The sequence below is a fragment of the Carassius gibelio genome, chromosome A16 (genome assembly GCF_023724105.1).
Source record: "Carassius gibelio isolate Cgi1373 ecotype wild population from Czech Republic chromosome A16, carGib1.2-hapl.c, whole genome shotgun sequence".
In the NCBI taxonomy this organism is placed as follows: Eukaryota; Metazoa; Chordata; class Actinopteri; order Cypriniformes; family Cyprinidae; genus Carassius; species Carassius gibelio.
In genome coordinates this window covers 12260106-12548463 of record NC_068386.1, presented here as the reverse complement: position 1 = coordinate 12548463, position 288358 = coordinate 12260106, and the positions used below count along the sequence as shown (strand labels likewise).

General features: G+C 37.6%; 9 protein-coding genes, 3 long non-coding RNA genes, 20 other non-coding genes and 1 pseudogene across 46 annotated transcripts in view; 8 read left to right on the top strand and 25 right to left on the bottom strand.

Annotated features, from left to right (window-relative positions):
• Positions 1-3825: 3825 nt before the first annotated feature.
• Positions 3826-5148, top strand: LOC128030666 (uncharacterized). Its single transcript, XR_008187935.1, has 2 exons — positions 3826-4099; positions 4346-5148. It is a non-coding gene; the product is annotated as an uncharacterized LOC128030666 (long non-coding RNA).
• Positions 5149-33194: 28046 nt separating this feature from the next.
• On the top strand, positions 33195-57669 carry LOC128030637 (probable nuclear hormone receptor HR38). Of its 4 annotated transcripts, none has more exons than XM_052618432.1 (9): positions 33195-33614; positions 36258-36410; positions 37237-37318; positions 40152-40981; positions 47576-47705; positions 48512-48675; positions 49015-49211; positions 53411-53589; positions 55816-57669. In XM_052618432.1, the coding sequence occupies exons 3-9, from the start codon at positions 37255-37257 to the stop codon at positions 56085-56087; spliced, it is 1836 nt and encodes a 611-aa protein (XP_052474392.1). In that variant the 5' UTR covers positions 33195-33614; positions 36258-36410; positions 37237-37254; the 3' UTR covers positions 56088-57669. The 4 variants fall into 4 exon arrangements, with proteins under 4 accessions (XP_052474392.1, XP_052474391.1, XP_052474394.1 ...); XM_052618431.1 differs by having other exon boundaries at positions 40149-40981; XM_052618434.1 differs by lacking the exon at positions 37237-37318.
• A 7428-nt stretch (positions 57670-65097) lies between these two features.
• LOC128030654 (syntaxin-17) lies at positions 65098-76784 on the top strand. 4 transcript variants are annotated; one of them, XM_052618455.1, is made up of 9 exons: positions 65133-65229; positions 65707-65746; positions 65851-66044; positions 66377-66442; positions 69211-69385; positions 69530-69639; positions 69729-69779; positions 73670-73756; positions 75798-76784. In XM_052618455.1, exons 3-9 carry the CDS (start codon positions 65922-65924, stop codon positions 76032-76034), a joined length of 849 nt encoding a protein of 282 aa, XP_052474415.1. In that variant the 5' UTR covers positions 65133-65229; positions 65707-65746; positions 65851-65921; the 3' UTR covers positions 76035-76784. The 4 variants fall into 4 exon arrangements, with proteins under 4 accessions (XP_052474411.1, XP_052474415.1, XP_052474414.1 ...); XM_052618454.1 differs by having other exon boundaries at positions 65134-65229; positions 69214-69433; XM_052618453.1 differs by having other exon boundaries at positions 65137-65229; positions 69211-69433.
• Positions 76785-80080: 3296 nt separating this feature from the next.
• On the bottom strand, positions 80081-95202 carry LOC128030648 (endoplasmic reticulum resident protein 44). Of its 2 annotated transcripts, none has more exons than XM_052618444.1 (11): positions 95008-95202; positions 91357-91429; positions 91161-91200; positions 90328-90443; positions 87988-88172; positions 87761-87876; positions 86621-86795; positions 85994-86105; positions 84036-84177; positions 83326-83428; positions 80081-80955 (listed from the first exon to the last, which is right to left on the bottom strand). In XM_052618444.1, the coding sequence occupies exons 1-11, from the start codon at positions 95185-95187 to the stop codon at positions 80848-80850; spliced, it is 1350 nt and encodes a 449-aa protein (XP_052474404.1). In that variant the 5' UTR covers positions 95188-95202; the 3' UTR covers positions 80081-80847. The 2 variants fall into 2 exon arrangements, with proteins under 2 accessions (XP_052474404.1, XP_052474405.1); XM_052618445.1 differs by having other exon boundaries at positions 80081-80952.
• Positions 95203-95266: 64 nt separating this feature from the next.
• invs (inversin) lies at positions 95267-126576 on the top strand. Of its 3 annotated transcripts, XR_008187932.1 has the most exons (20): positions 95267-95512; positions 96503-96614; positions 110126-110210; positions 112791-112957; positions 114484-114657; positions 114879-115037; positions 117562-117729; positions 117817-117997; positions 118116-118225; positions 118814-118985; positions 119195-119350; positions 120137-120366; positions 120489-120595; positions 121122-121331; positions 122249-122478; positions 123120-123807; positions 124144-124346; positions 125315-125419; positions 125499-125719; positions 125852-126576. XR_008187932.1 is itself a non-coding variant. In XM_052618403.1 (19 exons), the coding sequence occupies exons 2-19, from the start codon at positions 96612-96614 to the stop codon at positions 125615-125617; spliced, it is 3267 nt and encodes a 1088-aa protein (XP_052474363.1). In that variant the 5' UTR covers positions 95267-95512; positions 96503-96611; the 3' UTR covers positions 125618-126576. The 3 variants fall into 3 exon arrangements, 2 of the variants coding, with proteins under 2 accessions (XP_052474363.1, XP_052474364.1); XM_052618403.1 differs by having other exon boundaries at positions 125499-126576; XM_052618404.1 differs by lacking the exon at positions 114879-115037 and having other exon boundaries at positions 95282-95512; positions 125499-126576.
• Positions 106313-106385, bottom strand: trnat-ugu (transfer RNA threonine (anticodon UGU)). The gene has a single exon. It is a non-coding gene; the product is annotated as a tRNA-Thr (tRNA).
• LOC128030667 (uncharacterized) lies at positions 120461-121309 on the bottom strand. The gene is made up of 2 exons (XR_008187936.1): positions 121170-121309; positions 120461-120673 (listed from the first exon to the last, which is right to left on the bottom strand). It is a non-coding gene; the product is annotated as an uncharacterized LOC128030667 (long non-coding RNA).
• A 13-nt stretch (positions 126577-126589) lies between the features above and the next one.
• On the bottom strand, positions 126590-143965 carry LOC128030647 (testis-expressed protein 10 homolog; annotated as a pseudogene).
• Positions 143966-144206: 241 nt separating this feature from the next.
• On the top strand, positions 144207-156781 carry LOC128030650 (uncharacterized). 2 transcript variants are annotated; one of them, XM_052618447.1, is made up of 12 exons: positions 144207-144310; positions 144605-144653; positions 146321-146351; positions 147179-147259; positions 148299-148438; positions 148552-148677; positions 148765-148810; positions 152669-152743; positions 152851-153236; positions 153334-153438; positions 154978-155068; positions 156450-156781. In XM_052618447.1, the coding sequence occupies exons 2-12, from the start codon at positions 144606-144608 to the stop codon at positions 156470-156472; spliced, it is 1152 nt and encodes a 383-aa protein (XP_052474407.1). In that variant the 5' UTR covers positions 144207-144310; position 144605; the 3' UTR covers positions 156473-156781. The 2 variants fall into 2 exon arrangements, with proteins under 2 accessions (XP_052474407.1, XP_052474408.1); XM_052618448.1 differs by lacking the exons at positions 144207-144310; positions 144605-144653; positions 146321-146351 and adding an exon at positions 144660-144999.
• A 7290-nt stretch (positions 156782-164071) lies between these two features.
• Positions 164072-166396, bottom strand: LOC128030642 (RNA-binding protein 12B). Its single transcript, XM_052618438.1, has 2 exons — positions 166249-166396; positions 164072-166060 (listed from the first exon to the last, which is right to left on the bottom strand). The coding sequence occupies exon 2, from the start codon at positions 166028-166030 to the stop codon at positions 164474-164476; it is 1557 nt and encodes a 518-aa protein (XP_052474398.1). The 5' UTR covers positions 166031-166060; positions 166249-166396; the 3' UTR covers positions 164072-164473.
• A 58-nt stretch (positions 166397-166454) lies between these two features.
• LOC128030665 (uncharacterized) lies at positions 166455-171298 on the top strand. Of its 2 annotated transcripts, none has more exons than XR_008187933.1 (2): positions 166455-166647; positions 168330-171298. It is a non-coding gene; the product is annotated as an uncharacterized LOC128030665 (long non-coding RNA). The 2 variants fall into 2 exon arrangements; XR_008187934.1 differs by having other exon boundaries at positions 166511-166647; positions 166993-171298.
• Positions 171299-173615: 2317 nt separating this feature from the next.
• On the bottom strand, positions 173616-173688 carry trnat-ugu (transfer RNA threonine (anticodon UGU)). Its single transcript has one exon. It is a non-coding gene; the product is annotated as a tRNA-Thr (tRNA).
• Positions 173689-175336: 1648 nt separating this feature from the next.
• trnat-ugu (transfer RNA threonine (anticodon UGU)) lies at positions 175337-175409 on the bottom strand. Its single transcript has one exon. It is a non-coding gene; the product is annotated as a tRNA-Thr (tRNA).
• Positions 175410-176714: 1305 nt separating this feature from the next.
• On the bottom strand, positions 176715-176787 carry trnat-ugu (transfer RNA threonine (anticodon UGU)). The gene has a single exon. It is a non-coding gene; the product is annotated as a tRNA-Thr (tRNA).
• A 1648-nt stretch (positions 176788-178435) lies between these two features.
• Positions 178436-178508, bottom strand: trnat-ugu (transfer RNA threonine (anticodon UGU)). Its single transcript has one exon. It is a non-coding gene; the product is annotated as a tRNA-Thr (tRNA).
• A 1306-nt stretch (positions 178509-179814) lies between these two features.
• On the bottom strand, positions 179815-179887 carry trnat-ugu (transfer RNA threonine (anticodon UGU)). The gene has a single exon. It is a non-coding gene; the product is annotated as a tRNA-Thr (tRNA).
• Positions 179888-188910: 9023 nt separating this feature from the next.
• trnat-ugu (transfer RNA threonine (anticodon UGU)) lies at positions 188911-188983 on the bottom strand. The gene has a single exon. It is a non-coding gene; the product is annotated as a tRNA-Thr (tRNA).
• A 2110-nt stretch (positions 188984-191093) lies between these two features.
• Positions 191094-191166, bottom strand: trnat-ugu (transfer RNA threonine (anticodon UGU)). Its single transcript has one exon. It is a non-coding gene; the product is annotated as a tRNA-Thr (tRNA).
• A 522-nt stretch (positions 191167-191688) lies between these two features.
• On the bottom strand, positions 191689-191761 carry trnat-ugu (transfer RNA threonine (anticodon UGU)). The gene has a single exon. It is a non-coding gene; the product is annotated as a tRNA-Thr (tRNA).
• A 1899-nt stretch (positions 191762-193660) lies between these two features.
• Positions 193661-193733, bottom strand: trnat-ugu (transfer RNA threonine (anticodon UGU)). Its single transcript has one exon. It is a non-coding gene; the product is annotated as a tRNA-Thr (tRNA).
• Positions 193734-194252: 519 nt separating this feature from the next.
• Positions 194253-194325, bottom strand: trnat-ugu (transfer RNA threonine (anticodon UGU)). The gene has a single exon. It is a non-coding gene; the product is annotated as a tRNA-Thr (tRNA).
• A 1496-nt stretch (positions 194326-195821) lies between these two features.
• trnat-ugu (transfer RNA threonine (anticodon UGU)) lies at positions 195822-195894 on the bottom strand. The gene has a single exon. It is a non-coding gene; the product is annotated as a tRNA-Thr (tRNA).
• A 1638-nt stretch (positions 195895-197532) lies between these two features.
• trnat-ugu (transfer RNA threonine (anticodon UGU)) lies at positions 197533-197605 on the bottom strand. Its single transcript has one exon. It is a non-coding gene; the product is annotated as a tRNA-Thr (tRNA).
• A 1147-nt stretch (positions 197606-198752) lies between these two features.
• trnat-ugu (transfer RNA threonine (anticodon UGU)) lies at positions 198753-198825 on the bottom strand. Its single transcript has one exon. It is a non-coding gene; the product is annotated as a tRNA-Thr (tRNA).
• Positions 198826-200213: 1388 nt separating this feature from the next.
• trnat-ugu (transfer RNA threonine (anticodon UGU)) lies at positions 200214-200286 on the bottom strand. Its single transcript has one exon. It is a non-coding gene; the product is annotated as a tRNA-Thr (tRNA).
• A 1596-nt stretch (positions 200287-201882) lies between these two features.
• trnat-ugu (transfer RNA threonine (anticodon UGU)) lies at positions 201883-201955 on the bottom strand. The gene has a single exon. It is a non-coding gene; the product is annotated as a tRNA-Thr (tRNA).
• A 2053-nt stretch (positions 201956-204008) lies between these two features.
• On the bottom strand, positions 204009-204081 carry trnat-ugu (transfer RNA threonine (anticodon UGU)). Its single transcript has one exon. It is a non-coding gene; the product is annotated as a tRNA-Thr (tRNA).
• Positions 204082-206452: 2371 nt separating this feature from the next.
• On the bottom strand, positions 206453-206525 carry trnat-ugu (transfer RNA threonine (anticodon UGU)). The gene has a single exon. It is a non-coding gene; the product is annotated as a tRNA-Thr (tRNA).
• A 2949-nt stretch (positions 206526-209474) lies between these two features.
• Positions 209475-209547, bottom strand: trnat-ugu (transfer RNA threonine (anticodon UGU)). The gene has a single exon. It is a non-coding gene; the product is annotated as a tRNA-Thr (tRNA).
• Positions 209548-210182: 635 nt separating this feature from the next.
• Positions 210183-210255, bottom strand: trnat-ugu (transfer RNA threonine (anticodon UGU)). Its single transcript has one exon. It is a non-coding gene; the product is annotated as a tRNA-Thr (tRNA).
• A 12426-nt stretch (positions 210256-222681) lies between these two features.
• On the top strand, positions 222682-225050 carry si:ch211-197h24.8 (uncharacterized). Of its 2 annotated transcripts, none has more exons than XM_052618458.1 (2): positions 222682-222765; positions 224025-225050. In XM_052618458.1, the coding sequence occupies exon 2, from the start codon at positions 224085-224087 to the stop codon at positions 224952-224954; it is 870 nt and encodes a 289-aa protein (XP_052474418.1). In that variant the 5' UTR covers positions 222682-222765; positions 224025-224084; the 3' UTR covers positions 224955-225050. The 2 variants fall into 2 exon arrangements, with proteins under 2 accessions (XP_052474418.1, XP_052474419.1); XM_052618459.1 differs by having other exon boundaries at positions 222699-222765; positions 224030-225050.
• A 57220-nt stretch (positions 225051-282270) lies between these two features.
• glipr2l (GLI pathogenesis-related 2, like) lies at positions 282271-286369 on the top strand. 2 transcript variants are annotated; one of them, XM_052618467.1, is made up of 6 exons: positions 282271-282553; positions 283243-283258; positions 283396-283504; positions 283633-283736; positions 284215-284292; positions 285618-286369. In XM_052618467.1, exons 2-6 carry the CDS (start codon positions 283249-283251, stop codon positions 285776-285778), a joined length of 462 nt encoding a protein of 153 aa, XP_052474427.1. In that variant the 5' UTR covers positions 282271-282553; positions 283243-283248; the 3' UTR covers positions 285779-286369. The 2 variants fall into 2 exon arrangements, with proteins under 2 accessions (XP_052474427.1, XP_052474426.1); XM_052618466.1 differs by lacking the exon at positions 283243-283258 and having other exon boundaries at positions 282273-282553.
• Positions 286370-286612: 243 nt separating this feature from the next.
• nacad (NAC alpha domain containing) overlaps positions 286613-288358 on the bottom strand; it is a 13567-nt gene continuing 11821 nt past the window's right edge. For both annotated transcript variants that reach the window (XM_052618401.1, XM_052618400.1), the window contains exons 5-9: positions 288196-288267; positions 287945-288091; positions 287651-287782; positions 287272-287394; positions 286613-286891 (exon numbers count right to left, since the gene is read on the bottom strand). In XM_052618401.1, coding sequence (XP_052474361.1) covers positions 286877-286891; positions 287272-287394; positions 287651-287782; positions 287945-288091; positions 288196-288267 — 489 coding nt within the window. In that variant the 3' untranslated portion in view covers positions 286613-286876. The remainder of the gene's footprint in view (positions 286892-287271; positions 287395-287650; positions 287783-287944; positions 288092-288195; positions 288268-288358) is intronic.

Sequence of the window (288358 nt, the reverse complement as noted above, 5' to 3'; positions counted from 1 at the left end):
CCACACCCCCACAGACACATGACCCTTAACCCAGATGAATCTTGACCACTGCACATCAGGGACAGATGGAATGCAGTCACTCGCTGCCAGAAACTCAGTAGTTTGTGTATGTGTGTGTCTGTTTGCGTCTTTGTGAGCTGTCGCTGTGAGCAAGCTCTGCCTACAGCAGCTGTCTCAAGTCCCGTGAGACATATGGGAAAAATCTGATTGTACCTCACAAATAAACAGACATGTACACACAACATACACACATGCTTACTGCCGCACTTAGACTGCACTGAGAAGGCAGCTGAATAATAAAGTTTTCTGATGTGCATATGCCTTCAACTCTCTCCTCGGATGTGATTTTAACCCGTCAACACCCTCCTTCAGACCAAAAGGGAGAACGTCATCACAGCATCACAGCAACATGCTCACATACAGCACACGTTCACTAGGCCACTGCGGTGATGCCCTGTAGACCACAGTCTGGGCAGCTGTCCATCTGACAACAGGAAGTCTCCTTGGCCCGAGAGTTTTTGCCTTTCGGTCTTTTCTTGACAGCCATTACAAATGACCTCAGCCTGCATGAAAGATTCAAATCTACATGTGGTTGGCTTCCATTTTGCAGAGAAAAAAAAAAAAAAAAAAATTAGGAAACACAATTGAAAGCATGTATGTGATTCTGTATGCCTGAATATAAACTTCAAAATTAAATTGTGTGATTTGTGCACCACTAGTATCACCATCTGGTCAGGATGCTAAAAGACACGGCATCACTACAGCTACAGAGACACCGTTTTTACACTTCTAGGTGAAATCAACTTAGAAAGGCTTAATTAAGGTTATCTCTGCACATGTAGTTGGGGTAGAATAATTAATTGCAAAAAGTCATAAAAATGTGTTTAAATATTTAGCCAGGATAGAAAATTCTGAAATAAAAGGAAAAACCCAGCAACACATGCAAAGTTTTTACACTTTTCAACCTAAAACTATGCTTGTAAATATAATAAATAATAACATTTTTCAACCTAAAACTATGCTTGTAAATATAATAAATTACACCATTTTGCATCTGCATATTTAGCTAGGATAGAAAAAAAATACAATCATATGCTTTATTTACAGAGATGACATAAATAATAAAAATAATAAAAAGTAATTAAGAACAATTTTGCATTCGCATATTTTGCTAGGATAAAAAATGTATACTTTATTTGCACAGATTCAAGTGTCTAAAAGCACACATTTGTATGTAGAATATATAAATTAGGTTTACGCACGCACAACACAAATAAAGACCATATAAGCACATGCTCAAACAAACTTTTCTGTATCTTCAAAACATAGCCAAAAAAGAAAGAAAGTCTGAAACATGATCAAGCATGACTTTTCAGTGCAAGAGAAGATTTTTTTCAAATGCTACACAGGGATTGGGTCACTGGACTCCTGCCATCTGGAAGGCAGAAAACAGTGCTAAATCTGGTTTAATTCACTTTTCGTCACATATGAAAGAGTACTACAGTGAACTATTGTGAATCTTGAATCCTGATTATGGTACATGGTTCAACAGTGTGAGTGTGTATTGGTACTGCCGCCTGTTAATGTACTATCTGTGACAGTCTGCTGTCTGTTACAGTGAGGAGGAGTTTTCTAAGGAAAGGTAAAAGGCCTCTGTCAAGCTGGTGCTTGTTGACAATTGATGTCTCAATTTGCATATGAGATTTTAGTTTTCATGCTATTTTCTAGTATAAATAACACTTCATACTGAAAATCCCCAAATGGAAAAGTGCACTTCTGATACCTGGATGATGTACTTAACCAAATGGAATGATGGACACTTCATGCACTTGACTGTCACAGCTTTCCTTGTGTAGCGAAGGGGAGAGACTATCAGACTCCGATGCCAGATAACACAATAACTTTTAAAAATTCAGACGCTAGATGGTAGAGTACAAAGTGTATAGTACATCATTTGAGACAAAATGTGTGTCTCCCAAGACCTGTCTCCGGACCATTGGCATCGCTAGACCCTTTTAACTGGGACACGAGCCCCCAGTAAAACATGCAGGAAAATATTGTTGATATATCCTTATATGTCAATGAAGATTACCATATACTGAACTGAGAATATTTTTCTGATGACATTTCAGCAATCAAGTAAGCTTGTGAATGACTCTGTACTGTAGGTAAAGACGATTAATATTCATTTATATCCAGATTGAGTGAGAAATGGTGATAGTCTTGGATAATGTGTGGTTTTGGATATTGCTCTGGTAATGTTCTCATATATAATAGATCAGAATCTGAGATTCTTTGTCTTAACAAATCCTCTTAAATGTGCTTTTCATGTCCGGCTGTCTCCTGTAACACGTGACCCCTGCAATACAGACATATCCTGTTACATGATACACACAGACCCAAACATACACACTCAAGACATTTCATTGTTTGCAAGCCCTAGTTTCTTCAGTATCACAAATAGTGGTTTTACCTGTTTTTATCACCATAATAACATACACTACATGATTACTTTACTTCAGGGCAAGGTTTGTTTAAGGTTACAGATTTTAATAAAAAAAAATGTTTATGAATTACTTTGTTGTATTCCTCACTTTTAGTGTCTTCGGATAAAAGTATCTGCAAAATGAAAAAATTTAAATGTACTGTTTAAAACAAATAAACAGTATTTCATAAACATATATCATACATAATAAATAAATACAGTGTTTATGCATACACACAAACAAACAAACACACACACAAACACATTATATATTTAATTTAATAATTTCAATTTATAAATTATTCCCTCACTTTAATTTAAAGAGTGTATGAGTTTAACAGTAAGAAGAGGATGAGATAGTGCTTGATAATTTAAATATTGTGTTTACAGACACACACATATAATTTGTCATATATAAATATACAATATATAATCTCTCTCTCTCTCTCTCTCTCTCTCTCTATATATATATATATACACATATATAATATATGTGTATATATATATATATATATATATATATATATATATATATATATATATATATATATATATATATATATATATATAAATTATATATTTATATGTACTTGACTAATCTGCTTAATTGCCTGGTTTTGTTCTGGGTTACAGATATTAATTACAAAAATAAAAAATAAAAAATTACATTTTAAATATATTTTTATATACTTATAGTATTAAATACAATAAAGCAATTAAAAATAAAACCCCTCCAAATTATTGACCTTCAAGTTCAGACGTTAAAGACAAAGGAATGAATAGATATTTAGTGGAAGGATCGACAAAGAATGGGCAATATAACAAACATAGATCAGAGTGTGGTTGTGAGAAAAGAAGCTCATATTATATCATCCAATCCATTAACACATTTAATGTGCAAGGCTTCTTGTGTCATACACTTCTAGTTATTTTAGCTGTACAAAAACAATCCCTTATGCTGCTTAATATTGCAAACTGGTATTTGTTATATTATTTTAATTGAATCATAAACAGACAGTTCTATTTACTGCACTTTGTTATTCTTCTATAGTTATTATTTATTTATAGCAGCTAATGAATCAAAAGTCTCGACATTCACAGAAAATAGTTCACTTCCACATATGTGGGGCGGACACGGGTCATACTGTACTCTCCTGCTACCGCCCATACTCCCTTCCCTTGGCTCAGGTGCTGATGTTCTTGTTGGTTTGCACATGCATGTTCATTTTTAAGCCCAAGCATGAGTTTGAGAGTTTGCAAGTGTTCTCTCCCAGTGTAAAAATACTGCCCATATGATGGCAAGCGCGTGGCATGGTGCTGATGACACAAGTAGCGCCTCCAAATAGCTCCGCCAAGCCTAAAAATAGCCTCCCTCTGAATGCAGCCAGCCACAAATACAGAGCTGCACTATCGTTTTACTCACCCTGAAAGAGAGAGAGAGCCTGTCCCAATGCTTAACAGTTTCATTATGTGAGGAGTGCGTCACTATGAGGTGGAAAAGGAATGAAAAAAAGAGGGAAAAAATTAAAGAAAGGAAAGGAAAGAAAGAGTGAGGCCGTAGTTGGCAGGGGAAAACGGTTACCAGAGGGGATTATGGGGTTCGGGAAACAAGAGGTCTGTATGTATGCGTGTTTTAGATCTTGGGACATGTAATGAGATGTATTCAAGTTTCTCTTGAAAACGTATAAGACACGGGGTGTAACTTATCACATAAACCTTTATGTATTGAGACAGGTGGCAATGTAAAAATATAATAATAATTGTGCATTTGTGCAATGTCTCATATCACACAACTCTAACCACTTCCTCTTCTTATGACACCATCACGATGGCCCACTGCCCCTGATGCTCTCACCACAGCGATGACTCCACGCCAGACCTTTTTCCACTCCTCCGCTCTGGCCCGTTTGCACAGGACACACACACACAAACCAGGAGCGTGTGACGCAGCCAGACTCGGTCGGGCTCCTGTGGCCTGGTTCTCAGAGGCAGCACTGACTGGACTCTTTGTCTCAGCGGCGGAGTTAAAAATAAAACCCGGGAAAGAGTTTGGCCAGCATTATACCAGTGTTAGTGATACGTTTCACAGACGTCTGGGGAATAGAGACCCCTCTTACACACTCAGATGCATACGGACACACTCACACACCTCTCTCGGGGGCTGAACTCGCCATGAACTTGGATGTGAAACACATCCCAAAGCAATGGCCTGCAGTGTTTTCTGGCCCGGATGGGACCGTCCACAAAACCGCCACCTCATGACGGAACACTTATATCACATTGCGCAACTCAAACACACATGCAAATTCAATATACGTCCATGTAAACACGCAGCTCTCATACAGCCGCAATGGTAAATATGATTCGCCTTTTCCTTCAGATTAGTAAGAAAGAAAAAATAGGGCATTTTATAATGGAGATTTTAGGAACGATTATGAAATGTAAAACTCACAGATAACTTTTCACCCAACACTACCTTGTTCTCTGAAGTGTGCAGTGATTCTGAACACACCACTTTGAGCCCTTTCTTTTCACAAATATGTTATATGCCACATATTATATGAAAACAAAAGCCATAAAAGTTAATAAAATGTAGTATTTATCAGTTAAGGATGTACTATCGCATAGCTGTTTGAAAAAAATAAATAAATTTTTTTTTAGAACTTGTTGTCTTTTTGAGAGTGAAGGGAAATCAGTAAAAAATTTAATGAATATTAATAAAAATAAAATGAATACAGATATTAATAAAACATTTTAAAATTAAGTATTTATTTTTCTTTATCTGTACAAATGCATAAAAAATGGCCAATGGCATTAAATTAAATTTTTTCTAGTAAAGTAAATACATTTTCAACTCAAACAATTTAAATCTTTTTAATATAAAATCTTTTCTAATATTTAAAATGAAATATTCCTTGACTTTAAAAGAGTTTAACTGTAAGACGAGGATGAGAGAGCGCTTGGTAATTTAAACCTGCTGCCTTTATGTGTGTGTATGTGTGTGTGTGTGTGTGTGTGTCAGTGAAAGATGTTATGGGGTCACCTCATACCCCCGAGGCAGGGCAAACCCTTGGCACATTCTGTGAGTACTGGACTCAAGGAACAGTCACAAGGGATCCCTCTCGCCAAAGAATACACACACCCTCACACACCCTAGGATGCCATAGAAGAATTTGTCAGCTGGCTGGAAGAGCTGGGTGGGGTAGGGGATCTTAAACTACACCCCGTCCCTCCCACCCAACCCAAAGAGGAATCAGGTGGTGCGACGACACAGAGTGTGATGGAAAGAGAGCCAGATATATCAGCAGGCAAGCTATTAATGTCTCACAGACACACACACGCAACACAGGGATATGGTTACAGTGCATTATATGGAGATGATGCTCTTAGACTCTTAGACTAGTACAACAACTGAGAGGCTGTCAATGGAAAGTGTTTTCCCCGCATTCTTTGTATGTGAAAGCTTAAGTCATTAGCCAAAATGACCCGAATATAATATTTCTGTACCTCTGTACCTCTGTACCTTTACAATAAACGCTAAACAGTATTGTCGTTGTTTAACTTTTTATGTATTTCATGAATGAATTTAGTTTTTGTTAACTGAAATAAATCTGAAACTAGATATAAATATTAGATGAATATTAGCAGGAAAATTAGAAATGGTAATGCCAAACCGACATTTGTTTTGTACTAATACATTTATAATCTAGATAGGATGGTCTTTTTTTCACTAATGTGATGTGCAATTGCTATCTTATCTGCTCGGTAGATTGATATATGCTTCATATAGTAAATGTATGACACATGAAACCTTACCTGCACTAAATGGAAATGTTTTTGTCTGTGGTTTGGCCTTGAGTTTATGCCCTAAACATGCCCTCATTATGGTTGCATGGGTCTGTGAGGTGTCATCTCAGCATAAACATATTCTATGTTTCTCTTTCACTACATAGAGACTAATGCCACATACCTGTGCAAGCGGGACACACAAGAGAAACTGAAGTACACAACCAATGCATACACAACCAATTCATTGCTTTGCATCCTTCCCCCATACATTTCTACCAGTTTTTCTCTCTTTCCCTCATATGAACACAAATACACTCTTGCTAGTGCAAAGTTTGGCCTATTTCTTTCATACCTCTAAAAAGAAAGAAAGAAAGCTCTTTAGCCTATTCTGGGACAGTCATGGACAGACAGAATGAAAGACAGAAAGACAGATAGAACACCAGACAGATATAACATATAACAGAAATATAATACAGAAGGAACAAATGACCAACAGACAGAGAAACAAACAGACAGACAGACAGAGATAGCTAGATAGATAGACAGATAGATAGATAGATAGATAGATAGATAGATAGATAGATAGATAGATAGATAGAGAGATAGATAGACAGACAGACAGACAGATATAATGACAGATAGAATGAAAGACAGAAAGACAGAATGACAGATAGACAGACAGACTAGTTGAAGGCTGAAGATCAAAGTAGATTCTTCTGGAGTGGGGGGTGGGGTGGGGGTTTGGGGTTGGTGAGTGCTAGCGTATGCATGTGCACAAACTAGCTACAAATATGCTATGGCTCAGCCAGCACAGTTCACTCAGAGTAGCAGCAACGCAAGGATCTGTGGATTCGGTGCCGAAAGGCCAGAAAAAAAAGGTCTCTTCCTGGCAGGGTAAATCTTCCAGTGGAATTCAGACTAGTCTATTAGCTGCTCCTTATCAAAAAGAACTCCTACGTCCCTAATACATCACCTCAATCACTCCGTTCCTCACGTGGAATGTTACATATTCTAAATTCCTCAAACAATGTCAAACGCTTCCCATTTCAGAAAGCATCGGCAGGCTTGGTTACCGCATCGGCGTCACGTGAAGCACTGAAGAATCAGGAAGTCTCCGCTGAGAATCTGAAAAGGACTACAGCAGGAATTCCCTCAGCTCTCGCAATTGAGACGACTCCCACACAGACAGACGCTGCAGCTCTGGTTGCCTCTCCTAGTCAACCAGACCTAGTATGGTATGGGGAGCGAATGCACGCTGCAAATCAAATCCAAAATGATAAAGATCCCAGCCTTGATGTGTACGAGGTTAAAGCCGTTCCTTCTGAAGTTTGCTGTAGCGAGGCGTCTGAACATGCCTGAGGAGTGAGAGTCACCCCAGATAAAACCTGTTACACAACACAATACAAATGACCACAGCATTCTCATATCATCAAGATTAGGAACTCTCTCATTGATATTACTCAGGCCGATGGAAGCTCCTGCTGCTCTCCCTCATATGGGCATTAGTGGTTTGCTTCCGTCAGCCAAAACACTGTGTTAATGTATTGTATCATTAGACATGGAAATTCAGCTACAGCAACATGAGATCAAAAGAGTGCCTCAAACAGAGCTGACAGTGTTTTTTGATGATCTTCCTAAGTATCTAGCTAGCAATGTGATTGTCTTAACAACTGTTATGAGTTAAATCTAGTCTAAACTTTCTGACTAGGCTTTCTCAAGCCAGCATTAATGTATCATGACACTTTACCGATCTAGTACAAACAGCCCACTGGGTTCAGTCAACCTCCCAGCTGAATTCTGCCTCAGATTGTTCATATATTTCACATTTTAATCAGAATGCACACTAACGGAAGGAAACCACACGCCAACACAAGAGACATAAGACAGAACATATTTTATGTTTCAGTGCAGAATGACTGTATGCATAGGAATAGTGAGAAAAAACTCATTGCACGGCTTTCTAAAAATACACTAAAACCAAAACACATCAAACACATGACTTGAAACTGTATCCCATATAAAGTATAGATAAGATCTATGAAGCATATTAAAAACTTGAATATAAGTTCCAATATGAGTACAGCAGTGATATTGAGCTTGAGGTCTGGTGTCTCTGGAGTGTTTTGGTTCATTAAGAGCCATATTGGCCTAGAAAGGCTGAATACAAAATAGCTTATGATTTTTATCATACTGTCAGTCAAAGCAGTAACTACTATTGATGGCCCATTGAACACAGGTGTGTGTGGTGTGTGTGTGTGTGTGTGCATAGGCATGAGAGGAGGCAGGAGAAAAGCCCTAGGCTTTACAGAGATGAATAAAGACATCAGGGAGCGATCCGTAACACAGAACTGCTGCAGGGACACACGCACACATGTAACACAAGGTAGGAAGACAGTCGTGCAGCTGTCTAAAGCCAGCACATTCCAGTCATCAGGCTGTGCTTTGACTCTCTCTCTGTTTCACTATGCATGGCTAAATTTGAAGGTATAATCCTCAAATGCTCAAACAATGAAAGACCCAAGGAACTGGTTTTGTAATTGATATGGGTGTTGCTTCTAACGAACAATCTGTAAGATTACTGTTTATACGCTGCTAACAGGCACTTGCAGAAGTGATACTGGTTGCATTTTATTTGTAAAGGTAAATTAGTTAAAATGAGAGTGAGTTCAGTTAACCCATGCTGTGTAAATGGAATGGCGTTGCACTAGTTTTTCCTGTGAGTGTATGTGTGTGTGTTGCATTGTTTTATGTGGGGTTTTAGTAACACACAAAGGCAGAGAAATTAAGCACGTGACATCTGAAGGTTAAAACTTGCATTGAAAGACTTTTCATTACGATTTCACTTTTTTAATGTTGGTTTTGAATGTTGCTGTTTGAGCATAAACAATAGCTGGGTTTCCATCACCATGCTTTTATACACATTTTGAAGAATCACATCAGAATAGAGTGATGGAAACACTGAATGCTGAATAAAAATGGCTTAATTTGTTTTTCTACTTGCTTGAGGTGGTTTTTCACTTGTGCAAAAAAGGAATAATGCGAATAATGGGAGATGGAAATGCATTTTGTGAATAAATTCATGCAAGCACACTTAAAAAGTAATGTGACTTTGCACTATGGGATGGCAAATCCTGATCTAACCAGCGGTCCAATCATGTTGAAATGTCGTTATATGGTTTTCAGAAATGCCTGAGTATCCAAATATCAAAGTATTTCTGTATAATTGCCTCCCAGAACTGTTAAATGACTGTGTTCCCAAACAGCAGCATCCACCTCCGAAAGCAAATACTGCATCCGTTGTGTTTCGTCTGCTAATTCTGAGGTGCAAGTAATTTATTATATATGAAAATTATTATATTCTGTAGCTTCTCCAACTTTTCTTAGTGATGTATATTGCCAGTTTATCAGGAAGTGATGATTTTAGTCTCTTTGACTCGTTGGATGGAAAGGGTGCTTGTTTGAAAATGTTTTGTGCAATATTCCAATTTTGCGCATAAGTAAAATTCGCAACTTTGGATGGAAACCCGGCTAATATCTGCAAAGTTGCGAAGCTGTAAGTTCAGTGCAACTGAGATATCGTCTTTTAAAATTCTGTAAGTTTAATGCCTACAAAGCTGCTTGTAAGAACTACAACAAGTTACTTTCCAGGTTTGTGATGTTACAAACCCAGATAAACCCCGCCCTCGGGAAAGACAGCAAAGGGGGCGATGCCATGTTGCTCTGCTTTAGAGAAGAGGAAGAGAAAACTGGAGGCGCAAGATTCTTCGACCCTCTTCAATAATATCCTCAATAATAGCAATATTAATGACGCCATTATTTACAATACAATCAGAGCACCTGCCGCTGAGGTGAGGGGTGGGACATTTAGATGTGTGCTAGAGGCGGTTTAGCCTGTCACAACACACTGGGCTAGCTAACCAATCAGAGCCCATCGCCTATTTCTGAGGGAGGGGCTTCATGAAAGCAGGAAATGATCAGTGCTTTTCTCATAGAAAGGTCAGAATACTGTAGAATAAAGGTTAATTATGTGAATAATGTGTTTGTTTGTTTTTTACGCAGCATTAACACATGTTAGACTGCACCCCAAAAACACAATCAAGCCTGGAAAAAACCCATTGCAGCCCCTTTAACATTGTATTAATTTTGACATTACTTTTCAGTGTTTTTAATGTTGCCATCTTTGATCACTTTCATAGAACTTCCATCACTGTTACTATGGTTACGGACATTATTTAAAGTTATCACAAGAATGGCAAAATAGCTTGACTTGACTTCTTGTTAGTTTCTACAGAGAGTATTCATTGTTCTCCTGTAAAATGGTGTCTGAACGACTGAAATATCATTTTCAATTTGAGACACTAACTTTGTGAAGAAAACTAATGCAGACAGTTTGTTGTTCTAAATTCACAATCTTTCTCTTACCACTTTTATTGATATGAAACTGATTGAAATTGTTAAATGTTACAGTTTAAAATGTCTTTAATAAAATTCTAAAATGACCAAAGGTTAATATAAAAATATATTCTTTTACATTTCAAGTTGCTGACTGTTGAACAGCTATTGACAAAATAAACCGTGCTTCTCTTTATGTTTGTTTATGAGTGTTTATGTGTGTAATTGGCCCTTAAACACTCCCAGAAGTTGTCTGTCGGATAATCTTATTTGACCCAGTGTCACTGCATTCTTCCTCTCATTATAGCTACATCACTGCACACACACACACACACACTTTGAGCAGTAGTGCACACTCTTATACTCGTATACTTACTCTTATATCAAACATATACTGGCACAGATGTGGAAACACAAATAAACCTTATTTAAATAAACATATTTCAAACACACATACAATAATCAAAACAACATGCACATACATTTAAACAAAAACACACACATATAGACAAAAGTGCAAATTCTCTGGCTCCCAGCAGTGTTATAATGAGAGTGCTGGCAAGGGCATATGGCTTTGTCGGATTAATCCAGATGAAGTGCTGATTATTTAAATGAGTTTTACTCATCTTTTAATATCTGACTAATTCTGTTGACTCAGGGCTGTTGACCTTGAGTAAGGTATGTGTTGTATGTGAGCGTGCCAAAGGTAAACTCATATTGTTAAAAAAAAAAATAATATTCCTATAGTTATTTGTAGAACTTCCTACCAAGAACCGATTTTTCTGAACAGTTTTTGAGCTCTTCTTGATGATCTTGAGATCCTTTTGATGCCCATAACAGGTTCTTTAGATCTGTGTTTGATCATTAAAAGAAAAGCAAGTATTTTTGCTCTTTCAAGCACCAGTGTTCTCTTGAATCTAAAACTTTAGTACCACAATGCGACCACATAACTTTTGTACTCCTTGTTAGGGTTAGGGTTAGGTTTAAAACATGATATCTAATAAAAAGAGCTGATAATAGCTATACATTTGGTTGTATTATTGCAATACTTACAGACACCTGACCAAAGATGTTTCATACATTAAAACATTTTCTTTCTTTTGTTCACTGGAACTTGATTACACAAGTTAGCTAGAACTCAATTAATTATAAATATATCAAATAAAACGAAAAATACAGTTTCAATTAATGTTTGCAATAATAATTTGTGCAATAAAATTGCTAAATAAATACATTTAAAAATAATTTTACGAGCCAAAAAAGTTTAGTAAAAATGTTCAGTCAGGGCAGGATGACCAGCCAATCTTATTCCATTCTTCTCTTTGGGACCATTTTTCCACAATTATGAATGCAAAGCAGCCTGGACTAAAATAAACAAATGGAAAAGTAAAACGGAAACGCCTATCTCTAAATCAGGTGTTTGTTTAAACACAATTACAAATGCGTAAACACAACGCAGTGTGATATTTTCATTCACTCATCATCACTGCATATGTTCTTTCTTGAAAGTCTCAGGACGTTATACAATGAAGCTGGGTGGGCTGACTGCATGTTGGAGACAGTCATTATTGGAAAGAGAGATAGAGATGACTCCATGTGTGTGTGTATGTCAAGCGAGGGGAGCATTTCCCTAAGGGGGAACGTGCCACTTGGATCGGTAAATCACCATCGGACCCCGACTCTGCTCTCCTCCCCCACTTCAGACTGTGAGCCTGTCAGAACCGATCACCTCATACAGTCTCCTCAGGGACAGAGAGAGGGAGACAAAAAGACAGGCTGAGAGAGACACTTACAGGGTTTTTTTTATTATTATGAAATACATACACATAGCTCCAATAATTTCATCTTCAAACTTTCTATAACCTGTTGCACACTAGACGATAAACACTTTTTTTTTCTTTGTTTGTTTTTAATCATCCCTAAATGCTAAAAATAATCAAATATGTTTCATTACAAAAGTTCTATTACCTCACACTGGACAAAAATAACTATAATCCATTTTGAAATGTATTTCTGATAAAAAAAAGCCAAACTGTCTGAAGATTGTCGAGGCGGGAGAGAGGTAGGAAGTGTGTCTTATTAATTTATGTGCTGCTGGGCTGGTCTAATGAGATTACAAGCAGAGATGGTAAGGAGACAGAGCCTCTCTATTAGAGCTCTGAGTCAGGCTAGAAGAAGAACCCAGAACACACTGCTCTGCTACAGGGGCCCCGAACCTTAACTCGGGGCCACTGTGGCTTATCACATACACACAGACCTGCGTGAGTCAATGGCTATACAGAGGACTTGTATGTATGTGCGCATGCACACACACTCATTCACACACACACACGTTTAATTGGAGATTTAAAATAGATTTGATATTAAACCTACAACTTTTTTTTCATTACATTTTCATGAAGACCTAATTTAGTATGCTTCTTAAGTTTTCCTTGTAAAGGTGATTTCAGGTTTTATTGTTCTTGTGAGCATTAACGCCTAGTTCCCAAAAGTCAGACAAAGCATGATCAAGACAAAAACACACACAAGATAAAAAGTGTCAGAGCCATGGTGCTGTGGGTGGTACATTTCCTCAAATCATGTGAAATGCCATTGTGTTCGTGAAAGCACAGGTTTGAGTCCTGCCTGCATTATTTCAGTTCCATTAATCAGTTGGTACACACAATCCAACATTTTGTGCGATGGTGGTTATGTTGATGACCCGAGTCAGAATTCAGCTAGTCGTTCCTCTCCAACCCTCCTTATCATTTCCTGCCTGCTCGCTGACTCTCTAATAAATGGCAATTAAATAAATAAATACAATTAGAGTAGGGATAGAGTTTGGTTGAATAACTGAGTAATAAAGTAAAGGGTCATGAGACATTCAATTATTTTATATACAGTACTGTTCAAATTTAGTTTGTAAGTTTGTTTTATTTTTGGATGCTTTTAGTTTTTGCATCCTTATATATATATATATATATATATATATATATATATATATATACAAATTTTATATGATAACAATGATATTAGACTTGTCACGTAACAAACCGGAAGCTCTAAACAGATTTATTGGCATCTATCCAACTCCTTCCTCAGCATTTGGCCTCTCAGTCTCTCTCTTCTTTTCTGTAGTGTCTTTCTAATCTCAAATCCCTTCTTTGGGGCTGTCCGTGTTTAGACTCAAATGTGCATACGGGGAAAGACTCTTAAGACGGTCTTAAGAGTTAGGGTGGCATAATGTGACGTGTGCAAGGATCAAGGCTCTCTAGGCAGTCCTGGGTAAACTAGTTAAACTTTTCCGGTTGTGGGTTCCCCCCGCTCCTGTTGCCTCATGGCTTTTCACTAACTCGGTGTACTGCGCCGTGCCACAAATAGCTCCGAGGAGGGATGAGTATGTTTCTGAGGATGGTTAATAGGCTTAATGGGGTAGCCTGAGCTAGCGAGATCACCATCGGTGTGTTTGCGAGTGTGCTTGAGCATATCCAGAGCACACACAGACACACAGATTGACACACCAGGTTTTCATGGCTATGGCTGTTAAGTTGAAAGTAAATGATACACACAGGTGGTAGATGGGGTTTACAAGTTAAATAAGGTTACAAACAGACCGAGCTGTCAGCGTGCTAAATATTAAACCACGGTGGGTTGGTTTCGTGTTTTAAGCATAAATTTCCTCAAAATGTATATTTAGACTTATATAGTAAAAAAGTAAGATAAAAAATAACTTTAACAATACAAGTCAAGAAATATTCTTCTACATATTTATATATATTGCTTCATAAAATGCATCTTGTTTTAAGAATATTTATTTATTTTTACTGGTAAACCAGACAAAATAATTACTAATACTAATCCTCTAATTATTGTGAGAATTATTTGAATTATTTGATTTATTATTCTTAGTGAGTGAGTGCTATTCTTAATGAGTAATGTTAATTATTTTGCATAAAACACTAAAATTTACTTTTTTTTTACTGTGATAGACAGATAGATCCACAAAATGATTTTTTGTGTGTGTGTATGTGTGTGTGTGTGAATGATGTGCAGTGTGTGTGTGTGTGTGTGTGTGTGTGTGAATGATGTGCATCATGGATGGAATTCCCTCATCAGTGAGATGGTATGTAAAGTTAGCTCTGTGTAATCCTAATCCAGACTCACAATGTGTCCCCCGTGTCGTCACACACACACACACACACACACACACACACACGTTGACAGGATTACCTCCTCTTTATTCCTCCTGCTGACCAAGAATTCCATCAGCAGCTCACCTGTCACATGCACACGGACAAACACACACATTCACCATGAGATTTTAGTATGTGCAATTCCTTCTTCCTCGTGTGTAAATGCTGTCAAACAGTCTGATAAAACATGTTAAAAGTGGTATTTGTGTAATCAGCATGTAACCTCCCCTGACCTGATTTATTGTATATAAACTGGGTTACGGAACATAATTTCTTTCCTCCACAGTCTGGCTGCAGTTACCAAACTCTGGTGAACGTCTGCTGTGTGAACTCTGACTATATCTCAAGTATTAGATCAGCCACACTGGGCCTGAATGGGTCTCTTTGTCTCCCTGTACTGCTACGACCGGAAACACACACGCTCTCATGATGTACATGCTGCATTCTGAGAGGTTTTGCGTAAGAATGCGCAGGCCACCCAGCATTGGACACGCTGTTGTTTTAGGACTGAATCGTCAGAAAATGCTTGATTGCCTTTGGGCAAGAAATCAGAAAGCGGCACACTTTGTTAGTGAATGAAATAAAATCATCCCGGAGTGCATTCTCACTCTTGCTTTTGCTTTGTCTGTCCTCATCTCGTGCTCTCTCTCTTTCTCTTTCCTCAAGAGATACCCACAGGGGGTATGAAGACAATGCTGACTCTAATACTCCCTTCAGCGCAGAACACTAGAGGCAATAAACTTTTCATTTGATGTCTGTGTTTCTGTCTCTATGTATACTTCTTTTCAAAATCTCTCATTTTTCATTTGCGCTTGTGTCAAACTTGCTGCTGCCAGCGTGCCAACAGTGTGTGTGTGTGTGTGTGTGTGTGTGTGTGTGTGTGTGTGTTTGCAGTCTGCTAGTTCAGACTGCTATCATCAAGGGAACTGTGAATAAAATCCATAACTTTTATTGACATGTGGCAGAAGCAGAAATATCTGGATTTCAAAAGCGAAAAGAAGCATTGAAGGATAAATGCTATTGGACAGGCGCAAGATCAGGACATTTTTCATTGATACATACAAAAAGTCTCAGAAACACAGATGTCCTGTTGTCTTTGGTACATTTATTGTTTTGTATTAATGTAGTTGTTTTTCCTTAGAAGGAAGTACACTTTTCTTCTATATTTAACCTAAAATTATGATGTAACGTCAGTAGTGACAATTTTCATCCGTAATGTGTTTTATATCCTAGGGAAACAGATAATCAGAAAAAGGGGGGATTCAATTCACCATTTGTTGACTGAATGGAGGCAGAGGTGAATGAAAGATTGCAGTTGATTGTAAGAAAGGCATGGGTTTATGCGAGCAAAAAATTGCTGGAGAAATCCAGCATACGTCACCAGAGGGATTTTAATGAAATTAATAAAATAATTATAAGTGAAACAAATGCATGGATGAATTGTTCACAATAAGATCAATAACATGCATTTAGAGAACAGAGATAATTTCCATTTCATGCTGACTTAAAAAAAAAAAATCTACCAAGTCTTCACCCTACATTTTTTTCTTCTTTTTTATAATTTGGTACATCTGAAAATATGTCACCATACAGAAGTCTCTACTTCAGTTTTATAGTGACATCAAGCAGTCAGAAGAAGAGTGTCAACTGTATTTAACCCCTTTCAAAAGCTCCTGAGAACAATTTAATTTGCACCTGCATTACTTCCGCTATAACATTCTCAGAGTTTTTCTTACCTGTTCTGTCTGGCATTCGGGAAAAGGTCAGAAAAGAATGCACTCGGTACACTGCAAGACTGTTCTGCACCAGCCCAAATAGCAGCGTTACTCCCCAGCTTTGTGTCGCCGCCGCATCCTGAAACATTTAACATTGGACCATTTCAATGCACAATGGAACAAGACTGTTTTAGGAGTGGAGAATGTGAGTGTGTGCTGCTAGTTTTCACGTTTTGGATACATGAAAGACATAAACTGGCCTCCATGACAACAAATAAATAACCTGGACAATCTCCACAGCATCTGCTGCTCTTTTATTAATTAGCATATACATGTATTTTGCATGTGTGTGTGTGTGTGTTTGTCGATGGGGTCTCGCTGACTTCATTCAGTGGGGCTTTGTGAACTTGTGAGTCATAATTCTGATGATGAGTGTCTTTCCACCGGAACAAACGACACGAGGAATAAAAGGAATAGAGCAGTCCTCCTTTTTTCTATAGCTAGTTCTTATACAAACGCATACACAGACTGTTCAGCATGAAACCTAGTTTTTGGACCATTTTGCTCAATATAAACTTTTTAGATTCTTCAACAGTTCAGCTGTAAAATCATTTTTGTGGGCTCAAATGTGTTGTTAAATAAATCGGACATCTAATCCCGACACTAACACAAATGAAACTAACGTCTCTGTGATTTTGAATCTCTTTGGGACTTTGGGACTCTGTATCTTCAAGCATGCTTGTATGTGAAGAGCGATAGTGCTGTACTGGAATATTCTTCTTGACAAATAGATTAAACATTTATCATTTTCATTGCCCATGCACATATATGCCAGGGCAAATATTAGGACTTGCCACTTACACAAACTTACAGCACATCTAGGTCAGGTTACTGCAATAAAATAAGAGATTATTATTATTATTTTTTTTTTTTTTTTACTGTAACCACTGACCTATGTTGCTGGAGGCTGTCCTAATTCACACAAAGTAATGGCAGATGTTCCACTGACTAAGACTCCTATCGATCAGAGTATAGTCTGTGAATCTTATTTGATCATAGTAAGTAAAATAAATCTTAGTTGTGAACTTGGCTTAGCAATCTCTATTCAACATGGTGGAATAAACAGATAATCATCTTTTCATCTATTGTCAGTGAATGTTAGGAAAAATCTTTGAGTTGTTCTCACAGGATATAAAGACAAACAAACACTCCAAGACCAGCAAAGTCTGGGGTCGGTTTGAGAAAGTCTCTTATGCATATCTATGTTGCATTTATTTGACCAAAATGCAGTGAAACATAATTAAAATAACCGCTTTCTATTCAAGTTTTTTTTTTTTTAATGTAATTTATTCCTAGTTGCCAAGTTGAATTTTCAGCAGCCTTTACTCCAGTCTCCAGTGTCACATGATCCTTCAGAAATCATTATTCTTATCACTATCAATGTTGAAAACAGTTGAGCAGCCTCATACCTATTTATGACAATATCTGGATTCTGTATTGAAACATAAGCACGACGAAAATTTCATTTATGCTGTCTCAAGCTGATTTTGAATTACAGTACGTGACCTGCAGTGAGTTTTCCTGCAAATCTGCACAGTCAAGTGTGTGAGGGGAGAAAGTGAAATATTTCAGGGTAGATGCAGATCGGTCTGTGGTTTTCTCGCAGAGCTACAAAGACAAGTAGTGCAATACATATCCTCTTACTGCAACACACACAAACTCACGTCACTAGGAACAGGGTGCCTTGTTACACAAGCCCCCATTGGAAACAGGATGCTGCCTTATCACACACATAGATCCAATGAGTAAACACACTAAGCAACACAAATTTAGAAGTCTGTAAACCCTGTCACCGCACTTGAGAGAGTGTGTGTCGACGAATGTGTTAAAAGTTAACACTGAGAGCTGTTATTCACAGGATGAATCAGCAGAGAGGAAAAAAGAGAAGGAAATGTTGTAGTTGAGCATGCACGTACACGTTAACGCACTCTTCCATACACACACACACACACACATATATATAAGCCTATATGTATGTGCACACACTCGCGCACAAAAATAGCTCAGTCAGCATAAACAACACATTTCATTCATAAAAAAGCAGCTCAGTCACCGCCCATACATGGACTGTCATCATTGAGTCATGTGACCTTAAACCGCATAGACCTGAAACAGAGCAACATAAGCCCTGAAAGGGGAAAGGAGTGAGAATAGAAAACTAGACAGAAAGAGAAAACTAGAGAGATGTGGATGTTAACGGTTCTCTCGTCATCGCTGGTTGCAGTTCCTTGGTCGGTGAATGTAGGAAATACCACAAAAACGTCACGTGGACAGAGTTCACTTTCCATTGTGCGCAACCCACCCCCTCACACACGCTCATACACACATACACATTTGGCAATTGTACAGTAGAGTCACCAGCTGCCTTTCTCTCCACCCACGAATTTCACCATTGCAACAAACAACTTTCCATGGTTCGCACAAACACTTAGACAATTACAGCATGACAGCTGCATCAATGATGGGCTGCACATCACAAAAGACTGCGTTTGTCTGTGTGTGTGTGTGTTTGTGAGAGAGAGAGAGATTCACAATTCGTGTCAGATGGGCTATTGTTTCTTTGGTCTATATTCAGTTCTACGTTTATTTTTGTGACAGGGGAACTAAAGGCATTTATTCTTGGCAAGCTGACGCATAACGCATCCATTTACTTTTTTTTTCTATATCAAAATCAAGATTTTAGAGTCACATGTAAAAGGGGAAGTGTATAGCTTAGGTCCTGTAACAATTCATTTGAAGTTGGATAATATTTTATTTACCTCTTGGCTTCACTAGTTAATTTTAAATGGTCATAAGTGGGACAACTTAATTTTTAGTACAATTATTCCATGCATTCTCTTAATCAATAGGATGTCATAAAATCTGCATGCATTATTAACTGTTTAAAATAGTTTTAGATAACAATTGAAAGATGTCATGTATTTTGTATAATTAATATAAAATATTTTATTAAAATATATTATAATTTATTATACTCACACTTCAATTTCTCTCTATATAGAAATAAAAACATAATACATGTATTATTTTAACTTTTCAATCAGAAATGATATATTTTTACACTCAGAAATGGTTAACAATTAGTAAAAAAGTAACACAATGAATTAGAATTTTTTAAAGTAGTGTTTAATGTACTACTTCTAAAAAGCATATGTATATATATATATATATATATATATATATATATATATATATATATACATATACATACACACACACACACACACACACACACACAAACACACACACACACACATATGTCTGACATCTAGAGTACATGTGCTTTTCATTATTTGTGATGCAACTCCCCAGACAGTGTCTGTGTTTGAGTGAAACAGAAATATTTCAGTTCCATTGTAACTTGTGACAGAGAGTGAAAATGCGTAGGTAAATTGCAGGTGCGTGGGTGTGTCACCAGAGACTCATGACCAGCCACTTCCTCTTTCTACAGGTATACACCGGTCACATGGGAGGCTGGAAAGAGGTTGGTCAGGCGGTCAACCAGACTGAGGGAGGCTACGTGTGACTTCCATAAAAGGACATTTAACTGCTATTAGAAAGACCATGCAGCATTTTGATTCTGAAAACAATCGCTCTAATTGTCAGTTATTGTTTAATTGCAATTATGGAACAAATTCAGGCATTAAAAATAGCATAACATAGCAGTCAGTCACAAATAAACCTTAGATGACATCTGTAAAATAATTTCCAGAAACATGTTGAGTCATTATGCACGTATGTAAATGTGGTTGAAAAAATAGTCATCCTAGTATTGTGACAAATTTAAACAGGACATCACTGTGTAAACAGTTCTGTAATTAGACTGTTTTCTAACAGCTCTTGTGTTTTACCAACATACACACATATGCCCGCACACAAACATCCGTGCTCGCAAACACACAGAGATGCGTTTTGGGCAGCCGTGCGTAGGAGACCATTGCGTGTTTGGTACGGAACCAGGCTGTTGGAGACCTGAGTTGTCATGGCGATGATAGTTTGATTCACCATGGCGACTAATGAGTGAAAGAGAAAGGGAAAGACAGACATGAGCGAGGGAGATTGCATCATAGGAAGAGAGAGAGAGTGAGAAAGAGCCAACTTAAGCATCATCCACCCAACAGTTACTTCAAACCTGCCAATGCTGGCTGCAAAAAAAAAAAAACTGTAAACATGAAGATGATTCAAATGGTGTGAAAATCATAACAGAAAAGCAAGTGCTTGATTGCTCATACTCTTTTATACCTAATTGAATTCAGCCGTCCACTCATGTGCAAATTAATTCTTTCCATGCTCTCCGGTGAAACGATAGTGTTTATTATGTGTATTCTGTACACAGTATGTAGTTGTTTTGCATGCATAAAAAAACTCATGTAGGCAACGACATTTGCCAAAATACATAATGTACAATACTGTACAATGCATACTGTATATGTGTATGTATATATATATATAGATAGATAGATAGATAGATATAAAATAGATCTTCATTAAGATACATTCATGAGTGATATGATCTGAAAGTAGCCTATACTTTTAACATCAGTCAATCAAGCATTTTTATTGTAGAAATGTATCTAAGTAATTGGAACTAAAACATAACTATGTATAAAGGAAAATGTATAAATGCATATTTGTCTTTTTAACTGAACTTAGGTGGAGGTGCTTGAGAGATTCATTGTTGGTCATTCAGTTTTTTTTTCTGTAAAGAAAATAACCATAAAACTTAAATATAATAACACTACTACTAATTCTGCTACCTCTAATAACAATATAAAATGAGCTAAGATCTGATGAGCTGCTGGATTAATGGATATTAATCACATTGTCTGCATTCACTTAGAAATACATAGTTTGCTGAAGAAAACCATGCAGTGTTATTTTACAATCGCACCCATGCCGTTTGCTCTGCTGCACCACCTCACCATGACAGATGTTCGCTTTTGCATCTGTCGATGATGAAAGTCTGGATGGTCTCTTTAGTGTTTGGCATTGAGAGGTTGACATCCATTTTTCTCAGAAACCAGTAGAAGTCTGACCTGATCACAGCACACATTTCCACTGTCTTTCTGACTATCTGTGATGAGCTCAGGCCCAGAGAACCCCGCAGCATCACTGCATAGAATTGATGTATGGCTTTAAGGTTTCGGAAGTCTGCTCACTAGCACTCCCTTTATGGCCATGCACACTTTCCTGTTACCCACATCGCCAAAGTCCAGATTTTAGCCAACAGTCTATGTGGCAATACATCACCAAACTGTTGAAGAAAAGCTAAAAAGTAAGCTAGTATTTCATTCTGAACATAACCAGACTTACACAACATCCTCTGTGCATTTCGTCAACGATGAAAATGTGTAATCGTTTATTTCTAGCAGCAAAGTAAGTTCTAAAAGGGAAGAACCCTTATTACATTCCTCGCATTTTTAATTGGTGAAACAGCTCCCAAATATCAAGCTCTCCAGTGTCTCCAAAGCTCTCTCTTACTCACTCCTCTGCTCACTGCTCACTCTCCGGCAAATATAAACAGACCCACTCCATTTATTCAGCTTGTAACAAACATTAAGTCCCTAATATGTAACCGCTGGGGAAGGAACAGAGCATGACTATGATGGTCGGAACATAAACAGTGAGTAGCTAATATTTAGAGAAAGCCTGATCCGTCACAGTTGGTGTTAGCTAGTTATGCTATATGTGGTAGATGACTTCATCCCTCAGTGACAGTCCAAGCAGAACGCATTTGAATAGAAAGTTTGAATGAAATACCATTCCAGTGGTAAAGGAACTCATTAGTAATGGCTCGGTTGCTATGACCTAAGGGCTGATGGACATTCATAGTACTACCTGGGTGATTTGAATACTGTTCCTATTAATAGTGCAGATAGGGCTCTGTTACGTAGGTTGTGGTATGAGTGTATTTTAACACACCTCTGGCCATTTGACCTGGATACTGAATATAAACAGGCAAACAAATATAGCATCACATATATTTTCAATAGTTATTTATGGAATCCTGTTTCCATCTCAGAGTAAAAAACAAAACAGGAAGGGGTGAGAAAGTTTAAAACAAAAAATAAAGTCACAGCGTGTCACCTTGTGTCAAAATGCCGATATAAAGCACAATTACAAGAAACAAAGTCTCAACTGTGAGAGTCACATTTATGAAAAAAGTCTGACTAATGAATTAACATTTTTGATTTATTCCACTTCTTCTCTGTTAATATACTACTTTTTGTGCTGCATTGATCTCGAATGACAACAAGCTATGTGTCTTGTTTCTTCTCTTTCCATCCGTACTGAGTAGTGCATATGTGAGAAAGAGAAAGAGCATGTAACTGGATATGTTTGGCTTCTTTTAGACTGTCCTCCATTTAGGAACTTCCATGACCAGTACTCCACTTGGAAAAAAAAAGAACAATCTACCCACGCTTTCCCATTTACATACACATTTATGTGGTCACATTTTAAAGCCATATCACCTAATAAAAAAAAATTACATTCAAACGAAGGAGAAGCAAATGTTAGTTAATCCATAAAATTTTGTTTTATGATCAAGTAATCAGAATCTTTTCATTCTTCATCTTTCAGAGTGTGATTTTGTCTTCCTGAACCCTGTCTACCCATTGACTATGCATCCAACCACCCTATGAAGATACAGATTTCTGTGTCCATTTAACCCAGCATGCAACACTACTATACCTGTAACTTAAACCACTCATGGGCTGCACACTCGACTGGCCCACTGTGTTGAATTCATTCATCAGCCGCCAATCAAACCTGACCCTGACCCCAGCCACTGGCCAACAGCGTCTACATTAACAAAACAGTCTGCAGGTACTTCGCTCTACTTTGTACATGTTACTGAGGAAACTACTTTTTAATTAATTCTTAAATTAACACACACACACACACACAAAAAAAAATCAGTGGAAAATTTAAGCTTTTCAAGTGAGAAAATAAACAAAGTGAATGAATTAAAAGTGATAAATAGAATGCAGATTGAGTGTTGTAGGCAGTTCAATAAAAGACCATACGTTTTCAGTCAATCAGATAAAGCCTGCAGGGGAATAGAAGAAAAAAAAGGAGTAAGGATGAAAGAAATGAAAGTGAAGGAGTGTTGATAAAGGTGCTCATGCGAGATAGAGCAACTCTTAGCTCTCTTATACCATGTTCTAAACCACTGGAGCCAAATCACAGACAAAAGCCCCACTGTTTCAAACTTCCTGTGTGTGTGTGTATGAACGTGTGTGTGTGTGTCAGAGCACCCAGGTTGTGTTTGTATGTATAAGTATGTGAGAGTTATTCATATAGTAAAAGATTTAAAAAATATATTCAGTACAAGTGAAGTAGATCACATGACTAAATATGAGATAAGCTGGGTTTTTACAGCTGAAGTAATAGTTTAATGCCTCAGTCAGCTCTCTGTAAAACACCGCCGCAGGCACGTGTTCATGGGCTGACCACAGAACAGGTGATATGAATTGTCCTCTTAGCCAATCAGGCCTGAGGGTTGCGTGCAGAGGATCCAATCAGGCTGCAGGCTGCTGAAACTCAGGCAATAAGAAATGAGTTTGACCCTTTTTCTGGCCTCAAACACCTTTAAGGACTACACAGCTACGTCAGTCTGGCTGTAACTTGAAGTACGTCAACAATAGATGCATCACATGCACATTAGTGTTTGCTTATTGTATGTGAGCACTCAGTACATTCTAGCCATTCTAGCCATACTTTTTGATCATGACACTTAAAGGGTTAGTTCACCCGAGAATGAAAATTTGTCCATCTTCTACACACCCTCGAAGCTTCCTAGATGTATGCAACTTTCCCTTTTTCAGAATAATCCAATCGAAGTTATATTAAAAACTTTCCTTTTTAGTGGAAAGCCACATACACCCAGGATGCTTCAAGGACTTTTCATTTCCGGGTGAACTAACCCTTCAAAGGGGTCATGAATTTTCTTGGGTCTATATATGGCAGATGATTCTCAATAAGCTCAAACAAATTCTAATTGTTCCCTGTTAAAGCAAAACGAAAAAGGAATTTCTTCTATTATTAATTTACAAAGTACAGCCCCCAAGGAGCATGGTTTTGTGAAAAAAAATTAGATTTTTTTTTTATTTTTCTTTGCAAGGAACACAAAAGGTGAGAAAATGCATAAGCTCATGTCTGTAAAAAGGCACTTTTTTTTGGTTAAAGCACAAACTGTCAATGTGTCACTACTCTTCTATGCAAATTAATTTAAGTTAAGGACTTTTATTATCATTTATTGTAGAGGACAGTGAAAATTTGACAGAAATGCTGAGGAATAGGGAGAATGGGATAAAGACTTGACCTAAGCCAGGTCCCATGTGTACAATAGATTCAGTATACAGATCCAAAGTAACTAACTTGTACATGAATGTGTACATTGTAGCCTTTCGTGGTAATCTAATTCAGGACTTTGATGTCATTAGCACTATGCACTACTATTAGAATACCATTTTCATTAAACAACCTCCAGTCTGACCTCATCTCATATGTATAACTTATCTAAGTGCTATGAATGAGGATTCACATGTTGTAATGGAATCAAATGGGGAAGTCCCTCTCTCTCTCTCTAGAGTGAATATCAGTTTGATTCACACTGTAACCACTGTACTGCACACTTGGCGGCCATCCAGCTCTCTGCTGATCCAGCACTCAAGAACCCAGCATCTCACACAACACAGGAAACATCCGATAGCTTACTACATTTTTTTGTCCTCTGAACTCAACATAAAAATGAAAGAGGTTGATGTTTGGAAGTGTTTGCTAATATATATTCTCTGTGTTTTACAGATCAAGAGAGCGATAACCTAATGTGCTTCCTTCTTCACACAGAAGCACTAAATAAAGAGGCCATTGGTTCCCAAAACCTCCAACAATCACAAGACAGAAGAAGTACAGTGTGTTCGTGTGTGTGCATCTTCCCACAAAACCCATCTCTGACGTTAAGTTGTCAATCTTGAATGTAGTCACAAACTAACGATTGTCACATCAAAGACGGATTGTGATGTTTCCAGTCTACTACCAGCTTGATAAAACTGCAGTTCGATCTAAGTTGTCATAAGTTCATTAAACATGCAAAGCAGTATGCTAGGTGAACTGACCCGATCCCAACCTACTTTTATAGGTCCTGTGAAATCTGGACAGAGTTGCCCGTTTAGCCATAATGTGGTTCATTGGTGAAAGCAGGCATGGTGGGGTCGGGGAAACTGACATTGCGTCTTAATGCAATATCTATTATACGAAAGAAAAAAAAAGAAATCCCAAACATTAAGATAATACCATGCACTTTTTACTCTCAAACCAGCACTTCTACAAACGCTATACCACTAAATGTATAGATTCTAAACATATATGCATTATATCAACATGGGATTAAATAATCAAACCTGGGAGTTATAGAGTCACAATCTCTTCTTGCTTTAAATCTATTGTATTTGCATTAATATATTACTTTTATAAAATTTTTAAAAAGTAAATATCTGTTTAAATTCAAAGACAATAATAACTGTAAAAAAAATAGAAATATCATAAATCCAATAAAAGACTCCAAGGACTAATCTAATCAACCCTAACCCTAACCCTAACCCTAAGTTGTTTGTGAACCTTTTTCAAGCATCATTTAAGAGGTTAAATATTCTTAGAGAACTGCCCAGTGGGAAAAACACAAGATAAGACATGAATGAGGTTCAGAATATTAAGTTCAAAGTTTCTCCTTTCACTTTATCACTCTCAAATACACACAATGTACAAATATACGCTAACCACACATAAACATAAAGCTTGAGCAAAAATCACTCAGGCTGTTTCAAAAGTGTAAAGGTCACCTAATCGCTCACATTCTACTAATGGCAAACAATATCTCGTTGACATTTACATTTATATGAGAAGATTGATATGAGTCACGCAGATCCTTCATTCAAAATCCCGGAAAACAGGGCACACCTGAAAGAATGAACAATGGAATATGGATCCAATTAAAAGAAGAAATAAAGTGTTTTGATTCAAATACATTAAACTGTTAAACTTGTTATCTATGGCAGAATTTTAGTTTACATTGCATTTAATTTTTTGACCGGGCTGAATTTATTATTGACCGAGTTTATTACAGATTGCTACATCATTAGACATGAAAAATGTTTTTAGAATGCTGTACATCGAATGACTTTCAGTGAGGCTGTGTTAAAGGGTTTGGGGAATCCCTGTATGAACATGAGCTTGACCCTGAGACATTTGATAAACTAAGAGGATGAAAGTATTTGCTGTTTACCCAAGCACCAGTATATCACGATCTTTCTGCATTTTAGTGTAGGTTTAACAGAATGAAAATATGTGTCTTTGTGTGGTAGATATGCAGTATCTAACATCTTCTACACTTTCTAAAACCTTCAGTCAAGCACAGACGTTTTGTTCAGAATGCATGTGTCAGGAAAAACAAATGCAGGTAATTCCATAATTGTTCGCCCCTTTTTAAAATCCGTTGAGTGAAGCTGCATAAAATAGGCTACTGTTATGCAAGCAATGCCTTAGTTAATGACAACATCCCACACATTCACATTGCTTACCATCGTGTATGCCAGAAAGAGGGTGTGGCACAGGTTTAGTGTGTAACCCAACTTGAAAGACAGAGTGATTCCAGAATATGACGAACACTGATGGACCTTATTGGGCAATTTGAATTGGAAAAATGCAGGGGGCAGTTTTCCCACACCTGCTGCTGGGAAACTCACAATGGCAATGACAGGTAGATCTTCAAAACCCACACAATGTATGAATGTGTGAGATTTTATTATATCACCATTGAACTCTTCTCTCAACATTCTCTATGAACACACAAAAACAGTGAGTAATATGACCTTTGTAAGTGTAAATGTATCATTGTGAGTGACCCCAGATTTAAAGGTCAAGATGCCGCTACGCTGATTCACGACTATGATAGAAGGTCAGCAGACATGAGACAACCTTCCCACTCAATTTCATGGACCTCAAGTACCTAGTGTGTCTTTACATTCATAAAGGTGAAAATGTGGGTGTCTGAAACGACATAAATGAAACAATTCTGCATCCCTGATTACAGAAACGGATTGCATCTTGAGAAAAGGAGTGCGGGCTACTCTCAAGGCCCAAAATAATTCAAATTTAAGTAACGAAAGCCTGATTTGAAGTAATGGTTGCTCTGAAAAAAACAAAAAAAAACTTTCAAAGTGTTCATTATATTAAGCAACTGTTGTTGAAAAAGAAATTTGGGAAAAGAAGCCCTTAATTATATACAAGTTAACAACTGATTTGAAATTTTGAGCTGTGAGAACAAGGAATATGTTCTCCATCCACAATTCAATAAAACTGCAGTAGATGTCATGTGATTAATCATAGTGTTTAAGTGAAAGTCAGACCCTAGTAATAAAGGTGAAGAACACCAGCACAGTGACATTTTAAACTAAACCTTGCGGCATGCATCAATCTGTTTATCTGTGTGAGGTGCCCTACAAGGTGATGATAACATTCTCCAGCTATTATCTTAAGAGAAAGTATGTCTTTTTCTTTCTATGCACACTCTCTCTCTCATTCCTTAAACTAAGGTTTGCCTGCCTTGTCTTTCAGGAACTCGTTTACCTGACCAACAGACGCAAGTCACGGTCTAGTCCTCTGAAAAGTTCAATAGAAACATGCACACAAAAAAACTACTATGCACGCATTCCAAGAGGTTTACGCATGGGTATCCCTTAATATGCTCACATGCAAAGTACAATATACTGCAAAGACTTTAAAACAGCAAATCAGCTCTCCATTGCTTACTCACTGGGAAAGCCTCATTCATAAGCTTAGTGCATTTTCTTTTTATGTTTTTGAAGCACTCCAATTAGGGCAAGGGTGCAATTAAAAATATATATTTTAAAAACTATGACAGGATGAATTTTTATAATATATAATAATATGAATATGTCTGTGCAGTTAGAAGATCCCATTTGTTTTCTATCAAATAATCAAGACTATATGATGAATCTCAACATGGTGACCCTGGACTACAAAATCCATCTGATAAATACTGATCAATAATAAGTGCTGACATTCATGATTCATGAGTTTCAGTTCTCCATTTATTTATTGTACTGTCACAATGGCATGCTCAAAACAAAAGCAGTCTGCATATTTCACCTCTGAACACCTGCTAAACTCTCAGTCTGAATTCCTGTCCAATTGTTCTTACACCCCACACAGTGGGGGCAACTCAAATACCGAGGAGTGATAAGAGGAAGAGATGCATGCATACACCCACATGCTTCATGCACTGTGAAAATCCTTCAATTCATGGTTAAAAACGAACAGGTGTGGCTGCTAGATATTCACTGTAAACAAAACAATACGATGACATTACTAGATAGCTTTCTGGATCCTTTATATTTTACTGACCTGACAAATTAAATAATGCATGGTTGGCATTATTTTATTGATCTGAGTAATACTTTTCTGCATCAGTTCTGCTGATGCTGCTTTGACTCTAGCAGTGATGGTGCTAATGCCCATGACAGGTAATATCTTACTTATTTATTAAATTTACAAGCGCATGTGCTATTTGAACTGAAAAAAGTCAAAATTAATCGGTAACATACCAATCCTGACCTACCAAAAACAGCTTAATTCAGCATGAAAATGTTATATATCTGCTTGTATTTTCCAAATACAACCCCACTGTAATAAAATACCGCAAATACTACCTTTAATAATTGATCCATCTATAGTTTAAACTTTAAAGCACTCTAATTAACACCAATAAAAGGATAACTGAAAAAATAATAGTCATAATTTATTGTAAGTTATTCATGTTTTACGCACAATGGGGCTCACACATGTGCATTTATTGGCAGGGAATGGTGACCTCCTTCAATATTTAAAAAAAAGGATACAAAAGTGTCATTAAATAATACATTCAACTTGATCTGAATATTCGATAGGTTATGCCGAGAAACAAAGCAAAATGTATTGTAGCATTTATCAAAAATCTTAACCTCGCCCATTGCTCTTCTGTTGCACATTCATGACTACGGTGGGGTGCTTGCTTGAGAGCAACATTTCCCATCGATGCATTCAATAAAACTAAATTTTCGCACCATTCTGAGAAATCTAAATAACACATTAGAACTATTATAACTTATGTACAATTTTTTTTTTATCAGCAACAAAGATTAATAAATGCTGTAAACTCAAATTTACATATAGAGATTAATACAAATTCTTAAAAGCCAACTGCATGAAACTGGTATGAAAGTAGGCCCTCTTTCCTTCCTGCTCATTCACATTAGTATCATCCAACAATTTTGAAAGAATCTGCAAATGCATTTGTTATTTAAAAAAATTTTCCTCAGATTTTTTTCTTCTACCAAAACATGAATGAACATGGGTTCATAGAAGAAAAGTAAAATGACAATTGTATATCCACTCCTTGAAACTGCCCTTTTCTGTTACTATAATTTAAATCATTTTAAAGAGTGACTCACATTTACCAAAGAGAGAGAGCGAGAGAGTGAGTGTGTGTGAGAGAGAGAGAGAATCAAATCAGAATAAAGCCTTCTGAATTTGCAAAACATGCTTCATACTTTATACATATACATATATATATAAAGGTCTTTGAGGACTTCTCTCACATCCAGGTCATTGCTTGAGTGTTTTCAACATAGGCCTAAGTACAAACACCCACTCACAAACACACAAAAAACTAACAAATAGTTTATACCACACATGACCTTTAAGCTTGTCAACCTGTGACATGCTTGGTTTAACAACAAAATAACACATTTAGCTGCTCTGACTGCAATTACCTGTTTAAGCATGAATATGTGAATATAAAAATCCCATTCTTGCTCATTTTCAGTGTGGCTTAAGGTAAGACATAATTGAGCCATCACTACTGGACTGTGCTAATATACAATTTTCTTAAATGACTGTTGTAATCATGTGACTATGACTGCATTCACCTCGACCTTGGGAATCATTCTTGTCATCCATTTTGATGAGTCAGTGCTGTAAAAGCCATCTGGATATCTGTCACTCAAAGATGTATCCATTATAAAGTCACAGCCGGAAAACGTGGGAGTCCAAGTAGAAATTCACGTCTTTCCAATGTAAAGAGCAAAGTTCAAGACCTTCATAAATGTGCTCTTCAAACAGTTACAATAGTGTGTGTGTGTGTGTGTGTGTGTGTATATATTTTATTTTTTTGTGTGAAATAATAAATATATTATTAATAAAAAGTACTTTTCCTGATTCTAATTTTAAACATTTCCTGACTTTATGGTTTCAGTCCACTATTCCAACCATATTGCGTGAAAAAAATAAAACAGCCATCCTTTATGGATAGGAGTGACAAGAAGGTGTGATTACCTTGATTTCAGAAAAAAAAAAAAAAAACATGAATTTCTGTTGTGACAAACATAACATACAGATGTTGTGGTTAGTGTAGGGCCCCCTCCCAACAAAAAATAAATAAAAAAGATATAAAAAGAATAAAGTCATTATGTTATAGTGTGCTTACTAGTTCCAGTAGGGAGCCATTTGTGTGTTTTCTGGAGATCAATGGGAATACAAAATAAAATAAATGTCTGAGTTGTGCCTTCATAAGACAGAACATCCCCACTCTTTTGGAACAATGAATTTTCATGACATTTCCATGACCTTTGCAGTCATTCATAGTTAAAGGATAGGATTTTTCTTTTTTTTTTCCTTTGTATTGTATCGTTTTATTTTAATTAATTTCCATTACTTTTTGGGGGGCTGGTAATCTAAAATGTCCTGATATTTGCAATTATTTGAAAAGGTTTTTCCCTAGATCATACACTTGGATGACACTAACATGTTGTTTTCCCCAGTGTCTCTTTAACTCATTTTAACCTTAGATATATTTTAGACCCATCAATGCAGAGTCAAAAGATTCCTGGTTCTTTAAAAGATGTGCCAATTGATATTTAAGTAGTTGTCTCAAACCACTCTAAGCTGAACCTGTCCTGACACAAACGAAGCTAAGATCACTTGACCCTGTTTACCCTCTCCCTCCTAAGCGTCTAAAGAGGCAGGAGAAGGTCACGGAGAGGGGATTCCCCGTGACGGCAAACCAGCAGCGCTAAAAGCGAGTTTCCCTCCGCGCGCACACCGTTTCCACGCCTCGCGCTGTGGAACATGTTCCCCACAACTATAGACCACCTCTGGACCTCTTGAAGTTGGGAAATAAACAAAAAATAAACGTGCGGGTTTTCTTAAGTAAATGTACTCACAAGCTCGCTCCAAAATAGTACACTTCTTGTATCGAGACTCTTGGCGTATTTTGTCGAGAGACTGTACGGTCTCTTTTAACGGTTGCTTTTAAGCAACACTTGATCTAACGTACAGCGAATAAGTTATAAAAAAAACTACAACCGAAACATGTTTTAGTGTCCTCGGGACGTCCAAACTTAACACTATCCTGCTTTTCCAGAGAGCCAGGCGAGTTAAACAACACGGTTAAAAGGGAAAAACCGGACGGAAAAAAGCTTCATTCTGAGCCAACGGGTGAATTTACCAGAGGCTATCAGCTCTATACTTTCTCCCATTACAGTATGGGGATATAATGTTGTTCCTTAGTTTAGAGGTAACGGGGACACGCTTCCGCTAAAAATACCTGTCTACGACTATATTTGGATTGGCTGGAACACAATCAAATGTCTAAAATAAACGGACCCGCCCCGGCGCAATGAATGAAGGATCTGCTATCTCAAATCATGGGGCAACCAGCTGCTAAATTTAGCAACATCGCTTGCGTCAATCACGAGTCTCAGTGCGTCAAGCCCTCACCCCGCCCCCGGGAGCTGATCATTGGCCAGAATTAGAACGTGGCTAAGAAATTACGCGTGTTGTGATTGGCTATTGTTGACACTTTTTTTGTTCAATGGGGAAAGCGAACTAGATTTAATAATCTGTTTAGTGTGCACGCGCGGGGGCAGAAGCACACTGAGGATTAAAATCCAACCAACTCCGCATCCTTATCATTTATATTTGATAATTTTATGTTATTTTGTTTGAGTTGAGGCGACTGTCATTTGTACAGTAACAAAATGTTTTTTTCTCCTCTTCAGTGCAAACTTGCATGCCAGTCTTCATTTTAGGAAAACATTCACAAGCGCACGCGCTCATTCATAATGTGTATAGTAACCTTACACATTTTAACGTTTATAATTACTAAAAAGGTTTAGAGTGAGTCATATATAGGCCTAGCTCTGGGGATAAACACTAGGGATACTACACGTATGTGTATTGTACATTTATCAGTTACATATGTTATATATTATCACCTGCTTATAAATTAAAAACATTTGAAATAGTTTAACAAACTGTGGATTTATTCTAACACGAAATACATTTATTGACTAATTTTCCTCTAGCAAGTAGTCGACGACATAACACATGGCCTACTGCGCGATTTCAAACAACTACTAGAAAAGAGTCAGAAGATCAACACTCCTCCCCCCCTCTCTCTCTCTCTCTCTCTCTCCTGGCATGGACTGCACGGCTTATGTGTATACTGTACCAGCGAGGCCGGGGAGCTACAGTGCTCGACGTCACCTCTCCCATGGCGTCACATTGACGTCACGCATTCCAAGCTTGCTATGTAGAAGCGGGGACGGATAAATGTGCTATTAGACTTTCTCTCTCTCAGCGCGCCACATAAACAAAGGCACATTGCAACTTACGCTCAGTGCATCCTCTCCGTTACTAACGCCGACACTCTTATAAGTGGAGCTGACAGAACCACGGAGTACTTTTATCTTCTTAGCTAAATGGAAAATCAGTCACATAATAGTTTTTTTAAATGAAAATCATCAACTTTTGCGACTTTGAAACCAACTTCAACTCAACCACTATTTTTCATTTTTTTACTCATTTCTGTTGGATATGCACACGGAATTATTAGGGCTTTACAAACACATGTAAAGACGGAACCTCAACAGAAATCAAGTAAGTGGAAATACGCTAATATTTAATACGCTTTATAGAAAAAACACACTTGTATGCTACGTATTGAAATGTAAAAAATAATGACAACGTGCTTTGGCTTATTTTTGTCATTTGTACTGCGGTGTCCATTCATATATTTCTGTATGCATTATGTTATAGCCTAATATAAAGAACTTTCTGGTCTAGACCTGTTGAATGTTCATTCCCCGCCGCGTAAAGACAAACAAGCTGTGTGGTATGCGACGTCTTCGTAGATGGATGGACTGAATCCGAATTTAATTTGCGAAACGTATAATATTCTCTCATGTTGTCATGGAAATGGGATGCCTCTTCCTCACCCTGGTGAATCCGCCGTGAGCTCGCGCGGGGCCGGTAGAGAATCTCGAGAGATGCGCCTAGTGCTCCGCGTTTCTCAAAAGCGTGACTTAACAGTGCGCGAATGTTTGTTTACTCGTTTGTAGCAGTATCTGCGTTAAGAATACGTTCAGTTATTTCAACATCACTATTGCCTTTTCAAAGTTGCAGTTAGATGACAGCACGAGCTTCATTCATTCTGTCTCGAAGGACAGTCGAACACACACATTGGAATACACATTTGTACAGTAATCAAATATAAATGTACAAAACTTCAGTTAACTCAAGTTTTATTTCATATTTACAAATCTCATTCTGTGAGATGTTCTCGCCAGCTTTCTTATGAGGAGATAAATATAATCACATATATAGCATAGGGGAAGCAAGTGTTAATTTCCCTGCTATTAGAAGACTCATTTCTGAGCAGATAACAATAACAGCTCTATCAATGTGTATACTGGGAGTAAGTGTATGTTGTTTTCATTCTTGGTAATGTTATGAAATGACACCGATACACCCATAAGCAACGTGCTCCTGTTGTGCTTTAAAAGGTATTTTCTTTCACTGTAGTTTATGATGTGAATTTCAGGTCAGCAAGAATCAAAAATCAATGACAAAGTAAAGATTATATAAGCAGTTTGATTATTCCATAGGCATTCCATGTCAAGACAGAACCGTCTCTAATAAGAGTATGATACGACAATATATTGATCAGCGCAACCATCCAAGTGAGTTGTTATACTAAAGTTATATTGCAGTGCACGCGAGATCGGGTCAGTGAGTACAGAGCCTGTCTCTTTCCCTCAGGTCCCTGTCCCCCTCCGGTGTCAAATCCCGTCCTCCAAGCTAATTTACTGTACTTGTATTTTTCCCATCACTTTATCTCCACTCTCTCCCTTTCTTTTTGTGTTTGCTGGAGAGCCTCTATCTCGCGCGCATATTGAACGCAGAACGGAGCGCCTCTACAGAGCGCGTGTTTCAGGGCTCTCTCGCGGTTCTCTAGGTTACCGGGGCACAAGCGGACCGGCGGCTCCATGTGTACACACTGAAACACGCTCTGTCAAAATCACACATCACCTCAGAAAGACAAATGGCGAAACTAAAAAAAAAAAAAAAAAAAAAAAATACATAATAAAGATATAAAAGTCTACTACTTCGTAGTAGCATGTGTGTGAAGTTAAAAAAAAAAATTATAAGGCCAATCAAAATTATATTTCTTCTCGCCTGTGTTTCCTTGACGATATTACAACTTTCAATTAAAAAAAAAAAAAAAAAAAGATTATTAAATATATATGCAGACCATGAAAGTTTCTGGGATTCGTTTCTAGTAGTGTGAGGATCTAGAAAGTGCTCAATACCTAGTGTTGCCGAAGGCTGGCTTTGTGTGAGCGCGCCTCTGTCAGAGAGGGGGCGCTAGTCGCTTTTAAAAACTTCTCGGTGGCGCGCTTGGGTATATTTAACGAGGAAGGGGATAGTCGGACTTCGCTGAGTGCCCAGGTGAATATTGTCCGACCGTCACTGAGACTGTCATTATTCGGAGCTAATGGGGAAAAAAACATGCAAAACAATACCTTTTATCATTCGCCCAGAACTGTACTCCTGTATGGTTGAATGCAAGAACAGAAGGGAAAATTAATTATTCCATTATAAATGTATTTGGAAACGTGTGAAATTCCGGAGTTTTAATTTAATTTTCTTTTATTTTTTGCCCTTAAGAATGCAAATTACCTATTCACTGTAATGCATCTTGTAAGAGGCTGTAATGTTTCCATCAAGACAATCGTGTCAAAAGTTACTATGTTATTTCTGCTTGGGTTTTCCTTTTTTGATTAATATTGGTTTGTTTCCAAAGGCTGCAATTTGTATCGTTGTCAAAAAAAAAAAAAAAAAAAAATCTTATTATTACAACATAAATAATCCACAACGTAACGTACTCAGAACATTTCCTTCTATTTAGTGTGATTTTCAAGGAAATACAAAATACCTGTGAACAAATTTGTATGACCTTATTGCAACTCATTTTATTTTTTTCATGAAAATATTTAAGGGGTTATATTTTTATATATAAAAAAACTTGTTTATATTTGCTTATATTTTGGGTGTATTAGTGGAGACTAAGGCTCTTGTAACCTTAACCATTGTTTAATAGTTTGCCCACTTGCAAATAATAATAAAAATTATTAAGTTCAACCTAATGTTTCCATAATTGTGCTAGTTCCCTGTTTGTGTATGTGTGTGTGTGTGTGACTTATGTAGTTGTGAACTAAATAATTTTGCTCCCGATTCCAGACACCGGTTCGGAAGAGCGCCTGCAGCCCAGGTCTGAGTCCCGGCTACCGGATACCTCACCCGCCGCGTGTGCAAAAACATCTCTGAACCCCAGACGCGTGCAGCCTCCACCCGAGAAACCGACCACGATTCAGCGAGCTAAAGGCCAAGCAGGTACCACAAGTCTCTTTAAAAATCTCTCTTGACTCTGGAGAACTTTCCCACACGCACTTTATGTGTAGGCTACGATTTGACATTCAAACCTTTTAGCCTATATTAAGCTAGCCTATAATAATTTTGTAGTTTTAACAACCACAACTTTACTCAGTGTAAACCGACTGGTAGTCAAATAACAAAGTTTTTGTTGCCGTTGAACGTTTGCTGTCATTTCATTTTGGTTTGTCTTTGGAGACTTGGACATTTTATCAGATCTCTGTGAAATGTTTTATACATTTTGTATCTGTTAAAATGATAATAAAACAAAGTTTTTGGTCTGTATAATTAAAGCAACAATTTATTCATATGGCTAGAATTTCTGAAAGTTGAAACTGTTTTTTTTCCCTTTGAGAGCTTTGTTTGTCCCGAAAATAAATGCAAATTACCGGGCTAATAACTAATTTTAAAGGCATTGTCTTTTCTCTGTACAACATTCCTCAGCAAATTGCATTTACTTTGCGCAGATGGTCGTTTATATGGCAGAACAAGCATGCATTTGGGTTCCAATTCATAGATCGAGAGCAATCTATATTATACCTCTTATATTTTCACCCAACCAGTTGCATAATATCACACTTTGTTCCTCATGATCATAGCAACCTCGTGTGCTCCTGTTAGCATACATTGTCTTTGTTGTCTTAAGTGTATGGAAAGTGAAAGTTTGTATTTTGTGCCGCCTGTGTACCACTGATGGTTGTTTGTTTCAAGAGCAAATTCATACTGGTTAGCGTGTCATGTTTATTTATTTATTTATTTATATGTCGTTGATGTTTTTGTTTGTTAGATCTATGGCACTCTGACAATGAACAAGCGATCACAGTTATTGGAACAGCTGCATTTTGTCCATCTAAAATGCACACCTCGAGGTTAGCAACTGTTTCATCCCTCTAAAGCGCTTTCTATAAGCCTGCGTGTGTATTTGTGTGGGGCTCTCTGTCTGGTGCACGCACACACACACACACACACACACACACACACACACACACACACAGCTGTAAAGCATCGTTTCAGTATGACTTTATGTGGTCTAGACGTTTTTAATAATTCGACTTTTTACGTTATATTGGCTGCGTTTTCATTTGTATTATCCGTGTCAACGTGAAATGTGGAGCTGATGTAGAAAATCGATGTGCTCTGGGGTTTGCACGTGCACAAACAAACCATAAACGGATACACACGAGAGATACAGAATCAGACAGAAAGTCAAGCCCTGCTTTTTGTGTAAGGATTTGTTTAGTCTTACATAAGTTGAGCTGGCCCAAATGTGTCAAAAAGACACCCTAAACTTGACAGGATAAATGCCATAGCTATTTGCAGTCTTCAAATTCCAAAAGTGTTAAGCATATGTCTATATCGCTGACGCACAGATTTTTACTGTTTTATTATTTTTTTTTTAATGAAAAAAAAAATGCATTGCTATCGTTTAAAAGTACTGCATATTTAAAATTAAAATGAAACAGGTTATATATTACAAAATAGCTAATAATACAAAAAGAAAAAAAAGAAAGAAAAAAAGGTGTCATGATATCTCAAGTGTGGTGACAGTGGAGTAAGATGTCAATGTTGGGCTGTAAGAAAGTTTGACTCACTTGCTCCATCCAGCGCGAGACAGACTGACCTCAAACCAATAATTAATTCCTCTGGTAGTATCCATGACGATGAAGGGGTCGCGTCTTATCCCACCCACCCACTCACTTTGACGCAAAACTCACCTCCTATATATAGACCTGTGGGGGAATTTGAAATATTATAAATTATCCAAGTAAAATTCAATCGCTAATAAAGTTGAAACTAGCTTAACTAGCTAAACTTATTTTATTTTTATAGAAGGTTGTTACCTTTAGGCCTACTATAAGTTTAACCAAATAGGCTTTCTATGTACAAGTTAGATAATTGATAAGTTACTCAGAGTGCACCAAATGTAAAGATCAGCTGCTCGAGATTACTGTCTGTAGTGAACGGTACATACACAAAACTAACTAATGGCAATATTTATCTGGATTATTTTATATTTCTAGATTTCTAAAATATATAACTTATTTTTACTTTACACCCTAAAAGTCTTCTAATATATATTGAAATATATATATATATATATATATATATATATATATATATATATATATATATATATATATATAATATTATAAAATTACTTTTTTATTTGAAAAATATTGCCTACTTTCTCTTGACATCCAATTTGGATAATAATGAACAAGTACATGCTAATTTAAAATTCAGTCACCTAGTCAAATATGGAGAAAAATAATATAGCAACATTAACTTTTATTATTAAGCTACAATAAATAAAGTAAGCTGGACAACAAGGAATTTTACAGTTAACAATCAATTCTAGGAATAAAGTTGAATTGGGGGGGGGGGGGGGGGGGGTTATTAAAGGTAAGCACTATCTGTTCACGTGCATATGAATCCACTGGTGTGACAGTAATGTCTGCTGACATAAAATTCACTGTTATCCGTGATGATGTTGCCACAATATGCGTTTGTATCATACGACGTGCGTAGGAAACGGAAAGCGCGCGCACCGGTCCGAGTCATCACAGGTAAAGAGGCGTTCATAATTGATAAGCCTCTTGATTTTACTAAACACACATGACGTGTTGGAGGCATAAGGATTACGAAGTCTCTACACGACAGCGTCAATCCGACGTCGGGTCTGTGTACACTTCCACACCAAGGGAAAATAAGCAAACAAAGGACACGCACACACTTCTCCTCGCGGACTCGGGTAGCTCTGCACAGATGCGCTTATAAACAGCTGTGTCAAGACGCACAGTTGCAGGTTATATAACTCTGAGAGCCCGCGCTGGCAATATGGTTTTCCTGGAGCGCAGAGCTGGCTCGAGATACAGACTACTACTATTAACAGGGGAGTTTTCGTGGCTTTTAATAAGATCATTTTATTTCAACAGGTGCTTGGTGCACATTAAATTAATAGAGTTAAACCACCATGAATATTCATCTAAAAGTGTTTTGGTTACAACTTTAAGCGTCATGTTTTGAAGTGACTAAACTCTAAACTATTTTTCTGTCTTAAGTTGTGCACATTGTTTTATGCATTTTTCATGTATGAATATTTATAGTTATGAAATATAAGGACTGATGATGGATAATAAAATAATTATTTCTGAGTCAAGTTTAGGTATATGTGTGCTAGATGGGTTGGACAGTGTTTGCTTACAAGAGTGGCATGAAATTCAAATCAAGAAAGAAAACTTCAACTGATGACATTAAGGAAACATTTTTAATAAATTAGATCTTTATTAATGTGATAGCTCACCCAGAAATGATCATTCTGTCATTATTTACTCACTCTCGTGTTCTAAACCAGAGGGAATTTTTTCCTTCAGTGGAGATGTCGCTTTCATGACTTAGTAAAAATAACTTTGAGTAAAAGGTGACAGAACTTCCTTTAATTCAGATGTTTTATTATTGGATACTGGAAGCCAGGACTGAAATGTTAATTTTTTATTTATTTATTTTTTGCATGTTTGTGCCCACCAGCTCACAGCCTAACCCATGTTTCCAGGTGAATGGGTTTTCTACTAACTTGGCACTAACAAAATAGTACTGAAATATGTTTGACATCACATCCTCTGTATACCTGAAGACAAAATTGAGCCAAAAGGCAATAATGCTAAGTCTCTCGTTTTTCTCCCTCTCTTCCTGTCTCAGTAGACATGCCCTGCGTTCAGGCCCAGTACGGCCCTGCACCTCATGGGTCCAGCTACTCCGCCCAGTCCTTCGGTTACCATGGTGACTACAGTGCTGACCTCATGGCGACAGACTACACGAAGTGTGAGCTTGGTGGTGGGGAGATCTCGGAGGCGGCTGCCACCACTTCCCTGCCCAGTTTTAATGTGTTTGTGGAAGGTGGCTTTGAGCCAAAACCCTCCTGTCTGTATCAGCTCCCTCAACGCCCCATCAAGAAGGAGGAGGAGTCTTACCCAACCATGGCTCCATCTGACGAAACAATACCTGGGAGTTCCATGTACTTTAAGCAGTCACCCCCTTCAACGCCCCCCACGCCACTTCACTCAGGCCCACACAGCAGCTCTTTCTTGTGGGATGAACACAGTCTTCCCCCTGTGACCCAGCCCTGCCTGATTGAAGGCCCACTGAAGAGTCCTCGCTTCCCTCATTTCTACGATCAGACAGCACCACCCTCCACCAGCGGCTACGACATCGGCCTTCCGCTGCGCCCTGAACGCTCTCCTTCCTCATCCTCTTCATCTTCACATGTGCCACCCAGCCTGGACACGCACACACACTCACATGTGCACTCCCATACGCACTCACACATGTACCCCCTGAACATGAATAAGCTGGGAAGTCTGGCGTTCCGCTCTCTTGGCATGGGCCCTTGCCCGCAGCTTCTGGGAGAGAGTTTGCCATCGCCGCCCGGACGCACCAGCTCTGGAGAGGGTACCTGTGCTGTGTGTGGTGACAATGCAGCCTGTCAGCACTACGGTGTGCGCACCTGTGAGGGCTGCAAAGGCTTCTTCAAGGTAAGAATTAAGTATCCCAGCACCGCTTTCGTTTTCTTATAATAACTCTCGATCCGATCGAATACATACGCACCCAAGCTCCATCACTGTCACTACTATTTACATGAGTATGCCATTGCAACTGCATAATAATCCTTATTGACACTCACTTTCACTGAAAGAATCATACAAGAAGTTCTGTGTAATGTAAATAGGAGGATCATATGCAAGGAGCTTTTAGTTAATATCTTAAACTAAAAGATTCCACTGCACACTGACGCATGTGTACTTGGGCCTTTAAAGGGGTAGTTCACCCACATTTTTTTCTTACATAATTCACTCAAAGCTGCTTGTTTTTACACTTTTTTAAAATAATTATTGCGAAATTAATTTAATTAACCAAGAAGATTAATATTTTCAAGAACTGTTTAGTTTACATTTATTAGATTTGTAACATTTTATATCATTTGAATAGATCAATAACTAATTTAAATACTTTTAAGTCATTCTGCGATATCCTTGGGAATTTTCTGAAGTCCCCAGTGGGCCCCTGCCTCTGGTTAAGACCCCACTGACTGTCACTGTATGAAAAAATACAACAACTGACAATTATTTTTCAATATCTCCTTTTTTGGATGAACTATCTCTTTAAAACACAGCACAATTAACTGAACTAAAACAAGAACTAAACAAGCTGTGCTCAACTGAAACTGACTGGAAGTACTTGCCAGAGGTATTTGGATTCCCCTTAATGCTTTACATTACAATGCAATTACATACGATTGCATATGATTTGTATTATTGTAGAAGCTGACGTGGGAGTTTGCAGTTTATGCTGATTGATACGTGTTCCTCAGTGTGTGCTTATTTGAATAGCATGTCTCATTGTTTATCTGAGTGTGTCTGTCATTAAATGGAGTGTAAGAGGATTGTACTTGTGCTTGATTGTACAGTGTGTGTTGGACAGTCATCTTTTATGTAGCAGTGTAGCCAGGGTAGTGTTTGTTAATTGTGTATTCATTAGTTGTCATTAGTTTTGCTCTTGGTTTGAAAGGAGCTCTTGGTTGAAGAGCCTCACACTGCTCTACACCGATCGCACCTTTTTCTCTCAGGGTTAACCAACCATTGTAACGCACTCCGCAGGCGTTTGAACCAAGGTTAAAGCCCACCGTGTGAATAGCAGTTCTTCAGTGAGCTGTGTGTTTTTGTTGGTTCATTTGAAGAGGGGTTTGGTATAAGGTCTATATGACCATTTGAGGAAAATAATTTGTGCACAAAAACTGAAAGAATGTTTAATTTCAGTTTCAGAGGTGCCACTGTGACATAGGTTTGCTTGGCCTTTTCACGGAAGTATTGGCTTGTTTGTACTGAGTGTGAATGTGTGTATGTGTGTGTGTGTGTGTGTGTGCGTCTTTGAGTGCTCTCACAAACCGTCTGAGCGGCGGTTGCCACGGTGTCTGTGAGGGTCGTTTCCCTCGGTGACCGGTGAGAGGTGTGACAGCAGCGCAGTAACACAGACCGAGGAGAGTCTAGCATATAAAGATTTAATTTAACATTTACAATGAATTCAACCCATATTTGACATTTATTGAGCAGTTTTGGTTAAAAGTAATTTTTAATTCGCGGTTAATATTATAGAAACAGCGAGAAGACTTAAAATATTCAGAGACTATGCAGAAAGAATGACAATGAAAGTGAAGGAGGAAGAGTGGCAGAGTTGAAATAATTGGAAATGGCCTGTGGTCTGGTGCAGGAATAAATTATGCCTCTTTTCAATTAGTTTCGCAATTAGTTTTTATTTAGTAATTAATAAAAGCAGGGGTTGGTAAGCCGGAGGCTTTGTAGCCATCACTACAACGCTGGCACACATGCACACACACAAATGACATCCACAAACAATGACACATGCACACTGGCAAGTCTTAGACGATCAGCATGCTTATTTTTATGCATACACATTCGTACTCACCCCAACTCACAAAACACAGTCACCATTTAATTATCTCAGGCAACTCATTAACTCGCAATCTAAATATTAGCAGGTGAATTTTAATGCTGTGCGGCAGTGTATATCCTTTGTCAGACTGCTAACGCTCTTTTTAAAATTTCTCATAAATGTGTTTTATACAATAGAGTTCATTGTGATAGTTATGCACATTGATTCCTAGTACATTAGTTTTTAAAATAAACTTTTAATGGAGTGTGCATGCATTTTTTATGGTTCATTATCAGGCACTAAATCATTTCACTTATGGTTCTATTTTACATCTGAATACAAAGCGTTCTGCTGTTTCACAATGAAAAATAGTCAATAACTGGCCAATTTTAGCACACAAAATTTTTTCTCTCTGTCTTGCTCATTCGCTCACACCACTTACTTTCACACCATTTATTTGATTCGTAATTTTTTCTGTGACTCATAACGTGCTTCGAGTGAGAATAGTTATTATGAATATTTACCTAATAGAGTGGGTCAAGACAGGCTCGCTTGTTCACAAAACCTCCACTTTCAACCCACTCCACTGGACTAAAAGTTTAACAGCACTTAGTCGTAACTGAATTCAAACTCATCTCCAGTACTTCTCTGTTAGCTTATGTTGATTAAATCAGTTGCAACAAAGATACATTTCCATTTGTGTCAGCATTATGGAATTTACAGAATGCTGAGTAATAATCACACTAAAATGTGCTTCATTCACAGACATAGTCATCTTATAATACAGTCTAAGTGTGCAATCCACACAGACACACACACTTAACCAATTAATGGTGACCCAGTTCCACCTCTCCTATTGAACAGCCATGCATACATGTCTAATTACACACCCAGAGGAGAAGACGAGAGAAGATAGTCTGATCATCTCTGATTAGGGGAGGAGAGGAAAAGGAGAGGGGGATAAAGGTTCCCTAAGGGGTTTTAATGTGCGACAGGGCCATTAGCACATGTTACATGTCATGAATCCACAACTGCTTGTCTTTACCAACCCTACGGACCCTGCTGTGCACTGGACCGCAACTATGTGTGTGTGTGTGTGTGTGTGTGTTTGTATCTGTGTTTGCTTGCATGAGAGAATTATGGTAGTTTAACAATAATAGTAGGTTTTAGTCATACACTCTTAAAAATTAAGGTTCTATATTGGCATCAATACTTCAGTGAAGATCCTTTAACATCCATGGAACATTTAAATGCACAAAAGGTTATTTATAGTGAAAAAAATTCTGATTATTAAAATGCTCTTCACATCATCGTTCTTTAAAATTTGTTCACCCAAAATGGTTCTTCCATGGCATTTTTATTTAAAACTCCATTTGGAAACTTTATTTTTAAGAGTGTAGTGTTTGATTTTCAAGCTTTTTGCCATTTGTTTGTGGGCAGAAATTGATGGACATATTCAAAAAAGTTACAATATAACCTAAGATGTCCTTTTCCCATTTAAAAAAAAGTAAAAAAAAAACTGTTTTAACTGTGACAGTTTTGTGCTGTGACATCGTTTAGAGCATAAATAAACACAAATACACATGCACGTACACACACAGGAACTGTTTCAGTCACTTAATGGCCATCATATGTACAGCAGTTTATCTCTTTTTATGAACATCACGAGATGTCTATTCATCTAGTGAGCTCCAGCAGCAATAAAACCTCTGTTTTGTGGACAGTACAATGACTGTGACCAACAGACAGAATCTGTCACAGTCTGAACAGGCTATAAAGTATAGATGGAGTTGCACTCAGAAAACCTGTGCATGTGGTGCCGGGGGAAACGGTGTGGTGGGTGAGTTTTTTCGAGATGATGTGCTCCACAGGTTGTATTTTAATTAAGTCATACTGAATCAGTGTGAATGTTGCTGTAACTGAGTAGACTCCCCTAGCTAACAAGTGCATTTGCGTGCCCACTGGGAGATTAGTCCACTCTACCGTGGCCGCTGTGGTAGTTTTATGTTCAATTTAAGTGAAATATGAGAAACCGTGTAAAACACATGAATAACGTGTGTGGGTAAGTGTTTTAACTATACCTGACAGTAAAATTCCAGCTTCCTGGGAAACGCAGGTGCTTATATTGATTTACACCTATTGGAAACAGCTGCGTGTGTATTATGATTTTGTCTTATTAGTTTTTATTGATAATGTTTTAATATAAACCAAAAATTTAAGTTAGATTAACTTATCTTAAAAAAATAAAGGCAAAAAAGCATAAACCGAGGGCACCATTAGCCATTAGCTGCTAACCATGCAAAGTTGGTATTAAACTAATATATATATATATATATATATATATATATATATATTAGTGCTGTCAAAATTAGCGCGTTAACGCATTCGATTAATTTGAAATATTTAACGCGTTAAAAAAAAATAACGCAATTAACGCGGTTGCAGTTTTTTTATTTCCAGTTGTGGCCTATGTGTGTTCAACGTGCAAAGAAATATGGATAAGACCAAGGAAGGACTTTTAGACGGAAAGTTTCAGTATAAAACTCTGCCGGATTACTCTTCAGTCTGCCACAAGAAACATTACTCTTCATTCAGTCTGCCACAAGAAACAGCAACATTAAAATCATGAACTCAAATGTCATTGTTTAACGTTAATAAGCTTAAACGAAAATAAACGAAATAATTGTGTAGCGGAGTATTTTTTGTACACAGTGCCGCGAACTGTCAATCACTCCTGTGCGCGTGCATCACTGTCCTCGCAGCTGCAGCAACTTGCGCTCTCTCTCTTCATCAAGCTTTAAAACAAAAAGGGGACAAAAAGATCATATTGTCTTTGTGCATAGGCTATAGATTAATTAGATAAATGAATATCTAAATTTGTGCCTTGCCGTCTACGGTATTTTTTTAGAACTTAGAAAAAAGATGCTGCAGCCAATGAGCAGCCAGCGGGGGCTGCAGGACGACTCAACCTCCGCAGACAGTTTTTAATGTTTATCAGACAATAAATACTCAAGATTTTGCTTTAGTATAACTCACAACGAGTTTCACACACCTTCTCCGGCCACGTTGAGTTGTTGACACTTAACAGTGGGAAAAGCGACACATGCGCTATTCACTTGTATAACTTAAGGGTGAATGGGTAATGTAGTTTCTGCTCTGGGTGGGATGAATTAGGAAGCTTGCATTGTGAAGGGCGCTCTGAAAATCGGCAGTGCAGGTGAAAGATTAAAACCTCTATTAAAACAGATGTCCAAATGAGCGTACCGGTACGCTACAAGCACGTTCTGGGCGCACGGAGAGGTGGCGGTAAGCTCGAGAGCTATATTTGGAAGTGGCGGTACTGAGTACCTGTGCATACCGGCCCACTTAAAGCACTGGCAATGACTATACTTTGGAATTTTTCTGCAGTCCACTTAGAATTCAACATGGAAATCATTTTTGTCTATTATTGGCATTGATTGTTTTGAAATTCAAATGGTACTTACATGCCTGTGTTTTTATTTCTGTAATAAATATGGCTTTCAAGCCAACAGTTAATTTGGAGGATATTGATGGTTTATTGCAGGTATGTTGTTTACATGAGAAAATCTGTTACAAGTTAAACAAAAATTCCAATAAACAATCATATTTTGAATTTAAATAGTTTCTTTGTCTTGAGTTTACATTAATTATTAACATTTTACATTTACATATCCAAAAAGTTTCAGTCTTTTAATTGCGATTAATCGCGATTAATCGCGATTAATTTTAAAAAATTGTGCGATTAATTAGTTAATTTTTTTTAATCGATTGACAGCACTAATATATATATATATATATATATATATATATATATATATATATATATATATATATATATATATAAGATAATGAAAGTCATACCTAGTTACTATCACGAAGAGTATGTTTCCTGCTTTTTAAATTATTATTATTTTTCATTTTAACTACTAGCAGCCTTGCTAATAACTGCACAATGAAACCAACATTGTTGATGTAATGATATGTTTGAGTGCTATTGAATTGACCACAGTTGTAGCTTGTTAAAACATTGTTTTGGTTTGTTTCGGATATGATCTTAATCACCACAGAACTTACCAGTCTCACGCAAGTGCTTAATCTTTTGGCTTACCATTAGCACGTGCATTTGATGTCTGAACCTTCACTTTGCCATGCACAAAGTCTTTTCCCTCTTTGCTAAGTTTTTTAAAGGCGCGAGTACTTGCATATCGTTTGTATTTCATTTTAATAAGGTCAGCAATAATCGCACATATCCAGCCGAGGAGAAAACAACTCCAGGGGGGTTATTGCAGATGCATGATCTGCCAAAACCCTGAGGTGCCGTGAGCTGACCCACGAGTTTCACAAACAATTTTATCATGCAGCGCGAGATGTCTCGCGGGAGCAGCCTCAGCACGCTTTGCACTGATCTTCATTGTCAGTAGCTTGCGCTAATAAAATTATTCCTCCTGCAGGCAAGGCATGTTGGGAAATTAATTTTAGCTAATCATCCTGATGGAGCAGGAGCTTTTTTCCCATTGTAATTAAAATCTGACCTGCAAACTTCCTTTTTAATTCTTAGCCAAAAACAGGATCAAATTAAATAAATAAAATGTTTAGACCTGTTAGCTTATTGTTTTTCTTCTCTCTCCTTTGACTCTTTTTATTGTCGGTCGCTGCAGAGGACGGTGCAGAAGAATGCGAAGTACGTGTGTTTGGCCAGTAAAAACTGCCCTGTGGACAAAAGGAGAAGAAACCGCTGCCAATACTGCCGCTTCCAGAAGTGTCTCAGTGTAGGCATGGTGAAAGAAGGTATCAAACACAAACACACACACACACACACACACACACACACACACACACACACCTATAATATGTCTGGCCAAGCCACTCAAACCAATTATCAGACAATAGGCCCTGGTGCATATGACCTCGGCTGGACCTCTGGTTAGAGACTGATGCATAGGATATAGACACTCTTTATCTTAATGAGTTAAAACCCGCCGATGCACACACTACACTCAAGAAGTGTCATGGATTAATGCAGATTTGACGCGTAGCTGGTTTGGTTGGTTAGTATGAATGCATGAATTAAACTATAATGGAGGTGTTTACCGGCAGTACTTCGCCTCTGTAATCACAGCCTATCATCAGCTACAGAACCGGTAATAACAAAACACACAGGACAGTCACAGGCACATGCGTTCACGGGGACATTTAAATCTTGTAGAACTTAAGCATGAATACCATGTGATTTAAAAAGATCACACCTTTGATCATCTTCTCCATATCGGCCGGAGATTAGGACAGACATCCATTGTTCTTATTACATCTCACCTTCTCGCACCCGTTCCCTCCGAAACCTGCAACCGTGCAGATTTCAGCTGCCCCCTACTGGCCAGTCCAGCATTGTTGAGAGGCATAGAAAAAGAAGGGAATCAACTTTTATTTAAAACTGCTAAAGCAGAATTACACAATACTCTTAATTTCCTTGTGATTGATATAATGACTATTTACACACTATAGGTTTGAATAATATTAATCTGTAGTAATATTTGGATGTTTTAACTACGTTATTGTCTAAAATACGTGTTTGTTTGTTTGTGTGTTTGACACAGTGGTGCGCACAGACAACCTGAAGGGGAGGAGAGGTCGCTTGCCATCGAAACCAAAGAGTCCCCTGCAGCCAGAGCCCTCGCCCCCATCACCTCCCCTCAGCCTGCTGAACGCACTTGTGCGGGCCTATTCCCAATCTACACCACGAGAACTAGACTACAGCCAGGTACCTTAGTGTGGAGAAATCCTTGCATCAGTCTAGGATCATTTGAATAAATCTTTATTTAACCATTTATTTTATTTTATTTTGAGCCATTTTGAATGAATAAAGTCATAAAGAGCAACACAATCAAATATAAAGAGGATAGTCATTTAGAACAATGAGAAAGTGTCAAATGTGATCAGTCATTATGTTTTAGATCCAGCATCTTTTCATTGAATGGTATTAAAATGCAAAGATTATTCCACTATAGTGGGTGCCATGCATCAGAGGGTTCACCATCCTTTGGTATCACATAAAAATGATTGATTGTGATTTGTGTGGCATCTCTCTCTCTTCCTGTAGTTCAGTGCTGTGGAGCCAGTGGGTCTATCCGAGTCTCAGCAGATCCAGATGTTCTACAGAGTGCTAACCGGCTCCATGGAGGTGACGCGCTGCTGGGCCGAACGGTTGCCTGAATTCTCTGAGCTTCACCACGATGACCAGAACCTGCTCATTGACTCTGCCTTCCTTGAGCTTTTTGTGCTTCGCCTCGCCAACAGGTACATGCAGATACACAGAGATCTCAGATTGCACATTCATCCCGTGTAGAATTTAGGGCTCTGAAAAAGTTGACAAGGACACAATCTTCAGCATACATTAAAGCATCCATAATAATAGAGCTGGGCAATATAGGAAAAAAAAAACAGCCTTAATTTCATAACCCTTTGATTATGTACTGTATATATCTCAATATTTATGCATCTACCTAATATTGCTTTAAAGGCTATTTTTAAGTCACTTTAGCCAAATATATTCACAATGTAAAATGCAAGATGTAGAACAATAATATAACCATTCACAATATTTATTGTAACATTTAATTTCTCAAAATATATATATATTTTTAATCTGAAAACATAATTTTAACCCTAACCCTAATCCCCCAGCTGCAGTGTCTGCATGGATTCTTGTAGCCAAGAGCCAAGATTTAAAAATGTTTAATGTAAGATGTGAAATGCAATAAAAATATAGCCCAAAAATTTTCGTAACACTTGAGTATAGGGACCAAATTAACTAGTTGCTTCTAGTTGTTACATCCCTAATCTTACCCAATACCTAAACCTAACAACTACTTTATTAACAATTAATAAGCAGCAAATTAGGAGTTCATTGAGGCAAAAGTCATAGTTAATGGTTTGTTTATAGCGAGGATTGGTCTTTAAAATTATACATGACCGACATATCTTCAGTATTTTTTGCTAAAGGCACACCAGGAAGAATGATATTCAATGTCATTCTAATTTGATTCTAAATTTGATTAGACATTTAATATTTAAACCTTTTAAAATATAAAACTGCCACATGGAGACTTCATTGAACATTTCTGATGACACAAGTGCATCACAGAATCAGTGTTATGAATCAATTTATTGAAATTAACAGTTTGAAGTGATTCATAGGAATAAATCGATCTCAACTCTTGTCTCTTTTTTGCTACTTAAATTTAATCAGAGAACAGTGCATCAAAGTCATTACAATGTTGTTTAATATAATATTGCAAGCAATATGTGGTTAATGTTCACTATATCACCCAACCCCATAAGCAAATACTTTGTATGTCATACAGTACAGAGAATAGAGACTGTAGTAATATCCTAATTAGACATTTTCAGCTCTCGTCAGAATGGAGCTGTGGGAGGAAATGGTAGTTATAGTGATTACACTCTGACTTCTCAATCATAATATCTAATAGCAGCTGTCAGATTTTTATATGACTTGCTATAAGTGATGTCTCATAAGTCTCTTAAGATTTTCATTCTGGTTTAAAAATGAGCACGAGGTGTAAAGTATCATTATGACTGAAACAAGTCATTCACAGGCCGTGTCGTGATTTATATTGTGTAATATGCTGCATTCACTGTTAGTTACGTTGTGACTTCCCATTCAACAGTGAGTGTATGTGTGTGTGTGTCGGTGTGTGAGCGTGAGTTCTCGCCTTCTATTCAGCACTGTAAGGTTACTATGGACACTGTGTGGAAGATCCGGTGGAATTCACTTATTTAAGTTTATTGGTGAACAGCCCGGCCTAACCACCTCTCCCTCCAAAGACATTATGTGTGGCAGAAACAGCTCTGTTTTGATGATCACTTATATGACATTCACCATATTATGTTGCATTTCTGTTTTTCTAGCAAGGCTGAAACAGTTTGCATCCAGACTAGAAGTAACCTGTTGTTTTTAGACTTTCAGTGACATTCTGATGTTGCTTTAACAGGAAGTGGATTTTGGTCTCCCTGTTTAACTAGCTCTGGTGCTCTTTCGGTGTTTCTCTCTCCCTCTCTGATGGTGTAGGAGCAGGTGTGGGGAGGGAGGGCAGTGGGTGGAGGCGTCACAGCCTCAGTAGGGAGCTTCAGACTTGGGTTCTGACTCATTTAAGTGGGGGGATTCATCCGGGCTTACGTCACGGACACTCGAAAACTCACAAGACATGCGTAAATGTGTGGAGACTTCACAATAAGGGCAAATTTTGCACATTTTCCGCTCACAAAAGTGCACAGTTCTCACATGTTTTGAAAATAGACTATACACCACCAAAACTCACAGCAGAGAATGGTATCTGATGTGGTTCACGCATGCACATATTCTTAGGCCATGCGGCCGCACTGAGCCTAACGAATGAATGGACACATGAGATGACTAAGCTTTGATGCACATTTAAAAGGAATGTCTGTGTTTCCCTCCTCAAGGGTGCTGTTGTTAATTTTGTTCCGTAATAATGAGGAGCATTCACTCGTTTGGTGCTCACTTCCTGTTTTCCCTTCTCTATGGCAGCGGTAGATAATGGACTGATTGCAAACCCTTTATGAAGGGCCCTTTCACATGGCTGTCATTGAAGGGTACATGCAAGGTAGTAATTTCGCTGTGTATGATAATGTGAACTTGGTTGGTGCATCCTCATGATTCTTTTTAAAACCTATAGCAAAAACCCCCACTTTCTCTGTTATTGAGTCTTTTATGCTCACCAAGACTGATGAAAATATAGTACAACAGTAATGTTGTGAAATATAATTAATACTTAAAATAACTATTTTCCATTTTAATACGTTTAAAAATATATTTTATTCCTGTGATGCAAAGCTGAATTGTCAGCAGCCTTTAGTGTCACATGATCCTTCAGCAATCGCTAATAGACACTAATATTTATTATTATTATCAATGTTGAAAACAGTTGTGCTGCTCCATATTTTGTAGAAACCACGCAGCATAGTATTCTTTGATTTGTAGAAAGTTCAAATGAACAGTTTTTATTTGAAAAGGACATATTTGTGTAACAATGTAATGCGTCCTTGCTGAAAGTATTAATGTCTTGAAAAAAAGTAGTTTATGTTAACTGAAAATATTGCATATTTTTACTTATTTTTAATAAAATCTGACACAGGAAGATGGCCAGCTTAAAATGCATTTTATATTAAGACACAAAGAGTCAATATCCTTTTTTTATTTGCTTCAAACTTCTTAAAGGGGTAGTTCACCCCAAAATAAAATCCATACTGTCAAAAAAGAATATTCTGACAATAAATATACATAAGAAAACAAACAATAAATGTAATGTTTTTAGCATACATATTGCTGGTGTTATCAAGGTAACGTTCCACTTCAAAATAAAGAAACAGTTCTGTACTGTATGTTTTCATGTAGGGCGTTCCAGACACCCATATTCAAGAGCCCTGTGCCCTTCATAGTACTCACTTCAAGTGCTCTCCTGGAGTGAATAGGGCGAAATGCTGCTCACTTTCCAATATAGCATCACCAGTGCCATGTCTGTGGCTTCTGTATATATGCATTCATGTGTAGTGGTGTAAAACCATTAGACTGCATTAATGAAGCACACATTTTGATTATTTAGATGACTCTTGAATATTCCTCCTCACCATATTTCCCTTCACCCCCTTTCCATTACTCCTCCTCTCCTCATCTATACGAGTGTGTGTTTTCGTGCAGACTAATGAAGAACAGTTCGCGCAGCAGAAGCCAGCACTCTACGGGAAAAACCAGAGGAAGTTTTTCTTCCTAAATTGCAGGGTTGAGAGTGAAGGGCTGAAGACAGACCAAAAGAGAAAAAGAGAGAGAGAGCATAAGTGGATTGACAAGAAGATGGACGAGTGGAGAGTGAGTGTTTGGGTGTTTCGCTGCAATTTCACACAAACGATTTTCCGTGAGAATACAGTGAGACCATGAAGATAAAACTTTACTGCTTTGACCCAAAACCCTCCAACACAGAAGGACAGAGCCAAGAGAGAGGGAGAGAAATAAGGAGTATGATCTCAGGAATGTTTTAAAAGCTTTAATTGGGAAAGCTTGGCATAATTAGGCCCATTCCTATCTTTGATGTGCTCTTCCCTGTACTGGCTTTCATTTGTCGCTATGGTAATTGTTTCCGTGCAGTATCCATTAAACAAGATTCGGCAGCCAATCGAAGGGCAGATCATCATCACATGAATCAGAGAGAGGTGATAATCAGCATGTGTGTGTGTGTCACAGCAGCGACTGTGTGCTCTCTGATAGCGTGTGTGGCTATGTACAGAATTAGAGGCTTGGTAAATTGAAACAGGTACCTGTTCTGAAGGGAATGAGAAGAACTGCGATTCATTAAAAGATGAAAGGCTGCGACTGAACTCGTGGCTTCAAACGGCACCTTGAAGCAGTATAAATAACAATAGTTCTTCATCTAAACCCGCTCTCCCTCTCTTTTGCTCAGGTCTTTGCTGTCGGATGAAAAGTTGGTGTTTTGCACAGGCCTGGTCCTTCACCGGCAGCAGTGCCTGCGCGGTTTCGGCGAGTGGCTGGACTCCATCCGAGACTTCAGCACTCACCTGCAGAGTCTCAACCTTGACATGCCTGCGTTCTCCTGCTTGTGCGCCCTCGTGCTGCTCACAGGTAACTCACAACCTCTGGAATCACACACTTGTCACTTCCTCCACGTTGATTTTTCCCGTTGTCGTTCTTGTAGTTGTGTATTTGCACATCCTTTGTCCTGCTGCTAGCGGTCGTCACAGTGATCACAGGTGTGGGGCAGGTGCTGACAGAGATTAGGTTTACCTGGACAGCTGAAATAATTCCCATTAATCACACACACACACAGAGAGAGAGAGCAGAGACACAGAGATTGTGTGAGGTTTGTGTGCATCTCCTCTTTGAGTGCAGGTGGAGATAGTTGATTATTGGTTAACAATGTAGGACAGTGTGTGTGTGCTTGGGTCAGCAGGTGCTTGCGTCTTACCATGCATTATTAACAAAGAGGCTAAACAGCAGGTCGACCTATATACAGACAAACACACTTTCTGCCACACACACAGAAACACGGGCACATTCTGGCAAGCATTAAGAGAATAAAGGCAGCTGGGTTTCTATCCACATGTTTTGGAATATTGCCTAAAAAATGGTGGATGGAAACATAAAGTTGCACACCAATTTTCAAAAATGTGCATAATATGTTTTTATGCTAACTTAAGTTGGATACATGGCGGGGCGGGGGGTTCGATATTAAGTTCGATTAACTTAAACTTATTTACAAAAATGTTGCAATATTCAGATTTTCGCATGAATTAAAGTTATGTTACTGGATCATTTGATCAGAGAAGAAAAACCACATGCTTCTGTATTAACTGCTTTATTAAGAAAAAATGTTTTTGTGGTATTCATATTTTTACGTTATAGTAAACTTTACATTTGAATAGAAACATGTGAATGTTGGTTAAAACATGTAAAAAAAGATCACGATGAGAACAATTTTGATCTTATGTTAATTTTAAAGATGGCAAAAAAACCTAAGTGTGGAAAAAGAAACAGAGAGAGAGATATATCCGTCAATCAATTTACTCAGTTGCCCATCCAGTGCCCAATCTTCACCTCCCTTTTTTCTGCCACAATCTACAATGTTGTGTGTAAATGTGTGTGTGTGTGTGTCTGTGTGTGTTTGGTAGCCCCCATGGAGCAGCACTTAACTCTGTAGAGAAATTGAGCGCTACTCAGCAGTGCTCGGGTCCCTACCTCTCCTCTCTAGCTCTCTCTCTCTCTCTCCACTCCTCCACTCAGTCTATCGACCCTCTAAAAGTGTCTGCGGTGAAAGAGTGCCATCGATCATCCCCCAGGAGAGAGGGGGAGACACAGAGAGAGCAAGGAAGAAAAAACAGTAAGAGAGAGGATGTATTCTGAATGCAGGGACAACGGAGCTGGTCTATGCACAGATTTGGAACACACACACACACACACACACAGACAGACAGATATGTCTAAAGCAAGCCAGCATCCCTTTGCACTTCCTCTCTTTTTGGATCTTCTACCATACTGTGGGCAACATGGAGTTGTGTGAAGTGGGAAAGAAACACACACTAGACTGATTGGGGGTGTGAATCATTAGAAAAAAATATTACTGTATTATATATGGAATATTATTATTAAAATTTTAATATAATTATATAATGTATTATATATTCATATTTAATTAAATATTAATTAAATATATCATTTTTGGTCCCACTTTATATTAAGTGGCCTTAATTACTATGTACTTAAATTTGAATCAATCATTTGGTAAAATGCACTTATTTGTGTACATACATGTTTTACATTTTACTTATATTTAAAGGGGGTCATATGATGTTGCTAAAAAAAGAACATTATTTGGTGTATTTGGTGTAATGAAACGGTTTAAGTAAAAAAAAAAAAAACTTTAAATATGAAAACATACTTACAGACCTTGTGTCAGAACAGATGGCATTGTAGGCTACTCTTCCTGTCCTCCGTAACAGTCCTCCGTAAAATGTTCTATATATATATATAACTGGTTCACAAGAGTCATTTGTTCACAAATACTTTAAAACAGCAGTAAGTAGGTACTCTAGTGATCTTAGTGATCTATCAGCATCGGTGATTCAAATGTCACAAAAATTATTTGGTTTCATTACTTTTTCAAAAATGGCACCGGTTGTGAATAAAAAATGGTTCCTTATTCCCAAACCAATTGCAGATATTGTTACTGGTAGAGTTAATGATGTGTGTATTGAGTGTGTGTTTCAGTGATGCGAGTGAACAGTTATAGTGGCATTTTATCCAAATATTTAGCTTAAAGAAAACCACTCAGCCTCTTTCCTTTCATTTTAGAACAATGTCCCGGTCTGAAGGAGCCTAAAAAAGTGGAGGAACTACAATCCAAACTAATCTGCTGCCTGCGAGATCATCTGGGCTCGGTCAGCGCTGGAGGCGTGGCTTCAACTGGCGAGGCCCCACCCCCAGTGGGAGCTGTCCTGAGTTTGAGGACGGAGCTTCGAACTCAGCGTACGCAAGGCTTACAGAGGATCTTCTACCTGAAGCTTGAGGACCTGGTCCCTCCCCCACCACTCATCGATAGGTTTCTGGACACCTTGCCTTATTGATGAACACGCCCCTTTTTGCACACCACTGACACGCTCAAGTTTACTCAGACACGCCCACAGCGGCTATAAACTCACCCTGGGATAAACAGAGCCAGTAGCTAACAGTGACACTGAACTCGATTTCCCATGAGCCCCCAAATCCTCACAGGAAACAAATGTGTCTGAGGAGAAACCAATCATATAAGCGCTTTTAGTCTCTGCTCTGCGCCTGATAGTGTACATACGAGGCGGGTTTGAGCACATCTGACGTAACGCACACTGGAAACAAGCGTGATGCCTGTAGCTCAGCGTGCCACGCGTGCCATGTCAGGAGAAGTATTACAGTGCAAGAGTGTGTGTGTGTGTGTGAGAACGTACACCTAATGGCTCCTTTGCAGGCAGTCCAAAAGTTCCACCACAATTCACCTCAATGACAGCAGTTGTGTACATCACAAACATACCGTCACAAACACACAAGTGCACGCAAACTGTCCTTTCACACATACGCACAGATCCAAATCGCCAGCTTCAGATGCCAGATTATGACATATCAACTGTCGTTGGCAGAAACTAAGTGGATGTGTGTGTGAAAACACGTAGGAGTGTCTCTGAGGGAGGCTTTCGCCACACAGACAGAACGACAGAGTGCATTAATAATGTCCAGAATCACAGTTGATCACACCCCAGAAACCTGCAAACAAGTGCAATTTACTAAGTGCTATTGTAAACGAAGAGAGAGAGAGGAGAGAACGAGAGTGTGTGTGTTTGTTCCAGTCCTATTTCAAACTCTAAATTATTTTAATACTAAGACTTGCCTTGTAAGGTAACGGTTTCAATTGAAATGATTTAGCCCGGTCTGCGCACTAACTTTTTAACGTCGAAGTTCAACAGACTTGAAATTACTGTAGTTTTTATTATTATTATTATTATTATTATTATTAATAAAAACAAAGGATTTTAGTGGTAGGATAACAGACTAAAAAGAGAAGAATTGGGCTTTGAGCACTTAAAACAGGAAGAAAACAGGAAGAGGATGAGGAGAATAAGGCAGGTGAGACGAAGGTGCAGAGAGAGGATGGAAGGAATGAAACATTCCGCGTTCATGCTCATTTTTGTATGTTTATACTGTCTACACCATTAATATGGAGGACATTGTTGCAAAAATGTCTTTTATATGTACAAAAAAAGTAAAAATGGATTATATGCATGGTTTTCTCCTTCTCGCCTCTGCTTGTATTTATTTTGCAAAGACTGCCGGCTCCACAAGGGCTTGAACACACTTACTGACTGGGCGTTCTCGCTTACTTCTCATACGGCAGCAGTTTGAACAGATGAGGAAGTACAAATTCTATAAATATATAAATATATATATATATACAATACAAAACTAATATTTTGAAGTGTTTTTATCTGATAGCTTTTTCAAATCTTGTGGTACAAGTTGTGCATTGTTTTGTTTTGTTTTTTGGAGAAGAAGAAAAAAACGAAAGAAAAAAACATGTTTTTAATGTCTCTTTTGTTTTTTAGTTTTTTTTCTCTCTCTTTGGTTCACTGGAGGCTCTGTTCAGCACTTTGAAATCATAAAAAAAAACCCTTCTGATTATTTGAGTGGAAGTGTGTCATTTTTCTGTTCACCTTTGTGTAAAAGCATCAGAAGTGTTTTTCTCTTGAAGCTGGTGTTTGTTGTCACGACTCAGGATGAGACCTAGGGACTCCCCCTTTGACAAGTTCAAAAAGCATCAACATGCCAGGTGTCTTTACAGCCTAATACCATTAAGTACCCTAATATGTGTATGTGTATGGGGAGGGGGGGGGGGATTCTGGTCAGGGTCCCAAATGCACTGAGCTTCAGGTATGAGATTGAGCTGGGCGACAGATTCAGATCATTTTGGGGGATTCTGACCACATCAGGCCTGCGGTCCTCGTTAAGCCCCATCGATCCACGCTGTGACATTTCAGTTCAGACGCACACTCACACACATGCACACTGACACGGCTGCTCTTTCTCTGTCTTCCTCCATCACTCTCCTAATTTGTCTGGAATTGTCGAGAGCAAAGCTAACCATGCATGGGCATATATGAATGTATCTGTACACACACATACTTGTTTATGTGGTTTACGGTGACTCTCCATAGGTATAATGGTTGAGGTAAACTACATTTTCTATACCATAACCCTATTCACAGAAAAGTAGGCCTACTTAAAAAAAAACATAGATTATAAACATTTGGTTTATGAGGACACATGATTATTTTTTCCTTGTAATGCATGTTTTTAAAACAATGCTTTTATTGTAATACCACGCATTAATTATATACATTTGTGTCTTCATAAACTACATAATTAAGCACATAGACAAATACTTTAAAATGCTAAATGTTTATTTTTTGGACAATAACTTAGAGCTCAAAAGGCGTTTGTAATGGCTTATGTCTGAAATATATGATAATAATAATAATTCTATATGTATGCGTGTGCACGTATGGTGTGAGTGTGTGTGTGGGTGTATATCAGGGTTATTTTGGTTAACTAAAACTGAAACTAAAACCATAAGAAAAGTATTTTCATTACTCAAAATAAAAATAAACAGCATTTCTTTTAACTTTATACTAAAATAACTGAAACTGATATAAGACTATATAAACAATAAAACTACAAAAAATGACAAAAACACGCAACGAAGTTATTACAATTTTAAAATTAAAATGGAAATTATGAAAATAAAAAACTGATTTAAAATATAAATAAAAACTAATGGTTTCTCAGAGATAGTAAAATAACACACACACACATATATATATACACACATTGTCTCATAGAAAGATAGTTCTGTTATATTTATTTTATGTATTTTTGTGTCTTTTTATTATATTTATTTATTATTTATTATATAAGCTTACAGAGAATGTTATAAACACACTCACTTAGACAGGTGGGTTGTAGGTTGGTGAAGCTGTCAGTTTGGGGGAGGCCAGATCGATTCAGAGTGACAGGTATCCAATCCCCCTGGAGTCTTCATTAAAACCCTGTATTAGATCTGCAGGGGAGGGGCGTGCACACACACACACACACAACACACACTTCGTTTCCCTGTAAGTATGGTGTGGTGTGTTTGTGTGGCTCATGATATATTGATTTGCTGTTAGCAAGTGTGTTGAGGGGATCAGCAGGGCTGGACTCACACTGTGTGCACTGGAAACAAAGCTTTAACGGAAGAGCGAGACTGGTGCTCACACACATGCAAATCATGTCTAATGCCAAAGTGCACATTTGCATTAACTGTGATCTAGAGCTATTCTGAAATTAAAAGTAAATTAAGTAATTAAATTAAATTTACCTGTCAAATATCATATCGAATAAACTTTTATTTATAAACACTTACAATACATAAAATGAATACTTAGTGTTTATTAACTGAACAACATCAACATCAAACACTTCACAAAACTTCACTTCACTCTTACCTGATTCCTAAATCTAAATATTGACCTTTAACCCAGCCTAAATTTACACCCCCTGAAACCAGGTATGAGTTTGCATTAAAATGATTGCTGATCAACAGAAAAGAGTTCCTGAGATTGAAATATTTAATATTTGATAGCTTAAACATCTAACAAACTATATAAAAACTATATATGTATATATTAGTTCCAACAACTCAAATATAAAGGCAATTCACATTTAATTTCAAATCTAAATGCTTTTCACAACTTTAATATAACATATCACTTACCCTCATTACTTATAATATGCCCCCCTAATTATTTAGTGAAGGCAGTGTTGGGATGGTTACTTTGGAAATGCAACAGGTTACAGATTACAAATTACCTTATTTAAAAGGTAATAAATTGCGTAACTATTTTGTTACTCTAGTAATGTAACTGAGTACATTTGATAATTTTTCAAAATTTCAAATTTTTCTTATTTTTTCTTTTGTTAGTCATTTTCAAACATTAAAATGAGGCAGGGTTAACCTTATAGTAGTGCTTACCCCACAAACCCAATTCCACAAAAGTTGGTGTTTTGAAAAAGTTTTGTAAAATGCAATAAAATCAACATCAAAAATTGCAGATTTGATAATTCTCTTTATATATTATTATTATTATTATTTAAAAACATTTTTTGATGGCTGCAAAAGTGAAGTGTTTTGAAACAGTTCACTGTAAGTAATAGGTGAGTGTGTCATGTTTGGATATAAAAGTAGCATCTCAGTCTTTGCAAGCAAAGATCGATTATGGCTCATCACTTTGTGCCAAATTTCAAGAGAGAAGTGTCAAACAAATAAACAATTAGTAACAGTAAAAATCTCAGTAAAACGTGAGTGAGCCATCATGCAATGGTGTTAAATATAGCCTCATGGGCTCAGGAGCACTTTGGAAAACCGTTGTCACTTAACACAGTCTGCCTCTGCATCAGTAAATACAACCTGAATCTCTGTTTCTCTGAGAAAGCTATACATCAATTCTATGCAGTTTTCTATGTGTGCTGTGGTCAGATAAGTACACATTTCAGCTGGTTTCTGGGTAAAATGGATGTTGACTTCTCAGTCCCAAAGATCAATTGAAAAATGCATTAAGCAGGAACCAAAACCCCGGTTCACTGGAATAGGAGACAATAACAAGGAGGCCAAAGAACACAGCCTCTAATGTCAGTCACCAGTGTGCATCTTGAGATCAGGGGAGTGATGTTTTACCTGCACAGCACCTGCCTGGCCTCCGTTACACATGGTTATTAGATCAAGACAATGCCAGGTCTCATTACGCATGTGCAACAACAGCATGGTTTTGTAGACACAGAGTGAGTGGGCTAGACCTGTCTGCAGTATCTGTCTCCTACTGAAAATGTGTGACAAGTCATGAAAAGGAGAATCAGACAATGGCAATCACAGCCTGTTGAACTTCTGAAGTCTTATATCAAGTGAGATTGGATTAAAAGTTTGCTTGCAAAACTTCCCAAACAATTAAACATTGTAATTAAAAGGAAAGTTGATGTGACGGTGTTAAATATACCCTCTGTCCCAACTTTTTCGGAGTGTGCTGCAGCCATCAAAAATCTAAGTTTGTATATATTTACAAAATAAAATTAAGTATGCCTATGAAAACATTGGATTTTTCAAAAGTTTTTTCAGAAGTTCAAAGTGAATGAACAAATAGGCCTAAAATATTCTTGATTTTATGGAATTTCACAAAACATGCCAACTTTTCTAGAAATTGGGGCTGTATTTACTGTCAGATGTTCAAAATCCTTCATAACTTGAATTAATATAATTATAATTGAATTTTAAAGCACAACCACCACAAAATCAGACTTACTTTGAGATCATTCTGAGGTTAAATACAGATTTAAAATCATCACATCAAACTGTTTAACAGCTATGATACATTTTTTGAAATCAAATCTTTGCACAGCGATGACAGGAAACATTGGAATCTAACAATGCCTTAGGGGAAAAAAAAGGATATACATAAACCCAAATAAGAAATAAAACAGTTATAAAATTGTCCTGTTCCCTGTTCTAAACTTGGTGTCTCATATTTTTGAGCAGTCACTGCAATTTATGCTAAAAAAATCTATTAAATCTGTATCTTGGTGTGAGTGTGAAAAAAAAAAAAAAATCAGATGTAATCTGTTCCTTTGTAATTGTTAACATTTTGATAAGTAACTGTAATTTAATTACTAATTTTTTCTTTTACTCATTTAACTGATTACTATTAATGACGTAGTTCTGTTACATGTAACTTGTTACTCCCGGACAATAGTTTTGGTTTTGAAATAAAGCAAAGCCCTAATCATGTGTATAAACGTATAACATATCCTGCATAGACTGAGCCCAAACTTGAATATTACCTCAGCTTGCACGGCTTGTTGTAAAGATACCATTGTTAATATGTAGTTAAAATGGGTGAAAGATTGAATAGATTAACGATGAAAGAATAACCTGAGCCATATTTAAGTTGCAGAATATCACAGAAAGCTAGCAGTTAGCAACCACCGAGAACGTCAAAACAATCATAGCAACATGCTAAAAACACTCAGAATGCACAGTAACACCTGGCAAACACCTCAGCACTTTTTGTCACAGCCAAACACCAATCGCATTTTCTTGAAAATTGAATGTTTTTTAACTGTTATTTTTTGTTCTCTGTCTTAGTTTAGTTTTAGTCTTATATATTGTTTTGGTATGAAGCGCGGGTGTAGGCTGCACTGGCCTGTTTGATCTATCAAGGGGGCATTCCAGATTCTAATCTTCTCTGAAATAATGTGGTCTGGCCTTTTGGGTTTTACCTTTGGGTGATGAGGTTGAAATGAAGATGATGGTGATATGATGAAGACTTGTCCCTTCACAGACATGTGGTATTACCCCACTAGAGTGGGACTCCCCCTCATTCAGGAGGGATGAGGGCGGTAGGGGAGTCTGGAGAAATGGAGAGCTCTGCTTCATGATGATAGTTGAGACCGATTCAATGAACGTACTTCATCCTGCCAGGTTGTTGGGTTCAGATTCTCACCTCAAAAGCCCTTTTAGATTCTACCGCAAACACTTTCAGTTTTTCCATCCTCCCACTCCTTCTTTCTGTCTTAATGTCCTTATCTCACGCTCTCTTTTTTTTAAATGTCTTGCTCAATCAGTGTCTTGTTGATTTTTAAGATCATAGAATTTGTGTCTGTTAGATTTTGGTTGGGATGTTTTTGAGATTAAAAAGTCTTTTAAGGCTGCATTTATTTGATAAAAAATATGGTAAAAACCGTAACAATATTATGAAATATGATTACAGTTCAGAAGATCTGTTTTCTATTTTAATATATTTCAAAATGTACTTTCTTTCTGTGATTGAAACACTGAATGCTTACTGTAGTATGCTTACAGTGTCACGTTATACTTCAGAAATCATTCTAATATGCTGACTTGGTTCTTAAGAATCATTTCTTATTATTATCAATATTGAAAACTGTATTTTGTGGAAAGTTTTCTTTGCTGAATAGAAAGTTAACAAGAACAGCTAATTTCATGACTTCATAACATAATGATTTACTGGGTCAATTTGATGCTGGATAAAAATACATTTCTTAACAGTAATATATTTAAGAAAATGAATTTATGATATTATGTAGGCCCATATATATATATATATAGACTCACCTAAATGATTATTAGTCAATTATCAATTTGTCATTAATGCAATTATCTAATCAGCCAATCAAATGGCAGTTGCTTCAATGCATTTATGGGTGTGGTCCTTGTCAAGACAATTTCCTGAATCTCCTGGCCTCGTTTAAAGGCCAAAGCCTACTTAAGCATTGTTTCTGACCATGTCCATCCCTTTATGACCACCATGTACCCATCCTCTGATGGCTACTTCCAGCAGGATAATGCACCATGTCACAAAGCTCGAATCATTTCAAATTGGTTTCTTGAACATGACAATGAGTTCACTGTACTAAAATGGCCCCCATAGTAACCAGATCTCAACACAATAGAGCATCTTTGGGATGTGGTGGAACCGGAGCTTCGTGCCCTGGATGTGCATCCCACAAACCTCCATCAACTGCAAGATGGTATCCTATCAATAAAGTCCAACATTTCTAAATAATGCTTTCAGCACCTTGTTGAATCAACCACATAGAATTAATGCAATTCTGAAGGCGAAAGGGGGTCAAACACAGTATTAGTATGGGTTCCTAATAATCCTTTAGGTGAGTATATATATATAGGATCCAAGACTGTTAAACAAAAACTGTTTTATTATGAATATGTATATAAAATACACAAAGAAAGTAACAAATAATAATACACATAGTTTTTCTTTGTAGATTTATAGGTTCATTTCTTTATTTTTATTGTTGTGATAGTAATCAGTCAACTGGAGAGCGGTGGAAGAGCGGAGGAGTGATTATCAGTCATGTAAATATGGTGGTTTGTACCTGAAAAATAAACGTAAGAAACTTGTCATCTGCAGTGTGGCTTTTCACTCTGGTTGGCTGGTTGTGTGGGTGATTTCTTTGTAGGTTCTTTATGAAATGAGATGGTGGTTACATCTCTCTCTGTGTCTTTCTGTTTGTGCATGTGTGTAGCTGGAAAATAAACCTACAAAAAGCCTTTGGGAGATACAGAAATAAAGATTCCCAGAGAGAGAACGGGAGAGAGAGAAAGGGAGGGAGGGAGCACACACTGGGCTTTGGTTGGATCTCAGTGCTCACATGTGGTTAATCCATTGGTGTTCCCTAAAGCTGGAAACACTGATCATCGGTGCGCGAGGGAAGAGCAGGTGTGGGCAGTGTGTCTGAACCTCAATTATACCCAACCCACTCAAAGTCCTCATATATTTACATACACAGAAAATAATGTAACTAATATTACTTGCACATTTAATATACATACTATGCTATAGACTGGAATAGGATTTGCAAAGTATGTAATACAATTCTGTTAACATTATCTAATCACTTTCTGATGATCTCTTAATTATAATCCTATATAATCCTATAATAATATGTTATTTTTTTTTTTTTTTTTTTTAGATATAGCAAGAGTTACTGTACGTTTTTCCATATACATAACTCACTGAGCATAATGATTTGTATGAAGATATTTTTGGACAGCTTAGAATTAGAAAGGGCAATGAGTGAAAATGACACTCCACATCTCTGACATCAGGTAAGAAGTAGGCCTATACATTTTTATGATCTAAAATATATTTGTACAGTTGACATTATAGATTATTGTTCTGAAATGTGAAAAAAAAGAAATTCCACGTTTTCAAATCTATCTCTCTCTCTCTCTCTCCACTGATTATAATGCTAAAATCTGAAAATAAACATTTCATAAGTATTGTAAATAACTTTTCAAGTCCAAATGTGGACATTAAATATTATATAGTTTACTTCTTCCAGAAAAAACGTACTTATTTAGCTTTGCTTTTTCATATTCACAAATTAGCATTTTTCGTATCTAAACATTTTTTGTAAAGTGTGTTATCTCCTGGATGATAAAGTTGACCTGCACGTTCCATCTTTTAAAACTGTTTTAGTTCCGCAAAGAGCCTATTAAAGCCGGACACATTTTGTAGTTGCACAAAGCACAAAGCGAAACTGTTTACAAACACAAAGTTAGTGACGGTGACTAAAATCACTTACAGCAGGGCTCCGCTGTTTTCTCGACAGGTAAGCAAAGACTTATATGAAACTGAAAAAAGTCAGTTTCAGTATGTGGTTTTCAATCACAGAGCTGAATAAAGTCACTGTTGAGGGAGTTTAGCAAGCTAGCTGAACTTAAACTCATCTTTTAGCCCTAGGGATTGTATTATTATGGTTTATTAAAAGTATTATGTTGAGCATGAGAATGTGAACACACAGTCCTGTTCTGCCAACTAACACTGATATCGTAACAGTCTTATCATAAGACATCTGACACAATGTTTTTGACGTTAAATAATTTTCTATACATATAACATGGTAATAGCACTGGACAATACTCTGTGAAGTATCTCAGAGAACAATGTAAATAATATGTTACAAAATTATAAATTCAGTACCATGGAATAGCCTTTATCAAATGTGCCGTAATATTACCACCTGTTGCTATCATTGTACCATGATGCTACTCAGAACTGTTAATTCATTTATTTTACTTTCTGATAGAGAAAAACTACCCGGAACTCCCCTCCCACAACTTAATACTGTATTATCTTTAATCATTTTTTACTATAATTATTTTTTATATATAAAAAAGCATTTAATTTCCTATATGGTATAACTGTCATATTCTCTCTTTCTGTCTTTTAGTGGAAGACTAAGTGTGAATGGATTCGTATAAGCCTGTGACCTTATAAGAGAGGTCAAAAGAGACGGTCAAGATGGTGGAGGAGGCTGGAAAGCTTCCGCTTCTGCGCCTGGAGCCCCCCATTCAGAAATTCATTAAAGTGGCCATTCCCACTGACCTGGAGAGACTGCACCAGCACAAACACAACATAGAAAAGGTACAAACACACACACACACACACATGAACATCGACAGCAAAGCCCAGCACATCACACCCACAATTCAGCATATGGTCAACAGAGAGAGCCATGTGTCTGTGTGTGTGCTCACCATAGGGAGCCGGGTGCTGAATAGCTGATGGTGTGTCTGAAATCTCTCCCGGTCAGCCTGCTTGAGGAACATAGAATAGAATAATAAGGGTTTGGGGGATCATGCAGAACCATCCAAACCTAGATGATTGTGAATTACCGGGTTGTGATCATGAGGAGATTTTATTAAATGTACATAAACAGATAAAGCTGTCTAACTAACTAAGCTTCCTTTTCACAGTTTCAGAGAAACAGTCAGTGGGATAAACTCCACCAAGAGCACATCAACTCCAGCCGCACCGTCCAGGTACAACAAAATTGCAATAATGCTATTTATTTTACATGCACATTTAAATGTGAAATTTCGATGATCGACAATAACTATAGCACTGTTTTTTTTAAAGAAGTTGAAATATTTATTTAGCAAGGATGTGTTCAACTGATCAAAAGTGATGGTAAAGACATCTTCTGTAATGGTGCAAAATATTTTTTTTTACTTTCTATTGATTAAAGAATCCTGCATCGTGATTTCCACAAAAATATTAAGAAGCACAACTGTTTTCAACATGATATGCTCTTCCGTAGTTTTTCTTTGTCTGTTGAGATGACTGGAAAAGTCAGGGTTGCAAAGTGTGGGACAATTAACATTAACAGCTAGTGGGATTTGGAAAAAAATATCTCTCCATTTTTTTGTTGGTTTTCTCAGGGTAGTGAACTGGTTTGAGAATATTCCCATGTGGCATAAGGCACTGTGGAATGTTGCTCAGACAAATCATTCTTATGTAACAGGCTGTTGCCATGGTTAAATTGCATAATAAATCTTAACATAATTTTGGCACAGTTAAAAGGGATTATTTAGCCAAAAATGGAAGTTCTGTTATCTTCACCTCTGCTGCCTTCCATACAATTACCGTAGTTTAACATTTAAATCGCTAATAATAGTTAACTTGAAAACTAGCTTGACAGCCATGGTCACCATTCACTTTCATTGTATGATAAAGAGCAGCTTGTACATTCTACTATATATAACAAGTTTTTAAATATTGAATTAATAAAAAGAATAAAATAAAATAAACACAACATTGCATTATTAAGGAGGAGTTCACACCTAAATGGACAATTTGTTGAAAATGTTTTTAAACTCAGGCCATCTAAGATGGCATTCATTACTTTACTTGCTCACCTCGGGATCCTCTGAAGTGAATGGGTGCCATCAGAATGAAAGTTGAAACAGCTGATAAAACATAAACGTAATAACATAACATAAATTGCATTGTGTGGATTACTTGTGGACCATTGTGATGTTTTTATCAGCTGTTTGGACTCTCATTCTGACGGCACCCATTCACAGAATATACATTGGTGATCAAGTGATTTATTGTTAAATTTCTCAAAATCTGTTCCAATGAAGAAGCGAACTCATCTAAATCTTAATAATGGAATGAGGGTTGATGCATTTCCAGCAAATTTTTCATGTTTGGGTGAAACGTCATCATGTTGATCAGGTTCAATGCAGGTTAATCAGAAATGAAAAGAAAGTAATCTATACATTCAAAATTTCTCTGAACTTGATAAAATATCTTATAACATGCCTTCATCCTATGCTGATACAGCTGTGAGACATGTCTATATATATATATACTAAGTAATGTTTGACTCAGGTCTCTGGTGTACGTGATGGTGTACGTGTGATGTTTTTTCTCTACCTAATGGCCAGACAAGCATGTAACCTGTGTGTTAATGTTTCTGAGAGTCTGTCCGGGTCTCTCATGGGGCAGTTCTTGGAGTGTGTTACGTGCCGTGTGTGTGTGACCTTAGCACCCAGGTTTTGTCCTCCCCAAGAGATGCCAGAGAGCTTTCCTGTGTCCACCACTGCAGTTAGTGTGAGAGCCTGCAAGTGTTTCTGTGTCAGTGAGATGTGGACGACTGACAATAGACGGAAACAAGACAGACATTGTTAAAGTAGCTCCCCAGGGACAGAAAAAGAGAGAGCAAGAGAGAAAAACCCCTAAGATTGCTCTCATCACACACCTATAGAAGGAGCTTTGGGGGGTGGGGTGGACTGACCCAGATTAAGATTAATTTCATCTGTCTTTTTGTGTCCCCATCCTATATTACAAAGCAAGCTGCGTTCATTAGTAATGCTTTTAGTGTTCTGTGTGTATGTAAATCATTGATTCTGAGTATGGTTATTCAGGGTGTGAAATGAGAGCAGTTGAGCTGAAAGCTTTGATTGGCCGGCTGGTAGCTTGGCCCTCTGGATTCAGTACGTATGAATTGATCTGTAATCCCTACTAGATGTTTCTTCTGGATGTGAGCTGATGAGAAGCACCAGTACGTTTTATGTATAGCTTCAGGTTTTCATCAACATCTGGTTCGTTACTAATGAGAAACTAAATAATCACGGGGTGCTTCTGCACATGGAAAACCTAGAACATTTTGAGAATTCTGAAATTGTGATTTCTAGGCCTGTATAATGAAAAACCTTAAAAAGTATTGGGAAAAATCATGAGCATTTTTGAGTAATATATATTTTCCCCTAGATTTTTTGGGGATAATATTTTATTTGTCAAATATTATGAAGACCATGAGGAGAGGACAGTAGTTTGGAGTTTTCATTACAAAATAAATAATTAAATAATAATAAAAATAAGTTTGACACATCAAATACAATCATTTCCCAGCATTTTCTGTAGAATTATTTCTTACAAAAAAAAAAAAAAAAAATTATCCAGTAATCATGAACAACTGTAAAGGTCACAGAAAATCAATGGGAAATCACTGTTTTTTTTTTATTTTATTTCACCAACTCTTTCTGCAAACTCACACCAACACTGAGATGTTGGCAGTGGATGAAATGTGTTGTTGTACTTGCATGGAGAGAAAAAGTGTGAAACAGTTTTGGATTTCAGCTAAGATTTTAAACTATCATTCACAGTTTTATATATTCCATTTTGTTTTATACACATTTTTTGCTCAATTGAACAGGTCAAATTTGTGTAGTAGAAAATACTATATTGAGGTTTTGAACGAAACCATGGATCCGGTTATCACGAAGACTTTTCATCTTTGCAGCAGTTGCGATCGAACCTTCGGGAGATGGAGAAGTTGTGTGGGCGGGTCCGCAGTGCTGATGCTGAAGATCTGGAGAAACTTGTTCAGCCAATCAAAGATCGAGCGTCCACTGCCATTCAGGAGTTCCTCCGGATTCACTCGAATGCAATCAGTAGGCCGGATGCTCCAACTATTGGTGCAGACTCTTACAAAACTACCAGCACTGCATCGGATACGTTGCACAGTATGTGTTTCTGAGAGCATCTGTGTTAGTTATTCCAGATGTGTTTTGATTATTATTTTTCTGCAAGCATTTTCTCTTTTATGTTATGTGATATAGGAGACTGTGATACAGGTGTACCTGGTTCTCCTGTCACCCAAACACAGCTGCTCCTGCCTGAAATCCCTCCAGAACAGAACGCCGCTGAGTCCTGGGATTCTTTAGCTGAGGTAATACACACAAACACTTACAAACACTAAAATATATTTGAATACAAATACTTTTAAGTGTGTGTGACTTTTGGGGTTTGTTTGTTTAGGACCTACTGGAGCTGAATGGTTTAGTGAATGAGTTTGCCACTCTTGTTCATGTAAGTATCACACATCTATGGAAATGATTCATTCTTTGCTTACTTAGAAAGAAAGAAAGAAAGAAAGAAAGAAAGAAAGAAAGAAAGAAAGAAAGAAAGAAAGAAAGAAAAAAAGATAAAAGGTGGTGACTAAAATCCTTAGGTTTGGCAGAGCTGTCAGACAAATGGCATTGTCTCCTGAGAGCCAGCAAGTTGGTATTGATCCCAGCAGTGTGTGTGTGTGTGTGTGTGTGTGTGTGATTGAGAAGACATAAAGAGATTGGTGACAGTCTGTCCGCCATGTGCTAACCAGCGAGGATTAATGAGAAGCCATGCGATATTGCAGCCATTGTTAGAACAATGTGCAGTTGGAAAACTGTCTGTCTGTCTCCCTCATTCTCAAAGTGATTGTTCACCCAGAAATTTAAATTCTGTCATCATTTACTCGCCCTCATGTTATTAGAAACCTGAATTAATTTCTTTTTTACAGCAGAAAGCAAAAGAAGATATTTTGAAGTAGAATGTTTGTAACCAAATAGATAGTTTCCCATTGATTCCCATCATATATTTTGTTCATACAATGGAAGTCAATGGGAACGCAACTGTTTGATTATCAGTGTTCTTCCAAATGTCTTCTTTTATGTAGCACCAAAGAAAGACAATTATACAGGTTTGGAATGATATGAAGGTGAGTAAACAATGACAGAATTAAAAATTTTAGGTTAAGGGTTAGTTTTGGTTAATAAATTGTACTACATAGGTTCTGCATAGGTAATGTAATAATGTACTGCTTTAAAATTAATGTTTCCCATTACAATGAGACATTTTTGGTTGCAAAACCAGCCCTTGACTAATAGTGAACTTAAGGGAAAAATGCTTCAAAATTACTCCTTTTAATATTAGTATTTTGAGTATGTATTCCTGTCATTCAGCCAGCTCCTTTAAGCTTATTCATGGCTACAAAACAAAAGCTTAATATCGGTAACAGTTGATCGTGACTGTCAGTAATCACTTGACACTCTTGGGGAACGATGATGGGATCTGGATGGGGGTAAGTATAACATGATAGCCAGCCTTATTAGCGCTTGCCTCTCTGTGGAGGACACCCACAGTATAGTTTATCCGTTCACACTGAGCCAAAGATGAACCCAGGAGGTCTGTGTGTTCTCTTGAGTATCCATGCAGCTTGTTAGCAGACGGTGCTGATTATCTTCTACTCCTGAGGGGAGGGAGGAGAGATAAAGAAAGCCATCAATAGCTTTCGTGCCCAGTCATTAGTGAGGGTCTTAAAATAGTCTGTTTACAGGGTTAGGAGGTAAGGTGTGTGCGGATGACTAATAAATAAATGCTTATAGGATTTTGATTAGTGATGAGTGTTTTGGCTTGTCCTCCACTGATGATGATGAATTGTGCCATTATTTAACCAACAGAAATAGGGCTTAATTGACCTATCGATAAGCCCTGACCCCCTTAATTACTGTTGTGAACTCAGACAAACAGTTGCTAACTGTCTTAAGGTGACAGCAGTCAGTGTGGAAACCTTGTGCCCGTATCTTTCTGAAAAATTTTGGACCACCATTCAAGTGGGACTTACATATGCCATGGAGGGATATATAAAAGATTTTTATATACGGAGGGTTTACGGATCACAATGCAATCGGGAGAAGCCTCATGATACGTTCATTACGTTCGCAGTCGCAGATAACAATGTCCCGGATCAACACTCTTCATGTATCACAGGGTACGATTACATTTAACCAGTTTAATATGAAGAGACCTTCGATTTTTGTTTTTGCCCTACACTGTTCAAGATGCGAGAACAGTTCACTATTTAGGTTTGTACATTAGCATGTAGGCCTACTCACTAACTTTAACGTTAGTTCAAGTTTTAGCCCAAAGTACCTTGCTGAAGCACAATATGACATTAACGTTCTGCTTGAGCTGATGAAAAATGTAACTTAATAAGAGAATGACAACCAGAAAATGAATGTTTTGTCTTCATTGGGATTGGGGGGAATGCTTTGGGACATTTTGCTCCGTTTTGTTTGGGTTTGGGTCATCTGCGTCCGAGGAGAGGGGCTTACCGATAGGTCAATTGTAATAGTGAAATTAGATTTCAGTAAAACAATTTCAGTGGTTTATCTATCTAGCTATCCATCCATCCATCCATAGTCTGTCCGTTATGTACAGTATATGATCTGGAATAATGGTTTGCAATTTGAAACATTAATTATTATTATACTTGTACCATTTTCACACCATTCTTCCTGATGCTTTCAAGATTGTAAATCTTGAAATATCAGCAAAACCTAATCTATGTTACATAACATTTGGTGACATTTAAAGAATAAAATGTCAAAAAGCAGCAATGTCCATTACATGTCAGAAAACCAAATGTTTAAGTCTGCAAGGCATAAAAACACATACAGGGTCAACACATGTAAGATTTAGTGGCAGTGGAGCACTGGTTAGATAGAGACGGTCCATCAACTGATCTGAAACTCTCGAAGGGCGTCCTTATTGTTGAGCCCTGAGAAAGCACACTCAGGACACATTTACATACACACAAATTATTTCAAAATGAAGCGGAGGAAGAACACTAACTTTACAGTCGCCATGAGCTGCAGAGAGCAATGCAAATACAGATTTCTTTTCACACAAACACATGCCACACAGGCGCAGGTGCCAGGCTCATGTAACTCTGTGCTGGAGAGTTAAAGAAGATTTTCCAGCCCTCTCTATTGTGTGTGTGTGTGTGTTTACGTATGCAATTGTGTGTAGTGATTACTTCGAGCTCACACTGATTTAGACAGAGAGACAGCTGCCATTCTTTGAATATTTCATAAGCTTCCGACAGACCACCCAGTTACCCCCGACAACCAGCCCCCTCCCATTCTCCCTTCTGCCCCAGCACTTAAACCCCCAGCTACCCACTACCAAGATTACAGTACCTAGCATGTCTTTGTCTGCTTTATACTATTTATGAGGTGTTTGTATATTTGATGGGATTCAAAGATTATTGATTGATTTATTTATAATGTATTTATTTATTTTATATATAATTTATAATTTAATTATTTATGTATTTATTATTGGTTATTAAATGATTGTAAACACATATGGGCAGTTGATATGACATGTCAGCCCTTTTCTGCAGTTTGACACACCATATAAAACTATTTTAAACTGCATTATTCTAAATATTGTACATTCTTAATTATAATATATGGCACTTTTATTTATGTGTAAGTTAAGAATTTATTTCATATAAACACTTGAAATATCTTGAAGTATGAAATATCGATTTTATATGTTGTATTTATCTTGTCTAAAACAATACAAAATGTAAAGTTTAAATTTTATAAACTAATATTTGTTCTAAGTACTATTTGTTCTTTTATAAATGAATATGTTGTAACTGCAGCAGCAGAACTGATGATAACAGGAAATTGTGACCACTTGCAACTCCTACAGTATATTTCCCACTCACATTATGATTTTCTGTTAAACGTAAATAACATTTTACAATAACATTATTGAATGCATTACCTAATACTGAGCAAGACATGCATTGCTGTGTCTATTCATTTTTGTTAATGCTAGTTAATTAAAATACAACTGTTCATTGTTCATGTTAGTTTAGGTCTATTAAATAATATTAACAGGTAAAATCTTTGATTCTAGTAATGCATTAGTACATTTACAGTTGAATTAATATAATGTCATATGTTTTATGTGTGTATATATATATATATATATATATATATATATATATACATATACATAAAACATATGACATTGTGTGTGTGTGTGTGTATATAAAATGTTAGATATACTATACAAATTATATACATATATTGGAGTTTGTATGTGTGTATGGACAGTCTGTAACTTGCGTCTTTCTGTCTTAGACTCAGCAGGAGAAGATTGACAGCATTGAGGCCAATGTTAGCATAGCAGCTGCTGATGTGGAGGAGGGGACTCAGAGCCTAGGAAAGGTAAGGGGAGAGGGGACACTCCTGCTAGGGAATCGATTCCACTCTACCCCCCTGCTTCACCCGGCCTACCCCGCAATCAGGCCATTGATCCTCCTCAGAGCGCAAGGAAACCACAATTAAGAGAGAGAGGGGGGAGAGAGCAGTGGCAGTGGTGGCGGAAGGCATGGAGTGGAGAAGGATCGATGTGTGTTGGCTGGCCCCTCACAGGGAGTTGATGTGTGTGTGAGCGTGTGCAAGTCTAAAGAGTGTTAAAGAGAGTTTATAAACAGCATTCGAGATCCTGCTGGGGGTTCGATACATGCACACACATACATATACGCTGCAGAGTGCCAACTTTTGACAGAATAAGCAAGGGAAGGGCGAAACATGGAGGCATGGGCCGTGTGTGTTTGCGTGCGATCGTGCGTTTGTATGTGTTTTATTGATTGAGTCTCAATTGAAATGTTTCTCTTTTTTGGAGTTAATGCAGTTCTATTGAGCATTTTGTGTAGAAAGTGGACCCACCTCTGTGACTGCTGAAAAGGACAAGGGGTGGTCAACACGCACACACACACACACACACACACACCGCTAAAGACATAGATATTCTGACAAACACACACAGAGTCAGTCCTTAAAGTGCTGGCTCAGGAGTATCCAAATAACATGAGTTACTTCCTCAATCTCTCTCTCCAGACATAATTAACAGCTCGGTTAGCCCTGCCTTGTGAAGATGATTAGATGACAGAGAACCAGAGCATGAGAGAGGTTGAAGGAGAGATGAGAAAGTGCCATTTGATGCCCAACCCTGCCTTTAAAGTTTACGTATATTCACACAAATTAAATTGTGTTTGTGTGTGTGTGTGTGTGTGTGTGTATGTGTGCACGCTAGGGGGCTTGATTCGTTGTACTTAATTAAAGAATCTGGCTAAAGGTGATATCAATTAATTTACCAGGTCTGGTTTGATCTGTACACATCCAATTTCATAGAAGCTTTTTTTCTCTCTCCAGATCTCTGATTAATATTTTGCGTATGTTTACTTATGACTGCATATGTTTCTGTTTGGCTGTAAACTGGACATGAAAGACTTTATAATTGTTTGATTATCAGAAAAATAGCACATGAAAAAATGCGTTAGTTCAAACACCGTTTTGGGACATTGATGCCACCTAAATGATTCCTTTCTCACCTGTTTGATGCTTTCATGCACATTGCATGTGGGTCAGTGAAATGAGGCTCATTTGTATTAATCTGCTCAAAAATACATACAGAATGTAATTTATACACACAATAAGTTGAACACACCTCTTTATAGTGAGCATGTATTTTATTTTACAATTTAAATTCTTTTTTTTTGACATTTTTTAGAAGTAAAAAATGTCATGAATATAATTGTCATGATATAATGAAGAAAAAAAGCATATTGAAAATTATTGTATTGTTTCATGTTTGAAAAAATTAATGGGGTACAACAAACATGCAGAAATGTGTACAATAAAACACAGATAATTAAATCATAGAGAGGATTTCTAATAATATTATTAAAAATAGTAAAATAATAATTGAATTATAATAATTTTAAAATCATTTGTATTATCATTGTTTTTGTTTAATATTGAAACAATTATCATACCCAGGATAATAATAATAATTGTTGGTTTTGTTAAAATGATTGTTGTTATTATTATTAAATAGTTAATTATTAAATTAAATATATTACATATAAAACAATGATCACATATAGGTCTAATAATAACAACAATAATAATAATAACAATAATAACAATAATATATATATATATATATATATATATATATATATATATATATATATATATATATATATATATAAATATAATATATATATATATATATATATATATATATATATATATATATATATATATATATTATTATTATTGTTGTTATTGTTGTTATTATTAGACCTATATGTGATCATTGTTTTATATGTAATATATTTAATTTAATAATTAACTATTTAATAATAATAACAACAATCATTTTAACATATATACATATATATGTGCTTTTTGTTCACAGGCGGCTCGTTTGAAGATGGCGGTTTTGCCCGTGGCGGGTGCAGTGGTAGGGGGAGTGCTAGGAGGGCCGCTGGGACTCTTAGCGGGATTTAAAGTGGCGGGGGTCGCTGCTGCTGTGGGGGGTGGACTGCTTGGTTTTGCCGGAGGCAACCTGATCCAACGGAAGAAGAAAGAACATATCGCCCAGCAGCTACAACAGCTTAAGAGCAACAACAACAGTAAGAACGACACTCAGTGACACTCGAGCACATTTGTTTTTGTAGAGGAGGCCACGAGACGGCGGAGTTGGCGACCCACGCGTATTCTGAAATAAACACCAGACGCTCAATGCAAATAAAACAACCACAACTGCAGAATAACTCCTACACGCAGTGCAAACATGCATAAGCGACATGCTACAATGAGTGGACTTGCTAATTCTCCTTTTGCCTTAATTCATCATTCATTTCTATGCCAAAGCAAACAAGGCCTTATTCCACCATCTGAGATCCTGTGGATCAGCTGATCAACCTTTGTAGCGGTAATGTGACTGTAGGTGTTAGAGGTGGTTAGAGATCATAGATGATTGTTGTAGAAGAGTGTGAACTACAGTATGTAACATCATGACTTATTATGCATACTGAGGATGTGCAGTAGGTGATATGGTTCTGTTTACTACAATTATGTCGATTTTTTTGTGCTAAAATTGAAAAGGTTAATGCAGAATTTGATGATAAACACTTAAAATGCCCCTGTGTGGTATTGTAACTCTTTTTAAATGAAACGTTGCACAGTAGTGAGAAATTCAGTACACTATGAATGAACATTTAATACTCATCATTATCAATAACAAATGATGAAGTTAAAATTATGATACAGTTTCCATAGTCTGAGGAGCTCATTCTGTCCAGACAATGAATACTTGTTTTGCCTTAAAATGTGATATTTCAGAAATCTAATATTGTCTCAGGCTGCTAAAAATAAATGAAATTTGAATGACACTTAATAAGCCACTGTAATGGATAGTTAATATACAAATGTAATGGTTTGTTTAAATACTTTTAATATAACAGAATATATCTTTATGATCTTTAATACATACAGCCTTTTATAACTAGATAAAAATGGCGAGATTAATAAATTACAATTGCACATTGAAGAAGACAATCTGCCTCTTGGGAAATTGCGTGTATGCTGTAATTGTGGAAATACCGATGCTTCATATATGATTTCTTTATGATCTTTTCTGTTTTACTTAGCAGTTCACACATCTGATCGAGATGATTCTGATCAACAACTCTCAGGTTTAGATCAAACATCCTGCTAAGCTGGGTTTACCCAGGCTGCTCATATGTTTCATGTATCTTTCTGTGTGCTGCTGGGGTGGCTGATAGATTTGGGTGAGGTTTCCCTGCAAGGCTTTGATAACACAAGCCTCTGAGAATCAAATCTAATGCTGAAATCAATGCGCTGCGAGACCTCCTTCAGCACAAACAACATTTAAATGTTATTTGATTACGCTCCTGAAAGACCAGCAGAAAAGAACAATAGCCTTTATATGGTTTATCGACCCTTATTTAAGTTTCACTTGTCAAAAATAGAGAAAGAAAATTGTCTACTATCACTCTTTCAGTTCTTTTGCATTCGATAGTAGTACTGATTCACACTAAATGGTTTTTAGGAACCACAAGGTACGCTTCATCAAAAGATTTAGTGCCATTGAAATGCAGTCTAAAAACCAACTTCTAATTAAAAAAAATAATAATTTTAAATCTGTTTTCTGTTTTTGTCCTGACTGAGGTGCGCGGCTGCTGCCCCCAGTCTCCCGCGTTGTTTTTTGGGGTGAGCAGGGGGATCCCCTCACAAACACACTGGCCCCCACGCCTTCCTCATAACACAACACACTGGACTTCCCCTACGAAGGGGCGAATGAACGTCTCCAACAGCACATGCAAGCCACCCTGTGCATGATGCACGAGCGAGATAGCCCGAGTGCTGAGCTCTGCATGTGTTCGGCTGTGCTGCTCGCGGAGGGAAAGTCCCAGACGACTGACCTGCACACAGCCGACTGTCAGACACGTTGCACTTTCCATATTCTGTGCGAAATACACTCGCGCACTCAAATGGAAAATATGGCAGGCCATCTGTGGTGCTCTGTGATGTAATCTCCATAGGTGTTGTGATGTCATGGGTTCCTGCTGTGGGCGGGAAGATGTTTCATGACACCGGAGATCCTTTTTCTTGTGTCTCCTTTAAACACCCACTTCAGATCATTTCCATGTTACTATAAAGACGTAGCTAAAGATAAAAGTCTTCTTTAATGTCTGAAGATAAGGATGGTGGAAGGGAAACTGTAGTTACATTAGGTCAGCTTCCCTAGACGTTTATAGTTAGAAGTAGTTGCAAATATTTCATATTGTAGAAAAAGACAGCTTTAAGAGTTTGTACTCTGTCATTTGAATATTCTTCATTTAAAAAACTGTTTCCTCCACACTTTTAAATACCAAATTGTGGCATATATATATATATATATATATATATACACACACACACACACACACACACATTTGTTTTATATTTTTAGTTTTCAGTTTCAGTTTTTAGTTAATTTTTTTTGTCATTTAGCTTTGTGCTTTTGTGATGTTTTATTTTCTATCTATCTATCTATCTATCTATCTATATAAATTGTATCAGTAACCAAAAAATATATTGTATGGGTCAAAATTATCGAATTTTCTTTTATGCAAAAATCATTAAGATATTGAGTAAAGATCATGTTCCATAAAGATATTTTGTAAATTTCCTACCGTAAACTTATCAAACTTCAGTTTTGATTAGTAATATGAATTGCTGACAACTTTGACAATTTTCTCAATATTTAGAATTTTTTTGTACCCTCATATTACAGATATTCAAATAGTTGTAGTGTCCCATCATTACAAACCATACATGAATGGAAAGCTTATTTATCCAGATTATGTATAGATCTCAATTTTGAAATATTTACACTTAAGACTGGTTGTGGTCCATGGTCTCTCTCTCTCTCTCTCTCTCACACACACACACAGACACACACATATATGTCAACATTTCTAATTTAGATTTTCCTGTTTTTTCCCTTCATCTAAAATTTAAATTGTATTTAATTTCAGCTTTATTTCAATTACCCAAAGTGAATTTAATAGTTTTAGTTAACAATAACAACAATGATGGACAGTAGGTCATTTTCAAATATTTTAAGAAGTGTATCAGTTAATTTTTCAAAGAAGCCACTTATGAGTGGCAATAATTCTTCAAATAGTTTTTGAAACTGCAGCCTGAATCTAGTTATGATTAAAGTAGCAGATGTTGCTGCATGCGCTCTTTAGGTAGGGTCTGTCTGTGAGCTCTGTCCGTGACATTTAGAGGATGCTGCTGCCCCCATACTCTCAGAAAGAGAAAGAGAAAAATGCTGAATTGTTCCTTCATCCTGTCTTACAGTAATGTACTAATATGAATATTTTGATAGGTTACAAAGATGTTTCTGTGAGAATACTGCCCTAGTGACAAGCTGTTGTACCCCTGAATAATGTATGGTTTCTGCAGTACATTGAGCACATACTGTCTATGAAACCTGTTGACTTTGGGACATACGTAGTTTTGTTACAATAAGATCAAATGATTATTGACATTAAGAAAACTTGACAGATTAAATCAGGCCTTTTTGAGCAATTACATCCTTTGTGCAACCTTAGGCTCACTTTATTCATGTTATCATAACCCTAAAAAGAAGTTAGTTTAGTCATCTGGGTCTACCACAGTTGAAGGGGTAGCCCACTGTTAGGGGGGCAGATGGAGTATTAAGTGCTCACAAGGCAATATTTTTTCCTGTGTAATCGCTTCCCAACTTTAATCACGAAGACAGAACATTTGGATTAAATGCACAATCTTTTGGGTCAAGGTTAGTCTGAACAACAATAAAAATTATGTTAGTGAACCATTACTCACCCTTGTGTCATTCCAAAACTGTATGCAGAAATGTTTTTTTTTTTGAAGAATGCTGGTAATTAAACATTTTTGGGTCAGTTTACTACAAATGTACAGACAGATAGTACAATGGAAGTCAGTGAACTCAAACTGTTTGGCTACCAACATTCTTCAAAATATGAACAAAGGTCTTACGGGTTTGGAACGACCTGAGGGGGAGTAATTGATGACAGTATTTACATTTTTGTGTGAACTATCCCTTTAATGTACAGATGTAATGTGACCTAGTAAGTGCAAAAGTTGATAAAAAACCCACTTAATGAAACAGACAACATAGAATCTTGTAAAATGTTTTTTAATTTACTTTTCTTTTTTTGCTTTCCTTGTCCCCTCTGATATGACAGATTTACAAATAATCCCCACCCCTTTAAACCTGACCTCCACATGACCCTGCACCCTGACAACTCCATTGGTGGAAGGGGATGATATGAGACTAGCAAGTCTGGATCTTAGCGAGCGTGAATTTAAACAAGTCTGGAACAGTACAGTATACGAATACAGACTAATAAGCACATGTAATGTACATGTGCACATACTCATACACGCACGCACGCGCACACACACACACACACACACACACACACACAGGGCACGCTCTGTTGAGGACTGGAGTGAAACACCATGGGCTAACTGCAGGTTTGTTCTTTTTTCCCCATGATTCCACTTGCCTACACTTAAGATCCATAAGAAACTCAATTTGAATTTCCCACAATGGGGACCACCAATGTACCCATGTTTTTCTACAATAAGGGACTTGGGTAGACAAAAATGTAGGGCAAAAAAAAAAAAAAAAAAAAAGAAATAAAAAGTCATGTTTTTAATTTAGACAAGACCAACAGAGCACAAACATATTTACAAGCTCCTAAAACAAAAGTAAAAACGCTCCTCTTCCTTCCCCACACCAAAAAAAGCTCAGGGGTTTACCTTCTCACTTTTTTTATCTAAAATAAAAATTATGAAAATAGACATTGCGCAGGTAGCGGCAGTGCCCGGTAGGCACCAGCTGGCTGCTGGGTTCTGGGTTGGGTCTTGATGCGGATGTGACATCACAGCTCGTCCCGGTGCCTGAGGATGGTGTAGCGCGTCTCACTGGGGGCCAATTTCTGGAAGGAACTCTCTGGGGGATTACTGGCCACCTCTGTATTCTCCTCCTGCTGGAACACACACACACAAACAGGCAAATAATTAACCACAAATCACCTGGATCTGTAAAGTGACTGTTTATAACGGTCATAATACTGAGACCACAGATAGACAGATGCATTCCTGTCAGGAGATCACTGTGCTGAGGCCACTGGGTTCATTCCACTGCACACGCATTTCATTCAGTCACATTCTTAATTAATGTATGCCTGCATTCATTAGTTTAGATGAACAGATTCTTTTCAGAGATTTGGACCAGGAAGTGTGCTGAACTCACAACCTGAGTAAAGGGTCCCTTCATAATGGGGTACTTTAATCAGCCGAAAAAGTGGACAACGCTGATTTTGAGCACAATGTCTTGATAAGTACAGGCCAAACAGAAGCTGATTATTAACTAACATTGCATAATGATGTGCTGTTACGTTCAATCTGTAATTTGTTAAGAATTAGTGCCGTCAATGCAAAATTACAATGCACAATATCTATTCTCAACATTTAATTACATTTAGCTTTTCTGCTTGCGAACAAATAATTTTAAGACGCTTAACTCCGGGAAAGTTTTCAGTTCAATGATCCAGTAAAGCCCCTTTCACACTGCACGTCGGACCCGCAATATTGCCGGAACATTGCCGGGTCGGCTTCTGTGTGAAAGCAACCATGTCCCGGGATTGATTCCCGCATTGAACCCGGGTCGGGGACCTAGTAACATTGCGGGGTTCGACCAGGGACGAGCGCTGTGTGAACAAAAGCCAGATCTAATGCCGTGTCGAAGTGATGACGCGTGTTATCGCACGACTCTTTTATCGGCTGTTTTGAAATAAGATCAACGTTCGCAACGAAAACATATGTGCAAACTGTAATGAAGCAGAGATCAGTTAGTTCCTCACTTTCAGTGAAAGTATAACATGTCTAACGTTTTCGACTCGTACATTACACGTCACACGCTGATGTCACGTGTCATTACGGGATCTTTACGGGTTGTGTGTGAAAGCACGCGCATATCCCGGGTAATCACTGGCAGTGCGAAAGTGCAAAATCTAGCGACCCGGGAACAATTGCAGGAACACTTTACCTGTGTATTTGCCGGAATGGCAGTGTGAAAGGGGCTTAAGTGAATGCATTTAAACGATCGGTCCAAACAGCGCTTATTAGGGGTGCTCAGATCACGATCGGCCGTTCGTTAATGCGCATCTCGTCAGTAAAGCCGGTTCTCTAATCAGCGGTTAATTCCATCAGGTGCGTGATGGAATTAACCGCTGATTAGAGAACCGGCTTTACTGACGAGATGCGCATAACGATCGGCCGATCGTGAATCAAGCACCCCTAGCGCTTATATAAAGGAAACCAGGCCGATTACATCAGAGATTGCAGAGAGAACGCATTGCGTTTTCAGTGAACTATTCATTCCATTGTGTTTTGGTTTAAAACACAAGTCATATTCTGTATTTGTCTCTGAAGAGCGTGAGCCCTCACATGTCACGCGCTGTCTGAAGTACAGACTAAACGAACTGTCAACACATCTCACCGCTGTATGGCCAGATGAGACACAAACTCGACTGGATAACAAGTCCTGCTCGTATAGTTTTGATGGATGAAGGCTGCAATCAAGGTAAAGACGATTGCGGTGGCATTCAGGAGTTGTACAGTAAGCATGTGCGAGTCTGTTATAATAATGCGTGCATGAGTTCTCTTCATGCACTGATCACACATTGTATTAATGCACATAAAATGTTTCATCTCATGTTTCCACACACATTCATGATAATGTTTTGACTGGTCATGTTTATGTTGCTGTGTTTAAGTATTCTGAATGGATCCATGTACTGTAGTACATATTTGCAGTCAGCAGGCAGTTTTTTAAACTAAATGTGGTCCTCTTGAGTATCGCAACATGTCTTCTTTAAAAAGTCAAAAAAGCTCTTTGCTATTGCACTGTACAAATACTATAAAATTATAATTATTTTCCTTTAATATGTGCTTATATGGGCTCCTTATATCATTTGGTTCTTTGGTGACCTTTCAGAGTTTCTAAGAGTTACTAAGTCTAAGCCTTTTTTGGAAAGACATCTCAATTTATCTTGAAAAAAAGCTGGCAGAGAATACAGATTTTTGAGAATCCCTATTCAATCTTTTGGTTTACTTTGCTGGATATAGCAAATGATGACAAAATAAACATTTGAAACGAGACAATGGTCTATGCTTAATTTCATGAAGTGCGCAATTAATCACGATTAATCACAGAAAAAGGGTATGATTCATTACATTAAAAGTTTTAATCGATTGACAGCCCTATTAATAATGGAAAGTGAAATGACAAGTATCGATAAATCACTCTTGTAAATTAAAAGCAATTCCATTCAAAAGCTGGGGTGACCTCTGACCTGTCCCGGAGTGCTGTCTGTGGGGTCTGGTCCGTGATGGAACTCTCTGTGCAACTTTCCTGAATGCAGGTCCAATACAAACTGCCTCAGCTTTCCTGGAACCCTGTTCATACACATAAGACATCATGAAACAGTCCAAAAAACAAACAACATGAGCTGCATCATTCATTTAATGAGTGAACAGATAAGACCCAGAGAGGGCCGACAGTCTCCAAAACCACAGCATTTTAACAAGATAACGACATCATCTGTACTGCCCCAGACGCCACTGACCCCCTGGACAATCAGCTGTATCAAAGACTGACAAGAGGAAGGCTGATAAGGCCCTTATTGGATAATAGGATATACAGAGTGCTTAATAAAATAAGGCATGCACTGAATTATGATGCTTTCTATCATATATGGCCTCTAGTGTCATAAATAATTATAATGCTGTAATAAAGTATTAATAACATAGTTATAAACATATGAAAGCTAAGCTATGTTCATACACATTACAACTATCATGCAGGTGTTGCTAAATTAATTGGCCGAACTGGCTGAGGGATAAAGCTTAAAGCCCATTCTCTATCACTCACTCAGTGTGTGTTGCTGTGGGGCTAAAGTCTACAGTCATTTATTTAATAGGTGTCTGCAACAAGAGATAACCTGCAGAGAGGAGGCTGAAAGGATCTCTGCAATAAACACACACGGACAAGTGCAATACTTACGCGAGGTCGCTGAATTCTGGGAAGACATACATGTGGCGGAAGCTATCAATGGCAATTACAGGGCAGTCGGCGGGGGTCTTCTGAATGTGCAGCAGAGGGTGCCGGAACTTATCGCAATCGGCATGAAGAAAATTTATAGAACCTGTGAGAAAAGGTCAATTTAGATGTGTTATAGTTACTGACTGTGTCTAAACATCATCAGACAGTATAAGTCATTGTTATCAGTAAGTCCCCACTGGATGCTACAAATGCCTTGTTTTTAATGGGTTTTATTGGTTTTGTATCAACGCACAAGGACATGGCATCACAGTATGGTAACATTTCCATCACATGCTTGAGGTATTCGGCCAATCACAAAAGGAACAGTAAAAGTTTTTGCATTGTGTTCATATTCTGAGAGGCACAGCAATGGGGCAGGCAAATGCCTGGGGCCACCGATGGCTGACCATTTAAACCAACAAGAATGTTAATATTAATATTAATAGCACGGAGCAACATCTCTCCATCCCACCTATGGGACCCCCTCTCTTGATACACTGGTTATGCTTTTGTTGCCTCTGCCGCATTATTCAAACAGGTGCAGAGTATCCTCGCGGTTCTGAAGATAAGAAAATGCATGATCTGGAGTGGAGCAGAATGCGGAACCCGAGCATTTTTAATCCATTTCATATGGAAGTTGAGCTATCGCAACTTAGAAAAAAAAAAAAAAGAGGAGGAAAAGAGGAAACAGAACAACGGTAAGCATAGGCACCGATTTATGTTTCTGCCCACAATCTATTCCACTCCAAACCAAATATAAAACATTTTATTCATCATTGTTTCCATGAGCAAATGAGGTTGTCATGCAACAATTGTGCCTTGAATATTTTAACATTCCCATTTTTTTCAGCCTAATTAATTAAAAATGAGAAATATATTTTTCTCAGTTCGATATAGTGCTTGAAATACATTATTTGTGTCTCGAAAAGAGAAATGCACAGACTACAAATACACAACTAAATAAAAAATTATTTTCATAAGCTTCGTCGCAACTTGTTCACTTGCTGAAATAACACGCATAAAATAATTAACTAAATACCTATTCCGAATAGGCATTTAATTAAAATTACTATTAGGTTAAATAATAAAATAATGAGAATTCACTGACCAACATCAGCTTACAATTGAAAGGTACTCTGTTATTTCACCAGTCAGTCATGAAAGTCTGTGGTTGAAGGGCTTCTGGCAAAATTAATTCCAGAAGAGAAGACCATTAAATAGATGTGAGTGCACAGGTTTGAGCGTGCACATCTCAGTAAGAGAGAGTGCGCATCCTGTTTTGTGCATTATATACTGTTAGATGCGTTTTGTCCACATTTCATATGTTGTATAATTATATCAGTAGATAACAAAGATTCATTACAAAAAAAATACAAATAATCTTTTAGAAGGGGCTAACAGATTAACTTTTCCTGGGGCTCCTACTTCACATAGGTACACCTCTACATATACTGGCCATCTGCTGGCCTTGTAGTACATTATATTAATAAACTGTATATCGAATTTGATCTTTTAAAACCACCTGGTATTTCCAGTGGAGGAAATCTCTTAATGAGAGACTGCACATTCTGTTCATATACTGCTGTTCTGTGGCCACAGATTTGCTGGTCTTTTTTTCCTAAGGGTGTAATCGTTTCTTTTTTTTGTCTTCACCACCTGGCTACTTTTGTAAAACGTTGAAAGGTTAGATCACACCAAAGTACAGCATACAAACTACTGGTGCCAGTGGTCTCTATGATCTGCTTTGGTTTAAAATGCTCTTGGGAAATGCAGATACAAAGTAGATACCTTTGAAGATGCCTGTTCTCGGAGTGGGATTTATTAATTCTCATAGTTTACATCCCTGCACATGAGCGGCTGCTAACCCATGAATTATGAAAAATGACCCGCCCCTGATCCTTTCTCATCCCTTTGCTTACCCTTTTCACTGATAAGCTGGCGAGCCACTTCTTGCTGAAATTTCTCCAGACTATCTGTGTCGTCCTGCTGATGGAAGAGGATCAGGAATGGGATGCCCTCCTCTGTCAGTTCCTTTACAAACAAACAAACACACAAAAAAATTTCTAATTACTGTCGATCACAGACAAGCAGAGTGATACAATATTAGCACTGAAGGAACTCTGCTCTGATTTGAGAGCCACAACTAAATGCGGTCTAACGAGTTTGAGAATGTGTAGGATGTTTGGGTGAAGTGTAGTTGGGCAGAGGTGGGTCAGTGGAGCAGACTGTGGAGAATCTGCCCCATCACCAAGCAACACACACCAAAGTTATTCAAAACATGCGGTCAAGTAAATCAAAGAAAAAACCCACACCCACTAAAGCACATGGAAATGCGGACGACTTTAAAACACAAACACACTTGAAACGTACAGTCAAATGTGTTCGAGTGTGGGAAAAGTACTCTGAGGGGGAGGGGACTTTTCTTATGCAAATGATGAATTCGTTGTTCGACTGTTAGATGCACACAAATAGCAAATGCAGACAAAAAGTACACACGCTACTTCTTATAAACAAACAAAAAGAGATTTTGAGAAAGGAAAGCATACTTCTCCATTTTCAAATGTGATTTCTCGGACTAGTGGCACACACTTGTCCTGTGTCCACGCGTAGCTGAGGTCAAAATTTGTGAGTGAACCCATGTAGACCATGTCAGGAGCATTCTCTCCCATTGGCTTATAAATAAGGTTATCACCACTGAACCGCTCGGGCTTAGAAACATCCCTGTAAAAAATGAGAAAAGACTAGAAAAAATGAGGTACAATTATGGTAATAAAGTCAGACTGGCTTGAATTAAGGTAGGACACTACAGGTGATCACTATGCTTCCTCAGTTGATTAGTCACAGTACATTAAGACAACTTTTATATTACATGTTTTTACATGTTGTTATGTGTAAATATGCAAACAATGCATTATCTAATAGAGTATTCATTTGCAATCATTTGCATGAATCGCATCAAAAAACTGAATCACAGTTCAAGGAAAAAATTCATTAAAAAAACTGCCTTTAAAGATTTTAATTGAAATTTAAATCTACAGTCATAAAGTGTACTAAAAATAAACACGTAAATATATTTTTTGGGATGTTTTTTTCCCACTAGCCTGAAATAATATAGTTATGGAAGCAAAATAGCCCATAATCTCAAAATTTATCAGTACTACATGTAGTGTCATCCCTTAAAGAATTGGTTCACCCAAACTGAAAATTCTGTCATTATTTATTCTCGTACCATATTCCAGATTTTAAACCTATACATTATATTTTTGGTGGAATACAAAAGGACTAAACAAAACCCTAGAGCCACCAAAAAGGACTGAACAGCACCATTAGGGAACCATAAAAATAGTGCATATGATTTGTTGATCATATTTCATGTCTTCTGAAGCCATACCATCACACTCAACTGTACTGTTGTTTTATGGAATAGGGTGTGATGACTTAAAAATTGTCTCTCTATGTTCCATTGAAAAAAATATTTGCACACAGGTTTGGCTTAACATGAAGATTAATAAATAATGACAGAATTTGTATCTTTTATCCCTTTTAAAAGCCCAAGGGATGACAAATTAATAAAAAAATAAAACAGGAAACATATGCATGGGAGAATTGTTCATAATAAGATCAATGACATGCATTTAGAAAACAGATTCAGGGCTGACTTTAAGTATCTTAAGTGCTTCTCTTACCCAAAAGCTGCCAGGAACACACAGTCGTCTCTCAGGATGTTGGCCACTTTCTCATAAGTACGGTAATTGTCAGAGTCCCTTTTTTCAAAATAACCAATGATGGTGCGCCTACTCCTCTGAAAGAGAAGGAAGGACATTAAGATGACACAGCAATCATTCTTAGTCAATACCTAAAAAGGAAATAAAAGAAATGAAACTGTATAGTATTATGATTGTAAAACACTCACATCTACACTGCTGGTTTCCTCCAGATTTTCCATCTCTTTGATTGGATCCACTTTCTGCTGGCGGATGAAATCAGCGATGGCGGTCACTGACCTTTGACCTCTGTACTCTCGCTTCATCATCATCCCATTCCTGAACAGCTTCATTGTGGGGTATTTGCTTATCCTGTAGCGCTGGGCTATATCAGCTATCAGGGGAAACAACAAAAATATGTCTATAACTCTTTTTTTTTATCGGCTCCACCGCAGTTCAAACGTTTGAGATCGGTAAGATTTTGTTTATGTTTATTAAAGGAAATTCTTATGGTCATCATTCAGCATTTATTTGATCAGAGATACAGTAAAAACAGTATTACAGTGAAATATTATTCAACACTTGCTATTATATTTTAAAATACAAATTATTTCTTTGATGGCAAAGCTGAATTTTCAGAATCATTACTCCGGTCTTCAGTGTCACATGATCCTTCAAAAATCATTTGAATATGCTGATTTGCTGTTCAAGAAGTATTTTTTTTTATTATTATCATAGTTGAAAACAGTTGGGCTGCTTAAAGCGTTAGTTCACCCAAAAATGAAAATTAGCCCATGAATAACTAACCTTCAAGTCATCCTAGGTGTATATGACTTTCTTCTTTCAGACGAATTGAGTAGGAGTTATTTAAAACATTTTCTTTGATCTTTAAAACTGTTTCATGCCACTCAGCAGGTTTTGCATGCATCAGTTCAAAAGGATTGAAATAAAAAGCGCCCATCCATTAAAAAAAAAAAAAATTCTCACACAGCTCCGGGGGTCGAACAAATTTCTTCCTGTAGTAAATCGATGTAAGAAAAATAACCAAAATCAAAATGTAATCACTTTAATCTAGCTTGCACTCAATGTTGTAAACGGAAGCAATTCCGGGGGAATAATGTTTGAGGTCGGCGTCACACATGTGCGTCTCAGAAGTGACGCACGTGAAAGCACAACAGAGAGATCAAAACAAAACAACGATCACAAATTTGATGTACAAAACAAGGATTTGTCCATAATAATGTCAGAGGACATCTATATAAGCCAATAGGAGACTGGTTTTCCTTTGTTAAAGTAAGAAAACTTTGCTTCCTTTGCTCTTGTTAACAAACGTTGGTTTTCACGAGACTCATACGACATCTGTATGGAGCTTCTTTAAAGTGATTACTACATTCTGAATATGGATATTTTTCTTACAAAAACGCAATAATTCGCTACAGGAGGCCTTTGTTCACCCCCCGGACACTTTTTTTTAATGGATGGTCACTTTTTATTTAACTTCTTTTGGACTGATGCACTGCAACAAAGCACCAGAGTGGCATCAAACAGCTCCGACTGGATTCGTCTGAAAGAATAAAGTCATATACACCTAGGATGACTTGATAGTGAGTCATTTATGGACTAATTTAAATTTTTGGGTGAACTAACCCTTTAATGTTTTTGTAGAAACTCTGATGTTTTTTTTTTCAGGATTATCTGATGAATAAAAAGAAGAACATTTATGTGAAATAAAAAATGTTTAGTAAAGCACTTCCACTCGTGCATGTCGTTTTTGATCAATCTATTTCATCATCAATGACTAAAAGTACTACCAACTTTGAAAAAATCTTACTGTCCCCACGCTTTTGAACGGAAGTGTTTTTAGATGTCATTTGAATTTCTGAAAGTGTTGCTAAATCAATGAAAACCAACAGAGGCAGCAAGTTTTAGGACCCAAATGTAAAAGAACACTTTAACCTTGGAGATGCTTTGCTCTTTGGAAAAAAAAAAAAAAAAAAAAAAAAAAAAAAAAAAAAAAAAATTATATATATATATATATATATATATATATATATATATATATATATATATATATATATGGGTCAATCCATGAATATTAAGTATTTTTTTAAATTATGAGACAAAATATCAAAAGGTCAGAGTTTTTTTTTATTTTAAAGAGAAAGATGGACTCAAGTCGAAGTACAGAGCCAAAAAAGAGCTGAAGAGAGATAAAAAGGGAAAAAACTAAAGAAAGTAGAGAAAAGATAAAGAGAGAAGGCAAGAAAGAAAGGGGAAGGGCCGAGACATGTAAGTCAAGCGATGTAGGGGGTAAATACTCCAAAGCCGATCGGCTGGAATCAGTCATGTGCGGTCTCTCTCGCTCACACACCCCCAACACTGTGGGGTATCTTTGAGCCGCCTTGACTTCACAGAAGATGCAGTTTTGTCATTAAACCATCAAACACTTTACAAGACATCAATAATTCTGTTTAATTTCCTTTATCTCAAAGGCTAAACCAATGTGTTTGTTTGTGTGTGTGTGTGTGTAAATATATATATAAACTCACAGTGCTGGTCACAGTCGACCCGGGCAAACACCACCTGTGTAGTATCTGGATATTCCTCCCGCACTATATTCGATGCCTCCTCAAAGATGGGGTGGAGCATTTGACTGAAACGGCACCTGTGGAAAATACACACAAAGAATTAGCTCAATATATGATACAGATAACTTTACATTATGAGACAATAGTGCAAGTTTTTTGTGTGCGTTTGTGTGGGATATTTCAGGTCTGATCATTCCATGTAATAAGCTGTATATATACATTTTTAAGTAAAAAACAAACAGTATGTTACCAATATCCCTTGTGGTTTTGTAATTAGTAATCAATGATGATTAATTAATAAAGGTATTTGAATAATACCTTTGAATAACAGTAAGATATTGTGTGGAAATATATCACAATGCGAAAATGCAATAATACGCATCATGGATAACGACATTACGTATTGTGTGTAGTTCACCCAAAAATGAAAGTTTAAACATTCCATGTTTATAAAATGCTTTATTAATACATTTTAAAAACATCTGACATAGTTCAGTGTTTTTAGCTAAGCAGAATCAGAAATATTTCTATTCTGGTTAATGAACAGTACTGTTTGTTAACGGTTTATAATACATCATAGAAGTAATTCTCAAAGAAACATTAGCATTCTAACTCTACTGGTTTTGATTATAGCATTGTGAGAGTATCGTATTGTGATCTCAGTACTGTGTATCGAACTGAATCGTGTGTGGTTACAAGCCTAACGCTTTTTGGTATATCATGTATTCATGTCATCTACCCATATGGGGAACTCTCATTACCCTTTCTAACAAACACACATCTGGAACACTCACCAGTCTGCATAGAAGTTGACTAGAGCCACCCCTGCACTGTCTGTGGAGAGAAGCGTGTGGTTTAATTTAATTTGATCTACTACAATGACAAAGCGCCATTAGATAAATCACACCCACGTGCACGACACAGGTGCAGTAAAGTGTCTGATTGAAACAGTCTCCTTCAAACACACAAATAAACAGGGTGAGAACTCACTAAGGATGTCATCGATGTTTCCAGCATCTAGACTGGTGATCTCTCCTCTTCCTGGAGTATACAGACCTGTTACCTGCCAACAACAGAGGTAAACTGTTCATGTGTGCATGTCAGTAGAAACAGTGATAAATCATTATCTTTGGACAGTCATATTGATAATCTATAATAAATTCAGAATAGGATGTTGTTTATTTGAATGACAAACAGGAAAACTGATGCCATCAGAGTCCAAGCAAAACCATTAAAGATCTAACATGTCATACATAGCTAAACATTTCTGAGAGAGATGGGATATTAATTGACAAATGGAAAGTGAATCTTTGCTGACCTGTTTTTGTTTGTAAAGCTCATTTGAAGAGTGCTACTCCATCGCTAACCTCTACTGAACTGATCTTAATTATCATATTATACTTAATGATGAATTATATCAATTATTTTTATGATTTTACCACTGGACTCATAGATTTAAGATTAAAGTCTAGTGTCTAGTAGCTATAAGAATGAGTCTTAATTATCTTATTAACAATAGATTTTTCACCAAGAAAACCTTTTTAAACAAACCATTTTTACAAATCAGTCTTTAAATTCTTTTATTTATTTATTTATATAAATAAATAAATAAATAAATAAAGGGCTCGTTTATGGCCTAAAATCAAAATCTCAATTGAACATTTTACCTCGATTACGATTAATGAACGATTATTTTGTTTTCTGTTTTGTTTTTTTGCCTTCATAGTTCACGGACAAGGTTTGTACTGTAAATATGATTGAGTGTTAATGTGGGATATTTTTTCCTATTCAAAATGTGTGATCTGACATCATAGCTCTCTATCTGCAGTTATTTTATCTATGTTCTTAACATTTCCTACAGATTATTGCTCGGTGTAAGAGATAAATAAAGATCAGATGAAGATAAATTAGCACAGTACCAGTACGAGTGATTGCGTGTTTGAATTAGTCATACCGTTTCTATATTAATTGTGTAGTTGTGGATGGTAAATAGCCTAGTTCCTTCAAAAGTAGAAAAATATGCTGTAATAAGTTTTGAGATTCTAAGCTATTTAGTGATAAATCACCGGACCGCACATTCCTCTGTGCGAGCGATCTTCACATCTACTGTTTATATGAGTGTTCGTGCCACAATGCAGCTGAGCGAACATGGTAGCTCAATATAATAATACACATCCGATCGTCTAATCACTTGAATGTCCAAACCATAAAACAAATACAACTGCCAAAGTTTAGTGAAGACGCAAGGCTATCACTATGTGTTGAATAGGCATTCACCTCTGTGTTTTGCTTTAATGCCACTGACTGGACGGGGCAGAGTCATGTGGCTACACACGCTGTAGTATGCGTATAGTATGCTGGTATGAGTGTTATTACTCTGAAAAGATCACATCACTACCAAAGTTCACTGAAGTCAAGTAACGTGGCTATCTAACCTATGCGATAAATCCAAAAGAGACCATGAACCGTGTTTGATAATGCCATGTGTTAACTGGCTGAATGGATGACTCTGCTGTTGCTACATTTCACTACATCCTGTTTGACTCACTGTGTCAAAGATAGTCTGAAGACAGATATAATGCTATATGATGGACATCTTCACCCCTCCTTAAATAAACACTGAACAGACCTCCTCACACTAGTGTCATAAAGCACATGATCAAATAATTAGGCTACTTTAAGACAAAAATGATTGATATTATAAAATAATATCAAACACACACAATGAGGCATATGCGATCCTCCTCAACAAAACTGGCATCTGCTAAACAACACTGCCTAAATTCAATGGCTAATCTCTCAGAGAAAGCCTCCCACTGTCACAACACAGCCACAGAAACAAAACAAACACACTGCTCCACATGGGATGATCTCAACCGCTCCGAACACAAAGCACAAAATCACAGCAAGACCCAACATATGGCAGGTTTTCACTAAACAAATTTGGTCACATGCATAACCATTTCTTAATGAGATTCATCAAAAAAGACTTTCCTTTTCTATTATATGCTGCAGTCTTTTATAATTTATCAGCTGAAGTAATAAAAATTGCTCTGACAATGATTCCATCTGTATTGTTTCAGCTGTAGCGTGGACTTCACGATTCTCACAAAAAATCCATATATATTTTTCGTCCTTCGAAGGAATGGGTTATGCTTCACCAACGTAAACATATTGATTACTGTTATGCAAAAATTACTTTTAATTAAAGCTGGCATGAAATGAAAATCCACCCTATTTACTTTCTTAATGCTTGTTATAGATATTTTTTTGGCAATGTGTATGTCACAATATGGAAGAAATCATTTTAGTTTTTTTTTTTTGTAACCTTCAATATATCATCAAAGTAGTGCTATGTAGCTAGCTGACGTCTGTGAGAATGACTTGTGAAACCCTGGAAACATTGGTTAAAATAGGCTCAAATCATAAACAAATCTGTAATGCTTCACACTGTATTTCCCCCTTATCAGGCAAAAGTGGATGTATATATTCATTGCTATCATGAAGTTGCTTTGAAACAATATCAGAGTGAAGAACAACATTTATCACACGAGTAAGCACTGTGACGCGTTTACAAGCATTTTCACTCACGTTATTTGAATGATTAATAAAACACTGAAAGATGCTTAGAGGTCAATCTCAGGCTAACTACCTCAACTCTGGGATGATACTTTCACAAAGGAAAAAATACTAAATGTCATTATATATGATCATGAACCAGTATGCTGGCCCTGCTAAAATTCAATCGAAAAACAATTCAAAAGCTTGTTAAAATGTACCACACTGGCAGCAAAGAACCCGCTGCTGTGGTTTTCACATCACGCTGTGCTGAGCAGAGCAGCGCGGGTCACTTCCGGGTTGACAGCCAATAGGATTCGGCCACAACAGAGAAGTTCAAAAGCCGGTTTCTTCACTGTAAAGTCGGATGAAATATATCCCAAAATATCCCTCTTTACTTTAGGACTATAAATATCACTGTTGACACATGAAAACGGTATGGCTCTAATTTTTAAAACCCTATTTGAAGTGCATAACTCAATTGTTAAAGGACTTTCCCAAACTTGCGTTGTGAGTGATGTGGTGTCATATTCATCCAAAACTCTTATATTTGCGTCATTAACTACACTAGGGAGCAAAACTCTCCTGGCCCTTTCAATACTATATTTGAAACGGATAAAATAAATGCTATATGATTTAATGACCCTTGGTTAGCTTGCAAACACTCTACATGAACATGTAAGGTGTCGTGTTTATGAGCCAGTGTGGTTGGGCATTAAATGGGAATAAATGGCCAACAGAGTATAAACTCTTAAAACGTCCCATACTTGCAGCTGCATCATGAGTAACATTACAATAGCTGGTTAGCCACACTAGGCAGCTGTTTAGCACTTTCTGTTGCTAACCTACATTCATCATAGGCCATTAGACCTATTGACATATTTAGAAATGACACAGTAAAAATCAACCGTTTTTCTAAATCTGAAGACCTCACAATCATCAGCCGTTAATTACCGATGTAAATCAAGAGCATCACAAGTCCAAAAGCCCATTCCAGTGGCTAGCGATATATGAGCTAGCTATCCGAGGTAAACCTGCGAGAAGTGTGTTACTGAAAGAGCGTGCGATTACTCAGCCACATACCAGCAGGAGGGTGAAGTAGCGCAGCTCGGGAGCGGGTATTATTGATGATAGTTTCATTGTACAGTGGTGATGGTTGAGGTTGCGACGTTGTTGGATCTTGCAAGTCTCTCGACACCACCTCCTTCTCCTCTGCTGCAGGAAACAGGCAGTACATACGGCCAGGACTACGGGAACTGGCATTCCGGGTTTTAGAGAATTGTGGGAAATGTAGTTTCACATTGGGTGGGTGTTGTTCAGTCAACTAGATTTTGTTGATTAAAAAAACTACAAATCCCTTTAAAGACCGTGTGGTGTGAATGTGACCTATGGTTTTTGTAGTTTTATTTACCTACGTGCCCAGATGTGTTTGCGGTCTCAAGATGTTTTGGAGTATCCTTGACAAAGAGCGGGAGTGAAGTTCCGAAAAGCATGAAAACTGCGAAAACATTGCAGTGCGTTGAAAAAAATGTGTGATGTTTGAAGTCAGAGATGGAAGTATCAGATTAATTGTTTCACCTTGAATGTGGTAAGTTGCATCATCGTTTCCCAACTGTATAACGGGGATTTATAGTATTTAGCAATCAAGCTAAAATGCAAACACATTCAAAGTTATACATGTATTCATTGTATGAACCACTGAAACAGTAGTTTGTTGTTGTAGACGTTTTATAGCAGTTATGTAACTGTTTGCATTTGTTTAAAATTGTTTAATTATTTGCAGCTTGGGCACAAAGTGTTCATGAAGATTTGATTCATATACTTTACTTAGTGATATATCTAACAATCCAAACCCACCACATACAATCTTAAAAAACAAACTGTAAACATAGTTATTTAGGTACGGTGTGCCTTAAGTTTAAAAAAACAAAAGTGTGTGAGCTGATAGAATGGTTTCTTATTGTTGTACAGTTTTGATCCTGTTTGTTTTATATATGCATATGCATATATAGTGTCTCAAACTGAGCTCAGATTTGCTAAACTACCAGTGTTCGAGATATCATTAAGAAGTAAAACAAATGTAACTAATTTCTCCCAAAATGTAAATATAAGAGCTTTGTTATCCAGATAAAGCATCATCACAAATAATTTGTGCCCATTGCGTTTTCTTTTGAACGTTTTAATATTTATGTTATACACAACAGAGAACTTCTGTTACATTTCAATTAAGTTTTTCAGCTAAGTTTGTCAACTATTTATTGCATATATTTAACGGGCTGTGCATCAACAGACTACCAGGATGTGTTAAAAATAAATATGGCAGATTCAATTTATATTAATCTTATCATATGATATTAAAAAGCTGTCAGAAAAAAAAGAAGAAAAAAAACCTTTTCAATGTATCAATTAGTCAATGTGGGTTTTAGTTTCTTGCAAGACTCCAGTGTTGTTTTACAGTTTTATTTCAGTGCACTCCTGTAAATCGGCCTTGGCATAATGCACATGTAATGTCTGGCACAGTAGGTCAGAGCAGGTGGTTTGTGCTCTGTGTGTGAGTGATCCGCTCTCTCTCCTGCAGAAGGCTAGATCAGAGCTGCTAGGGGGATCTGTGGCTACGCCAAGCCCACCAAGCCTTCACTTAGCTGGGAAACATCTGCTGAGGCCTCCTCTGCCTCCTGGACTTCACCATGGTAAGAGACGAGTCAGAATAAGTATTGTATCAGTATTAGAACTGTATTATGTATTACGAGTTTTATAAGTGTAACTTTACTTGATATATATATATATATATATATATATATATATATATATATATATATATATATATATATATATATATATATATATAAAATTAATATTGACATAACAATAGTTTTCTAATTTTATTAATTAGAAACTTTGCTGAGAGAAGCATCTTGCATATAACGGACACATTAATGCCTTTATAGATTTCCAAGCTAAAAATGACTCTTTTTAAATATTTTATCACATTAACAACACGCATTTCACACAGTAATATAGCAGATTTGAATGTTAAATGTTTTTCATTAAAAGTTATAGCAGAACCTGAAGATTTCAGCCTTTGGCAAATGTAACTTTTTTTAGCTATAATTTGTAATTTGGGGTATTCTCATTCTAAATCCGATACATATTTTTCTGTCATAAATTACTTCATTATATACAGGTGCTCCTCAATAATTTAGAATGTTGAGGAAAAGTTAATTTATTTCAGTAATTCAACTCAGATTGTGAAACTCATGTATTAAATAAATTCAGTGCACACAGACTGAAGTAGTTTAAGCCTTTGGTTCTTTTAATTGTGATGATTTAGCCTACAAAACCCACCAGTTCACGATCTCAACAAACTAGAATAAATATAGAATATATTATAAAAAAAACATTTAGTTGGCCTTATGGAAAGTATGTTAATTTACTGTACATGTACTCAATACTTGGTAGGGGCTTCTTTTGCTTTAATTATTGCCTCAATTCGGCGTGGCATGGAGGTGATTAGTTTGTGGCACTACTGAAGTGGTATGAAAGCCCAGGTTTCTTTGACAGTGGGCTTCATCTCATCTGCATTGTTTGGTCTCGTCTTCCTCTTGACAATACCCCATAGATTATCTGTGGGGTTCAGGTCTGGTGAGTTTGATGGCCAGTCAAGCACACCAACACCATGGTCATTTAACCAACTTTTGGTGCTTTTGGCAGTGTGGGCAGGTTCCAAATCCTGCTGGAAAATTAAATCAGCATCTTCAAAAAGCTGATCAGCAGAAGGAAGAATGAAGTGCTCCAAGATTTCTTAGTAAATGGGTGCAGTGACTTTGGTTTTCCAAAAACACAATGGACCAACACCAGCAGATGACATTGCAGACTGTGGAAACTTAACAATGGACTTCAAGTAACTTGGGCTATGAGTTTCTCCACCCGTACTCCAGACTCTAGGACTTTGGTTTCCAAATGGAATACAAAACTTGCTCTCACCAAAAAAAAAAAAAAAAAAAACTTTAGACCAAAAGCAACAGTCCATTTCTTCTATTCCTTAGCCCAGGTAAGATGCCTCTGACGTTGTCTGTGGTACAGAAGTGACTTAACAAGAATAATATGACAACTGTAGCCAAATTTCTTGACACTTCTGTGTGTGGGGGCTCTTGCTGCCTTGACCCCAGCCTCAGTACATTCCTTGTGAACTTCTCTAAAATTCTTGAATCCAGTTCTTTGACTATCCTCACAAGGCTCTGTTTCTCTCAGTTGGTTGTGCATCTTTTTCTTCCACACTTATTCATTCCACTCAACTTTCTGTTAACATGCTTGGATACAGCACTCTGTTATCAGCCAGCTTATTGGCAATTACTTTTTGTGACTTACACTTCTTGTGAAGGGTGTCCATGATTGTCAGAGACCATTTTGAAGGCTCAGGAAATATTTGCAGGTGTTTTGAGTTGATTAGTTGATTGACATGTCATCATATTCTAATTTGTTGAGATCGTGAATTGGTGCTTTTTTGTTAAATGTGAACCAAATCAGTCTTACCCTTCTAGGCCTTTACCCTCAGCTTGTACAGTATGAAAGCGAACAACCTATTCAGTGGCCTTCATGTTGAATGTGACCCTTATATTAATATTTAATGAAGTGAAGGATAAGTGAATGTTTCTGAGGGAGGTTTGTCTCTCCCCAGGGTTAAGTGAGCTGGTAATAATTTATGATATGCTGATATTTATGGTTCTTTGAGCGTGTTAATAGAATAATGCACTTACTGACTGCACAGATAGAATAATGCTGTTAACGCATGTGTTTTGTGAATAATGTAATTAGCATTTGTTCAAGAGGTCATTCCTGAGGGAGACAGCACACAGATACACACATCTACATGATCAGTTGAGGGGCCACAGTATGTGTCGGTCATTGCGTTCTAACCTTATAAACACCCAACTGATTCAAATCTTGTTTCATCTTTTTCATTTCCGCTGTCTTTCTCCCTTCTTCTCATTTCCCCCCTCTCTTGCTCTCTCTCATTGATTTTCTGTTTGTTTTTCAATCACATTATTTCCCGCACACAGCGGTGTAGCCAGCGGCTAAATGGCCCCTCTCCTACTAATTGGACGTTTAATTAGATCACAGATTTGGCCCAATTAGTCGCTGTGGGGAGGAGAGGAGATAGCCGGAGGGTCTGTGTGTGTCTGTGTACATGTTTATGTGGGTAGATGGTGAAGAGAGAAAGCAAGGAATGGAGTGACAGAGAGGGGGAGCACAAGAGAAAGAATGGGAGGGTGGAAAAGAGATATCTCTCTGTAGGCAGCCTCATTAGAGATGTCAGAAAGGGTCTGCCATAATACTTCCCCCCCTCACTATGAGTCTGGCCCCCAAGAGACCTATCAGAGCAACACAGCCCAAGTGTGCTTTGGGGACTCCGACCGTGTCATCTCTCTGTCTTAGGATCAGTTCAAATAACTGCTGTGCTACATTAGAGAGCCACCACCTGCCTTAGTTTGTCAGTGTCTGCTGCCATACCTTCATGAAAACAAACCAAGGGCGAGGTTTTTTTTTTTTGTTTTTTTTTTTTGAGATGGCACTGATTTTTTGTACTAAAAGTTCAATTTAAATTATCATACCAAATTGGCAGCATAACATTTGTTTATCAATGGAGTGCCTCCACATCACTTTGATTGGCTGATTATGCTGCCAGGGAGATGATGGCCATGAAATGCATAGCAGTTGGACTCAGGCCATCTTTGTCCACGTAGCCTGCTTGGTTATAACATTACTACTTTCAGTAAAATTTGAATTGAACACTGGTGTCAAAGGTATTCACATTCATTACTCAAGTAGAAGTATAGATACTAGGGTTTATAAAGACTTTTGTAGAAGTTGAAGTATAAACTCAAGTGTACAAATACTGGTTTCAAAACTACTTAAAGTATAAAAGTAAAAGTAATGTAAGGAAAAAAAATTCACTAAGAACAAAAGCTTAGGCCGTGCCACAGGGGCCTGTTGTGCACTACCCCACCTCCTTAAAATACATTTTTCTAAAGGCCATAGGCCATAATTACTATAATGTTTTATATAAATGTTCATGATGAAAAATTTGGGATGCACTAGGCTACCTGTTTCAGCCGCATATATGCCCATTGAAAATGAACGCACTTTAGTAAAATGCAAATACATTAAAGCACTAGAGATATGATGACTAGTTGCCTATACGCATTGTAATGGTACAAAAAGTCAAACTTCAGAGGCATGTCATCGATAACCTTTAATGGAATGTAAATGTACATCCAAGCTTAGCTCCAGGAATCTACGAGGGCAATGGACAAGAACATTGGTGTACCCAGGGCAGGCTTAGTAAAATTACCCTTGTATGGTTGTCTATTTACAATAAAAAATTAGTGCTGTAAAAATGAATAATAAATCCAAGTGATTAATCAAAAAATAAAAATGAAAAGTAACTCATAATCCTAATACCTTCTTGATTGATAGCTTCCTGTATTCGTTACATACGTCTGCTATGTCCAGTGTTCGGGGGGGGGGGGGGAACGAGTTACAAAGTTGTGCCGCGTTTCCACCGAAATTACCCGGAACATTTTTACCAGGAACTTTTTTTCCCAGGAACTTTTATCCCCCCAGACCTGTTGCTTTCTAAAATCTGTTCCTGCGGTGGAAACGCGGCTTTGGTGTAGCCTACTTATCGCAACATTGTCAATTACGTTGTCAATCGCAAACGCTAATTTATTCAAACGTCTCGCTAGCGAATTACCTACAGTAGCTTAATTTGCGGAGGAAGAAGAGAAAGCACCCATTTGGTAAATGAGCCAGTGAGAAATAATAACTTTTAAGTACTTAAAAAAAAAGAGCCACAAAAAAAAAAAGTACTACTCTATAGGTACTCATGATTAACAGGATATTGAGTGAAAACGAGCATTTCACCCCCCCCCCCCCCTTTAAAGGGTTAGTTCACCCAAAAAGGAAAATTATGTCATTTATGACTCACCCTCATGTCGTTCCAAACCCGTGAGACCTCGTTCATATTTGGAACACAGTTTAAGATATTTTAGATTTAGTCCAAGAGCTCTCAGTCCCTCCATTGAAAGTGTGTTTACGGTACATTGTCCATGTCCAGAAAGGTAAGAAAAACATCATCAAAGTAGTCCATGTGACATCAGAGGGTCAGTTAGAATATTTTGAAGCATCGAAAATACATTTTGGTCCAAAAATATACCAAAAACTACCCGGGTCGGGGACATAGTAACATTGCGGTAATCGATCTGGAACGAGCGCTGTGTGAACAAAAGCCAGATCTAATTCCGTATCGAAGTGATGACGCGCGTTATCGCGCGACTCTTTTACCGGCTGTTTTGAAGGAAGATCAACATTAACGAGGAAAACATATGTGCAAACTGTAATGAAGCAGAGATCAGTTAGTGCCTCACTTTCCGCGCTGACGCAGAGATCGTTCGCTTGCTTCAGTAAAAGTATAACGTGCCAAGTGTTGTCGACTCGTACATTACACGTCACGCGCTGATGTCACGTGTCGTTACGGGATCTTCAAGGGTTGTGTGTGAAAGCACGCACATATACCGGGTCATCACTGGCAGTGTGAAAGTGCCAAATCTAGCGACCAGGGAACAATTACACGAACACTTTACCCCTGTATTTGCCGGAATGGCAGTGTGAAAGGGGCTCAATACGCATTAATCCACAAATAACTTAAGCTGTTAATTTTTTTAATTTGGCTGACACTCCCTCTGAGTTAAAACAAACCAATATCCCGGAGTAATTCATTTACTCAAACAGTACACTGATTAAACTGCTGTGAAGAGAGAACTGAAGATGAACACCAAGCCAAGCCAGATAACGAACGAAAGATTGACTCGTTCTCGAGTCAAGAACCGTTTCTGTCAGACGCGTTTGAGTCGAGAAACGATGAGCTGATGATACTGCGCATGTGTGATTCATCCTGAAGCAGACTGACACACAGCGCGTTTGAACCAAACTGATTCTTTTGGTGATTTGATTCTAAACTGATTATGTGCTAATGTTATGAGCGCGGGTAAACCGAAGGCTTGAATCAAAGGCAATCATCGCCAATGACGTCATTACGTCGAGCGCAAAAGAACCATTGAACTGTTTTATTGAATCAAACTGTCCAAAAAAAACTACTGATGATCCGAAAACCGATGCAACCGGTTCTTGACTCGAGAACGAGTCAATCATTCATCCGTTATCTGGCTTGACTCTGTGTTCACCTTCAGTTCTTTCTTCACAGCAGTTCAGTCAGTGTACTGTTTGAGTAAATGAATTACTCTGGGATATTGGTTTGTTTTAACTCAGAGGGAGTGCCAACCACATTAAAAAATTAACAGCTTAAGTCATTTGTGACCCTCTGATGTCACATGGACTACTTTGATGATGTTTTTCTTACCTTTCTGGACATGGACAGTATACCGTACACACACTTTCAATGGAGGGACAGAAAGCTCTCAGAATAAATCTAAAATATCTTAAACTGTGTTCCGAAGATAAAAGGAGGTCTTACGGGTTTGGAACGACATGAGGGTGAGTTATTAATGACATAATTTTCCTTTTTGGGTGAACTATCCCTTTAAGTGAGGTAACAAAGTGTTTGTACTTCGTTACTTGACACCTTTGGAATTGAAATTACTTGAATCTAAAAATTACTATTTTATTTGACTATTAATAATAGCAAAGCAGCAGTAAGTACCAAATGAAGTATATAAATACAAAATATGCTTGAACTTGAAGTGAGGTTCTTTTAATTGTGATGATTTTGGCTCACATTTAACAAAAACCCACCAATTCACGATCTCAACAAATTAGAGTACTTCATAAGACCAAAAAACAAAAACTCATTTTGCTTTAGTTACTGCCTCAATTTGGCGTAGCATGGAGTTGATCAGTTTGTGGCACTACTGTGATGGTAGGGAAGCCCAGGTTTCTTTGACAGTGGCCTTCAGCTTGTCTGCATTTTTTGGTCTCTTGTTTCTCATATTCCTCTTGACAAGGCTGAAGGCTGTTCAGGTCTGATGAGTTTGCTGGCCAGTCAAGCACACCAACACCATGGTCATTTAACCAACATTTGGTGCTTTTGGCAGTGTGGGCAGGTAGGTGCCAAATCCTGCTGGAAAATTAAATCAACATCTTCAAAAAGCTGGTCAGCAGAAGGAAGCATGAAGTGCTCCAAAATGTCTTTTGTAAATGGGTGCAGGGACTTTGGTTTTCAAAAAATACAATGGTCCAACACCAGCAGATGACATTGCACATCGCTTTTTCACCCTTCCTCCAGACCTTGGTTTCCAAATGAAATACAAAGCTTGCTCTCATCTGAAAAGAGGACTTTGAATCACTGGGCAACAGTCCATTTCTTCTTCTTCTTAGCCCAGGTAAGACGCCTCAAGAGTGGCTTAACAAGAGGAATATAACAACTGTAGCCATTTCTGTGGTGGCTCTTGATACCTTGACCCCAGCCTCAGTCAATACCTTGTGAAGTTCACTCAAATTCTTGAATCCAGTTTGCTTGACAATCCTCATAAGGCTGCGGTTCTCTCGGTTGGTTGTGCATATGTTTCTTCTACACTTTTTCACACTTTGAACAGCCAGCTTTTTTGGCAATGAATGTTTGTGGCTTGTGAAGGGTGTCAATGATTGTCTTCTGGGCAACTGTCAGATCAGCAGTCTTCCCCATGATTGTGTAGCCTAATGAACCAAACTGAACCCTGACCCTAACCCTGATTGAAAAATAAAGTGATAGAAATATTTTTTTCTTGCATTTCAAATGTTAAAAAATGTGGAAACCACTCATTTCATCACACCATCTCCTGACTGCATTATTGTTTGTAAAACAGGGTCTTTATGGAGAGTGTGTATACATTGTTATAATTATAATAGTTTACAGTTTATATTTCTTTAATTTAGCGAATTGAACAAGTGTCTCAGCCTTCATGGGACTATTTGGCCAACCATATTATTCCTGCTTGAAAAGCAAAATGTTATTGATGGTGTAAAACATTGTAATAATATAAACTTCCTATTCATCGGGAAGAAGGATGCGGGAACCGGCGCACAATCAAAATGAAACTTTAATAATCACAAATAAACACAAAACAGCGCACCAGCCCCTCACGGACGACTGGTGCGCGCAAATAAAAGCCAAAACATAAAATATGGCTTCACTATAGTCGCTCCGGTTATATATCCATCCATCTCCTACGTGGGACTTGATACCGGCGGTGAAATATAAAAAAAATTGGGCAGTCGGCAGGAGTCCCCTGTTCCCTGCCCCTCCGGATTCAATCGCGGAGGCAGCAGGCTCCGGCCCCCTGGCGAACGTCGCCGACTCCTCCGCTTCCTCACGGACGGCAGCCACCCCTCCATATCGTGGGCGGCCGGCAGCGAGCTCGCCCGTCCCCGGCAGCGAGCTTGCCCGTCCCCGGCAACTCGCTCCAGCCCATTCATCGGGAAGAAGGAGGCGGGAACTGGCGCACAATCAAAATGAAACTTTAATAATCACAAATAAACACAAAACAGCACACCAGCCCCTCACGGACGACTGTTGCACGCAAATAAAAGCCAAAACATAAAATATGGTCCAGGCCTCGTCCTCTCTCGTCCTTCACTATAGTCGCTCCAGTTTTATATCCTTCCATCTCCTACGTGGGACTTGATACCGGCGGTGGGGCGCAGGTGTAGCTCATCTCCAATCACTACACCTGGCCTCACTCCTCGTTCCCACGCCTCTCGGCCCCGCCCCACTCGCCACAAACATCAACTTTGAAGCACATGCTGATTGATGGACTAGCATTACTCAACATTACTTACTACCTTCCAGCAACACTACATTCCGTGTAAGTAAAATATAAAAAAAAATGGAATGGAATGGAACCAGAACTGGAAAATGTCTAACAATACCCAACCCTACTTATGAAGATCCTTATACTGTAATATGTGTTGCATTTTGACATTTCCAACCTTTAAATTAAGTTGACAGTAAGTAATAAACAATATATTGAGCATTGAGTAGTTGAGTATTGTGCATTTTTCCTTACCACTATTTTTTAATAGTTGTTTAATGATTTTAATAGAACTGTAATCGGAACCGGAACCATTAGGTAGAACCGGAACTGGAAAATTTCTAACGATTCCAAACCCTATTGGCATGTCACCATTAGGGGTGGGAAGTTTCACTGAAAAAAATCAAACCGTTCAGTTCTCCCCGCATGGTTAGGCACGCGCTGGGGCCGCGGTTCACTTTTAATCTGACAAAGCATCTGTAATATGGTTTGCTATAAATAACACCTAAAGCAAACAGGGTTCAGCTAATATATGTTTCTGTTGATGGTTTCTGTCTGCCTTCCCAGACATTACAACAACAGCGATGGGGGAAGATAAAAAAAAAATTGTTCAATGCAAATGCCGTATGCCGGAATATGAGCAGTCAATCAGTCAATTCCTCAATCAGAAACCCTTATACTACACCAGGGCCATCCTTAACTGACACGGTCTTAGTGATGACCTTATACTATACTGTACTATAGACCTTATACTAACAGTCTAGTTGTACTGTGGTTGGTTTGAGTTCCTGTGTGTGGAGCTGAGGACTGCTGATAGCTTTAGTGTACAGTATATTACAGTATCGTATTTTTCGGACTAGAAGTCTCACCTGAGTATAAGTCGCATCAGTCCAAAAATACGTCATGATGAGGAAAAAAACATAAAAGTCGCACTGGACTATGTCGCATTTATTTAGAACCAAGAACCAAGAGAAAACATTACCGTCTACATCCGCAAGAGTGCGCTCTGTTTTTTCAGTGGTAGACTACAGGAGCACTGAGCAGCATAGAGCGCCCTCTAGCGACTGTAGACGGTAATGTTTTCTCTTGGTTCATTTCTCTTGGTTCATGTCAAATTAATTTTGATAAATAGGTTCGCACCTGACTATAAGTCGCAGGACCAGCCAAATTATGAAAAAAAGTATGACTTATAGTCCGAAAAATATGGTATATAGGACAGTATATACTAAATAGAATTAGGACTCACAGCCAAAATTAATCATTTCTTTAATTTAATTTCTCTTGAAAGCCCCTGCTTGGAGCAGCTCACAGCGTTGCCGATAAATAAATTGTCAGATTTCATTGTATTTATGTTGGTCTGTCTGCTATTTGGTCTCTTCAAGAATGACTGTATTTCTCATGCCAACAAGAGCCTGTGTGGAGGAACAGGACCTGGTCTGAAGACATGCATGTCCCAGTTTTCCTTCTTCTGTGAAGCTTCATGTTCATCCAGATCAGCACATTATGTCATGTGGTGTTTAGTCCTCATCAGCTATAATCAAGTCATTTTCAGAACAGGTCACTTTTCAAAAAGTTTTTTAATCAGGCCCCAGCGAGAATTGAACTCGCGACCCCTGGTTTACAAGACCAGTGCTCTAACCACTGAGCTATGGAGCCTCACCTGTTCTTGTATTGTCTTTATTACAATATGAAAGGTACTGACAATCTTTGTACATCTATAAGGGTGTGTCTGGCATACCAGAAGTGAGCACAAGTCACGTGATCAACTATCCAGTACAGTCCTTCTTACATCACATCAAGTCAGTCATACCACAAGAGGAGCGAGTTATGGCATTTTGTTTAATGATTACAAGGTTGTGACGTAGACATGTAGGGGCGTGGTAGAATGAGGCATTTTAGGAGGGCGTGGTTGAATCTTAACTTTTATAAAGAATATCTCTTTGGATTTGAGACTTTTAGTCTTTGCAACTTTACAGATCTTCTTTATGCACCAAGAGCTTGTAACACTCCAAAGAGAAAGGACAAATTTAAATTTAAAATTAAATTAAATTCATGCATTTAGCAGATGCTTTTATCCAAAGCGACTTACAGTGCATTCAGGCTATAATTTTTTACCTATCATGTGTTCTCAGGGAATCAATGCTCTACCAATTGAGCTACAGGAACACTTTTTATTTATTTTTTAACATTTTAGATCGCATCATATGACCCCTTTAATACCAATATTGAATTGTGTGTGTGTGTGTGTGTGTAAACAGAAAACTCTTAAATGCACCTTTTCACCACTTATTTTCATGCATTTATGTGCAATGTGCTATACATCTTATATACACATACACATGTTAAACAGTGCGTATTATTTAATAGCGCATATGTTTTTGTTGGGACTGACATCTTTGGAACTGCATAATTGCATTACATTGCCCATTGGAAGCCACACCTCCTTCACCAGAGGGGCTCATTTGTCGCTTGGCATAATGGGAAACAACACTAATGAGACACAAGGTGATCATGTCACTCAAGACACACTGCGGATGGCATCCGCAGGGATGCTTGCATGCATTCACAGCTTGGAGCCTTTTCTCCTTGGAGAAACTATGGAGGATTTGCCCTCTGGGCATTAGATGAAAGGACCGATGTCTCTCAGCAAGATACTTAAAAGGGATTTGAGAAAAAAAAGCTCTGTTTTTGGAAAGTGATAGGATGATGTGAATCGTACAGATTTGCTATTGCAATGCCAGATACCACATTAGTGACAAATGTGCACACAGCTCAACTTCTGACCCTGTTGTGGTTTGTTCTTCATTATTCTTTATTTTTTCTTCTTCTATGTCTCTCTTTCTCCCTAAATCCTGACTCAGCTGGTTGTTCAATAAGATGCTGGTGGGGAGTCATTTGGCTGGGCTAGACAAGCTGGATGCTTGCCCCCCCCCACACACACACACACATTTAAGATTAAGTGCTCTCCTTTGTGTGCACATTGCATGAATCCTTAATGTGTTCCAGAGTTTCAATGGAAATCTACATCAGTTATTTTGTTTCTCTATAAAACACATTCGTTCACTTTGTCTGAAACTTTATTTTAATTATAAAAGTTATTTTCACTTAATAAAACAATAATATGACAGATACTGTATTTTTTTTATTAGTTTTAATGTTATTTAATTGAATTGTTAGCTAGTTAAGATAATTTGCTCTTGAATTTGAAGCTGTAATATTCTACATTAGCAAAGATTGCAAATTAAATTAGTAAAAAAAAAAGTTTATGCACCGTTCAAATGATCATCAATAGAATGCCACTATAATTTATAATTGATTTCATCTCTCAATTTTTTAAAATGGATTTAAAAACATAGTAACGTTGAAAATTTGCAGAAAAATACCTTCTTTTTAACCCAAGCCGTGTTTCCACCGCAGGAACTTTACCCAGGAACTAGGGACTTTGGCCTGGTACTTGGTGTGTTTCCACCGCAGGAACCTGGAACTAAATAAGGTTCCGGGTAAAAAAATGCCACTCAGAAATTCCCTGCTGGAGAGGTGGTACTTTTTCAAAGTTCCGGAACTGTCGGGGGCGGGACTTTGGCGCTAAACATGCTGATTGGTTGAGTTCACGCAGCATTGGTTGAGTTCAACCACCATTTATTCAGATCAACATTTTCAAAATATTACTGTTATTGTGTCATGAAATGTAATTTTAAAAGTATTTCAGGCTAGAATGTAGTTCAAACTCAAATATGTTGTTTATTTATAAATACAGTGCCTATTTAAAAATGCCGAGAAGCAGCCTCACTTCGGCTAGACCTTCTGATATGTGCCGCTGGCTCTGATGTCTCTTTAGTGGTTAAACATAAAATATAATTCAGCTGCGGGGTAAATCTAACAGGTTTTCTTTGGTCTGTATTCAATTTATCTATATGTTAAAATGAAAATAAAAAAGGCAAATTTATATAATATTTCGTTTCATTGTAATGGCAGCATAGACATATATCCCTGAACTAAGTACATTTCTGCAGCTGTTATTATGCTTAAATGAAAACCAAAGGAGGCAGTGGTATTTGATATCACATTTCATTTTATTGTAAATATACAGAGAGGAAAATTGCAGTAGCCAAGATGAGCTGACTGAAGTTATCAAGTACGCTGCTGTTTATAGATTTGCCGGACATCACACTCCCAAGACGAATACACAAAGTCTGAACTAACTACCGAGGATGCACGTCCAAAATCAACGGTACTTTGTATTGAGAAACGTGCGCAGACCTACGTGACCAGTCTATTTGTCTAATCTTCCCGGTACTTTACACCGCGGTGGAAACGCAGAAAGCAACAGGCCTGGGGGGAAAAAAGTTCCTGGGAAAAAAAGTTCCTGGTACAAATGTTCCGGGTAATTTCGGTGGAAACGCGGCACAAGTCTGAATTCCTTTTATTTTACGTTTGAGAGAAAGTCTTTTGATATCTATGCCAGGCATTTTTGTTGTTAAGCCCCAGTGTGTGTGTTTACATGTATGTGTGCATCCTAGTCTGGAGGAAATTGAAGAAAGCTTGGATGGATATGAGCGAAGCCTCCATAAAAACCTTCTCTCACGGAAAATCACTTCCCACACGATCACACTACCGTGCAGTCGGACACAAACACGCTCAAAAATACACACACAGATAGAGCTGTTCCCTCATATACTTTTCTCAAAGGCATCCCCCTGCTGTTTTTTTTCCACATTGTGATTCCAAAAGCAGACTGTGTGTGTGTGTGTGTGCGCGTTTTTTTTTGTGATGTCTGATTTCCTTCGTTAAACTACGTGGAGTCATATAAAGCTGAATTACAGTGTATCGGAGAGCATTTAAAGGCTTTAATCAGAACATACACACACAAACACACATGCTACTGCAGTAGTTGTAACTCTTAGTAGTTTTATGAGTCTGCATTAACTAACCCCAATTACCCTCTCATGATGTGCGTGAGAACAGAGCGGCTAATTAGTTGTGTGTGTGTGAAGGGAAAGAATAGCAAAATAAAAAGGGGGAATTGCATGAATGGGTTATAGTGTTCATTGAAAAAGTCATTTCTGTGGTCATAAATAAGCTTCACACACATTTAGTGTGGATTTGTGTATGTAATTGATTTTTTTTTAATCTCTTGCAATATTGATGAGCATGAATAAGAGATGAGTTGGGCAGGGTGTGTCCCAGAAGGGGATTTGCCCCCTCCCTGCTACTTCCTGTATGAGGATTACACAGCATTCCAGCTGAACCACTGCGAGTGGAGGTAATGGTTGGTTTGGTCACCATTCAAAGGTCATTTCAGAAAGAGTGAGTTTAGATTCAAGCCCTATAATTATGATCTTTGGCCTCTGTGTGAGCACATTGCGTGACTGCTGATGTTTGTGTGTGTGCACCAGGCGATGCTGCTCCCCCAGAATCCATCTCAGGTGCATGCAGCTGCTGTGAATGGAGACAAGAACACCTTACAGAGACTGATCTCAGGTATCACTTATATCCCAGTGCTCATAATGCTCTTCACTATTAATTCATTTTAAGGCTGTGCAGTATATACGACACTGTTTAAATGATTGTGATTAGTAGTTTTTGAAAGAAGTTTCTTATGCTCACCAAAGCTGCAGATATCTGATCAAAATACAGTAAAAACAGTAATATGAATATAAGTAATATGTTTAATGTTTTATGTATTTATGTATCCTATGATGGCAACGTTGCCTTTTCAGTGATTCGTTGTCACATGATTCTTCAGAAATCATTCTAATAAGCTGATCTGTTGTTAAAGGGGTTATATGATGCTTTTTTAAAAGATCATTATTTGGTGTATTTGGTGCAAAAGAATATGTTGACATGGTTTAATGTAAAAAAAAACATACATTTTTTTTCAAATACCGACATTATTGTAGGTCCTCTATGCCCTGCCTTTTTCAAATGTGTCATTTTCTACAAAGTCCCTCCTTCCGACAAGCGAAGTCTTCTCTGATTGGCCAAATGACCCAGTGTGTTTTGATTGGCCAAACACCACAAGCACTCGTTGGAAATACAATGCCCCTTTCCATAATCACCAGCTTCTTCTTTCAAAATAAATGTAGAGACAGTTAATAATGTCCTTAGTTTTACCATCGGTTCAAGCCTGAAAGAGGAACAGAGTGGTGTGACAGATACAGTGTTGAAGCTCATATGTGTTTACAGTACACAAGCCATGGACGGTTAAGACAGGTGACTCAACTGTGTGACCCTGTTTCTCTCTCTCTCTCTCTCTCTCTCTCTCTCTCTCTCTGTCTCTCTGTCTCTGTCTCACAATCACACACACTCACACATGCGCGACATGTAAAACTCCACATTTGAACGGTCAATAGCAAATACAGTAGCTGAATCATAGCAAAGTCAGAATGACCACCTCTCCTAGGTTCACGAAACGGTCATCCATAAAATGAGTTGCTGTTCTGTTGTAAGTAATCTTAAAGATTCCTAAATGCATCTACTTTCCGAAGGACTAATGAAGTGCTTTTGCTTTCGCCTAGATACACACAGCATCTCCCTGACATTGCTGCTTCAACACTAACTACAGTTACTGAAACCACAACTTATTACTTCGCATGAACATTTGGGCGGCATATGCATACATTTCCACATAGTGACGTAGATGTGGGGGCGTGTTTAAACAAGGTTTTTAGGGGGGCATGGCAGAGTCTTAACTTTGATAAAGAATGTCTCTTTGGATTTGAGACTTTGTAACTTTACTTTATCTTCTTCATGCACCACAAGCTTGTAACACTCCAAAGAGAAAGAAATCAATTCAATTGCATCATATAACCGCTTTAAAAAAAAAGGTCTTATTAATCATGATATTTTTTTCAGGATTCTTTAAAGAAATAAAAGTAAAAAAAAAAGAAAAAAAAAGAAGCATATATTATGAATTTAATGGTACGTTTTATTAATGCATCCTTGCTGAATAAAAGTATTAATAATAATAAAAAAAAAACTTACTGATCATTAAGATTACAGATTTTTGAATGGTAGTGCATATTTTTCATCCTCGTGATGATATTCAGTATGTACTTTCACTTTGAAATAGCTTAAAGGGTTAGTTTACCCAAAAATGAAAATTAAGCCAGAAAATAGTCACCCTGAAGTCATCCTAGGTGAATATGACTTTTTTTCTTTCAGACTAATCCAGTTGGAGTTATTTTTCAAAACTTTCTTTGATCTTTCAAACTGTTTGATGCCCCTCAGTGGGTGTTGCATGTATCAGTTCATGAGAAGTTAAATAAAAAGCACATCCATTTAAAAAAAGTGTCTCACGCGGCTCCGGGGGTGAACAAGGGCCTCCTGAAATGAGTGGCATCAAACAGCTTGAAATATCAAAGCCATTTTTTTTAAATAACTCCGACTGGATTCGTATGAAAGAAGAAAGTCATATACATCTAGGATGACTTCAAGGTGAGTAATTTCTAGGCTAATTTTCATTTTTGGGTGAACTAACCCTTTAAGAACTGTACATTTCAAAATGTTTAATATGGGAATTAAAATGTATTGAAAAATCTAAATTAAATTAGGAATAAAATTTATTGATTTTCATTTATATACATAATACTTTTGAAGAATTCTTACTGAATAGCAAGACCATATTTCTGGACCACTGAAGTGCATTCTTGAATATAAATACATTCTCTGACATATTACATCTGCCATGTTGTATAGTCCTCAGACCATTAAGGTTTTTTATTTATTTGCATTGCTTTCCATGTACAATATACTAACTACAACCATGTAATCAATTTATTTGGGCACCAACAAGTGCCATTTAGCAATTTATCTCACAGTTCTCATATTTTCATATTTCTCATATTTTCTCATATTTTAACTCCAATGGCTTTATGGGATAGCAAAGTGTAGGTTGGTTCACACTTCTCAATCCTTAAAGATGCAGTACATAACCTGGGTCGCATAAATCGTCATGAATATACTGTAAATATTCAATATATCACTCACTCATATTTCCTTTTATATTAAAGAGAGATTTCAGGATAGGGTTATGTATGTGTGTGTCATTTGTGTCTGCAGCTGAGTCTCGTCTGCGGGACAGTGAGGATCAGTTCGGCCGGACTCCTCTGATGTATTGTGTGCTGGCCGACCGCTTGGACTGTGCAGAGGTGCTGCTAAAGGCTGGCGCAGCCGTCAACAACACTGACCACAGTCAGAGGACCGCACTGCACCTCGCAGCACAGAAGGTGACACACACACACACACACACACAGCTGTCTGTCTCTGAGCTGACCCTTATTCTGATCAGTCACTCACTAAGGGTTGGTGTTGTTAGGGTTTACTGCCCTCTAGTGTTTGTGGTGTTGACACATTTCTCCCAAAGATTTGAATATGAGAGCGCTTGTGTGTGTGTGTGTGTAACGTTATTTTGACTTAATAAACTGGACAGTTTGAATGAGACAAGAGAAGAGGATTGGAAAGCAGAGCACAGTGGAGAGGAAAGGAGAAGAGTGTGAGAAGAGGAAGACAGGGAGGAACGGAATTGATGGGCAACACTCTGACATCTAGATCAATAAGAGCTGTAGCTCAGGGATTAACACTCTAATTGGGCTGGGAATAGAGACTGAGAACCCTGACACACACACACACACACACACACATGAGGGCTCTCCCAGAATGTTTTACACGGGAGCTAAGGAGGCCTGGGAGGATACTTGATGAGAGGGGAGGGCTGCTCACATTCAGACACATTTCAGACCCTTTAGATGGATAAACAGCCGTCTCTACTCCAAAATCATGGCCCATAAAATAACGTCCCCGGGTGACACAAAGCACTTTCTTCATCACTTTATTTCATTGTTTTGCTGTCTTTGGATACTTTGTAGTTTTAGTCAAATGCAGATGAAGTATAGATAATTGGTCAGTTCATTGGAAAGTAGTGACAGATGTTTTTTCTGTGTGGTGATGTACAGTACATCCAGGTTAAACAGATTTTTGGTCGGATGGAGGCAGATCTGAATGCAAGCTTCAATTTGAATTTAAGATAGGGGCAGGGCACAAAATGTGACCCTGGACCACAAAACTAGTCTTAAGTGTCATTTTCTAAATCCATATGAAAGCTGAATAAATAAGCTTTCCATTAATGTATGGTTTGTTAGGAAAGGACAGTATATGGTCGATACAATTATTTGAAAATCTGGAATCGGAGGTTCTGAAAAAAATCTAAATAAAGAGAAAATCACCTTTGAAGTTATCCAGATAATCCTTAGCAATGCATATTACTAATCAAAAGTTAATTTTGATATATTTACAGTAGGAAATGTACTTCATGGAGCATGATGGATTTACTGAATATCCTAATGATTTTTGGCATAGAAGAAAAATATATCATTTTGACCCAAACAATGTATTTTTGGCTATTGCTACAAATAAACCCCAGTGGCTTATGACTGGTATTGTGGTCCAGGGTCACAAATAATTATACATCAACAGAGAGAAGTCTGTTTTACTGGAAGACTGAGATTACTTTTTAATAAAAAATTGTGAGGTCTAAAATATTTCTAAAATGAAAATAAGATCAATAATATGCATTTAGGGAATGGATACTAAATAGAGAAAATTTTCATGTAATGTTTTTTTTAGGTCAGGATTAAATTTTTTTAATCTATTAGTCTGTGATCCTCCAGTCCTTACAAACAGACAAAAATAGTTAAAATTTGTTGTTGAATATGTTTTTTTTTTTTTTTGCATGTACCATAAACATGCTTTTCAGGGCAACGTGCGCTTCATGAAACTCTTACTGTCGCGCCACGCCGATTGGCGGTTAAAGGATCTGGAAGAAATGACTCCATTACACCTGGCAACGCGACATTCGAGCTCCAAACCTCTGTCTCTGCTCCTCAAGCACATGGCACCTGGTGAGGTGGACACACAGGACAGGAATAAGGTACCAAACATGGACACACACACTACACATTCTCACATATCCGTCGGCTTGTCTGTAGATGGCTTGGGTGGGGATCAGGGGTGAATGTGAGGTTAGGTGCTGTGTGTGTGTTTGTGGGTGTATATATGTTGTAAAGCAGCAGGGGGACTCTGCACCCTCTGATGTTGCTCTGAAGGATATGAGCTCTGTTTAAATTGTCTAATAAAAGATATTTTTTTCAGAGCTGCTGCAAGAGCTTGCCAGGCGCCTACAAGGCTCAGGGTCTCGTCGCAGTGTTAACCTTATGTGTGTGTGAAGTGACAATCACACACTCGCTGCATGCCAAAGATGTCTTCCATCGCAGAGAGAAGACAGACCAACTCAATTTCTCAACAAAGACAGTATGCATGGACAATAAGCCTGTTTCAACCTCAAAAAAGTAACAATAATGTAAATAAAATTGCAGAAACAAAGTCGCATTTGTAAAGAGTAGTCACAATTATAAGAAACAAAGTCACAATTGTTTAAAATAAAGTTGCAATCACGGAAAAAGTTACATTTTTGCTAAAGTTTGCAATTGTGAGATATTAAGTTCCAGTTACAAGAAATAAGGTGGCACATTTGCAACATTTATAACTGCATCAAAAATACAGTAAAAACATTGATCTAGTGAAATGTTATTACAGTTTACAATAACTTTTTCCTGTTAATATGTTGTAAAATATAATTTATTCCTGTGATGGAAAAGCTGAATCTCTCAGCAGCCATTATTCCAGTCTTCAGTGTCTCTAATTGGCTGACCTTATTATCAATGTGAAACATTGCTTGCTTAGTATTTTTGTGGAAACCAAGATAGGACAGGTTTTATTTTAAAAACAAAGTTTTTATAATATTCTAAACGTCTTTGAAAGAGATTTATAATGGTCGCCACGGCTGTTGTACTTTACTGTAATAGTGGAAATATTACTTTATGAGCTATAATACAAGTAATAATAACAGCTATAGTGCTATAGTTAGTATTAGTAAACGCAGAAGCTTTACAGTAGATAAGTTAAAAGCAAAAGGAGAGTCTGGAGAGATGTATGTGGGCCCCGTGCTTTCTTGGGAAATACTGCTATCAACTGCTCCAGATTACCAGACCACATGCAGCTTTATTCACTTTGGCTTCAATTACTGTAAACATTCACCGCAGTTTACTTTCCGGTGATCTACGCACATACAGCGACTCTTTAGATACGCTGTCATTCCACAGACAAACTGCTACCAGGGTTATTAAGGCTTCTGTTTTAAATCATTATTCTTTGTGAGTGTATGGTTGTGATTACGCTAACATGAGTGTCTCTGTGTGTGTGTGTGCGCGCACACTGTGGTTGTATCAGTGCTTCCATTGAGTCACATAAGGGAGTTATGTTTGCAGGCCTTTGTCCGTCTGTTGGTTTTGCAATGATTTGATAAGCAGAATCATGATTTCTCATGATGAGGCTTGTTTTGTGGCCAGATGCAGAAATAGATCATGTAGTGAGTCTTCCACATTGGTTGCTTGTGCGTTTTATGGCTGGGGGAACTTGAGTGAAGGATGAAGAGCAGACGGTTTTTTGTGGTGAAGCTGGCTGAGCAAGATGTTTAGCTGGTAAACCTTGTTAAAAGCTGGAGACCAGAATATATTTACATGGAATAATTAAGCAGACTCTTCAGCTAAAGTGACTCAGAAATGAGCAAAAGCTCAAGCAATTTATTAGACAGAAGCCAAAAATGTAAGCATTACTGGCAAGGATGGATTTTGGCCAGGAGTCTTGAGCTGAGAGAACCAAAATAGTGACACACAGAAAAAAAGCCATTGGAAATCTACAGCTGATATAGATAGATAGACAAACACTGATTTTATGTGTTCGGCTGAGATTGCAAACCTACATCAATTCTAGTTTTCTTAGGCTTGCAAAATATAAAACTGGAATTATGAGAAAGTTGTATGTAGAGATATATTATATGAGAAAGTGTGTAACCTAATTTTAAGTTTAATAAAAAATGTTAAACATTTAATTTGAAATTAATTTACATTATCAGTTTTATCTTGAAGTTGTATATATTGTTTTAAATGTTAAATCTTACATTTTATTTGATAATGCATAAAGTTTTAATTATTTTAAATGTAAATTTTTAATTTTACGTTTCATTTTTACTCAAAATATTTTTATTTTATTTTTATGTTTCATTTAAAGATGTATACATTTAAGTTTAAATTCATTACATTGTGGGTTTGAACTTTGTTCAACTTAAGTAGTAATTTAAAAAATATCTATATATTTTATATTTTAATTTAAAGTTATAAAGTTTATAAAGATTGAAAGTTTATTTTGTTAAAGTTTAAATTACATGTAAATAAAAACAAATATTTACAATACTTGTGATTTATTGTTCTAAAATATATTTAAATGGGATTTTTTTTTTTTTTTTTTTTTTTTACAAATTCAGATGTTTTATGTAGCAATTATGACGTTCTGGAAGACATTCTGGAAATATGCACTTGCTGAACTCCCTACCATTCTACATATTTACCTTAAAAATCAGCACAGAAAATGTGAAAAAGGTTCTATTACTAGGCCTGGTGGTAATGTGCATTTTTTTTTTTTTGCAGATTTTGTCCCTCTTAACCCGAGGGAGCTGGCTGACTAGTTTGATATAATGTGATGTGATAAAGAGTGAAGATCAAGATTATGATAAGAATCACTTCTTTATATGTGCTCTTGGAAAAGCTCCATAATGTTATTTTCTTGATTGCAGTTCGTTGACAGCCTGCTTGCTGTGATCATATTAAGACCAAATTAGCTTGAAGGCTGTGAAACAGCTTTGTAGCTTCAGTGTAACATGAGTGAATAAGAAAACTGTAAATGTAATCTTTGAAAGTGAATGTTGTTCGTTCTACAGCAGACAGCTCTGCACTGGAGTGCCTTCTACAATCACCCCGAGCATGTTAAGCTGCTGATCAAGCACGATTCAAACATCGGGATCCCAGACAGCGAGGGGAAGATCCCTCTACACTGGGCGGCACATAACAAACACCCCAATGCCACACGTACGGTACGCTGTATTCTGGTAAGTCCTCACTTGTTACCTCACTATTACTCCTCACACATACAAATGTTACAATTACAGTATTGTCAGTATTTGTGTGTTTTGTAGGAAGCTGCTCCCACCGAGTCCCTGCTAAACTGGCAGGACTATGAGGGACGCACCCCTCTGCACTTTGCAGTGGCTGATGGGAATGAGGCAGTGGTTGAAGTGCTGACATCATACGAGGGCTGCAGTGTGACAGCCTATGATAACCTGTTCAGGACACCACTGCACTGGGCGGCACTGCTGGGTACAGATGTTTTTTACTCATTCAGTTGTATAGTTTGACTGTTTAAATAAATGATTTTGAACTGAAATCATTTGCCGAAAGTGTAGATGTTAACACTGGTTTGTATGTGTCTGTGTAGGTCATGCTAAGATCGTACACCTTCTGTTGGAGAGAAACAAGTCTGGGATGATCCCATCAGACAGTCAGGGAGCAACACCTCTGCACTATGGAGCTCAGAGCAACTATGCTGTAAGACATTTCTGAGTGTGTCAAATTACATCTTGAATATTTGGACCCCAAATGTTTAGCTTTTCATTTATTTCTTTCATTTTGGCTGCATCAAAGTTTAAGAAAAAGCTTAAATGACAAAACTTCTGTTGAATCGTGGGTTGGTTCTATGGTTTCATTCATTTATATATCCAAACAAATATAGATGTGTTAATTAATTAATTAATATTAATTCATTCATTTATCTGTTCATTTATTTCTACACATACAAATATGAATAAACTTACCAGATGATTGGGACTATTTTAGTTCATTTATTTATTGATTTATATATATACAAACAAACATATATTTTTGGTCGTTTGTTCATTCATTCAACCTTTTGGATAATTATTTATTGGGATTATTAGCAGTAATTTATTTAAGTTATTTGTCTAATCATAATGTATATATGTATGTATGTACATATATATATTTATATAAATTACAATAAATAAACATGTGGTTTTATTTATTTTTAGTAATTTAGACAATGTAGAGTTCTTATATATATATTACTATATTTCTTATTGCTTTATTGAATTGTTTCTGGTGGTTTTGTCTATTAAGGACACAGTGGCAGTTTTTTTAAAACACCCCTCTGTGCGAGATGAGCCTGATCTGGAGGGACGAACAGCTTTCATGTGGGCTGCAGGGAAGGGCAGCGATGATGTCATCAAAACTATGCTGGATCTGAAAAAGGACCTGGACATAAACATGACTGACAAATATGGAGGGACAGGTGTGTGAGAGAGTTACACACACACACACAGATAGTCATATTGAACACAATTATCCATTCCTGGCCTAAACTGGTTGGTTTCAGCTCAGATCAGTGATAATTGCATTTTCTGTTCAATCAAGCAATTAACAAGCCATATCCTATGAATGTACCCCCGTACAGCTGTAACAAGAGTTGACAGTGTGTTTGTGTGCTTTGTGTGTGTGTAGCACTTCATGCGGCTGCACTCTCAGGGCATGTGTCCACTGTGCGGTTGTTGCTCGAGCAGGGAGCCATGGTGGACCCGCTGGACGTAATGAAACACACACCTCTGTTCCGTGCATGTGAGATGGGCCATCGAGATGTCATTCTAACGCTCATTAAAGGTTTGTAAAAACACACATGACACTTTATCCTCCCCATTGGTGCTGGCCAGAGAAATAATAAAAAAAATTATGAAAATAATTACATTTACAATAATTTATAAAATAAACAAATAAATTAATATAGTACATCATGTATTTAAATACACATAAAATACAAATATACTAGACTTTTTTTATATATATATTTTATATATATATTTTTGAATGTATCGTTTTTACTATACTTATTTTTTTTGGCTTGTTTTTGAAACTGTTATTTTATAATATTAAATGTGTAATTTTCCGAATGTATGTACGTTATGTAATTTTTTCTGACAAAATTTTCCAAGACTGTCAAAAATAGTTATTTGTAATGTCTACACACAGGCACGTGCACATACACAAACATATATATATATATATATATATATATATATATATATATATATATATATATATATATATATATATATATATATATATGTGTGTGTGTGTGTGTGTGTGTGTGTGTGTGTGTATATATATATATATATATAATTTATATTATTATTTTCTTTTATAAATTATTTGTTTAAAGTTGGTGTCATTTTTCACATTCATATTATGATTTTGTGTCTTTATGCCATGATGCACTGCTTTTGCAATGGTCATAAGTTATTTAAATATAAAATTCAAAGCAAAAAAATTCAATAATTTGCAAGTTTGTTGTAGCATAATGTTGGTGGCAAAATGCCAGTAGATTACTCTGTTTAAAGTACAACATGTTACAGAGTGCTCATGGTAAATCTGCATCTTTTATATGTTTAGGAGGGGCTCGTGTAGATCTGGTAGACATAGACGGTCACTCTGCTCTTCACTGGGCAGCTCTGGGTGGTAATGCGGAGGTGTGCGAGGTGTTGATGGAGAACGGGATCAGTCCTAACCTGCAGGACCACGCAGGACGAACTCCCCTCCAGTGTGCGGCATATGCTGGCTACATCAACTGCATGGCCTTGCTCATTCAGCATGACGCAGACCCCAATATCCAGGACAAGGAGGTATGATTGTAAAGCCCAAAACTAACACAGAGAACATGTACTGACCTGCTGGATATATGAAAAAGAGAAAGAATGAAGATGATAGCATGAGGTCTGACTTTTGAGTATGTTTATTTGTTAAGGGGAGAACCGCACTCCACTGGTCCTGTAATAACGGATATCTGGATGCTGTGAAGCTGCTCCTGGGGTGTGGAGCCTTTCCCAACCATATGGAGCACACCGAGGAGAGGTAATGAACATTCATGCATGTACATGGTTCTTGAGATGTGGCATAGTGGTGGTTAAGGATCTGGAAGCAGGTTTGAATCTAAAAATGGTTAAAACAAATGCATTCATAATTGTAATCATGTAAACAACTTTTATTTTTCATATATATTATTAAAACATGTATGTACTGTATATACGGTTCAAAAGTAATTGTTTGAAAGAAATTAATATTTTTATTCAGCAAGGACGTATTGTATTAATCAAAAGTAAACAGTAAAGACATTTTTCTAAAATGTTACAAAAGATTTCTGATTCATCAAAGAGTCATGGAAAGGTTTTATTAGCGTTTTCAAAAAAAATGTTAAGCATGTTTTCAACATTGATAATAGCAGTAAATGTTTCATAGCACTATTTTACTCCAAGCAAATGCAAAATCTTACAGACCCCATAATTTAAATACATTTTAATATAAAATTTGGGGTCCTTGGCATCAAAACATTTAAAAACCCCTGTGTTAAATGACTTTTGACTGTAATCACTTTGTCTAGGTACACTCCTCTAGACTATGCCCTGCTGGGAGAGCATCAAGAACTGACCCAGTTTCTATTGGAGCATGGAGCTCTATCTATCGCCGCCATCCAGGACATCGCCGCCTCGTCCATCCAGGCTCTCTACAAGGGCTACAAGGTCCGACGGGCGTTCAGAGAGCGCAAGAAGCTCCTCATGAGACACGAACAACTGCGCAAGGATGCTGCAAAGTAAGACTCTCGGAAACCCACACGTTCTGCCTCGAAGAGAAAGAAATAAGACAAATGGCGGGGTGCAAATATTCTCTCACCCACAATCCACTGCTGACTGATGTGGTTTGGCTGATCTGCAGAGCTGACACGGAATGTTTGCATGAATATAATGCCTGTTGTTTAATTATGTGTGTTTGCTCAGAAGCAGCTCATCTATCTGCCTGCCTGCCGAGAAATATGAGCATCCATTTCTTGCTGTCAATAATGGAAATAGATGAGACGATAGAGAGAGAGAGAGAGAAAGAGTGAGAGAGATTCACTCATCCTCCCTCCTCTTTTAATTGAGCAAAGTTCAGCTGCTCAACAGCTTGACATTTAGAGTCTGTCAGCTCTGAGGATGAATGAATACGCACATACACGGCTTCGAATATGTCTGCTTGCTCACATTAACATACATTCATTTCATTGCTTTTAAACTCGTTTGCATAGTCCGTCACTCTAATCCTGTCTTTTATCAGTTTAACACTCATCATCTACTCTTTCTTTTTTGTTTCCTGCTAGGTAAAGGTGTTTAAAACATCTAGTGTCTTTCACAAATGCTGCCCTTTTAAACTCAAGATATTGACCTGAACCAGATATTACTGTACCCACCAATAGTCAGAACAAAAAGATTGATTATGAAACCTTTCTTATTATTATGAACGTTGAACACAGTTGTTCTGCTTCATATTTTTGTGGAAACCATGATGCATTTTTTTTCAGGATCCTGTGATGAATAAAGTTCAGCATTTGAAATAGAAAACGTAACAATCTTAACATGCAGCAAGAGGCAAAAACATTAAATAAATGATCCAGTCATCATTAACAGGATGAATGTATGTGTGATGTAAATGTATTGTGGAAGTAAGTGTTGTGTGTGTTTTCTGTTTCTGAAGGAAGAGGGAGGAGGAGCGCAGACGTGAGGCTGAGCAGCAGCTCTCATTGGCTGAGGCCGGTCAGAAGAAGCTCGTCTCATTGGCTGAAGTCAGAGTGGAAAAACTGTCACTGGATGAAACGGAGCAGAGTGTTAAAGATCCAGCGGCGCTGAAGGGACACAAACACAGAAAATCCCCCAGTGCTCATAATATCCAATCACAGAGCAGGAGAGAAAAAAAACATAGAACAGGTGAGTTTATCAAATAGAAAGCAAGGAATAATTTACATAGCGTGACACTTCAGTGCCGTTAGACCTGGAGTGTGCATTAATTTGTCAATAAATTAATATAACATTTTATTACCAATTAGCTAATAATTATTTTCATCTTATGGCCTTTAAATATCCAATAATTTAAAACTATAATATTGCTATGAATAATACAATTTTTACTAAATAAATACTAAAATCATCAAGATTTTCTAAAGATTATTAACAGTGTTATTGCATTTTTAGAAAGATTATTAATTAAGTTTAAGATTATGCTTTTGTGAGCCCAAATATGATCATCTTCTTGTAAGAGATCTCCATCTTAAAATTTAAAAAGCAACTGTATATTTTCATGAATAAAGACCCAGTTTCTACCATGTATTATAAATATTTAAATTGTATTATAAATATGTGTAATATATTAATTGGAAACGATTTAGTAGGTTGCACATTTTATTTATTTAAATATTTTTTTTATTATTAATTTATTGTAATCAGATTTATTAATTAATTTTTATCTTTTTGTGTAATTTTAATATTTTGTTTAATCTTATTTTTATATTTTATAAATACTATAATTTGTATACACACTTTTTACACCAGTTCTTTTGTTTCTCTGTCAGAGCGCAGAACGAGAGATGCTGAAACACCAGAGGCCTCTCTCTCTCTGGCAACCTCTGGTCTCACGGTGACCCCACTGAGCACCAGGAAGTGTTCAGGCACTGTAGAGGAGGAGTGTGTGATGGAAACTCACAGCCTAGACACATGCATATCCGTGGGATGTGGGTCCACATATGAGCGCCAATCCCCCGCTGGGTCAAGTCGACCAGGCAGTGCCAAACCGGTCAGCTCAGGGGCCAGTGTTGCATCAGGCCACATAGAAACCACCACAACGCCCAAATCAGCAGCACATAACAGACCCAGGACTACAGGGGCCCATTTAAAACAAGCGGCCCTGGCTACACCACGATCCACAGAGCCACCGACAGACAGCATTTATAGATCAGCGTCCATGGGGAACAAGCCAGCATCAGAGCACAAATCTAACATCTCCAACTCCACCTCTGTCACACGACAAAAAGAGAGACGAGCAGAAAGAGAGACGCACAGAGATAAGGATTCTAGATCAAGGACTGAGGGGGATAAACAGGCTGGCAGAGAGAAACAGAAATGTACAGGGAAGGAAAAAGACAAAGAGAGGTGGATGGGCAGAACAAGAAAAAAACAAGTTGACAAAGAGAAAGAAAAGAAGAGAGACAGCATACATAGTAAAAACCAAGCTGCCATTGTGATACAGAGAGCATGGAGGAGGTACTGATGTCTTTTTTTTCTTCTTTTTTTAACTCAGTTCATTACTGCCTGGCAGCTTTTTCATTGGTTTCAAGTATTTAAAATTTTTGTTTGAGAGTGTAAGTAGACCAACTTGATGGCGTGATTTACTCCCTGCGACTCTCTGATTGGTGGAATTTTCATGGGGTGTCGCAAACAGATGACATCAACAAAAGCATAAACCACTGATTAACAACCATAGAGCTCACTTCAGGGCTGTTTTTAAAACTTGTTTTTAAAACAAGTGGTTTGTTTGTTTGATTGTACATCTTTAATATGTTGTCGCAGGAAAGCTTAACATTTTGTTTTTCCATTCAGGTCTTGTATTCGGGGTCGTCTTCATAAATTACTGTGCAAGACAGGGAAAGGGGCGGAGTCTGCTGAAGTCACATCCCTGTTGATTCAGCTACTATGGGGGTGGCCTATCTCTTATGACCACACCCATCACAAAACTTCTGACGTTCAAGCTCCTCCCACCCGGAATGTAGGGAAAAAGAGCTCTGTGCTGCAAAATATATATGGTGAGTGATGTATTTCTAGAACTGTCTAGGAATATATATATATTATACTAAGAATATACTGTATGATATACCAGGAATATATTCTTAAACATAATTTTATATATATATGCATGTGTGTGTGTGTGTGTGTTTGTGTTTGTGTGTGCACACACACGTTTTTATGGCATATCAAATTAATGCAGCCTTGGTGAACATGAGACTTCTTTCAACAACAAAAAATGTAATTACCAAATATTACCAATCCTAAAAATGTGAACTGTATCGTATATTTTATATATTTTTCCAAATATGATAAAAAAAATGTTTTACTTAATCATACATCTGTTCGCTTGTACAAGTTATACGATACCTTTCCTTAATTAGCCACATGATCTAAGTGTTTGATTCATGTCAGTAGCATAAGCAGCCAGAGTTCAATTAAAAAGTAAGGCAAGCATCACTTATAAGATTATTAGAGGGGTGTTATGTTTTTACGTGACGTTGTGACACAGACACCCCTCCGTCTTTCATATTAGTTGATAAGGTGGAGTTTCGGCCCAGTTAACGCAACTGACCTTCAGCAGACATGAACAGGTGATGATGGCTGAGCAGGCCAGAGACACTCTCGTTCTCAAACACACACACACACATATACACACGGACACTTGTTCCCCTCCCCGCTCCTCCCTGACAGTCACAACGCTTTGAAAAGTTCATTGCTGTCAGACGGAATGTCGAGCTGTCTCCTCTCGCTCACACACGCAGACCTCCCTCCCCTCGCCCTGTCCGCCCCTGCCAGATGGACACACGCTCACACACACCTGCACACTTGATACCAAACTGTGTAAATCTTGTTATTTTAACAGCTCTAGTCTAGTATCAGTCGTGACGTTAACGTGGTGATATTGATCCATTCAAGTAAAAAAAATAAAAATAAATGTGCATGTGACCATGGCCAAACCAATAAAGTGCTGTTTTATTCAATCTAGGCAGCACCCCGTCCAAAAGAGGGCCCTCTTTGCAGGCTGCAGTGCTTAAACCACAGAGCCAAAGTCAAGCGCTGCTGGATCTGTCACTTAAAACAAACAAACAGTGTGAGTACTTGGGTTCATAATCACTGCTCGAGTTCTTTTATGTTGTATGTGACATCTTTTTTGTGTGTGTTTTTCCCAGTGAGCGCCGTCGAGTGTGTGAGCTTGGTGGATACTTTAAGTCAGGCGAAGCAATACTCTTACCATCTAAGGCCATCCAGTGCTGGCAGTCAAAGCGGTCAGAACAGAACGAAGAACTGAAACACAAACATCCTTGGATTTCTAGGAATCAAATCTTTGCTTAAGCAATGCAGGGATGATGCACTTAAACTCATTTGATGTTTATAGAATCTATTGCATAAGGTACAGTAAACTCACGTGGTCCGTATTATTAAGCTTTTACATATGAAATCTGCCAGTGATTTTTATTGCATAAGGTTAGAGGTTAAAACCACAAACACAACAACTATATAAGATAACCTTTCATTCTTTCAGCAACAGGTCATATACCTGTCATAATGGTGACATAGGACTTGCACAAGACCACCTGCATGGGAGACCACTGTGTTAATACTCTTCAGTCGAGATGTCACAAGGCAGATCTAGACATTGTATTCTTATACTCTATCGCCACACCCCTATTTATTGAGCGGGTTGGATTATTAATGTTTTATCTATCACTATAAATCATTGTACTCTTTTTATTATTAATATATTATTTAGTAATTTATATGTTAAAAAGTGAAAGATTTTGCTGCCGATCTTTCCATAGTTGCAGGTACTGTTGCCGCACAGACTTTGTCTATAATACTTTTTTAAATTAGTAGAACATACGCTAAGATTCAAAACTTTGGGGTGCAATATGTTTTTTTTTCAGGATCCTTAACAAAATGTATTTGAAATATCAATCTTTTATAAATACAGATTTATTGTCAAGTATTAAAAGTATTAATTTCTTTAAAAAGAATCGTACCATTCCCAAATTTTAAACAGTAGTGAAAAAAAAAAATCAACAACCCTGTAACCGATTTGTTCCCATTTTTAAATTCAAGATTCCTTTAGAAACTTTAAAACAGCAGATGTCTGTGTTCCAGCTGCTTTGAGTAAATGCCGCATTATTTCACAGCACTTACATTTCTGTTGATTACCAGACAAAAACAATGTTATGGAAAAAAATCCCTCTCCAGGTCTGTATTAATAAATGTTTTTGAACAATGAAAGAGCGTTATCAACTCATTATCACAAGATGTATTTTATTTATTTTGTACAAAATGTCTAAAAATCGAAGAAAGAACAAAAATGAACACTATAAGAGTCAGTGATTAATAGATGTCCCTCATGCCGATGTTGGTCCAGTGACCAGACAGTATCACATTGTAAAAGTACAGCAAGTCAGTCAGCCACTGCTCTCGAGTCTCTCCACCATAGAAATGCTGTGAAAACAGAAGCACGACACTCAGGACGGTATCGGCAGCTCAATTTCAAGGCACATAGTATTATAAAATCTGTTTTAAGTTAGGGTAAACATAATGCATAATGGATATATGCAGTCATAAGCATATTCTGACGGGCCTTAAAGGGTTAGTTCGCCCAAAAATTAAAATTATGTCATTAATAACTCACCCTTATGCTGTTCCAAACATGTAAGGCCTCCTTTTATCTTCAGAACACAGTTTAAGATATTTTAGATTTAGTCCGAGAGCTCTCAGTCCCTCCATTGAAGCTGTGTGTACGGTATACTGTCCATGTCCAGAAAGGTAAGAAAAACATCATCAAAGTAGTCCATGTGACATCAGAGGGTCCGTTGGAATTTTTTGAAGCATCGAAAATACATTTTGGTCCAAAAATAGCAAAAACGAGGACTTTATTCAGCATTGTCTTCTCTTCCGTGTCTGTGTGAGAGAGAGAGTTCAAATCAAAGCAGCTGGATTTCCGGTTCGCGAACGAATCATTCAGTTCACCAAATCGAACTGAATCGTTTTAAACGGTTCGCATCTCTAATACGCATTAATCCACAAATGACTTCAAATGAGTCAGTCTATTGTTCGTTATCTGGCTCGGCTCGGTGTTCATCACAGCAGTTCAGTCAATGTACTGTTTGAGTACATGAATTACTCCGGGATATTGGTTTGTTTGAACTCAGAGGGAGTGTCAGCCACATTAAACAAGTTAACAGCTTAAGTCATTTGTGGATTAATGCGTATTAGAGATGCGAACCATTTAAAACGATTCAGTTCGATTTGGTGAACTGAATGATTCGTTCGCGAACCAGAAATCCAGCTGCTTTGATTTGAACTCTCTCTCACACAGACACAGAAGAGAAGACAATGCTGAATAAAGTCGTCGTTTTTGCTATTTTTGAACCAAAATGTATTGGCGATGCTTCAAAAAATTCCAACGGACCCTCTGATGTCACATGGACTACTTTGATGATGTTTTTCTTACCTTTCTGGACATGGACAGTATACCGTACACACAGCTTCAATGGAGGGACTGAGAGCTCTCGGACTAAATCTAAAATATCTTAAACTGTGTTCAGAAGATAAAAGGAGGCCTTACATGTTTGGAACAGCATAAGGGTGAGTTATTAATAACATAATTTTCATTTTTGGGCAAACTAACCCTTTAAGGTTCTTGAGGAGCCATATTTGTCTGTGTACCATTAAGTCTTGTATGATATGTCGCAGCAGACTGCCGTTGGCCATCATGTGGTTGCGTAATTGAGTATGCTGAAGAAGTAATGACAGGATCTGTGCCAATACGGGGAGCTCTTCCTCACAAAGGTCACACACACAAAAAGACTGCAAGAGTAGTCGCAGCAGCCTCGGTACCACGCTCAAGACGGCAAAACACGCCTCCCACACGGCATCCCTGACGGTGAGACAGACAAACATACGTTTTGACAAACAAACTTTTTTTTTGGACAACTCTAGATCATATTTCTTTGTAACTATGTGCTATACTTTGTGATATACGGTGATAAAATGTAATTAATAGAACTTATATTATGATATATTACATTGTTAATTACATAAATATATTATTTCAATATTATTTCTTTACTGTAATTAACACACTTCTCGTAACTTCACTTTTTCAAAACTAAGCACAACCGTGGATCATTCTTTTCATACTCGGACACAACCCAGACAAAACTCTTTGTACCTACTGGACAATTTGCATATATTTACATATTCTTTTAAAAAGCTGTTAAACTTAAAGAGCCACAAAGATGGGAAATCAAAAATTACCTGTATTACAGTGTATGATGTAGCTGTCCATCTGTGTAAACAATGTGCAAATAATTAAACCAAAAGGTACACGATTTATAAAGTTATTGGCTTCTAAAGTAAGGAGTCGACTCTGAATCGCTGAAACGAGTCGTTATAGATTTCAAATCTTTTGCCCATCTCTATGTACGTCACTAGGACACTTTGCATAATAATCTCCGCCTACCGTCTTGGGAGAAACGGGACCTGCCCCACCCCCCACACAGACGCTCTGGTTGGTGTGATAGCATCATGTCGAGGAGACGGTGTGTTTTTAATTGTAATGGCAAGTTTGTTTTATTTTCACTGCCAAAGAATGAAAATCAGAAGAACCAATGGCTAAAATTCGTGTTTACCACAATAACAGAGCAGTACAACAAATCCCTTTTGTTGTGTTCACAACATTTCACTGATGACTGCTTTTCTAATCTTGGTGAGTACAGTGGGATTTTCAAAGCGTTTGGCCATAAAAGATGGTTCATTACCAACTTTATTTAGAACAACGAGCATCTCCGAATCACAATGCGAAGTATGCTTATGAAGTTATGTGTCTGTTTTCTCCCGAGCATCTTATCAGTATGTGTGCTGTCTGCAGCCTGTCTGCTCTGATCTTCATTTACAAACACGTCATTAAAATGAAGTGTAACTCCGTGAATACTCAACGAAGAGACATGAGAGAGATATCTATAGAAAGCTTGACATGTCTACTTTAAAACTAAACAAGTGATGCCGAAAACAGATATTCTGTGATAAAGTAATCCATATGAAAACAACGCGATTTCTGCTTTTCATGTCTCCCTTCCTTATATCTAATGTGACCCCCCCCCCCCACGCGTTGATCGCGCTATTCAGATTCAAACTGAAGCGCGCGGTTTGAATACACACACACAGAAGAAAAAGCAGCGAGACTGTTCAAGTTTTTTTATTTTACTGTTTGCTTCGCGATGAGAGGAATAAGACATAATTCACCCCAAACAGATGCTAACGCATAGTTTACCGTGGAGGTGTGTGCGGAACAACCAATCAAACCTGACTATGTTAGTTGACCAATCGTAGTAATAATACGTAGTAATACGAAACGTAGTAATAATTTTGTACTGTAATGTAAATATTGACCATGTAACATACGTTGCAGTTAATTCTAAACATTAGTTTTGTAAAGACATTTTAGAGAAGAAAACATTGCGTGTTATTGTTTTTATATCAGTGTTGTCTGGGTTAAAGTGTGTTTGTTGGTCGGTTGACAACCATTGGTAATGTTATGGAAGAATTACTTCATTCGAATCACGTATGAAGTGTTTTGGTAGTTTTTGTGCATTCTGGATGTGAAATTTACGAATGTGCCAAGCTGAAATCCAGTAAAGAAAACTGTGAGAAGAGTTTTGAAAAAGTGACTTAAATATTGCGAAATGTGTTCTACTGAATAAACAGTTTTTAGGAGCATCAAACTTTATTTTGAAATGTTTTTGTTTTGCTTTCTTCATGAGAATAACCCTTTTCGGACTTTCCCCAGTCTTGTTTCGAACTTCTCTTGTATGCTGTATTATCAAACAGTCTTTCTTTGTGAACACTTTGTGGTGTTTAAATGTTACTCTATGCAAATATTTGTGAGTGTGTGGGTGTGCGTGTTTGTGAGCACACCTCTTGCGGGTGCTCTGCTCCAGTTGTAGCAGCAGATTGAGCATGCTCAGGCAACAGTCAGACAGGAAGTGGAGGAGTGTGTCGCTGGGCAGGAAGTTGACATCCAGTAACCGGGGAACACACCTTAAAATTGCTGCACACACACAGTCTGGCACCACCACGAGTCCACACTGCAGACATGAAGAGAGTGTCACCACAAACAGTCCCTTGCTCCACTGCCCACTCGTATGCAAAACATTCAGCAGAAAAACACACGTTCACACAATCACCAGATTCTTAATGATGGCGTTCTGTATCACATCAAAACACTGTGCACAAGATCCTAGAGTGTCCAGGCAGTGGCACACCTCCTACAAACACAGTGCAGATGTTTATGAGCTGTGCAGATAAATGAAGTCTCCACACTGCACAGTAAATGCAGCTCTAAGCGCTTCCAAATTCTGCCTAAATGTGCAGTTTTTATAAAAAGGCACACAATCCACGTTGCTTGAGGTCCAGTGTAAAGTTTCCACAGTCAGTGATGGTTTGGGGTGCCATGTCATCTGCTGGTGTTGGTCCACTGTGTTTTCTGAGGTCCAAGGTCAACACAGCCGTATACCAGGACCTTTTAGAGCACTTCATGCTTCCTGCTGCTGACCAACTTTATGGAGATGCAGATTTCATTCTCCAACTGTGCATGCTCATACTTTTCATGTTCATACTTTTCATTTGGCCAAGATTTCAAAAAATCCTTTCTTTGTATTAGTCTTAAGTAATTTTCTAATTTTCTGAGATACTAAATTTGGGATTTTCCTTAGTTGTCAGTTATAATCATCAAAATTACAAGAAATAAACATTTGAAATATATCAGTCTGTGTGTGGTGAATGAATATGAAACGAGAGATCATACTAAATGCATGTGATATTTTATTTAGTACTGTCCTGAGTAAGATATTGTACATAAAAGATATTAACATTTAGTCCACGAGACAAAAAAATTGCTGAAGTTATTAAAATAACCCCACTCAAAAGTTTGGGAACCCTTGGTTCTTAATACTTTGTTCTGTCACCTGATGATCCTCGACTGTCTTTCTGTTTTGTGATGGTTGTGCATGAGTCCCTTGTTTGTTCTGAACAGTTAAACTGAGCAGCAGTCTTCAGAAAAATCTTTAAGGTCCTGCAGATTCTTCAGTTTTCCAGCATCTTTGCATATTTGAACCCTTTCCAGCAGGGACTTTATGATTTTGAGATGCATCTTTTCAGACTGAGGACATTTGAGGGACTCAAACACAACTATTTAAAAAGATTCAAACATTCACTGATGCTCCAGAAGGAAACAAGATGCATTAAGAGCTGGGGGTGAAAACTTGTGGAATTTGAAGATCAAGGTAAATTGTACTTAATTTGTGTACCGGGAAACATACAAGTATCTTCTGTTGCTTTTGAAGGGCAGAACTAAATGGAAAAAAATTATATTTCAACAAAATAAGACATATTTGGCCATCTTTATCGTGTTCAAAAGTTTTAACCCCCCATTTTCACAGATTCTGCAAAGGGTGCCCAAACTTTCGAGCCCCACTGTATATATAAACACACATTTGTTTTTTGTGAAAAGTGGGGACATCCCATAGGCGTAATGGTTTTATACTGTACAAACTGTATATTCTATGGCCCTACACAAACTCTACACCTAACAGGAAACTTTGTGCATTTTTACTTTCTCAAAAAAACTCATGCTGTATGGTTTATAAGCATTTTTAAGTGTTTTGGAGACATTGCCAGAGTTCTTCTGGATTGAGTCTGTCTCAGTTTGTTCTGTTTCTTCATGTTATTCCAGACAGACCGATGATGATGAGATCAGATCTCTGTGTGGAGCACTGGCTGTTGTCAGACTCCTTGTGCAAACAAAAATCTCACTAGATTATTACAATTAATGGCAAAAATAATGTTTGGAAATGTAAACTGATATTTACTACTGACACACTACAACAAAACATAAATAACTTAAAACCATTTTTTGTTGGTGAAAATACTAGTGGTCTAAGACTTTTGCACAGTGCTGTACACCACAACACCTTAACATCTGACACACACATACACGCATGGTTTAAGGGTGACAAAAAATAAATCCCTGGTCCCAGAAGTCTGCAGAGAACAAAGAATCCTAGATCACCACACACACACATATACAGTGACAGGCTCAAAGGTTTGTACCTCGCCACTATGGCCGGTCTCACGTAATGGAAGTTGACAATGGACAGATTTGCGATGCCCTGCCACTCTCTGAACTGATGTTTTATGAGCACTAACAATAAATAAGTGTGTGAGTGTATGTGTGTGAGAAATCTAATAGTACTAATAGCATTAGAGCAGATTAGATTAAACAGATGAAGGCCGAGCGGAATGCCATTCAGAGCAGGTTATTATCAGACATTAATCAGGCTAACAGTGTTAGGAACACATTACACATGCTTTAGATTAGAGACACCTGATTCGCAATAAAGGAATGGACCCCCAGCAGCCATACGCTCTCGCTCTCACCTCTCTCACACACACACACACACACACACTTAAACTTCATCTGATGCTAATTGCCAAGCTATATATCTGAGAAACAGTAAGTGAGAATTTTCTTTAAGAGTGTGATATGAAATCCCAATAGGGATTTCACAGTCTTTTAGCACATTTTTTATGCTTTAGCACATTAGGATTTCTCAGCAAAACTGTAAAGAAAAAAAAGTGCTAAAAATTAAGTTACCACTAAATAAATAAATAAATGTCTTTACATGGTGTTTCATATTTCAGCGATGCTAATGTATAATATAAAATATTTATATTTAAAATAATATAAAAAGAAAATGTAATAAAACATTTTTTTAAAAAGAAGTTGGAAAAAGGATCACCCACTCATGTCAGTATTTTGTTCAAACACTTTTTGCTTTAATTACAGTCTTTAGTCTGTTGGGATGCGTCTCTACTAATATTTGCCTCCTCTTCTCTGCAGAACTGCTAAAGTTCAGTTAAATGTGATGGTGAGTGTTTGTGTACTGCACTCATTTTCAGTGGGGTGTAAGTCTGGGCTCTGATCAGGCCGTGCAAGGACATTCACCTTCTTCTCCTTCAACCACTGTGAGATCAGTTTTGCTGTGTGCTTTTGGTCATTGTCATGTTGGAAAGTAAACATTATTCCCATTGACAACTTTCTGGCTGAGTGCAGCAGGTTTTGCAGCAGTATTTTGCCCCATCCAGTCCCTGCTGCAGAGAAGCACCCCATAACAGGAGATCACCACCTCCATACGTTACTGTAGGAATGCTGTTATCTGGATGCTGAGCTGTGGTGCATTTCTGCCAGACATATCCTTTGGTGTTGAGGCCAAATAATTAAATTTTAGTCTCATCTGCCTCAGAATCTTCAAGCTGCATCTTGGCAAAGCTCAGTCGTGAATGCATATTCTTGAGGAGTGGCTTTTTTCTTGCAACCCTCTCATACCAACCACATTTGTGGAGAATTTGTGATACTGTTGTCACATGCACACATTGACCACTCTTTGTCATAAATTCCTGCAACTGCTTCAGAGTTGCTGTAGGACTCTTGGTCTCCTCTCTGACCAGTTTCCTCCTGACTCTTTCATCCAATTTGGATCAACGTCCTGATCCAGGGAGGGTCTGTGTTGTACCAAATACCATTCACTTCTTAATAACGGAATTCACAGTGCTTCTAGGCATAGATAAAGCTTTTGAATTTTTTTGTATCCATCTCCTGACTTGTGCCTGTTCACAACTTTCTCCCAGAGATCTTTTGAGTTAACACAGCTGGATAAAACAGAAACTGTGTCCAGGCTACAAAGCAACAAAATGTGATTACTGTAAAGGGGGTGATTCTTTTCTATTAACTTAAAAAGTATTATATTCAAAAATACTGAATCTCAATTTTTTCCCACAAGGTTGAAAGTACAATTAACTTGTACCAAAACTTTCATTTAGCCAAAGTGCTGAATGAGTTTTTGTGCAGCGTTAAATATCATTTCTAATTAAGTGCGTGAGGAGGGAGGGAAACAGGCTCTTTTTTTCTCATTAAGGCCCATTATTCTCCATCAACCTCACCTGCTGGCATCATCTCCCCCGTCGCTCCTCATTACCGTATCAACAGTGATGCCAGCCATCCCTCTACACCTCTACTGTCTGATTGACTTGGACACAAAAAATGAAAGTCCAGAGAAAATTGCACAGAGGAATTAGCTGGTTGTGTGTAGTAAAGCGAGGGGGGCAGGGAGAGTCAGCCCCTGGCCTGAGGGTGTGGTTTTGTTGGGTTTTAATTTCCGTGTAAAATGTCAGGCGGTGATGGTGTCCGCTGGCTGGCATTAGCATTTGCTTTAGCCAGGAGCACTCTGATAACCAGCCCTTATTGAAATATGGAGACACATGCACCGGTACGATGCGATAAACCTCCCCCTGCTCAACGAACTGGCGGTCTCCAGGGGGGAAACTAAAACACACTTGTATTTTGAATAACAACCCAAGTGGTCCTGCAGCGAATCAAGCGAACACCTGCTTCTTGGTAGAAGTTCAAAAATGCACATGGTTGGCATAAAACACCATGGGTGTGATTCAGGTGAACAGCACGACTGATTCATATCTCTTTCACAACGTGCAACAACACTGCTTGGTTTTTATTCTACACTTGCAAAAAAAAACAAAAAAAGAAAGAAATTTCATGTGCACGCAAGAAAAATTGGATGCATTTGCAAGAAATTTCTCTATATGTGGGGGGAAAAAATTGTGCGAACAAAAAAATTCAGCAGAAAAACACTGCATTGCTGTTTCCTGTTAATGTTCGTCTAGCTTTCACATTTTTTTTTTTTCCTTCAAAAGTCAGTTTTTCCTCCTGAAAATGTCACTTTAAAGCATTTGTGCTATTAGAGTTGTAATTTATAATTTTAACACATTAATTTAGTGTGATTAAATATAAAAATAAACACAAATATCAATGCATTTTACCATGCCATCTGCCTGGTATGTAAATTACATATTAAAGTTCTTGGCTCTAAGCTATAAGTTACACGTTTTTGCAAGAGAATGGAACAAATGCAATGGTTTTGGGAAACATTCAAGTTCAATTCATTTAGGATATTAAATAACACTGACAGCCTCTTACAAAAAATAAAAATAAAAAATAAATAAATAAATAAAACAAAATTTCAATGATTTTATCTTCTAAAATAATGTGATGTCTTTGAATTATTTTTCTTCATGTTCTAATTTGGGCTCTTTTCTCAGAAAACATTCATATATGTAATTAACTGTAACTGGACATTTTTTTCCATGCTAGAAAATGTGGTTTTGTGCCAGGTGAAAACAATGTGCAATGATAATGCATCTAACTAACAGAAAAAAGACAAACGGACTGACACTAAAGCAACCAAATGATTGACACAAGCCAGACTAACTGACAGGGCAGATAAGAGAGACGCTCACAGGGGACAGAGCAGATGACAACAGGATTAGAAACATAAGCCAGCGTTTGACAGCAGAACAACTGACATAACACAATTGATGGAATGATTGAGGTGGAGAAAAGGACTGGCAGATAAAAGAGAGAGAGAGAGATACCTCCACTATATCCCAGTGGTGTAGCAAATACACTGAGGGGCCAGAGGGAGGAGGAGAGCATCAGGCCGTCTTCATCTGTGTCCTGAAGGGCCTGCAGCATCTCAAAGGAGAAACCTGAAGCATGGGATCATGGGAACACCACTTCATCAATATCAAGTATGCTGTCGGTACTCATATCATTGAATTTGAAGTGTGTGTGTGCGCACCTGTTAGTGTGGTGAAAAAGAAACTGAGGTTATCTACATCCTTCACCGGCACATCCTGTGAACTGCTCGACCAGCCACTCAGAGGAGACCTGCGAGGAAGCACACACGCATTACTGAGCAGTGGTCCGGCACTGATCCGCTCTCCCGTTACACATATCACACTGTACCTGAGTGTGTGTGTGTGTGTGTGTGGTGAAAATGTCAGTCTAAAAATACTGGCCATCTGAGCTCCTTCATTTCCTTTGAAATCAAACTCCCACTGCAAACACACTCACCTTCAGCGAATGAGAACACTCACAGTTTTAAAGAAACACTGGGGTCATCCTCACAATATGACAGACAACACTTACTGTTCCTTAAGAAGATTTTAAGACATTCCCCAAACTAAACCCCCAGAGGTTTTTTTTTTTTTTGCACAATAACTCCACCTTTAACACCTTAAAACTCCACCTATTGAATCAAACTACACTTTAAAAAAAAAAAACAGCTTTTAAATATCCACTATTTATCAGTTATGAACTAGCTAAAATATTAATACTGGTGCATGCTTAGCATCCAGAAAAACACTGACATTAATATTGATCGATTTTTATTCAAAATAATGTTATTCTGCAAAGATGCATTAAATTGACTAAAAGTGAAAGTAAAGATGTTGACATTGTTAAATATAGTTTTATTTTAAATAAATGCTGTTCTTTTGAACTTTCTAATTGTTAAAAAAAGGGATTACTTTTTTAAGCACAGCTATCAGAAATAAGTAGTGCACCTATTAATAAGAAGTAATGTTTCTGGATTGCTTCTTTATGCGTGTTCAAGGCTTCAGTGGGAACTTGATGGCAAGAAACTGTCAGAAGTGACCATTTTATACTCGCACTTTTCTGAGAAAGAAATCAGAAAGAACCAGTGTGTGCCTGTGTTAAAACTATTCAAGGACAATCCACGCGGTCTTATGATTCTCTCTTATATATGTGGATCAGTCTCGAGGCCAATAAAGTAAAAGAATATCTGATCTTTTACTTGTTTTGATTTAATTTATCTTGTGATTGTGGAATGAGCATGTGCTGGACTTCCTTAAAACATACTGATTGGCTCATTTCCCATCAGCCCATTAGTAAAAAGAAGCCAGACAGACAGACACACACACATACAGAAAGATGCACAAAGGAAAAAAAAAAAAGCTACTGTTTATTATGTGCCAACCACACACACACATACTCACCATACTATTAGCCATTCTTGTCTAAGTTTAGCAACACTTTCTGAAGCCACCATTCAGTTAGTCGTTTCGCTGATGTGAATATCAAAGCTTAATTCTTGTGAACGACAGAATGTTCGGTTCATGTTGTTCTAAGGATTGGCTCTCTTAACAGCATGTCACGCAGTTCAACCATGAACAAAAGCAGCCTTAGGTGATGCTTCACTTATCGCAAAGGAATCCTGTCGCAGGGCCAGATTTGTCAAAAGTGCAGTCGGTGTGAATTCACTTGCCGTAACATTTGTTTTGGAATTTTGGTGTGATTCTGTACTTGATGATTGTTCAATGTCTCATCAACAGAGTAATACTGCCCTCTGTAGGTGTTCGAGCACATTTAATAAAGTCTTGCTCTTGTGAGCAAACAGAGAGGCCAGAGGAAAGGTAGTGCATCTGAAATACACTCACACACATCACGTGGGGACTCAAAGTCACACACTCAGTGTGTTCTCAAACATTGCTCCCATAAGGATTTGAGGAGAAATCACAAATAAAAGAGTGGCTTTAGGCTAGTGACTATAAGAAAAGCAATGGGGACACAGCATGTCACAAAGACATGCAGACACACATGCAGACACACACCCTAAGGCCCTCAGCATGCAGAGGAATTCACAAAAGAATATTCTGTCAGTCATCCATGATCAAGTACCAGACTGCTGATTACTTGATTAATATTTTGTATTAGTCATTTTATTTTGACTTTTTTTATTTTTATTTTAAGTTTGACATTTTGTTATGTACAATTTAACATTAACATTTATTTATTATTTTTTTTTCTCATTTATTTTTATTTCAGTTAGTGGCCAAGGCAACATTTCTATTTTTTTTTTAAACTTTTTTTTCTAATATTTTATTCCAGCTTTTTTTTTATTCCATTACTGAATTTTAATCATTAACAATAACTTTACTTTTTGTAAGTGTTTTTTAAAAACATATTATAAATTAAATAAAAGCATATATTAAAGCTGAAACTTGATGCAAAATAAAACACTATAGATTTGTAATTCATTTGTTTTGTTTTACATTTTGCACATTTATTGCCTTTCTACCTTTTTCAATTAAATCAATTACTTAGATTAATTATTCAACAACAACAAGAACACCACTCAAAATGCCCATCCCTTATCCTTTCCTAAAAGCACTCTTACTATAAACAACATTTTTGAAAACCTTCTTGACAAAAAAACGGTGCAAACTAAACAAAAAAAAAACTAACAAAAAGAAGTGTTGAGCATACTAAAGTCAGAGATAAGTCTGAATATACTGAACTTACTGCAGTATGACCTCTGCATCACTGCGCAGTGACTCGTGGCTCTGTTCCACCTCATTATGGCCAATCACGATTAATGACTAGCGGTCACGGCCAATCAGAGTTAAGTGGGAGAATTGGCCATCCTCTGATCATGCCGCACAACGCTTGGCTGTCTCTGATTGGTTCAATTGTTTGATTCTATTAGCAGTGAAAACTCTGAGACTGCTGTCTCCTCTCGGCAGTCGTAGAGTCACATTTAAACATATCAGTCAGATGCAGACAGATCCTCCCCTCCAGGGGCCGAGCTGCACATGCATTACCAGTCTCAGTCAAACATACACTGATGCACATATTTTTCCATTTTAGCAAGTATGATGTTTAGTACTGCTTGACTCATGAGAACTACATACAAATGGGAGTGTGTGTGGAGGGTGGTATATAGGTGCTACTTTAATTTAAAATATCATGTATTCAGCAATACAAAATAAATTTGAGTACCTGTAATTTACTAGTTTCCCATTTTGTTAGGATGTTACGTTTGAAGACGGCTGCCCCTGTAGATAATGAAACAGCTTTCTAGTATGTTTCATAACAATACCACACACTGTTCTTTTCCCCCTGGCTTTTCAACCCTGAGAAACTAGATCTCTCATGCCCCAGAGTGGAACACTGGCAGCAGACTTCAGGATTGCATTAGTGCACGATGATGTGTCATAACCCTCATACCTCAGGTGTATGGTGCGTATTAGCAGGGTGGCCAGACTAGCCGACCCTCTCCCAGTGTTGCAGGAAATAGAGAATCTGCACCAGTCTCTTCTGGGACTCCACAGGCAACACCACCACACAGCCCTCCAGTGGATCTGCAACGTGAGAAATGCATAAAATATATATCAAGTCACTTGATATATACATATAATACAATACAGACTGTGTCAAAGCAGCTTCACAGTATTAAACAGGAAAACAGTGTCACATAGATAAACAGAGAAATGCTAATATCATAGAGCTGAATGTGAAACTAGAGAGAGGAAAGAGCTCCCCCTAGTGACAGATTTATGTAGCTGCTAACGCTCAACAGTGAAGGAATGAATGAATGTCTGTGAGAACAGGAGTAATAGGTTTGTCCTGTCAGTGATCACAGACAGACAGACATTATTAGCTGCTGACGCATGCTGCTGATGTCATGAGCGCTAACACACACAAAGGGAGCGCTGTGCTCCCGAAACACAAAACTACAGCGAGCTTATATCACACTCAGAACCGGAGATGCCACCACTCTAATGTTCGACCTCACTACCGCCCGATCCCTTACACAAGCCTCTCCCCAAGCACACACACATTATAGTATTGAGAGAGTATGCTAAACAGATGTTGGTGTATACGAGTATATATTATTACCATAAATACTGCAGCCATTTTTCTGAAGACTCTGCAGAAGGTCTTGACTGCCCCTCGCGGCAGCTGGATGGATCGTCTCTAGAAGTTGTGCTGAGAGCTGAGGATTCCTGTGGCAGTGACGCCAGCCAGAGGCCTGAACCCTGCTCCTGAAAGAGAGGGAGGCTTCAGACACTTCCTATTGTCACAATGTGCATTTCTAGACTCAAATAATATAAAGAGTCTGGGGGAGTCTTTAATCGAGTTCACAAACAAACTCAGACAAAACTGGTAAAACTAAGAAAAAATAAATATGCAGAGACAATGAGCTGTTAAAATGTTACATAGCATTTTCATATTCAAAACATTTCGAAATCGTATTTAAAATAGAAAACTTTTGTAACATTATAAATGTCTTTGCAATCACTTTTCATCTTTTCTCTTTATCTTATTTACCCCAATCTTTTGAACCGTAGTGTGTGCATAGAAATAAAATAACCAGAAAGGCCAGAAACATTGATGTTAGAAGAAATGGGACAGATCAGGCACCAAGACCAGATTAAAAAAAATGAGTGGTGGGCACATACCGGGCGATATGAGGGTGGTTCTGATGCTCTTGAATGTAGAGCTGACTGAAAAAGCGCAGCAGCAGAGAGCGGACCCTCACAGCCAGGTTCCTCTGCTGGTACTGAACACACATAGCCTGCAGGAGATCATCTGTCACCACTGAAAATACACACACATTTTAAATTCAGCTAAAGAAATTAAAAAGTTTGTCTGCCGTAAAGAAAATCAGCCTCACCGCGGCATCGCTGGGTGACAATCATCCTCCACACCACCTCCAGTAAGGCTGCCAGGTGCTCTGAGCTCAGCTTGCCGCCATTGGACAATGTCTCCCTAATAAATACCCTGATTGGTCTGAGCCAGTCTTCTAAGTAACTGCAGTATAGTGAGGATCTGGAACATAAGAGCCATGGCCTCCGCTGAGAGCAGGTGACCACTGTCTGTCTGCACATGATCTCCACCTGTCTTCTTCACCCAGATCTCCAGCAACAGAGGCACCAGAGTTCCTGAAAAGCCCTGAAGGGTCTCCAGCAGAGTTCTTTATTCATTTCAGCTCCTGCCTTAGAGTCCAGCCTGCATAAAACCAATAGAACAAGTGCTGTTAACACATGGCCTTTCTGTCTTATGATCAAATTGAAAAGCCTATAATGCCTCAGGGATATAATGGTACTAAAAAAAGCAAAGCAGTATGATAATGTTGTGCAAATTTTGTTACCTGGCTATGATGACATTGTTTTAGGAGTGTGACATTCTGTTTTATTCTGTAATTTATGATACATCAAATCCAAATGGGATGATGAACAAAATCCTGTGTTGCAAATGTAAGATCACCAATATTAACCTATTAAATACAAAAATATTATGAGATTAATCATAAATTTGTTTAATTTTGAGAATCTACTGTCTGCTCTAGTTTAATTTCACTTTTCACATAAGAGTGTTTAATTGTTGCCATATTATCAGTTGCTGGTATTGTACTGAAGACAATCTTTTGGTATTGAACAAGCCCTTTTCTATTAAAAAAAAAAAAACACAGCTAGCTATAGAGGTTCTTACTTAACTATATAAACCAGAGGTACCCAAACTTTTCAACACGAAAAGCCAAAATCAATAAAAAAAAAGTTTCATTACATCAAACCTTTAACTATAAGGGTTAGGAGAAAATGGCTAACCCTGGTTCCCTTCATTTATTATTTAAATATAATATTAAAAACTTACTTTGCAGTATACACTATGCTTGTTGGTGTACCACAGCTTAAACCTTGCCATTATTTTCTGTTCACTAAGAGTGAAGAGTAGCATCTCAAAGAGCATTGAAATTCTACATATTCTCTACATTTACAATGCAAAAATAAATTGATTAAATGCTAAAACTGAAATATTAATTAGAAATTGATACATTAGAAATGTATTTTTACTGCACAGCTAGCCAAATCAAATGTCATCAGGCCCTAGTTTGGCACTTCTGATATAAACAAATAACTTTAAGGCAATATTCAGACAGTCTACATGTATATGGAGGACATATTTAGAATGTAAAGAGAAAAATGTCAATCATTTACTGTAACAATTAAACAGACCTAAGCCGTGTGTGTGTGGGTCGGGGAATGGCTCCAGAATTTTCAAACACTTGGATCCATTCCAGGCTTTCCCAAAGACATGCTCTACAGGTGTCACCGAGCCACATAATATGAAAAAATAATTACATAGCAAACTACACAGAAAGAATGGGGAGAAAGGACTGAATTTTATTTATCATATTTTTGGGATGCAATACCCGAGCAGCACAGTGAGTCTCCATTGCTGTGCTGTCACAGAGTGATTTGTACTGATAGTCAGAGCAAAGCCCCCTTTCCCAGATTTATCCTTCCCTGTTCCAGCTTTTCACTTTTGGGAAATGAGTTCTAGAAAATTTGTCAGAATTCCTCAGAATTCTCTGAGACAGAAGTCCAGGACAGTTCTCCAGCAACACATCCAGGACCCGGAGAGCATCTTCCTGGATGGCTTCTGAGATGTGGGCCATGGCACAAGTGAGGTGAGTGCTGAGCAGGGGGAAGAAGGGAGCCACCCGTTCTGCGGGGATACACTGAGTGATGAAACGCAGCAGACGCACTGCAGCTTCTCGCACAAAACCGTCTTTGTCAGTGAAGAGTGCCACCACCTCAGAAAGTACCGCTGATGCATGCAGCTCAATCATAGAAGGCTGAGCTGACAGCAACTCCTGCAAACCCACCAGAGCTCCCTGCTTTATGTTACTGTTGATGTGGTGTAGCTTGGACAACATATCCTAAGATAGTGAGAGAATGGAGGGGTGATTTAAGGAAAAAAAAAGTCAGCGATACAAAATTGACTATATGTGCCTTTTTCATTCAACATTACATTTTTAATTAAAAAATGTAACATTAATACTTAATGCAACTCTGAAAATTGCTAATTATGTATCCAGCTACTCTAGTTGTGGAACAATGCAGATGTGGCTAACATAAAAGTGTCAACATAAAGATGCATGTTAACAATATTGTTGCATTAATAGAGCACATTGTTAGTCATTTGATTGATGCATTTCTCAATATTTATGTATATTTACACCCCTACAATGAACCATAGAAAGATGATGGTCATTGGAAATTGTGACATTGTGTGTTTTATGTACCTTAATGTCAAGCTGTCTGTGTGCTGTTTGCCTTGAATCCGCATGCTTAAGCTGCACTGGTAAATTGATAGCTTTTGATCTGAAGCTGACATTTGTTGCATTGCCTGCTTTTGGCTTCTTTTTGTCAATTTTGTGCGGAACTTTCTAGAAATCATCTTGCCTTTTTTGCTTTCATTCTTCCATTTGCCCCCCCCCCCCCATAAAACATAATCTAAATTTCTTTTCACAAGTTATTCACAAACTAAAATCTATATAAAAAAGAGGCATAACAAATATCACCAAACAAAATAAGCAATGGTTGTTCCTGACAGTTTTCTACAGCATCAACTATGCGTTTAACTAAAACTTCACAAGCACGACCATTCCAATCAGTAACGTTATCATTTTAAAAAATCAGTTCCTTTAATGATTTACAACAGCAGCTCTGTTTTGTATATACAAGCTCAGTATGCATAATCGTGGCTATACGCAGACATAATTATCAGCGATTAATTCCATTGCACAAAATAATTTACTCAGCTTAAATACAAATACGAACTAATACTTTAGATAAGTTTATTTGACTCACCACAAATAATCACCATAAATTGTCTCTGTAATCACTCTAGCAACTGTTGAGCCATTAGGGGTCCATCAACCTCTGTTGAGAAAATAGTCTGGCTAAACATGTGCCTGATTAAATTAACACTACAACTCTATTATTTCAATATTTTCGAAATAAATACACATATCGTATCACACTTATAATATATCACTTTAATTCAATTTTTAATATTTAATTAGATACTGCATATCACAGTCATATATCAAGCTTGTGCGGCAGCCTTTGTCGAAAGTCGAATAAAGCTCGCTTCAAAATAAAGGTTTTGATTCAATGTGATTTCACTCCAGATCTCTTCACTTATGTGTCCCGGCAGTTTGAATAAACTTCAGTAATTTCTTACTTGTGTAATAGTAGACAATAGTTGACAAAAGACAGTAATGGTTGAATATAATTTACTTTATGAGTAAACTATTAAAATAAATGAATTAGCATACGTTGATAATTTTACATAGGACCTTTATTTTGGAAATTAAGCGGGAAACGGACGGACTAGGGTCTTGACTGTACTGTAGTGTTTATATTTTCAAAACAAGTCTTTGCTCAACACAAGGTTAGTAAAAACAACAATGACGATGTAAAGAATGTAACGTTACTTTAAATATTTGCGTTGTAGTGAATAGAGAGACCGCGCTTTGTGTTAGAGGCGAGCGAGTTTAAATGTAACTGCGCATGATACAGCGTTAAAGCGAGTGATCTTTGTAATGAGCCAGAGTCGCCATCAATTATTCTCACACAGTCGAAATGCTGCATATTAGTAACAAACGAATTACTCATACCCTCCTTTTGAATTTATTATTATTCAAGCAATAATCAAAATAATGTAATATGTGTGTGTCTTTTGCAGTATGAACGCTCAACACAATCCTAATAAGAAGGGCAGGGCCGGTGGGAAGGTGAGCCCAGATAGCACCACGTCAAATCAGAGCCACTCCATTAGCTTTATCCCTACCCTCCACATGGATGTAGACCATTTAGAGACTTGCAATAGCTCTGAAACAGTGGTCACTCAGTCCGGTCCATGAAATTGTCAATTTAAAGTCTGGGTGAAATAAAAATTCACCTTATCTGGTCACATATGCAGGGCTTTTCAAATCATTTAGTCTGCTTAAATTACATTCATCTGCCTCCATTGAGTGCCCACATTTGAAAATCCAATCAACACCCAGTGCATAGAACCAAGTCTTCACCTTTATTTCTTTTTTGTATATCCGTAGCACTTGGATATGCGTCACACAGAATGTAAGAAAATATCTGTTGCTAATTCTGATTCATTGTGACTTTATTTCAAACCATTTTGTTGTCTCACTTAACACAATGAAATTTTATGGCAGCATATGTAAGTTTTTGGGCCAACTAGCTAATGCACTTTCAGCTCATTTAGGTCATTAAAAGTAGATCTAGGGTATGATGAATTTTGGTCATTTGTACTCTACCTAAAACTGATTATAATTGTTTTGATATACTTAGTGGTTGAATGATTTCACCCACCTGTATTACCCATAACTCTGTCATGCCATGAAGCTGAGTATGACAGAGTGCTGCAAGCTGTCTGTTTGATGGGCTACAGTTTTATGTAAAGGGCTTCCCCCTTTTTTGCCTATTGTAGTCAGCTTCATCAATCATCTGTTAGTATACAGATCTTCCAGCAAAATGACCCGATAAATCGGTGATCACTCTGTGACCAACTGTAGTTGGCATAGTGTTGGAGAGTTGACACATTTCTCATGTCTCAAATAGTAAGTCTCTAAAAGTTTAATACCAGAATGGTATTAATCTCTGCCACTGATGTCTGTGAGGGTTAAGAGTATTTGCAAGATCGTATGGTATCTGAAACCAAAATAATTACGTGACTATGAGAGTATTAATTAAGGGAAATAGATAAGTCAACACGTTTTCATTACAGGCCTGTGTATTTTCCTAAAATGGCTTAAATGTACACTGACTTTCAAAAGTTAGGGGTCAAATTTTTTTATTCACTATTTATTTTTTGAAAGAAATAGCCTTAAAGACATTTATAATGTTACAAAAGATTTTGTCATTGAATAAATGCTGTTCTTTTAAACCCTTTAATTATCAGAGAATCCTGGAAAATATGTTAACACACACACACACACACACACACACACACACACACACACACAAAAAACGACCCCAAACTTTCTGAAGGTACACTTTATTCATGTCCATAGTCTGTCATTGACCTGACACACTGCTGCATTTGACCTGGAAAAGACAGATAAGCATTAAAGGTAAAAAAAAACATTCTGTTTGAGAACAGAATGTAACTTGCAAAACATGTTACTCTATCATCCCGTATATTATCTGTTCAGCTTAATAGAACATAATTCTTGGGGAGATTAATAAAGAACAATTGTTCTTCTAGCATGAGAGTGTCTGGTGAAGAGACACTATGTGTCTTCGTGTCCAAGGACTTTCACCCTCTACTTTTGAAGTGGAGAGGAGAATTTAAGTGGAGGAGGAGAGCGGACTGCTGTTATATCTCTCTAATTCCTCTCTGTTTCTCTCCCCCACCAACGATTTTATTTGTCGCCTGTGACAGAAAAAGCAGCAGCTCTTCGGTGGTGACATAGGTAAGTTCTGCCCTTCAGCTGGGCCTGGCCTTGGTAATGTTATTGCCATGTGCCACTTCTGGGTGTTTCAGAGCTTTAACCCTGAACACAACACACAAGCACAGCTCTCAAACTAGCACCTTTTTCAGACCAGTGCTTTGCACTATTTGAACTGTGGTGTGCTGAACAACATTAGAAACATCAACGCTGAGCTCCTTCGAGCAACATTAGAAAAATCAAGACCTGTTCTCGCCATGTGCTTCAGGGTAAGATCCATGTATATTAGGAGGTTGGGTATCCCACCTTTTATCCCTGTATGTCCGCTTAGGGTCATCTAACCATATTAATTGTTCCACTTGTGCAGTGCATGCATCAAGCTGCCAAAGAAAAGTAAACTGAAATGCGTTATATTTCAGGTGCCTTTAGGCTCAAACTCAGTTAGAAGACTTACACTGCTGCAGTGTGATCGGCTGACATCTCAACCAGTGTGCTTTTGACGCCGTACTGGATTTGTGGACAGAAAAACAGCTGGCGTCACTGCATTCATTTAAATCTGTTGAGTTTGTATATGTTGTTCAGCATTTGAGTGCAGAGAGTTGTGGCTCAATTGTCTGACCACAAATTTCCATCAAGTGTGACTTTTGCCCAGATGTAGGCCTGGGGGTAACTAATGATTGGGTGCTTGAAGCACTCTGCTAGTTTTGTTTTTGGGATAGTACTGTTTCCATCCCAACAGCTTTGGTACTGTTTCAATAGAGTGGGAATGCTGTCATCTGTGCGTTTAGTCCAGGTTCACTATTCTTGTCCATGTCCTTCTTGATTTTACTGATTTATGTGTGTTTCATCAGTCTTCACCTCCAAGAATGGATCCATCCAGACTATACCCAGTCTGAACAAAAAGCTCAAATTAGTCTTCGATGCTGTTGTTGGTGAGTAATGATGTATATTTTGTCACCACTATATAAATGTAGGCTACTGGTTTAAGATAAAGCATCACATTTTTATTGATCCCTTACTCTAATGACATAAAATATTAATTGCTTAAAATTCCATAAGTTCCTTAATGTTTTTTGGGAGTCTTCTACAACAGCTTTACAAGCATGCAAGGTCAAAAAGCTCAAATATGCATTTATTATCACATAATTTTCCAATGATTTGTTCAAAGTAGTTCTAAAGGGTTCAGTCTCTCTAAATCCATCCTTTCCATGAGTGCATTCTGCTCTGATTGGTCAGATGGCCCAGTCCATTGTGATTGGTCCACTGCATACAGCGTGCGACAGAAACGATATGCCCATTGCAATAGCTCCATATTTTGAATGCTCAATAGAAAATATAAACATTAATTATTAATCATAATTACATGTTGTGATTCAGTGGAAACAGCTGGTCCAAATAAACTGCGTACTGAGCCATCTTTCAAAAGAAAGCGTTTTGTGAATCCCGTGTTGAACTGCCCGAGATTAAAGAAACAAGAATCAGTAAAATGACTGGAACACAAAAAAGATTGGGGTTGTACTGCTGTGGTTCAGCAGAAATAAATAAATAAAATAATTTGAATTGCTGACGACTTGTTTTGGCTGTAAATTCTTCAACTTTACTTCAGAGTCAATTCTTTATTTTGGGAGACTTTCGGCTTTACAACTTTGCAGATTGTTTATATTCATTAACAGCTAAAGTGCACACTGCATGAAATGAAATGTTTGAAATGGTATAATAGGGGCACTTTAATCAACAGTGTCCACAAACGTCCAAAATCAATGTTTCGATATATTCTGATGATCACTGCTTTTTATTTTATTTGTAAATTATATCTAATGAAAATACATTAATTGTTTAAACTATCGTCCCTGTTTCTGTTTTTGTGATGTTTTAAATTGTATAATTTTATAATTATTTTGCTCCCTCAAATAGTTTCTATATGCTTTAAGATGATTTATGTTTAAATATACGTGTGCTTTGTGTTCATAGGCCTGCAGTACATATGGGAGTATAGAAGCCCATCTAAGTCGGTTCCACCCCATTACCAGTGTAAACTGTGTAAAGTTCAGAGGCTGCACAATGAAATAGCTTCTCACATCACTGGCTGGAAGCACAGCTTCAGATACTTGGTATTATTTTCGTAATCACAATTATTCCTGATAGATATCACAGATTATCTCTGTCTATCCTTTTGATATAAAACACAGCCACCATATTGTGTTGGTTTGTTTTTGGAATACAGAAGCAGAACCACAAAGACAAGGTTCCCCATGAGGAAGAGGATGCAGTTAACGATCCAGCCATCAGGAAAGCCATTAAAGATGCTGCTGCTGAAGTGGAAAAAGCTGAGGGAAGAGGTCAAATCAAGGTGAAAGACTAAATGCTGATGTGCTCTAAATATTTTAAGCCTCACACTAGTACTTTTAAATGACATGTTCTTGTCTTTTTTTTTCAGACTGTCCTAAAGGAGCCATTTGAGGTTATGGGATTTCAGGACATGAGTAAGTCAGTTGTCTTCTGTCATACAACATCCAGTCTACAGTAGAGATCAAAATTAGAGACCAATCTATAAATACTTGATTTTTTTTCTGACATTGTTAATCTTCATCACTCAAAATGTGGAATATTCAGGTATATTAGCTGTAGGCATAACACTGTTATACTAACATGTTTGACATAATAACCAAGACATTTTAATAAGAAACTTTATTTTTGTGGTGAACACAGTGATCAGAATTAGAGAAAAGCACGAAAAAAGATTACAACATAAATTTTAGAGGGTTACAGCTGTCAGAAATGAGTAGAAAGTGTAGAGGCCCCTGCTTTGAATGAGTTCAGCACATCTGCGGCCACAGGACATCACTAGTTTCTGTGCTGGTGTGATCTTGGTCCATTCTTCTTCCAGTCTTCTCCATATTTCAGGATCTGTAGTGGGTTCTAAGCTGTAACTTTGCTGGCAAGGATTTTTCTGAGATTTTCAGTTGGGTTTTTAGATTATGGATGTCAACGACTAATCAGTGATTGATTAATTGAGGTTAAGAGACGTGATCAATTAATGCATTCAATGGCCGATTAAGTAATTTCTTATTTTGGGGTGCGTGCAGCTCTTCTTCCTACAATTTATAAATTTGTGGCCATGGTCCATGTTTCATTAATTTGTTCCCTAGATAACCCATGATTTAATAAAAATTTGCGGTCATGAAATATTTTATTTCGCCCCACATATCATGTCTGTCTCTGTAAAAATAGATTTGACATGCCTTAACATGAAATTGATTGGGTAAAGAGATAAAGATACAAACCCATCAGATTTCTATAAAATAGGTTCGTTTTGACAAACAACACTATCTGTTGTTTTGGCAAATAAAAAGGATATGGTCCCTGTAACGACAGACTCCATACTCATCGGGAAAAAGGAGGCGGGAACCGGCGCACAATCAAATGAAACTTTAATTATTCAAAATAAACACAAAACAGCTCACCAGCCCCTCACGGACGACTGGTGCGCACAAAATAAAAACCAAAACATAAAATATGGTCCAGTCCTGGTCCTCTTTCGTCCTTCACTATAGTTGCTCCAGTTTTATATCCTTCCATCTCCTACGTGGGACTCGATACCGGCGGTGGGGCGCAGGTGCAGCTCATCTTCAATCACTACACCTGGCCTCACTCCTCGTTCCCACGCCTCTCGGCCCCGCCCCACTTGCCACAGTACCACAGTAAGAGATGCGAAAATTGGCATTAAGAGTGAATGACAACAAAATAAACTTGGAATATTAGAGACTGAGACCACTAGGATTTGGGAAAAGTCAACAATAAATATTAATACACTTTCGGAAATTCAGCTCGAATGGCTTAAAGCTGCAGTAGGGAACTTTTGATGATCTAGCGGTTATTAAAAAGAACTGCTTGCGTCTTGCGGAAGAACATCGTAGCCGGAACTACTTCTCTCTGTTTATGTCTATGAAGAATCACAAAGATACTGGGTTACTCCGCCGCGGTACCCCCGAAGCAATCTAAAATAGTCCGAATATACACGCTTATTATAGGTGCACCCTAGTGATTCAGGACAAGCCAAAAACACGGTTTGGAAAATGGATTCATGGTGTACTCGCTTATTATGTTAATTTTTCTACATTTTGAACACAAACAAAGTTACGGAGCGCAGCTCTGATTGGTTGTTTTTTACCGGGAGCGCATGGCTTTCTGCAAATGGCAATAGGAGCACTGGGAGGAGCCAGAGGAGCTAGATTTTTTTCACAGATTATCTGTCTCATATTCTACTGTCAGGACATAATGACAGGTTTAACAAATATGTAAAAAATATTTTTTTACAAAAGTTCCCTACAGCACCTTTAAATTCAAAAGCATGTAGCATTTTCCTGCTAGCCAATTATTTATCTTATAAACAAAGCTTTGTACCTCACTTGGGTCATAATATTCACATAAACATGTTTCATATGAGCAACAGTGGAAGTGGTTCACTGACCGCACATTTTAAATGGAGATAATGTCCATTTCAATCTTTGTTTTGAATAGCACCATGAAACCATTTAAAAACACACATTCAGCTGTCTCTGTGACAGGATATAAAAACAGCCAACAACCTCCATTTAAAGTAAAATGATCCCAAATGTAACTACGGCACACTCTTCATTTTATTAAGTGATCATAATTGTATCCATTCAATTTACAATCCTGCTGATAGGCTTTAATTAAGACTACTAATACTGTAATGCCAGTGACTATATCCTCGTCAACATTTGATCAAAACCTTTCATTAAAGTTGTCCTAAAACCAAAATGTGTTTTTGTTTTAGGACAACTTTAACTTTTTTTGATCCACTTCAAATGTTGACTACAATTGCAATAGACACTTTTTGGAGTGTTAAGGTTAATGATTAATTGATTGTTAATTTAAACAACGATTGAGCATGGAAATGGTCGAAAATTGACAGCTCTAGTTTAGATCAGGACTCTGGGCCGTCCATTTCATTATTTCCTTTCAATGTTATTAGCTTCAATGAAGTGTTTTACCCATTTTGCAGAGGGAGCATTGTCTTGCATGAAAATTGCATGCTGATTGTGAGATGCTTGTAGGGAAGGAACCGTATGTCGAAGGAGGTTCTGATAAACATTTACATCGACCCTGCAATTTAGCTGTATAAAGGCCAAAGTATACCCAGGCTTTAAGAGGCCCAACTCCTGCTGCACCAAAACATCTCCCAAACCAAGATACTTCCTCCTTCAGCTTTCACTGGCTTCTTTACGCACTCGGGGTTAAATAGAGGGGTGTTGCCAGTTAAACAGGGTTTGTCATATAATTAATTAAATTAGCTCAAGGTGCCTATTTAACACCAATAACTTGGAGGTATCTGTAAGTCTTCTCTAATTTTGATCAGTGTTATTTTTCAAAGTCTTATTTAGGTTTTTTTATTCCATTTTTATACAAATAAATATATTAAATATGCTTAAACTGCCCTTCTACCCCTGTTAGTATCATTTCTAATAGGACTGACTAAGCATTGACCTTGAAATTTAGGAAATTGTAGGTTGTTCTCTAATTTCGATATCCACCGTACTCCCCATGAATAATTTCCCACCTTGTAGTTTTTCTCATTGAATATCCTGGTTCACTTGGAAAAACATTTTCTAATGGAAGTAAAGCTGGTTGCTAAAAACCCTAAAAGCCTGGCTCTGGTATAACAGTGTTATCGACTGACCCTTACCTTTCTCACACATAAGAAATTGTCAAAATAATGCATTAGCAAGACATCTTTATGTTCAGGCCTTATCTTGGTTACAATAACACCCCTGTACTAAGTAGATACGTGTTTTTATAATTATTGTAAAATATTAATAGTGCAAATTTACCCAGTGTAGACTACTAAACCAAAAGTAAACCAGCTCCAGCTTGTATTTGTTCCCATTCCTCTCCATCTGCATTCCAGAGCTGTTTAAAATCCATGACCTTCCAGTTCCTGGAACCAACTTAAACTTTCAAGCTGGACTCAGACCTCCTACATATATCAGAAATTTGGCTAATATCTGTTCTCTGTGACTTAAGCATAAACATTGGTTTGTTTGAACTCAGAAGGAGTGTCAGTCCCATTAAAAAAAGTTAACAACTTAAGTCATTTGTGGATTAATGCGTATTAGAGATGCGAACCGTTTAAAACGATTCAGTTCATTTTGGTATTTTTGGAAGTTATTAATTACATAATTTTGCTATCTGGGTGAACTAACCCTTTAAATGTAAAACAACTTCAAAATCTTGAATAAGTCAAACGTTATTACAAAAATCGCCCTGCCCTAGCCAGCCAGTTACTTACCTAATGGTTTTTTTTTTTTTTTTCTTAGAGTCCGCACAACCCAATCCAGCATTTGCAGGAGCTGCTAGTTTTCCTGGGCCACCTCCCAGAGGGTTTAAACAAGGTTAGTGTCTAACTAGTGTATTTGTTTGTGTTAATTGAAGTGAACTATCTAGAAAAGTAACTGTGATTTGAAATGTATAGTTGCTTGACTTTTTTTCACATCCTCAGGTGGTCCATATGGAGGTCCCATGGATTTCCCACCCCGGGGTGGCATGAAGCCTGATTTTTCCCCTGGCATGCGTGGGGGTATGGATGAACCCCCCATGAGGAGAGGTTACTCTGATATGGGAGACTTCAGAAGCCCAGGTCGCTTTGGTAACAACATGCCTGGACCAGACAGGGAAATGATGGAAACAGACAACATGCAACATTTCTCTGACGATGGACCCATGCGCATGGGCCCAGATGGCTTTGGGCCTCGCCAGCGTAATGAGGGCAGGGGCAGACCTTTCCCTAATGACATGTCCATGAACAGCAGTAGTGACCGATTGTTGGGACATGGCCCTAAAGGCCCAGAGAACAATAGCCTCCCTACAACCCTGCTCAAATATCTGGTACTGCTCTCTTTTTGAATAACAGTGCTTGTTGAAGCACTTATTGTGTTTATATTATCAGCCATTTGGAATTTGTGTGTTTCCGTTTCATTATTAGGACTCTTTTCGTATTGAAAACGAGGACGATGCTCAGATCGTCTTGAAGGTCACACAGAAGCTCACAGATGTTCTGATGGAGTATCGCCTCAGAAGTATTTCAGCGGTAAAGGCTCTCATTTATACTCTATATTTATTGTTATATTTAATTTTTATTATTATTGTTATATATTAAATCATATTTACTAGCTCAGATCAAACTCAAGAATTTGATTGGAATTTTAAATGCAACTAATTCTTAATGCCACACAATTCTGTTCAATATATGAAAATATGTGTCTAGAATATCAGTTGTTCCAGAGTGCCATGTAATAAGAACATACGATTAGCCTGTATTTCTGTATAAGATTCACAAGATAGGGATGGTCAATTTCTGTTAATTTTCCCAACCGACAATCATTACTTGTTATTTGAACATTAACAGTTAACTGATAAGATTAGAACAATATATTATTATTATTATTATTAAATATTAAATAATATATTAAATAAGACCTGAATGAATGAATGTTTGTGTATTAAAAAAAAAAACCTAAAAACTGATAGTATTAATGTCATTTTTTTTTACTTTCGGTTAATGGTTAAACTTTTAATATGAACATCCCTATTATTAGAGCCAAAACACAATTTTAATTTTGTACTTTTAGTGTATACGTTTAAAAATTGTATTTTAGATTCAAGTTTGGGTGATTGAGATCGAGTATTGCTGAAGCTTTTATCACATACAGTAAACATCTTTACCAATATTTAAAAAGTTGGAAAATGTAAAGATAATAAAGCAATAAACAAAAATGTATCTTGTAAACAAACGTTTCAAACAGATTCAAGTGCAAAGTAATTATAAAGATCAATAGGGAACACTTTACAATAAGGTCTCATTAAGTTTAGGTTATTAACCTTATTTAATTAATATTAACAGTAAGCAATAGCTACATTTGTTGCAGAAGTTATTATTCTTTGTTTAAAAAAAACTGTTAGTTCATGTTAGCTCTGGTCCATTAAATAATAAAGTTACAGCTTTAGATTTTAATTACATTTTATTAAATGTATAAATTAACTAAGATTAATAAATGCTAAAAAGTCTGACCAAACAATAAAGAATCAAATAGTGACACCATAGTGAATACAAAAAATGAATGACTGTTTAAATGATTTAAATACTGTTCAGAAACAAAGTAGCACTGCTGTTTTTATTGCTGTTTATAGCTGCATTTCTGCTCTTCTAACCGTGCTCTGCTGTCAGAGTTAACATGCATTTTCATTCAGTGTGTCTCCTTCACACATTCCTCCATGCATTTCTTATCTGTGTTGGGTTTGTTTACTTCAGTGCAGGTAAACAATAAGGAGTCAAGGAAACTGATTGCAGATTTGTTTTCTGCAAACATTTCTAACACAGGAAGTGGATTATATGCTTGATTTCCTTTGAGGTTTTTATTGAAGGCTTCAGCAATCTCAAACATGTTTCACTAGGTTACTTCTAAAAAATAAGGTTGTATAAATAATTTCTAGTGGCAAAAGTTCCTGCTTTATAGAATGAACAGCAAGCTCTTTAAGAGAATAATAATCTATCTGTCACATGATTAGCAGTGTCTCCAAATTATTTTTTACAGCCTTGATTTAGTTTTGAATTTGAAATGTTTTTTAGGTGCCCAGTGTGAAGCCCCTGCCCCCCATGAACTACTCATCCTCAAGTCTTCAACCCAACTCTAAGGACAGATTCTCCAGCAGCATGCCAGGTATTGCACACTTGAGATTATTTTTTGTTAGTTTGCACATACTCTACTATTGCTAGTAAATGGTTTGATAAATGGACCAAATTAAATAAGTACCTCTTATTAGTGTAGCATTTGCTTTGCTGGAACACCAGAAATATGCATTATTACATGTTATATAATATATGTGTGGAGTTTCCAGTATCATGACCATTACTGTAATATTAAATTACTCATTGTGTTTAGTTAAGCTGCCCACATCTGCTTCTCAATCTTTTCATATCCAACTATCATCTGGAACATTTTGTATCGCCTCTATTACCAGACAGATGTTTCCATGTTTTTTTAATGCCTACTCTGACCAAATTAAGTCTAGATTTGGTGAATTTTGACTTTAAGTTTGAAAACAGAACTGAGGCCATTGATTCTAAATCTGCCTCTTAGGCCTCGAGTCCACCAAAGCGTTTTTATCCAAGACTAGATTTTTTTCTTAATTGTTTTCAATGGGAACATAAGGTTTTTTTTTTTTTTAGCCAGGACCATGATGAGCTGTACATGAGTGTTTAGTGCTCTGCATTTTATGTTTGTTTGCTTTTTTCTCTCTTCCCCTGAGAGCTGATGAAAGTTCAACTTTGGCTAAACACATATCACTTTCACTTTTGTAGTCAGCCATCCAATCACAGTGGAGGATGAACAGGACAAATTCAACAGTCACATCAAGCGCTCACAGCATTTTCGGCTGACTAAAGCCTGGTGTAGGGAAATTTACAGTTAAAACCCAAGGACCGGGTATGATGAATGAAGACCAGGGCCTGTATTCTTAAAACTTCTAAGAATCCTCTCAGAAAGCTCCTAATTTAGCTTAATTTCTACGTAGGAGTCTTCATTTAAGAGCAATTCAGGACCAATCTGAGAGCAACTCTAAGCGAGGAAAATACAAAAACTTCAATCTTGAAGACTATGAATGGCTGGTTGTCCAAGAAGGGGTGGAGTAGTGTTTTACTCAGAACATTTAGGTTTTCTAATGTCTATGTGAAAGAATCAAGCTGCAAATGCTACAAGTATAAACGCCTCGTCCAATTGGGAGGTGTGCGTGCATCAGTATTGACTCCTGATGCAGAGCCAGGCAAAAGTAGAAACGGCTTAAAAATGCTTTGGTGGACACTGCCATGCAGAAGATGGCCGCAGTAAGACAAAAATATGCTTTTGTTGGGGTACATTTATTTTTTTTCTGATGCTGGTGATCATTTCAACCCTTCTCTTGTAGAAATAGAGATGAGCATAGAGGCTAGTAACAAATTAGCAGAAATAAGCAACATTAATGTTCCCATTTAAACAATTTGTCATATTGGGATTTGTGAATGCTTAAAGTTCATTTTTACTTAGACTGCTCTACCTTTGACAGGTCCGTCAAGATTCTACAACTGATCATTCATCTGATGCATGCAGTCAAGACTTGGAAGCAAACTGCTTTGCCTGTTTTTCATATGGCATTTTTTTTTAAATTTTTTTTTACTTTTAGGCTGCTTTTTTTCAGTATAGACATAGGTAGACTTATTTTAAATGTTTTGTTTTTTCCCTTTCTCTTTTGACTGAATAAACTGATTTGTAGCAACACTATTTTAGTGAGTGATTAAACAGTCTTTAAGCTAAGTCAGTGAAATCCGCAATGTGACTGCTTGTTTCTAAAGGTATTATGACATAATGTTAAAAATAAATTCATCATTCCTTACAGAAGTTTGTTTCTCATGTATGATTTGTGGGTACAGTTTCTATATCCTTGAACATGTCCATACTTTAACCAGATTGTCCCAAAGTTTGAACAAAACATCTCCTTATCTTTTAGCATCTGCATTGTCTTACAAAGCTCACTGTTCTCCAGTAGAATTTAGGCTATTCATTTGCTCTTCAATGAACTCCTGATATTCGTAGCCTACTCACACTGGGAGATGTGTACACTGACACTGATCTAACAATATTGATCAAAAGCAGCATTCTCAATATTTTAATTTAATTGGGGTTCTACTTGAATACTCATGTAGGGCACTTTTGATTCTCCCAACAAATTGCCCAGGAATTAGTGCAGTACCATCTGCACAAATGATAGTACTTCAGTGTTATTCTGCCTCGGCCTTGACTGCTCTCAGTATAGCTTTATTCATAAAAAATTAATTTAAGACAAAACAATGGTATGCTGCTGTTGATCATATGGATTTCATAAGCAGTTCTTGTGAAGAAGTGGAACCCTGGATCCAAGGTGGCTCTACAGTGGGGAAAATATTAATTTCATATTATTTCATGCTAAGTATACTAGAAACACATTTACAGTATTGTTCAAAATAATAGCAGTACAATGTGACTAACCAGAATAATCAAGGTTTTTCGTATATTTTTTTATTGCTACGTGGCAAACAAGTTACCAGTAGGTTCAGTAGATTCTCAGAAAACAAATGAGACCCAGCATTCATGATATGCACGCTCTTAAGGCTGTGCAATTGGGCAATTAGTTGAATTAGTTGAAAGGGGTGTGTTCAAAAAAATAGCAATGTGGCATTCAATCACTGAGGTCATCAATTTTGTGAAGAAACAGGTGTGAATCAGGTGGCCCCTATTTAAGGATGAAGCCAACACTTGTTGAACATGCATTTGAAAGCTGAGGAAAATGGGTCGTTCAAGACATTGTTCAGAAGAACAGCGTACTTTGATTAAAAAGTTGATTAGAGAGGGGAAAACCTATAAAGAGGTACAAAAAATGATAGGCTGTTCAGCTAAAATGATCTCCAATGCCTTAAAACGGAGAGCAAAACCAGAGAGACGTGGAAGAAAACGGAAGACAACCATCAAAATGGATAGAAGAATAACCAGAATGGCAAAGGCTCAGCCAATGATCACCTCCAGGATGATCAAAGACAGTCTGGAGTTACCTGTAAGTACTGTGACAGTTAGAAGACGTCTGTGTGAAGCTAATCTATTTTCAAGAATCCCCCGCAAAGTCCCTCTGTTAAAAAAAAGGCATGTGCAGAAGAGGTTACAAATTGCCAAAGAACACATCAACTGGCCTAAAGAGAAATGGAGGAACATTTTGTGGACTGATGAGAGTAAAATTGTTCTTTTTGGGTCCAAGGGCCACAGGCAGTTTGTGAGATGACCCCCAAACTCTGAATTCAAGCCACAGTACACAGTGAAGACAGTGAAGCATGGAGGTGCAAGCATCATGATATGGGCATGTTTCTCCTACTATGGTGTTGGGCCTATTTATCGCATACCAGGGATCATGGATCAGTTTGCATATGTTAAAATACTTGAAGAGGTCATGTTGCCCTATGCTGAAGAGGACATGCCCTTGAAATGGTTGTTTCAACAAGACAATGACCCAAAACACACTAGTAAACGGGCAAAGTCTTGGTTCCAAACCAACAAAATTAATGTTATGGAGTGGCCAGCCCAATCTCCAGACCTTAATCCAATTGAGAACTTGTGGGGTGATATCAAAAATGCTGTTTCTGAAGCAAAACCAAGAAATGTGAATGAATTGTGGAATGTTGTTAAAGAATCATGGAGTGGAATAACAGCTGAGAGGTGCCACAAGTTGGTTAACTCCATGCCACACAGATGTCAAGCAGTTTTAAAAAACTGTGGTCATACAACTAAATATTAGTTTAGTGATTCACAGGATTGCTAAATCCCAGAAAAAAAAAATGTTTGTACAAAATAGTTTTGAGTTTGTACAGTCAAAGGTAGACACTGCTATTTTTTTGAACACACCCCTTTCAACTAATTGCCCAATTGCACAGCCTTAAGAGCGTGCATATCATGAATGCTGGGTCTCATTTGTTTTCTGAGAATCTACTGAACCTACTGGTAACTTGTTTGCCACGTAGCAATAAAAAATATACTAAAAACCTTGATTATTCTGGTTAGTCACATTGTACTGCTATTATTTTGAACAATACTGTACATATTGAAGTACTTAATAACAATACCTTGCACAAATTTGGTATGCTTAAAGTCTGCTAAATTGGAACAATTTTCAATTTTGTGCTTAATGCACTTGTGCAAATAAAAATATAAAGTATAAGTGGAATTATTGCAAGTATACTTTAGGTCCACCTTAAATATCGTGCATTTAAAGACCATCATACATAGTGAAATTAAAACCTATTTAAGGCTTAATATTGAGAAATGTGCATAGTGCACAAGTAGTAGTACAAATAAAGTTAAATTATAATTTAACTGCTTGATATTTAAAGTGTATTTGAAGTATACTTGCAAAAGTTCCACTTTAGCACAATCAAATATACTTCAGTATATCTTTAGTTACTTCAGCACTACTTTCTTACAATTAAAGTGCATTATAGTTAGTTGTTTCAATTTAGCAAACTTTAAGTATAAAAGTTAAGTTATATGTAAATAATATGTAAATGTATTTGTAGTATAGGATGAAATAATGTATTTCAAATACATTTTTGTATATTTATTTTTTATTAGGGAAGGCATCTGTAAAGGCTTTTCCATTTGACCAAATTGTTAAGTGAGAATACTGTTTCGGTAACATAATCGCATTTAATTAACTAATTTGATGCAAAGGCTTTTTTATGCAATATTTTAATTTATCACAATGGATTATTTCTTTTATATAATATAATTCTATAATAAAATATAATAAAACATTGGTGCCAAAGGGATTTTTTAAATATATTTTATTATATCACAATAGATTATTTCTTTAAACTTTATTTAAACTCATTAATGTAATGTTTTGTTCATATTGTCAGCAGGTTTGACCATGATGAAACTGAACAAAACATTGGTGCCAAAGGCTTAAATGACTTTGAATGTTTTTTTTTTCTTTAAACAATAGCTGTTATCCATGTGTACATGTTTTTATTTTAAAAGATTGAAATCAGTACACAAAATAAGATCAAAATATGGTAAATTCTTGTTTTGGCCCTCCAGTAAAGTTAGTGGAATGTCACTTAAGCCCCTTTCACACTGCATGTTGGACCCGGCATATTGCCGGAACATTGCTGGGTCGCCTTCTGTGTGAAAGCAACCACGTCCCGGGATTGAACCCGGGTCGGGGACCTAGTAACATTGCCGGGTTCAACCCGGGACGAGCGCTGTGTGAACAAAAGCCAGATCTAATGCCGTGTCGAAGTGATGACGCACGACTCTTTTACCGGCTGTTTTGAAGGAAGGTCAATGTTCTTGACGAAAAAAATATGTGCAAACTGTAATGAAGCAGAAATCAGTTTGTTCCTCACTTTCCGCACTGACGCCGAGATCGTTCGCTTGCTTCAGTGAAAGTATAACGTGCCTAACGTTTTCGACTCGTACATTACACGTCACGCCCTGATGTCACGTGTCATTACGGGATCTTTACAGGTTGTGTGTGAAAGCACGCACATATCCCGGGTAATCACTGGCAGTGTGAAAGTTCAAAATCTATCGACCCGTGAACAATTGCCGGAACACTTTACCCGTGTATTTGCCAGAATGGCAGTGTGAAAGGACCTATACACCCTTCTGGTTCTGACCTCTTGGGATGATCATGAAAAAGGTGAGGGATCAGCCCCAAACTACATGGATGGAGCTTGTTATTGATCTTTAGACAGTTGGTACCACAGTAGCCAAGCAAAACATTGGTTATAAATTATAGTATATGCCGCAGTGGATTGCAATCCTGGAGCCCCCGCAAGGTCCCCCTGCTCAAGAAGGCACATTTACAGGCCTGTTTAAAGTTTGACAAAGAACATTTAAATGATTTAGAGAAGAGAAAGTGCTGTCGTCAGATGAGACCAAAATTTAGCTCTTTGGCATTAACTTGACTCATTGTGTTTGGAGGGAGTAAAATTCTGACTATGATCCCAAGAACACCATGTCTACAGTCAAGCACGGAGATGGAAAATTTTTTGGGCTTTGGCAATGTTTTTCTGCTTTGGATACAGGACTATTTCACTGCATTGAAGAGCAAATGGACAGGGCCATGTACTGTAAAATTCTGGATGAGAACCTCCTTCCCTCAGCCAGAACACTGAAAATGGGTCATTATCTCAGGGAACCGAGGTTACGTTAAGTAACCAAAGCGTTAGCTGAGTGCATGAGAACCAATAACCATATTGAAAGTTTAAACAGATAGAATCCGCAATGCAGAGTGGGGATGTCTAAGTTATAGAATCTAGCAAAAGTGGACAGCGTTGACCAGCTGGCTGCCGCACAGATCTCACTGACGGATATGCCGCTGGACCACGCCCATGAGGAGGCCATACCCCTTGTGGAGTGGGCTCTCAAGTCCTTCTGATGCATAAGCCAGAGGAATTGCATCAACAATCCAGCCAGAGTGTCTTTGTTTAGTGACCGGCAGACCCTTCTGGCGGCTACCAAAGCAAATAAACAGCTGTTCAGACTGCCTAAACAGTTTTGATCATTCCACATAGACTCTCAGAACTCTTAACAGGGCAGAAAGTGTTCAGTCTCTGCTTTCCATCTGCTGTTTTAAGCGATAAGGGCCGCAAGTCGGCCAAACTGGGGTGTGTTTCCCAAAACCATAGTTTCTAACTAAGTTAGTAACTTTGTTGGTTGCAATGCAATTTCCCATAACAGGTTAGCAACTATGGTTTTGGGAAACGCACCCTTGAGCGGCTCAAATGGGGGCCTTGGATAAGTCGCAAAATGGCACAATCTGAGGGCAAGAATTATTCAGTCTGCATGGCCCTTTAAGCCAAGGGAAGAGGGCAGGACAGATGTGCGGTGATCATTTTCTTCCAGGGGAGGAAGTTAGGTGTAACCCTTTTCGTCAGCACCATCAACGGTGGTGAGAGCTGCTGCAGTAGAGGGGTTTACCTTACACGTCATGGTAAGCTTGTCATGGACAGCTGCCGATCCTTCAGGGCCTTTGCAAGGATGCGGATTAGCTTGGCGACTGGCTTCGGCCTCGGCACCTGAGGGGGCGGGGCTACTTCAGACTCCTCGCCGGAATCACCCTATTCCTGATGCCGCCAAGGAAAGAGAGTCATCTGCAGTGACATCATCGACGATAATGTCCTCTTCGGACACGGAGAATAAGCCCAGTCCGCTCGCAGCTGAAGAGGGGTGCTGGTCCACATTCCTGAGGTACACCAGCGTAAGAGGACGCGAGGAGGGTGGGGCACGCACGCACTTAGCCAACGTGACACCGCTTGAGCCCGCTTATAGAGATCCACTGCCCTGCTGTTTTTTTTCCTCTTAGGGGATGAAAAAGACGGGAGGGGTTGGTGGGAAGATCGCCTTGACGGAACAAGGCGACCCGAGAGCGTAGACTAGAAAGACTCATGCTCTCGCAAAAAGAGCATGAGTCCTCAGCCCAGGCACGGCCGAGGCAGGTGTCGTACTCGTTGTGCCCATCTCCATCGTGAAAGAGCCCCTTGCACAAACCAAGGGGCGCAACATTTAGAACAATACACGCTGTAAAAATGTAATTCCATGCTCTTTGGAAATTGCTCTTTGCTCAGATGCCAGATACCTGCAGTGAAGCTTGCGTTCGCTGCTTCGGCTTCTTCCACGGAGGTTAGCAGAGCTGGAGCTTCTTCTACTGCTTCTTCTTGCAGAAGTGTCAGTGAAGAGATGATCCTCGTTGCTGAAGGAGAATAATCTGATGAATGGCGCTATGGGCCAACTTATATAGCGGTCGGCCTTACCCCTTTTGGTGGGCTAAAGCACCATTGGTTAGTGCAGCTACACAAACGTGAACAAATCAGGCTTCAGCAGAAAGGAAAAATACGTTCTTGGACTGTGCAAATCTGGTGGCCAACTACAAAAAACGTCTGATCTCTGTGCTTGCCAACAAGGGTTTCTGTACCTAGTACTAAGTCATGTTTTACTTTGGAATCAAATACTTATTTCACTCACTGAAATGCAAATCAATTTCTAAATTTTATATAATGTGTTGTTTTCTGGATTTTTTGGTTGGTATTCTGTCTCTATACGTTAAAATAAACCTACCATAAAAATGTCAGACCTTTCATTTCTTTGCAAGTAGGCAAACTTACAAAAACATCAGGGGGTCATATGAATATTTCCCCTGCTGTAAATATAATATTCTTTTGATTTATTATTTATCAGTATTAAAATTTCTTATATCTAAGTTATGAGTTTCCATATACTTGTATTAGACACTAAAATGTGTTATTATTGGAGAAGCCTCTACATATGTTAAACCTGTCAATTCCTCTCAGATTCACGATGCCTGTGTAGGTCATTGAGATCATCAGGGCAACTGGTCTATGTGACCAACATGTATTCAAAACATTTAGGTTGCTTTCTATGTCTGAGAAACTGCACTTACTGTCTGTGTTTTGGGAAACAGTAGCTGATAAGAGTAGGAGCCAAGCTACTCAACCTTGAAGTAGATCTGTGTTTCTCTATGTTTGTTGGTATCTGTCTGTGCAGGACCAGTCACCAGGTGGAGTCATAACGGCACCCAGGATGGAAGGCACATCTGGACATCTGTCACCCTGATACACTGGGTGGCAGATATATGTCTTAGGAGTGTGATGTCGCGTGTCATCTAAACAAACCTTCAGAGATATGTTCTGGACTTTATTAACATATATCTGTTAAGATTCTACATGTTTTTCCATGATTTAACCATTCAGAATAATTTTTACCCAAATAATGATGTAGTTGGTGACCTCTGTTGGAGAATATAATTTCTGTACTGAGACTGTATGCAGAGTGGTCTACAAACTCCTAGTGAGTATTGAAGCTGATGAAACTGAGAACTACTTTCTTCTGTAAATTAAGTTTAATATAACCTCCAATTTACATGTCAAATGAAAAACAAGTTTTTCCAGTCACTATGACATCAGAAACAACTCAAAATTGTTGTTTTAGTTTTTTCAAACAGGAACTAATATACAGATGCCAAATCAAAACACTGGCTCAAATACAATCAAAAACATTTGAACAGTCTGAATGTCTTGTAACATATTACTTCTATTACAATATATACAGCAAAATAAATAACTAAATATTAATATGCAAGACATCTGTGATATATCGGTTTTTAATTTAAGCCAACAAGCTGCATGTTCAGCAGCTACAACCAAGGAAAAAGTGCAATATAATGTAATTCAGCTTGTGTTGAAAGTATACAGGTATTGTTTATTCACTTGGACCAGTCCTTAACGGTTTGGCAACCACTGTATGAAAAACTGTGAGATCTTCTTTAGGTATACTCCTTCCATGTGTTACACAAAATCTTTACTGGGCATCTTCAAATGTCGTACCCATAATGTCGCTTGAGCACATTGCTTGAAAAAGTTTCTGTACAGCTCAACGATAAAGAGATTTGTTATGAAAAAAGCTTTTGCTAGATCTTCAAATTAATTAGTTGTGCTCATTTACACCACTGCTGGTGTCTGAAGGTGCTGAGAACATTTCATCTCCTGTTCACCATTTACCAAGGATCTTCTCCCTCTGTTGTCGTGTGATACAAGTGAGTAGAATTTTTGCTCCCATGAAATACTTCCCATGGAGACTCTGGGCCTGTTTGGCGATTTCCTCACATTCGAACTGCACGATGGCTTCCCCAACACCATTCCCCTGGCTGTCCACAAGCAATATGATTTCATCTTCACAGATGTTGAAGTGCATGAAAAAGTCTCTCACCTCTTCCTTCCTGACATATGCAGGAAAGTTGCGTGCATACACACATGACATGGTTAAATGTGCGTTTCCATAATGTGGTGGCCTCCAGACTTTAGCACATCTGTTTTTGCGGATTATAGCAAATATTTCTTCTTTAGTTATGGGTGACACTTCAATGTTTGTTAAGCCAACAGTTGTACCATTCATGTTCAGAGCTGAGGCATAGTCTTCTGCGTGCTCAAAGGTAATGAATGCTGTGCTTGTCCTCTCTCCCCACTTGTTTAATAAATGTTTAATTCTATAGTTTGGGATTGCATAACATCCAAAAATCTTCTTGATCTCCGTCTTGGTTATATTCTTTGAAAGATTATTGACAATAACACAAAGTTCCGTGTGAGGGGACGGAAAGTTTCGGCAGTATTTTTTGGGAGATCCAGGTGAGGGCTGTTCCTCTGCACTTCTTTTGGTTGAGAAACCTCTCATTGCATTCCTTTCCATGTTAACTTCCCTTTGCTCTGAGAAAGTGTGAGGTTTGATGTTTTGCATGCAATTTTTGGACTGCTCCACAGCATCTGTCCACATCTTCTCATGAGCAAGTCTGACCTCAACATTGTATTCTTTGAATTTCCTGTGGCTGTATTTCAGTCCCTCCTCAGCATCTGCAAAACTGGCCAGCTTCACCAGACAGCACCAGCCCAGTTGCAATCGAACTTTCGTGATGACATCCAACACTGAGATTCCCAGTAGGAACTGGTAGATCTCTTGCTTGGCAACAGAGTCGGGAAATCCATAAAGCCGAAGGTAGCCTGGCTTACATGAATTGAGGTTTTCTCCTTTGCTTTTCTCCTCCTTAGATGCCATGTCATGAGTTTGATTATGCTGAGCATCTGTATTTGTTTGGTTGTCAGTTGAGGACCATTTATGCGTTTCTGGAACATTTTGGTCAACATTTTCAGGCGTTTGGCATTGATCCACTTTTTCATTTGAATGCAGTCCTTGAATGGCAGTCATTAAACTTCGCAAAAGAGCTCTGTTTGTGTCAGGTGGCGAAGATGGCACTATTTTGGTCTCCACTGCAGTGGACTTTGGTTTCTTTAATCTCGACTCCATTTTTCTCTTGAGCTCAGCCAGACTGCTAATATGTAATGAAACAGAAGAGCCTCTGAGGAGTTTTCCAGATAAGCGCATGGCTAGTTGGCCTTCTCTTTCTGAATTAAAAATAATGAAAGCTTCTCCCATCTCACCACCGGTGATATGAACACCACCCTCACGTATGTGCAAGCCATGGAAAAATCTTCGAATGTCTTCAGATCCTGCCTCTGTGTTTAAACCTTGCAAACGCAGAACCACTATTGTCATGGTCAAACTCTTCTTAGAAACCAATGAGATCTGTTAAAAAGGCAAAAAGCAAATTTTTCAATTCGGTTTCTTAAATTTAAGTGGCACAATGAAAAAAAATCACGATACAAACTGCTGTTTTCTCCTCTTAGTTCAAAACCAGAGGGCAAAAATTCACCTCAGAAAATTCCCTTCTAGCTAATCAATCAATATGAATGTATCCTCGAAGCCTTACTTACCGTTTGTTTTTCCTCTGAAACTTATACCTCGATATAAATGCTTCTTTGCACAATACTTTTTTTTTTGTCAGAGAAACTACGCGGTAACCTGCAACCAGCACTGCTCAGACGTCCGGCAGGAAACACAGAACTTCCTCTCGCAGAGACATTTAAGAGCGCGCGCACGCTGCACGCACTCTAAACGCAAACAGCAACAGGTACGTCATCGAGCGTCATATGCACCATGGCGATAGTTACGCTGAGAGCATTTCTGTGCAGTTTCTCCATCATATTCCTTTTCCTGCCAGCAGTTTTCTATTGCTTTTCAGCAGCCTACGGATTGTGGCGTGTAGAGTAATTTTGATATTTCGAGCTTGTCATGTCTGGAGTGCGGGCCGAATCAAGTCAGCATCAAATCAGGTAACGTAGGCGTAGCACGCGAGCGCGTGCACGATTTAGTTTGCTTTGTTTTGATATGGTTTCGACCAACCTAAAGTAAGGAGGATTGAAGCTTTACGATAAATGACAGTCATTTACTGATATATTGTCATATTTTTTAATTTAACCTAGACTAAGCATCTTGCGAGTGAATCAGCTGCACGGGATAAAAAAAATGTGTTGCATTTGCCGCTGCACATAACAGAATAATAAACAAATAACGTTACGTTACATCTTTAAAATGAATGCCATTTTTAAACATGGAACTTTTATAATATACTTAATTGTAAACCAGCTTGTATATTTATGTGTTTTTCTGCCTTATAGGATTGGCATGTAAGTGTCAGTTTCAGGATGCTGGTCAGTAATGGGGCGTCCATCACGTGCCAGCAGTGTCCTGATGCTAATATGGTCCGGTATTGAATTTGGATTACAAATTTAAGCTCTCATATGTTACTGTATTAATAATATTAAGAATACTAATACTATTTAATAATAATATGTTTAATCTCATTCATAGTTGGTCACCAAGTTTGCTTATGTATCTGTGGACCAGAAATGTATTATTTTAATATTATTTATATCCATAATTGGATGTATAATGTATTAAGTGCATGAGGAAGTTATATATACTCCATGGGTTGGGGTCTGCATGAACATGTAAGGATCATATAACAGACACCGGGAGGAGAAGAGATAATTTTGGCCATACAAGAATGTGTGTACATGCAGGACTGTATGTACATGTAATGTGTTCCACCGAGGCATACAGTGGCTTGTTTTTCCACTGATGTAAGCATGACATTCTATTTTAAACAAACCAACATGTTTCTCTACCTTATAAGGAATTGCAAATCCTTTAGTCAGTGGTATACAATGCCATGCTCACTGTTAATTCCTGATTCATATGACAATTAAGAGTTTTCTGCAAGGCAACTGGTATTCAACAAACTTCTTAAAAATTAAACTCCAATGTAGAGTTTTGTAGTCAGACTCCAGCATGTTGCCCAGCCAATTTCTTAGTTAAGATTAATGTTGAAATGTAAGTAATGAGTAAATTACTATAAAATAATATTGTTGTTAGACTGTTGTGTTATTTTGTGTTGTCATTATGCTATATACTTTAACCACCTCAGAGGAAAGTGAGGGTCCCAAGGTAGTGGCACTGTTATTTTGGGGGTCGTGTGCTGAAAAGTTTGGGTCCTTCTTTTATGGTCACAGTATATCAACATGCAGTAACAATGTAAATTAATTTCATAAATAGCATTAAGCCTTTAACCTTGATATAATTTCCGCAAAGTAATGAATGCTCCTGTGATCAAAAATGCAGTGTGATTAGTACTGTATATCCAATCATTTTCCACATTATTAATGATCAAATAATTACTGTTGCCAGCCTAAGTGTAACAACAATAGAATGAAAGTCCCACTAAAAACTAGTGATTAAACCAATCACTCTCTGTGTTAATAGTGTATCCAACTACTGTTGCCAGCCAAGTGTGACAAAAATGAAATCAATGTCCTACTAACAACTTGAAAACCAATTAATTAATTAATTAATTAGAGATTAAACCAATCTCTTTACGAGATACTAGGATCCTACAGGGGTAAGCGTTGTATTTTATTTCAGAATTCTCCAAAAACACTTACCCCTTTTATTGTAGGTCCTCCTCTGATCTCCGGCATGCCTTGCCAGCCAAGTGCACAGTTGTCATTCTCTCTTGAGTATACGATGGACCAGGAAGAAGCTCAGGTCAAAAGTGATGTGAGTATAAGTGGCACTGGAAATGGCAATGGCTATTAATGGCTAATAGTCTATTATGAATATGATTAAGCCTTACATAACCTCCCCCCCACCCCCGTTTTTGTTTATTTTTTGTTATATCTTTAATTCCAAGTCTGGATCTTTTTCTATTGTTAACAGTCTCACCCACTTCTCAGATATCTGTTTATTATCTGTGTTTTCTTCCATTGTCCTGTTAAATGAGATATTTTGCTAGGATGTGCAGTCTATAAGTACTCTTTATTTTTTCATGGAGCTTCAGGTCTGTTCACATCAAGACAAGTACTGTGCAACTTTGCGTTTCTGATACCCACTTTTCACAGATAAGAAAAGAAATCACACATATTTCTGTGTTATAAAACAGCCATTCATATTTTTGTATTCACTATTATCGCTTTGCAATATACACCAAGTAATAGTTTTAATGGCATTGTTTGGTCATGGTTTGCTAGTGTGAACACGAGTTAAAATAGAAATAAAAACCTATAAAAACAAGGCTCTCTGTGTATCTCCAGCAGGCTAAGCTATTTGTGTCTCTGTTGCTGCCATTAGCAGCTCAGTAGGAGTGCTTTGTTGCTTATGTTGGCTGTGCCTTTGTTTTGAAGGTAAGTACAGATATTAACATTACATTTTACACTTCAGGTTGCTTAATTAAGTATATGTCTGTCTTTTCCCTTTTTCCTTTTCCTTGCAGGTTAACTTAACTTTATTTTTTGTTACAGACTGTACATAAGCTCCTTGTTCAACTGTCTGTGGATATTTTCTTTATAGACTGGGAAAGACCTTGTAGTAAAACCAGTAAACATGTGAAATGCCTGTTACATTAAATCTATACAAACTCTTCACTTTTAATTAGAATATTTTAATATTTCTTTTAAATAATACATATTCTATAATTATGCTGTAATGTGCTCAGGGTCTGGTGAAGCACTGTCAGTATCTGGAGAACATATTTTGTGGCCTCCAAATCTGATTGATCTCCCAAAGGATACATCCACCGAAGACATAGAATTTATCATGAGTTCTGATCTAAGCAATAATGTTAAGGAAGTGAGGACAGCTAAGGCTAGATGTGAAGGAAATTATGCATGTGCATTGGCCTTGTTACAAAGAGGAGTTTTGAAGGAAGAGATAGATGGAGAATGTTGGATTTGTATGCAACTCCACTCAGCGTGGAGAAAACACCCTGTAACATCAGATATGGTATGTCTTGAGAGAAACAGATGTGATGTACCACGCCAGATGTCTATAATTCTACAGATGACAAATAATCTAAAAACAAACAGAGCATTGTTGTTTTCGCTCCAAGAGTATAATTGTTCCTATAAAGGACTACCTTTTACAGGACCAGCCTTTCATGTACTGTCACATCTCGCAGATTTGTGTATTTGTTCAACCAAAGGAAAACATTATGTAGGAATGTCAGATTGTAAGACTGCAATAACTCTGATTCAAAATGCTGGAAATCGGCCTAATTGTACTATTAAGTATGATAACCAATCTGTTGAGAATTTTCACTGTCCGTTTTCTTATCTTGATAGCTCCCCAGGTATGATTTGGACCTGTGGGGGAATGGCTTATTACCATTTGGATGAAGGAGAATGGCGTGGATGTTGTTATCCAGCTACACTCTCCACAGGAACTACCGTATTGACACGTAAAGACCTTGATACCTGTGATAGTCAGGCACCATCACACAGACAGAAAAGAGAGGTCGATACAATGGATACAAAACAGCTACGCCCTGGACAACCCCATGGGAAAATGTGGGATGGTCCATAGCTAGTTTCTTTCCAGGGGTAGGAACCTCCATTGCTTTAAACAAAATAAATGGTTTAGCTTCGCAAGTCTTGTCATTGGAAAATGATACTACTCATGCATTAAGTTTAATAACAGAGGAAATGAAAAAGATGAGAGAAGCAGTAGTTCAAAACAGACTTGTTCTCGACTTTTGACATCGCAGCAGGGAGGAGTTTGTAAAATGTTGGGAGTATCTTGTTGTTTTTACATTCCAGATAACTCTGACAACGTTTCCAATATTGTGGACCAGATGAGAGAATCCATTACAGAGCCAAAGAAAGATGATTCCTGGCTGAGCTGGCTCAGCGGCCTATGGGGAGGATGGGGAACTTGGATTCTACACACTGTTGTACCTGTTGTTATATTCATAGTGATTCTTCTGCTAATAGCACCCTGTGTGATGCAATGTATTAGTACTTCTATAATGCGTTCTGTTACAGCGCTCACTACGGGAAAAACCTATCAAGCAATGCTGCACGTATCCAATCCAGTACCAACCATTGTTAGGGTTCCAGAGCAGTTGGAGATGAATGTGATTGAAGCTGAGGATTTTCCAACAGATGCTGATAGCTCTACTGGAGATGAGTATGTGCATACTTATGAGTTAGAGCCTGAAAACTGATTCTGATATACATGTGTAATCCTGATTAAGAGTTATACTAACCATTTTTTATTCCTATTCTGAAAATTGTATAACAAAAATGAATACTAACTGAATATATATATCACATATGATTACTGTGTACGAAAGTATAATCAAGAAACATAAGATATGCCCAAGATTCTTCACGGTTGTGTAAGACATGTCTTCGACTGTCTTAAAGTGGCCATTGTGAGATTCTGCTCGTGTACGTGAACATCTTGTGATAAAGGACATTGTGTGATGAAAGTATGATGTATTCCTTTTGAACCTTACTCTATATTCATGGTATTGCTCAATGCAGTGTGTTATGCTTGATCATCCAAATATCTGCCAGACATTCCATTGCTTCATTTCCCTATAAAAGTAACACCCCTTGTACAATAAAGTTGAGCTTAGAATGACCTGCACCACTTGTGTGACTCATTCTTTGTTCCCGGGTACCTGCTCTTCTCTGCTCAGATAACCCAACCTGAACCAAAATAATATAGGTGATCTCGAAGGCAAAAATATACAATTTATTCTTACAATGGCCAATGAGTTGAATGAGATTCAGACTATTCGCAAGATCAACCCCACTTTTCAGGTCGTCGTTGGGCTCTTCTTTCTGGAGGTGAGGGCAACAACAAACTACAGCTCTGTTCTAAAACATCTAGTTTGTCTCAAAACCTATTTTTCAAACTCGCCTTTCAAAGAGCATGCTATTTTGTTAAGGACTGTCTTAATCAATGTTGAATATTGCGCTTGCAGGTGCCAGGTGGTGGGCTTGTCAAATTTGGCTCTTAGAGACCCCTGATCCAACCTGCATCTCCTGAGGCATACAAACATCCATACAGCCTCATACTCCGCTACAGCGTGGCTTCTGCAATATGGCTCTGCATTGGCTTCAAAGTCAAGCAGCCTGTCTCTTTGTGTGTCACTTATGGTGTTTTAACTTGTTCCTTTTTATGTCATTTTGCTTTTGATTACATTCTTCAAAGTAATCCATGAACACTTTGTTGAAGACAAGATTCGCCAGTTTGTGGATCTGTGCTCAATTAGCAATGTAAGTATAAGGCTAGAAAGCTTTTGAGTGTATGAGAGTTGTGACAGCGGAAGTTTCAGGAATGTTTAATAGGCCTATGGTGCAAAACAATTCCACAACCTACATGTCTGTTTCTACACTGCACACAAACAGTATTACTTTGTTTTAATATGCATATAACGCGCTCTCATTTGATAACTGATGATAACAGATAACAGTGATTTTTAATTGTTGTAACATAGAATCCTTGCACATATATTGAAGGTTTTATGTTTATCCGTATGAGCACAGTATCTTGTATCTTCATCTTAATTTCAGGGGCATTTTCAGAACAGGTCACCTTTTAGAAATTTGACCATTTAGGCCCATGTAACATAGAATCCTTGCACATATTTGACTATTTTAACATGTAAGAACACATGGATATCAATCAACTGTTTTATTCGGACATGATCTTATTTCTGCAATTTACTTTCTAGCCCACATAAATCACAGACCAATGATCAGAAATAAAGAGTGGATCGGAATAGAATTATCAGTAAATATTTATCATCCTATTTCTGAAACACCATCAGACATTTTCTTGCGATTATTTTGTTATTTTCTAGCTTATATATTTGATTCTTTAATATATACATTTTTTCATGATCATGCAAATGATCATGTGTTACACAGTTTTTCTGTTGTTACGTCCACTTTAGTTGGTAACATCCTCAGAGAGGAATTTACATCAAGACTGTAAAACAATGGAATGACTCTCTCTGTGAGGGTAGTTGTCAGTGTGTGTGGATCGATTTTTGGGGTTTTCTGGAGATTGTAAGAAATATTAAATCATCATTGTATATACACTCCAGACATTGAGGTTAAAGAAAGCTGTTACCCTCCTTTGGTTTCTCTCAAACCTCCACATCCCAGACCCATGTTCTTCTTCTGGAAGGATTTGTAATAGGGTGGAGTTAAAAAAACCCTCATACTAGACCAGGGCCATCCTTAGCTGACACGGTCTTAGTGATGACCTTATACTATACTGTACTATAGACCTTATACTAAATAACTTTGTCACTGTCACTTTGACATTACTTTGTAACTATGTCACCTATGAATCATTATTATGTATTAGTAGACTGCTTGATATCTGTTCAAACATTATTTTGATGGTCCCTCAACAGGCATTCAACTGACTATAAGCAACTTTGCAGGTACATTTCAACTAAACCTAACACTAAACCTAACCTAACAGTCTAGTAGTACTGTGGTTGGTTTGCGTTCCTGTGTGTGTGGAGCTGAGAACTGACTGCTGATGGCTTTAGTTTTAAAGTATATCGCTGTAAATAGGACAGTATATACTAAATAGAAATAAGACTCACAGCCGAAAGGAATAATTTCTTTAATTAGTTAATCATTTTTTTCTCTTGAAAGCGCCTGGTTGGAGCAGCTCACAACGTTGCCTAAAAATAAATTATATGGTTGTTGGTCTGCCTGCTATTTGGTCTCTTCAAGAATGACTGTATTTCTCATGCCAACAAAAGCCTCTGTGGATGAACAGGACCTGGTCTAAAGACATGCATGTCCCAGTTTTCCTTCTTCTGTGAAGGTTCATGTTCATCCAGATGAGCACATTATGTCATGTGGTGTTTAGTCCTCATCAGCTCTAATCCAGGGTCATTTTCAGAACAGGTCACTTTTCAAAAAGGTTTCTGATCAGGCCCCAGCGAGAATTGAACTCGCGACCCCTGGTTTACAAGACCAGTGCTCTAACCACTGAGCTATGGAGCCTCACCTGATGTTTGTCACTCATGTACGTGACATAAACATATCATCTTGAGTTAGCAAAACAAAGACACACCTAAAGGAGTTGGCAGGCAGCCACAATCAACAACACAAGTGACACGACGGCTCACTTACCTTTCCATGATGACTTTAAATCCTGGAAAATTAACAAAACAATTTAAGTATATCTTCAAACAATTAATATTTATATAAATAATAGTTTTAAAAGAGATTCCTTAAATGAGGGTAAGTTTGACTGTTCTGGTTGTTGTTTTGAATGCAAGAAGAAAACAGTTGTCACTTTGAGAAATAACATGCTACTAGTCTTCATCTTCTCCTCTATGTCTTTTAATGTGTCTGATGGAGCTGAGATCTGTCTGTTCATCTTCTCAAGCTTCTCCTTCATCGTCTGACTCTTCTGCTCTTCCTCCTTCCTCAGTGCAGTGATTGAAGCTGCTTCTTCATCTTGCAGAAACTGATGAAGCTTCATAAACTCCTCTCTAATCTGCCGTTCTGTGAGCTCAGCCTGAGTTTAAACATGAAAAAAAACAAAAAACAGAAGCTGCTCCTTGAATTTAACAAAATGAAAATATGTTAAAGTGCAGTTTCTGGGAGAACCAATTATGTTACCAATTGTAACCAATTATGTTTTTTTTTATTTCTAGGAAAAAAAGAGAAATATGTATACTTTGTAAGATGGAAAGACCTCATTGATTGGGCTGAATCTGTGATTGTTGTGTTTTTCTGAGTCTCTGCACACAATACACACAAGCTGTTTATGATCCAAGCAGAAGAGTTTGAGTTTCTCATTGTGGACATTGCAGACCTCCTCAGACCCTGAAGCACTTTCTGCTGTGAATGACTCGCATAAGTTCTTTAACACCAGATTACATGGAGGCTCGTCTCTTGAGGATCTTCTCCTGCAGATGGGACAGTCCTGAATATCCCTGTCTCTCCAGAACTTTTGAAGACACTCTTTACAGATACTATGACTACATGACAGAAGAACAGGAGTCTTAAAGATGTCAAAGCACACTGGACAATTAAGATCTTCTACAGATACTATCTTCACAGAAGCCATTCTCAGCTTTTGAATAAAACCAATGATATTGATCCTTTGTTTCAATAAACATCTCATATTTTATTGTTTTTGAAGCTGACCAATTATTTTTATATTTGTAAGCTTTATCTGCTTGTGGGTGCATATGGCTGCCTCCACTGTGAATTTTCCATTGTGAATTTGAAATGTGTTGCCTCAAAATAAAGTGAAATGATCCCATTCCCATTACAGTTTCAAATGAACAACCTTATTTTTTTATTCTTTATATTTGACATAATATTATTTTACATCAGTAATTTATATCTGTATGTTTACCAAAAACAAAATAATGCACACTGTAGGTCCTGATATCTTGAAATCCCCTGGTTGGAGCAGCTCACAGTGTTGCTGGTAAAGTCTCTGATTTTATTGTACTGATGTTGGTCTCATCAAGGATGACTGTTTTTTTCCCAACATGAGTCTCATATCAGCAATTCCACCTTTCCATTTTCTTGAAGGTTTTATGTTCATCCATATGAGCACAGTATGTTGCATCTTCATCTTAACTTCAGGGTCATTTTCAGAACAGGTCACCTTTTAAAAATTTGCCCATTTAGGCCCCAGCGAGGATTGAACTCGCGACCCCTGGTTTACAAGACCAGTGCTCTAACCACTGAGCTATGGAGCCTCACTTTGAGTTAGTGTGACAAAGACCCACCTGAGTTGACAGGCAGCCTGAGATGTCTTAACAGATGTCAAAGCTAAGGGTGGCTCTAGAAGTTGTTGGGGCCTTTTAATTGTTGTAACATACAACGACTATTTTAACATGTAAGAACACATGGATATCTATCAACTGTTTTATTCGGACATGATCTTATTTCTGCATTTACTTTCTAGCCCACATAAATCACAGACAAATGATTAGAAATAAAGAGTGGATCAGAATAGAATTATCAGTAAATATTTATCATCCTATTTCTGAAACACCATCAGACATTTTCCTTTGATTATTGTGTCATTTTTTAGCTTATATATTTGATTCTTTAATATATATTTTTGTTCGTCATCATGTAGATGATCATGTGTTACGCAGTTTTTCTGTTGTTACATGCACTTTATCTGGTAAAATCCTCAGAGAGGAATTTACATCAAGACTGTAAAACAATGGAAAGACTCTCTCTGTAAGGGTAGTTGTCAGTGTGTGTGGATAAGATGGAATGGTAGAAGCCTGACTAGACATTACAAGTGATGTGTGACAGGGTGGATCAGTCATATAATAGGATTTTACCCCGATGCCTGGCTAGGGCCAGTATAGTCTGTGAAATGTGTTTGAAATGTGTTTTTTTTTTTTTTTTGAGGGTTTGTGTGTGATGTCTGAGCAAAGGTTTTTTTTTTTTTTTTTTTTTAATCAAGAGTGAGTGGTTTTGAGTGTAGAGCTTGATTTTGAACTGAAAATAGGATGTTTGGGGAATTGGTTGAGATGTTATGGATTTGAGAATATGAGGCATGGTTTGAAGAAATGTTTAAGCAATCGAGAAAAACTGTAATCATCTCTGTATATACACTCCAGACATTGGTGTTAAAGAAATCTGTTATCTTCCTTTGGTTTCTCTCAAACCACAACATCCCAGACCCATGTTCTTCTTCCGGAAAGATTTGTAAGAGGGTGGAGGTAAAAAAAAAGTCACAGCTGAAAGCACCTGGTTGGAGCAGCTCACAGCGTTGCCGTTAAATAAATTGTCAGATTTTTTTGTTTTGATGTTGGTCTGCCTGTTATTTGGTCTCTTCAAGAATGACTGTATTTCTCATGCCAACAAGAGCCTGTGTGGAGGAACAGGACCTGGTCTAAAGACATGCATGTGCCAGTTTTCTTCCTTCTGTGAAGGTTCATGTTCATCCAGATGAGCACATTATGTCATGTGGTGTTTGGTCCTCATCAGCTCTAATCCAGGGTCATTTTCAGAACAGGTCACTTTTCAAAAGGTTTCTGATCAGGCCCCAGCAAGAATTGAACTCGCGACCCCTGGTTTACAAGACCAGTGCTCTAACCACTGAGCTATGGAGCCTCACCTGATGTTTGTCACTCATGTACGTGACATAAACATATCATCTTGAGTTAGCAAAACAAAGACACACCTAAAGGAGTTGGCAGGCAGCCACAATCAACAACACAAGTGACACGACGGCTCACTTACCTTTCCATGATGACTTTAAATCCTGGAAAATTAACAAAACAATTTAAGTATATCTTCAAACAATTAATATTTATATAAATAATAGTTTTAAAAGAGATTCCTTAAATGAGGGTAAGTTTGACTGTTCTGGTTGTTGTTTTGAATGCAAGAAGAAAACAGTTGTCACTTTGAGAAATAACATGCTACTAGTCTTCATCTTCTCCTCTATGTCTTTTAATGTGTCTGATGGAGCTGAGATCTGTCTGTTCATCTTCTCAAGCTTCTCCTTCATCGTCTGACTCTTCTGCTCTTCCTCCTTCCTCAGTGCAGTGATTGAAGCTGCTTCTTCATCTTGCAGAAACTGATGAAGCTTCATAAACTCCTCTCTAATCTGCCGTTCTGTGAGCTCAGCCTGAGTTTAAACATAAAAAAAAACAAAAAACAGAAGCTGCTCCTTGAATTTAACAAAATGAAAATATGTTAAAGTGCAGTTTCTGGGAGAACCAATTATGTTACCAATTGTAACCAATTATGTTTTTTTTTATTTCTAGGAAAAAAAGAGAAATATGTATACTTTGTAAGATGGAAAGACCTCATTGATTGGGCTGAATCTGTGATTGTTGTGTTTTTCTGAGTCTCTGCACACAATACACACAAGCTGTTTATGATCCAAGCAGAAGAGTTTGAGTTTCTCATTGTGGACATTGCAGACCTCCTCAGACCCTGAAGCACTTTCTGCTGTGAATGACTCGCATAAGTTCTTTAACACCAGATTACATGGAGGCTCGTCTCTTGAGGATCTTCTCCTGCAGATGGGACAGTCCTGAATATCCCTGTCTCTCCAGAACTTTTGAAGACACTCTTTACAGATACTATGACTACATGACAGAAGAACAGGAGTCTTAAAGATGTCAAAGCACACTGGACAATTAAGATCTTCTACAGATACTATCTTCACAGAAGCCATTCTCAGCTTTTGAATAAAACCAATGATCTTGATCCTTTGTTTCAATAAACATCTCATATTTTATTGTTTTTGAAGCTGACCAATTATTTTTATATTTGTAAGCTTTATCTGCTTGTGGGTGCATATGGCTGCCTCCACTGTGAATTTTCCATTGTGAATTTGAAATGTGTTGCCTCAAAATAAAGTGAAATGATCCCATTCCCATTACAGTTTCAAATGAACAACCTTATTTTTTTATTCTTTATATTTGACATAATATTATTTTACATCAGTAATTTATATCTGTATGTTTACCAAAAACAAAATAATGCACACTGTAGGTCCTGATATCTTGAAATCCCCTGGTTGGAGCAGCTCACAGTGTTGCTGGTAAAGTCTCTGATTTTATTGTACTGATGTTGGTCTCATCAAGGATGACTGTTTTTTTCCCAACATGAGTCTCATATCAGCAATTCCACCTTTCCATTTTCTTGAAGGTTTTATGTTCATCCATATGAGCACAGTATGTTGCATCTTCATCTTAACTTCAGGGTCATTTTCAGAACAGGTCACCTTTTAAAAATTTGCCCATTTAGGCCCCAGCGAGGATTGAACTCGCGACCCCTGGTTTACAAGACCAGTGCTCTAACCACTGAGCTATGGAGCCTCACTTTGAGTTAGTGTGACAAAGACCCACCTGAGTTGACAGGCAGCCTGAGATGTCTTAACAGATGTCAAAGCTAAGGGTGGCTCTAGAAGTTGTTGGGGCCTTTTAATTGTTGTAACATACAACGACTATTTTAACATGTAAGAACACATGGATATCTATCAACTGTTTTATTCGGACATGATCTTATTTCTGCATTTACTTTCTAGCCCACATAAATCACAGACAAATGATTAGAAATAAAGAGTGGATCAGAATAGAATTATCAGTAAATATTTATCATCCTATTTCTGAAACACCATCAGACATTTTCCTTTGATTATTGTGTCATTTTTTAGCTTATATATTTGATTCTTTAATATATATTTTTGTTCGTCATCATGTAGATGATCATGTGTTACGCAGTTTTTCTGTTGTTACATGCACTTTATCTGGTAAAATCCTCAGAGAGGAATTTACATCAAGACTGTAAAACAATGGAAAGACTCTCTCTGTAAGGGTAGTTGTCAGTGTGTGTGGATAAGATGGAATGGTAGAAGCCTGACTAGACATTACAAGTGATGTGTGACAGGGTGGATCAGTCATATAATAGGATTTTACCCCGATGCCTGGCTAGGGCCAGTATAGTCTGTGAAATGTGTTTGAAATGTGTTTTTTTTTTTTTTTTGAGGGTTTGTGTGTGATGTCTGAGCAAAGGTTTTTTTTTTTTTTTTTTTTTTAATCAAGAGTGAGTGGTTTTGAGTGTAGAGCTTGATTTTGAACTGAAAATAGGATGTTTGGGGAATTGGTTGAGATGTTATGGATTTGAGAATATGAGGCATGGTTTGAAGAAATGTTTAAGCAATCGAGAAAAACTGTAATCATCTCTGTATATACACTCCAGACATTGGTGTTAAAGAAATCTGTTATCTTCCTTTGGTTTCTCTCAAACCACAACATCCCAGACCCATGTTCTTCTTCCGGAAAGATTTGTAAGAGGGTGGAGGTAAAAAAAAAGTCACAGCTGAAAGCACCTGGTTGGAGCAGCTCACAGCGTTGCCGTTAAATAAATTGTCAGATTTTTTTGTTTTGATGTTGGTCTGCCTGTTATTTGGTCTCTTCAAGAATGACTGTATTTCTCATGCCAACAAGAGCCTGTGTGGAGGAACAGGACCTGGTCTAAAGACATGCATGTGCCAGTTTTCTTCCTTCTGTGAAGGTTCATGTTCATCCAGATGAGCACATTATGTCATGTGGTGTTTGGTCCTCATCAGCTCTAATCCAGGGTCATTTTCAGAACAGGTCACTTTTCAAAAGGTTTCTGATCAGGCCCCAGCAAGAATTGAACTCGCGACCCCTGGTTTACAAGACCAGTGCTCTAACCACTGAGCTATGGAGCCTCACCTGATGTTTGTCACTCATGTACGTCACATAAACATATCATCTTGAGTTAGCATAACAAAGACACACCTAAAGGAGTTGGCAGGCAACCTGAGTTCACAATCAAAACACAAGTGACACAACGGCTCACTTACCTTTCCATGATGACTGTAAGTCCTGGAAAATAAACAAAACAATTTAAGTATATCTTCAAACAATTAATATTTATATAAATAATAGTTTTAAAAGAGATTCCTTAAATGGGGGGGGGGGAGGGTTGACTGTTCTGGTTGTTGTTTTGAATGCAAGAAGAAAACAGTTGTCACATTTAGAAATAACATGCTACTAGTCTTCATCTTCTCCTCTATGTCTTTTAATGTGTCTGATGGAGCTGAGATCTGTCTGTTCATCTTCTCAAGCTTCTACTTCATCGTCTGACTCTTCTGCTCTTCCTCCTTCCTCAGTGCAGTGATTGAAGCTTCTTCTTCATCTTGCAGAAACTGATGAAGCTTCATAAACTCCTCTCTAATCTGCCGTTCTGTGAGCTCAGCCTGAGTTTAAACATAAAAAAAAAAAAAAACAAAAAAAAAACAGAAGCTGCTCCTTGAATTTAACAAAATGAAAATCTGTTAAAGTGCAGTTTCTGGGAGAACCAATTATGTTACCAATTGTAACCAGTTATGTTTTTTTTTATTTCTAGGAAAAAAAGAGAAATATGTATACTTTGTAAGATGGAAAGACCTCATTGATTGGGCTGAATCTGTGATTGTTGTGTTTTTCTGAGTCTCTGCACACAATACACACAAGCTGTTTATGATCCAAGCAGAAGAGTTTGAGTTTCTCATTGTGGACATTGCAGACCTCCTCAGACCCTGAAGCACTTTCTGCTGTGAATGACTCGCATAAGTTCTTTAACACCAGATTACATGGAGGCTCGTCTCTTGAGGATCTTCTCCTGCAGATGGGACAGTCCTGAATATCCCTGTCTCTCCAGAACTTTTGAAGACACTCTTTACAGATACTGTGACTACATGACAGAAGAACAGGAGTCTTAAAGATGCACTGTAACGGATTTTTGTAATTTGAACAGTATTTTACTGTAATATGTACAGTATAATACCGTTAAATGTGCCAACAGTATAATACTGTAAATAGCAAAGGATTATGGGAAAATATAAGTTTAGTACTGTAATTATTCTCTACTGTAAATCGATTTACAGTAGCGACAATGCCCGCGAAAAAACTGACCAATGACAACGGAGACTTCTTTTCAACGGTTTTTTTTTCGGTTGGTTGGGACAACTGAGGAAACACTCAACAAAAAGGTTAGTATTGTTTCTGTAATTATTTTATTTAAAACCGATGCAGTCACTTATTAACAGCAACCTAACAAGAACCAGTGTTGCAAATTGAGTGAGTTGTGAGGACAATATTCCTGTAGTCAAGACTTTTTTTCTGCCTGTTTGTCAAGGCCTGAGGTAATGTTACAATTGTTACTGCCCTTATCATTATGACAACTTCAACGGGGTGAATAAAGTTTACATTGACTGATATTTAGTGACACAGAAACAAAATAAGCTTTTTTTTAATGCGCCTCTGCCTCTTTAATGTAAATTAGCTAAGCAGGAGAACTCTGTGGAAACTTTACGTTAACAGCAAACTATCTTGAAGTACAAAAAGAAAACGTGAGGCAACACTGAAGACGGAGGTTGTATAACAGTATTTTGAAGTGAATATTTCGTTTTCATTTAGTTTTTTGCTGTTAGAACCGCGGAACGTCGGAGGTTTGGAGTTGCTTGGAGTTCTTTTCTGGCGGTTACCGTCATCTGAAGAAACTGGTAAGCTAACAATAATTCAATGAGGAAAAGCTGGTGATTATTATACCAACGTTGACTCTTATATTAAAACGTTAACATAATCTGAAAACTGTCATTTCTATCTTTAACATACTGTTTAAAAAAGCAGCAGTCAAGAACACTGCAAATTATCTGTGCGAACGCATTACAGATTTTACCACCGTATCATAATGCATAGGAACCTGTCTAATTTTGGGTTCAATTGTGGTTTACCGACTTGTCCTTGTAGTTTTCAGATTCTGTCTGCACTAAAGTCACACATGCTTCGTTAGCACACACAACCAAATAAGGTTAACTGCAGACCTGCTCAAACGGATGCTGTGATTTGTCAGGTTGTGGGATGCGAGCATACTGTACATCCCCAAATTTTCCTAGCTTCTGCGTCCATTTAAATTGGCATATAAGAGATGGGGAAAACGTTACCTGCCCCTTTCCCAATTGTGAAAAACATTTTAATGTAAAATCATCTTTCACATCTCACATAAGCAGAAAACACAGAGAATCTTTGGAGAACCCTGTAATAATAGATGCTGATGCATCAAACTGTAGACATGACAGTGACATCCATGATGACATTGTTGTGCATTCTGAGGTTGATGATAATTGCAATGATAAAGACGAGCATCCGACGAGCTGGATGGCGCCTTGAATGGCAGACACCGCCGTCGGTGTATGAATGAGGGAGTGAATGGGTGAATGTGAGGCAACTTGTAAAGCGCTTTGGATGGCCATGTGGTCTGTTGAAAGCGCTATATAAATGCAGTCCATTCACCATTTTAAAGAAACATTTTTGACAGAAGACATATTTCAAGAGGAATTTTAATTATGTGGCACCTGAACAGGTGTATCTAGGTAAAAATTCCAAAGGAAAGGACTGCTTTTTGCAGGATGTTTCAGTAAATGAGACCCTCAAAGCACTTTTGAGCCCTTGAGTCAGTCAAAGCACAGTACATTGATGCAAAGACACACAGATCAGATGACCCACATTTACTGGAGGATGTAAGAGATGGCAGGATTATAGTTTCTTAAGACATTTCTAAAAGACTATTACTGTTTTTGTATTCATATGTCATGCATTTGAGGTACACTTTAATTTTCATCATCATTTATGATCAAACTTCTATTTTGCAAGATAGGCAGACATAGATATCACAAAGTGACATATGCTTATAAAGCACATTGAGAAGTATTTTAAAACAAGATGCAAGTATGTTCTCTGTATATGTAATTAATTTCTCCCAACCTTTTGTTAATTGCTCTACTTTTAGGTCACTGCAACTCCAGCAGATGCAGAGAGAAGCCTCTCTCTGCCCAGTACCCCAAGACTGATTGCACTTGGTAAGTCTATTAAAAAGCTTTTTTAATTGATACTATGGATGAGATTAAAGTTGGTCAACATCTACCAGCAGACAGATACCCGAGAGCTGACTGAACGTCTGCTCTTGTGTCAACACAACATGCATGCATCGCTGTGCTCTTGTGAACACGTGTTGAAGATTAATATTTTGTAAATAAAGTGGTAAATTATGTTTAATTATTTTAGGCAGCAGCCAATCCAACCAGGCTGTACATCACAAGCTCTTATCCTAAAGCTTTTAGGCTGCATTTATTTGATCAGAAACACAGTCATATTTTAAAATATGATTGCAATTTAAAATAACTGTTTTGTATTTAAATATATTTTAAAATGTTATGTATTCCTTTTTTCATTACTCCATTCTTCAGTGTCACTTGATTCTTCAGAAATCTTTGTAATATCGTACCCTTGGAATTATAAGGTTCTATCTGACATTTTTGTCAATTTAGTTATTTACATATTTTTATTCTGTGGCCACTTCTTTAAATTATATGATGTAGTTTTTTTAAGTTATGTACATTTTGGAACTTTTTATTTAGAAAATAAAAAGGTGCTTTCTACATGGAATGCAAAAAATTTAAAGCTCAATATCTCAAAACTGCTCAGAACGCAGATAGAACCTTATAATTCCAAGGGGACGATATGTTGACTTTCTGCTCAAGAAACATTTAAATTAAAATTAAAAACAATAATTTTAATTTGACGCATGTGAGACACTGCAAAAGACTTGAGTGTAGTAGTCGTATGTCTTTCTCTAGCACATTTTAAACAAGTAAAATATCAATTTTCAACTTTACATACACATCATGACATGACATTGTGTATGTGAGTGAGTGGCGTTCACACCAAATGCGAAAAGAGTGTCTGGCGCAAGTGATTTTCATGTAAAAGGGATAGTTCACTCAAAAATCTAAATTATGTAATAAATAACTTACCCTCATGTCATTCCAAACCCGTGAGACCTCCGTTTATCTTCTGAACACAGTTTAAAATATTTTAGATTTAGTCCGAGAGCTCTCAGTCCCTCCATTGAAGCTGTGTGTACGGTCTACTGTCCATGTCCAGAAAGGTAAGAAACACATCATCAAAGTAGTCCATGTGACATCAGAGGGTCAGTTAGAATTTGTTGAAGCATCGAAAATACATTTTGGTCACAAAAATAGCAAAAACTACGACTTTATTCCGCATTGTCTTCTCTTCCGTGTCTGTTGTGAGAGAGTTAAAAACAAAGCAGTCTGGATATCCGGTTCGCGAACAAATCATTCGATGTAACTGGATCTTTTTTAAACCGTTCACCAAATCGAACTGAATAGTTTTAAACGTTTCGCATCTCCAATACGCATTAATCCACAAATGACTTAGGCTGTTAACTTTTTTAATGTGGCTGACACTTCCTCTGAGTTCAAACAAACCAATATCCCGGAGTAATTCATGTACTCAAACAGTACACTGACTGAACTGCTGTGAAGAGAGAACTGAAGATGTTTTAAAATTAATTTAAAACAGTTAGAAAATGATTTTACATAAAATAGAATAAAAAAAAACTGTGAAAATGTAGTGCAATCAGTTTGGACATTGCACAGTGCTCATTCAATAAATGCACAGCTAAACAGATGAGTTTTGAGTCTAGATTTAAATGTGACTAGTGTTTTAGCACATCTGATCTCTTCTGGAAGCTGATTCCAGCTGCGTGCAGCATAGTAACTAAAGGAGGACTCCTCTTGTTTTGTGTGAACCCTTGGTATTTCTAACTGACTTGATCCTAGTGATCTGAGTGCTCTGTTATATTCAGTGAACATATCTGCAATATATTTCAGTCCTAGGTTATTTAGTTACTTATATACGAGTAAAAGTACTTAAAAATCAATCCTAAATGTAACTGGAAGCCAGTGTAAGGACCTGAGGACTGGTGTGATATGCTCAGATTTTCTGGTTCTAGTCAGAATCCTGGCAGCAGCGTTCTGGATGAGCTGCAGCTGTCTAATGGTCTCTTTTTTTCCACTAAACTGCAGTGTTTTGAACTCTCTCACAACAGACACCGAAGAGAAGACAATGCTGAATAAAGTCGTAGTTTTTGCTATTTTTGGACCAAAAAGTATTTTTGATGCTTCAAAAAATTCTAACTGACCCTCTGATGTCACATGGACTACTTTGATGATGTGTTTCTTACCTTTCTGGACATGGACAGTAGACCGTACACACAGCTTCAATGGAGGGACTGAGAGCTCTCTGCCTTAATCTAAAATATCTTAAACTGTGTTCCAAAGATAAACTGAGGTCTCACGGGTTTGGAACAAAATGAGGGTGAGTTATTAATTACATAATTTAAATTTTTGGGTGAACCATCCCTTTAAGTCAATGCAAAGACGCCGTTTACGTGCATCTGGAGGTCCTGCGGCGCGAGGCGTTTAGCACGGTACGGACGCGCGAATGAGGCGAACTGAGCGTCTGGCACGGTATGTGCGAGTGATTCAAGGGTGAGAGCGTGAAGAGAGAAAGATAATTCTGATTAGTCCTGAGGAAATATCATGTTTAGGCTAAAAATAGGTTCAGCGCTTATCGCGGTTTGGAAAGAACCTGCATCTTGCAGTACATTTTAAGTTGTCTTAAATTGTCTTCAATGCAGCATCTCATGCAGATCATCCCACCGGCATTCTGTGAAGACTCATCCTATTCTGCCCCTGATTGGGTAATACTCACTGCCATCATTGGATTGATTGGTTTGTTTCAGGTTCACAGCCAATCAGAGTCAGTGGAGGGCGGGTCTCTTGGCAGAGAGTCGATTTGAAAGAATGGTGGAAGCTGCTCCAGATTATTTTTTAAACACATTTTAATGTTTTACCGATTTGTTTATTACGGTTAAGGTGTACAGTCAGACACATAAGCATTATTTTAATAAGAGATAAGAGAGATATATTTAATAATTAAAATACAGTGCCTATGTGAAGCAAATAAACAACTTAACTAATTTAAACGATTGCATTCTTCAATAGGCTACAGTACAATTAAGAATAGACTATATAAAATAGATTAACTTACCAATAATAAAAAGAAAATAACAATAATTGTGTGTTTTACATGAATTTAGAAATGTTTGTAGATCAGTTATTTATTATGTGGTTTCACTGTTTGGATGGTGTTACTGTCTGCAAACAGTGACAAATATTTTATCCAAAATCTGTGTTCACGCCACCTTATACAATTACTAAAGTTCATTAGCAATTAATATTTTTATGAAAACGTTTTAAGTTGTGATTTACCGTTATTTTTCTGTATTGAAGGTGGCAACCCTACTGACAATTTAAGATTCAAAATCTCTTCAATACAAAAACATTCCCTGTGTGAGTTCCTGTGTTTAACACGAATATCCACTCGATTGCTAATGTGACATTGATTTATACAACAGTTCAACAAACGAAAGGTATTAATATTAAGTGATGTTCATTTTAAACACCGTAATAGTCAGTATTTTTCGATACAAAAAATAGCTCCAACGAAAGCTACTGCAGAACAGCACCACACAGCAGTGTTTGTGAATGAATCTGCGGCTTTGAATAAATTAAGAGAGCCAATAATTCAATGATTCATTGATAATTACAGCCATTTGCTTCCTTACTGAATGAATGCCTCACAAATAAAGATAGTGACTTGTTGCGACGTACTGGGGGTTTTAATTTAATATTTAAAGCATCACTTTGTTTTTACCATCATTGCATATTTCTCTATTGAATTTTTTATATTTTTTATTTAAAGCATTATTTATTTTATAAAAGTATTTGTAAATGTAAAAAAAGCAAATATTAGGAGCAAATATTGTCCCTTAGTGAAAAAGGTGTAACTGCAGAGAGGGGTTACGCAGATGGATGTTAAAAGCCTCAGGGGGTACTACTCTAAAAAGTTTGAGAACCAGAGCCTAGAGACATCACATCCCAGCATCAACATTCCCAATAAATTATCTAAATTCCCAAACCACTGTTAATTTAAACAGAAAAGCAAAAATAGACTACCATGTTTGATTTGGCATGGCAGAAAGCACGGAAAGAGCTGTCTCTTTATAATCACTAAAAAGTGTCCCTCATTTTAATTGCAACCTCACAAAGGTTCATGATAATCTGTCTAATCGGTTCATAATCTGTCTACAATGTATAATTAATTATTTATTTATATAGTACATATTGTTTTTATTAACATAAAACTGCATACAGCACCATGTTATGACTGTTGGGAAATCAGTGGTTTGATAAATGTGTTTTTTCTTGTGCTTGCAGGTTCATTCTGAGAATAAACCCTGATGGCACCAAATGCCTAAATCACAAAATCAAAATCACAGATCAGCCGGGTATCTGGAAAAAGGGTGCAGAGAAAAATCGCCAGCCTGAATCCTCTTGTGACATCTTTCATCAGAGAGCTTGTTGAATTCGATTGGCCAAATTATTGAAAGAAAACACGACTAAAACATGTTTTTACTGTTTGATTTGTTCTGCTTTTCAGAATGTTTTTCAGAAATGTTTAGCCATGTTACAAATACACAGGATGAATTCAAACACATTTGTAGAATGTACTTTTTAAAGTAAATGTTAAATAATGAAATAGTTAAACAATGAAACAGCACATTTTAATGACAAATGTTCATGAGAACTTATGCATTTTTGGGGGAGTAAAAAACGTATAGTTTACAGCTAGTGCTTTTTCATTCGTTAAACATCAGTTACACCTGTTGTTAATTTCATTAATTGGTTCGTCTTTTTATACTCTGTGTTTGGTTTTGTTGCTTTGTTTTCTGAGTATTTTGAGTTCTATATTAAATAAAACTTTGACTGCTGCGATTAGATCAGTTTCATCCAACTTTATTGCAACCTTACCAGTGACATGTAGATTAAAATTTTATTAATTTTGTAACAATAAAGCAAATGAAGCTAGACCCAAATCTACAAAAAAAGTCTCAGTAATATGAAATCAATTCTAGTACTGTAAATAAAAATGCAGTACTTGTACTGTAAATAATAATACAATATACAGTATTACTGCATATTAAAATACAGTACTTGTACTGTAATTGAAAAATACAGTACTCATACTGTAAATAGTAATACAGTATGCATTATTATTACTGTACATGGAATTACAGTAATGATACTGTAAACTATTTTACAGTAAGTTACTGGCATCCAGCTGCCAGTAAGTTACTGTAAAATTTACAGCAACCTTTTTACAGTGTGTCAAAGCACACTGGACAATTAAGATCTTCTACAGATACTATCTTCACAGAAGCCATTCTCAGCTTTTGAATAAAACCAATGATCTTGATCCTTTGTTTCAATAAACATCTCATATTTTATTGTTTTTGAAGCTGACCAATTATTTTTATATTTGTAAGCTTTATCTGCTTGTGGGTGCATATGGCTGCCTCCACTGTGAATTTCCATTGTGAATTTGAAATGTGTTGCCTCAAAATAAAGTGAAATGATCCCATTCCCATTACAGTTTCAAATGAACAACCTTATTTTTTTATTCTTTATATTTGACATAATATTATTTTACATCAGTAATTTATATCTGTATGTTTACCAAAAACAAAATAATGCACACTGTAGGTCCTGATATCTTGAAATCCCCTGGTTGGAGCAGCTCACAGTGTTGCTGGTAAAGTCTCTGATTTTATTGTACTGATGTTGGTCTCATCAAGGATGACTGTTTTTTCCCAACATGAGTCTCATATCAGCAATTCCACCTTTCCATTTTCATGTTCATCCATATGAGTATGTTGCATCTTCATCTTAACTTCAGGGTCATTTTCAGAACAGGTCACCTTTTAAAAATTTGACCATTTAGGCCCCAGCGAGGATTGAATTCACGACCCCTGGTTTACAAGACCAGTGCTCTAACCACTGAGCTATGGAGCCTCACTTTGAGTTAGTGTGACAAAGACCCACCTGAGTTGACAGGCAGCCTGAGATGTCTTAACAGATGTCAAAGCTAAGGGTGGCTCTAGAAGTTGTTGGGGCCTTTTAATTGTTGTAACATACAACGACTATTTTAACATGTAAGAACACATGGATATCTATCAACTGTTTTATTCGGACATGATCTTATTTCTGCATTTACTTTCTAGCCCACATAAATCACAGACAAATGAACAGTAATAAATAGTGGATTAACATAGAATTATCAGTAAATATTTATCATCCTATTTCTGAAACACCATCAGGCATTTTCCTTTGATTATTGTGCCATTTTGTAGCTTATATATTTGATTTTTTAAAATATATATTTGTTCGTCATCATGTAGATGATCATGTGTTACACAGTTTTTCTGTTGTTACATCCACTTTTAGTTAATTTTAACATCCTCAGAGAGGAATTTACATTAAGACTGTAAAACAATGGAAAGACTCTCTCTGTGAGGGTAGTTGTCAGTTGTCATGTATCGTTCGTTATCTGGCTCGGCTCTGTGTTCATCTTCAGTTCTCTCTTCACAGCAGTTCAGTCAGTGTACTGTTTGAGTAAATGAATTACTCTGGGATATTGGTTTGTTTAAACTCAGAGGGAGAGTCAGCCACATTAAAAAAGTTAACAGCTTAAGTCAATTGTGGACTAATGCGTACTGGAGACACGAATCGTTTAAAACGATTCAATTCAATTTGGTGAACTGGTTCAAAAAGATCTGGTTACATCGAATGATGCTTTCGCAAACCGGATATCACAAACTGCTTTGTTTTGAACTCTCTCTCTCACACAGACACGGAAGAGAAGACAATGCTAAATAAAGTTGTCGTTTTTGCTATTTTTGGACCAAAATGTATTTTCGATGCTTCAAAAAATTCTAACTGACCCTCTGATGTCACATGGACTACTTTGATGATGTTTTTCTTACCTTTCTGGACATGGACAGTATACTGTACACACAGCTTCAATGGAGGGACTGAGAGCTCTCGGACTAAATCTAAAATATCGTGAACTGTGTTCTGAAGATGAACGGAGGTCTTACGGGTTTGGAACGACATGAGGGTGAGTTATTAATGACATAATTTAGATTTTTGGGTGAACTATCCCTATAATGGAAAATATACTAGTGTCTAAAAAATAAGTACTAGTAACATGAAAAAAGATGGATGCGAGCTGTCAAATAGGCCTAACTTTAATTAACTGCTTGGTTGCAGGCTGTGTGTAGTCACGATCTCTCCATGATTTTTAAGTAGAAATTATTTATCTTTGCTCCTGGATTAAACTTTGTCAAAAGTTATCAAATATTCAGAATAGATCCACACCTGACCGATGAAAATCCTTCTAGAAATTTTATTGGTTGAAAGTGAAATGCCCCAGAAAGTCTTTAAACTAAGATGGAAATTTTATTTATTTACCATGTAAAATTATGCTAGAAATGTTATGGAATGGGATATTTGTCTGATTTGGACAAATAAATATCCTAATCTGTCTACTGCATCACTGCATTGTACAGTCATTACAGGTCAAAGCTATCTGGTGTTCCATTTACATAAATAGGCCTAAATATACTGTATATGGCTCTTAACTCTTTGCTTGTAAAAATTCAGTCATATTTTGAATACCTCAAACTGAATTGAGGTCATTTGTTTTATAATTTTATTACTGACTGTGTACTTGTCTTGTCTTTTTTTTTTTTTTGTAAATTCAGTTCAGTTTGAAATCAAATTTGAAGCTTCCTTGTGTTGAAAGTTACCTTATTTTAATGACACAAATACACAGAATGAGCAAATGTTTAAGATTGAGATTTTTGTAATGGTAATTGGGGGCATAATATTTATATGTGTAAATAAAAGCCTATGTAAAATCTATTCATCATATAAGGTAAATCTTTCTTTTTAGAAGAGTTGGATTAAACTAATTTCAAAGCTTGAAATAATGAGTGCCTTGAAAAAATGGATGGACAAAAGTATGTATATATCTACAAGTATATGGCAGTATACAGTATGTCATGTGGTGTTTAGTCCTCATCAGCTCTAATCCAAAGTCATTTTCAAAAGGTTTCTAATAAGGCCCCAGCGAGAATTGAACTCACGACCCCTGGTTTACAAGACCAGTGCTCTAACCACTGAGCTATGGAGCCTCACCTGTTCTTCAATTGTCCTTATTACAATATGAAAGGTACTGACAATCTTTGTGCATCAGTAAGGGTGTGCCTGGCATACCAGAAGTGAGCACAAGTCACATGATCAACTATCCAGTACAGTCCTTCTTACATCACAGACATCAAGTCAGTCATATCACAAGAGGAGCAAGTTATGACATTTTCAAAAAATGTAAACATTTCCTATTATTATCAATGTTGAAAACAGTTGTACTGCTTAAAATTTTGTTTGAATGTCACGACTTTCACTTTTTTTTTCTATTGAAATACTCTGGTTGGAGCAGCTCACAGTGTTGCTGGTAAAGTCTCTGATTTTATTGTACTGATGTTAGTCTCATCAAGGATGACTGTTTTTCCCAACATGAGTCTCATATCAGCAATTCCATCTTTCCTTTTTCTTGAAGGTTTTATGTTCATCCATATGAGCACAGTATGTTGCATCTTCATCTTAACTTCAGGGTCATTTTCAGAACAGGTCACCTTTTAAAAATTTGTCCATTTAGGCCCCAGCGAGGATTGAACTCACGACCCCTGGTTTACAAGACCAGTGCTCTAACCAATGAGCTATGGAGCCTCTCCTGACATTTGTCTCTCATGTATGTGAAATAAAGGGTTCACTTTGAGTTAGCGTGACAAAGACACACCTGAGTTGGCAGGCAGCCTGAGATGTCTTAACAGATGTCAAAGCTAAGGGTGGCTCTAGAAGTTAGTGAGGCCTTTTAATTGTTGTAACATACAACGACTATTTTAACATGTACGAACACATGGATATCTATCAACTGTTTTATTCGGACATGATCTTAATTCTGCATTTACTTTCTAGCCCACATAAATCACAGACAAATAATCAGAAATAAATAGTGGATCAAAATAGAATTATCAGTAAATATTTATCATCCTATTTCTGAAACACCATCAGACATTTTCCTTTGATTATTGTGTCATTTTGTAGCTTATATATTTGATTCTTTAATATATATTTTTGTTCGTCATCATGTAGATGATCATGTGTTACGCAGTTTTTCTGTTGTTACATCCACTTTATCTGGTAAAATCCTCAGAGAGGAATTTACATCAAGACTGTAAAACAATGGAAAGACTCTCTCTGTAAGGGTAGTTGTCAGTGTGTGTGGATAAGATGGAATGGTAGAAGCCTGACTAGACATTACAAGTGATGTGTGACGGGGTGGATCAGTCATATTAAGGATTTTACCCCGATGCCTGGCTAGGGCCAGTATAGTCTGTGATGTTGACCAGATTCTCTGGTCTGACCCAGACCAAAGATGTGATGCTGGGGTAGAATATTTTTTGTTGTTGTTTGGTGTATTGTACTGTACAGTAGATGTGATAAAGAAAGTGTGAGAATGAATAGAAAATGCGCAAATGTATGCACATGTTCATCATGTGAAAAGTTCCTTGAGGGGGAGAACCAAAAGCAACACAGCCTATTACTGGTTTTTGTTTTTGTAGTATTGTTTTGAATTAATCTCACCAGTGTGTAAGACTATGTTGAAATGTGTGTTTTTTTTTGAGGGCTTGTGTGTGATGTCTGAGCAAAGGTTTTTTTTTTAAGCAAGAGTGAGTGGTTTTGAGTGTAGAGCTTGATTTTGACCTGAAAATAGGATGTTTGGGGAATTGGTTGAGATGTTATGGATTTGAGAATATGAGGCATGGTTTGAAGAAATGTTTAAGCAATCGAGAAAAACTGTAATCATCTCTGTATACACACTCCAGACATTGGTGTTAAAGAAATCTGTTATCTTCCTTTGGTTTCTCTCAAACCACAACATCCCAGACCCATGTTCTTCTTCCGGAAAGATTTGTAAGAGGGTGGAGGTAAAAAAAAAATTAACTATAAATAACTTTGTCACTGTCACTTTGACATTACTTTGTAACTATGTCATCTACCAATCATTATTATGTATTAGTAGACTGCTTGATATCTGTTCAAACATTATTTTGATGGTCCCTCAACAGGCATTCAACTGACTATAAGCAACTTTGCAGGTACATATCAACTAAACCTAACCCTAAACCTAACCTAACAGTCTAGTAGTACTGTGGTTGGTTTGCGTCCCTGTGTGTGTGGAGCTGAGAACTGACTGCTAATGGCTTTAGTTTAGTATATAGGACAGTATATACTAAATAGAAATAGAACTCACAGCTGAAAGCACCTGGTTGGAGCAGCTCACAACGTTGCCGTTAAATAAATTGTCAGATTTTTTTGTTTTGATGTTGGTCTGCCTGTTATTTGGTCTCTTCAAGAATGACTGTATTTCTCATGCCAACAAGAGCCTGTGTGGAGGAACAGGACCTGGTCTAAAGACATGCATGTGCCAGTTTTCCTTCTTCTGTGAAGGTTCATGTTCATCCAGATGAGCACATTATGTCATTATTAGTTATTCATTAGTCCTCATCAGCTGTAATCCAGGGTCATTTTCAGAACAGCTCATTTTTCAAAAGATTTCTAATCAGGCCCCAGCGAGAATTGAACTCGCGACCCCTGGTTTACAAGACCAGTGCTCTAACCACTGAGCTATGGAGCCTCACCTGTTCTTGTATTGTCCTTATTACAATATGAAAGGTACTGACAATCTTTGTACATCTGTAAGGGTGTGTCTGGCATACCAGAAGTGAGCACAAGTCACGTGATCAACTATCCAGTACAGTCCTTTTTACATCACAGACATCAAGTCAGTCATATCACAAGAGGAGCAAGTTATGACATTTTCAAAAAATGTAAACATTTCCAATTATTATCAATGTTGAAAACAGTTGTGCTGCTTAATATTTTGTTTGAATGTCACGACTTTCAATTTTTTTCTATTGAAATACTCTGGTTGGAGCAGCTCACAGTGTTGCTGGTAAAGTCTCTGATTTTATTGTACTGATGTTAGTCTCATCAAGGATAACTGTTTTTCCCAACATGAGTCTCATATCAGCAATTCCATCTTATGTTTTCTTGAAGGTTTTATGTTCATCCATATGAGCACAGTATGTTGCATCTTCATCTTAACTTCAGGGTCATTTTCAGAACAGGTCACCTTTTAAAAGTTTGACCATTTAGGTCCCAGCGAGGATCGAATTCACGACCCCTGGTTTACAAGACCAGTGCTCTAACCACTGAGCTATGGAGCCTCACCTGATGCATGGAGACACACCTGAGTTGTCAGGCAGCCTGAGATGTCTTTACAGATGTCAAAGCTAAGGGTAGCTCTAGAAGTTAGTGAGGCCTTTTAATTGTTGTAACATACAACGACTATTTTAACATGTAAGAAAACATGGATATCCATCAACTGTTTTATTCGGAAATTATCTTATTTCTGCATTTACTTTCTAGCCCACATAAATCACAGACAAATGATCAGAAATAGAGTGGATCAGAATAGAATTATCAGTAAATATTTATCATCCTATTTCTGAAACACCATCAGACATTTTCCTTTGATTATTGTGTCATTTTGTAAAATCCTCAGAGAGGAATTTACATCAAGACTGTAAAACAATGGAAAGACTCTCTCTGTAAGGGTAGTTGTCAGTGTGTGTGGATAAGATGTAATGGTAGAAGCCTGACTAGACATTACAAGTGATGTGTGACAGGGTGGATCAGTCATATAATAGGATTTTACCCCGATGCCTGGCTAGGGCCAGTATAGTCTGTGAAATGTGTTTGAAATGTTTTTTTTTTTTGAGGGCTTGTGTGTGATGTCTGAGCAAAGGTTTTTTTTTTAAGCAAGAGTGAGTGGTTTTGAGTGTAGAGCTTGATTTTGACCAGAAAATAGGATGTTTGGGGAATTGGTTGAGATGTTATGGATTTGAGAATATGAGGCATGGTTTGAATAAATGTTTAAGCAATCGAGAAAAACTGTAATCATCTCTGTATACACACTCCAGACATTGGTGTTAAAGAAATCTGTTATCTTCCTTTGGTTTCTCTCAAACCACAACATCCCAGACCCATGTTCTTCTTCCGGAAAGATTTGTAAGAGGGTGGAGGTAAAAAAAAAAATTAACTATAAATAACTTTGTCACTGTCACTTTGACATTACTTTGTAACTATGTCACCTACCAATCATTATTATGTATTAGTAGACTGCTTGATATCTGTTCAAACATTATTTTGATGGTCCCTCAACAGGCATTCAACTGACTATAAGCAACTTTGCAGGTACATATCAACTAAACCTAACCCTAAACCTAACCTAACAGACTAGTAGTACTGTGGTTGGTTTGCGTTCCTGTGTGTGTGGAGCTGAGAACTGACTGCTAATGGCTTTAGTTTAGTATATAGGACAGTATATACTAAATAGAAATAGAACTCACAGCTGAAAGCACCTGGTTGGAGCAGCTCACAACGTTGCCGTTAAATAAATTGTCAGATTTTTTTGTTTTGATGTTGGTCTGCCTGTTATTTGGTCTCTTCAAGAATGACTGTATTTCTCATGCCAACAAGAGCCTGTGTGGAGGAACAGGACCTGGTCTAAAGACATGCATGTGCCAGTTTTCTTCCTTCTGTGAAGGTTCATGTTCTTCCAGATGAGCACATTATGTCATTATTAGTTATTCATTAGTCCTCATCAGCTCTAATCCAGGGTCATTTTCAGAACAGGTCACTTTTCAAAAGGTTTCTGATCAGGCCCCAGCGAGAATTGAACTCGCGACCCCTGGTTTACAAGACCAGTGCTCTAACCACTGAGCTATGGAGCCTCACCTGATGTTTGTCACTCATGTACGTGACATAAACATATCATCTTGAGTTAGCATAACAAAGACACACCTAAAGGAGTTGGCAAGCAGCCACAATCAACAACACAAGTGACATGATGGCTCACTTACCTTTCCATGATGACTTTAAATCCTGGAAAATAAACAAAACAATTTAAGTATATCTTCAAACAATTAATATTTATATAAATAATAGTTTTAAAAGAGATTCCTTAAATGGGGGGGGGGGGGGGTTGACTGTTCTGGTTGTTGTTTTGAATGCAAGAAGAAAACAGTTCTCACATTTAGAAATAACATGCTACTAGTGTTCATCTTCTCCTCTATGTCTTTTAATGTGTCTGATGGAGCTGAGATCTGTCTGTTCATCTTCTCAAGCTTCTCCTTCATCGTCTGACTCTTCTGCTCTTCCTCCTTCCTCAGTGCAGTGATTGAAGCTTCTTCTTCATCTTGCAGAAACTGATGAAGCTTCATAAACTCCTCTCTAATCTGCTGTTCTGTGAGCTCAGCCTGAGTTTAAACATAAAAAAAACAAAAAAAAAAACAGAAGCTGCTCCTTGAATTTAACAAAATGAAAATATGTTAAAGTGCAGTTTCTGGGAGAAGCAATTGTGTTACCAATTGTAACCAATTATGTTTTTTTTTTTTTCTAGGAAAAAAAGAGAAATATGTATACTTTGTAAGATGGAAAGACCTCATTGATTGGGCTGAATCTGTGATTGTTGTGTTTTTCTGAGTCTCTGCACACAACACACACAAGCTGTTTATGATCCAAGCAGAAGAGTTTCTCATTGTGGACACTGCAGACCTCCTCAGACCCCGAAGCACTTTCTGCTGTGAATGACTCGCATAAGTTCTTAGATTATATGGAGGCTCGTCTCTTGAGGATCTTCTCCTGCAGATGGGACAGTCCTGAATATCCCTGTCTCTCCAGAACTTTTGAAGACACTCTTTACAGATACTGTGACTACATGACAGAAGAACAGGAGTCTTAAAGATGTCAAAGCACACTGGACAATTAAGATCTTCTACAGATACTATCTTCACAGAAGCCATTCTCAGCTTTTGAATAAAACCAATGATCTTGATCCTTTGTTTCAATAAACATCTCATATTTTATTGTTTTTGAAGCTGACCAATTATTTTTTTATCTTTGTAAGCTTTATCTGCTTGTGGGTGCATATGGCTGCCTCCACTGTGAATTTTCCATTGTGAATTTGAAATGTGTTGCCTCAAAATAAAGTGAAATGATCCCATTCCCATTACAGTTTCAAATGAACAACCTTATTTTTTTATTCTTTATATTTGACATAATATTATTTTACATCAGTAATTTATATCTGTATGTTTACCAAAAACAAAATAATGCACACTGTAGGTCCTGATATCTTGAAATCCCCTGGTTGGAGCAGCTCACAGTGTTGCTGGTAAAGTCTCTGATTTTATTGTACTGATGTTGGTCTCATCAAGGATGACTTTTTTCCCACCATGAGTCTCATATCAGCAATTCCACCTTTCCATTTTCTTGAAGGTTTTATGTTCATCCATATGAGTATGTTGCAACTTCATCTTAACTTCAGGGTCATTTTCAGAACGAGTCACCTTTTAAAAATTTGCCCATTTAGGCCCCAGCGAGGATTGAACTCACGACCCCTGGTTTACAAGACCAGTGCTCTAACCACTGAGCTATGGAGCCTCACCTGATGCATGGAGACACACCTGAGTTGACAGGCAGCCTGAGATGTCTTAACAGATGTCAAAGCTAAGGGTGGCTCTAGAAGTTGTTGGGGCCTTTTAATTGTTGTAACATAGAATCCTTGCACATATTTGACTATTTTAACATGAAAGAAAACATGGATATCTATCAACTGTTTTATTTGGACATGATCTTATTTCTGCATTTACTTTCAATTACAGTCTAAATGTCTGCGCGGGATTGCAGGTATTCCTCATTATTATAATCATTCCCGTGCAAATGTGGCGAGCGCTTTATTGTAACATGAAAATACTGTCATGTATCACAGAAAACTGGATGCGAGCTCTCAAATAGGCTTAACTTAAATGAACTGCTTGGTTGCAGGCTGTGTGCAGTCACGATCTCTCCGTGCTTTTTAAGTAGAAATTATTTATCTTTGCTCCTGGATTAAACAATATATAACAGTATATAGGACAGTATATACTAAATAGAAATAGAACTCACAGCTGAAAGCACCTGGTTGGAGCAGCTCACAACATTGCCGTTAAATAAATTCTCAGATTTTTTTGCATTGATGTTGGTCTGCCTGTTATGCACGTCCTGATTTTGCCAAGTCCGATGTGTTCCTAGGTCAACATATTTTGTTGACCCTGGAACAACATTTTGCTCCAAAAATATATTCTTAACCATATCCCTACACCTAAACCTAACCTTAACCATGAATAATCCCTAAAATCAGAGGAAATGATAGATGAATGACACTGATGTACAAGCACCAAACACTGATTTTAAGCATAAACTTCACAAAATCTATAAACTGGTTCTTCAAATCTGATTGGTTAATCACAATGTTGTTCCAGGGTCAACAACGATGTTGTCCCAGGAACATGTCTCACTTGGTAAAATCAGGTTAGGCGCCTGTTATTTGGTCTCTTCAAGAATGACTGTATTTCTCATGCCAACAAGAGCCTGTGTGGAGGAACAGGACCTGGTCTAAAGACATGCATGTGCCAGTTTTCTTCCTTCTGTGAAGGTTCATGTTCATCCAGATGTGCACATTATGTCATTATTAGTTATTCATTAGTCCTCATCAGCTCTAATCCAGGGTCATTTTCAGAACAGGTCACTTTTCAAAATGTTTCTAATCAGGCCCCAGCGAGAATTGAACTCGCGACCCCTGGTTTACAAGACCAGTGCTCTAACTACTGAGCTATGGAGCCTCACCTGTTCTTGTACTGTCCTTATTACAATATGAAAGGGACTGACAATCTTTGTGCATCTCTAAGGGTGTGCCTGGCATACCAGAAGTGAGCACAAGTCACGTGATCAACTATCCAGTACAGTCCTTCTTACATCACAGACATCAAGTCAGTCATATCACAAGAGGAGCAAGTTATGACATTTTCAAAAAATGTAAACATTTCCTATTATTATCAATGTTGAAAACAGTTGTGCTGCTTAATATTTTGTTTGAATGTCACGACTTTCACTTTTTTTTCTATTGAAATACTCTGGTTGGAGCAGCTCACAGTGTTGCTGGTAAAGTCTCTGATTTTATTGTACTGATGTTAGTCTCATCAAGGATGACTGTTTTTCCCAACATGAGTCTCATATCAGCAATTCCATCTTTACGTTTTCTTGAAGATTTTATGTTCATCCATATGAGCACAGTATGTTGCATCTTCATCTTAACTTCAGGGTCATTTTCAGAACAGGTCACCTTTTAAAAATTTGACCATTTAGGCCACAGTGAGGATCGAATTCACGACCCCTGGTTTACAAGACCAGTGCTCTGTTCTTGTATTGTCCTTATTACAATATGAAAGGTACTGACAATCTTTGTACATCTGTAAGGGTGTGCCTGGCATACCAGAAGTGAGCACAAGTCACGTGATCAACTATCCAGTACAGTCCTTCTTACATCACAGACATCAAATCAGTCATATCACAAGAGGAGCATGTTATGACATTTTGATTTATGATTACAAGGTCAAAAAATGTATTCGTTCGAATAAGCTGGTGCTGAAAAAACATTTCCTATTATTATCAATGTTGAAAACAGTTGTGCTGCTTAATGTTTTGTTTGAATGTCATGACTTTCACTTTTTGTTTCTATTGAAAGCCCCTGGCAGCTCACAGTGTTGCTGGTAAAGTCTCTGATTTTATTTTACTGATGTTGTTCTCATCAAGGATGACTGTTTTTCCCATCATAAGCCTCTCATCAGCAATTCCATCTTTCCGTTTTCTTGAAGGTTTTATGTTCATCCATATGAGCACAATATGTTGCATCTACAGTATATACTAAATAGAAATAGGACTCCAAGCCGAAAGCACACAATGTTGCCGATAAATAAATCATCTGATTTCATTGTATGAAGTTGGTCTGCCTGCTATTTGATCTCTTCAAGAATGACTGTATTTCTCATGCCAACAAGAGCCTGTGTGGAGGAACAGGACCTGGTCTAAAGACATGCATGTGCCAGTTTTCTTCCTTCTGTGAAGGTTCATGTTCATCCAGATGAGCACATTATGTCATGTGGTGTTTAGTCCTCATCAGCTCTAATCCAGTCATTTTCAGAACAGGTCACATTTCAAAAGGTTTCTAATCAGGCCCCAGCGAGAATTGAACTCGCGACCCCTGGTTTACAAGACCAGTGCTCTAACCACTGAGCTATGGAGCCTCACCTGGTATCTGTCGCTCATGTACGTGACATAAACATATCATCTTGAGTTAGCAAAACAAAGACACACCTAAAGGAGTTGGCAGGCAGCCTGAGTTCACAATCAACGACACAAGTAACATGATGGCTCACTTACCTTTCCATGATGACTTTAAATCCTGGAAAATAAACAGACAATTTAAGTATATCTTCAAACAATTAATATTTATATAAATAATAGTTTTAAAAGAGATTCCTTAAATGGGGGGGGGGGGGGGGGTTGACTGTTCTCGTTGTTGTTTTGAATGCAAGAAGAAAACAGTTCTCACATTTAGAAATAACATGCTACTAGTGTTCATCTTCTCCTCTATGTCTTTTAATGTGTTTGATGGAGCTGAGATATGTCTGTTCATCTTCTCAAGCTTCTCCTTCATCGTCTGACTCTTCTGCTCTTCCTCCTTCCTCAGTGCAGTGATTGAAGCTTCTTCTTCATCTTGCAGAAACTGATGAAGCTTCATAAACTCCTCTCTAATCTGCTGTTCTGTGAGCTTAGCCTGAGTTTAAAAATACAAAAAAATTAAAAATTAAATAAAATCAGAAGCTGCTCCTTGAATTTAAACAAATTGAAAATCTGTGAAAATGCAGTTTCGGGAAAACCATTTATGTTACCAATTGTAACCATTTATGTTTTTTATTATTTCTAGGAAAAAAAGAGAAATATGTATACTTTGTAAGATGGAAAGACCTCATTGATTGGGCTGAATCTGTGATTGGAGTGTTTTTCTGAATCTCTGCACACAATACACACAAGCTGTTTATGATCCAAGCAGAAGAGTTTGAGTTTCTCATTGTGGAGACTGCAGACCTCCTCAGACCCTGAAGAAGATATTTAAAGTTTCCTCTCTGTAAATGACTCTCATAAGGTTTTTAACATCAAGTTAAAAAGAGGTTCACATTTTGAGGATCTTCTCTTGTAGATAGGGCACTCCTGGGTATTTCTGGTCTCCCAAAACTTTTGAAAACATTCTTTACAGACATTATGACTGAATGAAAGAATAACAGGAAAACTGAAGATTTGACAGCACACGGGACAAGTAAGATCTTCCACAGATAGTAAATCCATTCTCACCTTTGCTACTCAAACAAGTGAATGGAGTGAATGAACAGTGCTCTCTACCACCCTCAATACCCATGGCTGAAGTACCCTTGAGCAGGGCACTGAACCCCCAGTTGCTCCCTGGGCACTGGATGTATAGCTTGCCCACTGGTCTTGGTGTGTGTTTGTTCACTTCTCACTGTGTGTGTGCACTTGCATGAGTTAACTGCAGAGCATCAATTCTGAGTATGGGTTACCATACGTGGCAAATTTCATGACTTTTTTTTTCTTATTCACTAATTTATTTTATTATTCTATTGAAAGCTCCTGGTTGGAGCAGCTCACAGTGTAGCTGGTAAAGTCTCTGATTTTATTTTACTGATAACACAAGCCTCATATCACCAATTCCAAACTTGACTTTTTCTTGAAGTTTTTATGTTTCTCCATATGAGCACAGTATGTTGCATCTTCATTTTAACTTTATTTTCAGAACAGGACAGCTTTTAAAAATCTGAACATTTAGGCCCCAGCGAGGATTGAACTCGCAACCCCTGGTTTACAAGACCAGTGCTCTAACCACTGAGCTATGGAGCCTCACCTGATTTCTGGGGGACAGGGACAGGGGGAGGGGGAGCAACCGAACTTGGGTTCGGACCGGGCAAGTGAACCAAGTGTGAAAGCACCCTTAATTGTTGTATCTTAGGGTGCTTTCAAATCTCTAGTTCGATTCATTTGGTCCGAACCAAGAGCAAACAATTATACATTGTAGCATTTTTCAGCTTTTTTGGTTCCTTTTCACACCACACTGATTGCTTTGGTACATACCAGTTGAAACGAACCAAAATGCAGTCACATGACAACATCTACTCACTCATTGGCCATGATATATTTCCTAAACTGCTTTTCGATTGGTCAGAATTTACGTGCGGGAAAATTCCAACACAAGAGGAAAGGCCAGCAAATAACACAACTACACGACAACACGACTGTGCGGCCTGGTTTTGTCCCTGGCCATTATCTATTACATCTATTACATAATTCTATTACATTTGTTACTAGAAACAAGTTTTTGCTATTGACTTTCATGGGGATCCGTCATTCAACTATTCAGTTTGGTCTAGTATATTCCACTAGTGACTAGTTCTTAATTTTTATGTACTAGTAGTTATTCATTGGGTACTAGTATGTATTTTTTAGATACTAGTACTCATTCATTAGATACTAGTACTTATTTTTAGATACTGGTACTTATTTATTAAAAACTAGTTCTCGTTCATTAGATACTTGTACCTATTAAATAGATACTAGTACACATTTATTAGATACTAGTACTTATTCAAAATGTTACTAGTCTGAGTTTTTTATTTTACTTGTAAATTATTTTATTGAACTCTACTGTAGCCATTTGGACTAGTCATAACATAAGATGAGTAAAAAAGCAGATCTGACTAGTAAGATTAGAAGAATAGTTACTAGTAGTGATTCAAAAAGGAACTAGTGTCTAAAGAATAAGAACTAGTACCTAATGAATAACTACTAGTATCTATTAAATAAGAACTAGTATCTAATGAATAAGTAGAAGTATCTATTAAATAAGAACTAGTATATAATGAATAAGTACAAGTATCTAATTAATACTTATTATTAATATTTAAATTAATACTATTTACTATTGCAATAATTGCTAGTCAGATATTAAAAGATTATATCAAAAACAGACGTCAAATCAGAGTCCACATGGTAATACAATACGCAGAATTAATTTTGCATTATGGGTGCATTTTAAACTTTATTCTTATAAAAATACGCAAGATGGTTTGAAGAGCAGAGATAAAAGCATATATTGTCGCAGTCATTGTTTATTTTCATCATAGTTACATCAGTAAAACGTCTATCTGCAGGTTATTTTGAAGCTTATATATTTGATTCTTTAATATATATTTTTGTTTGTCATCATATAGATGATGATGTGTTACACAGTTTTTCTGTTGTTACATGCACTTTAGTTGGTAACATCCTCAGAGAGGAATTTATATCATGACTGTAAAACAATCGGAAGACTCTCTCTGAGAGGGTAGTTGTCAGTGTGTGTGGATCATTCTGGAGATTGTAAGAAATATTAATCATCTCTGTATATACACTCCAGACACTGGTGTTAAAGAAAGCTGATACCCTCCTTTGGTTTCTCTCAAACCTCCACATCCCAGACAGGTGTTCTTCTTCTGGAAGGATTTGTAAGAGGATGGAGTTAAAAACCCCTCATACTAAACCAGAGCCATCCTTAGCTGACACTGTCTTTGTGATGACCTTATACTAAACTGTACTATAGACCTTATACTAACTGTCTAGTAGTACTGTGGTTGGTTTGAGTTTCTGAGTGTGGAGCTGAGAACTGACTGCTGATGGCTTTAGTTTACAGTATATTACAGTATAGGACAGTATACTAAATAGAAATAGGACTCTAAGCCGAAAGCACACAATGTTGACGATAAATAAATCATCTGATTTCATTGTATGAAGTTGGTCTGCCTGCTATTTGGTCTCTTCAAGAATGACTGTTTTTCTCATGCCAAGACAGTCATATCATCATCAGCTCTAATCCAGGGTCATTTTTCAGAACAGGTCACTTTTCAAAAGGTTTCTAATCAGGCCCCAGCGAGAATTGAACTCACGACCACTGGTTTACAAGACCAGTGCTCTAACCACTGAGCTATGGAGCCTCACCTGTTCTTGTATTGTCCTTATTACAATATGAAAGGTACTGACAATCTTTGTGCATCTCTAAGGGTGTGTCTGGCATACCAGAAGTGAGCACAAGTCACGTGATCAACTATCCAGTACAGTCCTTCTTACATCACAGACATCAAATCAGTCATATCACAAGAGGAGCATGTTATGACATTTTGATTTATGATTACAGGGTCAAAAAATGTATTCGTTCGAATAAGCTGGTGCTGAAAAAACATTTCCTATTATTATCAATGTTGAAAACAGTTGTACTGCTTAATGTTTTGTTTGAATGTCATGACTTTCACTTTTTGTTTCTATTGAAAGCCCCTGGCAGCTCACAGTGTTGCTGGTAAAGTCTCTGATTTTATTTTACTGATGTTGGTCTCACCCAGGATGAATTTTTTTTCCCAACATAAGCCTCTCATCAGCAATTCCTAACTTTCATTTTTCTTGAAGGTTTATGACCTAAATATATATTTTTGTTTGTTATCATGTAGATGATCATGTGTTACAAAGTTTTTCTGTTGTTACGTCCACTTTAGTAACAGCCTTTGTAACATCCTCAGAGAGGAATTTACATCAAGACTGTAAAACAATGGAAAAAATATTACAGTTTTTCTCAATTGCTTAAAAACTTTAACCAGGCTTTTGAACTAAAATTTCAAGACCATAACGCCGTTTCTGACAAAGAACACCCATTTTGCTGAACTATAAACACTATTCCTCCGCTTTAAGACGATACAGATGAAGAGGATGAGGAAGACGAGGGTAAGGATGAGGGGCAAGGAGATAAGGAGTCTCAGATAAAAGTTCTTGGCACTAGTTGACCATGTCCTTGCCTATGGTATGACTTTGAGGGAGGCTGGGCAAGTTCAGTTGCTTCACAGTTTCCTTGATCATAAGAACCTTCAGGGAGGAAAATGTGTAGGTATACCTCAGTGTAGTCTACTGTAACATTTGAGAGCTTTACTCTGTTACAACACATGCATCAAATTGCCTTACATACAGACAGAGTTTCTGTCTGCTTCCATTTTGATGGGGGCACAAGCAACACAACTTATTACTGTTTTTTGTTTTTGTAGTATTGTTTTGAATTAATCTCACCAGTGCGTAAGACTATGTTGAAATGTTTGTTTTTGAGGGCTTGTGTGTGATGTCTGAGCCCTTACACAAATGAACAATGGTTTTACTACGAATAAAACCAAAAAACCATGGCCTACTATAGTTAAACCATAGTAACCACAAATTAACCATAGTTTATCCATGGTATTTGTAGTAAATCTGTAGTTATACAAATGGTAGTCAACACGCCAAAAAACCATGGTTACTACAGTTTTACTATAATTAAACCATGGTTAATTTTCATAAGGGAGGGCAAAGGTTTTTTTTTTAAGCAAGAGTGAGTGGTTTTGAGTGTAGAGCTTGATTTTGACCTGAAAATAGGATGTTTGGGTAATTGGTTGAGATGTTATGGATTTGAGAATATGAGGCATGGTTTCAAGGAATGTTTAAGCAATCGAGAAAAACTGTAATCATCTCTGTATATACACTCCAGACATTGGTGTTTAAGAAATCTGTTATCTTCCTTTGGTTTCTCTCAAACCACCACATCCCAGACCCATGTTCTTCTTCCGGAAAGATTTGTAAGAGGGTGGAGGTAAAAAAACTCATACTAGACCAGGGCCATCTTTAGCCGACAAGGTCTTAATGATGACCTTATACTATATTGTACTATAGACCTTATACTAACTATAAATAACTTTGTCACTGTCACTTTGACATTACTTTGTAACTATGTCACCTACCATTCATTATTATGTATTAGTAGACTGCTTGATATCTGTTCAAACATTATTTTGATGGTCCCTCAACAGGCATTCAACTGACTATAAGTAACTTTGCAGGTACATATCAACTAAACCTAACCCTAAACCTGACCTAACTGTCTAGTAGTACTGTGGTTGGTTTGTGTTCCTGTGTGTGTGGAGCTGAGAACTGACTGCTAATGGCTTTAGTTTAGTATATAGGACAGTATAAACTAAATAGAATAGGACTCACAGCTGAAAGCACCTGGTTGGAGCAGCTCGCAACATTATCGATAAATAAATTGTCAGATTTTTTTGCATTGATGTTGGTCTGCCTGCTATTTGATCTCTTCAAGAATGACTGTATTTCTCATGCCAACAAGAGCCTGTGTGGAGGAACAGGACCTGGTCTAAAGACATGCATGTGCCAGTTTTCTTCCTTCTGTTAAGATTCATGTTCATCCAGATGTGCACATTATGTCATGTGGTGTTTAGTCCTCATCAGCTCTAATCCAGTCATTTTCAGAACAGGTCACTTTTCAAAATGTTTCTAATCAGGCCCCAGCGAGAATTGAACTCGCGACCCCTGGTTTACAAGACCAGTGCTCTAACCACTGAGCTATGGAGCCTCACCTGTACTTTTTCTGTCCTTATTACAATATGAAAGGGACTGACAATCTTTGTACATCTGTGAGGGTGTGCCTGGCATACCAGAAGTGAGCACAAGTCACGTGATCAACTATCCAGTACAGTCCTTCTTACATAACAGACATCAAGTCAGTCATATCACAAGAGAAGCAAGTTATGACATTCTGATTTATGATTACAAGGTCAAAAAATGTATTCGTTCGAATAAGCTGGTGCTGAAAAAACATTTCCTATTATTATCAATGTTGAAAATAGTTGTACTGCTTAATATTTTGTTTGAATGTCATGACTTTCACTTTTTGTTTTTTTCTATTGAAAGCTCCTGGTCGGAGCAGCTCACGGTGTTGCTGGTAAAGTCTCTGGGCCCGTATTTATAAAGAATCTTAATGCAAAAAGTAGCTCCTAGTGACAAAATTCTAAGAAAATTCTTAGAAATGTGGGTGTTTACTCTTAAAATTAAAGAAAAAATCCTAGTAAAGACAAAAGTAATTCAGAAAGCATCTTAACCCTTAAAAGAGGTCTTAAGGTCAAACTTGTTAGGAGCACAGACAAGGACTTTTAAGAGGCCTAAGAGTTTCTTTAGCAGAGGAGAAAATGGCAGAAAGACAAAGAGGCAGAAGAAATGTGTTGCAGACAATGAATGACAGTGAGTTAATAAGACGCTTTAGATTTTGTTTGAGACTGATCTTATTAGAAACATGCTAACATCTCAGACACAGCGCAGAAATGCCATAGCGCCAGAAATTAAAGTAATCACTACATTACGATATTTAGCAACTGGGAAAATGCAACAATGCAATAGTGATGATTTGGGTCTGTCACAGCCTTCTGTAAGCAGAGTGATCACACAAACAATTACAGCACTTTCAGAACATCTTATTGTGTCGCAGTTCATTTCGTTTCCACTGGACATTCCCACCTTCCAGGCTCAAAAAACTGCATTTATGAATATAGCAGGCTTATATGTGCACACAAGCAGGGGGAATGAACTGTTAATAGTTTGTGCTATACGCTCCCATGTCTGCTTCTTGTCTTTTGCTGTGACACCCGCTAACTAGGCTAACAGTAAACACTGTTCCTCTGTCCAGTTTGGCTTTCTCGCCCTTCTTGGTTTTGATTCCGTGTTTGATAAATTAAAACCAACACTCAAACCGCCACTTAAATAAGACAGCAATCACTGCAATTGGAAAGAGTGGAATTGTTTTAATCATTCTAAGCCAATCAAATACCTTATAAGAAATTAAAAGCATGGTAAATAAAAAAAGGATTTATATACACACATATAATGTGTGTGTGTGTGTGTATGTGTGTGTGTGTGTGAGAGAGAGAGAGAGAGAGAGAGAGAGAATGGTCAAATAGGAAAAATTACAAATGTAAATTCAAAGTGAGAATTAGAGTAGACCCAATACTTAAAATCACTCTTTTTTTCCTTGTTGTACAACCAACCAATCAATCACAGTCTTAAAAAGATTGTGTCATATATAGCAACGGGGTCAACCCCGCCTCCTCACTAAGATGAAAGTTTTTGTCTTTTCCTTACTCAGAGTTGCTCTCAGATCGGTCCCGAATCGCTCTTAAGCTAGGACTAGGATTCTTAGAATCTTTATGAATACGTGCCCTGATTTTTATTGTACTAGGCCGTATTCATAAAGATTCTAAGAGTCCTCTCAGAAAACTCTTAATTTAGCTTAAAAACTTTTACGTAGGAGTCAGCTTAAGAGCGATTCAGGACCAATCTGAGAGTAACTCTGAGTAAGAAAAAGACAAAAACTTTAATCTTAGTGAGGAGGCGGGGTTGACCCCGTTGCTATGTATGACACAATCTTTTGAAAACTGTGATTGGTTGGTTGTACAAGAAGGAAAAAAATAGTTATTTTAAGTATATGGTCTATTCTAATTCTCACTTTGAATTTACATAAGTAATTTTTCCTATTTGATCGTTCTCTCTCTCTCTCTCTCTCTCTCTCTCTCTCTCTCTCTCTCTCTCTCTCTCTCTCTCACACACACACACACACACACACAAACACAAATTATATGTGTGTATATAAATCTTTTTTTTATTTAACATGCTTTTAATTCCCTATAAGGTATTTGATTGACTTAGAATGATAAAAATGGTTCCACTCTTTCCAATTACAGTGATCGCTGTCCTATTTAAGTGGCGGTTTGAATGTTGGTTTTAGTGTATCAAACATGGAATCAAAACCAAGAAGAAAAAAGTTTGGCGAGAAAGCCAAACTGGACAGAGGAACAGTGTTTACTGCTAGCCCAGTTAGTGGATGAACACAAGACCATTCTTAAAGGAAAATTCAGGCAGGGGGTCACAGCAAGAGACAAGAAGCAGACATGGGAGCGTATAGCACAAACTATTAACGGTTCATCCCCCTGCTTGTGCGCACCTATAAGCCTGCTATATTCATAAATGCAGTTTTTTGAGCCTGGAAGGTGGGAATGTCCAGTGGAAACGAAATGATCTGCGACACAATAAGATGTTCTGAAAGTGCTGTAATTGTTTGTGTGATCACTCTGCTTACAGAAGGTTGTGACAGACCCAAATCATCACTATTGCATTGTTGCATTTTCCCAGTTGCCAAATATTGTAATGTAGTGATTACTTTAATTTATATATTAAATTATAAATTATTATATAATCTATAGCGTAGTATTAACTCAATGTCATCCATTGTTTGCAACACATTTCCTCTGCCTTTTCATCTTTCTGCCATTTTCTTAAAAGTCCTCGTCTGTGCTCCTAACAAGTTTGACCTTAAGACCTCTTTTAAGGGTTAAGAAGCCTCATATCAACAATTCCTTACTTTCCTTTTTCTTGAAGGTTTTATGTTCATCCATATGAGCACAGTATGTTGCATCTTCATCTTAACTTCAGGGTCATTTTCCGAACAGGTCACCTTTTAAAAAGTTGACCATTTAGGCCCCAGCGAGGATTGAACTCACGACCCCTGGTTTACAAGACCAGTGCTCTAACCACTGAGCTATGGAGCCTCACCTGATGTCTGTCACTCATGTATGTGAAATAAAGGGTTCACTTTGAGTTAGCGTAACAAAGACACACCTGAGATGGCAGGCAGCCTGAGATGTCTTAACAAATGTCAAAGCTAAGGGTGGCTCTAGAAGTTGGTGAGGCCTTTTAATTATTGTAACATAGAATCCTTGCACATATATGACTGTTTTAACACATGGATATCTATCAACTGTTTTATTCTGACATTTAATCTTATTTCTGCATTTACTTTCTAGCCCACATAAATAACTGGTGGTAAAGAAATCTGTTATCTTCCTTTGGTTTCTCTCAAACCTCCACATCCCAGACGTGTGTTCTTCTTCTGGAAGGATTTGTAAACAGCTCCCAACATTGCCGATAAATAAATTCTCAGATTTTTTTGTATTGGTCTGCCTGCTATTTGGTCTCTTCAAGAATGACTGTATTTCTCATGCCAACAAGAGCCTGTGAGGAGGAACAGGACCTGGTCTAAAGACATGCATGTGCCAGTTTTCTTCCTTCTGTGAAGGTTCATGTTCATCCAGATGAGCACATTATGTCATGTGGTATTCAGTACTTATCAGCTGTAATCCAGGGTCATTTTCAGAACAGGTCACTTTTCAAAATGTTTCTAATCAGGCCCCAGCGAGAATTGAACTCGCGACCCCTGGTTTACAAGACCAGTGCTCTAACCACTGAGCTATGGAGCCTCACCCGTTTTTGCTATGTCCTGATTACAATATGAAAGGTACTGACAATCTTTGTACATCTGTAAGGGTGTGCCTGGCATACCAGAAGTGAGCACAAGTCACGTGATCAACTATCCAGTACAGTCCTTCTTACATCACAGAAATCAAGTCAGTCATATCACAAGAGAAGCGAGTTATGACATTTTGATTTATGATTACAAGGTCAAAAAATGTATTAATTCGAATAAGCTGGTGCTGTAGAAACATTTCCAATTATTATCCATGTTGAAACAGTTGTGCTGCTTAATATTTTGTTTTTCATCTTTTACAAAGTTTGACTAATAAATATGTATATTCTTGCCTTCGAGATAGCAAATATAATTTTGGTTTAGGTTGGGTAATCTGAGCAGAGGAGAGCTGGTATCAGGGACCAAAGAATGAGACACACAAGTGGTGCAGTTCATTCTAAGCTCAACTTTATTGTGCACTGGGTTTCACTTTTATAGGGGGAATGAGGCAATGGAAAGTCTGGCAAATAATAGCTGAACAAGCATAACAGACTGCATTTGGGTAATCAGATATCATGAAACAAGAGTAAGGTTTAAATCTTAGCACATCATACTTTCATCATACAATGTCCTTTAACACAAGATGTTCACGTGCACAAGCAGAATCTCACAGAATAGTTTGGAAAATAATTAGTCATTTATTTGCTTGGCTGCAACCAGCATCTATTTTGCTACATTTGACCTCTTTCAGGGAGGCTGAACATTTGTGATGTGTCTTAGCTTTCACTTTTTGTTTACTCACAGTTGAGCACTTCATATCAGACCTGATCTATTTCTCTTCTAGTCATGCACATCTGTAAACTTTTTTTTTCTAGTCATGTATATCTGTAAAACTACTCAAAAGTGTATTCCAGGCCCCAGCAAGGTAATTTGGGTTACCAAAACAGTAAGCTAACCACTGAGCTATGGAGCCTCACCTTTTCACACATTTTCCTCATTACCATTTTAAAAGTAGATATGAAAAAACCGTGTAGCACTTTAAAGGGTGTGTCCAACATTTCCCTGTAGCTGTGATTGCTTAAAGTTTAGGACGAATAACAAAAAGCTGATTCATCCGTTGCCAATGACATCCTTCTTTCTGAATAACTTAATTGTAATTGTGCTATACAGATTATATAAAAAAAATTACAACAGATGTGGCTTTTTCCATATCAGTGTTCACATTTTTTCCTACATGGTTATGGTTTTTGATATACTTTAAACTAAACGGATAAGGAGTTAAAGTAATAATGTGGTTTTACCTTATATTAGATTTCACTTACATGTTTCCTAATAAAAGAAAACTACACACAGACGCACAGATGTAAATAAGAGCAGTGAAACAAAATTAAAACCAAATTTAACCAAAACAGTTTTGGTCTATTACCACTATATTTTTGTGGGGGTAGTATTAGGGTTGCAAAGGGGCAGAAACTTTCCATGGGAACTTCCTCTGGGGAGTTTTGGGGAATTTATAGGTATTAATTGGAAATTTGGGGAAATGTATAAAACTGTATAACATATAAACAAAAATATTAGGGATGCACCGTTACGGTTTCGGGTCGATACTGAGCTCCTGTAGCCTCCCTTATGAAACAAAAATATATTGCAGTATATTGGAAAATATCATGTAATATATTAGGCATATATTCTTATATACACTCAAACAGACCTAAAATTTTATTTAGTACAATAAACTCTGTTATCAATCCCTCAAATTCCCCAGTTGTTGATGTATCTACTGCTACCTGTGAGGAATTTCTTAAGTTTTTTACTAATAAAATTGAGAACTTTAGATCAGTGTTTACTCCCACCTCATCTGCTACTCCACCTGGTTGCTCAGGGGCTCTGGCTACTTTTAACCAATTTCAGCCCATCTCTCTCATTGAATTGAGGAATTTAGTATCACATATGAAACCTACTACTTCATCTTTTGTTTCTATCCCCTCTTCTATTATAAAGGATGTTTTTGATGTAGTCGGTCCCTCCATTCTGGTCATCTTAATCTATGTCTTGCATCCGGCACTGTCCCTACATGTTTTAAGCATGCGGTGGTCCAGCCCCTGCTCAAAAAACATGATCTCGATGTTAAACTCCTAAATAAATACCGTCCCCTTTCCAAGCTTCCTTTTATCTCAAAAATTTTGGAAAAAGCCGTTCTGTCACAGCTGCTCCCCTTTTTGACCACTCACAATATACTAGAACCTTTTCAGTCAGGTTTTAGATCATTTCATAGTACTGAAACCGCTCTGCTCAAAGTAACCAATGATCTTCTCCTTACACTAGATTCAGGTGATAGTGCCATCCTGATATTATTGGATCTTAGTGCCGCCTTCGACACTATCGATCACAACATCCTCCTTACTCGCCTTGATCAGCAGGTGGGCATTAGGGAGACTGCATTACTTTGGTTCCGTTCCTATCTCAATGATAGGACTTTCTCAGTATCTATTGGCAAGTTCCGCTCATCCTCTGCTTCCGTTTTATATGGGGTCCCTCAGGGGTCCATCTTGGGTCCTATGCTTTTTAGCCTGTATATGCTCCCACTGGGTGACATCATAAGGAAGCATAACATCTATTTTCATCTCTATGCAGATGATTCACAGTTGTACTTGCCTCTAAAATCTAGGGATTCCATACAATCTCTTCTGGACTGTCTCCAAGACATTAAAACTTGGATGGTTAATAACTTTCTCCAGTTAAACAGTGACAAGACAGAGGTGATTGTTTTTGGTTCTCCCAAGGCAAGATGCACTGTGGTACAACATGTAGGTAACTTCACTCCATTTATCAAACCCTATGCTAGAAATTTGGGTGTCATTCTTGACTCAGAACTCTGCCTTGACAAACAGATTAGTTCTGTTGTTAAAAATAGTTTTTACCAGCTCAGAATGATTTCCCGCCTGAAGTCATTCCTATCTTTTAACAATCTCGAGACAGTTATCCATGCCTTTATTACATCACGGCTGGATTATTGCAATTCCCTCTACTTGGGCCTCCCACAATCATCACTTAGACTTCTGCAGTTAGTACAAAACGCAGCAGCGCGTCTTTTAACTGGCACTAGGAGGCATGAGCACATCACCCCCATTTTGGCATCTTTGCATTGGCTCCCAGTTCCTTTTAGGATTCAGTTTAAAGTTTTATTGTTTGTTTTTAAGGCACTTAATGGGCTCGCCCCGACCTACATTATCGACCTTGTACAACCATACTCGGTTCAAAGGTCACTGAGATCCTCAAACAAAGGGCTCCTGCTTGTGCCGCGCTCACGGCTTAAACAGAGAGGTGACAGAGCCTTTGCAGTTGCTGCCCACGTTTGTGGAACCAGCTCCCCCAGGATATTAGATCTGCCCCCTCCATTGCTACATTAAATCCAGGTTAAAAACTCATTTTTATTCCTTGGCTTTCCTTGTTCCCTAACCTGGTACCTCTGTTTGTTTTCTGTATTTCTGTGTTGTGTGACGTGATATTGAAGGCTTATTTTTATTAATGTTTTATATAATTATGATTATTCAATCTATGTGTTTATATTTTTATATTTTATATTTTTTTATTTATCTTTTTAACTATTCATTGTACAGCACTTTGGTCAGTTTTGCGCTGTGTGTAAATGTGCTCTATAAATTAAAATTACTTACTTACTAAATATATATTTATTTTTTTCCAATATATTGCAATATATTGAAAGTGGCAATCATTTGTATATTTTGCAATATATTATATAATATATGTATCATTAATATATTATTAAATGTATTCAATTATATAATATATTAGAAAATAAAAAGGGAAAATAATATAGCACAATATATGACAATATATTTTAAGAAATATATTGGTAAATATATTTTTCCTTCGTATGGGCTACTCGTAGCCTACTCGTTAAAAGCCCTGATACCAAATGGCGATACCTAAATGGCATAAGTCAATAAGTGCCATATTCAGACAAAGAAACACCGACAACAGAACAACAGACACAAAAGTTATTAGAGATTAAGGATGTATATGAAGCAGACATATAGTGTTAAACATTCAGTATTAATGCCTCTATAGCTGACGTGCGTGAGCTGATGTTGAGTTGATTGAGTGCGCGGCGGCAGAGATGCGCGAGCTTGTCGAGTAAATGTACTTTTTGCCACTGGAAAGTACGTAGTTCAGTCGGACATGTCAAAAACAAGAAAGTAAAACAATGCACAAGTTACTTAATTGTAGGGAGGGAGAGAGAGCGCGCGCGCACTTATGTTGTGTGATATTTTATTTTCAATCACTTAGCACACGCGTCATTTGGATTAAAACAAAATCATAAAAATACCACGATTTATGGGGCATAAACATCATGAGGACATGGTCGGTTCATTTAGTTTTGTCGTGGCCATGACATATTAATTCGTGGGACCATTATATTATGTAGAGTTAACGACATCCTCGAGATATGTTGAGGGAACGACATCCATTTCTCATGACTATGACTTCTTATGTTGAGGGATCTACATATTTTTCTCTTGGCCACGAGTTTAATCCATAAACAAACCTGCATGACCATAGCAACCCGGGATTATCAGGGATGGATTCATTCATATTTTGTATTTATTTTTTTACCAGTGGGTGCAGGACATTGTAGTTCATGTATGTACGTGAGGATAGCAAAATAAAGTAAACCATGAAAAATTATACCCCAAAATTAATCATACAGTAGACTACCAGTAAAACTGATACAAATTTGGGACCAAAAATGATTCAGACCGAGTCTGAAAAAAAAAAAAAAAAAATTATTTAGTTCAGGTTTGCATGAAGCTGGATGAACACATTCACAGGAGACTACAGTCAGTCATTAAGACTAAGGGTTGCCCGACTAAATGTTGATAGTTGTGTAAATTCTGTCATACTTATAGCTGTCTGAAAAACATTGTAATCCATTACATACCTTTCAAAGTTATCAAACATTATTGGTGCATCGAAATTCAGATTTCTGCCACGTGTCAATTTGCTACGTGCTCAACAGCACTATGCTTCAACAACAATCTGTCCCTGAGGCCTTTAGAGGACCTCTGCAGCCATATAGGGACAGAAATAGATAATGCAGTGGCTTTCCATTTAGTTCCACAATGTTGTTATATTGAGAGACACACCATATGGGTTACAATGATCTGGGTTTTTAATGAGAGACTTGATATAGTTTGGGACCCTGCATTCAACTGAGCCTAGGCAGTAAAATCTAAATATTTGTAATCATAGGATTAGTAATTATAGGACGTTCTTTGTGATCATAGGATTAGTAATTATAGGATGTTCTGACCTTCCAAAATGTGGAAGTGAAATTGAACCACAAGGCATATCTGGGTATTTTTATATGGACCGGAGACATATGACCAATATCTCATATCTATTTGAAATGTGACTTCAGCTTCAGTCACAAGGTTTAATTGTTTTGAAGGAATATATAAAGAGATGCAGTCACCCTCCCTTTTCAGTTCAGTTCAGTTTAGTCTACTAGCTGAGCATCGTTTTCTCATCTTTTCTTTTTCTTGTATTCCGGGCTCACTTGAAGACTTTGAACTTTTACAGGTTTATTTAACTCAGATACTTTGAATTTTAATACTTTAACTTTTGATATACTAAGTATTCTTATATACTTTTTATTATTATTTTAATATATATTCTTAACAGTTTGATTACTTTTGAATATTATTATCATTTTTACTTATCTGGAAAATTCATGGAATTTTGCAACCCTAGTAGTATTACTAAGAAGACTATGTGAGAAAAGTGCATAACACTTGTGGTGAATCGAATTTTGAGAAGCCACGTGTTTAAATGTACCCCACCCTTTAATACAGTATTTATTCTGTACATTTATCATAATAGTGTAGTCTAAGATATCTTATAACTTTATGCTGATTATTCCTGGCTGTATTCAACAGTTCGTTTTGTGCATAATCTTTGCAACCTTTCTCTGCAGTCATACAATAACAGTAAGCTTATGCCGAATACCCTTAACGTCAATATGGTAATGCTTTCCACATCCGTATAGTCTGGGATGTCTAAAAAGATTTACTTTGGTTCTTCCTAGATGTTTGTTCAACAGTGTGCATCCGGCTTGTGAGGAATAAAATGTACATGACATGTGTTCTATTCTGTGTATTTGGTGAGCTTGCCGTAGACGGAAAAGTAATTATAGTGGGTATTTTTGTAAAGGATGGAGCCATATGACCAATGTCTCTTATCTATACTGAGACATGACTTCAGCTCAGATCACAAGATATTTTTTTCTGAAGGGATATAAAAGAGGTCCAGACACCCTCCCTCTTCAGTGGGCATTTATTTCTCATCTTTGACTCCTCCTCTCGCTTTTGCATCTTGGATTTACTTTATCTTTTATTACGGGCTCACTTTGAATATTTTGACTTACAGTAGAACTTCTACAGGTTTTTATTTAACTCAGAAACCTTGGATTTTCAGATACTTTGTATTTTTAGATACTTTTTATTCTTATTTATTTTGTATTTTTAATAATTTGAATACATTTTGGATACAGTTCTCATTTTTATTAATCTTAGATGGGCATAATCCACCGTATATGGATTGCTTTTAAAACTATTTTAACTTTGGTTTTGTATTTTCTATATTCGAAGTTGGTTGTAATGTTTAATAATCCTGTTTTCAAGTTATGATTTGTATTTCATTTTTCTATATTTTTCTGAATAAATTTGCGTTCTAAACCACCATCCACCGTCTGAGTTTGGATTGAATTCTGCATCAACTTGGGGAAAAAAGCAATGGAAGTGAAGTACAACTGAAATCACTCTTCATTAATTTAAAACTCTTGAGATGGATTAACACAGGAATGAGAACCTTATTAGCTTGAATAAAATATGTTTGCTAAAAATGACTAATTAACTAATTAACCATTAATTTTCTTCATTCATGGACAGGGCTTTTATTTTGAAGTTGCATTTGCTAGTTCACAGCTCCTCACGAAACATCTCGGTTACGTATGTAACCTTGGTTCCCTGAATAGGGAACGAGATGCTGCGGTGACGTCACCACGTATGGGAACACCTCCGGTGTGACGAATGTCTGAAGCCCTATACCATCCCGCCAATCCTATTGGCCAAATGGCGCATAGCACCACCCTACGCATGCGCACGCATGATATACCTGGGTGCAGCGCGCCATTTCGCTCAGATTTCATGACTGAAGATGAAGAAGTTATCAAGGTACGGAACGGCCAGAACCGCAGCATCTCGTTCCCTATTCAGGGAACCAAGGTTACATACGTAACCGAGATGTTCCCTATCATAGGTCACTTCGATGCTGCGGTGACGTCACCACGTATGGGAACGATATACCAAAACGCCTGACGTACCTGATAACTGAGATCCGAGGAAGCATCTGCTCAAGCGGAGAGAACCCGGGAGCCAGGAGCCATCCTCACATCCAGACTGTAGGACTTGATAAAAGTGCTCGGTGAGGACCATCCTGCCGCAGCACAGATATCATCCATAGAAGAGCCACTGAGAAAAGCTTGAGAAGAAGCCACAGCTCAAGTGGAATGAGCCTTAATTCCTAAGGGCGAAGCGAGTCCGCGCGCCTCATAGGCCAAAGAAATTGCCTCCGCCAGCCAATGGGACATGCGCTGTTTTGTAACCGCATGGCCCTTACTTTATGTCCAAGACAGACAAACAGCTGGTCAGATTCACGCCAAGGGGCTATACGATCCACATAAGTCTTAAAGCTCTCACAGGGCAAAGACTTAGATCTTCTGATCCAGCCTCAGCAGGTGAAAAAGCTTCCAGGAACACTTGCTGAAAGCGAAAGAGGTTAGATGCGACCTTAGGAACATAGTTAGGCCTGGGCCGCAGCAGCACCTTCACAGAGCCCGGTGCAAAATCCATGCATGAGGGTGAAACAGAAAGAGCCTGTAAATCCCCAACTCTCTTGAGGGAGGATAAGGCCATGAGAAGAAGTGTCTTCAGTGTCAAGAATTTATCCGATACGGTCTCCAAGGGCTCAAACGGATGCCCTGATAAACCTAGCAACACAATGGATAAACCCCATGAAAGAACTCGCACAGGGCGGAAAGGCCTCAGCCGTCGCGCACGCTGTACGAAACGAGAAACTAGTGGATGACGCCTCATAGAGTCACCGCCTATGTATTCGTGGTAAGCTGAAATGGCTGCCACGTAAACCTAAAAGTGGCTGGTGTTATGCCATCCGAAAAACAATCCTGGAGGAACTCCAGCACTGAAGCCACTGGGCAGTAAACTGGATCCACATTACGATTGCCACACCAGGCTGTAATCAGTCTCCACTTGAAAGCATATAAGCGTCTCGTAGAAGCTGCTCTAGAATTCAATATAGTCTCAGTGGTTTCAACAGAAAGACTGGGACATACTAATGCACTCCGTTCAGTGGCCACGCCCACAGTTTCCACAGATCCGGCCTCGGGTGCCAAATCAGCCCCTGTGCTTGTGATAATAAATCCTGTCTGAGGGGAATCTCCACGGAGAGCCCGCTAGCAGACTGATCAGATCCGCAAACCACGGCTGCGTGTGCCATCGCGGAGCCACCAGCAGCAGCTGATCCACTCTGTCCCACCGTATTCTGCATAATACCGCTGGGATCAAACGAACCGGAGGAAAGCATACAGACTGGTCGTGGGCCAGCTGTGAGCTAATGCATCCACGCCCAGGGGCGATGGGGGCATAGGTAGAACCATAGCGGGCAATGCGTAGTCATGTTTGACGCGAATAAATCCACTTTCGCTTGCCGAATATCCGCCATAAAAGATTCACCGTCTGGAGGTGTAATCTCCATTCTCCCTGTTCCAGAGCCCGTCTGGATAGCATATCCGCTCCGAAGTTCAAACGTCCGGGGACATGAACAACTCGGATCGACAGAAATTTTCTCTGAGACCAGAGAAGAACATGTCTCGCCAGCCTGCACAGGGGGCGAGAGCGTAATCCTTCCTAATGATTCAGGTATGAGACAAACGCTGTGTTGTCTGATCTGAGCAGCACAAGACGGCCGATCAGCAGATTCGCGAATTACTGGAGAGCAAGAAAACTGCCAGTAATTCCAACCGGTTTATATACCAACTGCGTTGTGCAGCTGTCCACACTCCATGGGCTGGTAGCCCTTGACAAACAGCTCCCCAACCGGTCAAAGACGCATCCGTCGTGACGGTATCTGGGAAAGCTCAAATGCCCAGCCGAACCCCGGTAGGAGAAACTCGGTTGGCATCCATAGCTTTAATGACATCATACAACTCCGTGTCACCGAAATCGTCGGATGCGGAAGACAACGGGGTGAAATATTTCGTCTTTCCGCCCACTTTTCCACTGAAAAGGGCGCATGTGAAGTAACCCCAGACAAATTACGGGGAATGCCGCTGCCAATCGTCCAAGTGGTTAACAGACGGACGCCCTGGAGCCGCAACGGGGCCAGAGCTACATCCATGCATTGAGAAGTACGGGGTCTACGACTTCTATAGCCCCTTTGCTCAGCAGAGTTGACATCTCCTGTCACAACACTGCTATTACCATCAGTCTACCACCGTGGAAAGAATTCAGCGGAAAGAGGCGGGCCTCTAAAAAACGAATTAGTGTATCCGTGACAATTGTGCGTAACACCCATTGAGAAATGCCGGGCAAGCGTTCCACGCGACCCAAAACGATACTAGCAGTCTCAAATTTCCGCTTTCTGCAACGCTGTCATACACATAATGTCCGTGCACGGAAAAGCCTGCGGCATTCGTGCACAGGGGAAGTGTATGCATAAGAGCTATTGCGTCCCGTTGTGTATATTCCTGAACGTGTCCACGGCAGGAATTAGACCAACAAATTGAACATCAGGCTCTGCCGCTAACTAAAACGGCGGCTGTGCGAGCCGTCATAAACGGGTCGTCTGTGTAAGACCCTTGAATCGCCCCTCAAGATCTGAAAGCTGGATTGCGCAGTGTCTGAGGGATATTATTATTATTTACGCCTGGCGTTACAGCCCGATCCAATGCTGCTCGAAGCGCTGTTTGCTGCGAGACAGTCAATGTTAGAGCGTAGGGACTGCAGTGAGAGTGTTGGATGCGCATTAGCGGTCCAACAGCACTCTCTAGTGGAGGGCACAGTCCCTGGCGAACATGAAGTAAAGCGCATGCGTAAACTCGCTGCGTTTCGTTGTGTATAATCCTGAAGCGTATCCACGGCAGGATTTAATTCACCAAGATAAAAATCGGGCCACGTCGCCATTGCGAGAACGTGGCGGCTGTATGAGCAGTCATAAACTGGCCATCTCTGCCAGCCTTTTGTGCCGTCCCTCAAACTCTGAAGGCTGGATTATGCAGAGTGTCTGAGGGGGCGCTCAAATGATAGCTCAATCCAATGATGCTCGAGGTGCCTTTGCTGCGAGACAGTCAATGTTAGAGCGTGTGGACTGCAGTGAGAGGGTTGGATGTGCATTAGCAGTCCAACAGCACTCTCTAGTGGAGGGCACAGACCCTGGCAAACATAGAAGGAAAGCGCAAGCGTCAAACTCGCCGCGTTTCGTTGTGTATAATCCTGAAGCGTGTTCACGGCAGGATTTAATCCAACAAGATAACATTAGGCCACGCCGCTGGCGAGAACGCGGCAGCTGTGTGAGCCGTCATAACTGGCCATATTCACCAGTCTCTCGTGGCGTCCCTCAGACTCTGAAGGCTGGATTGTGCAGAGTGTCTGAGGGGGCGCTCAAATGATAGCTCAAACCAATGATGCTCGAGGTGCCTTTGCTGCGAGACAGTCAATGTTAGAGCGTGGGGACTGCAGTGAAAGGGTTGGATGTGCATTAGCAGTCCAACAGCACTCTCTAGTGGAGGGCACAGACCCTGGCAAACATGAAGTAAAGCGCATGCGTCAAACTCGCTGCGTTTCGTTGTATATAATCCTGAAGCGTGTTCACGGCAGGATTTAATCCAACAAGAAAACATTAGGCCACGCCGCTAGCGAGAACGCGGCAGCTGTGTGAGCCGTCATAAACTGGCCAAATTCGCCAGTCTCTTGTGCCGTCCCTCAAACTCTGAAGGCTGAATAGTGCAGAGTGTCTGAGGGGGCGCTCCAATAACAGCTCAGTTCAGTGACGCTCGAAGTGCTTGTGCTGCGAGACAGTCAATGTTAGAGCGTGGGGACTGCAGTGAGAGGGTTGGATGTGCATTAGCAGTCCAACAGCACTCTTCAGTGGAGGGCACAGACCCCGGCAAACATAGAAGGAAATGCATGCGTCAAACTCGCTGTGTTTCGTTGTGTATAATCCTGAAGCGTGTCAACGGCAGGATTTAATCCAACAAGATAAACATAGGGCCACGCCGCTAGCGAGAACGCGGCAGCTGTGTGAGCCGTCATAAACTGGCCAAATTCGCCAGTCTCTTGTGCCGTCCCTCAAACTCTGAAGACTGAATTGTGCAGTGTCTGAGGGGCGCTCAAATAACAGCTCAGTTCAGTGACGCTCGAAGTGCTTGTGCTGCGAGACGGTCAATGTAGAGTGTGGGGAAAGAACGAGAGGCTTCTCGTAAGAACCGTAATAAGAGAATAAAATTTGCCGAAATAGACACGACTCGATACGTCTAGACGAGACTAGGTCGCGGCGGAGTTTGGCGCGATCCGTTCGGCTAGAGAGGTAGTCAAACGGCATCGCTATATAATAGCAGTCCGCCATGTAGCACACTGAGGAAGGGGAAGCGCGTTTCTCCTGTCCGCTCGGAGGGAGAGAACCGCTTATGCAGGTCAGAGCCTACTCTGAGTAGAAGCTGCGGTTAGACAACATAGTATAAAGCAAAACTGCTCTGATCAACGCGCTCGAGTAGGGGAGAGCGAGCAAGTGGAAAACTCCAGTGCATCACTGTACTCATAGTCAAGCCGCACATATCGCCCCTAACCAACACCTCGTGCGGGGCCTCGGCGACCGCAGAAGCGAACGGTGGGGGTTAGACGCGAGGCGACTGAAGAAATAGACTCCAGAGCGCGGATACTTTTCTTATTTTACCATAGCCGTAGGCTATCACAGAGAGAACATGAGAGAGGCTGCAAACGAATCTCTCATGAGTGCCTCCCTGTGATAAACCCATATACGGCTCTTACCTTTCGTTGACTCATCGCGTCCGCGAAAGAGGAGTTAACACTGCTCGAAGAAAATCGCTGGAGAACGCGAGATGATAGGGCACAGAAGATTCGCTATTCCTGAAGGAATGAAATCTGAGCGAAATGGCGCGCTGCACCCAGGTATATCATGCGTGCGCATGCGTAGGGTGGTGCTATGCGCCATTTGGCCAATAGGATTGGCGGGATGGTATAGGGCTTCAGACATTCGTCACACCGGAGGTGTTCCCATACGTGGTGACGTCACCGCAGCATCGAAGTGACCTATGATAGGGAACCCTTTTCCACATGACTCAAGTTGTTCATAGTTTGCATTGACTCCGACTGTAGGCTACTAGACACAGTATAACAGCAAGTTGGTGAGTGAATAATAATTTTTTATATATAACTATTTCTATTTTTTTTTCAGTACTGTATTTTACTATACAGAAGAAAAGTTCACTTAATTTAAGATATAAATGATTCAGACTAGATTTGCTTGTGTCAAAAATGGCAAAAGAAAGCAAAAAGAAAATTACTACTCTGCAGAAATTGTTATTTGGTTGTTGTACATGAGTATTACACGCTGTAATACATAATTTCTTTTATTTTTTATTTTTATTTTTGGAAATAGGGTTGTCCTAAAATTGTCCAAAACGTATGTGGTCAAGCAGCCATGAGAAGAAAATGGTTTTAAAATTCTTTGTGAAAAGTTTTTTCTTGATTTGGACATGTTTCTAGTCTGTTAGGCATACCCTCAGTTTCGATTTTCACAAAAACCGAGACTTAGGTCTCTGCAGAGCAAAAGTGGGCGTTTATCACCATGTGGGTGTTTTGAAACTGCTGGGTGTTTCTAAATCATGCAATCTAAATGATCCCCCTTACCCAACCCCACCCCTAAACCTAACGTCACTATTACATCAACCAATCAGGTATCATGGTGTAAAAACACCCTGATCTGGTAACTCCCATTACTTTCCTGCAGAGATTTACTATACTTGCAAATTTTTACATTTTTAAAATTTTTAAATCTAAAAATAAGTTTTACATGAGATAAATAATTTTAACCCTTATCCCTGAATGTTAATTTGGCTGTTAGGCTACAAATGGGAACATTTTTTCAACTTCATAAGCACAGACACTAAATACTGTTTATATTATTATTATTACCACCAATTATTGTTATTATTACTAATTAGCCTACCAAAGCATAATTTTACCTCATGTAAGAATGACCTGTAAAATATTTTGGTAATGCCGATCACATGCAAACTGAATTAGGTAAAAATATTAAAGGAGACATAGTATTTTAAGTTCCTAATTTGGGTAAAGACTGGTTCACAACAAGAATGATAACAAGCCTATATTAGCGTCCACACACACACACACACACACACACACACACACACACACACAGTTCAGTTCTGTTTTTTAAAAGTGCGTGGTGCATCATTTGCAGAGTTAATGCTAGTATAAGCTACTTTGTAGATATAAAATGAGGTGGGAAAGTTTTTCTGGAAAATGTGCTTGATTGTCATAATTCAGATCTCAGTGTTTTCTGTTTGGAGAAAGAAAAAAAAAATATATTACCTATTACCTAATGCTAACAATTACAAAATATAAATTTGTATTCTTTCAGTGCAGCAAGTCATCACACTCCTATTTCAGAAGTGATTTCATCAGCTTTTCTTAACTCAGCATGTTTCGTAAAAATGAGAGAGGATATAAAGAACTATGCTACGATGGGCAGCACCTGAAGCTTGAAGAGCTAAAACGGCGACAAATAAAGAATAACTACCTCTATAGGTCAATCCCAGAATACCCTGAGAAGGTGGAATTTCAAGTGTCATATCTTCGGCATAACACTAACCTCCAAGGATTCTTTGGCATTTTGGATTCTGAGGGATTTAAAAAGCCGACACCCAACGACTCTCCAAAACGCGATCTGGTATGGTGGAGCCCAGATATTTCCAGAGATGATATTACCATTGCTGAAACTTCGTACTTGTGTGGCTACGTAGTAAAACCTTTCCTGCACAAGTTCACCACTTCCCCAGCCTTTCTGTCATCCTCACGCTTGGGGAACTTCCGTTTCAGTATGTCGATCAGTGAGCTGTTGAGAAGCTACCAACAGCAGTTCTGTGAAGGCCAGGAGCCCAGCATTCGCATTTTTGAGACTGTGGTCTATAAGCAGGAAGTGATGTATTCTATTGTGATTCATGCACCTTGCGCTCATAACCTGTTCTCTGAGTATCCCCTGCTCGAGGATACCCAGGATGCAGTATGTGTGTTTAGTGAAAACACCATTATCTGGCGTCCACAGGCAATGAGTGAAACACACCGTTTCAGGCTGTCTCGTAACATGAAAGCTATTCGGATAAATACAAATGCCAGACAAGCGTACATGTGGGATAACATAGGAGTGGCATTCCATGTTCCACATGGAAAAATCTTTCGCTTCAGCAGGAAAAATCTGACTGAGAGTCTCAGACTCTGTGAGGGAGCTCAGCCAAAAATTAACACAGAAGAGTTTGTGAAGTGTGAGTTTGACCCCATCAGGAGAGAATAAATGTGACAGAGAATCCATTACCTGGAGCTTGCACTTTTAGGTATAAAAAAAGCGGGAAGTTTTTGTAATAACGCATGTAGATTTATGAATGGTTTGTGGGGGAAATGTATATATATATATATATATATATATATATATATATATATATATATATATATATATATATATATATATATATATAGATATATATATATATATATATATATATTTTTTTTTTACCTGTTTCCTTTACTGTTCTCAGAATGTATTTGTCCATGCTGCAATTAATAAAGCACTGATGCTGGAAAAAAAAATAAAAAAAGTTTTACATTAATGATGGCTTTTTGAGAATTTATGATTCTTGATCAGTTTTGCTTTGCTCCCACTGAATACCTCTGTGTAGCTCACTCAGCCACCTAAAAGCACAGGCATGGAGCACCTTAGGATGTTTCCAAAGCGCAAAGAAACCAACAACACACTGCATTTTGATTTGACAAAGTTTGGGTAACCTTGAACCATTGCCACATTAGTGGTTAATGAAGAAATGTAGTATGATTTACTTTGCTTTCTTTATTAACGTTCTTTATGTTAAATGCTTCTTTTAATTACTTGTACTATGCTGATAAGTTTCTATTCTTTTACACTGCATTGAATTCAATATCACTGCATTTATTTATCAGTATTTATCCTTTATTTAGTAACTAAAGTATATTTAGAGTGTGTAGACAGTGATCTAATGAGCTGAATTCTCATGTCACTACTAGAAGTGATATATCTATCTACACACGTACATGAGGTCAAGAAGGCACATATTTTCATGTTAACTGTTATGATGTCTGGTGATATAAGTGCTGAAGGTCAAATAGGTCAGGTAGGCCTGTCTCTAGTCTTTTTCTTTTTACAGTTAATCTTCTATTTTTCAAACTTCTATGTGAAAGTTCACCTGTATCTCCTCTGCTTTGTGAAAAAGACAGCAACTAACACCAACTCCATGAGAAAATTCACCTTGAGGGAGAGTTGTATGTGTGTGAGTGTGTGTGTTTGTGTCTTCTATCTCCCATTCTCTATAGCTTTTGTTATAGAATCCAGACTGATGCCAACAAGGTGGCAGCTGAAACCACTGAGGAGGGGTTGAAATTTCCCTTATAAGAAAAGAAGTCGTGGCCTAGTGGGCAAAGCATTTGACTCCTAACCATAAGGTTGTGAGTTTGAGTTTCGGGCTGGCAATGAGGTTCCCTTGAGCAAGGCACTGAACCCCTAACTGCTCCCTGGGTGCTGCAGCATAAACGGCTGTCCACTGCTCTGGGGGTGTTCATGGTATGTGTGTGTGCTCTTTGGATGGGTTAAATGCAGAGCACAAATTCTGAGTATGGGTCACCATACCTGGCCCAAGTGAGTGATGTTTGTCACTATGGAAATGCTGACCCTGACATGCCTGGGTCATCTTGTACTGTGTAAAAATGGACTGACCGCTTCTGCTCTATAACAGACCCTGTACAATAAATCTCCAAAGCTGAAGAGGAGGTCACAGAGCTGCCTTTCTCTGTCCACTTATCTACAACACCCTCTCTTCTTTTCAACCTGGGCCAAGTCACTGTCAAAATGCTTATATCTCAGTAAAACACAGTTTTAACTCTTTCACGTTTGGTATTATTATGAATGTTATGGTGTAATTGGAAAGATGGTCTTATTCTCATGTCAGTTGAATAGAAAGTTCTATAGATAATTCTGTTCTGCTGATATAGGATGTGCAATTCAGGTCACACAGAAAAAGCCTAGCAAAAATTCCATGTTTTTTTTATTGCTTTGAATATGTGGTTCTCTGTTTTTATTGGGCTATTCAAGAGAACTGGCAAACTGTTCATGGATTCATCTGTAAACATAACTTGCCACATGATAGCATTGTGTTTCTCTATTGCCAGAATGTTGACTTTTTCAATATTTTTTTCAATAATTATTTGTGTTTCTCTTTCCCTCATGTGATCCTGCTATTGGTTCATTAGGTGTGTTCGACTTGAAGCAGTGCTGTGCAGACTGATCGGAGTATGACATCAAAGTATTGTGACTACTATATGTGTAACTATAGAGAGCAGATGACTCTTTATGCTTTGAAAACTGCTCTTGCTGTACTTTGATGTCATACACCAAATGGTATGAGACTATGAGTAGTACTGCTTCAAATCAATGACACCTCGTACTATTGACAACTACGTGGCAAATTTTTGTGAACTTTCTCACTGGGTGGACTTTAATGATGTACAACGGCGAAAATATTTATTTGATCCCCCATTGATTTTGTAAGTTTGCCCACTTACAAAGAAATGAAGGGTCTGTCATTTTTATGGTAGGTTTATTTTAAATGATAAGAGACAGAATTTCAACCAAAACCTGTTCTCATCATGTCTGCCACACTTGAGTCATCAGCCAAGATGGCCACCATGCCTGAGTCTTCAGCCAACACTCTCAAACCCTGTGGCTTCAGTGCTGCCCTTCTGTTAGCTGTACTGCCCATGATGTCGATTGCCATATTGGGTGTTTGGGCTACACAATGCACTCCAGTCGAAGAGTCTTTTTCAGAACCCGCCCCAGTCCATGAATCTGTTACAGAGTCTGCTGAAGCCCCAGGGCTCAGTCCTGTGTTGGCTTCAGCCTGTGAGTTTTTCTGCCTATCCTGTTTTGACCACAGTTGTCCATTGAGCCTTTGTCCATATGGCCATTGAGGGCATTCAAGGATATTCTGATATGTCACGGCAAAGGAGGCCACTCACAAACTCTCTTTTTGTTCTGTCACAACTAGGTGATCCATCCATGTCTCTGCTCTGAAATTTGGCTATCTGACCTGTGGTGGTCACCTGCTCTGTTCAGCTCCACGGCAAAGGCCTGCCACTGCTCCATGGTTCAAGCCAGCATCTGCTCCAAGGCCCAGGCCCACCACTGCTCCACAATCCTGGTCCCGTTTCCCTTCATGGGCCTGGCCCTACATCCCATCCCCTCCATCCACTCCACCACACTTCTGAAAGTTTTGCGGTTTTGGTGTTATGTTAGAGCATCTGGAGCTGCCCTTAGAGGGAGGGGAGGGTGTCTACAGGCAGCAACTTTTTTTTTTGTGGTTACAGACAGGGACTTTCTCTAGAAGTCATTTTGGTGAATAACTTTTCTCTTCTTTCATTTTCATTTCACCAGAAATAAAACATACTTTTATGTGCCTACAGCAAAAAAACAAAAAAAAACAAAAAACACTTGTTAGTAACTGTTGGAATTCCCCACATGTGATGTGCAAACAGAGTGGGCCCAGTACCTATTGGTTATCATTGCATTATTAACTACTGGCATTTATTGCCATGTTTCCACCAAAATTACCCGTAACAATTGTACCAGGAACTTTTCTCAAAGGAACTTTTTTGTCCCCCCAGACCTGTTTCTTTCTGCGTTTAATTTAATTTAATTTAATTTAATTTAATTTAATTTAATTTAATTTAATTTAATTTAATTTAATTTAATTTAATTTAATTTAATTTAATTTATGCAATACAATACAATACAATACAATACAATAGACCAGAGCACTGGAATAGTAACTTGTTTACATTGATAAAAATCTAACATAACCATCTGAATAGCCAACGTAAAAAAAAAGAATATTTAAGCAAACACTTACCAAATCTGTGGGTACAGGAATTGGTACAGCTTCTTAAAATAAGATGATTGGCAAAACCGGATTCCACTAGTACCCAATTCACAATGTTCTCTGACAACACTTTTGTGCTGGCACACACATTCGACACCGAACCATGTCTCTGAATGACAACAAAGGAAGACAAGCGATATTTTCTCATGACTAATATTCATGTTATATTGTAACCATTATAATTTATATGTACTATGGTGTAGAGATTGGATTGAACATGAATAAATGCACAGATTAGCTCCGGGCCAGCTGACATAGATTTGCACTTGCAAGCCAATCTACACACTCAGAGGCCCAAATTTTTGTCAGATTTTGTGATGTAGCTTCTGCCTTTCAAACTGGAAGAAGAAATTACTTGGAAAAATGCAAAAATAACCAGTTCCCACTCACTGATAACATTTATGAGTGCTTTTAGTCTTTTCTGTGAAAACAAAATTGTAATCCACCATCATAGTAGATTTCAAACCGGTTTGAAAACCACTGCACTATCAAAAACTTAGGTTTGCAAGTTTAGTCATGTCTGCTTGCTTTGACAGTCTCTCTGTCATTAAACTTTATGTGAATGATATTTACTCTAATGATGGCGCACATTTTACGTTTCAATTTTTTTTCGACTAACTTAAATAACAGATATTAAAAATGACGGCTAAACTGGTACTTAGAAAATGATTGTTCAAAACTGTGCACAAATAATAAATTAAATTAATCACAAATATATGAATATAAAACTACATTTTAATCACTTCCTTATTGGGTTCACGAGAGAGAGTGGGAGGTTGCCACTCGGTTGGACCTAAAAGAAAAGCCTTATACAGAATGGATGCCTGTATAAGAACAACATCTATTGGCTAATGATCAGTGCCATTTCTTTATGGGTTTTAGCAGTCACATCTGATGACATATCCTCAGCTGAGGAGTGTTTACTAACATCCTTATTCCCTCAATGAAGTGATACCCAAATCTGCAACCAGCAGCCCATTCTTGTGCACTTTACCAGCTCAAAGGCTCTCCCGAAATAATCTTCCTATGGAAACCTCTGCTTCACCTTTGCACTGAAGGAGCTGCTTTGGCACTATTGTGAGCAGTTCTGTGGTGGTCTCAGTGCTGACAGGAGGTATAGGTGGGGGGAGTGAAAGAAACACCGCTCTTTTCCACCCTCAATACCCATGGCTGAAGTGTCCTTGAGCAAGGCACTGACCCCAATTGCTCGCTGGGTACTGGAGTAAATAGCTGCCCACTGGTCTGAGAGTGTGTTCATCGTGTGTCTGAGCTTTCCACATGGAGCCTGGTTGGGTGTTTCATTTGGACCAGAACAGACTGTTTAAAAGGGTGAATGCATGTGAAGTGTCTCAGCCATGTCTTTGGAGACCTCCGGAGATTCCACTGAGCTTAAAAGCTTAAATGAGGTTGAGGGTATATTAGCTGTTCTTAAAGCCAGTTTGGGCAAGGCTTAGGATTGAAGTTAAACACCACAGTCCATGCCAATGTCATATTCACATAGAATAGCAAATAATGATGTCACTCATGTTAATTTAATCAAAATGGTTATAGTGCACAGTAAGAAACATTTGTGAACCCTGTTGTGTATATTGTATTTCGGTTGCATGAAAGTTTTATATGATGTACATTGCTGTGAAATGTAAAATTTGAATTGCGTGCATCAAGAACCAATAATATTAGAGAAAAATTATGAAATGAATCATGTCATTTTTGCCATGCACCTATTCTATATAAGCTGTTCTTCTTTTTGCCATGAGGATTCTCTGTGATTGTTATGAGATCCATAGCTGTGATTAAAGGATATTCAAAGGCATTGTCCAGAGTCTGGCAGGTTAGTGGAACACTAAAGATCTTAGACCCGTCACCCGAGTGATGCTGTTCATAGGGGCTAGATGTCATCCGACTCAGAGTGGGGCTCTTAGGCGTCTGAGATAGCTGTAAATTTTTACAGAATTATTTTAGGCTTGGTGCCCCAGTGCAATCAGAGCTTTGGTCAATGTGGTCAGAGAAACCACCTGAGGATAAAATAGATTTTGACACACTAAGGTCATGTGTTTAGGGGAATATCTACCACAAACATTTAAGCAGTTATAGGACGTTATTTCACCAGCACAGAATATAACTGCTAGATTGAGAGTTTAATATATTTTTAAATGAGGTGTGACAACATTTTTATGACCATTAGCTGCATCAACCTTTTACCATTACTGTACTTCAGATAACTATAAATTTAAGCTGTGCTCAAACTGCTCATTTATTTAGACGCTAAGGCCTTACTGAAAGAGTGAAGTTTATGTTGGTGTGTACATTTTCTATTCAAGAAATTAAATGAGTTCAAAATAGGTCTTTTGAAAATGTCTTCACCTGTGCTTTTACTCGATAGAATAGACTTAATAAAAAAGAACCTGATGTGTTTGTTAAAAAAAATACATATATACAAAATACATATATTCATATATTCATGATTTACCATACATCTATTGATGTGATCGAATCTGCAAATTCTCAATTATGTTTTTCTATCCATATAGAAATCATGCCTTATGAATATTATGCTTTATGAATATAATGCCTCATGACTTGTATGCATTATGAATTAATCTTAGTGATTATTTTATTATTACTTTAATATTTTTATGTATCCAACATATTATCCATGTATTCTATGATTTTAGTATGTGTGTGTTGAACATTTAGGGATGCTTGCTTTAACTTACACTGTTTAGCCTTTGATCTTAGAGCCCCTTTGTGTTAAATGGTAGGCATCTGGGTTCCTGTCATCTCGGTAAATGTAATCTTCTCCTATGCCTAAAAAAGGAGCTGTTGCTTTTCCCTGCATTTGGATACTTAATCATTGTGTCCCTTTTGTACAAATTAGAGAGGTAGGAGATGTAGTATCTGATCTTGCTGCGGTGTATATTAATTTTCTATCATAGGACCTTCTTTCTCTGATTCTGTTTCGCTGTTTATTTGATTTCTATTACTAATTATTTTACTCAGAAAGACTCAGAGATAAACTTAGAAATATTTTAAGAGATGTGATTAATTCTGGATATTCAAATAGAATTTTTCAGTTTCAGTAATTGTCATTTATTATCATTTATGCTTTCTTTGGATAGTGGAAGAAATTGTAAATAAAGTTTAATTAATCTGCATCGAGTAGTAAGATTGGATCTCCTTTTTTGCATCAGAGCTATGCAAATTAAGTAACGATTAAGGAAAGCTTACCTGTCTGTTAAGATCCTGACAAACTTACCACTGCACCTTTGAAAGCATCAAACAAACTGCACAACAGTGTGCTATTGTAAATGCACAATCTGTGATCAGAAAGCCCTCTAGTGGCCGGGTGCTGAAAATCAGCCAACACATCCCTGGAGACCAACTTCCTTCCATCAAGGGGGCTTATTACAGACGCTGCTTGCAAAAGGTGAGAAGTATGATCAAAGACACTTCTCACACCCACCATAAATTGTTCATTCTTATTCCATTTGGCAAGCGCTGCAGGGGTCTCCACTAAATCAGTATGCTCAGGAAAAGCTTTTTCCCTTCAGCTGTCAGCCTGCTGAACACATCTCAAAAAACAATACATTAAAACAAAATGAAATAAAACAAAAAACTATCACATTATTCCAATTGCACTTTGAAACTGTTACTTTACACCCTTCTGCCACTGTACGTAAAGGGATAGTTCACCCAAAAATGAAAATGTGATGTTTATCTGCTTACCCCCTGGGCATCCAAGATGTAGTTGTTTCTTCAGTAGAACACAGACAAAGATTTTGAATTCAAACCGTCTTAGTCTGTCAGTCTTATAATGGAGGTGAATGGGAATCATGGCTAAAACACAATAAAAAAAAAAATAAAAAAAAAAATAAAAAAACAAAACAAAAAAAAAACATACAAACAAAATCAAATAAAACCCTGCGGCTCGTGATGATAGAGTGAAGTGTAAAGACACAAAATGATCAGTCTGTGAAAAAAACTGAACAGTATTTATATATATATATATATATATATATATATATATATATATATATATATATATATATATATATATATTTTTTACCTCTGATGCAGAGAAAAATCTCAATTAGGAATGTCTATCAACATTCTCAATTAGGATTGTCAATGGTCCAGAGGTGGCAGTAATGCACTTTTAAGTGTGCGATCTGCCATAAAGCAAGCAAAAAGAAGACGCCTCATCTGCTGCTGAGGATGCACAGGAGAAAGCGCTCAGGAGAGTTCAGACTTTTTTATACAGTATGGTTCGGACCATAGACTGTATAAAAACATGGACCTAGTGTCCGTGACGTCACCCATTGGTTTCCAGAGCGTTTTTGAAGCCAAAAGTAGGCGGAGCCGGCCATTGCCATCTTGGCTGTGCGTCACAGAGTGCCGCTCACAGATAATCGAAAATGGCCAAAAAGGTGGGAAGCTGGTTGCTGAAACCGTGCCCACGTAGCTCGACGGCGGTGACAACAGCAGGAATCCATCTGTCACTCAAGTGGCCGCACCCTTAATTACGCAGAACTTTAAGGCTTAATATAATTTAAGTGGATGAGTTCTAAAAAAAAAATCATTCCCCTCACAGTTGTCATGAAGGGTAAAATTAGCTATATAGACCAACATTTTTTTTTAACCAGGTTGTACATATGTTTTTTTTTTTTTTTTTTTTTTGCTGGAAAGTTTTAACATGGGGAGTCTATGGGATTGTTTTCCAGCCAGCCTCTAGTTGACAAATTACAGTTTAAGTCACTTTCCGTATGGGCTTCAAGAGATAGAACAGGAGGATGCTGCTTGGTTTGGACCTCCTGCAAAGAGTGCTGTATCCAAGCATATTAACAGAAAGTTGAGTAGAAGGAAAAAGGGTGGAAGGAAAAGATACACAACCGAGAGAACCGCAGCCTTATGAAAGTGACGTGACATTCAGCCAGATTCAAGAATCTGAGTGAACTTCACAAGGACTAGACTGAGGCTGGGGTCAAGGCATCAAGAGCCACCTCACAAATGGCTACAGTTGTATTCCTCTTGTTATGCCACTTCTGAACCACAGAAAACATCTGTGTTAACTGTGCTAAGGAGAAGAAGAACTGGACTGTGGCACAGTTGTCCAAAGTCCTCTTTTCAGATGAGAGAAAGTTTTGTATTTCATTTGGAAACCAAGGTCATAGAGTCTGGAGGAAGGGTGGAGAAAATCATAGACCAAGTTGATTGAAGTCAAGTGTAAAGTGTCCACAGTCTGTGATGATTTGGGTTGCAATGTCATCTGCTGGTGTTGGTCCATTGTGTTTTCTAAAACCAAAGTAAGTGCACTTGTTTATCAGGAAATTTTGGAGCACTTCATGCTTCCTTCTGCTGATCAGCTTTATGAAGATGCTGATTTCATCTGTTAAAAAGAATGAATGTGTGTGAAATGTCTAAACCTTATCTTCTGAGACCCCCTGAGACTCTTATGAGTTTACACAAGGCTGAGCATACAGCTAATCTTAAAGCCAAAATAGGATAGATTGAAACCATAGACCATGTATATTATGTTCACAAGGAATTGCAAAGAATGCTATACATGCTAGTTACATAATTTACCACTTGCCTTCATAAAACAGGGTAGGTGAACAGCTGTCATAATAAAAATACAAAACCTTACTTAAAAATTTTTTTTTCAGTGCCATATTTTTTTCAATATATTTTTTACTTATATGAAATGTATGCAATTTTAAATTTCATATCAGTAAACTTGGCAATAACATTCTGAGGCTGATGATGCAAACTTATGCAACAACTATCTAGTTAATTATCATCTTACTGGTTTTGACTTGTTTTATTAATTATTAATGCGTCTTTGAATTGACCATCAAGTGAAGGATGTATCAAATTTTAGCATTCATGCAGATGCCAAGATTATGCTTTAATAAGCTTTTTATAATACAATTAACTTTTCTGTTTTTACATATTCACATTGTATTTACAACCTCTGCCATGAGGTCCTTAGTTATTTTGTACAAACAATTATTTTTTTTAAGTACTTTTAATTCTCTCCACCAGAGGACTGTGTTGGCTAGCTGGTTATATTGCTTTGTTACATTTTCACTAAAACCTTGCTGATAATTTCTGTCATTATTACTTAGATTTTTAACTGTAATGTTTATTGTTTATCTATATTTTAGTCTAATATACTTCAAACGAATGTCTAATTGCACTAAAATCTCTTAACCTGTTTGAATCTGATTACTTCTTAAATCTTATCTGAATTAACACTGATCAGTGATGTTACTTGATGTTTAGTTGGTCAGTTGCTAAACCAGTAAATATGTCTATACCACAGTAGCAGGCTTTCTAGTGTTCATCTGGTAGCTAAGCAAGATTCATACACCCACACACACATTATTTTGGCACAATGTAAAAAAACTTTTTTTTTTCATATTTCTTTAAATAGAGATAATAATGATAAATATAGCTGCAAGCAGCGATGGCGGGCTCAAGCCACCAATGCCATCGCCACCCCGGTGGCATCAGGTAAACTGTGCCCAGCGGGCACATGCATTCACAATATCCCTCTGGCAGTGAGGTTTTAAAGGATATGGCAGTTAAAGGGTTAATCCGAATCATCTAGACTTTAAAATCACATTCACAGAACAATATATATATATATATAACTTTAGTAACACTTTACAATAAGATTCCATTCATAAACATTATGTTAACATGAACAATGTTTATATAGCATTCATTCACGTCAGTTAATATTCCAAACTTAAACATTAAAACATTGTTTTATTGTGATTTTTTTCCAAGCATTTTTTACCAATTCCAAACCATATCAATCTTAATAACTACCATTATTTTTTATTTAATCATTTATGAGTGCTATACAATAGTCCAGGAAAGCTGGAAGAGAAAAACAGGTCAAGAAGAACTGACAAAAAGAATTGCAAAATAATTAGGAAATAATGTGAAGATTAATTTTTAGTCAATTCTGCAAGACAGAATTTCAGGAAAGGAGGTGGAATAAAAATGAGCTCTTAAATCTTAATCCTGGATTCTGGAAGATATACTCCTCAAACCATCGAACAAGAGGAGGTGGTGCTGGTCCTTCACGAGTCACTCTAATCTGTTCATAAAGCCTATATATAAAGCCTTAATATATAGTATTTCACAATACTTCATGGTATTCTAATTAAATCATTTTTGGGGATCTTAAGTCTCTCAGAGCCGGACACCGAGTAATTCTGGAGACTCCAGGAAAGTGGCAGTTCTGTAAAATGTTGGCGCTGGAGACTAAATGCTCCCTGATAGTTTCACACCTAATTCACTTAACACACACACAAACACACACACACACACACACTACCCACAGTGACAGTGGGACTGAGTGACATTAGATGTATGATAGTTTTTTTATTTTCTATCATCCATATAGTGTTGTATAGTCATGAAACTATTGTCATGAGACCAGTCATTCTGAGGAAATATGCCTCAGAATGACTTGTCTTTTATGTGTACATTTTTTTTAAGTGTTTAGAAGCTGCACTTTAAAAAAAATAAAAAGACATTTACTGGTTCCTTTTTTACTATTATTTCAAAAAATCACCACGACAAAACCATTCAAGCTATCCAAAATTCATTCACACCTGTTCTGTAAGATTAGTTCTTTAAACAGTGGTAAAAGAGGATGTGGTGCTGAACCTTCAAGAGTCACTCAAAACGTATCTGTCCATAAAGCCTATTAAGAATTATTCTTAATATACAGTTCACAATACTTCAGCTTGTTATTCTAATTAAGTGAGGGTCATTTTATCAGTAAAATTCCTAAAATACATATTATTTTATTTGAAAGATTTCTATAAATTATTTAAATCATACTCGTTTCTACAATAATTATTTAAAAGTAATCCTATAGCTCCCTCTGGTGACCATTATTGGTACTAAGAATTGCAAGCTTGATTTATAAGTTATGGTAGTTTTAATTTTAGGCTGGCTCTTGAAAATGAAAAAGCTATGAAACTTACTGTGCTTCCTTCAAATGAGGACTTCTACTTATATAAAAAATTATGAAGAGTTAGAATGAAAAATTTTAAAGATATAGTAAAATAACTATTGTATTTTTTTATGTTACATTAATAAATCTCTATGGCAACACCATTTAAGCTATCCTAAACCCATTCACAATTTAACATCTCAGTATATTGGCATCATGTTGAAAAAGGAGTATGGAGTAGTATGAGGAGGAGTATGAATTCATTTACAGGCTGATTTTATCATAAATCCACAATAAAATTTATTTTTCTGTTCTGTATCAATCTGTGTTGTTGTTTGTTTATTTTTATCTTTTATTTTTCATAGGAAGATAACTGATCCTTTACTCTCCTTTTTAATAAATGTGCTTATAAACCAAAAACAAGCTATTTATAGCTGTATTTATAAACTGCTTACTACTGACTATTAATATTGGGACAAGGCTTTATAAAGCATGAACTGACTATTTACTTTTTGAGTTTGAAATTATTATTTGCAGCACAAATTAGGGTTTTTTAGGATTTTTAAAAATCCCTAAAACTGTCAGAAAAGGATAAGGCCTAAGATTTCTATGTGAGTGGCTACATTTATTTGTTTTATAACTATAATGCATAAACTATGAAATTATACAAAATGTATAAAAAAGTACAACAGTCATTGTTTTCCAATGTTTTTTTTTTTTTTTTTTTTTTTTTTTTGGATTTACATTAAAAAAAATTAGCCTACTGCAATCATTCTAAACAGCTTGAATAAAACCTGTTAATATTTATTATAGACCACTGTAACTGTGTATAATCTAACAAACAAGTTTATTATGAAAATAAAAGTGTGTACACCAGATAAATTGGACGATAAAGAAATTGCTAATAATAGTATAATAGAGCATGTTTTAGGTTTTTAGGCGTTTAGATGCAGATATGGACAAATCAAATGTAAAATAAAATGTAATTGATTTAATTAAATATAGATTAATTCTTGTTAGAGCAAAATAATAAATAAATAAATAAATACGTACACACATTAAAAAAGCAGCCAAGATGAATGAATTTCATTTTTTATATAGATTAAAATTGAAGACAGAAGCAGCTGGTATATGCGGTCACTTAATATTAAAATCCAGTAGATCCACTTCAGATATATTTCTCAACAGTTTATGTTCACGTGGCTGTTTTCATTTATATTAGCCAAGCTATTATGTGTTTTGAAATAATCTTGTCCTTGATGTGTTCGTTCGTACGACGAAAGGCAGAATCCTGCAGCTCGAGAGATATGTTATTCTGCCAGTCTCGCTTTCAAATAGTCTTGCGCACTTAAACGGGTCACAAACACCTGCATTTACCTCTTGATGTGTTACAATGGGTTTATTGTGTGCATTTGTGGTAATGTTTTATTTAAAAAAGCTCTTAAACAAGAATAAATTCGTTTGTTTTGAGCTCGACACTGTAAGCGCTGATCGGAGGCGTGATTTCAGATAGGCAGCCACAAATATTTCATTTTCACACAAACAGTTCAAAAACATCTGAACTTAGCTCTTGGTGTGTTCTAATTGGTTGATTGTGTGATATCGCTGTAATAATTTATTTTTAAAAGCTATAAAACAGGAATAAATTAGTTTTTTTCTGAGCTCTTTACTCCAGACTCTCGTGATCACAGCGGTGATTCATCTCTCCTATTTCTCACGTATCTCTGGCCAGAAATAATTTATCCATGAGCCCTGAACCGGTAATAATCAGATATGTTGGTTTAGCTTGTCAGTGTGAATTAAATCTAAGTATTTGTTTGTATTTTTAACCGATTTAAAAGTGAAAGTAAAAGTCCGGTAATTGCACCTGTAGGGGCGCAATTTCTCTCAGACAATGGAAGTCTGAAGCACACATACTCAAACAGAGGGACAAAGTGAGATGAGATGTCTGAGAGTTTTTTAATTTTCTGTTATCCATACAGTGTTGTAAAGTCTTGAAACTATGCATATTTCCTCAGAATGACTTTTTCATCTGTATGAAAAAATTCTTTGACGTGTTTGGAAGCTGCATTTTAAAAATACAATAATGATTCCCTTTGTAAGGTAATTTCAAAAAATCACCACGGCAAAACCATTCAAGCTATCCAAAATCCATTCACAATTTAAGTTCCTATCAGAAATACTGATGTGTGTTCAGAGTTTTGTGAAATTCTAAGTATGGTATTTGCCTCAAAATCACCTGAGAAGTATTCCAGTTTGACATGTTGCCACGCCAACAATTTTTTAGATATCAATATCCCCCTTGCAGATTTATATCGGCTGTGTTTTAACATTATTCTGATGAAGTTTGAAGCAAATCGAGTAATAATAAGATGCTGAATTCAAATCATTTTGAAAATGACACACTTCCTTCTGCCAGTTGGTGGCGCTATAACTTTGACTCCTAATAGTCACATATATGCGATCGACATCATACAACGAATAATCTGATGAAGTTTGATTAAAATCAGGAACTGTATGTGGATGGTATTAGACACTTCCTGTTTCTCATTTCTCGCCATAATTTCAACGCCTCGCCACGAGCAAACCGTTCGAGATATCAAAAATCCCCTGGCAATTTTTCATCCCCAGTGTCTTGAGATCATGTTGACCGAGTTTGGCGGCAATCGAGAAAAAAACCTATGACAAGTATTTCAAATTCCAGAGCATGCGCTTTTTACATAACTCTAAATAGCTGACTTCCTGTTGGGTGGAGCCTATGACATGCAATACGAAAGTTGTTCGGCACGATGAGATCTATATGTGTACTGAGTTTCATATGAATATGTGCAAGTATGTGTGAGCTATACATCAACATTTATGACTGTGTTCCAGGGGGCGCCATAGAGCCCCTGTGCCACGCCCGGGTCCCAGCCTCTGCAGGCTCCTAAAGGCCACAGATTCCAAAGTGTGCGCAAATTTTCAAGAGTTTTTGAGTATGTTAAGGACCCCCAAAGCCCCCACAACTTTGACGAAAAATTTGAATACTAAACCCTAAATAGCCAACTTCCTGTTGGGCGGAGCCTATGATATGCAATACAAAAGTTGTTTGGATTGATGAGATTTATATGTGTACCGAGTTTCATACGTCTACGAGCAAGAATGTATGATATATGGCCCTCCATATTCCAGGGGGCGCTGTAGAGCCCCTGTGCCACGCCCGTGTATCAGTCTCTGCCCGGCCCTAATGGCCGCAGGTTCCAATCTGTGTGCCAATTTTCAAGACTTTTTAAGCACGTTAAGGGCCCCAAAAGCCCCCGAGACGTTGGAAAATAATAATAAATATAGCTGCAAGCAGCGATGGCGGGCTCAAGCCACCAATGCCATCACCACCCCGGTGGCATCAGGTAAACTGTGTCCAGCGGGCACATGCATTCACAATATCCCTCTGGCAGTGAGGTTTTAAAGAATATGGCGGTTAAAGGGTTAATCCGAATCATCTAGACTTTAAAATCACATTCACAGAACAATATACATATATATTCCCCAAACATATATATATATTTAGTAACACTTTACAATAAGATTTCATTTATAAACATTATGTTAACATGAACAATATTTATATAGCATTAATTTATGTCAGTTAATATTCCAAACTTAAACATTAAAAACATTGTTTTATTGTGATTTTTTTCCAAGCACATTTTACCAATTCCAAACCATATCAATCTTAATAACTACCATTATTTTTTATTTAATCATTTATAAGTGCTATGCAATAGTCCAGGAAAGCTGGAAGAGAAAAACTCCTTATATTCATGTGTGCAGAATCATTAGGCATGTTTTCTTTTACAGATGAAATGCGCTAAAAAAGAGTTTTAACTCAAACTGTTTTAACTCAAAGTTGAAAATTATGAAATACCCATGAGAAATATCAAACACAAATGCAATACAGAAATGGATAAGTTAAGACTTGACCATTGTACAAAAATGCTGACTGGGTCATGAGGTCAGAAAAGAAGAAGAAGAAAAAAAAAACAGGTCAAGAAGAACTGACAAAAATAATTGCAAAATAATTAGGAATTAATGTGAAGATTAATTTTTAGTCAATTCTGCAAGACAGACTTTCAGGAAAGGAGGTGGAATAAAAATGAGCTCCTAAATCTTAATCCCGGATTCTGGAAGATATATTCCTCAAACCATCGAACAAGAGGAGGTGGTGCTGGTCCTTCACGAGTCACTCGAATCTGTTCATAAAGCATATATATAAAGTCTTAATATATAGTATTTCACAATACTTCATGGTATTCTAATTAAATCATTTTTTTGGAATCTTTGATTTCTCAGAACCTGACACATTGTAATTCTGAGACTCCAGGAAAGTGGCAGTTCTGTAAAATGTTGGCACTGGAGACTAAATGCTCCCTGATAGTTTCACACCTAATTCACTTAACACACACACACACACACACACACACACACACACACACACACACACACACACACACACACACACACACACAAACACACACACACACACACACACACACATTACCCACAGTGACAGAGGGACAGAGTGACATCAGATGTATGATAGTTTTTTAATTTTCTATCATCCATATAGTGTTGTATAGTCATGAAACTATGCATATTTCCTCAGAATGACTGGTCTTCTATGTGTACATTTTTTTGAAGTGTTTAGAAGCTGCACTTAAAAAAATAAAAGACATTTACTGGTTACTTTTTTACTGTTATTTCAAAAAGTCACCACGACAAAACCATTCAAGCTATTCAAAATTCATCCGCACCTGTACTGTAAGATACATTCTTTAAACAGTGGTAAAAGAGGATGTGGTGCTGATCCTTCAAGAGTCACTCAAAACTTATCTGTCCATAAAGCCTATAAAGAATTATTCTTAAAATACAGTTCACAATACTTCAGCTTGTTATTCTAATAAAGTGAGGGTCATTTTATCAGTAAAATACATAAAATTCATATTATTTTTCTTTGAAAGATTTCTATAAATGGTTTAAATCATACTTGTTTCTACAATAATTATTTAAAAGTGATCCTATAGCTCCATCTGGTGGCCATTATTGGTACTAAGAATTGCAAGCTTGATTTATATGTTATGATAGTTTTAATTTTATGCTGGCTCTTGAAAATGATAAAGCTATGAAACTTACTGTGCTTCCTTCAAATGATGACTTCTAGGTATATAAAAATTTATGAAGAGTTGGAATTAAAAATTTTAAAGATATAGTAAAATAACTATGGTATTTTTTTATGTTACTTTAATAAATCTCTATGGCCACACCATTTAAGGTATCCTAAACCCATTCGCAATTTAACATCTTCAGTATATGGCTTCATGTTAAAAAAGTTTGGTGTGAACTACTTGTGTCTTCTTGGAGGAGAATGAATTCATTTACAGGCTGAGTTTATCATAAATCCACAATAACATTTCTGAGTTCTGTATCAATCAGTGTTGTTGTTTGTTTATTTTTATTTTTTTTTTATTTTTCATAGGAAGATAACTGACCCTTCACTCTCCTTTTTAATAAATGAGCTATTTATAGCTGTATTTATAAACTGCTTACTACTGACTATTAATATTGGGACAAGGCTTTATGAAGCATGAACTGACTATTTACTAATGAGTGCAGTTATTATAAAGTGTTATCAATGCATTTGCTAATGTTAACAAATTAGACATTATTTTACAGTGTTATCAAATCCCTTAAATGATTTGTAAGTGTTTTGTAATGATTTTATTGACCTACAAGCATTTGTGAAAGTTCTGCTTGCATTACAGCTTAGTCTTGATCTGTGAGCTGAACAGATTTACTGTTACATCCATGAGATTATGTAAATTCAAATAAATATCATGTCACAGGATGTCAGAGGTCAGTATCAAATTAGTTTGAAATTATTATTTGCAGCACAAATAAGGTTTTTTAGGATTTTTAAAAATCCCTAAAACTGTCAGAAAAGGATAAGGCCTAAGATTTCTATGTGAGTGGCTAAATTTGTTTGTTTTTATAACTATAATGCATAAACTATGAAACTATACAAAATGTATAAAAAAGTACAAGTTATTATTTTCCAATGTTTTTTATTTATTTACAATTTTTTTTTTTGGGGGGGGATTTACATTTTTAAAAATTTGCCTACGGCAATCATTCTAAACAGCTTGAATAAAACCTGTCAATATTTATTATAGACCACTATAACTGTGTATAATCTAACAAACGAGTTTATTATGAAAATAAAAGCGTGTACACCAGATAAATTGGACGATAAAGAAATTGCTAACAATAGTATAATAGAGCATGTTTTAGGTTTTTAGGCGTTTAGATGCAGAAATGGAAAAATCAAATGTAAAATCAAATGTAATTGATTTAATAAAATATAGATTAAGTCTTGTTAGAGCAAAATAATAAATAAATACGTACACACATTAAAAAAGCAGCCAAGATGAATGAGTTTAATTTTTTATATAGATTAAAAGTGAAGACAGAAGCAGCTGGTATATGCGGTCACTTAATATTAAAATCCAGTAGATCCACTTCAGATTTATTTCTCAACAGTTTATGTTCACGTGGCTGTTTTCGTTTATATTCGCCAAGCTATTATGTATTTTGAAATAATCTTGTCCGTGATGTGTTCGTTCTTACGACGAAAGGCAGAATCCTGCAGCTCGAGAGATATGTTATTATGCCAGTCGCGCTTTCAAATAGTCTTGCACACTTAAACGGGTCACAAACACCTGCATTTAGCTCGTGTTGTGTTATAATGGATGTATTGTGTGCATTTATGGCAATAATTTATTTTGAAAAGCTCTTAAACAAGAATAAATTCGTTAGTTTTGAACTTGTGACACTGTGCGCGCTGATCGGAGCGGTGATTTCAGATAGGCAGCTGCAAATATTTCATTTTCACACAAACAGTTCAAAAACATTTTAATTTAGCTCTTGGTGTGCTCTAATTGGTGAATTGTGTGATATCGCTGCAATACTTTATTTTAAATAGCTATAAAACAAGAATAAACTCGTTTTTTTCTGAGCTCATCATTCCACATGCTGGTGCTCAGAGCGGTGATTCATCTCTCGTGTTTCTCACGTATCACTGACCACACATCAATTATTAATGAGCCCTGACCTGATAATAATCATATATGTTGGTTTAGCTTGTCAGTGTGAATTAAATCCAAGTATTTATTTGTATTTTAACCGATTTAAAAGTGAAACAAAAAGACAGTCTCCTCCCTTTTTTAGTCCGGTAACTGAACCTGTAGGGGCGCTATTTCTCTCAGACAATGGAAGTCTAAGCACACACACTCAAACAGAGGGACAGAGTGATATGAGATGTCTGACAGTTTTTTAATTTTCTGTTATCCATACAGTGTTGTAAAGTCATGAAACTATGCATATTTACTCAGAATAACTTTTTTTCTGTATGAAAAAAGGTTTTGAAGTGTTTGGAATTTAAAAATGCAGGAAAATTAATAATTCCATCTTTATTGTCATTTAAAAAAATCCCCACGACAAAACCATTCAAGCTATCCAAAACCCATTCACAATTTAAGTTCCTCAATGTTTTTTCAACATGTACACCAAGTTTGGTGTGTATAGTGTTACTCTCCTCTGAGCAGTATGCATTAATTCACAGCTAAATGTAAAAAACAATCCACATTCAAATCAAAATAGCCGACTTCCTGTTGGTCGTAGCTGATGACTGTGAATTAGAAAGTTGTCCGTCTTGATAAGAACAATTTTTGTACTGAGTTTGGTGTCTGTAGCTAAAACTAACCCCCCCACTTTTGACAAAAGGTGGCGCTATAGAGTGCCTCTTCCACGCCCTCTTATGAAATTTTGCCAGTGTCTAGCTGTCACTAATACTGATATGTGTTCTGAGTTTGATGAAATTCTAAGTATGTTATATGCCTCAAAATCACCTGAGAAGTATTCCAGTTTGACATGTTGCCACGGCAACAATATTTTTAGATATCAATATCCCCCCAGCAGATTTATATCGGCTGTGTTTTAACATTATTCTGATGAAGTTTGAAGCAAATCGAGTAAAAATAAGATGCTGAATTCAAAGCATTTTGAAAATGACACACTTCCTGCTGCCACTTGGTGGCGCTATAACTTTGACTCCTAATAGTCACATATATGCGATCGACATCGTACAATGAATAATCTGATGAAGTTTTATTAAAATTAGGAAATGTATGTGGATGGTATTAGACACTTCCTGTTTCTCATTTCTCGCCATAATTTCAAAGCCTCGCCACGAGCAAACCGTTCGAGATATCAAAAATCCCCTGGCAATTTTTCATCCCCAATGTCTTGAGATAATGTTGACCGAGTTTGGCGGCAATCGAGTAAAAAACCTATGACAAGTATTTCAAATTCCAGAGCATGCGCTTTTTACATAACTCTAAATAGCTGACTTCCTGTTGGGCGGAGCCTATGATATTCAATACGAAAGTTGTTCGGCACAATGAGATCTATATGTGTACTGAGTTTCATATGAATATTGGCAAGTATGTGTGAGCTATACATCAACATTTCTGACTGTGATCCAGGGGGCGCCGTAGAGCCCCTGTGCCACGCCCGGGTCCCAGCTTCTGCAGGCTCCTAAAGGCCACAGATTCCAAAGTGTGTGCAAATTTTCAAGAGTTTTTGAGTATGTTAAGGACCCCAAAAGCCCCCACAACTTTGACGAAAAATATGACTACTAAACCCAAAATAGCCAACTTCCTGTTGGGCGGAGCCTATGACATGCAGTACGAAAGTTGTTTGGTTTGATGAGATCTACATGTGTACCGAGTTTCGTGTGTCTACGTGCAAGTATGTATGATATATGGCCCTCAGTATTCCAGGGGGCGCTGTAGAGCCCCTGTGCCACGCCCGTGTATCAGTCTCTGCCCGGCCCTAATGGCCGCAGGTTCCAATCTGTGTGCCAATTTTCAAGACTTTTTAAGCATGTTAAGGGCCCCAAAAGCCCCCGAGACGTTGGAAAAAAATAATAATAATAATAATAATAATAAAAAATAATCCTAAGGAAAACAATAGGCCTCTCGCCCTTTGGGCTTGAGCCCTAATAATAATAAATATAGCTGCAAGCAGCGATGGCGGGCTCAAGCCACCAGTGCCATCGCCACCCCGGTGGCATCAGGTAAACTGTGCCCAGCGGGCACATGCATTCACAATATCCCTCTGGCAGTGAGGTTTTAAAGGATATGGCAGTTAAAGGGTTAATCCGAATCATCTAGACTTTAAAATCACATTCACAGAACAATATATATGTATAACTTTAGTAACACTTTACAATAAGATTCCATTCATAAACATTATGTTAACATGAACAATATTTATATAGCATTCATTCACGTCAGTTAATATTCCAAACTTAAACATTAAAACATTGTTTTATTGTGATTTTTTTCCAAGCACATTTTACCAATTCCTAACCATATAAATCTTAATAACTACCATTATTTTTTATTTAATCATTTATGAGTGCTATACAATAGTCCAGGAAAGCTGGAAGAGAAAAACTCCTTATATTCATGTGTGCAGAATTATTAGGCATGTTTTCTTTTACAGATGAAATGCGCTAAAATAGACTTTTAACTCAAACTGTAAGGTCGAAAATTATGAAATACCCATGAGAAATATCAAACACAAATGCAATACAGAAATGGATAAGTTAAGACTTGACCATTGTACAAAAAATACTGACTGGGTCATGAGGTCAGAAAAGAAGAAGAAAAAAGCAGGTCAAGAAGAACTGACAAAAAGAATTGCAAAATAATTAGTAATTAATGTGAAGATTAATTTTTAGTCAATTCTGCAAGACAGACTTTTCAGGAAAGGAGGTGGAATAAAAATGAGCTCCTAAATCTTAATCCTGGATTCTGGAAGATATATTCCTCAAAGCATCGAACAAGAGGAGGTGGTGCTGGTCCTTCACGAGTCACTCTAATCTGTTCATAAAGCCTATATATAAAGACTTAATATATAGTATTTCACAATACTTCATGGTATTCTAATTAAATCATTTTTTGGAATCTTAAGTCTCTCAGAGCCTGACACCGAGTAATTCTGGAGACTCCAGGAAAGTGGCAGTTCTGTAAAATGTTGGCGCTGGAGACTAAATGCACCCTGATAGTTTCACACCTAATTCACTTAACACACACACACACACACACACATTACCCACAGTGACAGTGGGACTGAGTGACATCAGATGTATGATAGTTTTTTTTAATTTTCTATCATCCATACAGTGTTGTATAGTCATGAAACTATGGTCATGAGACCAGTCATTCTGAGGAAATATGCCTCAGAATGACTGGTCTTCTATGTGTACATTTTTTTTTTTTAAGTGTTTAGAAGCTGCACTTTAAAAAAATAAAAAGACATTTACTGGTTCCTTTTTTACTATTATTTCAAAAAATCATCACGGCAAAAGCATTCAAGGTATCCAAAATTCATTCACACCTATTCTGTAAGATTAATTCTTTAAACAGTGGTAAAAGAGGATGTGGTGCTGAACCTTCAAGAGTCACTCAAAACGTTATCTGTCCATAAAGCCTATAAAGAATTATTCTTAATATACAGTTCAAAATACTTCAGCTTGTTATTCTAATTAAGTGAGGGTCATTTTATCAGTAAAATATATACAATTCATTTTTTTTTTGAAAGATTTCTATAAATGATTTAAATCATACTCGTTTCTACAATAATTATTTAAAAGTAATCCTATAGCTCCATCTGGTGGCCATTATAGGTACTAAGAATTGCAAGCTTGATTTATAAGTTATGATAGTTTAAATTTTATGCTGGCTCTTGAAAGTGATAAAGCTATGAAACTTACTGTGCTTCCTTCAAATGAGGACTTCTACTTATATAAAAAATTATGAAGATTTAGAATGAAAAATTGTAAAGATATAGTAAAATAACTATTGTATTTTTTTATGTTACTTTAATAAATCTCTATGGCAACACCATTTAAGCTATCCTAAACCCATTCACAATTTAACATCTCAGTATATAGGCATAATGTTGAAAAAGGAGTATGGAGTAGTATGAGTAGGAGTATGAATTCATTTGCAGGCTTTATCATAAATCCACAATAAAATTTCTGAGTTCTGTATCAATCTGTGTTGTTGTTTGTTTATTTTTATCTTTTATTTTTCATAGGAAGATAACTTACTCTCATTTTTAATAAATGTGCTTATAAACCAAGGACAAGCTATTTATAGCTGTATTTATAAACTGCTTACTACTGACTATTGATATTGGGACAAGGCTTTATAAAGCATGAACTGACTATTTAATAATGAGTGCAGTTATTATAAAGTGTTATCAATGAATTTGCTAATGTTAACAAATTAGACATTATTTTACAGTGTTATCAAATCCTTAAATGACTCATAAGCATTTGTGAAAGTTCTGCTTGCATTACAGCTTAGTATTGATCTGTGAGCTGAACAGATTTACTGTTACATCCATGAGATTATGTAAATTAAAATAAATATAATGTCACAGGATGTCATAGGTCAGTATCAAATGAGTTTGAAATTATTATTTGCAGCACAAATAAGGTTTTTTTAGGATTTTTAAAAATCCCTAAAACTGTCAGAAAAAGGTTAAGGCCTAAGCTATTTCTATGTGAGTGGCTAATTTTATTTTTGTTTTTATAATTGTAATACACAAACTATGAAATTATACAAAATGTATAAAAAGATAAATAAATAAATACGCACACATTAAAAAAGCAGCCAAGTCGAATGAGTTTCCTTTTTTATATAGATTAAAATTGAAGACAGAAACAAGTGGTAAATGTGGTCACTTTAATATTCAAATCCAGTAGATCCAGTTTATGTTCACGTGGCTGTTTTCGTTTATATTCGCCAAGCTATTATGTATTTTGAAATAATCTTGTCCGTGATGTGTTCGTTCGTACGACGAAAGGCAGAATCCTGCAGCTCCAGAGATACATGTTATTCTGCCAGTCGCGCTTTCAAATAGTCTTGCACACTTAAACAGGTAACAAACACCTGCATTTAGCTCTTGTTGTGTTACAATGGGTTTATTGTGTGCATTTGTGGTAATATTTTATTTAAAAAAGCTCTTAAACAAGAATAAATTCGTTTGTTTTGAGCTGGACACTGTACGCGCTGATCGGAGGCGGTGATTTCAGATAGGCAGCCACAAATATTTCATTTTCACACAAACAGTTCAAAAACATCTTAATTTAGCTCTTGGTGTGTTCTAATTGGTTGATTGTGTGATATCGCTGTAATAATTTATTTTTAAAAGCTTTAAAACAGGAATAAATTCGTTTTCTCTGAGCTCTTTACTCCAGACGCTCGTGATCACAGCGGTGATTAATCTCTCCTATTTCTCACATATCTCTGGCCAGAAATAATTTATCCATGAGCCCTGAACCGGTAATAATCAGATATGTTGGTTTAGCTTGTCAGTGTGAATTAAATCTAAGTATTTGTTTGTATTTTTAACCGATTTAAAAGTGAAAGTAAAAGTTCGGGAATTGAACCTGTAGGGGCGCTATTTCTCTCAGACAATGGAAGTCTGAAGCACATATACTCAAACAGAGGGCCAGCGTGAGATGAGATGTCTGACAGTTTTTAAATTTTCTGTTATCCATACAGTGTTGTAAAGTCGTGAAACTATGCATATTTCCTCAGAATGACTTTTTCATCTGTATGAAAAAATTATTTGACGTGTTTGGAAGCTGCAATTTAAAAATACAATAATGATTCCCTTTGTAAGGTCATTTAAAAAAATCACCACGGCAAAACCATTCAAGCTATCCAAAATCCATTCACAATTTAAGTTCCTATCAGAAATACTGATGTGTGTTCAGAGTTTTGTGAAATTCTAAGCATGTTATATGCCTCAAAATCACCTGAGAAGTATTCCAGTTTAACATGTTGCCACGGCAACAATATTTTTAGATATCAATATCCCCCCAGCAGATTTATATCGGCTGTGTTTTAACATTATTCTGATGAAGTTTGAAGCAAATCGAGTAAAAATAAGATGCTGAATTCAAATCATTTTGAAAATGACACACTTCCTGCTGCCAGTTGGTGGCGCTATAACTTTGACTCCTAATAGTCACATATATGCGATCGACATCATACAACGAATAATCTGATGCAGTTTGATTAAAATCAGGAAATGTATGTGGATGGTATTAGACACTTCCTGTTTCTCATTTCTCGCCATAATTTCAACACCTCGCCACGAGCAAACCGTTCGAGATATCAAAAATCCCCTGGCAATTTTTCATCCCCAATGTCTTGAGATCATGTTGACCGAATTTGGTGGCAATCGGCAAAAAAACCTATGACAAGTATTTCAAATTCCAGAGCATGCGCTTTTTACATAACTCTAAATAGCTGACTTCCTGTTGGGCGGAGCCGAATGACATGCAGTACGAAAGTTGTTCAGCACGATGAGATCTATATGTGTACTGAGTTTCATATTAATACGAGCAAGTATGTGTGAGCTATACATCAACATTTATGACTGTGTTCCAGGGGGCGCCATAGAGCCCCTGTGCCACGCCCGGGTCCCAGCCTCTGCAGGCTCCTAAAGGCCACAGATTCCAAAGTGTGCGCAAATTTTCAAGAGTTTTTGAGTATGTTAAGGACCCCAAAAGCCCCCACAACTTTGACGAAAAATATGAATACTAAACCCTAAATATCCAACTTCCTGTTGGGCGGAGCCTATGACATGCAGTACAAAAGTTGTTTGGTTTGATGAGATCTACATGTGTACCGAGTTTCGTGTGTCTACGTGCAAGTATGTATGATATATGGCCCTCAGTATTCCAGGGGGCGCTGTAGAGCCCCTGTGCCACGCCCGTGTATCAGTCTCTGCCCGGCCCTAATGGCCGCAGGTTCCAATGTGTGTGCCAATTTTCAAGACTTTTTAAGCATGTTAAGGGCCCCAAAAGCCCCCGAAACCTTGAAGAAAAATAATAATAATAACAAATAATCCTAAGGAAAACAATAGGGCTCTCGCCCTCCAGGCTTGAGCCCTAATAATAATAATTAAAGCTGCAAGCAGCGATGAACGGGCCCTCGCACCCGGGCTCACCGCCATCGTGTTGCTTTAGTAAAAAGGTGAACGTTGAGAAATATGCATTTAATGTCCTTAATATAAGTGGAATATATCAAAGTATATCCCACATATGTGCCAATCTTACCGTTGCCAGCAGGTGGCGCTATCATTATAATGGAATATTGGCCTTCAGATGTGTTCAGGCCAGGACTCTAATCAAACATGTGAAGTTTGGGGAAGATTGAACATTTTATGCTTGAGTTACAACAACTTCTCTTGATGTGGCAAGACATCAAATTTTGTCATGGCGCCATGGAAACGCCCTTTAACAAAAACTCAAGATCTCCAAAAGTTAACATTGCACAGGCCTTTAGATTAGACTGACCACAAAATATATGTTAATCTCAAAAAAATTATAGGAGTAGTTTTTCGCAGCGTAAAACATGTCACTTCCTGTTGCCAATAGGTGGCGCTATGACTATAACTGAATGTGGGCATGTAGATCTGTTAAGGGCAGACGTTTTATCTAACATGTGAAGTTTGGGGCAGATTGGACATTGTATGTCTGAGTTACAGCAACTTCCTTTTTCATGGTGAAACATTGAAATTTGTCAGGCCACCATGGACACGCCCTTTAACGAAATCTAAAGATTTTCGCAATTTGACAACGCAAAGGGCTTAAGATTACACTGACCAGGTTTGGTGTTGATCTGAATAAATCTCTAGGAGGAGTTCGTTAAAGTATGCCTGAGTTATAATGCCTGAGTTATAACATCTTTTATTCCCATGGCGAGACATCGAACTTCGTGACGGCGCCATGGACACGCCTTTTAACGAAAACTCAAGATCTTCACAATTTAACATCGCACAGGCCTTTAGATTAGACTGACCACAAAAAAAAAATTGATGTCATAAAATTTCTAGGAGTAGTTCATCGCAGTGTAAAATATGTCACTTCCTGTTGCCAATAGGTGGCGCTATGACTATAACTGAATATGGGCATGTCAATCTGTTCATGTTAGGAGACTCATCAAACATGTGAAGTTTGGGGCAGATTGGTCATTGTATGTCTGAGTTATAGTAACTTCCTGTTTCATGGCGAATCATCGAAATTCGCCAGGCCGCCAAGGACACACCCATTAACGAAAACTCAAAAGCTTCGCAATTTAACATCGCAAAGGCCTTCAGATTAGGCATACCAAATTTGGTGTTGATCTGAATGAATCTCTAGGAGGAGTTCGTTAAAATACAACGCATGGAAATGACAAAAATGACACAAAATTTGCTCATAATATTAGTAATAACCGACTTCCTGTTGGGTTTCGGATTTTGCTCCAAGAGACTTTTTTGTAGGTATTGGAGAGTTACATGTGTATACCGATTTTCATACATGTACATGAAACGTAGCTCGAGGCGCACACCGTTGAACGTGTATAGGTGGCGCTGTTGAGCCATTTTGCCACACCCACTTCTGAAACCCATATCAGACGTAAATTTTCGCCAGTTCTGAGGTGTGTGCAAAGTTTCATGACTTTTCGAGCATGTTTAGGCCCTCAAAAATTCGATTCATTTTGGAGAAGAAGAATAATAATAATAATAATAATAATAATAATAATAATAATAATAATAATAATAATTAAAGCTGCAAGCAGCGATGAACGGGCCCTCGCACCCGGGCTCACCGCCATCGTGTTGCTTTAGTAAAAAGGTGAACGTTGAGAAATATGCATTTAATGTCCTAAATATAAGTGGAATATATCAAAGTATATCCCATATATGTGCCAATCTTACCGTTGCCAGCAGGTGGCGCTATCATTATAATGGAATATTGGCCTTCAGATGTGTTCAGGCCAGGACTCTTATCGAACATGTGAAGTTTGGGGAAGATTGAACATTTTATGCTTGAGTTACAACAACTTCTCTTGCTGTGGCAAGACATAAAATTTTGTCATGGCGCCATGGAAACGGCCTTTAACAAATCTCAAGATCTCCAAAAGTTAACATTGCACAGGCCTTTAGATTAGACTGACCACAAAATATATGTTAATCTCAAAAAAATTATAGGAGTAGTTTGTTGCAGCGTGAAACATGTCACTTCCTGTTGCCAATAGGTGGCGCTATGACTATAACTGAATGTGGGCATGTAGATCTGTTAAGGGCAGAAGTTTTATCTAACATGTGAAGTTTGGGGCAGATTGGACATTGTATGTCTGAGTTACAGCAACTTCCTTTTTCATGGCGAAACATCGAAATTTGTCAGGCCACCATGGACACGCCCTTTAACGAAATCTAAAGATCTTCGCAATTTAACATCGCAAAGGGCTTAAGATTACACTGACCAGGTTTGGTGTTGATCTGAATAAATCTCTAGGAGGAGTTCGTTAAAGTACAACCCCTGAAAATGGCAAAAACAATGCCAATATTGCAGAGAAAATTCTAAATAACCGACTTCCTGTTGGGATTCGGATTTCGTACCAAGAGACTTTTTTTTAGGTATTGGTGTGTTACATGTGTATACCGATTTTTGTACATGTACGTGAAACATAGCTCGAGGCACACTCTGTTGAAAGTGTATAGGTGGCGCTATCGAGCCATTTTGCCACACCTGATGGAATTTTGGCCTTCAGATGTGTTCAGGCCAGGACTCTTATCACACATGTGAAGTTTGGGGAAGATCGGACATTTTATGCCTGAGTTATAACATCTTTTATTCCCATGGCGAGACATCGAACTTCGTGACGGCGCCAAGGACACGCCTTTTAACGAAAACTCAAGATCTTCACAACTTAACATCGCACAGGGCTTTAGATTAGACTGACCACAAAAAATACATTGATGTCATAAAATTTCTAGGAGTAGTTCATCGCAGTGTAAAACATGTCACTTCCTGTTGCCAATAGGTGGCGCTATGACTATAACTGAATATGGGCATGTCAATCTGTTCAGGTCAGGAGTTTCATCAAACATGTGAAGTTTGGGGCAGATTGGTCATTGTATGTCTGAGTTATAGCAACTTCCTGTTTCATGGCGAATCATCGAAATTCGCCAGGCCGCCACGGACACGCCCATTAACGAAAACTCAAAAGCTTCGCAATTTAACATCGCAAAGGCCTTCAGATTAGGCATACCAAATTTGGTGTTGATCTGAATGAATCTCTAGGAGGAGTTCGTTAAAATACAACGCATGGAAATGACAAAAATGACACAAAATTTGCTCATAATATTAGTAATAACCGACTTCCTGTTGGGTTTCGGATTTTGCTCCAAGAGACTTTTTTGTAGGTATTGGAGAGTTACATGTGTATACCGATTTTCATACATGTACATGAAACTTAGCTCGAGGCGCACACCGTTGAACGTGTATAGGTGGCGCTGTTGAGCCATTTTGCCACACCCACTTCTGAAACCCATATCAGACGTAAATTTTCGCCAGTTCTGAGGTGTGTGCAAAGTTTCATGACTTTTCGAGCATGTTTAGGCCCTCAAAAATGCGATTCATTTTGGAGAAGAAGAATAATAATAATAATAATAATAATAATTAAAGCTGCAAGCAGCGATGAACGGGCCCTCGCACCCGGGCTCACCGGCAGTGAGTGGCTTTAGTTAATAGGTGAACGGTGAGAAATATGCGTTTAAACTCATAAATATAAGTAGAATATATCAATGTTTATTCCATATATGTGCCAATCTTCCTGTTGCCAGCAGGTGGCGCTATCATTATAATGGAATATTGGCCTTCAGATGTGTTCAGGGCAGGACTTTTATCGAACATGTGAGGTTTGGGGAGGATTGGACATTTTATGCCTGAGTTACAACAACATCCTATTTCATGGCGAAACAATGAAATTTGTCAGGCCGCCATGGACACGCCCTTTAACGAAACCTCAAGATCTTCGCAATTTAAGATCGCAAAAGGCTTTAGATTACACTGACCAAGTTTGGTGTTGATCTGAATAAATATCTAGGAGGAGTTCGTTAACCCCTGAAAATGGCCAAAACAACACTAATTTTGCAGAGAAAATTCCAAATAACTGACTTCCTGTTGGGATTCGGACTTCGTACCAAGAGACTTTTTCGTAGATATTGGTGTGTTACATGTGTGTACCGATTTTTGTACATGTACGTGAAACATAGCTCAAGGCGCACTCCGTTTAAAGTGTATACGCACTCCGTTGAAAGTGTATAGGTGGCGCTATTGAGCCATTTTGCCACACTCGATGGAATATTGGCCTTCAGATCTGTTCAGGCCAGGACCCTTATCACACAAGTGAAGTTTGGGCAAGATCGGACATTTTATGCCTGAGTTATAACATCTTTTATTCCCATGGCGAGACATTGAACTTCATCACGGCGCCATGGACACACCTTTTAACAAAATCTCAAGATCTTCACAACTAAACATCACACAGGTCTTTAGATTAGACTGACCACAAAAAAGACATTGATGTCATAAAATTTCTAGGAGTAGTTTGTCGCAGTGTAAAATATGTAACTTCCTGTTGCCAATAGGTGGCGCTATGACTATAACTGAATATTGGCATGTAGATCTGTTCAGGTCAAGAGTCTTATCCAACATGTGAAGTTTGGGGCAGATTGGACATTGTATGTCTGAGTTACAGCAACTTCCTTTTTCATGGCGAAACATCGAAATTTGTCAGGCCGCCATGGACCCGCCCTTTAACGAAACCTCAAGTCCTTCGCAATTTATTATCGCAAAGGGCTTTAGATTACACTGACCAAGTTTGGTGTTGATCTGAATAAATCTCTAGGAGGAGTTCGTTAAAGTACAACCCCTGAAAATGGCAAAAACAACAGCAATTTTGAAGGGAAAATTCAAAATAACCGACTTCCTGTTGGGATCCGGATTTCGTACCAAGAGACTTTTTTGTAGGTATTGGAGTGTTACATGTGTGTACCAATTTTTGTACATGTATGTGAAACATAGCTCGAGGCGCACTCCGTTGAAAGTGTATAGGTGGCGCTATAGAGCCATTCTGCCACACCCGGTGGAATATTGGCCTGAAGATCTGTTCAGGCCAGGACTCTTATCACACATGTGAAGTTTGGGGAAGATCGGACATCTTATGCCTGAGTTATAACATCTTTTATTCACATGGCGAGACATCGAACTTCATCGTGACGCCATGAACAAGCCTTTTAACGAAAACTCAAGATCTTCACAACTGAACATCGCACAGGCCTTTAGATTAGACTGACCACAAAAAAGACATTGATGTCATAAAATTTCTAGGAGTAGTTCGTCGGAGCGTAAAATATGTCACTTCCTGTTGCCAATAGGTGGCGCTATGACTATAACTGAATATGGGCATGTCAATCTGTTCAGCTTCGGAGTCTCATCAAACATGTGAAGTTTGGGGCAGATTGGTCATTGTGTGTGTGAGTTATAGCAACTTCATTTTTCATGGCGAATCATCGAAATTCGCCAGGCCGCCACGGACACGCCCTTCAACGAAAAGTCAGGATCTTCGCAATTTAACATCGCAAAGGCCTTTAGATTAGGCATACCAAATTTGGTGTTGATTTGAAGAACTCTCTAGGAGGAGTTCGTTAAAATACAACACATGGAAATGACCAAAATTACACAAAATATGCTCATAATATTAAAAATAACCGACTTCCTGTTGGGTTTAGAATTTCGCTCCAAGAGTCTTTTTTGTAGGTATTGGTGTGTTACATATGTGTGCCAATTTTCGTGCATGTACGTGAAACATAGCTGGAAGGCTGTTGATTTTCTTGGTATAGGTGGCGCTGTCGAGCCATTTTGCCACACCCTCTTCTGAATCCTATATCAGACGAAAATTTTCACCAGGTTTGACGAGTGTGCAAAGTTTCATGACTTTTTGAGAATGTTAAAGCCCTCAAAAATGCGATTCATTCGGGAGAAGAAGAAGAAGAAGAAGAAGAATAATAATAATTAAAGCTGCAAGCAGCGATGAACGGGCCCTCGCACCCGGGCTCACCGGCAGCGAGTGGCTTTAGTAAATAGGTGAGCGGTGAGAAATATGCATTTAAACTCTTAAATATAAGTGGAATAAATCAAAGTTATTCCATATATGTGCCAATCTTCCTGTTGCCAGCAGGTGGCACTATCCTTATAATGGAATATTGGCCTTCAGTTGTGTTCAGGGCAGGACTCTTATCGAACATGTGAAGTTTGGGGAAGATCGAACATTTTATGCCTGAGTTACAACAACTTCCTTTACTGTGGCGAGACAACAAATTTTGTCATGGCGCCATGGACACGCCCTTTAAAAAAAAACAAGATCTGCATAATTTAGCATTCCACATGCCTTTATATTAGACTGACCACAAAAAAAAAAACATTGTCATACTATTTCTAGGAGTAGTTTGTCGCAGCGTAAAACATGTCACTTCCTGTTGCCAGCAGGTGGCGCTATGACTATAACTGAATATGGGCATGTAGATCTGTTAAGGGCAGAAGTCTTATCTAACATGTGAAGTTTGGGGCAGATTGGACATTGTATGACTGAGTTACAGTAACTTCCTTTTTCATGGCGAAACATTGAAATTTGTCAGGCCGCCATGGACACGCCCTTTAACGAAACCTCAAGATCTTCGCAATTTAACATCGTAAAGCCCTTTAGATTTAACTGACCAAGTTTGGTGTTGATCTGAATAAATCTGTAGGAGGAGGTCGTTAAAGTACAACCCCTGAAAATGACCAAAACAACGCCAATTTTGCAGAGAAAATTCTAAATAACCGACTTCCTGTTGGGATTCGGATTTCGTACCAAGAGACTTTTTGGTAGGTATTGGTGTGTTACATGTGTATACCGATTTTTGTACATGTACGTGAAACATAGCTCGAAGCGCACTCCGTTGAAAGTGTATAGGTGGCGCTATCGAGCCATTTTGCCACACCTGATGGAATATTGGCCTTCAGATGTGTTCAGGCCAGGATTCTTATCACACATGTGAAGTTTGGGGAATATTGGACATTTTATGCCTGAGTTATAACATCTTTTATTCCCATGGCGAGACATCGAACTTCGTGACGGCGCCATGGACACGCCTTTTAACGAAAACTCAAGATCTTCACAACTTAACATCGCACAGGCCTTTAGATTAGACTGACCACAAAAAAGACATTGACGTCATAAAATTTCTAGGAGTAGTTCATCGCAGTGTAAAATATGTCACTTCCTGTTGCCAATAGGTGGCGCTATGACTATAACTGAATATGCGCATGTCAATATGTTCATGTTCGGAGTCTCATCAAACATGTGAAGTTTGGGGCAGATTGGACATTGTATGTGTGAGTTATAACAACTTCATTTTTCATGGCGAATCATCGAAATTCGCCAGGCCGCCACGGACACGCCCTTCGACGAAAACTCAAGATCTTCGCAATTTAACATCGCTAAGGCCTTTAGATTAGGCATACCAAATTTGGTGTTGATTTGAAGAACTCTCTAGGAGGAGTTCGTTAAAATACAACACATGGAAATTACCAAAATTACACAAAATATGCTCATAATATTAAAAATAACTGACTTCCTGCTGGGTTTAGAATTTCGCTCCAAGAGTCTTTTTTGTAGGTATTGGTGTGTTACATATGTGTGCTGATTTTCGTGCATGTACGTGAAACATAGCTGGAAGGCTGTTGATTTTCTTGGTATAGGTGGCGCTGTCGAGCCATTTTGCCACACCCTCTTCTGAATCCTATATCAGACGAAAATTTTCACCAGGTTTGACGCGTGTGCAAAGTTTCATGACTTTTTGAGCATGTTAAAGCCCTCAAAAATGCGATTCATTCGGGAGAAGAAGAAGAAGAAGAAGAAGAAGAAGAATAAATATAGCTGCAAGCAGCGATGGCGGGCTCAAGCCACCAATGCCATCGCCACCCCGGTGGCATCAGGTAAACTGTGCCCAGCGGGCACATGCATTCACAATATCCCTCTGGCAGTGAGGTTTTAAAGGATATGGTAGTTAAAGGGTTAATCCGAATCATCAAGACTTTAAAATCACATTCACAGAACAATATATATAACTTTAGTGACACTTTACAATAATATTTCATTTCTAAACATTATGTTAACACAAACAATATTTATATAGCATTCATTCATGTCAGTTAATATTCCAAACTTAAACATTAAAACATTGTTTTATTGTGATTTTTTTCCAAGCACATTTTACCAATTCCAAACCATATCAATCTTAATAACTAATATTATTTTTTATTTAATCATTTATGAGTGCTATACAATAGTCCAGGAAAGCTGGAAGAGAAAAACTCCTTATATTCATGTGTGCAGAATTATTGGGCATGTTTTCTTTTACAGATGAAATGCGCTAAAAAAAGAGTTTTAACTCTGTAAAGCCTGTGAGAAATATCAAACACAAATGCAATACAGAAATTGATAAGTTAAGACTTGGCCATTGTACAAAAAATGCTGACTGGGTCATGAGGTCAGAAAAGAAGAAGAAAAAAACAGGTCAAGAAGAACTGACAAAAAGAATTGCAAAATAATTAGGAATTAATGTGAAGATTAATTTTTAGTCAATTCTGCAAGACAGACTTTCAGGAAAGGGGGTGGAATAAAAAAGAGCTCCTAAATCTTAATCCCGGATTCTGGAAGATATATTCCTCAAACCATTGGACAAGAGAAGGTGGTGCTGGTCCTTCACGAGTCACTCTAATCTGTTCATAAAGCCTATATATAAAGTCTTAATATATAGTATTTCACAATACTTCATGGTATTCTAATTAAATCATTTTTTGGAATCTTAGATCTCTCAGAACCTGACACAGAGTAATTCTGGAGACTCCAGGAAAGTGGCAGTTCTGTAAAATGTTGGCGCTGGAGACTAAATGCTCCCTGATAGTTTCACACCTAATTCACTTAACACACACACACACACACACACACACATTACCCACAGTGACAGAGGGACAGAGTTACATCAGATGTTTGATAGTTTTTTAATTTTCTATCATCCATATAGTGTTGTATAGTCATGAAACTATGCATATTTCCTCAGAATGACTTGTCTTCTATGTGTACATTTTTTTGAAGTGTTTAGAAGCTGCACTTTAAAAAAATAAAAAGACATTTACTGGTTACTTTTTTACTGTTATTTCAATAAATCACCACGACAAAACCATTCAAGCTATCCAAAAATCATTCGCACCTGTTCTGTAAGATAAATTCTTTAAACAGTGGTAAAAGAGGATGTGGGGCTGAACCTTCAAGAGTCACTCAAAACTTATCTGTCCATAAAGCCTATAAAGAATTATTTCTTAATATACAGTTCACAATACTTCAGCTTGTTATTCTAATTAAGTGAGGGTCATTTTATCAGTAAATACATAAAATTCATATTATTTTTCTTTGAAAGATTTCTATAAATGATTTAAATCATACTCGTTTCTACAATAATTATTTAAAAGTAATCCTATAGCTCCATCTGGTGGCCATTATTGGTACTAAGAATTGCAAGCTTGATTTATAAGTTATGATAGTTTTAATTTTATGCTGGCTCTTGAAAATGTTAAAGCTATGAAACTTACTTTGCTTCCTTCAAATGATGACTTCTACATATATAAAAAATTATGAAGAGTTGAAATGAAAAATTTTAAAGATATCGTAAAATAACTATTGTATTTTTTTATGTTACTTTAATAAATCGCTATGGCCACACCATTTAAGGTATCCTAAACCCATTCGCAATTTAACATCTTCAGTATATTAGCATCATGTTGAAAAAGTTTGGTGTGAACTACTTATGTCTTCTCGGAGGAGTATGAATTCATTTTTACATGCTAATTTTATCATAAATCCACAATAAAATTTCTGAGTTCTGTATCAATCTGTGTTGTTGTTTGTTTATTTTTATTTTTTTTTATTTTTCATAGGAAGATAACTGAAAAGATTACTCTCCTTTTTAATAAATGTGCTTATAAACCAAGAACAAGCTATTTATAGCTGTATTTATAAACTGCTTACTACTGACTATTAATATTGGGACAAGGCTTTATAAAGCATAAACTGACTATTTACTAATGAGTGCAGTTATTATAAAGTGTTACCAATGCATTTACTAATGTTAACAAATTAGACATTATTTTACAGTGTTATTAAATCCTTTAATGACTTATAAGCATTTGTGAAAGAAGCTTAGTCTTCATCTGTGAACTGAACAGTTTTACTGTTACATCCATGAGATTATGTAAATTAAGATAAATGTCATGTCACAGGATGGAATAGGTCAGTATCAAATGAGTTGAAATTATTGTTTGCAGCACAAATAAGTATTTTTAGAATTTTGTTTTTAATTCCTGAAACTGTCAGAAAAGGATAAGGCCTAAGAGATTTTTTAAGCTGTAATGAAAACAGCAATGTTAGCAACAGCAACAAAAAATAACAATTTAAAATACATTTTTTTTCTGGTGATTAAAGAGATGATTAAGTCTCTCTCTCTCTCTCTCATTGTGTCTGCCACTCAGCTCATGCCCATCCCCCACTCACACACACACTCACACACACACATGCACTCAGTCAGCACACATACATTGCTCAAACAGAGGGACAGAGTGAGTTGAGATGTCTGACAGTTTTTTTTTAATTTTCTTTTAATCATACAGTGTTGTAAGGTCATGAAACTATGCATATGTCCTCAGAATAATTTGATCTCTGTATGATTTTTTTTTAAAGTGTTTGGAAGCTGCAATTTAAAAATACAAGACAATTAATGATTCCCTTTTTACTGTCATTTCAAAAAATCACCACGACAAAACGGTTCAAGCTAACCAAAATCCGTTCGCAATTTAAGTTCCTCAATGTTTTTTCAACATGTAGACAAAGTTTGGTGAGTATAGTGAACATTTCCTCTGAGGAGAATGCATTAAATCAGAGCTCAATTTAAATATTCAAATAAAAATAGCCGACTTCCTGTTGGTCGTAGCTGATGACTGTGAATTAGAAAGTTGTCCGTCTTGATAAGAACAATTTATGTACCAAGTTTGGTGTCTGTAGCTAAAACTAAACCCCCCACTTTTGACAAAAGGTGGCGCTATAGCATGCCTCCTTCACGCCCTTTTAAAAGCTTTTCCCATTGTCAAGCTATCACTAATACTGATATGTGTTTTTAGTTTCATGTAAATCTGAGGTTGGTGTCTGCCTCAAACTCATCATAACAGAACATTCAAGTTTGACACGTTGCCATGGCAACGCCATATCAGATATCAATATCCCCACAACAGATTTACATCGGCCGTGTTTTGTCATTATTCTGATGAAGTTTTAAGTAAATCGAGTAAAAATAAGATGCTGAATTCAAAACATTTTGAAAATGACTCACTTCCTGCTGCCAGTTGGTGGCGCTATAACGTTGACTCTTAATAGTCACATATATACGATCGGTATCATACAACGAACAAACCAATGAAGTTTGATCAAATTCAGGAAATGTATGTGGATGTTATTAGACATTTCCTGTTTCTCATTTCTCGCCATAATTTCCACGCCTCGCTACGGGCAAACCGTTCAAGATATCAAAAATCCCCTCGCAATTTTTCGTCCCCAATGTCTTGAGATCATGTTCACCGAGTTTCGTGGCGAACGGGTTGAAAACCTCAGAGGAGTATTTCAAATTCCAGAGCATGCTTTTTTTAAACAGCTCTGAATAGCTGACTTCCTGTTGGGCGGAGCCTATGACATAAAGTGTGAAAGTTGTTCGGCTCAATGAGATCTATAAGTGTACCGAGTTTCATATAAATACATGCAAGTCTGTGTGAGCTATGGTTCAAGATTTCTGAAGGTGTTCCAGGGGGCGCTGTAGAGTCCCTGTGCCACGCCCGGGTCCCAGCCTCTGCGGCGTCCTGATGGCCGCAGATTCCAATGTGTGTGCCAATTTTCAAGAGTTTTTGAGCATGTTAAGGCCCCTAAAAACCCCCGGAAGGTTAAATAAAAAATAAAAAAAATAATAAGAATAATCCTTAGAAGAACAATAGGGCTCTTCGCCCCTTCGGGCTTGAGCCCTAAATATAGCTGCAAGCAGCGATGGCGGGCTCAAGCCGTCAGTGCAACACCACCCCGGTGGCATCGGGAAAACTGTGCCCAGCGGGCATAAGCATTTACAGTAACCCTCTGCCAATCAAATTGTAAGGGATATGGCAGTTAAAGGGTTAATCCGACCCGTCTAGACTAGACTTTTCCCTAAATTTGAGACTCTCGAATGTCCAATGTCAAGCCAACTTTATGCCTGTTTTTGTTTTGTTTTTTACTTTATTTTTCTTTTTTCTGTGCCGGATTGCTGATGTCTTTTACCCGGGCATAGATGTCCATCCATCAATTACGAACATTCATCCGCAAATGTCCGAGCGGTCGCGAGCGCGGATGGGAAAATGGTGCATGTTTTATTTTTTTTTGAGCTACTGGGATGGTGCCCCCTCTGGGAGTTGGTGCCCTACGAAGACTGCGTATTCTGCATATAGGGAGTGGCGGTACTATCTGGAAGATATATTCCTCAAACCGTCGTACAAGAGGAGGTGATGCTAGTACTTCAAGAATCTCTCAAAACCTATCTGTTCATAAAGCCTATATATAAAGTCTTAATATAGTATTCCACAATATGTTGTGCTATTCTAATATTATTGTGGTTTTTTATTGACATTGTTTTTTGCTGTTATTTTTTGTTTTAATATTGTTACTGTTGTTACTTGTTGTACGGTGACCTTGAGTGGTTTGAAAGGCGCCTTAAATAAAATGCATTATTATTATTATTATTATTATTATTATTATTATTATTATTATTAGCTGTACACTTGATAAAAAAAATTAAATATTAACTTATGCAATTATATATATAATATATATAGTGTACAGTTTTCTTTTATTGCATCTTGAAATAAATGTTTCTGAGTTCTGTGTTTGTTTATTTTTTTTTATTTTTATTTTTTTTTAGGAAGATTACAGCCTTTAATCTCCTCAAAATAAATGTGCATATAAACCATTTACAATTTAATTATAGCTGTATTTATAAAATGCTTACTAATGACTATTAATTTTGGGAGTAGGCTAGCAACAGTTGATGTTGAGGCCTAAGATATTTCTTAAGCTGTAATGATGAAAAAACAACAACAACACCAAATTGCTTTTTTTTCTGCTGGTGATTAAAGAGATGATTAAGTCTCCCTCCCTCTCTCTCTCTCTCTCTCTCTGACACCAAGCCCATCCCCTCTCCCACACATTCACACAAACTCAGCACACACACTTAACACACACACACTTAACACACAAACACACACACACACACACACACACACACACACATTACCCAGAGGGACAGTGACATCAGATGTATGGTAGTTTTTTAATTTTCTATCATCCATATAGTGTTGTATAGTCATCAAACGATGCATATTTCCTCAGCATGACTTGTCTTCTATGTGTACATTTTGTTGAAGTGTTTAGAAGCTGCACTTAAAAAAATAAAAGACATTTACTGGTTCCTTTTTTACTGTTATTTCAAAAAATCACCATGACAAAACCATTCAAGCTATCCAAAATTAATTTGCACCTGTTCTGTAAGATAAATTCTTTAAACAGTGGTAAAAGAGGATGTGATGCTGATCCTTCAAGAGTCACTCCAAGCTTATCTGTCCATAAAGCCTATGAAGAATTATTCTTAATACACAGTATTTCACAATACTTCAGCATATTATTCTAATTAAGTGAGGGTCATTTTATCAGTAAAATACATATTATTTTTCTTTGAAAGATTTCTATAAATGATTTAAATCATACTTGTTTCTACAATAATTATTTAAAAGTAATCATATAGCGCCATCTGGTGGCCATTATTGGTACTAAGAATTGCAAGCTTGATTTATATGTTATGATAGTTTTAATTTTAAGCTGGCTCTTGAAAATGATAAAGCTATGAAACTTACTGTGCTTCTTTCAAATGATGACTTCTACGTATATAAAAAATTATGAAGAGTTGGAATGAAGAATGTTAAAGATATAGTAAAATAACTATTGTATTTTTTTATGTTACTTTAATAAATCGGTATGGCCACACCATTTAAGGTATCCTAAACCCATTTGCAATTTAACATCTTCAGTATATTGGCATCATGTTGAAAAAGTTTGGTGTGAACTACTTGTGTCTTCTTGGAGGAGTATGATTCATTTTCAGGCTGATTTGATCATAAATCCACAATAAAATTTCTGAGTTCTGTATCAATCAGTGTTGTTGTTTGTTTATTTTCATTTTTTTATTTTTCATAGGAAGATAACTGACCCTTTACTCTCCTTTTTAATAAATGTGCTTATAAACCAAGATCGAGCTATTTATAGCTGTATTTATAAGCTGCTTATTAATGACTATTTAAGTAGGGACAAGATTTTATAAAGCATGAACTGACTATTTACTAATGAGTGCAGTTATTATAAAGTGTTACCAATGCATTTACTAATGTTAACAAATTAGACATTATTTTACAGTGTTATAAAATCCTTTAATGACTTATAAGCATTTGTGAAAGTTCTGCTTGCATTACAGCTTAGTCTTCATCTGTGAGCTGAACAGTTTTACTGTTACATCCATGAGATTATGTAAATTAAGATAAATGTCATGTCACAGGATGGAATAGGTCAGTATCAAATGAGATTGAAATTATTATATGCAGCACAAGTAAGTATTTTTAGAATTTTGTTTTTAATTCCTGAAACTGTCAGAAAAGGATAAGGCCTAAGAGATTTCTTAAGCTGTAATGAAACAGCAATGTTAGCAAAAGCAACAAAAAATAACAATTTAAAATACTTTTTTTTTTCTGGTGATTAAAGAGATGATTAAGTTTCTCTCTCTCTCTTTCTCTCTCTCTCTCTCTCTCATTGTGTCTGCCACTCAGCTCATGCCCATCCCCCACTCACAGACACACACACACACACTCAGTCAGCACACATACATTCCTCAAACAGAGGGACAGAGTGAGTTGAGATGTCTGACAGTTTTTTAATTTTCTTTTAATCATACAGTGTTGTAAAGTCATGAAACTATGCATATGTCCTCAGAATGATTTGATCTCTGTATGATTTTTTTTTTTAAGTGTTTGGAAGCTGCAATTTAAAAATACAAGACAATTAATGATTCCCTTTTTACTGTCATTTCAAAAAATCACCACGACAAAACCGTTCAAGCTAACCAAAATCCGTTCGCAATTTAAGTTCCTCAATGTTTTTTCAACATGTAGATAAAGTTTGGTGAGTATAGTGAACATTTCCTGTGAGGAGTATGCATTAAATCAGAGCTCAATTTAAATATTCAAATCAAAATAGCCGACTTCCTGTTGGTCGTAGCTGATGACTGTGAATTAGAAAGTTGTCCGTCTTGAAAAGAACAATTTATGTACCAAGTTTGGTGTCTGTAGCTAAAACCAACCCCCCCACTTTTGACAAAAGGTGGCGCTATAGAGTGCCTCCTTCACGCCCTTTTAAAAGCTTTTGCCATTGTCTAGCTATCACTAATACTGATATGTCTTTTGAGTTTCATGTAAATCTGAGCTTGTTGTCTGCCTCAAACTCACCATAACAGAACATTCAAGTTTGACACGTTGCCATGGCAACACTATATCAGATATCAATATCCCCACAACAGATTTACATCGGCCGTGTTTTGTCATTATTCTGATGAAGTTTTAAGTAAATAGAGTAAAAATAAGATGCTGAATTCAAAGCATTTGGAAAATGACTCACTTCCTGCTGCCAGTTGGTGGCGCTATAATGTTGACTCTTAATAGTCACATATATACGATCGGCATCATACAACGAACAAACCAATGAAGTTTGATCAAATTCAGGAAATGTATGTGGATGTTATTAGACATTTCCTGTTTCTCATTTCTAGCCATAATTTCCAAGCCTCGCCACGGGCAAACCGTTCGAGATATCAAAAATCCCCTCGCAATTTTTCATCCCCAATGTCTTGAGATCATGTTTACAGAGTTTCGTGGCGAATGGGTTGAAAACCTCAGAGGAGTATTTCAAATTCCAGAGCATGCTTTTTTTAAACAGCCCTGAATAGCTGACTTCCTGTTGGGCGGAGCCTATAACATAAAGTGTGAAAGTTGTTCGGATCAATGAGATCTATAAGTGTACCGAGTTTCATATAAATACATGCTAGTGTGTGTGAGCTATGGTTCAAGATTTCTGACTGTGTTCCAGGGGGCGCTGTAGAGCCCCTGTGCCACGCCCGGGTCCCAGGCTCTGCAGCGTCCTGATGGCCGCAGATTCCAATGTGTGTGCCAATTTTCAAGAGTTTTTGAGCATGTTAAGGCCCCCAAAAACCCCCGGAAGGTTTAATAAAAAATAAAAAAAATAATAATAAGAAGAATAATCCTTAGAAGAACAATAGGGCTCTTCGCCCCTTCGGGCTTGAGCCCTAATAATAAATTAAAGCTGCAAGCAGCGATGAACGGGCCCTCGCACCCGGGCTCACCGGCAGCGAGTGGCTTTAGTTAATAGGTGAACGGTGAGAAATATGCGTTTAAACTCATAAATATAAGTAGAATATATCAATGTTTATTCCATATATGTGCCAATCTTCCTGTTGCCAGCAGGTGGCGCTATCATTATAATGGAATATTGGCCTTCAGATGTGTTCAGGGCAGGACTTTTATCGAACATGTGAGGTTTGGGGAGGATTGGACATTTTATTCCTGAGTTACAACAACATCCTATTTCATGGCAAAACAATGAAATTTGTCAGGCCGCCATGGACACGCCCTTTAACGAAACCTCAAGATCTTCGCAATTTAAGATCGCAAAAGGCTTTAGATTACACTGACAAAGTTTGGTGTTGATCTGAATAAATATCTAGGAGGAGTTCGTTAAAGTACAACCCCTGAAAATGGGCAAAAAAACACTAATTTTGCAGAGAAAATTCCAAATAACTGACTTCCTGTTGGGATTCGGACTTCGTACCAAGAGACTTTTTCGTAGATATTGGTGTGTTACATGTGTGTACCGATTTTTGTACATGTACGTGAAACATAGCTCAAGGCGCACTCCGTTTAAAGTGTATACGCACTCCGTTGAAAGTGTATAGGTGGCGCTATTGAGCCATTTTGCCACACTCGATGGAATATTGGCCTTCAGATCTGTCCAGGCCAGGACCCTTATCACACAAGTGAAGTTTGGGCAAGATCGGACATTTTATGCCTGAGTTATAACATCTTTTATTCCCATGGCGAGACATTGAACTTCATCACGGCGCCATGGACACACCTTTTAACAAAAACTCAAGATCTTCACAACTAAACATCACACAGGTCTTTAGATTAGACTGACCACAAAAAATACATTGATGTCATAAAATTTCTAGGAGTAGTTTGTCGCAGTGTAAAATATGTAACTTCCTGTTGCCAATAGGTGGCGCTATGACTATAACTGAATATTGGCATGTAGATCTGTTCAGGTCAAGAGTCTTATCCAACATGTGAAGTTTGGGGCAGATTGGACATTGTATGTCTGAGTTACAGCAACTTCCTTTATCATTGCGAAACATCGAAATTTGTCAGGCCGCCATGGACCCGCCCTTTAACGAAAGCTCAAGTCCTTCGCAATTTATTATCGCAAAGGGCTTTAGATTACACTGACCAAGTTTGGTGTTGATCTGAATAAATCTCTAGGAGGAGTTCGTTAAAGTACAACCCCTGAAAATGGCAAAAACAACAGCAATTTTGAAGGGAAAATTCAAAATAACCGACTTCCTGTTGGGATCCGGATTTCGTACCAAGAGACTTTTTTGTAGGTATTGGAGTGTTACATGTGTGTACCAATTTTTGTACATGTACGTGAAACATAGCTCGAGGCGAACTCCGTTGAAAGTGTATAGGTGGCGCTATAGAGCCATGCTGCCACACCCGGTGGAATATTGGCCTGAAGATCTGTTCGGGCCAGGACTCTTATCACACATGTGAAGTTTGGGGAAGATCGGACATCTTATGCCTGAGTTATAACATCTTTTATTCGCATGGCGAGACATCGAACTTCGTCGCGGCGCCATGAACAAGCCTTTTAACGAAAACTCAAGATCTTCACAACTGAACATCGCACAGGCCTTTAGATTAGACTGACCACAAAAAAGACATTGATGTCATAAAATTTCTAGGAGTAGTTCGTCGCAGCGTAAAATATGTCACTTCCTGTTGCCAATAGGTGGCGCTATGACTATAACTGAATATGGGCATGTCAATCTGTTCAGGTTCGGAGTCTCATCAAACATGTGAAGTTTGGGGCAGATTGGTCATTGTATGTGTGAGTTATAGCAACTTCATTTTTCATGGCGAATCATCGAAATTCGCCAGGCCGCCACGGACACGCCCTTCAACGAAAAGTCAGGATCTTCGCAATTTAACATCGCAAAGGCCTTTAGATTAGGCATACCAAATTTGGTGTTGATTTGAAGAACTCTCTAGGAGGAGTTCGTTAAAATACAACACATGGAAATGACCAAAATTATACAAAATATGCTCATAATATTAAAAATAACCGACTTCCTGTTGGGTTTAGAATTTCGCTCCAAGAGTCTTTTTTGTAGGTATTGGTGTGTTACATATGTGTGCCAATTTTCGTGCATGTACGTGAAACATAGCTGGAAGGCTGTTGATTTTCTTGGTATAGGTGGCGCTGTCGAGCCATTTTGCCACACCCTCTTCTGAATCCTATATCAGACGAAAATTTTCACCAGGTTTGAAGCGTGTGCAAAGTTTCATGACTTTTTGAGCATGTTAAAGCCCTCAAAAATGCGATTCATTCGGGAGAAGAAGAAGAAGAAGAAGAATAATAATAATTAAAGCTGCAAGCAGCGATGAACGGGCCCTCGCACCCGGGCTCACCGGCAGTGAGTGGCTTTAGTATAAAGGTGAACGTGAGAAATATGCAATTAAACCCATATATATAAGTAGAATATATTAATGTTTATTCCATATATATGACAATCTTCCGACTGCCAGTAGGTGGCGCTATCATTATAATGGAATATTGCCCTTTCAGATGTGTTCAAGGCAGGACTCTTATCGAACATGTGAAGTTTGGGGAAGATCGAACAAATTATGCCTGAGTTACAACAACTTCTCTTGCTGTGGCGAGACATCAAAATTTGTCATGACGCCATGGACATGCCCTTTAACAAAAACTCAAGATCTCCACAAGTTAACATTGCACAGGCCTTTAGATTAGACTGACTACAAAAAATACATTAATCTCAAAAAAATTCTAGGAGTAGTTTGTCACAGCATACATCATGTCACTTCCTGTTGCCAGCAGGTGGCGCTATGACTATAACTGAATATGGGCATGTAGATCTGTTAACGGCAGAGGTCTTATCTAACATGTGAAGTTTGGGGCAGATTGGACATTGTAAGTCTGAGTAACAGCAACTTCCTTTTTCATGGCGAAACATCGAATTTTGTCAGGCCGCCATGGACACGCCCTTTAACGAAACCTCAAAATCTTCGCAATTTAACATCGCAAACGCCTTTAGATTTAACTGACCAAGTTTGGTGTTGATCTGAATATATCTCTAGGAGTAGTTTGTTAAAGTACAACCCCTGAAAATGGCAAAAACAACGCCAATTTTGCAGATAAAATTCTAAATAACCGACTTCCCGATGGGATTCGGATTTCGTAACATGGGACTTTTTTGTAGGTATTGGTGTGTTACATGTGTGTACCGATTTTTGTACATGTACGTGAAAAATAGCTTGAGGCGCACTCCATTGAATGTGCATATGCACTCCGTTGAAAGTTTATAGGTGGCGCTATCGAGCCATTTTGCCACACCCGATGGAATATTGGCCTTCAGATCTGTTCAGGCCAGGACCCTTATCACACATGTGAAGTTTGGGTAAGATCGGACACTTTATGCCTGAGTTATAACATCTTTTATTCCCATGACGAGACATCGAACTTCGTCACGGCGCCATGGACACGCCTTTTAACAAAAACTCAAGATCTTCACAACTAAACATCACACAGGTCTTTAGATTAGACTGACCACAAAAAAGACATTGATGTCATAAAATTTCTAGAAATAGTCTGTCACAGTGTAAAAATATGTCACTTCCTGTTGCCAATAGGTGGCGCTATGACTATAACTGAATATGGGCATGTAGATCTGTTCAGGTTAAGAGTCTCATCCAACATGTGAAGTTTGGGGCAGATTGCACATTGTATGTCTGAGTTACAGCAACTTCCTTTTTCATGGTGAAATATCGAAATTTGTCAGGCCGCCATGGACACGCCCTTTAACAAAACCTCAAGTCCTTCGCAATTTAACATCGCAAAGGGCTTTAGATTACACTGACCAAGTTTGGTGTTGATCTGAATAAATCTCTAGGAGGAGTTCGTTAAAGTACAACCCCTGAAAATGGCAAAAACAACACCAATTTTGAAGGGAAAATTCAAAATAACCGACTTCCTGTTGGGATCCGGATTTCGTACCAAGAGACCTTTTTGTAGGTATTGGTGTGTTACATGTGTGTACCAATTTTTGTACATGTACGTGAAACATAGCTCGAGGCGCACTCCGTTGAAAGTGTATAGGTGGCGCTATAGAGCCATTCTGCCACACCCGGTGGAATATTGGCCTGCAGATCTGTTCAGGTCAGGACTCTTATCACACATGTGAAGTTTGGGGAAGATCGGACATTTTATGCCTGAGTTATAACATCTTTTATTCCCATGGCGAGACATCGAACTTCGTCGCGGCGCCATGAACAAGCCTTTTAACGAAAACTCAAGATCTTCACAAATGAACATCGCACAGGCCTTTAGATTAGACTGACCAGAAAAAAGACATTGATGTCATAAAATTTCTAGGAGTAGTTCGTCGCAGCGTAAAATATGTCACTTCCTGTTGCCAATAGGTGGCGCTATGACTATAACTGAATATGGGCATGTCAATCTGTTCAGGTTCGGAATCTCATCAAACATGTGAAGTTTGGGGCAGATTGGACATTGTATGTGTGAGTTATAGTAACTTCATTTTTCATGGCGAATCATCGAAATTCGCCAGGCCGCCACGGACACGCCCTTCAACGAAAACTCAAGATCTTCGCAATTTAACATCGCAAAGGCCTTTAGATTAGGCATACCAAATTTGGTGTTGATTTGAAGAAATCTCTAGGAGGAGTTCGTTAAAATGCAACACATGGAAATGACCAAAATTACACAAAATATGCTCATAATATTAAAAATAACCGACTTCCTGTTGGGTTTAGAATTTCGCTCCAAGAGTCTTTTTTGTAGGTATTGGTGTGTTACATATGTGTGCCATTTTTCGTGCATGTACGTGAAACATAGCTGGAAGGCTGTTGATTTTCTTGGTATAGGTGGCGCTGTCGAGCCATTTTGCCACACCCTCTTCTGAATCCTATATCAGACGAAAATTTTCACCAGGTTTGACGCGTGTGCAAAGTTTCATGACTTTTTGAGCATGTTAAAGCCCTCAAAAATGCGATTCATTCGGGAGAATAATAATAATAATAATAATAATAATAATAATTAAAGCTGCAAGCAGCGATGAACGGGCCCTCGCACCCGGGCTCACCGGCAGTGAGTGGCCTTAGTAAATTGGTGAACGGTGAGAAATATGCATTCAAACTCATAAATATAAGTGGAAAATATCAACATTTATTCCACATGTGCCAATCTTTCTGGTTCCAGCAGGTGGTGCTATCATTATAATGGAATATGGCCCTTCAAATGTGTTCCGGGCAGGACTCTCATCGAACATGTGAAGTTTGGGGAAGATCGAACAAATTATGCCTGAGTTACAACAACTTCTCTTGCTGTGGCGAGACATCAAAATTTGTCATGGCGCCATGGACACGCCCTTTAACAAAAACTCAAGATCTCCACAAGTTAACATTGCACAGGCCTTTAGATTAGACTGAATACAAAAAATACTTTAATCTCAAAAAAATTCTAGGAGTAGTTTGTCGCAGCCTAAAACATGTCACTTCCTGTTGCCAGCAGGTGGCGCTATGACTATAACTGAAAATGGGCATGTAGATCTGTTAAGAGCAGAAGTCTTATCTAACATGTGAAGTTTGGGACAGATTGGACATTGTATGTCTGAGTTACAGCAACTTCCTTTTTCATGGCGAAACATCGAAATTTGGCAGGCCGCCATGGACACGCCCTTTAACGAAACCTCAAGATCTTCGCAATTTAACATCACAAAGGCCTTTAGATTACACTGACCAAGTTTGGTGTTGATCTGAATAAATCTCTAGGAGGAGTTCGTTAAAGTACAACCCCTGAAAATGGCAAAAACAACGCCAATTTTGCAGAGAAAATTCTAAATAACCGACTTCCTGTTGGGATTCGGATTTCGTACCAAGATACTTTTTTGTAGGTATTGGTGTGTTACATGTGTGTACCGATTTTTGTACATGTACGTGAAACATAGCTCGAGGCACACTCCGTTGAAAGTGTATAGGTGGCGCTATAGAGCCATTTTGCCATACCCGATGGAATATTGGCCTTCAGATGTGTTCAGGCCAGGACTCTTATCACACATGTGAAGTTTGGGGAAGATCGGACATTTTATGCCTGAGTTATAACATCTTTTATTCCCATGGCGAGACATCGAACTTTGCCATGGCACCGTGGACACGCCTTTTAACGAAAACTCAAGATCTTCACAACTGAACATCGCACAGGCCTTTAGATTAGACTGACCACAAAAAAGACATTGATGTCAAAAAATTTCTAGGAGTAGTTCATCACAGCGTAAAATATGTCACTTCCTGTTGCCAATAGGTGGCGCTATGACTATAACTGAATATGGGCATGTCAATCTGTTCAGGTTTGGAGTCACATCAAACATGTGAAGTTTGGGGCTGATTGCACATTGTATGTCTGTGTTATAGCTACTTCATTTTTCATGGCGAATCATCAAAATTCACCAGGCCGCCACGGACACGCCCTTCAACGAAAACTCAAGATCTTCGCAATTTAACATCTCAATGGCCTTTAGATTAGGCATACCAAATTTGGTGTTGATCTGAATTAATCTCTAGGAGGAGTTCGTTAAAATACAATGCATGGAAATGGCAAAAATGACAAAAAATTTGCTCATAATATTAAAAATAACCAACTTCCTGTTGGGTTTAGAATTTTGCTCCAAGAGTCTTTTTTGTAGGTCTTGGTGTCTTACATGTGTTTACCGATTTTCAGACATGTGCGTGAAACGTTGCTCGAGGCGCACACCGCTGAACATGTATAGGTGGCGCTGTCGAGCCATTTTGCCACGCCCACTTCTGAAACCCATATCAGACGTAAATTTTCACCAGTTCGGAGGTGTGTGCAAATTTTCCTGACTTTTTGAGTATGTTTAGGCCTTCAAAAATGCGATTCATTGGGGAGAAGAAAAATAATAATAATAATAATAAACGGAGCAGATACAATAGGGTCCTCACACCTTCGGTGCTCGGGCCCTAATTAAAGCTGCAAGCAGCGATGAACGGGCCCTCGCACCCGGGCTCACCGGCAGTAAGTGGCTTTAGTAGATATGTGAACGGTGAGAAATATGCATTTAAACTCAGAAATATAAGTGGAATATGTCAAAGTTTATTCCATATATCTGCCAATTTTCCTGTTGTAAGCAGGTGGCGCTGTCATTATAATGGAATATTGGCCTTCAGATGTGTTCAGGCCAGGACTCTTATCGAACATGTGAAGTTTAGGGAAGATTGAACATTTAATGCCTGAGTTACAACAACTTCTCTTCCGATGGCGAGACATCAAATTTTGTCATGGCGCCATGGACACACCCTTTAACAAAATCTCAAGATCTCCACAATTTAACATTGCAAAGAACTTTAGATTAGACTGACCAAAATAAAATTTGGATGTCATAAAATTTCTTGGAGTAGTTATTTGCAGTGTAAAACATTGACACTTCCTGCTGCCAGCAGGTGGCGCTATGACTATGACTGAATATGGGCATGTAGATCTGTTAAGGGCAGAAGTCTTATCTAACATGTGAAGTTTGAGGCAGATTGGACATTGTATGTCTGAGTTACAGCAGCTTCCTTTTTCATGGCGAAACATCGAAATTTGTCAGGCTGCCATGGACACGCCCTTTAACGAAACCTCAAGATCTTCGCAATTAAACATCGCAAAGGGCTTAAGATTACACTGACCAAGTTTGGTGTTTATCTGAATAAATCTCTAGGAGGAGTTCGTTAAAGTACAACCCCTGAAAATGGCAAAAACTATGCCAATTTTGCAGAGAAAATTCTAAATAACCGACTTCCTGTTGGGATTCGGATTTCGTACCAAGATACTTTTTTGTAGGTATTGGTGTGTTACATGTGTGTACCGATTTTTGTACATGTACGTGAAACATAGCTCGAGGCGCACTCCATTGAAAGTGCATATGCACTCCGTTGAAAGTGTATAGGTGGCGCTATCGAGCCATTTTGCCACACCCAATGGAATATTTGCCTTCATGTCTGTTCAGGCCAGGACCCTTATCACACATTTAAAGTTTGGGGAAGATCGGACATTTTATGCCTGAGTTATAACATATTTTATTCCCATGGCGAGACATCGAATTTCGTCGCGGCGCCATGGACACGCCTTTTAACATAATCTCAAGATCTTCACAACTAAACATCACACAGGTCTTTAGATTAGACTGACCACAAAAAAGACATTGATGTCATAACATTTCTGGAAATAGTTTGTCGCAGTGTAAAATATGTCACTTCCTGTTGCCAATAGGTGGCGCTATGACTATAACTGAATATTGGCATGTAGATTTGTTCAGGTCAAGAGTCTTATCCAACATGTGTAGTTTGGGGCAGATTGGACATTGTATGTCTGAGTTACAGCAACTTCCTTTTTATGGCGAAACATCGAAATTTGTCAGGCCGCCATGGACACGCCCTTTAACGAAACCTCAAGTCCTTCGCAATTTAACATCGCAAATGGCTTTAGATTACACTGACCAAGTTTGGTGTTGATCTGAATAAATCTCTAGGAGGAGTTCGTTAAAGTACAACCCCTGAAAATGGCAAAAACAGCACCAATTTTGCAGGGAAAATTCAAAATAACCGACTTCCTGTTGGGATCCGGATTTCGTACCAAGAGACTTTTTTGTAGGTATTGGAGTGTTACATGTGTGTACCAATTTTTGTACATGTACGTGAAACATAGCTCGAGGCGCACTCCGTTGAAAGTGTATAGGTGGCGCTATAGAGCCATTCTGCCACACCCGGTGGAATATTGGCCTGCAGATCTGTTCAAGCCAGGACTCTTATCACACATGTGAAGTTTGGGGAACATCGGACATTTTATGCCTGAGTTATAACATCTTTTATTCCCATGGCGAGACATCGAACTTCGTCGCGGCGCCATGAACAAGCCTTTTAACGAAAACTCAAGATCTTCACAACTGAACATCGCACAGGCCTTTAGATTAGACTGACCACAAAAAAGACATTGATGTCATAAAATTTCTAGGAGTAGTTCGTCGCAGCGTAAAATATGTAACTTCCTGTTGCCAATAGGTGGCGCTATGACTATAACTGAATATGGGCATGTCAATCTGTTCAGGTTCGGAGTCTCATCAAACATGTGAAGTTTGGGGCAGATTGGACATTGTATGTGTGAGTTATAGCAACTTCATTTTTCATGGCGAATCATCGAAATTCGCCAGGCTGCCACGGACACGCCCTTCAACGAAAACTCAAGATCTTCGCAATTTAACATCGCAAAGGCCTTTAGATTAGGCATACCAAATTTGGTGTTGATTTGAAGAACTCTCTAGGAGGAGTTCGTTAAAATACAACACATGGAAATGACCAAAATTACACAAAATATGCTCATAATATTAAAAATAACCGACTTCCTGTTGGGTTTAGAATTTCGCTCCAAGAGTCTTTTTTGTAGCTATTGGTGTGTTACATATGTGTGCCAATTTCCGTGCATGTACGTGAAACATAGCTGGAAGGCTGTTGATTTTCTTGGTATAGGTGGCGCTGTCGAGCCATTTTGCCACACCCTCTTCTGAATCCTATATCAGACGAAAATTTTCACCAGGTTTGACGCGTGTGCAAAGTTTCATGACTTTTTGAGCATGTTAAAGCCCTCAAAAATGCGATTCATTCGGGAGAAGAAGAAGAAGAAGAATAATAATAAATATAGCTGCAAGCAGCGATGGCGGGCTCAAGCCGTCAGTGCAACACCACCCCGGTGGCATCGGGAAAACTGTGCCCAGCGGGCATAAGCATTTACAGTAACCCTCTGGCAATCAAATTTTAAGGGATATGGCAGTTAAAGGGTTAATCCGACCCGTCTAGACTAGACTTTTCCCTAAATTTGAGACTCTCGAATGTCCAATGTCAAGCCAACTTTATGCCTGTTTTTGTTTTGTTTTTTACTTTATTTTTCTTTTCTCTGTGCCGGATTGCTGATGTCTTTTACCCGGGCATAGATGTCCATCCATCAATTACGAACATTCATCCGCAAATGTCCGAGCGGTCGCGAGCGCGGATGGGAGAATGGCGCATGTTTTATTTTTTTTGAGCTACTGGGATGGTGCCCCCTCTGGGAGTTGGTGCCCTATGAAGACTGCGTATTCTGCATATAGGGAGCGGCGGTACTATCTGGAAGATATATTCCTCAAACCGTCGTACAAGAGGAGGTGATGCTAGTACTTCAAGGATCTCTCAAAACCTATCTGTTCATAAAGCCTATATATAAAGTCTTAATATAGTATTCCACAATATGTTGTGCTATTCTAATATTATTGTGGTTTTTTATTGACATTGTTTTTTGCTGTTATTTTTTGTTTTAATATTGTTACTGTTGTTACTTGTTGTACGGTGACCTTGAGTGGTTTGAAAGGCGCCTTAAATAAAATGCATTATTATTATTATTATTATTATTATTATTATTATTATTATTAGCTGTACACTTGATAAAAAAAATTAAATATTAACTTATGCAATTGTATATATATATATATATATATATATATATATATATATATATATATATATATATATATATATATATATATATATATATATATATAGTGTACAGTTTTCTTTTATTGCATCTTGAAATAAATGTTTCTGAGTTCTGTGTTTGTTTATTTTTTTTATTTTTATTTTTTTTTAGGAAAATTACAGCCTTTAATCTCCTCAAAATAAATGTGCATATAAACCATGAACAATTTAATTATAGCTGTATTTATAAAATGCTTACTAATGACTATTAATTTTGGGAGTAGGCTAGCAACAGTTGATGTTGAGGCCTAAGATATTTCTTAAGCTGTAATGATGAAAAAACAACAACAACACCAAATTGCTTTTTTTTCTGCTGGTCTCCCTCCCTCTCTCTTTCTCTCTCTCTCTCTTTCTCTCTGACACCAAGCCCATCCCCTCTCCCACACATTCACACAAACTCAGCACACACACTTAACACACACACACTTAACACACAAACATACACACACACACACACACACACATTACCCAGAGGGACAGTGACATCAGATGTATGGTAGTTTTTTAATTTTCTATCATCCATATAGTGTTGTATAGTCATCAAACGATGCATATTTCCTCAGCATGACTTGTCTTCTATGTGTACATTTTGTTGAAGTGTTTAGAAGCTGCACTTAAAAAAATAAAAGACATTTACTGGTTCCTTTTTTACTGTTATTTCAAAAAATCACCATGACAAAACCATTCAAGCTATCCAAAATTAATTCGCACCTGTTCTGTAAGATAAATTCTTTAAACAGTGGTAAAAGAGGATGTGATGCTGATCCTTCAAGAGTCACTCCAAGCTTATCTGTCCATAAAGCCTATAAAGAATTATTCTTAATACACAGTATTTCACAATACTTCAGCATATTATTCTAATTAAGTGAGGGTCATTTTATCAGTAAAATACATATTATTTTTCTTTGAAAGATTTCTATAAATGATTTAAATCATACTTGTTTCTACAATAATTATTTAAAAGTAATCATATAGCGCCATCTGGTGGCCATTATTGGTACTAAGAATTGCAAGCTTGATTTATATGTTATGATAGTTTTAATTTTAAGCTGGCTCTTGAAAATGATAAAGCTATGAAACTTACTGTGCTTCTTTCAAATGATGACTTCTACGTATATAAAAAATTATGAAGAGTTGGAATGAAGAATGTTAAAGATATAGTAAAATAACTATTGTATTTTTTTATGTTACTTTAATAAATCGGTATGGCCACACCATTTAAGGTATCCTAAACCCATTTGCAATTTAACATCTTCAGTATATTGGCATCATGTTGAAAAAGTTTGGTGTGAACTACTTGTGTCTTCTTGGAGGAGTATGATTCATTTTCAGGCTGATTTGATCATAAATCCACAATAAAATTTCTGAGTTCTGTATCAATCAGTGTTGTTGTTTGTTTATTTTCATTTTTTTATTTTTCATAGGAAGATAACTGACCCTTTACTCTCCTTTTTAATAAATGTGCTTATAAACCAAGATCGAGCTATTAATAGCTGTATTTATAAGCTGCTTATTAATGACTATTTAAGTTGGGACAAGATTTTATAAAGCATGAACTGACTATTTACTAATGAGTGCAGTTATTATAAAGTGTTACCAATGCATTTACTAATGTTAACAAATTAGACATTATTTTACAGTGTTATAAAATCCTTTAATGACTTATAAGCATTTGTGAAAGTTCTGCTTGCATTACAGCTTAGTCTTCATCTGTGAGCTGAACAGTTTTACTGTTACATCCATGAGATTATGTAAATTAAGATAAATGTCATGTCACAGGATGGAATAGGTCAGTATCAAATGAGATTGAAATTATTATTTGCAGCACAAATAAGTATTTTTAGAATTTTGTTTTTAATTCCTGAAACTGTCAGAAAAGGATAAGGCCTAAGAGATTTCTTAAGCTGTAATGAAAACAGCAATGTTAGCAAAAGCAACAAAAAATAACAATTTAAAATACTTTTTTTTTCTGGTGATTAAAGAGATGATTAAGTTTCTCTCTCTCTCTTTCTCTCTCTCTCTCTCTCTCTCATTGTGTCTGCCACTCAGCTCATGCCCATCCCCCACTCACAGACACACACACACACACACTCAGTCAGCACACATACATTCCTCAAACAGAGGGACAGAGTGAGTTGAGATGTCTGACAGTTTTTTAATTTTCTTTTAATCATACAGTGTTGTAAAGTCATGAAACTATGCATATGTCCTCAGAATGATTTGATCTCTGTATGAATTTTTTTTTAAGTGTTTGGAAGCTGCAATTTAAAAATACAAGACAATTAATGATTCCCTTTTTACTGTCATTTCAAAAAAATCACCACGACAAAACCGTTCAAGCTAACCAAAATCCGTTCGCAATTTAAGTTCCTCAATGTTTTTTCAACATGTAGATAAAGTTTGGTGAGTATAGTGAACATTTCCTGTGAGGAGTATGCATTAAATCAGAGCTCAATTTAAATATTCAAATCAAAATAGCCGACTTCCTGTTGGTCGTAGCTGATGACTGTGAATTAGAAAGTTGTCCGTCTTGAAAAGAACAATTTATATACCAAGTTTGGTGTCTGTAGCTAAAACCAACCCACCCACTTTTGACAAAAGGTGGCGCTATAGAGTGCCTCCTTCACGCCCTTTTAAAAGCTTTTGCCATTGTCTAGCTATCAGTAATACTGATATGTCTTTTGAGTTTCATGTAAATCTGAGCTTGTTGTCTGCCTCAAACTCACCATAACAGAACATTCAAGTTTGACACGTTGCCATGGCAACACTATATCAGATATCAATATCCCCACAACAGATTTACATCGGCCATGTTTTGTCATTATTCTGATGAAGTTTTAAGTAAATAGAGTAAAAATAAGATGCTGAATTCAAAGCATTTGGAAAATGACTCACTTCCTGCTGCCAGTTGGTGGCGCTATAATGTTGACTCTTAATAGTCACATATATGCGATCGGTATCATACAACGAACAAACCAATGAAGTTTGATCAAATTCAGGAAATGTATGTGGATGTTATTAGACATTTCCTGTTTCTCATTTCTAGCCATAATTTCCAAGCCTCGCCACGGGCAAACCGTTCGAGATATCAAAAATCCCCTCGCAATTTTTCATCCCCAATGTCTTGAGATCACGTTTACAGAGTTTCGTGGCGAATGGGTTGAAAACCTCAGAGGAGTATTTCAAATTCCAGAGCATGCTTTTTTTAAACAGCCCTGAATAGCTGACTTCCTGTTGGGCGGAGCCTATAACATAAAGTGTGAAAGTTGTTCGGCTCAATGAGATCTATAAGTGTACCGAGTTTCATATAAATACATGCTAGTGTGTGTGAGCTATGGTTCAAGATTTCTGACTGTGTTCCAGGGGGCGCTGTAGAGCCCCTGTGCCACGCCCGGGTCCCAGGCTCTGCAGCGTCCTGATGGCCGCAGATTCCAATGTGTGTGCCAATTTTCAAGAGTTTTTGAGCATGTTAAGGCCCCCAAAAACCCCCGGAAGGTTTAATAAAAAATAAAAAAAATAATAATAAGAAGAATAATCCTTAGAAGAACAATAGGGCTCTTCGCCCCTTCGGGCTTGAGCCCTAATAAAAAACAAAGCAGATACAAGAGGGTCCTCGCACCTCGGTGCTCGGGCCCTAATAAAAAACAAAGCAGATACAAGAGGGTCCTCGCACCTCGGTGCTCGGGCCCTAAAAACAAAGCAGATACAAGAGGGTCCTCGCACCTCGGTGCTCGGGCCCTAATAAAAAACAAAGCAGATACAAGAGGGTCCTCACACCATCGGTGCTCGGGCCCTAATAATAATAATAATAATAATAAACGGAGCAATTCCAAGAGGGTCCTCACACCATCGGTGCTCGGGCCCTAATAATAAACGGAGCAATTCCAAGAGGGTCCTCACACCATCGGTGCTCGGGCCCTAATAATAATAATAATAAACGGAGCAATTCCAAGAGGGTCCTCACACCATCGGTGCTCGGGCCCTAATAATAATAATAAACGGAGCAATTCCAAGAGGGTCCTCACACCATCGGTGCTCGGGCCCTAATAATAATAAACGGAGCAATTCCAAGAGGGTCCTCACACCATCGGTGCTCGGGCCCTAATAATAATAATAATAATAATAATAATAATAATAATAATAATAATAAACGGAGCAATTCCAAGAGGGTCCTCACACCATCGGTGCTCGGGCCCTAATAATAAAAAATAATCCTAAGGAAAACAATAGGCCTCTCGCCCTTTGGGCTTGAGCCCTAATAACAGAAATGCCTTGAGCAACTGCATCGATGTCAGTGGGACACTCTCAATAGAAAGTTATTGTCATTAGAAAAAAAAAAAAATATGTATAATTTATAAGCTTGTAAGCACATTCATTCTGTCAGTGTGTGTTTAGTTTCTTTCAAGTGTTTGGTTTCAGCTCAAGTCTTCATGCTGAAAACAGCAATGCCAACTCCATATAAGGCCACTTGGCTCATGCAGATGATGTCATCATCCCAGTCCGGACTGGAGAATCTCATTTGCCCCTGTACAGTGTGAGAAAGAAAGGGAAAGAGGTGTGGTGAAGAGGAAAGAGAAAGAAGAGAACATACATTTGTAGGGAACTGAAGCTTGCTTGTAAGATGTTTCAGTGTGTGGCTTCCAGAGGATGAAAAGCTAGATGCTACTTGGTTAAACTAGATAAAACGTAAGAGAGAAGACTGAAGCATTGTAACAGCTGCCAGGAACTGTGACAGTGAGGGAACTGCTTCACTTAGAAGAGACTTCATACCATGGGGAAGTCAGGTGAGTGCAAAATTCACTTCCAAATCCCTGTCTCGCTTTAGCATTTGTGATGTTGTCAAAATATATCTTTGCTTCAGTCTCTGTCACTGCCATCCTCTGCTGTTGAATGAAGTTTTGTCAGCACAGGTTGAGTATATGCCAGCTTTATCACGCTGTATGTGTGTGCTGGGGATTGTTACTCAATCCTTTCTTTGTTGGAGTGATAGCATCATGTAGTTGGATTTATGCCACAGCAAGAGTGGCAAGCACAACTGTTTGGCAACATCTGTCCAGTCTAACAGTTGTGCAAATAGAGCACAGTTTTTGAATGTTCAGTCTGCTTAATCAAAAATATTTTCTATTTCAAAAGTAATAAAATATATATTAATTATTGTTAAATATAATTATTATTATTTATTAACTTTTTCTTTTTAGCAGAAATGCATTTTGAAGGTGTCTTATCAAAAATGTACTAAAAACCATTCAACATTTTATTCTAAAACAAAGGACCAAATGTGATCGAGGCCTGTATAAATGTTTTGTTACTGTACAAAAACTACACTGTTAAATTATTATTTAAAAAAATAATAAGATTCAGTTATATTCTCTACATTTCAAGGCAACACAAAACAAAAATTGCTTGAAATTAAGATGTGCTTCAATGGCTTGTTTTTTTTTTTATCCCTATTCTTGGGCGGGCCAACTGAAAGGACAACATGGGCCCTGGTATGGACATCTTTGTTTTCAAACTAGTGTTAGCATTAAGTGATACATATAGGCTGTATGTTTTTTGATTTCAGCAAGGAATAAAAAAATGCAGAGCTTTCTAATCTCTTGCTATTGATTCCCTGTTGACTTTGCAGCCTCCAGGCTTTTTTCTGAGGAGGTAATGAAGGCTCATAATGAGTACAGGAGAAAACATCAAGCCCCACCTTTAAAACTCAGCAGTAAACTGAGCCGTGAAGCAGCACGGTGAGATCAGTTCTTTCATATGCTTGAAAGCATATCTGCTCTTTGCTGTTCATGTCTTCCTTGACAAAGCTCTCATCTATACTACAGTTTAATGCTCTTTAATTAAGCTGAACTCATATGTCTTGTAGATATGCTGAGAGCCTTGCTAGCACCAGGATTCTGAAGCACAGTGTTGAGTCTAGTAGAGGAAACTGTGGAGAAAATTTAGCATGGGCATCGTATGATCAAACAGGTATGAATCCTCTTCTTCTGTTTCAAAATGTCCATCTGAAACATATTTTATATCAGGGTTGCCAAATCACTTGGACTTCAGCGTGAGATTGATACTGAAAGCGTGAGTGTCGAGAGTTGGCAACCCTGTTTATATGGATGTGAGGGCAGCCTGCCGTCCTCTTCCTGTTTGCAACAGCTGGGAATCATTATGAACTGACTAGTTCCATATTCAGTCTAAAGCTGATTACTAAGTGGATTGGAATGTTTGGCCAGTCTGGGGTGATTTGTAAAATGTCACTGAATGTATAGTGGGTCATATAAAGCTTCAAGTTGTACCTTGGAATCTCCAGTTGGATTTACTATAATTCTAAAATTAAACCAGATTTCAAAAACGTTCAAACAAACATTCTACAAAATAAAGGATTTAGGATTATTTGAACTTGAACTTGAACACTTCACATGAGAATCTGTGTATGTTTGTGCGCATGTGCCAACAGGTAAAGATGTGTCTGATCGCTGGTATAATGAAGTGAACCAGTACAACTTCAACCAGCCAGGATTCTCCTCTGGAACTGGTAAGAGTATTTACAGCAGTGGTGCTCCTTGAGATCTTTACTAACCTGCAAAGTTTACCTCCAGCTCTTATCAAACAGATTTGAACCAGAGCATTAATGCTAGATTAAAAAACAAGACCAACTAAGACCAGAATACCTTGTTTAAGAAGTTCTTTTTAGCAGAGAAAGATTGTAAACACCATTTATTGACCTCTTGGCTCAGGACACAGGAATAAAAAAAATAAAGTCAAAACAAAATTTGTTTGCCTTTATAATCGTTCATAAAAATCTGAAAGGTTCCTTGTGTGATGATGTCAGCTTGACAGCTTGAGCAGAACATCCTTAAATACACTACCCTCCACGTCAGTCTTCTGTGAGCTGAAGATGTGCACTAAAATCAAGCCCCACCCTCTATTTTTTTTCTCAATATTACTGAGTTTTACTCAGAAATGTCACAGTATTAAAGTCGGTCACAACTTTTCCATCAGTTTAATATTTACTGATATATTATTGATCATTTATTTACTTAAAACAGAAACACCGGTGAGTGACATTGTGTCCTCTTGTGTCATTCTAAATAATTTTGCTAAACTTTGCAGGCATGTTGTTTTCCATTAACAGAATCGAGCACCCTTTTTTATATTCATTACTCGTTTCATAACCAAATATAATACAAGCCATACAGCAGATAAGTTTGGCCCAGACAGTGTAATACAATATTCTTCACTATTTTTTTTTTACATTTGTAAAACATGACTCATCATATTGGAACAAAGCTTTCCAAGGCCCTCCCAGGCACAGGAAATTCCCCATGAAATTCAGCTATGAGAAGTCTCTTACAGGGTGATGTCTCACAGCTGTTATCTCACCCCTTCAGCTTTTATTCACCTCACCTGTTATTAGTTTCAGCCAGCAGGAAATGAGTAATACTACCCACCACCTCAAGAGGGCACAACACATTTGAAAGAATCACAATTCTACAGTTGGTTAAAAATCTTCTGAAGTGACTTTATAGATGGTGGATAATGTCTATACTGACTCTAAACCTGTAAATATGTGGTTGGGAATTTAAGAATGGGAATCCCTTTAAGCAGTTGGTGTTGTCAACATCAAAACTGTGGGTTTGATTCCCAGAGTAAACATAACGTACTGAAATCACCAGCAATTAGCTTTGGATGGATCTGCCAAATGCATGAAATGTACTCGAGTCCCTTAACTGAGCACTAACACAAGCATCACATGGTTTATGTGAGGCAAACATGCATAAATATTTTGTGATAATCACATGGTCATTCCATTCCTCGCTACAATACACACCGATTAATGTAATCTTTGTTTTGTTCTAGGTCACTTCACTGCAATGGTGTGGAAAAGCTCAAAGAAACTTGGTGTTGGTAAAGCTGTGGCCTCAGATGGTTCTACGTTCGTAGTGGCACGTTATTTCCCTGCCGGCAACATTACCAATCAGGGCCACTTTCAGGCCAATGTCCTGCCCCCTAAAAGCTGAATCAAATGTATCTGGACACGATAAAAGGTGGAGGGGCTGAAAGAGAATGGGAAACAGCTGAAATTGGAGAGACTTTTGACTGAAGGACAAAATGCAGCGATGGTTGGCTTTAATACACAGATCTTACTTGAATAAAGAGCTTCTATCTTTACATTTTCAGGCTTTTATTAACTTGAATGTAAAGAAGCTTACTTTAAACTAAAATGTTGAAGCTAATCCTAGTTATATAGCTAACTTTTGCATAAAACTAAAGTTTCATAGTGAAAAGGTTGTGTGCCTGTTTGTGCATGGGTGATGTCAGCATAACAGTATTAAAAATGTTTTTTTTTTTCATGAATGAAGCAGACGATATTTTCACGTACGTCCACTGCACGGAAATCTAATGTCTCTTTGGGATGCACGTTTAATGCTGAATGCGAAAAGAAGTATGTGACTCCACAGGACATTTAAGTGCATGAGATGTTGCAGAAATTTTTTTTGTTAATGTTCATCCCTCTATATCATAGATTGATAATTCAGCATTATTACTTTGGTCATCTTTGTGGTTTTTTTTTATATTGATGTTGATTAAAATTGACAGTGTTCAAATAATCTATCTGATGTCATGTTTGCATAAAAAATTTAGTGAAAATAATATCTCTGATTTGTAGTTGCACAATTGTGTACAATACATATAATTTGCTCAAACAATAACAACTTTAAAACATGCTTCTGTAACCAATATAAGTGCAATGTTTGTGCCATGTGCACTCTTCCTGCATTCAAGATCAGATAAATGCACACATACCCCAGGGGAATGTTCTAAAAAAACAACTTCAGGTCAGATTCAAACCATCAGCTTTGAGGATATAAGCTTTTATTTCTACAATACTTTTATCTACCATCTGAGCCATTAAGGCAATATTCAAAGTTTGTTCAAAATGTAGAATGATACATTTTTGTTTGTAAGGTGCATTTATATGATTCGTAGATAATGTCGGGAAACGAACAGCTCTGGTTGTAACAGATTTATTTCAGCAGGAGTTTGGGCGGTGCAATATAGCAGCATTACTTGGGGGAGAAAACACGCAAGGGGCGGGGAAGAAGTATTTTCCTCTTTTACATGGTCAGCTCCTGAGAATAGACACAAATAATGAAATATCAATAGCAAGTAAAAGGTTTGCTCATGTTTTTGAATTATTGCTGCATTTGCATATACCAGATGACTCAAAATGCTCTCACAAATATATAGTAACACTTTAGAAAACAGTAATCACTGATACAAGAAAACTGATGAGCTAAATTATGTGTTCACAGTTAAAAATGTCAAAACTAGGGGTGGGGTTAGTTTGTTTGGTTATGGGAGGTCCAAAACAAACAAAATATTCCTAAGAGGGAATCAATTATAGTGCAGTTTTATGGGAATATATTGAATTGGAGGGAATCTAGTGTAAAATAAAGCATTACACTGGATGTACAAATGCTGAATGGCTAATATAAAAGCAATCACTCACCATAATGGCATTGACGATGTCATTCTTGTTGTGGCGCAGTGCACGAACGGCTTTAGCTCGAGAAACATTGGCCTGTGCCATCACCAACTCAATATCTCTCTGCTCCAGCCCGCCCTCATCCAGCTTACAAACAGCAAAAGAGAAAATGGTTTATATCAATTCAGCTGCTTCATTCATGCACGCACATTATTAAGGAAAAGGCCATTCCAAAAATGGTGTTTAATGACATAATTTTTTCCAAAGGAAAAAGAATGTTATAAAGGTTTGGAATGACATTAAGCTAATATATAGCTAATAAGTAAATAATGCAAGAATGTTCTGTTTTATTGTTTGTTTTTTTGTACTATCCTTTTAATGGAGAGTAAATGAAAGATTATACCTCCTCTTCTTCCTCGCTCTCTTCTTTTATGGTCAGGCTTGGTGTGATGTCTGATGGGAGAGGTGAGGGGTCAAGAGGAACCTTAAATTTCTCTGCCGCTGCCTTGTGCACCTGCTGTGACAGGTCTTCAATCTTACAAAGAGAAGAAGAGACAGACAGAACGCACGGATGAAGATGAACACAGATCAAGATATAAATATTTAAATATTAATTTTGCAATTGGAAATCTGTGCCACTACATCCAAGATATACCCTTGGAATAAGAAAAAAACAAAATTATGGTAAAATACCAACCTTGGCCTCTCCAAAGACTATGTAAATATCTGAAGCAGGGCTTTTGAACACATCTGGACGTGTAATAACAAAGAGAATATTCTTGGACTTCCGAATGGTGATGCGTGTCACTCCGTGGATCTGTTTCAGCCCGAGCTTTGACATTGCCTTGTAATGATAACAACCACATGAAGGAAAAGAGAGTAGGTCAGGGAATTTGTTTACAATATAGTGAGCTTTAAAAATGCATGAAACTGGATGTGCAGTCCCACCTTACGTGCTTTTTTCTCACTTCGACTCTGTTTGGCTCTGCTTACTGACTCATCAGCAGGAGAGTGTGATAACTATTAAAAAAAGAAGATATGATATATGAAGAAAGCATTGTAGGACCTAACAGTGTTTATACAGTAGACGCAACTAGATTCAACAATTTTT

Bases quoted from the DNA above. Each gene is read 5' to 3' on its own strand.
- si:ch211-197h24.8 (XM_052618458.1), top strand. From the start codon at position 224,085: ATGTTTCGTAAAAATGAGAGAGGATATAAAGAACTATGCTACGATGGG.
- LOC128030648 (XM_052618444.1), bottom strand. From the start codon at position 95,187: ATGCCAGTTCCCGTAGTCCTGGCCGTATGTACTGCCTGTTTCCTGCAG. The intron at 91,430-95,007 runs GTATGTGGCTGA...TGTTGTTGGCAG, and splicing joins GCTACTTCACCCTCCTGCTG to GTAACAGGTCTGTATACTCC. The intron at 90,444-91,160 runs GTGAGTGTTCCA...TATTTTCCACAG, and splicing joins GTCAACTTCTATGCAGACTG to GTGCCGTTTCAGTCAAATGC.
- glipr2l (XM_052618466.1), top strand. The intron at 283,505-283,632 runs GTGAGATCAGTT...TATGTCTTGTAG, and splicing joins CTGAGCCGTGAAGCAGCACG to ATATGCTGAGAGCCTTGCTA. The intron at 284,293-285,617 runs GTAAGAGTATTT...GTTTTGTTCTAG, and splicing joins AGGATTCTCCTCTGGAACTG to GTCACTTCACTGCAATGGTG.
- LOC128030650 (XM_052618447.1), top strand. From the start codon at position 144,606: ATGAACGCTCAACACAATCCTAATAAGAAGGGCAGGGCCGGTGGGAAG. The intron at 147,260-148,298 runs GTGAGTAATGAT...TTGTGTTCATAG, and splicing joins AGTCTTCGATGCTGTTGTTG to GCCTGCAGTACATATGGGAG. The intron at 153,439-154,977 runs GTAAAGGCTCTC...AATGTTTTTTAG, and splicing joins GCCTCAGAAGTATTTCAGCG to GTGCCCAGTGTGAAGCCCCT.
- LOC128030637 (XM_052618431.1), top strand. From the start codon at position 37,255: ATGAACAAGCGATCACAGTTATTGGAACAGCTGCATTTTGTCCATCTA. The intron at 49,212-53,410 runs GTACATGCAGAT...TCTTTTGCTCAG, and splicing joins GTGCTTCGCCTCGCCAACAG to GTCTTTGCTGTCGGATGAAA. The intron at 53,590-55,815 runs GTAACTCACAAC...CTTTCATTTTAG, and splicing joins CGCCCTCGTGCTGCTCACAG to AACAATGTCCCGGTCTGAAG.
- LOC128030654 (XM_052618451.1), top strand. From the start codon at position 65,922: ATGGTGGAGGAGGCTGGAAAGCTTCCGCTTCTGCGCCTGGAGCCCCCC. The intron at 66,045-66,376 runs GTACAAACACAC...TCCTTTTCACAG, and splicing joins ACAAACACAACATAGAAAAG to TTTCAGAGAAACAGTCAGTG. The intron at 69,434-69,529 runs GTATGTGTTTCT...TATGTGATATAG, and splicing joins TGCATCGGATACGTTGCACA to GAGACTGTGATACAGGTGTA.
- LOC128030642 (XM_052618438.1), bottom strand. From the start codon at position 166,030: ATGACAATAGTGGTTCTGCGTTTGCAAGGTTTAAACACAGAGGCAGGA.
- invs (XM_052618403.1), top strand. The intron at 114,658-114,878 runs GTACCAAACATG...TATTTTTTTCAG, and splicing joins ACACACAGGACAGGAATAAG to AGCTGCTGCAAGAGCTTGCC. The intron at 120,367-120,488 runs GTATGATTGTAA...TTATTTGTTAAG, and splicing joins CCAATATCCAGGACAAGGAG to GGGAGAACCGCACTCCACTG.